General features: G+C 40.2%; 3 protein-coding genes and 1 non-coding gene across 8 annotated transcripts; 1 reads left to right on the forward strand and 3 right to left on the reverse strand.

Moving 5' to 3' along the window:
* Window positions 1-56,376: 56,376 nt before the first annotated feature.
* Window positions 56,377-64,544, reverse strand: MAPK13 (mitogen-activated protein kinase 13). 2 transcript variants are annotated; one of them, XM_058554498.1, is made up of 12 exons: window positions 64,383-64,542; window positions 63,420-63,549; window positions 62,091-62,149; window positions 59,359-59,467; window positions 59,143-59,172; window positions 58,681-58,728; window positions 58,440-58,554; window positions 58,227-58,298; window positions 57,577-57,656; window positions 57,237-57,315; window positions 56,975-57,151; window positions 56,377-56,710 (listed from the first exon to the last, which is right to left on the reverse strand). In XM_058554498.1, exons 1-12 carry the CDS (start codon window positions 64,499-64,501, stop codon window positions 56,628-56,630), a joined length of 1,101 nt encoding a protein of 366 aa, XP_058410481.1. In that variant the 5' UTR covers window positions 64,502-64,542; the 3' UTR covers window positions 56,377-56,627. The 2 variants fall into 2 exon arrangements, with proteins under 2 accessions (XP_058410481.1, XP_058410482.1); XM_058554499.1 differs by lacking the exon at window positions 56,377-56,710 and having other exon boundaries at window positions 56,981-57,151; window positions 58,227-58,335; window positions 64,383-64,544.
* Window positions 64,545-81,192: 16,648 nt separating this feature from the next.
* Window positions 81,193-153,344, reverse strand: MAPK14 (mitogen-activated protein kinase 14). Of its 3 annotated transcripts, none has more exons than XM_058554502.1 (12): window positions 152,856-153,342; window positions 127,238-127,367; window positions 120,424-120,482; window positions 110,652-110,763; window positions 109,874-109,903; window positions 109,494-109,541; window positions 108,194-108,308; window positions 107,545-107,616; window positions 91,654-91,733; window positions 89,163-89,241; window positions 85,169-85,342; window positions 81,193-84,085 (listed from the first exon to the last, which is right to left on the reverse strand). In XM_058554502.1, the coding sequence occupies exons 1-12, from the start codon at window positions 152,969-152,971 to the stop codon at window positions 84,018-84,020; spliced, it is 1,083 nt and encodes a 360-aa protein (XP_058410485.1). In that variant the 5' UTR covers window positions 152,972-153,342; the 3' UTR covers window positions 81,193-84,017. The 3 variants fall into 3 exon arrangements, with proteins under 3 accessions (XP_058410485.1, XP_058410484.1, XP_058410486.1); XM_058554501.1 differs by lacking the exon at window positions 91,654-91,733 and adding an exon at window positions 96,208-96,287 and having other exon boundaries at window positions 152,856-153,340; XM_058554503.1 differs by lacking the exons at window positions 81,193-84,085; window positions 89,163-89,241; window positions 91,654-91,733 and adding an exon at window positions 96,208-96,287 and having other exon boundaries at window positions 85,181-85,342; window positions 152,856-153,344.
* Window positions 153,345-161,691: 8,347 nt separating this feature from the next.
* SLC26A8 (solute carrier family 26 member 8) lies at window positions 161,692-227,350 on the forward strand. 2 transcript variants are annotated; one of them, XM_058553968.1, is made up of 19 exons: window positions 161,692-161,876; window positions 166,658-166,797; window positions 177,416-177,532; window positions 179,262-179,443; window positions 186,514-186,678; window positions 187,371-187,520; window positions 191,595-191,677; window positions 203,349-203,496; window positions 204,341-204,454; window positions 209,496-209,573; window positions 213,072-213,167; window positions 214,306-214,412; window positions 214,494-214,563; window positions 214,987-215,079; window positions 215,193-215,324; window positions 218,885-219,256; window positions 221,973-222,027; window positions 222,127-222,311; window positions 226,807-227,350. In XM_058553968.1, the coding sequence occupies exons 1-19, from the start codon at window positions 161,692-161,694 to the stop codon at window positions 227,212-227,214; spliced, it is 2,880 nt and encodes a 959-aa protein (XP_058409951.1). In that variant the 3' UTR covers window positions 227,215-227,350. The 2 variants fall into 2 exon arrangements, with proteins under 2 accessions (XP_058409951.1, XP_058409952.1); XM_058553969.1 differs by lacking the exons at window positions 186,514-186,678; window positions 187,371-187,520.
* On the reverse strand, window positions 195,067-195,173 carry LOC131414295 (U6 spliceosomal RNA). The gene has a single exon (XR_009222184.1). It is a non-coding gene; the product is annotated as a U6 spliceosomal RNA (small nuclear RNA).
* Window positions 227,351-235,890: the final 8,540 nt, after the last annotated feature.

Consider the following 235,890-nt stretch of genomic DNA (forward strand, 5'->3'; position numbering starts at 1 on the left):
AGCAAGGGCAGGCAATGTTTTGAAAGCTGTGAAGATGAAATAGTGTGAATTAATGTCAAGTGTTGTAAGGCTAGGGGGAATAATCATTTGGAGGGAAAGTGTGGAAGAAAAAGTGATTAATTGTGGAAGAGAAAGCCCTAGAGGCAAGAGAATATTACGATTACTTTAGTTAAGGAAAAAAAAAAAAAACAAAAACCACTGAAGATTAAAAGAAACAAGAATACTGAATTTCATTTCTTGTTCTTTTAAAACGTGAAATCTAACCATTTATACATATGACAAGTAACTTTTATTTCTTGATGGATGTTCTCAAAATTTATTAAGCACAATTCCCATTTGTGTGATTGGGAGATATCTTTTTCCACTAAAATTATGAATAAATACCTTGAGAAAATGCATTGGTTTCCACTTGTAACAGTGAATAAAATAATGATTTAAATGCTGTTGAAAATGCATTAAGTTAACCTAATACATATGATTTCCAGGTTTTTCTATTCAAAGCTTTCATAGTAAGACCTTATTCAACTTAAGTGTTTCTCTTCTATTTTCAATTTCCTCTCTCTTAATGGTAACATTATAGTTGTCCTCACTTTTGTTTTTGACGTTTGGAATTGGTTTCTCTTAGTGTAACTGCACATATAACCAGTTCACTATGATGTAATCTTAAATGTAACATGGGACAATTATGTCATTAAAAACGAATTTGGAACATGTATGAAAAATCCCAGAGGGACTAACTTTAATTCACTTTAATTTTTAGCTACTTTAAAGAATTTAGATTCACCAGCCCTTGGCCTTTCCATTAAACCCTACAGCAACTAAATTCAACAAACAGAGGCACAGACCTTTGATTCCAAATAGTAGTTTTTTTAAATCCTGCATTTCTAAGTAGAAACTAGCTTATTTGGAGTAGGAGAATGTTTACCATTTAGAACTAAAAGAGGAAACATGAATACAAAAAGTTTCCCCCCAATTTTTTTTTTTACATCTCAGGATATCTTTGTTAATGCTTTACTACTATCATTAGTTTACTAAGGCAAGAAAACTCAAGGGTCAGATGCAATACCCACTGAATTAATAAAATATGTATGATAAGAAGAAAATAGGCTTTGATTGATTGTTAGATTATTTTTAATAGAATATTCCTTCCTTAGACCTTAGCTAAAAGAATTCTGAAACCATAAATGGGAAGAATGTTGGAGGTTGGAATCACTGTGATATTTTTATGCTGTAATGAAAATGGTTTAAGAATATAAAGTTTGCTTAGAAAAAGGGAAAAGTTTAGGCTAACAGCAGGCTTTAAATTGAATTCCACACCCTCTAAATTTAATTCCATTCATTTATTCCTGTAACAGACACTTATTGAACACCAATCAATAGGTTTTGTGTCCAAAACTGTACAAGTTGCTTTGGAAAATAATGACTAAACCTTGACCTAGAAAGGACCCAGTGATCGTATGTAAACATAAAATATATTTTTCCTTGCCTTGAGTAGTGTACAATCAAGAAGCAAGCTAGAAATAACCAGAAAATATGTGCAGGAGAAATTAGATAAGGCAGCTAACAGTGTGGAGCCAACCATTATTCAAATGGAGGATGGGAGGCTTCTTTTAGCCAGATTCTAAATAGTGATGGATGTGGATTGATGAAAAGACTGGAATGACATTATTAGGTTGTTCACAGGGCAGCCCAGCCAGGGAATAATAAGGAAATTATCCTAGCTGGTGTGTATGGGCAGATGTTAAGAAAGAAAAAGTTGAATTGGATATGAGGTATGGCACGGGTATAAGGACAATAAAATAGTACCTTAGTGCAAGGTACTCTGCTTAGTGCTTTACATACTGTATTTATCAGAAATCTTCATTGCATTGGAAAATGAACTCAAATTAGTTTAATTAATAAAGGAAATCTATTGACTCTAAAACCCAGAAAGTCCAGGGGTGCATCTGGCTTTAGACAAGGTAAAGTCAAGAGACTCAAATTATGTCATCAGGACACTGTCTCTTGTGATCTCCAGCCAACCTGAGCTGATAGCTGTGCCAGAAAGACATGATACTCTGATTAGGTCTGGTCATTGTCTACTACTAGAACCAGAGGACGTGGGCAAGAGGTGATTCTCCAAAGATATAGTGGGCACATGTACAAAATAGGTCCAATATGTATGCCACATCTCATTTATCCATTTATTAACTCTGTGAAATTACTGTTATTATGGTCCCCATTATGTATAGGATAAACTAGAGCAGGAACAGTATTAGGTAAACCAGGAAGAATTCGCTATAGGTAATTAGGCATTATGAAAATAAAAGGGCATTAACCAGAATGATGGAAGAGATGGTAGAGAAAGAGGAGGGAAAGAAGGGGTAAAATCAGAAGACATATCAACAGTTTGATGACTGATTGGACATAGGGACAAAGGAGAAGATCAAACATGAATGTAAGTTCAAATTTAGGAGGTTTTTAGAATGCTAGTACAATTATTGCAAATTAAGAGACGGCAAAGGGTTACTCAGGAGCTTCTGTGCATCTGAACACCCGAGGATTGAGGAAATGGAGCCTCTTTTGTTTACACTAAAATACATATTCATTCAATAATTATTTCTGAGCTGCAGGTAAGGTTCTATTTTACACCTGTGAAGTCTACATAGGTGAAAAGGCTATGCTCTCAGACTTGAAGGCACTTAAAATCTAATCACAGGAATAAAGCAAGTATTTAATAACTGAAACATACAACAGCAGATAAGCACCTCAACAGAGATGCAAGCAAAATGGCGTGAGAGTTTAGAGAAGAGAGAAGGCTCCGTGAAGAAGGTGCCATTTGAGCTCCACCTTAAAGCTTGGGTTGAGCGTCAACTAGGAGGATGGTAGAGGGAGTGTGGTCCAGGCTGAGCACTAGCATGAGCAGAGAAAGGTGGAACACCGTAAGATTGATTCGGGGAACAGTGGGTTACCACATTTGACCCAAAAATGGGAGATGCAAGAGAAAAGGCTGGAAAGGTAAAAGTCAGAGCATGGAGGCTGTTAGGTGGGGGACTGGATGTGAAAGGGCAGTAGTCCCCTGTGATTTTTGGAACAGGGAAATGACTTGAATAGTTCCATGCTTTAAGATATAGTCAGGCAAGAGAGTATGGTCCAATATGGTTTAAATCATCCATCTAGTATGTCTTGCGTTATCCTCTTTGGACTGAATTCTAGCTAGAACATTTTACTGTATACTCAGTGGAATGCTACAGCACAAGCCTGAAAGTAAATAGTTTGTGGCAAGTGTAAATTGTTCAACCTGATTTAATGTCTTTTCATTTCAACCTTTAATTAACGTTTCTATTAAATCTTAAACGCAATCATGAGGGACGTCAGGACACCATAAAATATAAATTATTTCCATATTTTAGCAAAAGAGCCGACCCTGCAAATAGCCATCTACTTGGTGTAATTTTACTAAAGAGAGAGAAAATACACAAAAATAATAGCATCTATTTAACCAGAACCTGCATTTTAACAAGATCCCCGTAAGTGATTCATATGTGTGATGGTTAATTTTTTTGTGTCAACTTGGCTGGGCTAAGAGTTGCCCAGATAGGTGGTAAAACATTATTTCTGAGTGTATCTGTGAGGGTGTTTCTGGAAGAGATTAGCGTTTGAATCCATAGGCTGAGTAAAGATCACCTTAACCAGTGTGGGTGGGCATCATCAAATCCCTTGAGGGCCTGAACAGGGCAAAAAGGTAAGGAAAGGTCGAATTTGCTCTCTGCTTGAGTTCATCCATCATCTTCTCCTGCCCGTGGACATTGGTGCTCCTGGTTCCCAGGCCTTTGGACTTGGACTGAATTATATCACTGGCTTTCCTGGTTCTCCAGCTTGCAGGTGACAGATTGTGGGACTTCTTGGCCTCCGTAATTGCTTGAATCAATTCCTATAATATCCTCATTATATCTATCTATCTATCTATCTACCTACCTACCTACCTATCTATCTCCTGTTGCTTCCATTTCTTTGGAGAACTCTGACTACTACAATATGCATATTAAAGTTAAGAAGCGATGGATTAGAGGATACTAGAGAATTCCAGGATTAAAGTGTTTTAAGGTCCTTGCATTGTCTAGGGAAAGAGTAAAGTTCAAGGATTAATCTAGCCTTTGATTAGTCAAAAATACCTGTTGTAACATCAAGTATGATTCCATTTATATGAAATTCTTGAAAATGCAGACTAATCTATAGTGACAGAAAGCAGATTGGTGGCTGCCTGGAGGTGGAGGAGAGCACTGACTCTAACGGGATGAGAGAACTTTTGGGAGTGATGGAAACATTCTATAAGCTGATCATAGTGGTGGAGAAACATTTGTTAAAAGTCATCGAACTATTGAATAGCTGTAGTTTATTTTACATAAATTGTACCACAATTAAATTGATAAAAAAGAATACCTGTTGTAATTTTTAGATTAATCAATAAAAGAGTGAAAAAACCAGATATAGCTCACAAACTAGTAAAAAGGAATAATAAATACTCAACCAATCAGACAAAGAAAAAGAAACATAGTAAAGATGGAACAAATAAGAAATGAAGTGATGGCAGATTTAAACTCCGTCTGCATTCTACACTGTAGTAGTCTACAATGAGAGGGACATTTCTGGGAAAGTTTAATGATAGATGGTTAAAATGTGTGGATTGAGCACGTGCACTTATTCTCAAAACTTCACTAAAACAGTAGTAAAGGATTAAAAAAACCCCACAACATAATAAAATCCACAAGAACAAAGAGAATGGGGAAAGAAACAACAGCAGATGAGAATTTTCAACAGAAGTTTGGAGAATGGAAGTAGATGGATGAACAAATCAGAGAAAGCTAAAACATGTCTGCAAAAAGAGCCAGTAAAAACCAGCTGATTCACAGTATGCCACTACAAAGGCTCAGAAGTAGGAGACTGCAGGTACTTCTGAAGCAGGGGAGATGGTGGCGGGGAGAGTGAGCGTGAAAGAAGGATTGGCTGAAAAATCTGTGAAAAGGGCAGATACCGCCAGATCTCCCCACAACTTGGAGATTTACCATCTTAAGAAATTGAACTAAAGAGATCTGGACTTGGGGACACCAGGCACCAATGAGAGCAGGGACGAAGTGCCATTCTGAAAATGGGAATTAAAATGAAACTTTACATACCGAATGGTGAGACACCCTGCTAATCCTATTTCCCTTCTCAGGGCTGATAAAGAGGAAGGGAGAAGCTGGTACAAATTGCTGGGATCTGGTGGTCCAGAAGGGGCCTGAGAAAAAATCCCTTGAAAACGTTTTTAGCCAGTCCATCCTTTCAGTGGAGAATTGAAAAAAATGTTTTCATGAGATCAAAATTCTCAGTGGCCCTGTCCCTTCCCCTGTTCACATTTCCCTACACTGGGAACCAAGTTTATATTAGAACCTTACTAGTCAGATTGCTGTCCAAGAACCAGTAGTGTTGGCATCCCCTGGGAGCCAGTTAGAAATGCAGAATATCAGGCCCCACTCCAGACCTACCAAACCAAAACTTGCATTTTAACAACATCCCCCTAGGTAATTCATATTTATATTGAAGTTTGAGAAGCAGTGGCTTAGAGGATGTTAGAGAATTCCAGGATTCCTCTCTGAAGGCAGAGAAAAGACCTATTTATGAATATTGATGGAGGAATATCCCCAATAAAAAATCCACTTGCCACCTCTTTGTCTTATACTGAAGCCCACCGGATATCAAGTACTCTCTCCCCCAACACACAATTTTAAATGGCTTTTTTTTAATTACCTCAATCTTAAAATTGAATAGATAGTCAATAACCAACAGATATATGAGGAAAATCTCATGAAGGTCAGAGCCCAAAACAAAGGACCAGAGGGAAAACAGTCAATGTAGAGAATCAAAAAAGTCTTAAAAACAAAAATCTCAGACTCAAAGAGTAGTATCCATGAAATGGGAACATGATAATATTAGAAAGAGGGGAGAGAGAGAAGAAGCAGTCAGAAAATAAAAGCGAAGTCTTGAAAATTAAAAACACTAGGGGCGGGCCCAGTGGCATAGTGGTTAAGTTAATGCATTCTGCTTTGGCTGCCCCAGGCTTTGTGGCCCAGAACCGCGGGGGTGGACCTACACACCGCTCATCAAGCCATGCTGTGGTGGCATCCCACATACAAAAAGTGGAGGAAGATTGGAACAGATGTTAGCTCAGAGCCAATCTTCCTCACCAAAAAGAAAAAAAAAGAAAAGAAAATATGAAGTATTTTTAAAGATACAATGGAAGACTGGAAGATGAAGTTGAGGAAGTCTCCAGATAGTAGAGAGAGAGGAAAGTGAAGAGAAGAGAAAAGAGAATTTGAGGATGACTTCAGGAAGCTCAACATCCCATTTATAGTAATTCTAGGAAGAGAAGTGAGGAATTTTCTTAGAAATGAAGGTAGTGAGTTCCCAGAATGAAAGGCTCCCTCAGTGCCCTGGCACAATGAATGCAAAAAGACCTAAACCAAGAATACTAGTAATAGAAGAAGGGAGGACCCTAAAAGCTTCTGGAGAGAAGAAGAAGATCACACAGAAATGACTAGGAATCAAAATGATATCAATCTAGAAGACAACATTTCAACCCCTTCAAATGCTGAGAGAACATGGTTTTCATTATAGAATTCTATGCCTAGCCAAAATATCAGTCAAGTGTGGGAATAGTATAAAGACATTTTCAGACATGCAAGATCTCATTTATCTATTCTTTCTCAGGAAACAACTGGATGACATTTTCCACAAAAATGATGGGAGAAAAAAATCAAGAAAAATAAAAGTCATAGGATCCATGAAATAGGATCCAATACAAGAAAGAATCAAAAAGGCATCCCCAAGATTCTGGTAAAGGGAAATCCCAGAGAGGTGTGTGGAGGCCTGGAGCGCAGCCATTGGAGTTGGAGGACGGAGGGAGGACTCCAGGCACAATTGGAATGGATGGATTGCCAGATACATTTGACCATATGAGGGGAAGTTTTTCAGTACTGATGGAGAGTTTGGAGATGAATTTAATAATATGTACATAGAAAATGAAAATTTTGAGACAGGCAATTATTAATTCCAGGAAAGACAACTCACATGAAAAAGAAATATAATTTGTATTGAGCCTATGTAGCTCATTCACAAACATTTATATGATCATCATAATGAAAAATAGAATAAAAATGTAACTAAAAATTATTATAAAACAATTTTGGGAATATGAGGTGAGAAGTAGGAGATGTGAGAGAGTTAAATTGTCGTTGTCTATAGTTGAAAGATAATAGATAATGTATAAAATTGAAAAATCAAGACCAAACGGTAAATGCATGCTATTTAGAATTGAAAGATAAATACTGGGAAAAACTGCTACAGAGTCTGAAATAGTTGCTTTTGGGTTGGGTGAGCAGGAGTTGGGGTGAAGCAAGGGATCTCTGGTTTTATTTTTAAGCCTCATAGTATTATCTGACTTTTTAAAACTATATAATTTCATAAAAGTTAGTATGAAATATATTTAAAGTTAAATGATATTATTCCAGCAACTAAGTGAATAGATTGAAAAGTGGCTATAAGTAGTTAGATTTCTAACTCAAAATGGCAGAAAGAAGGCACATTATGCAAAAAAGAGTTGACATAATAGGCTTTACTGCTGTCCTTTGAAGTGCCTGCTCACATGGTTGGCCCATGACTGGCGCCTGGGAGCTTGGATTTCAGGAAGGTTCTCACCACTCTAACTGATAGGAGTGGTTCACTGTGCCTAAACTCTTTGTGCAAACAATATGGTTTATGCAAAACTTCTGCTTTCCTTCTGGAAGTCTGGAATTTGAGTACATGCTAGACAGAGGGTGCCTATGTAACCAGCCCCCAATAAAAACCCTGGATGGAGTTTTTAATGAGCTTCCCTGGTAAATAACATTTGACATGTATTGTTACAACTCATTGTTGAGGGAATTAATTGCATCCTGTGTGACTCCGCTGGGAGAGGGGACTTGTGGAAGCTTGGGCCTGGTTTCCTCCAGACTTCACCCCATGTGCCTTTCCTCTTTGCTAATTTTGCTCTGTATCCTTTCTCTGTAATAAATCATAGCCATAAATATGACTGCATGCTGAATCATATGTGATTCCTCCTAGCGAATCATTGAATTTGGGGGTGGTCTTGAGGACCCCGACACACATATTTTACTCCAAATACCCATTAAAATCATAGCATAATACAGGATGTGTGCTTGCAAGCAACAAAAGCCAGTTCTAGCTGTCTCAGGCAAAAAGAGAATTTATTGGAAGGGTTTAAGAAGGGCTCATTTGACAGGAGGCTGGAGGGCAAGCCAGAAATCAAATATAATATAGCTGGGTCATTGCCACCCCTGTCTGTATTGTAAATAGTATCTTGATTTTTTTTCTGTTAGTTGCTAGTATTTGAAATACAATTTATTGTTGCATATTCATCTTGTATTTAGCCACCTTGCTAAACTTTCTTATTATTTCTAATAATTTGGTAAGTTCTTAAGAGTTTTCTCTGTAGGTAATTATATCATCTGTGAATAATAATTTTGATCTTCCCTTTTCAAACATTAGGTCCTTTCTTTCCTTTCCTCCCCTTCCCCCCCCCTTCCTTTGCTTTCATCTTGCTGACCTTCATCACAATGTTGGGTAGAAGCAGTGATAGTGGACATCCTTGTCTGGTTACTCAGTTTAAAGGGAATACTTCTGACATTTCCCTATTAAGAATGATGTTTGCTTTAGGTGTATGTTAGATTTAACAGATTAAGAAAGATCATTTCTGGGGCCGGCCCCGTGGCTTAGCGATTAAGTGCGCGCGCTCCGCTACTGGCGGCCCAGGTTCGGATCCCAGACGCGCACCGATGCACCGCTTCTCCGGCCACGCTGAGGCCGCGTCCCACATCCAGCAACTAGAAGGACGTGCAACTATGACATACAACTATCTACTGGGGTTTTGGGGGGAAAGAAAAAAGGAGGAGGATTGGCAGTGGATGTTAGCTCAGAACCGGTCTTCCTCAGCAAAAAGAGGAGGATTGGCATGGATGTTAGCTCAGGGCTGATCTTCCTCACAAAAAAAAAAAAAGAAAGAAAGATCATTTCTATTCTTACTTTGCTAAAAGTTGTTTTATCATGATGAGTGTTGAATTTTATCAAATGCTTTTTCTTTATCTATTAAGATGATAATTGGTTTTCTCCTTTACTGTTAATGTGAAGAATTGGTTCTCTAATATTAAAACATTCTTGTATCCTTGGAATTAGCCTGACTATGTCATGATTTATTACCTCTTTTATACATCACTGATTTGGTTTGCTAATACTTTAATATATTTGCATCTAGGTTCACAAGTGAGATTGGCTGTAATTTGATTGTGTTGGGAATTAACTTTTATTAATCTCATAGAATGAATTGGTAATATTTCCTCATTTTTTTATTTTCTGGAAGAGTTTGTATTAGATGAACTGTTTCTTGAAAAATCGGTAGATTTCAGCTAATAAATTATTTAATCCTGATGGTTTCTTTGTAAGAAATTTTCATTATCTTCAGTTTCTTTTTCCTTTTTTTCGTTTTTGTGAGGAAGATCAGCCCTGAGCTAACATCCATGCTAATCCTCCTCTTTTTGCTGAGGAAGACCGGCTCTGAGCTAACATCTATTGCCAATCCTCCTCCTTTTTTCTTTCCCCCCAAAGCCCCAGTAGATAGTTGTATGTCATAGTTCCACACGCTTCTAGTTGCTGTATGTGGGACGCGGCCTCAGCATGGCCGGAGAAGCGGTGCGTCAGTGCGTGCCCGGGATCCGAACCCAGGCCACCAGTAGCGGAGCGCACGCACTTGACCGCTAAGCATGGGGCCGGCCCCACTTCAGTTTCTTTATTGGGCATAGGATTATACGAGATTTTTGTTTCTTGAATTATATTTTTCTAGGATTTTGTTCATCTAAGTTTTGCAAAATATTATCTTTCAAGTCTCTGCTCCGTCTGTAGTTGTGTCCGCCTTTGCATGACTAATATTTTTTCTTCTCTCTCTCTTTTTCCTTTCCCTCCTCTCCTCAACCCCTGTCAATTTTATTAGTATTTTTTCCTCTAGATAACCAGCTTTTGGCTTTGTTGATCCTTTCTATTCTGTTTTCTTGATTGTTGCTCTAATCATTTTTATCTGCTTCCTTCTACTTTCTTTGAGTTTATTCTGTTACTTTTCTAACTTAGGTTGGGTGCCTAGTTCTTTAATTTTCAGGCTTTCTTCATTTTTTAATATAAGCATTCAAGGCTATAAGTTTACCTTGAATTACCACTATTTTTTGTTTGTTTGTTTCTGAAGTCTTGATACATAGTAATTTTATTGTTGCTCAGTTCTAAATATTTTTTACACTTCTATTAAGATTTCATCTTGGACCGAAGTGCTGTTTTTGAAGTGTGTGTGTGTTTAATTAAATTTTTTATTTTGAGATAATTGCAGATTCAGATGCAGTTGTAAAAAGCAATAAAAAAATATTCCATGGACACTTTATCCACTTTCCGCCAATAGTAACATCTTGCAAAACTATAGAAAATATCACAGACAGGATATTGACATTGATGAGAATTCATCTGTTAATCTTACCAAGGATCCCTTATATGTGATGAATCACTTCTCTCTTGCTTCTTTCAAGATTCTCTCTTTGTCCTTGGCTTTTGACAGTTTGATTATGATGTGTCTAGGTATGGATCTCTTTGACTTTATCTTACTTGGAGTGTGTTCAGCTTCTTTGAGTGTGTAGATTAATGGTTTTCCCCCAGTTTGGGAAGTTTTTGGCCATTATTTCTTCAAATATTCTTTTTGTTCCTTTCTCTCTCTCCTCTCCTTCTGGGACCTCCATTATGTGTATGTTGGTACGCTTCATGGTGTTTCACAGGTCTCTGAGACTCTGTTCATTTTTCTTTATTCTTTTTTCTTTCTATTCCTCTGACTGGAGAATCTCAATTGACCTGTCTTCTTTCTGCCAGTTTGAATCTACAGTTGTGCCCCTCTAGTAAATTTTTTATTTCAGTTATTGTACTTTTCAACTCCAGAATATCTATTTGGTTCTCTTTTATAATTCTATCTCTTTACTGATATTCTCTGTTTGATGAGATGTTCTTATACTTTCCTTTGGTTCTTTAGACATGATTTCCTTTAGTTCTTTGAACATATTTATAATAGCCAATTTAAAGTCTTTGTCTAGTAAAGTCTGTCCTCCTGAGCTTCCTGAGACAGTTTTTATTAACTGCTTCCCCCCGCAACCCCATGTATGTCATATTTTCCCATTTCTTTGCATGTCTCTTAAGTTTTTGTTGAAAACTAGATATTTTAAATAATATGTGGCAACTCTGGAAATCAGATTCGCCTCACTTCTCAGGGTTTGTTGTTGTTGTTGCTGCTGCTGCTGTTTGTTTGTTTAGTGACTTTGCTGAACTAATTCTGTGAAGTCTGTATTCTTTGTCATGTGTGGCCACTATAGTCTCTGCTTGGTTAGCTTAGTGATCAGGTAATGAATGGACAGACATTTCCTTATATGCTTTGAATTAGTCTCCCAGCCTTTGGCAAGTGTGTGTGTGTGTGTGTGTGCGCGCGCGTGTGTGTGTTAGGGCATATCTTCAAGACTCCAGCACACTGTGGACAACTCTGCTTTAGTCTTTGCTTCCTGCTTGTGCAGAGCCTCAAGGTCTGCCAGCCGTGAGAGAGATTGGAGGCTTCTCAGATCTTTCCTGGGTGTGCACACTGCCCTGCACATACATGTGGCCTTCTAGATTTCCAGGAATATGTTGAAACTTCTCAAAGACCCCTATAGATATCTTATTACCAAATTTTTCCTTTTAAGCTTTTTCTCAACTTTTTCTTTGCCCCACCCAACTGTTATCACCTAAAGTACCTGTGATGTTAAACAATTGGCCACTGACTGTTTTCAATAAGTTTTCCAGGGAAAAGTTAATGATCTCTGAGTTAGTTCAAATAAACACAAGCCCCGAGAGTGGTAGTTTACAGGGAACTGCCAGACAGGTCAAATAATGACATTTCTTTGAGGATGGGGCCTTTGAGAAGCTCCAAACCCATTTTGCCCCTCTTGTGATTGCTAGGCTGCTGGTTTCTAAGACCATCGTGGAATTGGAGAGAGAGCAATGGGAATAGGGCGAGTTAAAATGCTACAAGTTTCTCCTTTTACTGAGATTTAGCCATTTTTTGTGAACAAATACTCCTCAGACTGTTCTGAGCCTTTGATTAATTTCCAGAGTACTGAAAATGTTGATTTTGACAATTTTTGCCTGCGCTCTCCTTGCTTTTATGGAGGAGCAGGTTTTTGAAGGTCCTTACTCCACTATTTTGGAAGTGTCTCCTGTCATATCAACATTGATACATTGAAGATAAAAAACAATTCCATCACTACAAGGATCCCTTGTGTTTGTGCTTTTATCCACGTCTGTTTCCTTCCCAAGGGCCCTCTAAAGTCCCGACAACCACTAATCTGTTCTCTATTTCCATAATTTTGTTATCTCTAGAATGTTATGTAAATGGACTCATACAGTATATAACCTTTTGGGATTGGCTTTTTTCACTAAGCATAATTCTCTGGAGATTCATCCAGATTGTTGCCTTTATCAATAATTTGTTCCTTATTATTGCTAAGTAATAATCCATGATATGATTGTACCACGGTTTGTTTAACCATTCCCCCATTGAAGGACATCTGAGTTGTTTCCACTTGGGGGCTTTTACAGATAAAGCTGCAATGAACATTCATGTAGGTTATTATGTGAACATAAGCCTTTATTTCTCTGGGATAGATGCCCAGGAGTGCAATTGCTGAGTTATATGGTAATTGCACGTTTAGCGTATTTAATACACTGCCAATCTAGAAGACATAAAAAAAATGGAAAGATATCCCATGCTTATGAATTGGAAGAATTAATGTTGTAAAAATATCCATACTGCCCAAACCAATCTACCGATTCAATGCAATCCCTATCAAAATGCCAATGGCATTTTTCACAGAAATAGAACAATCCTAAAATTTGTATGGAACCACAAAAGACCCTGAATAGTCAAAGCAATCTTGGGAAAGAAGAACAAGGCTGGAGGTATCAGGCTTCCTGATTTCAAACTATATTACAGAGCTATAGTAATCAAAACAGTACCGTATTGGCATAAAAACAGACACATAGATGATGGAACAGAATAGAAAGCCCAGAAGTAAACCTGATACCGAACCTCTTAACCTCAAGTTCGTGTGCCCGATGCACAGTAAGCCAAACACTAAGACATCAGTGCTTGGAGATGGAGAAAGTTTTATTTGAATTGGCCAAAATGAGAAGGTGGGAGCCTGAGTTCACTCAAATCCACCTTAACAAGAGAAGAAAGCAAGGGGTCTTATAGAGCTAAGGGGCTAAGCAGGAGGAGCTTCAGAGAAACAAAGGGGTCCCTTGGGATAAGCCCCTGGGCAATCTGACTTCTGAGCATCAACCAAAGCTGGGGGTCAGCCATCTGGTGATCGCAACCTCCTTGAAGGCATTCTCTTTCTTCTGCAAAACAAGCTCATGACTCCTCAAGACCCCTGAGGCACCCCTCAAGTTAAACAAGAAAACAGCAAATTGACAAGATTCATCTATGTCTGTATTGGGAACAAGGTGAAAAGGCAATCATGTTCTCATCGAATATCTACAGTAACCCTCAGGTACCCAGCTTCAAACCCATGCATATATGGTCAATTAATTTACAACAAAGGAGCCAAGAATATACAATGGGGAAAGGACAGTCTCTTCAATAAATGATGTTGGGAAAACTGGAGAGCCACCTGCAAAAGAATGAAACTGGACCACTATCTTACACCATACACAAAAGTTAACTCAAAATAGATTAAAAACTTGAATGTAAAACCGGAAACCATAAAACTCCTGCAAGAAAAGAGGAAAGCTCCTTGACATTGGTCTTGGCAATTAATTTTTTGGATCTGACACCAAAAACAAAGACAACAGAAGCAAAAATAAACAAGTGGGACTACATCAAACTAAAAAGCTTCTTCACAGCAAAGGAAACCATCAACAAAATGAAAAGGCAACCTACCAAAAGGGAGAAAATATTTGCAAATGATATATCTGATAAGGGACTAATACCAAAAATACATAGAGAACTCATACATCTCAATAGCAAACAATCTGATTCAAAAACAGGCAGAGAATCTGAATAGACATTTTTCCAAAGAAGATATGCAAATAGCCAACATGAAAATGTGCTCAACATCACTAATGATCAGGGAAATGCAAATCAAAGCCACAATGAGATATCACCTCACACCTGTTAGAGTGGCTATTATTAAAAAGATAAGAAATAACAAGTGTTGGCGAGGATGTGGAGAAAAAGGAATCCTTGTGCACTGTTGGTGGGAATGTAAGTTGTTGCAGTGAGTATGGGGGTTCCTCAAAAAATTAAAAATAGAACTACCATATATGATCTAGCAATTCCTTTTCTGGGTATTTATCCAAAGGAAATGAAAACATTAACTCAAAAAGCTATCTGCACCCTCATGTTCATTGCAGCATTATTTGCAATAGCCAAGAGATGAAAACAACCTAAGTGTCCATAAATGGATGAATGAGTAAAGAAAATGTGGTGTGTGTATATATAGATAATGGAATATTATTCAGCCATAAAAAAAGAAGGAAACCCTGACATTTACTGTAACACGGGTGGACCTCTAGGGCATTATGCTATGTGAAATAAGTCAGACAAAGACGGATACTGTATTATATCACTTACATGTGGAATCTAAAAAAACCCAAAAAACAACACCCCCCCCCCAAACTCATAGATACAGAGAATAGTTTGGTGGTTGCCAGAGCTGGGGGTGGGGAAGGGCTGAAGGGGGTCAAAAGATACAAACTTTCAGTTATAAAATAAATGAGTCCTGGAGATGTAATGTACAGCATAGTGACTACAGTTAATAATTCTGTATTGTATATTTGAAAGTTGCTAAGAGAGTAGATCTTAAAAGTTCTCAGCACAAGAAAAATAATTTTATAACTATATATGGTAGTAGATGTTAACTAGACATTGTGGTGATCATTTTGCAGTATATACATATATCAAATCATTATGTTGTACACCTAAAACTAATATAATATTATGTCATTTAAATCTCAAATTTAAAAAAAGAAAAAAGTATTTTACTTGTGCTACAGGACTAAGCCAAAGGCACAGAGTTATCCATGAAATCAGATGGAAGGTATGGGCAGACGGTGAGTGATATATAGGCAAAAGCTCAACCAATAGTGACCTGCAGGCTTAGGCTGCACTGATAGCAAAATGCTTTCCCCAGTGACTTATTTTTTACCTTGCAAAAATAAGGAGAATGTTGCCACCATAATATGAGACTTATTCAAAATTGGTGAAGAGGAGGGTAAGAAGAATGTATCTATTATATTTTTAAGGCAAAGTTTTGTTATCTTCCTTGAACAAAAAAGAAAATGCTTGGAGAGGACACCAGAAGCACAATTGATAAAAGAAAAAAATTGATAAATTGGACTTCTTCAAATCTAAAAACTTATATACTTCAAATGACATCGTTAAGAAAGTGAACAGATGAGCAATACACTGAAAATATTTGCAAATTATCTATCTGATAGAGGACTTGTATCCTTACAACTCAATAATATCCAATTAAATAATGACCAAAAAATTTGATGAGACATTTTGCCCAGGAAGATATACAGATGACCAATAAGCACATGAAAAGATGTTGATATCGTTAGGCATTAGGGAAATGCAAATTGAAACCACAATAAGATACCACTTCACACTCACTAGAGTGACTATGATTAAAAAAAAAGACAATAACAGTGTTGACAAGAATGTGGAGAAACTCCCACACATTGCCCATGGGAATGTAAAATGGCTCAATTACTTTGGAAAACAGTTTCAGTCATGCAAAGGACTTTGCTTGTCTTAATTTCCTTGTATATTGGAATGCTATTTTTGTGGTATATTTCTTTGTAGCTGTTTCTTTTGATGTAAAAAAATTTTCTTACATAAAGAATATTTTAAATCCTTTAAAAAGTGAAATAGCTAAACTTAGATCTTTGTTGTTACAACAACAAAAAGAAACTGCCAATCTGTTTTCCAGAATGGCTGTACTATTTTACATTCCCACCAACAATGTATGAATGATCCAGTTTCTCTACATCCTTGTCAGCATTTGATGTTGTCAAAATTTTTTATTTAGCCACTCTGATAGGTGTGCGTTGATGTTTTAGTGTGGTTTTAATTTACATTTCCCTAATGGCTAATGATATTAAATATCTTTCCACGTGCTTATTTGCCGTCTATATATCCTCTTCAGCAAAATGTTAATGTCTTTCACCCATTTTCTAATTGGATTGTTTGGTTTTTTACTGTTGAATTTTGAGAGTTCTTTTTATAGCCTAGGTAGTAGTCCTTTGTTGGATATGTGGTTTGCAAATATTTTCTCCCAGTTTGCAGCCTTTCTTTTCATCTTATCAAGGTCTTTTGCAGAGCAAAAGTTTTTTATTTTGATAGAGTTCAATTTATTAATTTTTACATCAAAAGAAACAGCATGTGAAATATACCACAAAATGGCATTCCAATATACATAATTTTTCTTTTTATGGATTGTTTTTGGTGTCAAGTCTAGGAAATCTTTGCCTAGTGCTAGATCCTGAATATTTTCTCCTCTTTTTTCTTTCCAAAGTTTTGTAGTTTTATGCTTTACATTTACGTCTGTGATGTATTTTAAGTTAATTTTTGTATTTTTTTTTTAATTTTTTTTTTCCCCCCAAAGCCCCAGTAGATAGTTGTATGTCACTGCTGCACATCCTTCTAGTTGCTGTATGTGGGACGCGGCCTCAGCATGGCCAGAGAAGCAGTGCGTCGGTGCGCGCCTGGGATCTGAACCCGGGCCGCCAGCAGCAGAGCACGCGCACCTAACCGCTAAGCCACAGGGCCGGCCCTAATTTTTGTATTAAATATGAACCATGTCAAGGTTCATGGGGTTCTTTGCCTATGGATGTCCAATTACTCTAGCATCTTGTTGAAAGGGTCATCTTTCCTCCATTGAATTGCTTTTGGACCTTTGTCAAAAATCAGTTGGGCAATTTTGTGTAGATCTATTTCTGAGTTCTCTATTTGGTTCCCTTGATCTATGTATCTATCCCTCTGCCAATACCACAGTCTTGATTAGTGTAACTCCATAAAACGTCTTAAAAATGGGTAAACTGATCATCCCACTTTATTCTTCTGTTTCAAAATTGTTTTAGCTATTATAGTTCCTTTGCTTTTTCATACAAATTTTAGAATCATCTTGTCTATTCTACATAAAACTGTGATGGAATTTTAATAGGAATTGAAAGAATTGAAATCTTTAGAAGTGTGTTTTTAAATTTCTGAATACATGGAGAGTTTTTCTTTATCTTTTTGTTGTTAACATCTAATTTAGTTCCAATGTAGTCAGAAAATGTGGTCAGTAATATAGCAGTTCTTTGAAATTTGCTGAGACTTGCTTTATAGACTAATGAATATTTAATTTTTATAAATGTTCCACATATGCTTGAGATGAATGAATATTCTCTAATTTTTAGGTTCTATTGTGTGTCCAACAATTAATTGTGTTCTTCAGACTTTCTATATTTTTACTATTTTTTTGTGTGCACTTATAACTCCCTGGTGTATTTTAAAAATTATGTCGTGAACTTCTTCCTCTCTGTCAATGTTTTTGTCTTAAAATCCATTTTCCATGATACTAATATAATTACTTCAGCTTTCTTTTGTTAATATTTGTCTGACTTAGCCTTCTCTAACCTTTTACTTTCAAACTCTCCGTGGCCTTATGTTTTGTATGAGCCTATTGTAAACAGTATATTAGTGGATTTTGTTTTTTATTTTAAATCTAATTTAAGTATCTCTGTCCTAAATGGCACTTTGGGCTCATTAATTTTATAGTAATTGTTGATATATTTGGCCTTCTTTTTATCGTCTTCCTTTGTGCTTCCTATTTGTCCACTTTTCCCTATATCCCCCCACCTCCACACATATACTTCTTGCCTCATTTTGGACTTTTTCCAATTGATTGTTCTTTTTTCCCGTGTATCCTCTTTCTACTGGTTTGGAGATTATACATTCTAATATTGGTCTTTGTGGGTGCCATTGAAATTTTTACCATGCATATTTAATGCAGTCAAGCTAATCAATATCATAAGTCCTCCTGAACAATACAAGGAACTTAGAACTCTTACTCCAACTACCTGGTCTTCTGATTACATTCTATAATTTTCTAGTATTTTGGACCTGTCCTTTTGAATTTAATTTTTGTGACTAAGTAATAAATTCATAGGGTTCAAAAGCCAGAAATATTAAATGGTATATAGCAAAAAGTTTCCATCCTGTATTTGTCCCCCATCTGCTTAGTTCTTTTTCATAAGAAATCACTGTTCTTAGTTTGTTATGTATCCCTCCAGAATTTTATTATGCACAAGCAACTATTAACATAGATTTTTAGTACTCCACCTCTCCTTTTTAATAAAAAAGTTAGCGTGCTGCATTAACTGCTTGTCATCTTACTTTTTTTCACTTAGTATGTCTTGGAGATCTTTTCATATCAATGCATAGAGATCTAATGAGTGCAAAGAGATTATCTTTTTAAAAACAGCTATCCATATTTCATCATATGGATTACTATAATTTAATTATCAGTCCCATGCTGAAGAAATTTGGGTTGTTTCAAGCCTCGTTATTGCAAGCAATGCTGTAAAAAATAACCTTGTACGTAGATCATTTCATACATGTGGAAGTATATCTACGAGGTAAATCACCCAAAGTAGAATTCCTGGGTTAAAGGCTATATGCATTTGGAAGTGTGATAGCTCCCCATAAGGACTCTTCACACTCATGCAAGCCATATATGAGAGTGCCTGTTTTCCTACAGCTTCATCAATAGAATTGATTAGAAAACTTGGATTTTTGCCCATCTGATAGGGGAAAAAATAATATTTTATTGTAGTTTTAATTTGAATTTCTATTATTATAAGAGAGTTTGAGCAACTTTTCATATGTTTTTATTGCCTTTTCCTTGAGAATTGACAAGGGTATGAATATATTAATGAGTGTGTACATTTGTCAAAACTAGTGGGACAGTGCACTTAAAATCTGTGCGTTTCACTGTATGTAAATTATACTTCTAGTATCATTTCTTAAAAAGACTTTACTTTCTCTATTTAATGACTTTGTCAAAACTAATTTGACCGTGTATGTGATGGTGTACTTCTTGAGTCTCTATCCTGTAACACTGATCCATTTGTCTTTTTGCCAATGTCACACTGTCTTGATTTTCTTAGCTTTATAGTCCGTTGTGCAGGTAGAATAATTCCACCAAATTTACTTTCCTTTCTCCAAGATCATTTTGAGTGTTCTATGTCCTTTGCAGTTCCACATAAATTTTAGAGTCAGCTTGTCAATTTCTATAATAAAACTTGCTTGAGATTTTGATTGGGATTGCATTGAGTCTGTATATCAATTTCAGGGGAATATCTTAACAATATGAGTCTTAAAATCCATTAATAGAGTATTTTTTCCATGTATGTGTGTCTTTAATTTTACTCAGAAATGTTTTATAGATTTCAGTGAAGGGGTTTTGCACATTTTCATTAAATTATCCTGAAGTATTTTCTATTTTTAGATGATTATATAGATATTTTTCTGGCTACTCTTGTTTGCTTTTCCATACCTATTTTGGGATGAAATTGGTTTAAAAAAGAAAGAGATTTTAAAAAGAAGTCATCTGATATTTTTAAAGGGAAAATGGAAACCTCTTCTATATTGAGTCTTACTATTCAGGAATAGGTCGTCTTCATTTTTCCAAGGAAGATATACAGATAGCCAATAGCATATGAAAAGATGTTCAACATCGCTAATCACCAGGGAAATGCAAATCAAAACTACACTAAGATATCACCTTACACCCATGAGAATGGCTGTAATCACCAAGACAAAAAATTACAAATGTTGGAGAGGATGTGGAGAAAAAGGAACCCTAATTCACTGCTGGTGGGAATGCAAACTGGTGCAGCCACTATGGAAAAAAGTATGGACATTCCTCAAAAAATTAAAAATAGAAATACCTTATCCTTATGATCCAGCTATCCCACTTCTGGGTATTTATCCAAGGAACTTGAAATCAACAATCCAAAGAGGCTTATGCATCCCATGTTCATTGCAGCATTATTCACTATAGCCAAGGAGTGGAAGCAGCCCAATTGTCCACCAACAGATGATTGGATAAAGAAGATCTGGTATATATATATACACATATATATATATATGTGTGTGTGTATATATATGTATATATATATACACAAAATGGAATACTACTCATCCATAAAAAAAGACAAAATTGTCCCAATGCAACAACATGGATGGACCTGGAAGGTATTATGTTAAGTGAAATAAACCAGACAGAGACACACAAACACTGTATGACTTCAGTCATATGTGGAATCTAAACTAACACATGGACAGAGAGAACAGTTTGGTGGTTACCAGGGGAAACAGAGTTGGGGGGTGGGCACAAGGGGTGAAGGGACACATTTATATGGTGACTGACAAATAATAATGTACAACTGGAATCTCACAATGTTATAAACTATCATGACATCAATAAAAAAATTTAAAATAAAAGAATAGGTCTTCTTTTTGTTTGAGTCTTTGTGTGCTTCAATAATGTTTTTGGTCCCACCCTCCCCCACACTAGGTCTCACACATTTCTTGTTAAGGTTTTTCCTAGGTATATATATTTTTGTTGCTATAATAAATGGGGCCTTTCCTTCCAGTCTAGCTTCTGATTATTGTTTACATATATGAAAACTATTTATGTTAATTTTTTGTATTCTACCTTACTGGATTTTATTATTATGTGCCATAGTTTTCAGTTGATTATCTTACATTTTCCATGTATACAGTCACATTATGTGCAAAGAGTAATAACTTCACCCCCTCCTTTCCAATTTCCATACTTTTGGTTTCTTTTAATCTTCTCAAGTTGTGTTGGTAGTATGTTTAGTATAATATTAACAACAGTCATGGTAGTAGACATCTTTGTCTTTTCCTGATTTCAGTGAAAATGCTCCTACTATTTCCTCATTAAACATCATATTCATTTTTGGGGTAAAATAAATTTATTTTTTCATGTTAAGGAAGAATCTGTCTATTCCTACTTTTTAGAGTGTTTTTAAATCAAGAATGTTTGTTGAATTTTGTCAAGCTTTCTTAGTATCTGTGAAAATGATATCCTTATATTAAACTATCCTTGTATTTCTGAAATCTTACTTGATCACAATGTGTTGCCTTTAATATATTTGTGATTTTTGTTTGCTATGTTTTACTTAGTGTGCTAGGCTGCATTCCATACTCTTGTATAATCCCCTTGCCTTGAGGGTGGGCAGGTTCTGTGAAATGTGAAAGGGTGTATCACTCTCATGTTTATGTTATGTTGTGTGGCAAAGGTGAAGGGATTTTACTGATGTAATTAAGGTCCCTAATCTGTTGACTTTGAGTTATTGAAGAGGAGATTATCTTGGACGAGCCTGACCTGATCAGGTAAGCCCTTTAAAATAGGACTTAAGACCTTCCTAGAAATCAGAGAAGCTTTCCTGCTGGCTTTGAAGATGCCAACTGCCCTGAGTTTCACAGCTGCAAAGAAATGAATTCTGCCGACAACCATGTGAGCTTGAAAGAGGATGTGAGCCTCAGATAAGACTACAGCCTGCTGAAACCTTGATTGTTACGTTGTGAGACTCTGAAAAGAGGACTCGGGTAAGCCATGGAAAGTGTGGGATAATACATGTATATGGTTTTAAGCTGTTATGTTTGTGGCAATTTATCACACATCAATAGACAACTAATACTCAGTATTTTTGCATCAATACTCAGAAGTGAGATTGGTCTGTAATTTCCTTCTTGCCTTCCTTCCTTGTCAGATTTTGGTATTAATGTTAGACTCATTTTATAGAAATAATTTGGAAGTTTTCTTCATTTTTCAATGCTGTAAAATAGTTTAAAAAGCATTTGGGAAAGAAGCATTGGACAGTTGTCTGTTTCTTAAAGGTTTGATAGAATTTCCATGTGAAACCTGGGACTGATTTTTGGGGGAGGAATGTTCTTTAAAAACTATTATGCTTTGATTTTCTTCTTATTTGGGAGTTTGTTTTGATAAATTATATTTTCCTCAGAAGTAATGTATTTCATATAGGTTTTCAAAATTGCTTGCATAGAGTTAAACAAAGTAATTTTTAAATGATTCTCTAAACTTTTTTGTTTCTCTGGTTATTTTTTATTTTGTGTATTGTGCTTTCTTCCATCTTTCTTCCTTAGGTTAGGTTAGGATTATCTGTTTTATTTTTTTTCCATGTTTATTCCAGTTATTTATTGGTTTTTTCATTTTTTTCTACCTTATTAATTTCTGCTTTTACTTTTATTTTTCTCTTCTTTATTATTTAACTTATTACTTTCTTCTTTTTCTAACTCTGAGTGGGAGGCATAATTTGTTTATTTTCATTCTCTTTCACTGACAGAAGTATTTAAGGCTATGAATTTTCTTTTCAGCACTGCTTTAGCTATATCCCACAGGTTCTAATATATAGTTTTATATTATTATTTTCTAGAAATTCTGTAATATCAGTTCTAGGTTCCTTTTTGACTGAGAGGTTGTTTAAGAGGTGTTGTTAAGTTGCCAGGAAGAAGGAGCTTTTGTTTTCTGATTTTGTTGTTAATTCCTGTATTTGAATTCAGAGAATACAGTCCATGTTATCTTTACTTTTGAGAATTCAATGGGGTTTCTTGTGTATGTGTGTGTGTGTGTGTTTTGATAAGTATCCATGGTCCCTTGAAAAGAAAGTATATTCTCCATATCAGAGTATAAAATTATGTGTATGCATGCACTAGGTATGTGTGTATGCGTGTCTTGTCCATGGGATCTTATGTAAGTACTGAAAAGAGTGAATTAAAGTATCATCCTGCTAGTATATTTCTTTCTATTTCTCCTTATATCTTCTTTGTTAATTTGCTGTATTATTTGTTACATAGATATTCAAAATTGTATCTTCATTGTCAATTGTGCCTTTTAGAGTTATGGAGCAATCTTTGCCTCATTTAATTTTTTTGTGCTTGAAGTCCACCTTTCTGACGTTAAGAGCAAGACATCCACTTTTCAAAAATTTGTATTTTACCTATTATATTTTAAAAATTTACCTCATATATTCTTTTATATTTTATCTTTCTGAATTACTGTTTGGGTAAATCATTTTCTTTAAATGGGTGATTTAAGCTTATTTATATTTGTTGATATGACCAGTATATTTGGTTTGAGTTGTCATATATTTTATATTTTTCTGTTTAAGCACGTCAGTATGTTCACTATGCTTTACTTTTTGTTGTGTGGTTCTTCTGATATTTAGAAAAGTTTTCATTTTTGGTCCAATGTTAATTATCATTATAATTTTACATAAGATCATTAATTTTCTATTTCTTTGGGTAGTATGAATTTTCTACTATAACTAATGTTAAAATCGATGTGTTTTGTCTTCCTTCCCATTGCCCTCCTTTTCTTCTACAATTCATTATTAGTCAATAAAATTCTTTCTTTGTGTTTACCTTTGAAGTGTTAAATATGGTTCTACTTCTGTTACTTGATTTGACAGCTCTGAATGGTATTATTTGACCCCCAGCTGTTACAGATGAGGCAGTTATCCGATTTAATATATTTTCCATCCTCTTTTCCCCTTCCCCTCACATTTTTTGTTAGTCCTATTATTTATGTATTGTCACACCATATTACATTTAAATATTGATTTGCCACCCTGATCTCCACATTTGCCTTAATCTTATTCCAATAGTTATACATTAAACTAAATGTTCATCACCATCCTTTAGTCATGGTCTTTGCAATCATCTTTTAGTTGGCTAAAGCTCATCCTTTAGATGTTTTCTCAAGGAGAACTCTTGGGAACAATATTCCCTGAGTTTGTGTGTGTCTATAGTCTTTATTCTTGAAAGACAGCTTGGCTGGTAAACCCTTGGCTCACACTTTCTTTTCTTGAGTATTGTTTAGGTATTGCCACACATTCTTCTATGAAGAAATCTGAAGGTGGTGTGAATTATTTTTTCTTTTATAAGTGACTTTATTTCTGGAGGGAGATATACCTGGCTACCCAACTAAGTCTCTATTTTTGTGGTCCAATAATTTTACTAGGATATGTTTGAATCAGTTTTCCCTGGCACATGATATGTTATTTGACTTAAAAAGAAGATTCAAGTCTCTTATTTCAGGAAAGATTTTTAAATTTATATCTTGAAATAGATCTTGAACTGCATCATAAATACTTAAATGTTCCATTGGTTTTGTTTTCTTCTTCAGGGATTCCAGTTATGTGTGGGGTCAGATCTCTTTTGCCTATCTTCTACACCTGTCATTTTCTCACTAATCCTGCACTGTCCAGTGTGGCAGCCACTAGCCACATGTGGCCATTAAATTAAAGTAAGAATTCATCGGGCCGGCCCAGTGGCATAGTGGTTAAGTTCATGTGCTCCGCTTCAGTGGCCCAGGGTTCACAGTTTCAGATCCCGGGCGCAGACCCACACACTGCTTGTCAAGCCATGCTGTGGTGGCATCTCATATAAAGTGGAGGAAGATGGGCATGGATGTTAGCTCAGGGCCAATCTTCCTCAGCAAAAAGAGGAGGCTTGGCAACAGATGTTGGCTCAGGGCTAATCTTCCTTACAAAAAAAAAAAAAAAGAATTCAGTTCCTCAGTTTTACTAGCCACACTTCACATGCTCAATAGCCACATGTAGCTAGAGGCTACCACGTTGGACAGCACTTATATAGATCATTTCATCATCACAGAAAATTCTACTGGACAGGGCCACTTACTTGAATTTTTTTTTTCCATTTCATTTTGTTTGCTTTTTGTCACTTCTGTCCTCTATGTCCCTTACCATGTTTTGCATCATGTCTGTTCTTCCTTGGGCTTTTACTAATTAGATCCTGAATTCAGAGTTGGTTTATTTTTCCTCTTCTATTTCTTTTTTTTCTCCAATTATATTTAGATTTATTTATCCAGTTATTAAACAAGTGGGAGCTATGCTAATATATATACTTCTCTTTGTTTTTTTTTTTCCTCTTCTACTTAAGTTTGGCCAACTCATATTCCATATCCTGTTTTCTTGCCATCTCTTCCTTGATTTCTTGCATTTCTGCTATGAAGCCTTTCTTCATTGAAGCAGTTGCTTGTTTTGTTTTGTTTTGTTTTGTTTTTGTTTATAGTTAAGTTTTGGTCATAATTTTAATCTGTTCTTTGTCTGCTTCTTCATCTCTTAACTTTTACTATTCCTTCCCACATTTTTTAAAATAGTATCTTTGTAATGATGATGTGCCATTTCCTTTTTTATGACTCTATGCAATGAGTTAGAGTTTTCTGGCCCAGCCATTTGTAAGAGGTTCCTTCAGTGAGTGTATTATGTGGGCATTTTCTGAGATCTGCCGCCTCTGGGTCATTTCTCTATTCTCCCTTCATCTTTATTATACTTCCACCCCCACAGTTTCTGACCAGTTGCTTTCTGTCTGGTGATTTCCAGCTCTCTCAGCTCTTGTGGTATGTAAAGGATGTAGGTTGCTCACTTCAGGGTGAGCCTTTACCCACAGGAAATGTAGTTTTACTAATATTTTCTGAGATCTGTCACCTCTGGCCTCTTTCTGTTCTCTTAACCCCTTGTGGTATCTGTTGTGCTTGATCCCCATGCAGCTTCTGTGATACTTTTGGCAGCACTTACGCATTTTTGAGTGTATAGATTATATCTGACACTCAGTCTTGCTGAAAATGGAGTTTACTGGTTTTTATCCCTCATATATCTTGCAGTTTTTGCAAGACATCTTTAAGAAGAGAGAAATTGCTCTCATCAATCCCTTCTTACCACATGCATTGAACTTTTATTAACCCTACAAATGAGACATTTTCATTATTATCATTTTACAAAATATTTGTTCAGATTTGCCTACATGTTTACAATTTTTTTTAGCCTACCATTCTTTCTTGCATCTAGACCTTCTTATTGGGATCATTTTCCCTCTACCTGAATTACACTCTTTAGAAATTCCTTCAGAGAAAGCTAGTTGGTTTTTATTTGTTTGAAAATATCTTTAGTTCATAAATTTTCTTGAAAGATAATATTCCGGTGTATAATTTTAGGTTGATAGCTATTTTCTCTCAGCACTTTGGGCACTATTTCAATATTCTAGAATTTGCTGTTGCTATTGAGAGGTCTATATTAGTTTCTTGTTCCTTTATAGGTCATCTGAATTTTCTTTTTAACTCCTTTTAAAGCCTTCTCTTTGTCTTTGATATTCTGAATTTTACTATATTGTGTTTATATGTGGTTCTTTTTTTATTTATCTTGCATGATATACATTCTGAATCCTGGATCTGAGGATTCACATCTTTCATCTAGTCTGGAAAATTCTCGGTAATTACTTTTCCAAACATTGCTTCTCTTCAGTCTCTTTATTCTCTTCTTCTGTGACTGATTACATTACATTAGACCTTCGCTATCTATCTCCCATATCCCTTAAACTCTCTTTCAGAGTTTTTCAACTTCTTATCTCTCTGTGCTCCATTTTGGGTCTCTTGTTGTTCACTCATAGTATGATTGCATTTTTACTTCTTTAAGCATTTTATACATTTAAAAATATTCTATGCCAAGTGAAAGATGCCAGACACAAACGGGTACATAATGTACAAGTCTATATATATGACATTCTGTAAAAGGCAAAAGCATAGCGTCAAAATTCAGATCAGTGGTTGCCAAGGGCTGGGAGTTGGGGGAGAAAATTGACTTCAAAGGGGCATGAGGGAATTTTGGAGGTAAAGGAAATATTTGATATCTTGATTGTGGTAGTGGTTACATGACTGTGCACTGGTCAAAATTTGTTGAGCTATATATCCTAAAAGGATGAATTTTACTATACTAGATTATACCTCAAAAAACTCGATATTTAAAAAAAATTATGTTGTTAACCACTACTTACATACCAAATAAAAATAGTGGAAGTGGGAAAGAGAAAGAAAAAAATTCATTAAAATATATAAATATATACACAACCAGGAAAGAAGTATGGGTAGAGGTGACAGTCTTTATTCTGTAATTGCTTATGAGGATGTAGTTGGTATGTACGACTTTCCCTCTCTGTAATTTGTGCCATGTTCTCTTTGCCTTCACAGGCACTCACTGAATTGCGGTTTCTTACCAAACTTACCTTCACAGGAGATCTGGGCCTTTGATAATTCTGTCCTTATAGGGGTATGGTAGTCTTCCATTAACTTTTTCCATTGGATGTGGTAGTATAAGACTGCTCCAGAGCAACAGATATGAGTCCTGTTTAGATTCCCACATGCCCACTTTGAAGTTGCAACATTTTTTCCCCTTAATAGTCAAGATTATTTAGGATCAGTCACCACAGTTAACACCCTTTTTTGCCTAATCATTTGTGATATAAAAGCCCAAAATGACCAGCAGTGGAAGCATTAATTTTTCCCCTTATAGAAACAGTAATTTCTTGTATCCCCAAATCCAAGTCAGCAAAGACCCAAGTCATGGAGATGAGAAGCAATTATTTGGTAAGTCATTTGACTTAATCATAAAAGGCACTATCCCACTTCCACCTCATAGTTTCCATACCTGCATATTCTAATTATAAGAGAAGCAATGCATACAGATACGTTGGTTCATGACTCCAAACATATAATACATCCTTCAGGCCAACATCCTAATCTCATGAGGTGTTGTCCCAGTTGGAGGCTCAACTGGATCTTCAGTTGGCCACTCTGCTGTTCTATAAGGCGAGCTGCTGATCTAGGCATGGAGAAAGTGTGAGAACACACTTATGCAACTTACTATGTCTTCAGAAATGGCTGGAGCCTAATCCTGTTTACTATACCTCTTCCAGCTAATGATCAAGTGTTGCTTGGAATGCCCAACTTTATAGGTAGGTGGCTCAGATAACTCATAGTGGGCAACTTTGATATGTACACCAAGATTTGGGCTCCCTAAGGACCCAGGAGCAAGTCTAGAGCAGTTTCTCAAAAGGAAAATAACCTCTTGCCTGAGAGACCATAGCTTTGCTCTGTGACTAAATTTAGGGGCTTCTACTCAGATTCCTGTTGAGGCCTGCCACAGACTCCATATGGCATTCTCTTCTGCCACCCATTCATGGAACACCATTGGATCCTCTGGATCATAAGTGCTAAGTGAGAGAATTCCCTGCCTCTTCACTAGGGTTTTTCAGTTATGTACATCAAGTGGGACTTGAATATATTGCCTACCTTCTTCCATCACAGGGACTCATCAGGATGCTTTTGACTACAGGAAAAACCCTAACTCAAACTGTCTTAAGTGATAAGAAAAGCTACAATCTTACATAAATTCAAAGTCTAGAGGAGGGTGGGTTGTGATTCATTATGGGTTGTGATTCAGTAGGATTCATCGTGATCAGCACTCAGTACTGTCATCACAGATATTCTTTCTGTTGCTCTACTTTTTATCCCTCTGTGTGAGAGCCTTGCTCAGGTTGGCTTCCCTCAAAGTCACAAAGTGGCTACAGTAATTATGTGTGTCACATCCAGACATAAAGTCCAAAGGAAGAAGAGAGGTTCCCTCCTTGCCTCTTCCTATGTGGATGTGGGTGTCTTGTTTTAGGGTTGAGGAAACATTTTCTAGAAGCCTCCAGGAGAATTCCCTTCATATCTTGTTGGCCAGAATTGATGACACGTCTAGTCCTAAACCAATCACTGACAAAGGGAATAGGAGTACCATAATTGACTTAGAGACTAATCGTTTGGGGGAGAATGGATGTTGGAAAATCAAACAGCATGATGAATATAGACTCAAACTAAACACCTCTAAGGTCTCTACTGTCTATTTGGGTAAGCACACCCACTTTGCTTCTGATGGTTAAGTGCCACTATATGACCTCTGCCACTCTGGAAGCTCCCAACTCCATAAAATTTAGACGTTCCCTCTCATTTTCACATTCCAGTGGCATCAGTGGCTTCCAAAGAAGAAACATTAAAGTGCTTTTCAAAGATGCTGGCGCCCCCTCACCAATGATGTCCTGAGCCTTTGGTGAAAGGGAATATCTTTTGGGCCCTCTGAAGGCTCGTAATTGTATGTGTGGTGGTGGCGGCGATAGTGTTTACATAGGATAAATTGTTCCAACTTTTCTGTCATCCTAAGTCTTTTGTGTGTGTGTGTGTGTGAGAAGGATTGTCCCTGAGCTAACGTCTGTGCCAATCTTCTTCTATTTTGTATGTGGGTCGCCACCACAGCATGGCTTGATGAGTGGTGTGTAAGTCTGCAGCTGGGATCTGAACCCACGAACCCCGAGCTGCTGAAGCGGAGTGAGCGAACTTAACCACTACACTACTGGGCCAGACTTCCCTAAGTCATGAAGTTTCTTTTTCTGCATTATTTCAAGAAACTTCTGGCACTTCAACTTGGTGTGGTCCGTTGTTAAGTGGAGACCAGGGTGGATCTAGGTTTTTGGTTAACCAGCTGAGCAAATTGTTAGAACTACTCCCAGCTGCTAGCACAGTGAATTCAAAATCTTGAGTAAACCCAAATCAATAAATTCAGTCCCAATCTAAAATTACATTCCTCCTAACTTGGTGGGCAGATACAGAATCCAGTCCTGTTATAAATTAGCAAAATCCCTATAATTGTTTTTTGTGTGTAAGCCTTCCTCTCCAAGATTTGACTTGATCTTTTCTCTTTCAGAGCGTGCCTAGATCTGACTCTAGTTGTAGAGGATTGGCTTTCTCTTGCAAGGGAGTGGGGTAGATATGTTTGCAAGCAAGGGAGAGACAGTATCAGATAAGGGAGAAAAGATGGTTTTAATGGGTAATGAAAGTGGAAGTGAATATTGAAGCTAAACACAGGAGGGTAATTGACAATCTCTTCTACCCAAGTCCTAGCACAAAGACCACAGAATAATTCTTTGAAAAGAACTGAACACAAAGTCCAGAGGGATCTAGGGCAGCTAGTGTGGTTTTGGCATCACAAGTAAAGTTCTTCTCATTCTGGAACTTGAGGACTTCACTGTAAAGCAAGATCTCTGCACCTTACTCAAAGCAATACAGGCCTCCCATGTACATGGCCCTCAATGAGATGTCCTCTTTTCTATTTTCACAATATGAAGAGGGAAACCAAAGATCACTCAACACTGAGACAGACCTATAGCATGAAAGTGGAAAACCAACGTAAAAAATTAGGAAAAAAAAAATGTGACAACAGAGACAATTCAAGAAACAGAATAGAAACAATAACAACAAATTAATATTCTAAAAGATATAGCTTTTTTACAAAAACAAGACATAATACTATGAAAAAAAGAACAAAGAACAGGAAAGGCTCTTGAAAATTAAATATATAATTGGTGATTTTAGAAAGATGATGATGACAGCATAGTTTTTTTAAATTAAATATTGTGGTATAATTGATATAAAACAAATTGCACATGTGTAAAGTATACATTTGTAAGTTTTGACCTATGTATATACCCATGAAACCATCACCACAATCAAGATAGTGAACATATCCATTGCCTCTTTGTAATTCCTTTCTCTTATTCCCCTGCCTACCCTTCCAGGCAACCTATTGTATGTAAATGGAATGATACAGTATATACTCCTTTTTATCTGGCTTCTTTCATTTAGCATAATTATTTTAAGATTTACCCATGTTGTGGCATGTATCAATAGTTCATTCCTTTTGATTGCTGAGTAGTATTCTATCATATGGATATACCACAGTTTGTTTATTCATTCACATATGGATGGACATATGGATTATTTTCATTTTTTGACCATTATAAATAAGGCTGCTATGAACATTCAAGAACAAGTTTTTATGGGTATATATTTCCTTTCTCTTGGGTAAATTCCTAGGAATGGAATGGCTGGATCACATGGCAGGTTTATGTTTAACTTTTTTAAGAAACTGTCAAATTGTTTTCCAAGGTGGTTGTACCGTTTTACGTTCCCACCGGCAGTATATTAGAGTTCCAGTGATTCTACATCTTCACTAACACCTGGTATAGTCAGTTTAATCAATTTTTAAAACAGCTTTATTGAGATATAACTTACATACCATAAAATTCACCCATTTAAAGTATACAACTCAATGATTTTTAGAATATTCACAAAGTTGTGCAACCATCACCACTGTCTAATTTTAGAATATTTTCATTATACAAAAAAGGCTCATATCTATTAGCAGTCACTTCCTACTCCCCGCTCCCCACTATTCTAGACAACTACTAATCTATTTTCTTTCTCTAGATCTGCCTATTCTGGACATTTCCTGTGAATTGAATCATACAATACATGGTGTTTTGTGACTGGCTTCTTTTACTTAGCATAGTGTTTTCAACTTAGCATAATGTTATTCATATTGTAGCATGTATCAAAACTTCATTTCTCTTTTTAAAATTTTTCAATTCGGAAATAATTATAGATTCATAGGAAGTTGCAATGATAGTAGAGAGAGAGAGGTCCCATGTACTCTTCACCCAGTTTCTCCCAATGGTTACATCTTACCTAACTATAGTACAATATCGAAACCAGGAATTTGACATTGGTACGATGTGTGCATCATTGTTTCACATGTGTAGATTCATGTAACCGCCACTACACTCGAGATACAAAACTATTCCATCACCACAAAGATCTCCCTTGTCCCTCCTCCATCATCCCTAACCAGAACCCATTTTCCATCTCTATAATTTTGTCACTTCAAGAATGTTATATAAATGGAATCACACAGTGTGTGACTTCTTGAAATTATCATGATGAATTTCCCCTAATATTCAAGAAAACAAGCGTAACTAGATAGTGAAACCAAATCTCATGGATGATACTTATAACAAAACTAGGTGACAAACCCCAGAATAACAGGGAATGGGGCCAAAACAACAGCCCCAAACCGGCACGGTATCACCATATGTGTGTGAGGAAACAGGGAAGAATGGTGTGTCTGAAGGACCTCAGAAAAGGAGAACCCCAAAACGGCCCAAAAAAGTATTACTGGAAAGTGAAGTGGGGATTCTGAGAACAGCAGCAGAAAGCAGGAGGGGTTTTGCTCACTCCAGCAGCTGGTCAGTGCAAGGCCATCCCCAGGAAGGTCTGAGGGGGCTGAGAAGTCTAGCACTATACATTCCTGATACTGACCCCCAGGACCTCCACACTGAGGAGAAACGGAGAGTGAAATAAACATTGTGCAGATCAGGGACAAGATAAGGAGCGGAGGAAACATAAAGGCAAAATAAAATGGGCAGGGTGGGGGGAGAGAGCCAGGAAATCTCAGAATGTAAGCTGCCACTTATTTGAGCACTACACAAAAAACAGCAAAAAGAACTCTGTGAAGTTAGAAAAGCTCTTCTGACTACATTTGCTTCTAAAATTTCAGGGAAACTAGTTTCTATAAAAATAAGCAACAGAAGGAACAAGGCAAGGATGCCCACTTTCAATACTTCTGTTCAACACAGTATTTGAAGTTCTAGCCAGAGCAGTTAGGCAAGAAAAAGAAATAAAAGGGGTCCAAACAGGAAAGGAAGAAGTAAAGTTATCTCTGTTTACAGATGATATGATCTTATATGGAGAAAACCTAAAGATTCCACACACACACACACACACACACACACACAAAACTGTTAGAACGAATTCAGCAAAATAACAGGATACAAAGTCAACACACAAAAATCAGTTGCCTTTTCTATACACAAACAATGGACAATCCTAAAAGGAAATTATAAAAACAGTTCTATTTACAATAGCATCAAAAAGAATAAAATGCTCAGGAATTAACTTAACCAAGGAGGTGCAAGACAATGAAAACTACAAAACATTGCTGAAAGAAATTAAAGAAGACATAAATAAGTAGAAATACATTCTATGTTCACGATCTGGAAGACTTAATATTGTTAAAATGTCAATGCTACCCAAAGTGATCTATAGATTCAATACAAACCATATCAAAATCTCAATGACGTTTTTTGCATAAATAGAAAACTCATCCTAAAATTCATATGGAATCTCAAGAGACCCCAATTAGCCAAAACAATCTGGAGGGAAAAAAAAAAACTGGAGGACTCACACTTCTTGATTTCAAAACTTACTACAAACCTACAGTCATCAAAACACTGTGGTACAGGCGTAAAGACAGACATACAGACCAATGGAATAGAATGGAGAGCCCAGAAATAAACCCTCACGTATACAGTCAAATGATTTTTGACAAGGGTACATTAAATGGGGGATAGGACGGTATTTTCAATAAATAGTGCTGGGAAAACTGGATATCCACATGCAAAAGAATAAAGTTGCACCCTTACTGTATACAAAAATTAACTCAAAATGGATCAAAGACCTAAATGTAAGACCTAAAACAATAAAACTCTTAGAAGAAAACATAGGACAATAGCTTCACAACATTGAATTTGACAACGATTTCTTGAATATGACATCAAAGGCACAGATAACAAAAGAAAAAATAGACAAATTGGACTTCACAAAAAGAAAAAATTTTGTGCATCAAAAGACACTGTCAACAGAGTAAAAAGGCAATCTACGTAATGGGAGAAAATATTTGCAAATCTTTGCAAATCATATATCTGATTAGAGATTGATATACAGAATATGTACAGAACTCCTAAAACTCAACAACAACAACAAAAACAACCCAATTCAAAAATGGGCAAAGGGCTTGAATAGACAATTCTCCAAAGATATACAAATGGCCAATATGCACATGAAAAGATACTCAACGTCACTAACTGTTAGGGAAAGGCAAGTCAAAACTACGATGAGATACCACTTCACACACATTAGGATAGCCACTATCAAAAAAAAAGAAAGCAACAAGTGTTGGTGAGGATATGGAAAAATTGGAACCCTTAGGCACTGTTAGTGAGAATGTAAATGGTATAGCCACTGTGGAAAATAGTATGGTGGTTCCTCAAAAAATTAGAATTACCATATGATTCAGCAAATTCTCTACTGGGTATATGCCCAAAATAATTGAAAGCACGGTCTCGAGATATTTGTGCATCCGTGTTCATAGCAGTGTTATTCACAATAGCTGAAATGTGGAAGCAACCCGTATCCATCAACGAATGAATGGATGAGCAAAATGAGGTATGTACATATTATTCAGCCTTAAAAAAGAAGGGAATTCTGCAACGTGCTACAGCATAGATGAACCTTGAGGACATTATGCTAAGTGAAATAAGCCAGTCACAAAGTGACATTACTGTATGATTCCACTTATGTGAGGTACTTAGAGTAGTCAAAACCACAGAGACAGAAAGTTGCCAGGGGCTAATGGGAGGAGGAATGGAGAGTTATTGTTTAATGGATATAGAGTTTCAGTTTTACAGGACAAAAAGTGTTATGGAGATGGGTGGTGGTGATAGTTGCACAACATTATTGAATGTAATTAATACCACTGAACTGTTTACCTAAAATTAGTTAAGATGGTAAATTTTATGTTATGTGTATTTTACTACAATTAAAAAAAACTGGAAAAAAATGAGTAACAGAAAAATATCAAGATTAATCCCATACAAAACTATTACAATAAAAAAAGAAGAATCTACAGAATAACATCCCTACAGCTAATGAACACATGCCAAGAGAAGCCGAAACAGTAGATCAAAGCTGTAACCTATTATTTTAAAACAAGCTAAAAGACATTAAAATAAAATAATATATGGCATGAAAAAAAAACCCAAAATCGGAATTAGAAGAACTCAGAATGAAGTGACAGAATTCAGACAGTAATTAAAAAGAAAAAAAAAGATCATTCCATAAGTGAAGACTTAATTAAAAGAAACACTAGTGAAAAAACACAATAGATGATACCTTAACAGAAATATAAGGTGAAAGAAAGAAATTTTTAAGATTAAAAAAATGGAAAAGATAAAAAAGAATTTAAGAGAAAATACTGAATGTTGAGGACAGGCAAAGAAGAACCAAAGTACATGCAATAGGAGTTCCAGGAATTTTTTGTTTTTTTAATTAGGTAATAGAACAAATACTAAAAACTATAATTCAACAAAGCTTTCCTAATATTAATTCTTTTTAAAGATTTAAAACTACGTATTGAAAGAGTTAACTTCTCCATCCTCCTCTTGCACGTCTTCCGATCCTTATGTTCTGTGTTGCAGCTTACTGAATGTTCTGAAATTCCCAGAATGCACTCTATTATCATGCCTCTGTGCCATGGCTCAGGTCAGTCCTATGTCTAAAGAATCTTTCCCTGTTCCTTCACCTGGCACACTACAATGTGTGTCAAGACTCAATGCCAATATCACTTTCTCCGTAATGTATTACCTGAATTCCCTTTTCCTACCCCACCCCCAGTTCTCAGTTATATGCACTCCTCTGTACACCCTGTAAATATGTTTTCAGAGCTATGTCTACCATATTTTAACACACAAAATGGTAGTCGTGTGCTTATTGACTGTATCCATTGCCTGCCCTCTAAGTTTTCCAGGGCACAAACCTGTCATTTTTGTCTTTAGATCTTCTTTATCTGGCACAATAGTAGGCAATCTGTTACTGTTAAATGAACAAAAGAGAATGCATTTTGTATAAGCTACTATTAGATAAAATAGCCCAACTATCCCATTTATTAGTTTCAGGAGGTGTAAGAGAAGAAAGCACCATCCTCTTATATTTACATGGTTACTGTAATGATATCAGGAACATTTTTTGCTCTAATCTAGCAAATGGTAATACTATGATGACATTTTATTAGAAAAAAGCCTTACATAAAAATATAAAATTGTGATAATAATTATGATATTCCCAGTGATAGTGAAGTAAAAATTATACATAAGCCAAAAAAAAAAAAGGATATTTTAAAAAGTATTTGGCATTGCTGTTTCATCAGTGGCGTCCACCCTCTGTGTTGGGTCCTTTACCCTCTGACTCTTACAGAGGGGCTGACCATGTTATTGTTCCTGTTAGTCAGCGGCAGTCCCTTTTAACAAGGCTGAAAGACTCCTGCGTCTCAAGTCCTTTTATCTTGGGTGCCTTTGTCATATGCCCTTTAACAAAGAAGGAGCTAGAACTGACATTTGTAGCCATTTAGGTATGAACTAGGTGATAGAGCAGGCAAACCCATTGTCTGTGGTTGTTCCCATAGGAAAAGCCACACTGGGGTACACACAAGAGTTGGGAACCTGGAGAGACTTCTTTGTAATCCAGACTGAGGTACTTACATTTATTTGGCAAGAATTCGTGTTTATTGCCACTGGAAAAAATGACTGATCCCCAGCAAGGTCGAAATCAGTTAAAAGAATAAAAATAAAGCTCTAATTCTTTGTACACCTGAGTCATGACTATAAATTTCAAATGTGCTACGGTAGGGTGATGTGTTCTTTTGTCTGGTGTTCTTCCTGGTCATGCACAAAGTTCAGATGTCACTAAAGTGATTTCTTAAGACAAAAATCAGTTATGACTGAGAGCTATTTTCTCATCATTAGTAATAGCTTTGAGTTCATAATCCTCACACTTTATGGATAGTATTTCCCCTAATATTTGCTCATATTATAGTTCATTTGCTAATGTTCTCACCAATTATACAGCTTCATGACACCTTCCTGCCGTTTGTCCTCTCTTGCTTAGCACTTCGTCTAATGTTATCTTTAAACTCACTTATCTTTCCACTCCTTTTCCAGGATTTATGAAAAATAACAAATATGATTATTCTGCCTTAATTCCTAGGAAACCACATTGAAACTTCTGCTTCTAAAGAAGTATCCGTTCGCCCCTGCCCATTATCTCCTACCCTTCAGCCTACATTCATTCTCCCATAATTTGAGTTAAGATACCTTTAAAATTAACTCTTACAGTTTGGCATTTCCTCATAAAGTTAAACATAGAATTACCATACTATCCAGCAGTTCTCCTCCTAGCTTTATACCTCAAAGAATTGAAAACAAATACTCAAAAAAATCTTTGTCCATCAATGTTCATAGCTGCCCTATTCACAGTAGTCAAAGGTGGAAATAATCCCATTGTCCATCAATGGATAAATGGATAAGCAAATTGTGGTATATGCATATAATGGAATATTACTCAGTCATAAAAAGGAATGAAGTATTGAAACATGCTACAACATGGATGAACCTTAAAAGCATTATGCTGAGTAAATGAAGCCAGACACAAAAGATCACATATTGTATGATTCCATTTATATGGTTTATCTAGAATAGGTAAATCCGTAGAACGCTTGGGGTTGCCAGGAACTAGAGGTAGGCGAGAACGGGGAGTAACTGCTTAATGGGTATAGGGTTTATTTTGGGGTGATGGAAATGTTTTGGACCTAGATAGAGGTGGTGGTTGCATAACATTGAGAATGTACTAAATACCACTGAATTGTTCACTTTAAAATGGTTAATTTTATATTATGTGAATTTCACTTAAAAAAATTCCTCTCTGCAGAGTTTAACTGTGTCTCAAAGATGTTCTTTATGACTCTAGCAAAGAATATTCATTTTTGAGGTAATCATGAGGGAAGGTCCAGAACAGAAAGGGTATTAAATACCTTGCTAAGTAATAACCAAGACCCTCATGAGAACATGGACCACATTTCTGAGTAATTCTCCTACAGTACCCATTAAATAACAATAAGAAAGAGAACTAAGAGTATAAATAATTGGAAAAGAGAAGGAAAATTATCATTATTTGTAAATGATATCATTATTCAACTGGAAAAGCTAAGGGAAACAATTGTATTTTTTTTTGGTGAGGAATATTAGCCCTGAGCTAACGTCTGTTGCCACTCTTCCTCTTTTTTTTGCTGAGGAAGATTGGCCCTGGGCTAACATCTGTGCCTATCTTCCTCTACTTTATATGTGGGATGCCTGCCACAGCATGGCTTGATAAGCAGTGTGTAGGTCCACGCCAGGAATCTAAACCTGTGAACCCTGGGCCTCTGAAGCCAAGTGTGCGAACTTAACCACTACACCACTGGACTGGGCCAGCCCCTAAGGGAAACAATTTTAAAACTACCACAAATAATAAGAGACTTTAATCAGGTTACAAACTGGATACAAAATTAGTATTCAGGAATGAGTAGATTAATGAAAGAAGAGTTTTATTTCTTTTTTTTCTTTTCTTTTTTTTTTTTGTGAGGAAGATCAGCGCTGTGCTAATATCTGCTAATCCTCCTCTTTTTTTTTTGCTGAGGAAGACTGGCCCTGGGCTAACGTTCGTGCCCATCTTCCTCCACTTTATATGGGACACCGCCACAGCATGGCTTGCCAAGCGGTACGTTGGTGTGCGCCCAGGATCTGAACTGGCGAACCCCGGGCTGCCGCAGCGGAGCGCGCACACTTAACCGCTTGTGCCACCGGGCAGGCCCCAAGAAGAGTTTTATTTACGATGCTAACCAAAAAGATAAAATTTCTAGGAATAAATTTAATAAGGAATGTGTGATTTGCAGAGTGACACACACGAAAAACTTGAACAAATGGAAAGGCATACCTATCATGTCTTCTGGGTTTGATTTTTTAAAAAATAATAATACGTAACATTTTGGTGAGGATTTGAAGGAAAAGGCGCTTGGCAAAGCCTACTAAGGTGTGATTTGATATACATTTTCCTAAGTTCGGATTAGCAGTAAGTGTCAGCGGGTAAACTATATATTTCGTGTAACAAAGGGGAGAATAAGACGCTATAATAGCATTTGCTTTCTTTTTTGCATTAGGAAAATTAGGAAATCTTCACAATAAAATGGTAGGCAAGGAGTGGACAAAAAAAGAAAACGCTACTAGAACTAATAAATAAATCTGAAAAGTCTGTCAATTCAAGAGATGACATTTCGTTGATATTGCAATTACACAATAGCATTTGACCTTTAAAACCACCCACTGTCGTCTCCAACACTGTAAGAGAGTTGAGACACCGCGAGACCAGCAGGTTTCAGCTTCAGCTTGTCACTCACGCTCAAAAGGCACAACATGCTCACGCAGGCCCAAGATTGCTGGCTTTAAGACAGGATACAGAACAGAGAAGGCAGCACTGCGCACAGCCTCGGGAGGGAGATTCTAGTGGCTCCAGTTGCTATACAGCATGTGTTTTAGTCACCAGGGATGACAAGAGCTGGTACACGTGTGGGTCGCATTAGATCAGGGAAGCCATGGCATCTAAGGTCCCTCAGCCTACATACCCTTCTAGTCACCTGGCACCGGGAGGGAGTGTACACAGTTCCCGTTCTTTAGTGCAGTGCAGCTGCAGTCTTCAATTACCAATGAGATATAAAGCAACCCCGACAAGCAGGGACAGCAGGCTTGGGCATCCTTGGGTCAGTTGTCAGTACATGGCAGCCCCAGCAAGACCAGCATTTCTCTCTACTGGATACATCACTTCACTTGCTAATGTAAAAGTTCCACTCGGGGTCAAACTTTCCTCAGGTGTCCCTGAGCTGGAGGAAAAGATTCGCAGTCCAGTGGCTCACCTTTTCCTTCCAGATAATACTCAGGGGACTCTGGGCTCCTTCCCCCTGGGACTCCCAGGTGTCTTGTGTGGCATGATAGCATGGCCAACGCTTTTTGAGACTTGAGCAAATGGTTGAGGGAAATGCCAATCAGTGATATAGATGAGAAATGTTTACCAGACACCTGATCAACCAATAATGAAGCAAAACAAAAACAAGGAGCAAAATGAAACAAAAATTAAGGTATAGTGAGTGTGTTGCCTTTTATAACTTGGCTGGTGGCCAATTATGAGACCCAGTCCCTCACATTCTGCCTGTGTTCAGCTGTGATTATTTTGCTTTTGACTTTTACTGTCACTTTGACAATTCCCTTTAGTTAATTTTGGGGATTTCGGTTCTTTGTTTTCCTCATTATGCTTTTCTGGGCTGAAGCCAAGCATATTTAGACCCTGTTTCTCTTCGAAAGTTTAGAATAGGCACTTTCTCCATCTGAAGCAGCCCTTCTTCAAAGCTATAACCACACACCACACCACCACCCACAGTTGTTCTTCCTGAAGCACCTTTTGCGCTGTGCTTTTCTCTCTTTAGCATATCTCCTCTGAATTTGATTTTTATACCCTAGGCCTATAGCATACACTCTGTCGTAGGTTGAATTGTGTTCCCCAAAATGATATGTTGACCTCCTAACCCTAATACCTGTGACTGTGACCTTATTTGGAATAGGGCCTTTGCAGATGTAATTAGTAAGATGAGGTCATGCTGGAATAGGGTGGGCCCTAAATCCGATGACTGGTGTCCTAATAAGGAGAACGAGATTTGGAGACACACAGACACACAGAGCGAAGATGGTCATGTGAAGACAGAGGCAGAAGCTGGAGTGATGTAGCTATAAACCAAGGAATGACAAGGATTGCCAGCGACCACTAGAACCTAGAAAGAGTTCTGGAAGGATTCTTCCTCCCTTAGAAGCCTTCAAAGGGAGCATGGCGCTGCCAACATCTTCATTTCAGACCTCTGGCCTCCAGAAGGGTGAGAGAATAAATTTCTATTGTTTAAAGTCATCTGGTTTTTGGAAATTTGTTACAACAGCCCTAGGAAACTAATATACACTCTTTGCCTCAGTTTGTTTAAATTAAACATGTCAGACAGAAATTATATGAATGATTTAGTGAGCTGTCTTTGCAAGAAGCATACTTAATCAGAACCAGCAGTCATTTACAAAATCAATTACCTAACAAGTCCATCAAACACATTTCTTACTATTATTGTTTTCAAATGAATGTAAGTGTGATTGTTAGAATCTTTAGAAACTCAAACTACTCAATTACAAAAAGAAAAAGCAAATGGGAAGAAACCAGTGAGCTTTTTCTTTCTGACATAAGAGATATTGTCAGTTTAAATTCTGTAACTGAAACCTGTTCTGATAGACGTTTCCTTGCTGAGCCTGCAAAGAAAATCAGTGAAGAAGGCTGTTAAGTAACAAGTGAGCACTGTATATAAGTCTAGATCAAACAGGCTGGAATTACAAAGTTTGGAAAGTGTTTGCTCTTCTATCTCCTATGGTTGGTTCTGGAAACGAGCAAGTGCTACCTCTACGTCATTTGCTTTCCTTCTTTTTAAACCTCTGTGGCAATGCTTTGAGGATTAAAGAATGGAGTGATGGCTGTCCAAAAGTCAGAGAACACAGCTATGAGACCAGAGACACCAGAAAACTGAAAAAGTAATGGGCCTTGACTGACTCAGGGAGATGATCGCCCAAGAGGGAAAAAAATCGGTACCTGAGATAGAAGAGATTCGGAAATATGACTGCTAAAATAGGGAAAACTAGAACGAATGGCCCAGAAACTTCTGAGATGAAGTCAAAAGAGGGTTATACTGTGAGGAAGAATGAAAAAGTAAGGTACGTATATAATATAGGAGAAAATCTAGGTAACTTTGGGTTTGGCAACAGGTTTTTAGATACAACACCAAAAACATGATCCATGAAAGAAAAGATAGATAGGTTGGACTTCATTAAAACTGAACACTTCTGCTCTGCAAAAGACACTGTTAGGAGAATGACAAGACAAGTCACAGACTGGGAGAAAATATTTGCAAAGCACGTATCTGATAAAGGACATGTATCCAAAATATACGAAGAACCCTTAAAACTCAACAATAAGAAAACAAACAACCAAATTTTTAAAACGGGCAAAAAATCTGAACAAACAACTCACCAAAGAAGTTATCCATATGGAAAATAAGCATATGAAAAAATGATCAACATAATATGTCATTAGGGAATTAGAAATTAAAACAACTATGAGATATCACTGCACGGCTATTGGATTAGCTAAAATCCAAAATACTGACAATGCTGAATGCTGATGAAGATGTGGAGCGACGGGAACTCTCATTCGTTGCTGGTGGCGATGCAAAACGGTATAGACACTTTGGAAAACAGTTTGGCAGTTTCTTATGTGGTTAAACAAAAGCTTACCATACAGTCCAGCAGTTGTGCTTCTAGGTATTTGCCAAACTGAGTTAAAACTTATGCCCACACAAAAACCTGCACACAAATTTATAGCAGCTTTATTCATAATTGTCCAAAACAGGAGGCAACCAAGATGTCCTTCAATAGGTGAATGGATAAACAAACTGTGGTGCATCCGGACAATGGAATATTATCAGTGTGAAAAAGAAATGAGTGATCAAGCCACAAAAAGACATGGAGGAACATTAAATGCATATTGGTAAATGAAAAAACCAATGTGAAAATGTTACCTACCGGGCCGGCCCCGTGGCTTAGCGGTTAAGTGCGCTCGCTCTGCTGCTGGTGGCCCGGGTTCGGATCCCGGGCGTGCACCAACGCACTGCTTCTTCGGCCATGCTGAGGCCGCGTCCCACATACAGCAACTAGAAGGATGTGCAGCTATGACATACAACTATCTACTGGGGCTTTGGGGGGAAAAAAATAAATAAATCTTTAAAAAAAAAGAAAGGTTACCTACTGTATGAGTCCAACTATATGACATTCTGGAAGAGGCAAGACTCTAGAGGCAGTAAAAAGATCAATGGTTGTCAGGGTGCAGCAGGAGGGGAGGAAGAATGACTAGATGGAGCACAGAAGGCAGTGAAACTACTCTGTATGATACTGTGATGGTGGATACGTGACATTTTGCATTTATCAAAATGCATGGAACTGTACAACACAAAGAGTGAGCCCTAATGTAAACTATGAACTTTAGTTAACAAGAGTATATCAAAATTGGCTCATTGATTGTAACAAATGTACCATAAGATGTTAATAAATACGGAAAACTTTGTGGGAAGGGAGAGAGGGAATATATGGGAACCTTCTGTACTTTCTGCTTAATTTTTCTATAAAACTAAAACTGCTCTAAAAGATAAAGTCTATTTTTAAAAAGTCCTTAGCATCCATACCATGTTCTTTGACACAATGCAATTGGATTAAAAATGAATAACAAAAGGATAAATTTAAAATCTGAGATGTTTGTAGTGTAAAAAATGATTATAAATAATTTATTGGCCCAAAAAGAAATCATAATAAAGATTTGGAAAAAAAAGTTTAATACCAAACAATATTTAAGATATTACATATCAAATCTTATAAGATGCAGCTGAGAAGTGAATTCATGGCCTTAAATGTATACATCAGAAAAAGAGAAAAACTGAAAATTAATGAGTTAAGCATCCAATTTAGGAAGTTAGCAAAAGAACAACAAAATAAACCTAAAAAAGAATTAAAGCAAAGAGCAGAAACTAATTTAAATAAATAAATATACAGTAGATCAGCAAAGCCAAAAGTTGATTTTATGGAAAAAAAGACTAATAAAGTAGAAAAGCTTTGGCAAAATTGAGAGAGAGAGAGGGAGAGAGAGAGAGAGGGAGAGAAAAAGAGAGAGAGAAAGAGAGAATAACAGCAATATTAGGAAAGAAAAGAAAGACATACCTAGAGATAGAGCATATAAAATCTTTATGCTGACATATTGAAATCTCAGATTTTATATATATATTACATAATATAATTTCCTACAAAATACATACAATTTTCTACAAAATATATATAATTTCCTAGTAAACCACAATTTACCAAAACTAAGTGACAAATACTATCCATTAGCAATATGAAACATAAAAAAATGAAATAGATATATTGGGTATGTTCTGTCCATTAATTCAGTCAATATTCATGCATTTTGAAGCTCTGTTATTAGGCACATACACATTTATGATTGTTATGTCTTTCTGATGAACTCTGACCATTTCATTTTATGAAAGTCCCTCTTTATCTCCAATAACACTTTTTGTCCTGCAATCTTTTTGTCTGATATACTGTAGCCAATCAAGCCAAACAAGTGTTCATATTCTATGATTTTTCATCCTTTTATTTTCAATCTGTCTGTGTCTTTATACTTAAAGTGCATCTCAAGTGGACAGCATGTTGTTGGGTCTTACTTTTTATCCTCTCTGACAATCTCTGTCTTTCATTTGAAGTGTTTAGTTCATTTATATTTAATGTAACTATTAATATGGTTGGATTTAGGTCTAGTATTTGTTATTTCTATTTGTTCCATCTGCTTTTCTCTTTTCATGGCTTTTTTTGGGTTAATTGAATGTTTTATTCATTTTATTTTAATTCTTTTTTTGCATTATTTTTTAGTGGTTGCTCTAGGGATTACAATATGCATCCTAAACTTATAGTCTACTTAGATTTAATATTGTATCATATCACATAAAATATAAGAATCTTGCAACAGTAAAGTTCCATATTTCCCAACCTGTCTTTTGTGCTGTTGTTTTCAAATATATTATATATGTATATATAGCTCTTAAACTCCACTGTGTACGCTACTTTCTTTACTTTAAATATTCATGTATCTTTTAAAGAAACTATGAGAAGAATATATATGTCTATATGCAGTTTTATAGAAAAAATACATAAATACACATACATTTTAAAATTTTTCTCACATTTTACCATTCCCAATGCTCTTAATTCCTTCCTAGAGATCCAAATGTCCATTTGTTGTCATTTCTCCTTCAAGAACTGGCTTTAACGTTTCTTGTAGTGCGCATATGCTAGAAATGAATTTTATGGTTTTTTTCTTTATCTGAAAATATCTTCATTTCTGAAGGATATTTTTGCTAGATATACAGTTCTGGGCTGACAGCATTTTACTTTTAACACATTGAATAAGACATTCCATTGTCGTTTGGCCTCCATTGTTTTTGATGAGAAGTCAGCTGACTTTTCTACCACTTGTCCCCTGTATGTACTATGTTGTTTTTCTTGCTCACTCTCCAGATTTTCTCTTTATATTTTATTTTTTAGTAGTTTTACTATGATGTGTATCAGGAGTGGTTTTCTTTATATTTATTAAGCTGTGGGTTTGCTGAGCTTCTTGAATCTGTAAGCTTATATTTATCACCAAATTTGGTAAACTTTTGACCATTATTTCTTCAAAAAATTTTCTATCCCATTGTCTATTTCCTCTCCTTTTAGAAATTAAATTACATGTATGTTAAATGTCTTGATATTGTCCTATAAGTCAACAAAGCTTATTTTATGTTTTCAAATATTTTTCTTCTCTGTTCTTCAGATTGGCATAAATTTTTTTTGATTTTTATTTAAATTCATTCTTTCTCTTCCATCTTCAATATTCTATTAAGCTATCTAGTGAATTTTTTATTTTAGATATTGTGTTTTTTTAATTCTAAAATTGCCATTTTTTTCTTTTTTATAGTTTCTAGTTCGTTGTTGAATTTGCCCATCTGTGCATTCATTATGAGTGTATTTTTTTAAGTTCTTGAACATATTTATTATAGTCGCTTTGAAATCTTCATCTACTAATTAAATATCTGAGTTATTTCAGAATTGGTTTCTATGAACTGCCTTTGTTTTGGCTATGGGTCATATTTCCCTGCTTGTTTGCAAGTTTAGTGGGTTTTTTTTTTTTTTTTTTTTTTTGGTGAGGAGATTAGCCCTGAGCTAACATCCGCCAATCCTCCTCCTTTTTTGCTGAGGAAGACGGCCCTGGGCTAACATCGGTGCCCATCTTCCTCCACTTTATATGGGACGCCGCCACAGCATGGCTTACCAAGCAGTGCGTCGGTGCGCGCCCGGGATCCGAACCAGTGAACCCCGGGCCGCCGCAGCGGAGCGCGCGCACTTAACCGCTTGCGCCACCGGGCCGGCCCCGTTTAGTGGGTTTTTAAAAAATCTGTTAATACTGGACATTGTAGATGATACATAGTAGGAAATCTAGATTCTGTTATCTTCCTCTAAACAGTATTTATTTTTAGCAAGCAGTTAACTTGGCAGGTATAAAATTCCAAATTCTGTGTCCTCTGAGATGGGCAGCAGCTAAAATTTCTGCTCAGTTCTTCCAGCTTCCAGTTGTTTTTTTCTGGTTCTTTTCTTTTGGGCTCCTTGGAGTATCCCCTGTACATGCACAGGTCAGGAGTCAGCCAAGGATTTGGTCAAATTTTACATTTTTAAGAAGCTTTTGTGGCTTAATCCTGTCTTAGATTTCCTTTCTAAACCCCCTTCTCTGACTTGTCAAACCAGTAAGACTAGCGGCTTTATGCTTGAATTCTGGCCACCCTATGTTGCATGTTCTGGATAGCGCCTTCAGGAAAAAAATCCTTATAATCACTAATCTTACCCACTGCACTTCCCTTCTATCAATAGTTAACTCTCTAGTTTCTGCCTGCTTTTGTTCTCTCCAGTCCCTTCAAATAATTGTGTTTTTAAATGTTGTCTAGAGTTTATAATTATTATAATACAATACAGTCTACTCTACCAGTACTGGAAGCAGAACTTCCAACTTTTGTTTTAAAACACTCAAGTGAAGATGTTGACTTGTCTGAAATTTAGAGGAAAGACTCAAGGCAGAGATATACATTTAGGATTCATCAACATGTAGATAGTATTTAAAGCCGTGAGAAGAGAAGAGACCATTAAGAGGTGAGCATAAATAGAAAAGGGAACCAAGAATAGAATGGTTTTTTTTTTAACATTAATTGAATCCTCATGAAATTAACAGTAGTAACAGATGCCACTTATTGAACCCTGTGCAGAAGACTTTCCATGCATCTCATTGAATTCATTCAACAGTATTGCCAGACAAGAAACTGAGGAGACATTTGGGGGAATTTTTAAAACTTTCAGAGACCCAGTTTCCACATCTGTAAAATGGGCATAATAATTACCTTGTAATGAGTGTGAAGATTAGAAATAATATATTTAAAGTACCCAAAAGAGTGCACCTAGAAAACATGCAACAAAAGGTTAACTGTAATGCCTATGAATGATATTTATTGTATTTAGCTTTTTTTTATATCTTGTGAATAGAATGAAGGTGCCCCAAATTCCTTACCAGGGATGGGAAGACATAGGATGGAAAAGACTGAGAGAATCAACAAGGAAGAAGATAGACAAGAGAGGGGAGGGCCTTCAGGATGCCCGTCCAAAGTGAACTTTGTGGATTGACCAGCATCCAAATGAGGGAAATGGAACTGTTTCCCACTACCCCTAGAGCCCATGCATTTGCATGATTGATGAGTGGACTCTCCTGGCTGTGGCGGTACCTCTAGGTCCTTTCAGAGGTATGGACTCAATCCACACAAAAGAAAGAAAACCTATAAATCAAGTCAAAAGGTAAAGCTTTTATTATTTATTGTTATTATTAATTATTTCTACTTTATTATGTTATTTATTAGATTATAACGCAAAGTATAAAATAAATATCTATGAGTCCATGCTGATATAAATAAATGGCTGAATAAATCTCCCATACAGAAGAACTCCAAAAACTTTTTGTAGATATTCCCTCCTCAAGGAAGTGGGACATAACTGCCCCTCCTTAAGAGTGGGCTGTACTTAGTGACTTGCTTCCAAAAAGAATAGTATGGGGGCCGGCCCGGTGGCACAAGCGGTTAAATGCGTGCACTCCGCTGCGGTGGCCCAGGGTTCGCCAGCTTGGATGCTGGCTCTGCACCGACGCGCTGCTTGTCAGGCCATGCTGTGGCAGGCATCCTATATAAAGTGGAGGAAGATGGGCACAGATGTTAGCCCAGGGCCAGTCTTCCTCAGCAAGAAGAGGAGGATTGGCAGATGTGAGCTCAGGGCCGATCTTCCTCACACACAAAAAAAGAATAGTATGAAAAAGGGGGGAAGTAACTTTACAGTGGAGAAGTCTGGCAAACACAGCTGTAGCTAGGTAGTCAAGGTTAACATCAACAGTGATAAGTCACATTGATAATACGTACTCTTGATTTAATTTGATGTGAAAGGCATTTACCTCTGTGATCTTCATCCCCAAAACATGGTACCCCAGTCTAGTCATGAGAAAAACATCAGACAAACCCTAGCTGAGAGACATTTTACAAAACACCTGACCAGTACCCTTCAAAACTGTTAAAGTCACTGAAAACAAGGAAAGTCTGAGAAACCGTCACAGCCAAGAGGAGCCTAAGGAGCCATGTGGCATCCTGGATGGGATCCTGGAACAGCAGAGAAAACTAGGTGAAAACTAAGGAAATCTGAATAAAGTATGGACTTCAGTTAATAATAATATATCAATATTGGTTTATTAATTGTGACCAATGTACCATACTAATGTAAGATATTAATAAGAGGGAAACTGGGTGCAGGGTATATGGGAATTCTCTGTACTCTGCAACTTTTCTGTAAATCTAAAACTATTCTAAAATAAAACCTTTGCTTAAATTTACATATATATAATTTTTTTGTAGAGATACAGCTTGTTACTGGACACAGAGAAGGTTTTGGGGAATCATTTTATTCCTGATTCTGAAGGAGGCAGCTGAAGTCACAGTGTCACTGTAAGAAAGGACAGGAAACAGGAGGGACAGGTGTGGACAAAGGCAAGCAGACTCCTGGACAGGCAGAGAAGGGTGCCAATGAGTTGGAACAATGAAAAGGTCTTAGAGGGAGGCAGAGAGAGCCATATCTCATCCCACTTATTTTTAAGAAGGTACGTCTAGGCTGAACATATTAGAAGAAGTAGTCGAACAGTGGGCAACACTGGTGTAAGGAGAAGGAAGGAGGGAAGAAGGGAAGGAAGAAAGGTAGAGGGAGGGAGGGAGGAAGAGGAAAGGAGGAGAGAGAGAGAGAATGAATTTCCCTTTTTAAAAATTACTCTTTTTTTTTTTGGTGAGGAAGATTAGCCCTGAGCTAACATCTGTTGCCAATCCTCCTCTGTTTGCTGAGGAAGATTGGCCCTGGGCTAACGTCCGTGCCCATCTTCCTCTACTTTGTATGTGGGATGCCTGCCACAGTGTGGCTTGATATACAGTGCATAGGTCCGTGCCCGGGATCCAAACCCGCAAAACCCAGGCCGCGGAAGCGGAGCGTGCAAACTTAACCACTACACCACCCGGCTGGCCCCAAATTACTCTTACTTAAAACAACTTTCTGGAATGTTAGCATTATTTCACAACGCAGACATCTCAGTTTGGCAGCTTGATTGATTTCCTGATTTCCAGGAAAACTGAGCTGTCATCTGGTTCCTATTTGGCTGTTTACTGACATGAATATGCAGTTCTTGCAAAATGTGAAATGGTTGCTGAAGAAGGGAAATTTAATTCTTTCTGACGTAGTGCTCCAAGCCCCGCACTGTCTCAAAGATGAAGAAAACCAATGGAGAAACTTTCCTCCACTCCCCGTAAAGAAGAGAGTGAAGAATTCCTGCAGATTTGTTCCTCTGGGAGTTTTCACGTGAACTAAAGGTTCTGGACCAGTCTGTTGGGTGGGGCGTCAGACGGGTATAAGCATGGTGTGCCTCCATGCTTTTGTGTGATACCTACGCAGCTCAAGCAAAAGCGTGAGAACAGAGGCCATGGCTTGTATTTTCCCATATTCCTAGGAGTATCGTCATCATCAACATGTGTTTTTGAGCACCTCCTGGCACAACCACGACAATAGTGAAAACAGCTAATATTTACTGTATCCTCTGCACTGTCCTTTCACAGTCCTATGAGGTAGGCCATTCTATTATTCCATTTTAGAGAAAGAAAATGAGGTTCAGAGGAGTAAAATACACTGCCCCAAAACACATGGTGTGATGATTAATTTTATGTGTCAGCTTGGCTAGGCTATGTGCCCGGTTGTTTGGTTAAACACTAGTCTAAATGATGCTGTGCATTTGCAGATGTGATTAACATTTACAATCAGTTGACTTTAAGTAAAGCAGATTAGCCTCCATAATGTGAGTGGGCCTTATCCAATCAGTTGAAGGCCTTAAGAGCAAAAAGTGAGGTTTCCTGGAGAAGGAATTCTGCCTCAAGATTGTAACAGAGAAATCCTGCCTGAATTTCCAGCTTGCCAGCCTGCTCTTAACAAATTCCTTACATCCATCTCTCTTTCTCTTAACTCCAGGTCTTTTTGTATGCAAAGCCCACGTTCTCAACTCCTCACTCTGCTGCCTCCCAGACCCTGCAAGAGAGGCTGCAGAGACAAGAGTCATGATATAAGCCAAGAGCAACTGGGACCAGACCTCTTGAGGACCCACTGAGGGAGGAGTTAACATCAAGGAGACCAGGTAATTGGAGAAAACTGCTGTTGAGAAGGAGGAAGTGAAGATGTCAGGGAGATGGGGTAATCAAGGCGGGAAGAGGGTGTGGTAGAAAAAAAAATGAAAATAACGGTCAACGCTTGGCGAGTGCCTCTTATGTATAAGGCACTGTTCTGAATGCTTTCCTTATGTTAATTTCTTTAGTATTATTATCCTCATTTTACAGATGAGGAAACTGAGGCCCAAGGTCACATGGCTGGTTAGTGGCAGAGCAGCAGGCCGTGTGCCTCCGGAGCCCAACACTTAACTCCCATCGCGTACCACTCAGGGAAAGAACAGGGTTAGAGAGAGGGGCCGCTCTTCTGATGGAGGGTATAAAGGAGAGTTTGGACTAAGCTAGGGTTTCTAAAGCCAAGGCCTATTCTGTTGGGCTGGAAGAAATCCAGCTACAGTCTTTATTGGGGCTCCTCCTTGGAATTACACAAAAGTTTTGGGGTCTTAGGGACCCCACAACACGAGGAAAGCCCCTCTGATCATCAGTCTGTACAGAAAACCGCTGAGGTGCTGCATCAATCAAGAATTTGTGGACTATACGGAGAAGAAACCCTGTGTGATAGTGGCTTAAGCTGCAAAGGTATTTAGTTATTTCACATAACAAGAGGTCTGGAGGCAGGCAGTCCTCAAAGTGGTTTCACAGCTTCCTGATGTCTCTAAGGATTCAGGATCTTCCCATCCTTACATTCTATCATCCTCAGTGTGTGGACTTTTTATCCTTAGGCTTGTTTCCTCGTGGTCACAAAATAGCTGCCAGAGCTGCAGAGCTCACGAAACCATCTTTAGGGCAGATAGCAGGTACAGACCACCTGGATCTCCTTCCCAGACTTCTCCCAAGTCTTCTTGGTCACAGCCAAATCCTAAACCAATCACAAGCAAGGGGAACATTAGCTCACTTGGTTTAGAACAATCATGGGTCACCACCGGGAGCTGGAGGAGAGGCCCACCTTCCTGCGCAAGTTGCAGCCTGAACAAAGTGTGGGCTCTTCAAGGAAGAAGGCAGAAAGGCTGAGGGGTAGGAAATGAACTGCGTCTGTTACAGAAGACCACTGTCCCAGTCCACAGGGCTCTTTCAGGTCCGTGGTTCTGCTGCCCCAGGACATACTTGGGACACAGGAATTTCAGCCAAGACCAGGAGCCCTGCGCTTAGGGTCCAGCCTCTTGGAGTGTACCCAGCAGCCTCCTCCTGAGTTTTGGTGGGGTGTTGACGGGGAGCTGGGCACAGTACCGAAAGAATGTGGGCACTACCAGGCCTCTACCTCTTTCCGGTCAAGAGAAACCGCCTAGCTAAGCCACACCGCTTCTTGAATGTTCTTCCCTCCCTCCCTCCCAACGTTTCCCCTCCCAGAGTCCTAGCAAAATGTTCTCGAGGGTGAGACCTTTGGGAAAACAGAGAGAAACAAGTGTCTTTTGGTAGCTTCTCCTCTTGGCCAGTTACACAGAGCTGTCTCTAGGCCTGGCTATCTGTATGCCTGTGGTGACTGGGACAGTAACGTGGGGAGAGAAAACCACACGTTAATCTCAGTAGGTGATCGTGCTGCTGTTGCCACGGAGAGAACAGTACGGTGGTAAATAGGAGACTCAGGCCCCAGTCTCTACTTGGGGCCTGAATGTCTTTATCAGTAAAATTGATTAGAGGGAGCGCTGCGGGCTGGGGATGGGAGAATTCCACCCAGTGTGCAAGCTAGATGTAGAGGCCTGGGCAAATTTCCTAGCAAAATGCCCCAGTCAGACGGTTCCTACCTGGATAGTGAGGTTGGGAGACACAGGGGAATGGGGGGGGTCTATGTGTTGTAGGCATCCAGATACAGATCTGGGTGTTTCCAACCTGTCTCCTTGGTCATAAGGGGGGGGGGGGACGACACAGATGGTGGGAGGGCGAGGGGTCCATTAAGAAATAGCAGACGATACCTAAAGTCACATTTTAGCATCTAGAACAAGGGTTCCTAACTGGGGTGGGTGGACCATAGACTGCACACTGTAATTCAGAGGTCCATGAACTTGAACTGGAAAATATTACCACTTTGCCTGCGCTCACCTCCATTCCTCAGCTGTGAATACAGGCAGCAAAGTACAGCGGCATCGGCAGTGCCAATAGAGAGCACAGAGCTTCTCATTTCCCTTTACAGTTGCTGCAGACGTCTTGAAACATCATCTACACTCATTTCTACCTCAAATTTGCAGTAGTTTATTAGGCTCACCACTAAAGCTTGTTATTTAATGTGTTAATTAAAAAAATGTATTACAACATCACAAATATTTTCACAACTGTATTTCAACATAACCAGCTTCCTTTGTAGCCCTGTGTATTTTATTCTATCCATATGAAAATATTATTTTGAGAAGAGATCCACGGCACAAAAGAGGTCAAGAACCCCTGGCCCAGAGGGCCCTTGTTGACATTCTGGCCCCGAGTGAGGGCAGCTGCTCAGCTGACCAAAGGCTCCTGCAGGAAGAAGCGGATCAGAAATCCACCGGGCTCAGCCCCTGCTCCAGGAAATCTCAGGGTGGGGGGTGGGGTGGGTCACCGATGGTGACAACTCACTAAGATCTTCAATTTGACTGAATGGCTTTGGGCCTCTGCTGCCCATAGTGAAAAGGAGAAAACCACCAGCCTCTTACCTTAAATTACAGGGAGACTTGGCGAGAGTGAGGACGGAGCCCCGAGCTCACTGTGAATGAAGGAAAGGGGAGCATCCCAGCATTGGTTCTCAGGGAATTGTTTTAACTGAATTTAAGGACACAAAAGCCAAGAGTGGGGAGAAGAGCCAGAAAGAGGGTCCTCCCTCCTCAGCCGTGGTTGTATGGCTGCTCAGGGGCATGAGAAGCAAGTTTCCCACACCCTCGTGGAAAGCAAGAGCTATCTCAACGTTCCAGGTGAAAGTTGAGCCAAGCCCCCTTTCAAATGAGCCTCCAGCCTCATAGGCACCGGGGCATCTGTGCACCCCAGGCTCTCCCGTGTGAGGGCGGTTCCTCCATCTCTGTCTCTCCGTGCGCTGCCCCTCACTGGGAACAGCACCACCCCCAATTTACACCAGGCAACCCTTGCTCTGGGGGGACAGCGAGGCCCCAGCTGTAGGCCTCAGCGGCCTTGGGAGAGGAGCTGCACCGTTGTGCAAGGTCATCCTTCATTTCACAAAGGAGGGAGTCAAGGGCACAATTGCTGCTACTGAACTGTCCCCAGTCCCTGAGACTGGCTTCCTTATCTCCGTTAAGACCTTGCAAACTGCCCCACTGGCCAAAGGGCAAAGCCCAACCTTGTCCACAAGGGCTGGGGCACAAGACCTGCCCGAGGTCCTGCAGGCCAGCTGTGACAGTAGCTGAGCCCAGATCCCCCAGGCTCAGCCCTTCAGCCCCCAGCTAGCCTGAGAATGGACTTGTCTCCTGTCACTCTGGCCATGCGCCCAGAGGGTGAGGCCGGAATCCATGGCCACTGCCCAGCACCTTCATCGCCCTCTGGAGAAACTTCCCTGGTTTGAGATAATTGTGGGGAAGGGGCTGAAGTGACACAAAGAAGTTTAATTCTGGGGTGGGGGATGGACTGGAGGGACACTGAAGGATGATAGGGAGAGGCCTGGGAGTCTGACAGCCTAGACATTTTCAGGGGAGCAACTCTGAGATGCAGGCTGAGGCCACCCACTTCTGCTTCCTGCTGTGTCCTCTGCTGCCCCTGAGACCATGCTGCTCTGGTCAGGGCAGAGAAATGACTGACAGAGCCCTGGGACATTGTTCATTAGTTTACGCATTCATTCATTCACAGATATCTATTCCAAGCAGGGCTGACGGTGTGCAACGGGGAAGGGAGGAAGAGCCGCACACACCGTAAATGCTGTCTGCAGAGGGCCTGGGGCAGAGGGAGGAAGCTACCCATTCTCGAGGGAGGGTGATGGAGGACGTTCTGGACGAACTCTTGAAGGATAAGGAGGATTTTCCTAGGTGAGGAGAGGGATGGAGGACCTTCTAGGCAGTGGCTCTGAAAGAAGCCCGAGCTCCGGGCCTGCTTGGAGAGAAGCAGTATTGGGACCTGTGCACGGGGCTGCCCTGGGCAAACAGGGCTGTGTGTGTGATGGCTGTCGGAAAAAATGAGGTCCTGTGGTTAAGCACATTTGGGAAGTTCTGGATTAAGCAATGTTGAACAGATCTCTTTACTGTAGGCCTTGTCAGAGCCTTTAACCTATTAACGTGCAGAGTGAGCCTCACGGTGTACCCCAGGACTGGTGTTCCATGATAGACCATGCTTGCGTAAGGAATATGGGAGACAGCGGGAGTTAATGACGTTAGAGAGAATGCAAGGAGTTTGAATGCCAGACCAAGAAGGCTGGACTTTTTCCTTGGGGCCAGTGAGGAGTCTTAGAAGGCAATTAACTGAGAGATTTAGACTCAGGGGACCTGGGGCCGCTTAGTAACCAGCAAGGTCAGGGCTACGGCAGGACATGGCCAGTCCCTCCCTCCACCTACTCTTACCTCCTTAACAGCAGGGCCACTCTGTGGGAGAGAAAACAGAATCCATGGACACAGGCAGCAGTGAAGGAGCTGAGAGAGACAGGCTGGAAGGAGGCAGGTCCCTCGAATTCAAGTTTGGGTTAAGAGCCTTTGGCACAGTGGTCAAGGCTGCTCCAGTTCAAATCCTGACTCCATCACTTCCTAGCTGTGGGTATATGACTTCATTTCTCTGGGGCCTCAAGCTTTTTTTTTTTTAAATAGACATTATTGTTTAGAGCAGTTTTAGGTTTAGGAAAAATTGTGCTGAAAGTACAGAAGGTTCATCATCTTCCTCTTCCCCCCTGCCCCAGGGTTTCCGTTATTAACATCTTGCATTAGTGTGGTACATTTGTTACAATTGATGAACCAATATCAGTGCATTATTATTAACTGAAGTCCCTAGTTTACTTAAGGGTTCACTCTGTATTGTACAGTTTCACTGGTTTTGACAAAAGCATAATGTCACGTATACACCTTTACGACATCATATAGAATAGTTTTGCAGCCCTAAAAATGCCCTGACCCTCAGTTTTAACATCTGTAAAATGAGAGTGTGAAGCTCACCCAAATCCCCTCAGTCTCCCATTGCGGGTTTCTCATCTAGGCCTCTTGACAGATTCAGTGATACTGAAATCAACTAAACGTTTCTCTAAATACCGATATCCATCAGAATCACTGGGCTTGGGGCAAGGTGAGGGGGTCCTCATTCAAGCATTCTAGGGTCTCAGTCTCAGACCTGCTAAATCAGAATCCCTGGGGTGGGGCCCAGGAATCTGCATTTTAACCAGGTCCTTTTAACCAGAAGTTTGAGACCCACTGTGCCCAGGGGAGGAACTCCTGGGGGCCAGGCTCCTAACTCATTGTCATGCGAATTTGTTCTACCAAAGTTTTTCAAACCTAAACAGAAGGATCCTAGCCCCTGTCACGTTAAAGCTCAGGAGAGAAGTACCATTCCCAGAAGGGGGAAAGAGCAGAACAGTTTTCCATCAAGCCTGGAAAAAGCCCATTTCTGCCTTCTGCAGCTCCTCGTCAACAAGCCCGCTGTTGTTTCATGTCTTGATTGCTTATCACTCACCCAAAATAACCTGCATGCAATGTCTCACCAGCTGCAGCTCTCTCTGCAACCTCCTTCATTTAGCAGCCAAACACGTTCAGCTCCGCAACAGCACACAGGGTCCAGGAAGGGGCCCCTCCCTTGTGGCCATCTGTAGTGAGTTAAATAGTGTCCCTCCAAAATTCATGTCCACACAGAACCTCAGAATATGGCCTTATTTGGAAATAGGGTCTTTGCAGTTGTAATTAGTAAGAACTGAGATGAGATCATACTGGATTAGGGTGGGCCCTAAATTCAATGACTGATGTTCTTATAAGAACAGGAGAGGACAGACAGAGACACACACAGGGGACAAGGCCACGTGAAGACAGAGGCAGAGACTGGAGTGATGCAGCTCCAAGCCAAGGAACACCAAAGGCTCCGGCAGCCACCAGTAGCCAAAAAGAGGCAAGGAAGGATTCTTCTCTAGAACCTTCAGAGGAAGGAGGCCCTGCCAACATCTTGATTTCAGACTTCTAGCCTTCAAAACTGTGAGACAATAAATTTCTGCTGTTTTAAGCCACTCAGTTTGTGGTAGTTTGTTACAGCAGCCCTAGGAATCTAATACACCATCATTGCTGTAGACCCCTGCCCCAGCTCAGCCCACCACTCAGCCCCACCACAGCCATGAAGGAAAGGACCTCACACAGGCGAATCTCCAGATGGGCATTTTAATGTGGCCGGTTATAATCAGAGCCTTTTTCTCAATCAACAGCTTTGAATTCTGCATCTACTAGGCCTGTTTCCTACACAAGGACAAGGGCCCTCTATCCTCTGCTTGGAAGGCTATAATCCAAGAAGGGCTGAAACTTTAGTAGTGACAAATAAATATTGGTCCTAGGGGCAGTGTCTGGTAGGTGGTGCCATGTGGCAGTCCCTGGGCTCAGCCAAGGGTCAGGCTAGACGAGTCACTGCAACTTCATGCCACTCCGGCGCCGTGAGTCCTTCCGGGCAATGGGGCTGAAGTTCACAATCTCCTTGTAGATGTGCTCTGAGAAAGGCAGGGTGGCTCAAGGTGGGTAGGGGGTGCTGAGAGCAAGAGAGAGCCCTCTCTCCCCCCAGATATAGAGTGGAGCAGGAAGTCAGCTCAGGACGAAAGAAATGCACACAGGGGACAATACCCGCTCAGAGAGAAGGAGGCAGTCGTCTCTAGAGCGGACCGCGGGACCGGCTGAGGCCAGGCATGAAAACGGAGGAGGCAGAGGAGAGAGAGGCTGCAGGCAGAGAGAGGAGAGCCCGAGGCCCCGGCTCTTACGCTTCCATTCATCCACCGTGAGTTTCTCATGTTCTAGGGAATCATCAAATGGCTGCTGGGCCTCTGTCTCCTCCTCAGGGTCCCGGAAGGGTTCAAAGAAAGGGTGGGTGAGGGCCTGCGCGGCCGTCAGGCGCTTGTCCACGTCCAGCTCCAGCATCTTCTCCAGCAGGTCTGCGGCTGCAGCAACAAAGCACGAGCCTCACTCCAGGCCTGGGGGAGAAATGTCGTCGTAGGCATCGTCTCCCTAGGCCCCAAGACTTACCCTGGGGGCTGGCGCGTGGGAAGAGCTGAGAGAAATCCTTCTTGGGGCTCTGTGGCAGGGACTGGATGTAGGATTTGGCCTGGAAGACAGAAAAGCATTGAATAATCCCCAACTGTCAGCCCCTCAGGGCTCAGGCCTTCAGGTATAGAGCAGGGATTCCAGAAAAGCCCGAGAGCATGGCTGAAAGCTCAGGTCAGAGTCCAAAGTGGGAAGAAGGCAAGAGCATCTGCAGGGCAGGGGGAAGGTGCAGGTGAGCCCTCCTCCCCAAAGGTGCAGCCCCCCTGACCCTTGGTCAGCCAAGTGCACAGCCTATAACAGGCTAGGCACATTTGTCACTCACCGCTTTGTCGTTCAACTTCTGCACAAACTCCGCCCCTGGCACCCCAGTCACTTTCAGAATCTGGGTCAGCTGGTCCAGGTCTTGGCCGTGGGTTAAGGCTCGGCCTCACTCTGCTGGCGGATCTGAAGCTGCCCTTCCCGCCGCCCCTCCATCCTGCCACCCAGGCTCTGCGGCAGCCCTTTAGGCTCCAGACGCGCCTAACCTCCTGCTTTCCAGGGAGGAGGTTCACCTTTCAGGACTCAGGTCTCTGGAAGGCTTCCCCCCTGCCAGGTTGGGTTAAGGGTGGTCTCTTCCCACAAATGTTCCTGGATGTGCTGCCTTCCAGACCCTCACCCCATTCAGTCACCTTCATCCGTTTCTTCGTTATCTTCCCCCACCCTCGCACTCCTGAGTCCAGCAGCGCAGACCCTGCATACACTCATCAACGTCTGCACAGCACACTCAGGTGCTCAGTTAGTGAAGTAGTTTCCACATAGTGGTGGAATGACAGGTTTCTGGTGTTCATCATTTTGCTTATCTGCATTTTAAAATTGTTCTACAGTGAGCATGTATCACTTTTGCATTAAGAAAAAAAGACAGATTTAAATAACAAAGTGTCTGTTGAAGGAATGAATCCCTGGATGGAGTCTGGCTTTTCCAGCAAAGGATACAATCCTTCCCCTTGAACAGAGTTTTCCCTGTCAGCATCTCTGCCATGATACAGCCCACAGACCAGATGTCCACTGCAGAGGGCGGGGGAGGACGTGTCACCTGGACTGGCTGACCAGGACCCGGCAGTCAGTCAACCCAGAGTAACCAAGATGGCCTTGGGAAGCTGCCAGAGAAGACCCCCCCAGCCCCTCCCCAGGTGGCTGACCACTGACCAGTCTGATTGTAGTGCATCCAGCTGAGGATCACTTCGGGGGCCCTGTACCAGCGGGTCACCACATAGCCAGTCATCTCAGCATCTGCATGTCGTGCCAGGCCAAAATCCAAGATCTATGACTCAGGGGACACAGGGAAAAGGAGCTCGCTGAGGAGATGAGGCTCCTGGAGCAGCTTCTAGGGCTCCCAGGGGAGAGGGGCCCACCCAACCGCAGACTGACCCTGCCTGGACGCACTCACCTTCAGTTCACAGTCCTCGTTCACAGCAAGGTTGCCAGGCTTCAGGTCCTAGATGAGGGGAAAGAGTGGGCACTGGGCTGACAGGCAGAGACGGGAGCTTGTCCCGGCTCGGCCACCACCCAGCGTGCGATCTCGGCCAGGCCTCTTCCCCTCTCTGGGTGTCGGCCTCCTCATGTGTAAACTGAGGGTTGGACCAGCTGTCCTCTAGGCCCCATCCAGCTCTAAAATGCTCCTGATTCTTGGAGCCTGAAACACCCAGCTCAAGGGCTGGCTTTGTTCACAGCATTTCCCCAGAAAGTTCCCCAGAACACAGCAATTCTGAGCAGGCCTTCCTGGGCCCGGGCTGAGTCTGAAAAATCCACATTCCACGCTCTTGAGGATTGTCCCCTTCCCCCACCCCACCGTGGAGAACCCTCCCGGGGTGGGAAGGGCCTCTGAGGACGGAGCAGGGGAAGCACTCACCCTGTGGATGACCCCCGCTGAGTGGATGTACTGTGTAAGAGAGAGATAAGGGTGAACCCCGTGCCCGGCTTCCACACCAGGTGTTTCAGGCTGGCTCAGAGACCTCCTCCCCCCCGTCACAGCGTGCTCTCCCAGCCCCCAAGACCTGGCCTCCCCCACACCTCATGTCTCAACCCCAAGGCGCCCCCCTCTGCCATCTTCCAGGCCCCTACCCACCTTAAGACCCTTGAGCATCTGATACACCAGGTACTGGACCTTGTCCTCACTGAACTCCATCCCCATGATCTTCTGCAGGTCCGTCTGCATGAAGGGCATCACCAGGTAGCTGCAAGGCATGAGGGCTTCTTGAACAGTCCCTAGCCCCACACAGCCCACCGTCTGAGCTCAGAGGAGGGGCGAGGGGCTGGGGCAGAACAGGGGCCACAGAGATGACCTCTGCGTACAAGAAGAACCAGCCCCACACGGGCCTCCTGGCTCCCAGCCTGGCCACAGCGGCCGCCCAGCTGGCAGAGTTCAAGGAAGCATTTCAGCTGGAGCGTGCTCAGGAAAACCAAATGGAGCAGTGTTCCCTCCCTTCAAAGGTGCCCTCTCCTTGCCCTCCTCCACGCCTCACAGAAAGCCACAGCCGTGAGTTAGAAACATCTGCCAGTATTTCCTTCTGCTTCTGTCCAAATATTTTCTTCCCCACAGGGTCATGCCCGGCTGAGATGGCTCCACCAAAAATGTCTGCCCTTCCAAGAAGGAAACAATAAAACAAATTCCAGGAGGGTGGAAGAAGGAAGAAGGAGGTAGCTGAACCATTGCACCGTCTTATGGGATTGTGAAACAGGTCGAGGTCAGCAAAATGTGACTGTTACTCAAGGTAGAAACAGAAAAGTCCAGAACAAAAACTGATACAGATTTAAAAAACAAAAAAAGGAATGTGGTGGAGGCCATCTCCATGAGCCTGTGGTTTTTTGAAGGCTTCTTCTCTCTGACCACACTCCCTCCCCCTGGGGACCCTGCTCCATGTACGGTCCCCTCGCCACCCTCGTCTTTCACCTCCACATGGACCCTGGTTCTTTCCTCTCCGCCAACAAACTTGCTGAAGACTCACTGTGCTAGAATCACCTTCCCTTGACCTTGTTTCTTCAAATAACCACCCCTCCTCCCTCTTTCCCTCCCAGACCAAACTTCCAAAAAGAGTGGTCCACACCTCTTGACCCCACTGCCTTAACTTCCAGGCCCCTGACAACCTGGTATGTGCTCCCGCCCTACTGCCACAACTGCTCAGATCAAGATCACCAGTGATAGCCCAACACACACATCCATGGCTCCCTTTCTTCCTACTGGACCTTCTGCAAAGTCTGACGCTCCCTCAAGATTCTCTGCCCGTTCTACCTGTGATCAGGCTCTCTCAGCTCTTCATCTGCTCATCCTCTTGTACCTTCTCTTTGAGGTTGATATCTTGATCAACAGTATCGTATCATGTTCTACACCAGCCTGTCCTTGGGCTTCAGCTATCATCCAAGGGTCATTATTCTGGCCCAGATCCACATCCCTAGCCCAGATCTTCCTGAGCTCCAGATTTATTTTGGACTGCTGATTAAACCTTGAAAGTTTATGGGCTCTTCAAAAGTGAAGTGTCCAAACTAGAGCTCATTATCTTTCTCCCAAGATCTGTTCCTCTTCTGCCTTGTATTCCAAGTAGGAGCCTGGCATCCCCTGACCTATGCCACCTCTCCCAGCCACTGCATCCCAGCAGATACGACATTCTGACAGTCCTGCCTCCCGATGGGTCTCAAGTCTGTTCTCAGCATCCCATCACCTCCACTTTATTTAGATCAAGGTCTGGGTCTCGAACACTATCCTCCAGGCTCTCTCTCCTCCCAGAGCTGCTCCCTGCTCCTTTCTCATTGCTGCCAGAATGTATCCCCAAAATCTGATCTGACCATATCACCCCCCTGCTCAAAACCTCCATGGACTTGAGGTTGCCTATAGGATCAAGTCTAACTCAGCATGACCAAACCAGCCACTGGCCTCCACTAGCCACGCTGAACTTCTTATTACTGCCTGAACAGTCCAGTCTCCTTCAAGCATCAAGGCCTTTGCCCACCAAGTCTTTCTACGTGGGGTGCCCTCAGCCCCTTCTACCTCAGGCAAACTTCTGCTCATCCCGCAGGACTGAGTTCAAATGTCACCTCCTATGTGAAGCCCCCTGAGGCAGCAGGCAGTCTCCAGCACTCTACCCATATCTAGAGCACTGATCACACTATTGTTAGTATTCATTTAGAAACTGTGTCCCCCACCCTGCCCGAGGGGCTGGCCCACCTTAAATTCCCAATGCTAAGCCCAGCTGCTGGTATTATAAGAAAAAACTCCATTCAAAATTATTGCATTACATTTAAAACAAAAGCATCCTAACAAAGAGACCTTCAGCTGCATTTGAAATAGGAGTTAAAAAAAAAATCCACTTTCCCAAAGGTTCCTAAATTTTAGACCAGGCACTGCATTACCAAAGCCACGCATTTAGCAACTAACTTTTCTGGTTCTCTGTGACTCTGTCAAACACCCCATCAGTCAGAGGTGGCCAAGCCTTCCTGATCCTCGCTTCATGCTAGGAAGAGCCCCAAGGTCCAGACCCACACCTGGGCCCCCAGAAAATGGCGAGGTGAGTTGGTGCAAACCCTGTGGGGACTGGCCATGAGGTCTTGGTGGTGCTGGAGCAGGGTGACAAGTGGAGCAGATGAGCAGACAGCTCTGCGTCAGGCAAGTGCCCCACAAAGCCCCTCCCACCTCTTCCTGCCTGCCTCTCTCTCCACCCTTGGCTGAAAGAATCTCTCCAAAGGCACAGGGACTGCCAGGGCAGGAAGCCCCCCATACCCAGAAGAGAGAATCTGGACCATCCTGCTGCTTGCTCCCGAGTTACCAGTAAGGCCTGCAAATGCCCTCCAGGGCTGCCCACTCACAAGTCATGGAAGCTGCGCAGGGAGGAGGCTGGGGTGAAGACATCCAGGAGCCCGATGACCTGGGGAGGAGGGTGTCAGTGAGGGCAGGGCAGCCACTGCAGACCTCTCCTTCCCTCGCCTGGGGGCCTGGGCATGCACAGGACCACCCACCCTGTCCTAATACACCGTTTCCAGCAGGAGGCAGGTGCCCAGCCTTCTTGGAAGCAGTAAAAGGAGAAGAGGCCAAAGAGGCATCCCCTCTAACTGGGAGGGAGCTGGCCGTGCACTGTGATGGAGAGTCAGGCTGGGGATAAGGGGAGGTGGACATTCCTGTGCTCAAAGCCCCCAGGTCTGGTGTTCAGGGCAAGCAGCACAAACCTACTCTCAACTCAAGCAGGGAAGCACGAGTGGCCAAGGGAATCAAGGAGGGAATAGGGAAGAGCCTTCCAGCCAGCAGCCTCCCTGCCCTTGACCTTGGGTTTCCCACCGCATCCATCCTGGGCTGCCAAAGGGCTGGTTCGGAGCCAAGGGCACATCACCCCAGGCTGGAGGCCATGGGGAAGGGTGTGCTGACAAGGAATGGAGCTTCAAATATGCACAATATTTTGAAATCATTATTTTAAATGTTGCCTTCCAATCTAGATACCCCAGAGCAAAGTCTGGTTGCCAGGCCCAGCATGGGGTCACTGGTTTTTCTAGCTGTTTCTATCAGACAGGACTATCTAATGGTTACACACTGAGGTCTGGACCCAGGCTGCCTAGGTTCAAATCCCAGCTCTGCCATTAACCACATAACCTGTGAGTCTTTCTGTGCCTCAGTTTCCCCATCTGTACATGGGAGTAATAGTACTTATCCCATGTGATATTGTGAGGATACAAGAAGTTAGTTTACACAAAGCTCTTAAAACAGCACCTGGCACATAATACGTGCTCAATAAGTATCTATTATTATTGTTGTTGTTGTTATCAGGGTCACACGTGGAAACAACAATGACCAGGATCCTGGGCACCAGCTCTTAGACCTAGAACCAATGACAAAGTTCCTCTATGCCCATTTCCTCATAAGAGACATGGTAAGTTTGCACCTCACCAAGCTCATTCTGCTCCACTGCCAAAAATATACTTTGCACCTTCCTGGGAAGTAGGCAGGGCAGGTCCTGGCACCTCATTTTAATAAATGGGAACAAGGAACAAGGGTCAGAGGAGCAGGGAGATCCCCTTCTCCCGGCCCTGTCCTGGGCTCTCTGCACCCTCTGGGCTGTCCCCCCACACAAGGAGGGGCGCAGTCAGGACCCTCTCTGGGCCCCCTCCCTCCCTGCCCTCTCCCAGCAGCACCCAGGCCCAGCCTACGTTCTCATGCTGCATGTGCTTCAGCAGGAGCAGCTCTCTATAGGCCCGCTTGGCAAAGATCTCAGACTGGAAGGGCCGGCTCAGCTTCTTGATGGCCACCTTCTCCCCTGACCGCTTGTCGATGGCAGAGCTGTGGGGGCACAGGCAGTCAGCAGGCCGCAGCCCTCCTCCCCGCAGGGCCCCTCCAGATCCCCGGTTGGTACCTCCTAGGCTGCTCTGGGGAGTCAATGCTGTCCTCACCCCTGTCCCTCTTGGCCAGCAGGCTAGGCTGGGAGGAACTGATGCCCACCACCTGGAATGTGAGGGGGCAGCGCAGTGGGGGGTGGGGGTGGAGGAGGGAGCAGGCAGAAACCGAGAGAGGGACACGGCACCAGGGTCAGACACAAGTCAAGGCCAAAAGGATCCAGAGCCGCAGGGAGTCTGGCTCCATGCAACTCGGCAAGTTGCTTCTCCCTCTTTGGGCCTCAGTGTGCCCATCTGTAACAATGGGGATTCTCCCAGATGAGCTCTGGGGTCCGTTGTAAAGTTCAAGTCCTGGAGAACCAGACCCAGTCCTAATTCAACCCACAGAGACCCCACAAAGCCGGCGAGAAAAGTGAGATTGCGCCCAGGGTGGCCCCAGGCCAGCCTCCGCCACTGCCTGAGGTTCCTTGCGCCTACTCTGCTTCCTTGACCAGCCTCCCGCCTCCTCCCGGCTCCACGGTCTCGGCCCAGGAAAAGCCCCAGGGAGGGTCTTCCAAGCCTTGGGGCGCTGAGCCTTGGGGTCCTCGATCAAGGAGGCCGGCGCGCGGCCCCGAGCGCCCAGCAGGAGAGGGGACACCCAAGGCGGGTCCGGCAGAGCAGAGACGGTGCATTGGTCCTGCCCGGGCTGGTCGAGAGGCTCCACCTGCGCCCGGGTGCCCGGGCGTCCGCCGTCTCTCCGCCCCGCGCCCCCCGGTGGGCGCGCAGGCCCGGGGGTCTCACCACACGGCGCCATAGGCCCCGCTGCCTACGTGCGTCGGGGACACGTAGGTCTTGGGCAGCTCCCAGGCGGTCTTGTTGACGTCCTGCTTGTAGAAGCCCTTTTTCAGGGTGAGGCTCATCCCGGGCTCCCAGTCTCGGTGGCCCCAGCGCGGCGGCTGCGTTCGCGGCGCGCGGGCTCCAGCACCGGTCCCCGCCCGCGGTCCCCGCCGTGCCCGCCCCGCGCCGCCCGCTCCTCCCCCGCGCCAGGGCGGGGGCCCCGGCCCGCGGCGCGTCCCACCTGCCGGCTCGCCCAGGTGCGCCAGCGCGGCCACGCCCGGGCCTGCCCCGACAGCCCCGCGCGGGGCGCCCCCGCTGTGGGGCCCCGGCCACCGACCCGGCCGGAGCGGCAGGTGCGCGGCCCCGCGGGAGTGAGGTGCTTCCCGGCCGAGTGCTGGGTGCCGCTGGGGCGCTGGACCCGGGGGACTCCCGCGAAGGTGGAAGGTGGGAAGACAGGGCCTCTAGCTCTCTCCAGCACGGGACTCTGTAGGAAGATCTCCCTGGCGGTTTTGAAGACAATTGTGGAAAAACAAAACCCCACCACCTTTTGATTATGGAAAGTTGCAAATACATACAAAAGTAGACAGAATAGCTCAGTGCTTCTCGCACTTGAAAATATGCACACGAATCCCCTGGGAATTTATTTTATTACAATACAGATTCTCATTCAGTAGATCTGGGGTGGAGTCAAGATTCTGCATTTCTCACTAGCGCCTCGGCTCGGAGGGCCTCTGGACCACACTTAGGACATTGAGGCGCTAGAGACCTGCATGACCCCAGTCCTTCAGGTTCAACAATTACATCAACTCTTAGTCAATCTTGTTTCATCTACATCCCTCCTCCTCCATTATTTGGAAGCAAAACCAAGGCATCATATCATTTCATGCATAAATATTTTTTGTATCTCTAAAAGAGAAGAATTATTTTAAAGACATAATCACAATTAATAACACGAATTCTATAATATCAACTATCTAGTCCAGGTTCAAATTTCCAGTTTTGAACTCAGTTTTTGCCGGCTTCCTAATGCCCCATGAGGGCAATGACAAGCCCGGGCCTCCTGCCGCCTGTGTCTGGTGCCTTGTGCAGCCTAAAGAAGAGACTGTGCTCAGATTAACTCACAGAGGCCTCCCAGGAACAGATTGGGGGGCAGAGAATGGCGGCAAGTGGTCTGGATGCCCGCCTGACTTGTCTGACCCCTCACTGGCCTGGGGATGAGGTTGAGGAAGGGATGGGGACCACTCACTTCACCTTGAAGAAGGAAAAGAACTTGCTTGTGGTCTACAGCAAGCTGGGGGTCCTCACTAGGGAGTCTGCAGGCCCCAAACCTGCACCACAGCCCCTCCCACGCAGTCCTGCAGCATCAGGCACAGCCTAGGAGACCATTTCTGGGGTGGGGGTGCAGGGATCCCACAGAAATGCCCAACAGGCATTGCAGGCATGGAATCTGTCTTACATCTGGCACACAGTAGGATATCAAAACTGTATGGAGAATGAATGGAAGAGTCAGCCCATTAGAAGTGAGAAAATATTTAATGAACACTGGTGTTTGCCATGTGCCAGTCATTATTCTCAGTGTTTTACATATACGACTCCCTTAATCCTGCTAAGAGGCCTATGAGTCAGTACTATTATCATCCTCATTTTAGAGATGAGGCACCTGAGGTACAGAGAGGTTAAGTAACTTGCCGAAGGTCACACAGCTGGTATGACCAAAGGGGCAGAGCTGGGATGAGGAAGCTGGTTCTAGAGTCCATGCTCTTGGCTACGAGGCTATGCAGTGTCTCTGGGTTGAGAGGTATTGCTCCTTAAAGGAAATACCCTGCGTTGCACATCGTCTACGTCGCCTGCATCGTGAGGACATGTCTGCTGATCAATCCGCGTCTCCTTTAGTACATCCTGCCCTGGTCTTTCTGATGTATTCCCCACCCCCTTCGCTGCCCCACCCCCTCCTCCCACCCTGAGACCCTGTGGGAGGAAAAGGGCAGGGGCTCTGTGCCTGGGAGGCCGCGGGAGTTTCAGACCCTTGGGGTTGGTGTTTCCAGTGGAAGGCACCCTGATTCTGCAGTTGGGGCGGGATCCTGGAAGCCAGAGTTGGGGGCTGGGCATGAGCAAGAGAGAGTTGTTCAGGAGACTTAGATTTCCTTCTGGGTTGAGGATCCGGTTCTCCAGGATAGGAACAGGGGTTGGGCCTCTCTGTTGTGCGTCTCTAAACCTGAGTGTGGCAGAGCTGAGCCCAGAAAGGTGAGGAATACCAGGGAAGTGCTTGTTGCCCAAGTGGGTGCAATCCTGGGAGAGCACGAGCTGGCCACTGAGGCTGTGGCTCTGGGCGCCTCTTATGCAATGGCCAGGAAGTGACTCAGGCCTCAGACTCTGCTGACACTGACCCCCACCTTGGGCCTCAGCTGGGCTGTTTACTCAGCAGCCAGGCGGCCTTGGATCCAGTCAGGGAATCACCAATGGGAGAGGAAAAGAGAGGGTCACTGAGCACATCCTGGGGGCTCGCCTCCCGCAGCCCCAGGGCTCTCTTCTCTTTGAGCTCCAAGGCCCCTCTGCTCCGCTCCTCCCAGACCCCGGCCCAATGTTGTTGCATTGGTTTCTGCCCTATTACCGACAAAGCAAGGGGTTAGGAAACCAAGTTTGGAAGGAGACCTGAATTTCCATCCTGGCTCTGCACTACCAGCTGTGTGACCCTGGGCAAAGTTCCTTCCCCTCTCTGAGTTTCCGTGTCCTTTTTGGAAAAATGCAATGGTATGCACGACAAGTATATTTAAAGAGTCTTGGGAACGTGTCATGCCATGTGCAGTGTAACAATCACCCAGTGAGGTAGGGACTGTCAATGCCTCCAGCCAGAGATCACCAGAAACAGCCCTGCGGGTGAACAACCCGGGTTATTACTCACTGCAGCAAGGGAGAACATGCAGCATGGCAACTGGGGGGCGTCTCAGTAAGAGGGGATTTGAAAGAACTTATGATAAGGTTTGGGCTGGTGTTACATGATTTGGTGGAGGGTTTAAGGAAGCAGGACTTTGTTCTGGATTAGATGCTGTGTGGAAGTGGAGATGATTCTATGACTGGGTATCTTAATAAATCGTACCCAGAGGGAGGGCCAACTATAATGCGGGGAGAGCTGTCATTGGTAAAGAAGCAGCTTTCAAGGGCCAGAGCGTGGAATAGTGGTTGAGTTCAGCATGTTCTGCTTGGGTGGCCCAGGTTTGCAGGTTCAGATCCCAGCCCAGCAAAGATCTACACCGCTCATCAGCCACGCTGTGGCAGCGACCCAGAGGAAGATTGGCATAGATGTTAGCTCAGGGCTAATCTTCCTCAAGCAGGAAAAAAAAAAAAAAAAAACGAGGAAGATTGGCAACAGATGTTAGCTCAGGGTTAATCTTCCTCAGCACACACACACACACAAAAAGGAAGCAGCCTTCACTCAGATTAGCTAGATGGGGGGTGCTGGATGATTTTTGTTGTTTGGACAATATTCATGTTTTGTCTGGGTTCAGAAGTGATTACTGAGTGGTCCTGTCTTTGTCTCAGTCCATCCTGGTCACAGGAGGCCTTGTCTGTGTTCAGCAGCAGCACCAAGACGAGCTGTGCCAGGCCAGCTCCAGGCAACACCAAGGCCTGGCTGATAGGAGCGGGCAGCTCCCGGATGCAGGGCTGCTTTGCACTGTCTGGATCCTATGATTCCCCTCATACAGATGGAGAAACCGAGGCCCAGAGGCATTAAGTAATTTGCCCAAAATCACACATGACTGAGAAAGTGGTGGACGTGGCCTTCGAACCTGGTGTGCGGCTCCAGAGTCTGCACAGTCAGCCACCAGCTAGACTGCCTGGCGCCTGGCTAGTGCCCGAGAGTGGCTGTCATTGAGTGTTGTCTTCCTAGCGAGGCTGTGGGCCTCTGGAGGGCAGGGACTTGGTTTTGGGGACTGCTGACTGGCTCCTTAAAAACTGAGACAAAAGCCCACGTGATTATGAGGCTGGCAGCCTGTGTCCCCCATCCTGGCCACCCAGACTCCATCTTGCCTCAGGAATATGGCAGCTCCTCAAACACTACAGCCCTGTCTGTCCCAAACGGCAGGGCCAACAACTCAAATCCTCCCCATGTTTGGCCATGAGACCTTACAAAACAAGAAATCATGACAGGCCTGGGGTCCCACAGGGCGGAAACAGCAAGGGGGCCCAAGAGCCTTGGCCCCAGCTCTGAGATTCCTGTGCTCCTTGGGGGCTTTCACAACTCCACGAAATAATCGCAGTTGCAAGGCAGTAGGGAGATGCAGAGGAAAGACCCTGCACTTGGGGCTGTTCTGTGGCTTAAGTTAGTGAGTTAGTCTCTCTAAGCCTCGGTTTCTTCATCTGTAAAAGAGGCGTGGGTAATAATACCCCCTCATGGGGCCATCATGAGGACTGAAAGAGATGACGCGAGAAGTGTCTAATTCAGTACTGGACTCACAGTAGGTGCTCGCCAGGTGCTGCATCCCCAGTCCAGTCCAGCTCGGCCTCCCGGCCCAGGTACCTGCCCTGCGCCGCCCGCAGCCCCAGCCCTCTTGCTGTTCCGTCCCTGCCCCAGAAGCGGCTCCCTGGTTGGGTTGAACTCCTTTATCAAGGCTTTTGCCAAATTCCCAGCCCAAGGATTCATTCACCCGTTCATTCAACATTTACTGAGGGTCCACTATGTGCCAGGGACTCATCTAGGTTCCGGGGATGAGGCAGAAATGCCACAGATAAAAATCCCTGCCGTGTGGAGCTACATTCCAGTGGGGGAGGCAGTTGAAAAACCACTGAACAAATATGTGGTATTAGGTTGAACTGTATGAAATTCCTATTTGACAATTTTGTTCAAACCATGTGATGTTGGGTAGTGTTAAGTGCTGTGAAGACAATACTGCAGAGCAAGGCTGTGAAGGAGGCCTGGGAGTACTGTTTCAGACCAGGGGCTCCAGGAGGGTCTGTCTGGGGAGGCGGCAGTTGAGGGGCCCCTGAGTGGGTGAGGAAGTGAGCAGGCTATGGGGGAGGAGCAGGGGTCCACTCCGTCCCCTCATCTCATCTGATGCCGGCCTCCAGCCTCGCTCCTGCCATGCCCTCGCCTGTCCCCATCCAGGGTCTCTGGGAAGTCCCTCAGGGGACTGGCAGGGCACTGGCCTCCAGCTTACTGGGCCATCTTTCCCCACTATCTCTGCACCTTCCAGGAGGCCGGGGCTGGTCAGCAGACTCAGGGCCTGAGCAGAACATCCATCCCAGGAACAAAATATCAGACTCCCCCTTCTCACATGCGCCCCTCGACCGTAGGAGCTTTCCGCTCAGCCTGCGGGCCCCTTGCTTGACTTCCTGCCCTCAGCTGTAGCACCCCCTGGTGGAGGACAACGGGTAGGGACCAGCCAGCCTTCTTGGGACCCAGAATGTAGACTTCCCCTCTTCACACTGAACCCCACCCTGTTCCTCACCCCCCCTGCACTCCACCCCGAGACCCACGTCCCCTCACCCAGCCTGCAGGACAGCCCCCTGACCCGGTCCTGTGAAGATGTGCCTGGGGGGATAGGCCTTGGCTCCACTCCATCCCTGCGCCGTCCTTGGTAGCAGTCACCACGATTTTAATTAATCTGCATCGTCCTCTGTGAGATGTCCATCTCACCACCTCTGTGAGGGCGTGGACAGTATCTTGGTCACCGCTGAGCCCCTAGCCCCGTGCTGACCCACAGCAGGTCTCAGAAAATACTTAGTGCTGAATGAACCAAAGATTCTTGTGTCTCTTGTGGGCACAAGAGGCAGTGAGGGGATGTGGTCTGAAGACCCAAATGGTGGAAGTGAGGAAGACACGGTAGAGGGAATACGCTTGAAATAGGTCTCCCGGGGGGGCTGGGGCGTGTGGTCTCTAGTTGGTCAGGCACGTCTGTCCTGGATGTTTTTGGCTTCTCACGGTTCTTTCTTTGCTCCCTGAGGCAAGGCCTATGGGTATCAGGCTTGTGGCCCTCCAGCTCCTAGCATGAGGCTGGGCCTGTGCCTGGTGGCAAAAGGCTCTTGATCAAGAACCAGAGTGTACAACCCGAATTTGGGGACCTCTTCTCTCACCAAGAACTTGCACTGAACTTCATTCCAAAGCAGGCCCCCCCTGCCTGCGGCCCTCACAGCTCCCACTGAGGTTCTAGGTAAGCTGTACACTCTACCCTTTGGAATTGCCCTTCCTTCCCGGTCTTTAAAGTTTGGCTCTCAACTCACCTCTTCAAGGAGGTGTTCTGTAGTGAATTCTAGACCTGCTCACCCCAGGACCCCTGTGCATGCCATCCCGACCCCGTGACCCTGGGTCCCCCCCGAGGCTTAGTGATGGACACGGTCATTGGGTGTACTTACACTCCTGTGAGCCAGTGGAGAGTAGACGAGGACTGGGAGGCAGAGCTGGGTTTGAATCTCATGCCAACGCTTACAGCTGTGTGACCTTGAGCAGGTGAGTGCACGTCTCTGGGCTTCCTCATTGGTAAAATGGAACAGCAACACTCACCTAGCAGGACGATTTAGTGAGACTATGGATACAGGTTGCAGGCGTTGTGCATGGTGCTCCCTCCTGTCCTTCAGGACTGCTCATATAACACCTCCTCTGAGAGTCCTCCCTGCTCCATCACAAGCCGTGCCTCGCCTGCCTCACCCGGCCTCATTGTCCTTCAAGCCCTTATATATCTCTCAATTTACTTGTTTATCATCTCTCCCTCTTCTAGAATGTCAGGGCTACGAGAGCAGGGGTTTTGTCTATTTTGTTCATTGCTGAATCCCGGGTACCTAGAAGAGTGCCAGGCATACACTGACTGAATGGCAGGTACGTACATACATAGTAGGGGCTTTATAAACAGAAGCTGTTATTATTACTGTGCATCTCTGTCTTCTTTGTTTGCATCTGATAGGTTGGCTGAACTCACCTTCATGCCTGGGGCAGTCCCAGCTCAAATGACCTGCCAAATTACAGTAATAGGGTGACTGTGCTGCCTGGGCCCCTGCATGCCCTAGCTCATCCCCAGGAGCCCCACGACCTTTGTCAGGGTCAAAGAAATCCAGACAAGACTAGTAGGGCTACCTGCCATGGCAGAGGCTTGGGCTCTGATCTCAGCTCTGCCTCTAATTTGCTGTGTGACCTTAGGTAAGATACTGCCTCTCAGTTTTCTATTTTATGTATTTAAATATTGACAGAGCACTAATTGCCAAAAATTGTTCTAAGAGCTTTATGGCCATATAACTCATTTAATCCTGTTAAGAGCCCTATGAGATGGGTTAATAATACCCTCCATTTTACACATGGCAAACAGGAGGCACAGAGAGGTCAAGTGACTCGCCCAAGGTCACACAGCTAGTAAAGAGCAGAGCCAGGATCCAACCCCAGGCAGTCTCACTGCAGAGTCCGTGCTGGTAACTGCTGTGCTCAGCTGCACTGGAGAGTGCCTGTGAAGGGCCCCCCTCTGCCCTTTAGGAACCTAAATTTACTTCTCCTGACGGTGCCTCCATTATTTGGCCATACACTCATTTTCCTAAGAGTTCCCTAAACAAGAATTGCCCCTCCCCCCTCTCCAAATCTAATAACTGAATCCCCCTTACTTCCAGAAGGCAACAGCCAGTGTGGTGCTGGAAAACTGGCACTGGGGGGTGGGGAGCCTCAGTGCATAGTGTTTGTCGGTCTCTGCGGTGTAAATACTTCTGTCACAGCCAAGTTCAAGCTCCCAACCTGATGTCACTGAACATGGAGGTGAGAAGAGGTCACAGAATCAGCTCTGGAGAGCCACACCCCTGTCAGCCCAAGCAAAGGGGTGACAACAGGGATGAGGAGGGGACCACTGGGGCACAAACCACCGGCTGGTCGCCTGGCCCCGGGGACTCTGCTTCCCTTACACACGGCTTCTCCCTGCCTCACAGGCCTGCTTGGCCTTCACTCCCCCACACTTCCCTGAGGCCGCCCTGCCCAACCCCGGGGTGGGGGCATCTGGCTTTGGTCACCTGGAGAGGGTGCGCTAGCTGGCAGTACGAGAGCAGTACAGCGCAGATGTGACAGGCAGCGCAGCTGTGATTAATCTCCCTGGTTGGAGCAGCCTTTCCTCCTCGTCACTCCCCACCCCTGGGAGCTTCCTGTGCCTCCAGGATCAAGTTGACACTTCCTAGCCTGTGGCACAAGGCTCGCCCCCTGCTGGCCCTGCCTTTCTTGCTAATCGGATCCTCCACTGCATCTATGCACAAATGACCTCTTTCTAGCCATGTGACAAACATGCCTTACTCATCCCTGTCACCATACCTGTGCTTGAGCTGTTGCCTGTCTGGAATGCCATTCCTCTGCCTGGCCAAGGATGTGGATGCCCCTCGTGCGTCAAGACCTGGCTCAGGAGCACCTCCTCTGGCTGGCTTTGCCCAGTGCTCCCCCTCCTCTCACTCCTGTACCATTTATGGCACAGCAGGCCCTCAGACTTGAATTGTCAGGTAACTTGCAAACAAAACTAAATGGTAAGTTTCCTGAGGGCATGCGTGTCTGATTTCTCTCTGTCCTCTGTCCCTACTTAGCAATGTGTCGTAAAGCCTTAATCCATTCAACCAAATCTTGCTGAGCACCTGTCGAGACATTGAGGATACATGGACATATGTCACAGTCCTTTTCCTCAGAAAGCTCACACCTTAGTGAGGGAGGCAGAGCAAAAAGGGAAATGACAGTCACCTGCAGGTGGGAGTGCAAATTGGTACAAGGTTTTAGGAGAACCATTTGGCGATATGTTATCAAAATGGTGAAAATGTGCACCTCGTTTACCCTGATAATTCCCTAGCTATCACTTTAGTCTGCATAAAACAGACAAACGCCTGGAAGGATTATTCCAGGCTGGGAGAGTTGGTATTATTCCCATATGTGCTTTTTTCTTGTGCTGTATATGTATGTATCTGTAAAAATATCAAACCGGGTCATTCTGCAACTTCCTTTTTCACTCCAGATTGTTGGTGAGATCTGCCTGCGTTGATTCAGTCTAGCCCGGGGTTTCTCAACTTTAGCACTAGTGACATTTGGGGCCCAATAATTCTTTGCTAAGGGGGGCCGTCCTGTGCATCATAGCAGCATCCCTGGCCTCTGCCCACTAGATGCCAGTAGCTCACCCCTCATCCCTGGTTGTGACAACCAAAAATGACTGCAGACGTTGCCAGTTGTCCCTGGGACGCAGACAAAATCCGGGGGGTAGGCAAAGTCATTCTAGTTCGTTTGTTCTCACTGCTGTGTGATATTTCGCCATATGAACGCACTACAATTTATTTTCCTATTCTCTCACTGATGGACTTTTCAGGTCTGTTCCAATTTTTTCTGCTATTACAAATAATGCTGCGTGAAAAGTCCTGGCACTCATTTCCTTCAGCCCATATGGGAAAGTTTCTCTAGAATGGTCACCTAGAAGTAGAATGCAGGGTCATAAGGCATGAGCAGATGCCACCCTTACTGAATCCTGCCCAAGCACTTCTAGTGTATGAAAGTCTTACAGATTTTGTGTAGTCAAACTCTACACCAGATCGTCAAATTCTGGTTTCTGGGTTTTGTGACATGCTTCAAAAGCTCTTCCCCATGTAAATCTTTGATTTGTCTGGAAGCGATTGTGGATAAAGCAGGAAAGTAGCTGCCCAGTTGTTTCAACACCATTTATTGACACAGATGACTGAATAATATGCATCTGTTTTTATAAAAGTTATATATTTTTACAGATTTAGGAAATTTTCTAGGAGTTACACCAACCTGTCAACAGCTATTATTTCTAGGTAGTGGGATAACGGATGTGACCTAGCTACATTTAAAATTTTTTCAACAAACACGTTTGATTTGCGTCGTGAAAGAATAATAGTTAGGAAAAGTAATGTGGTAAGTGCTTTGACCCCAGTAAGCGTGGTACAAGTTACAGAAACACCTGGAATGGGCACCTGACTCAACTGGAGGTTGGGGAGAAGTTTGGTGGGGTGTGGGGGGGTGTTTCCTAACCTGGGAACAGGCTGGGACTTGTCGGGGGCAGAACAGCCTCCAGACGGGGACACTCCCCACCACAAACACTTTGTCAGCAGCCATTATCAGATAGTCACTGCCTCTGTCACAGGGCAGAGCTGTGGGTGTGAGTTTTCCATACAGGCCCAGACCATCAGCTGTGTCATGCCTGAGCAACGGCTGAGGGGAAATGGGCCTCCGTGTAATGGCAGCAGGCGATGACTTCACACCTCACAACCAGAAACAGACGGCTACGTTGGCAGCCCTGCAAGTGGAGCCAGCTGATCAGGTCGAGGTAACACCCAGAGGAGACACAGGCCGAGGTCATCCAAGAGAAAATCCCACTGTCTGTCAGCTGAGTGCCAGGGAGGTGGAGCAAAGGTGCACCTGGCCCAGAAATGGCCACCAGCCACAGGCGCTCAGAGGTTCTGTTCTAGGGGTGCCAGGGAAATGGTAGAGGCATCGTTCATGACTGTCTTCTCCCATTAGAATGTCACCTCCCAGAGGCCAGGACTCTTATTTTTTCCTATGTTCCCAGTGCCTGTCACATAGAAGGTACTCAATAGATATTTGTGGATTGGTTGAACGAGGGTGCAAGATGCCATAATGACATCCAATTCCCGTTCTTGTTCCCTGATATTTTCATTTTGAAGTGGCAGATGGATGGGAAAGCAGTAGGAATTATCTAGATCATGCCATCTTCAATAATCTTTTGATTCTTGTTCCAATTCATTAAGTTGCTGTGCATCCAACTTGAATTAACATAACAAGATGTAGCCAAGAGAATCAGAATCCAATTCTCCTAACACTTGTCTCTTAAACTGGGAACTTCCACACAGCCCATTTCTTAAACAGAGCAGATAATCTGTACATATTTGGTTTCTTCCTTTAGATGGTCTTTGCTTCTAAAGATTGTTGATTGCAAAAACAAGAAGCAGAAGACAAGATGATTTGCAAGTGATTAAAAGATGATAGTCATTCTGACTCAGTCAATAAAGATTGGATGCCTACTATGTGTCAGGTACCATGCTAGGTGATGGGGACACAGAGGTGAACAAGGCAGTCTGAGCCCTCAATAGCACACAGCCATTAGCTAACATTTATTGAGCATTTAATGTATGTCAAGGGCTATAAATGCCTTACCTCATTTAATCCTCACATCAATCCTATGAGGTAGGTTCAGAGAGATTAAGTAATTTGCCCAAGACTGTAGCACTAGGAGATAGAAGGGCTGGGATTTGAACTCAGGCAGACTGGTTCCGGAGGCTGTGTCCTTAACCTTTATATGTTTTCTCTCTTGAGCAGGTAACACAAACACCAGGCAGTGACAAAGCAGTGTGATCAGTGCCACCACTGATCAATGCAGATGGGGAGAAGAAGCACACAGAAGGGACACCTAATCCACGTTTGGGCATGGTCAGGGAAGATTTACAGAGGGAGTGACATCGGAAGTTAGCCCGGAGGAGTGGGGAAGGAGAAGGCAGGGGATTCTAGGCAGAGGGACTATCACACGCAAACACCAGGAGAGAGAGAACGCTAGAGCACACTGTGGCACTGCACATTTAGAGCAGTGCCCAAGAGAACCAGAGAGGAGTGACGTGAAGCTGCGGAGAGAAGCACTGAAGGGAGGCTGAGGGAAGGGAAAAGGTAGGTGCTGCAGCTCCTCGTCAGCCCCGCTTCTCTGCAGAGGGCTGCAGGTGCACTTCTATCCCAGATGAGTAAGGAAGCAAGGCAGAGGGGCCGGAAACTGGGGGAGAGGCCCGGCATGCACCAAATGAGATAAGGTACCAAGTGCCTGGCTGTGGCTGCCATGGACATCGGTGCCCTTTGACTCCTCTCCTCTTTGGCCAGCAGCAGCAGCAAGTCCTTAGGGAAATTGGACAGAGAGAATACATTTTTCTTGATTCTCTTTCAAAAACCAAGAGAGGCATGTCTAATGTCAAGGCTATAAAACTCCATGGAACTGGGAGTCCTTCGATGTTGATACCGGGATGGTCTACTGATTCCAGCCTCAGCTGTAATGTGACTCTGGATGAGAATTTGAGACATTATGTGTATAGAATATACAAGTAAGGGTATAAATTGACTAGCATACAGCAGGGGTTCAATAAAATACCCACTTTTTAGTAAGGAAGGAGGCAAGGAGCAGGGAGGAAGGGAAGAAAGGAGAATAGGAAGTCAGATCTGTCCTTCAGTGCAAAGGTTTCACCTTTTAGGCTCTGAATCCCCTGAGTTATTTTGTCGATGTCAGCAGTTCTCAAGGGGTGCACTTTAGAAATCTGTGGGGTCATTTTTAGTTGTCACAATGACCAGGGCTTTACTGATATTTAGTATGCAGGAGCCATCATGCAGAGGGATTCTCAACAGGAATTGCTTCACATCACAAACATACATCCTGCTAGACATTCATGTAGGTGCAAAAAACTTGATTTTATGTGTAAAACACAAAAGTTTTTGTGTACTAATATACTTAAAATTTCCAAGATCACAACAGAGTAAATCAGAAAAGATTATACTTGTTTTGTTTGAGATTTTACCGAGAGTTGTTCACCAATTTCAGAAAGTCACATGACTGACAGCAGTCAGTCATGGTACTTGAGTTGCCAAGACAACACAAGGCAGTTGTCACATGCAAGGTGATTCTGTGTTTAGGTGCAAGCATCTAACTGCTTCATTATGTCTTTTAGGTAGTTACGCTCAAGCATTTACACATTGAAATGTATTTATATTTTTCCTTTATCCATCATTTATATTAGATCATTATATTTTCTTTGAAATTGTGTGTATATGTATGTTATCTATGAATTTCACTTCAGGATCATAAAAGGGATGTTACCAAATATTAATTATGCCAAGGGTATTGGATCTGAAAGAGTTGAGAACCACCAGTCTCTGTCAAGAGGCTAGGCTGGCCCTGTGGTTTTATATCTTTTTTTTCCCCCCTCAAATGGCACCGAAAAGGTGGTGGCATATCCTCACTTAACTGCTTAGTGACTTCTAAACAAAGCACATTCTCTGAACTAATCAAATAGGTTTGCAGTAGAATATCCCACTGGCTGTGGGTATGCAGACCACAGCCTTTGGCCTCAATAATGGGAGTTTTCCAGAAAACTGCACTGGAGCTAGCCCCTGGACCATCTTGTCCTCAGTAGCTCTCCTCCCAATTGGTTTTAGAGGCTCACACTGTTCCCAGATGCAGAACACTCCCACACTCACTCTGACAGGAGGACAACCTCAGCACCCAAGGTCAAAACTCAAGTGAGATGCAAACTAACCAATATCTTGAGTGTCCACAACATACTGGGCACATTGAGGTTTGTTATATCATTTAAGCTTTACAATCACCTGAAAGCTAGTAACTATTATCCCAGAGTCACAAACCTGACAAGAGCTTGAGCCAGCATTTGAACCGAGGTCTGCATGGCTTCAAAACCCAGTATTCTTTCCACTATAACCCGTCACCTGCCTATCTAAGAAAATCTTGCAGTCATACCCCAGTTTAATCACTAGATTTTCTGTCTGTGGCTACTGGCCAAAGAGCTTCTGAACAAAGGATAACTTTATTCACTCAACACCCATCCCCCACCTTTTTTTTTTTTGAGACATAGCCTTAATCCAGTGTCAAACATACTTTCTTTTGAACTGCCTAACATCTTCCTTTTCCCCCAAAAAGATATACTCGAGTCTTTAAAAAGGCCTTTCATATTTTTACTTTCCCTAGAGATATCAAGCCACTTTTTTTTTTTTTTTTTTGGTGAGGAAGATCAGCCCTGTGCTAACATCTGCCAATCCTCTTTTTTTGCTGAGGAAGACTGGCCCTGGGCTAACATCTGTCTTCCTCTACTTTATATGGGATGCTGCCGCAGCATGGCTTGACAAGCGGGGCGTTGGTGCGCGCCCGGACTCCGAACCTGCGAACTCCAGGCCGCCACAGCGGAGTGCATGCACTTAACCGCTTGCGCCACCGGGCCGGCCCCTCAAGCCACTTCTTTAAGTGACAAAAGGTTAGTAGGTGTTAACCTTCAATTATTTCTTTAAGAAAAGAGGCTTTGGTATTCTGCAAGACTGAGGATGTCACAAGCTTTAGACCAGTGGTTCTCAAGCAGGGATGACTGTGTCCCCCAGGGGACATTTGGCAATGTCTGGAAACATTTTTGGCTGTCATAACCGGGAGAAGGGGATATGTGTGCTACTGTCATCTTGTGAGTACAAGTCAGGGATGCTGCTTAACATCCTACAATGGACAGGACGGCACCCACAAGTAATTATCTGGCCCAAGATGTCAATAGTGCCAAGGTTGGAAAATCCTGCTTCAGATCCCTAAAATACACTCTTCTTCCGGGGAAGAAACTGCCAAGCCCTCCAGCTGGGGGCAGAATCCTGCTACAAGGTAGTGGTGGGGCTCAGCTTGCCAGAGGCCTGACAGCTGGGTGCAACCCCTTCCCAGCAAGTGTTCTCTTTGAAAAGTGGGGCTCTGGCCCCGGCAAACCTGAAATTGGGGAATGGTTCCCCAGGTCACACAGACTTTAAAAATCTTTCTCATCAAAATTAAAAAAAAAAAGTTTTCTGATTTACAAAGGAAATTACTCAGTGTTTGGGGGAAAAAAAGCAGGGCCGGCCCCATGGCGTATTGGTTAAAGTTCAGCATTCTCCACTTCAGCAGCCCGGGTTTGCGGGTTCACATCCTGGGTGTGGACCTACACCACTCATCAGCCATGCTGTGGAGGCAACCCACATACAAAATAGAGGAAGACTGGCACAGACGTTAGCTCAGGGCTAATCTTCCTCAAGCAAAAAAAGAGGAAGATTGGCAACAGGTGTTAGCTCAGGGTGAGTCTTCCTCGGCAAAAAAAAAAAAAGCAAACATAACAGAAATTGCACAAAAAGTTAGAGCCTCCTATAATCCCACTACCCGGAGATGGTTGCTAAGAGTTTGGTGTGTGCTCCTCTAGGTGCTTCCTAGCCATTTACTATCTCTGTCAATACACAAAGGGGGAGGGTATACTACAGTTTGCCACTTGCTTTTTCTCCCTCATAATATATCTTGCACATGTATCCTCGCCTAGCTGTATGGTATTCCACTGTACAGATGGCCATCTTATTCAATGAAGTTCTTACTGACAGATACGTGGGTTACTTCTAATGTTTTGCTATTACAAAGAACATGACACTGAATAACGTTTTACTTCTTTGTGCAGCCTTTCTGAGGCTTCTAAGTTCCGAGAAGGGTAAATGCTAAGTTCAAAGGGTATGTATATTAAAACATACCTGCATTGTAAATAAAAAGGGTCTTCATTATTTGCATATTCATTAGCCAAGTCCTTGTAGCTATCTGATTGTATAGAGAAGTGAGTCGTCACATGGAAACATTCACTAATGGACTTTTTATAAAATTAGTCTCTCCTTGCTTCGTAAGTATCTGAGCCCAGAGTGTCTATCCTAGCCATTCTAGTCTAGTCTTCTGTTAGTCTCTGATTACAGTGTAAGCATATGACAAATGACACAAATATAATGCAGATTAATTGTACTAATTGCAAATCTTGCAAAAGATGGTGGATTTGATGAACTTGATAGATAAGGCTAGAAAACTGCTCAAATCTCAAGCAAACCCACTGAAAAATGTGGATCTGGCAGACTCAGGCCAGCTAACAATAAAGGGAAAGGTGATCACCAATGGATACTTATAAAAAAGAATGAAGCGAATATGAAAAGATGGAGGTCCTTAGGAAAACTGAGGAAGATTTCAAATATTTCTGCAAAAATTCCCCCTATGATTATGCAGCAAAAATCAAATGGGAAGGATATTGTAAGATACTAAATCACCGTTTCACTTGAAAAACATTTGATCCTTTCTTCGTTCATTATAAGAATATATTTGAAGTTATGAACATGCTTTTATAATTCTGTTCAGTTTTCATGATAAAAGTCCCAATCAGACTTCCTCTCTCCCCCAATCCCCATCTCATGCTATGAAGTTTTGGTCCCCATTTTAAGTGAATTCACTTTAGGTGAGCTTTTTCTGGTGTCCACTCTCTCCTTGAGCTAAAAAGGCCTCCACTCTCAGAAGACGAGGAGGAGGGTTGTGCCACAGCACGCACGTCTGGTATGCGAAGGCAAAATATTTCCTACAATTGTCTGATCCTTACAGGGGCTGATGTGTATCACATGCGACAACTGGGTCCCTTTTCTTTTACCCCCTTAAGAAGTCACTGACGACAGGATGAAGAAAAGACCCTGTGCTTGGTTTGCTTTCTATAACTGCCATCATTCCCAGCTGCCAGCCAGAGACCAGACAGCACGGGACAAAGACCCCAGCTGCACGCTCTCACTATCTTCATGATCCACCCCGGGACACCTGTCAGCATTCCGAGGCAGCTGAGAAAGAAGCACACCAACACAGGCCCCGAAAACAGCCGTGAGACCCTGCGGCCCTTTAATCCTGGATGGAATTCAGTAGTTGTTAAGAATGCTGTCAAGGGCCATAAGATTAGAGTCATAAAACACATTTCCTTAAAAGTCTGTTAACAATGTACACACCCAACCTTCTCTCTGGCAATTTTAAAATAAGAATATACTTTCTACAGATAGTCTTAGAATGTCAAAGCCGAAAAGAATACAAACACCTATTTAAACAAACTTCATTTTACAGATGAGGAAATTGAAGTCCTAGGCCAGGGGTTGGCAAACCTTTTCTGTAAAGGGCCAGAGAGCAAACAGTTCAGACTTTGTAGGCCACATGGTCTCTGTCGCAACTATTTAACCTGTCACTGTATCACAATAGCAGCCATAGACAATATGTGGTTGTGTTTTGATAAAACTTTATTTATGGACACTGAAATTTGAATTTTACATTATTTTTCACGTGCTACAAAAATATTGTTCTTCTTTGATTTCAACCATTTAAAAATGTAAAAACCATTTTTAGCGGGCTACATAAAAACAGGTGGTAGACTGGCTTTGGCCCTCGGGCCAGTTTGCTGACCCCTGTCCTCACCGCTCTGACATCTAGGTGTAGTCATACAGAGCCTGCCGTGTTACACCCTGTTTATTTGCTCTTTGCTTTAGCCATCCACATCAGAGACTCAGATCTGCTTCACCATAAATTAGTGGAGAACTAAGGAGCTCTACAAATGTTTTCTAAATTTTAGGAATAATAATATTAAGATCTTTCAGAAACATATGCCAGGCCACAGTTGAAAGAACATTGATATAATGCCACATTGCGCATTAAATAAAAACAATCAAGAGAAAAATACAATAAATTTGAGAAATCCACTAAATTTGAAAAATAGGCTTTATTTTAACCAGTGGTATTGTATGACATCCTATACGGCATAACTGATTACAGCCAAGTTCACGAGTACAAATAACATAGCAGTTCCCCTCATTCTTTCTTCTGTTTTCTGTTCAGAGAAATCAGGAGATGGGAGCGTGATGCTCAGAAACCAAGGAGCTCTTCCACAGGCTCTAGCTGAGTCCAGGCTTCCGCAGCATTCAGCCTCCTAACACGTACATGATCACAAGTGCAAAGACCTTTATGAAAAAATATTCAGAGCAGTATTTCTGTAGGATATCACACCAGCATTTACAACCAAACATGGCCGATACACTTCATCTTGCTGTGGATTGTGAGGATTTGAACTGCGTATAAAGGAGACGCGGCCTTGAAGTTCATTTTCCTTTCGAGAAGGGGAACCCCAGGTGAGGTGTGACCACCACCAGTCTGCCTCTTCCTTCTTGCTCCAGTTAAGTGACCCAGGGTCCTACCCTGTCGCTCTGGAGTGCATGTGTCCCTGCACTGTGATGGAGAAATGGAAACACCTCGGCTCCAATACAAGATTTTGTCACATAGCCAACAGTGGAAGTAGCTTTACACTTTCTTATTTCACAGAAGGTTTAAATATATGGGCCCTTATGTAGCACAAGATGCCTGAAATTCAGAAAATTATGAAAACAACTCTTCTTCTCCACCCCTGAGGAAATTTCATCTTTATAAAGTTGAAAATACAAAATATTAAAATAATTTGCCCTTTCTCCCCATCGAAAGGAATCACATTCTCAAAGGATTCCTACATTATACAAAATTCTGAAACAAAATTTATTTCTCCCTAAATCAAGACCAAGGAGTCAATGTTAAGCTGCCAAGAAGACCCTTTTCCAAAGAAGGGTGGAAAAGACACCTTGTTTCTTTTTTTTTAATAACCATATTTAGACCAAGATAGCAAAAGGAGTCTCTGGCCTCATGAGCTTTTATTTTTCACTTTGATTTTCAGCATTTCTTAGCATTGGTTATTAGGAGTGAAGAGAACAATTTGTTTTCCAAAGTCTGAGATATTCCTGGGAAAAGCCCTGATCTTTCCCATGACAGCTCCCCAAAAATAGTTTGTTGAAAACCAGATGGCAAGAATGAAAATGCTATACATCCATCTGTTCCATTTCTTCATAGTTTTCACATCAAAAGCACCTGGAGTATCAATTGCATTCAACACAAAATAGCACTGGGGGATGAAGAGAGGATGTCACCTGCCCAGAGCGTGAGCCAAGGCCACATGGGTTCTGAACTACCCAAGAAGTCTTCACTGGCAAACCTGCCTGGCACCAGGGCCTCCCAAAGAGAACAGGACAAGCAGCTGTGCATGCTCAAATAGCAAGACGTGCAAAACACATCGTCACTCTGCCAGGAATAAAGAGCACAGGAAGTACACTGACAGCAAGAACCGGCTCCTGACTACCGGGGCCAATACTCAAGAAACCTCTGCACCGAAGGTGGGGGTAAGCAGAGAAACGGCAACACCACCTGGGTGGGGAGGGAGAAGGAGAGAGCAGCACATATATGCGTGCTCACACATGCACACACGGTGCCTCTGAAGGCTCCCTGGTTACTTCAGGTTCACAAGTGGCCGTCCAACAACCTGACTACTTGCCGGGCTCAGAACTTCATCTGCTGTACTCGCTTGACAATCTACACTTTCTTCTCTCCTTTTAAGGCACAAACATATTTACAGTTTCAGATACACCTGTTGAGTTCTGAGAATCATATTAAGCAAGTTTATCATAGACTGGCGCACAGAAGCCAGTTGGTCCTTTTTGGCTGTATGCATCGCTGAGGGACGGCTTCAGATCTGAAGCAGCCAGGTGTGAGCCTTCTCTCCGTGCCACTATGGGATGTGGTCAAGTCTACCTCCCACCACCAATGTGGGGCCACAGGAGAGGCCAAAATGGCAAAAGCAAGACTGGGATCTGGCACGTTTAATATTTTTTACTTTGCATTTAACAAACCCTAACAAGATGGCAGCTCTGGCCTGCCTGAGCTGACTCTCACAAAGCAGAGGAAGCAGAGGCTGCCACGCAGCATCTGTAACTCCACAGAAAAGTCACTGTGATCATAGTTCGCTCGTATTCTGTTACCCTCCCACAAAGACACACATACACATGCACACATACTAACATGTGCGCATGCACACAATTTACACACACACACACACACACACACACACACACACACCCCCCTTCCACCATGGAGGAATCTTTGCAACAAGAGGCACTTGAACGATATTTGGAGAGTTCCCATGAAAAGGCCTTCCCCTCACAGTGAAGCGGGATCAACAACAGAAATCAGGTGCTCAGGATTCCATCTCTTCTTGGTCAAGGGGCGGCGGCACAAAGCTGATGACTTCATCATAGGTCAGGCCTAGAAATTGGGAAGAGAAAGCAGGACGTGAGAATTTAGACTCTCCTCTTCACTGGCAAGCACTCTAACTTCTAAGCTCAAGATCCCTCCTCCCTGCCCAGGTTTGACGGGCCACTTCAAATAACCGCCTCATTGCCATGTGTGATACCCCAGTGGAACACGTGATTACACAGAGCTTCAAGGATACATGTAAAAGAACCATTTGTTCTTGTTTCTTTCATCACTCAGCCTCCTCCTCTTCAAAGCTCTCTGGAGAAGGTGCTCAAGAAGACCAGAGCGCTCCCACAAGCTACAACAGATAGTCCGGGCTTCTGGGATTTAACAGCAGTTCTGAAATTTGTGTTTTATGGAAAGAATCTGAGATTGGACATAGGAGACATGAGTTCCATTTCTGGCTGTGTCTCTAACTAGGTCTAAGATAACAGATAAGATATAAACTCTCTTTGCCCCAGTTCTATCAATTGTAAAGCTATAAAAACACTCTATCGGGGGCCGGCCCGGTGGCGCAAGTGGTTAAGTGCGCGTGCTCCGCTACAGTGGCCCGGGGTTCACCGGTTCGGATCCCAGGCGTGCACTGATGCACCGCTTATCAGGCCATGCTGTGGTGGTGTCCCATATAAAGTGGAGGAAGATGGGCACGGATGTTAGCCCAGGGCCAGTCTTCCTCAGCAAAAAAAAAAAAAAAAAAAAAGAGGAGGACTGGCATTGGATGTTAGCTCAGGGCTGGTCCTCCTCACAAAAAAAAAAAAAAAAAAAACACTCTATCCCCTACTTATCTCAGAGAGATGTTGTAAATAAGGATTCTGAGAACCTCGAAGCTCTAGGCAGATGTGAGGGGCTGTGTGCAAAATCAGACCAGACATAAGCATCTCAAAGGTCCAGAGAGTGTCATCATCTACAACAGACAGTTTCCACCAGAAGAACAAATTCATTCTGCATTAGAGATCCTAATTACAAGTTTTAACGAGTTGGTTACAACCATAAATTTTATTTTTCCTGCAGCTTTTGGCTAGTGGCTCACCTAGGAAAGATTTTTAAATCTAAGTTCTCAAGTTAGATGTTAATCCTACCCTTATGACTTACTTTTCCATTCATCTATAAGGAGGTCCCTGCTTTCAAAGGACTGATCGTAAGGATCAGCCACTGGTTCATCATCAGGATCATGGTACTGAGCAAAGTAGGCGTGTGCAAGGGCTTGGGCTGCTGTAATTCTCTTATCTGAGTCCAATACAAGCATCTTCTCCAGTAAGTCGACAGCTATCAGTACCAGAGATTGGAAGGAAAAAAGAAGAGTTTTTAACTTGTTACCAAAAAATTATGCCTTATTAAGCAAACACATAGTTTTGACCCTTCATACCTAAACAAAGAATTCTCCTCCAAAATGTCTGCTTTAGGATATATTATCTCTTTTCTCCTTCATATGTATGTGTGTGTGTGTGTGTATAGATGGATGGATTTTGTATTTTTTAAGAATACATTACTAAAGAAGAATTTTTAAAAATAACAGAGATTCTGTTTGAAAAGCTTTTGTGGAATGTCAATGTCAAACTGCTACCACTGTAGTCAAACCATGTCAAAACGAAAGCCTATGACTACAGTAATCTAAAGGAAGTAAGTAGGGCTAATTTTTTGTTTTGTGTTATTATCTCCCTTCACTGTTTATTTACTAACAGAAGGCAAATGAATATTCATCAAACGGATGTTTGAAGATGGTATTTGGTATCTGGATGAAAGAAAATTTTGTTGTTAAAATTTTCACCATGAAAAATTTGAATATACAAAACAACAGTACAATGAATACTCATATGCCCACCATCCATATCTAACAATTAATATTTTATATTTCTTTATCTCTATGTATGTATTTTTTGCTGAATCATTTTAAAATAAAATTATAGATATGTCACTTTACCCCTAAATATTTCGGCATAAAGACATCTTCCTATACAATCATAAAACTGTTATCATATCTGACAAATAATTCCCAAATATCATCTAAAATCCAGTTCATGTTAAAATTTCTCCAATTATCCCAAAGTTGTCTTTTACACCTAGTGTGTTCAAAGCAGGATCCAATTAAGGACCATGTACTGCATTTGATTGGGTTTCTTTAGTCTCTCTTAATCTAGAACAATCCCACCTATCTCCAACCCGTTTTTTCCTACCTTTGACCTCAAAAGACCCTCCGGTTGTCCTGAGAATACCCACCAGTAGGAATTTGTCTGATTGCTTCTTTGTGCTATCATGTATCTATACTCTTGTTTTCCTTTATCCCTTTTATTTCCTGAAAACCATATTAGATCTAAAAATTTGGTAAGAATTGGGTTAAACATTTTTGGCAAGAATATTTCATAGGTGATATTGTGTACTTGATGGTGCATTAAGGCCATTTGTCTCACTATTAATGATGCTAAATTTGATCACAGGTTTAAGATGCTTATTTTTTTGCCCTAAACCAGTAATCTGTGGGATACTTTGGCACCATGTGAATATCAGTTCCTTTCACTTATGGCTTTTAGCATCCACTGATTTTCCTTTCCAGCAATTATTTCATTAGGGGTCACAAAATGGTGATTTTTCTAATTCTGTCTTTCAAATGAGGATATTTTGAGTTTCAGAATGGTGGCACTTGGGAAGATAAATACTGCCATGACAACAGTTATCACTTTGGTGCAACAAAGGCTTTTGAGGCTTTGCAAATTATTGATGGTTCCTTAAATGAGGAAAGGGGCAAGGATGCATAGTGAAGTGGAGGACAGTTTCCTGAAGACATCTATTGCTGCATGCACTGGAGGTTGTGAAAGATCCCTGTCCTGCAGCCTGAATTCCAGAGTAATCCAAAGGAGAAATGTGGGTTTCAGAGGAATACAGAAACAAAGTGAATATTTACGTCAATTCAAGTTCATAAGTTTACACTTTATTTAAACACTGGGAGAATTGCCTAGATATCTTCTTCTCTTAGAAAAAGTAAACCTTATCAGCTGTTGTTTGGATCATATGATGAGTCTTTGCCACTTGTAGGGTAAAGAGTACGGTGTCCTTATAACCAATGCCTTGATGAAAAATAAGGTCAGGGGTAAGAAAAAGATTCCTCTAAGATTTTGACAGATATAAATACACACACTACATCAAAGGGCAACTAAAGTTTTAATTCATGTTGTGAGAATAATGGTGAAACATGAAATCAGTGCCTGACAAAACAGAGCTGTCAATATTTACATTGTTGGTGTATTCCTGCTCAGTTACTATGCTGGGCACAGGTTCATGGTCAGTAACACTATGTTCTGTCTGCAAGAAGAGACTCTTTACATGACATCACTGTTTGGCAGTGGGCTGTGAGACATGTTTAAATTCTGAGAACTGCAGTGCTGAGCACCAGATGGCCCAAAGTCTCCATTCAACTCACTCGCAGTCTGTATTGCTAAGTGGTATTGAGTTCTTTTGAATGTTTAAATGTCACGATTCTAGAGAAGAGGGATACCTATCAGGATGGATGTGACCTAAATAAGCTACTGGAATACACACAAATCCCTGCTTCCCCAGAAAAATGCATTAACAAATCTCTTTGAGTTGGCTAACAGGAAGTCAAACAGTGAGCACTGCCATGTCTAAAACATGAACTGATATGATGAAAAAAATTCAGAGCAGAATGACAGACATCATCAATGACATACCACATAACTTCCCAACATCCTAGAATACTCACGACTCAGAGAGCTTCTCACAGACCCTTGAACTAGATAACACCGCTCAAACAAATCATACAAAGCCAATGTGAGCATTCCAGGGCAGAGGCAAACCTAAACCAACCCCAGTAGAATTCTCTATACCCCTGATGAGTTTGTGGTTTCATTCTTGGATGTGAGGGTGACCCTGCTGAGATCTGACATACTCTCCATCTCCAAGGCTGACACGGACTCATCCATAACTGCCCAATACTTCAAAGAGCGTGAACACCTCACTATTGTAAGAATTATCACAGCAACACTGAAACCACTCGCAACAATCACTGTGGTACTTGAAGTACTTGAAAAGGTAGAACCACTTAGCCTTCACTCCAGCTTCTGAAGAGGTCGTCATGGCCATTAGCCCTCAAAAGGATAAAACTAAACCTGAAGCACAGCTGCTGGGACCCTTAAGCAGAGGGATGACCCACACAGAGATTTTAAAATACACCACTATAATACAGTCTTCAGAAAAGTGAGAAGGTTGATTATACCATTATTATAGCATTGCTCCCCTCCCAGTCGCAGGGAGGTGCTGGTCTGATTTTTCTGTGTCCACTATTAAACAGCACTGTCCACTGCGCTCTCCCAGACCCAGGGAATTAGAGCCTCAGGCAATGCCACTTTTGGGGGCCAAGTGAAGCACACATCAGCTCCCACTTTAAGGAATAAAGCACCTCCTCTTTTAGCCAAGGGAGTGCATATCCTGCAGCTTTGACTGTCACATCCCTTTGCCAAGGATCCTGGAAGTGATGGTGGCAGGAAGGAATATGGAGCCATTCCTTAAAGTCTAAGGTGGCAAATTAGCTTGACAAAGAAGAGAGAATGGTTAAGTCTCTGAGGGGCAGAAGAAGAAGAGGGGAAGGGAAAAGGCCACGAGGATGATGGGACCTGCAGCTCTGGAAGCTACAGGGAGAGTAGGGCGCACTGCAGGGAGCCCATGGGCGCATCCTCTCAACACCCATCTTGCTTTAGTTGTTTTCCCCTCAGCTTGGAACACCATAAAACGACAGCAGTTGTGAACGAGTCACAGGCTTCCCTCTGTGTGCCTCTTTCTCCCTGTGTCCCTCAATCTTTTCTCCAAACATTCCCATTACTTTCTCTCCTTTCTTCACTGTACCAGCCCGTTTCCTTCACCAAATTCTGTGATCATATAAATATATAGGCATGGCATGTGATAAAAAAAAAAACGACCTCACGATACAAATACAGATAATAAATGGCATATTTACCACCTTCCAAGATTTAATTAATGGTACCCTATTGAGTCAAAAGGGAAAACTTTTCTTCAAATCCCTAATTTATGTCATAACCAATTCAATATCCATGAGATGAGGACATGGTCGACTTACCCAAAGGATTGGCACCAATAAATACATTTGCAAAGTTCATCTTCGGCATCTGGGTCAAAGACTGAATGTAGTTTCTTGCCTGTAAAAATAAAGGGTTTTCAAAATGGCTCTGTTCAATAATGTTACTGCTCTCAAAGAGTCTTCGTCCTGTCAAGGAACAAGTGTTACCTGACAAAGTCTGCGAGTTCCAATGTTTATGACTGTTTTTGATATTCATTAAAGACTTCTCTCTGACTGCCATCCTAACTTCCTTATTTATGATCATCACCTCTATTTATTCCTGCTATCTCTCACAGTTATATTTCAAGTGAACGAGAAGGCTAACCAATTAAGTCCCCTTTGTAGCTTTTTGATGATAGGATCAGAAGTTTAAAAAACAAGGCCAAGATATCTAAGAAGTATCCCTTTCTGAGACAGCCTTCCTGAAAAGCTAAAATTGGCATAGGGACTGGTTTTCCTAAAGAAAGTCTAGGACCAGTAGTCTTTTGATGGTGCTGATCTCAGTAGGTGCTTAGTACCTCAAAAGGATATGAATATTAAACCTTGTTAACTAAGTAATCTTGGTAACAAGAAAGTAAACATAAGCTTAGTATGTTATTCTAAGAGGCGCGAACACATTTTAAAACTACTAAACCAACTTAATAAGAGCCATAGAGAATAGTGGATTATAGGTTATACGGCCTAAGCAGAAATCTTTCTTATCACTTATAAGCTACATCTTCTTGGGCAAGTCTCAACTAACATATCAATTACCTCATCTGAAAAATATTAATATTAGTATTAGATATTAGTATTTGGCTTTCCTATAGCATTAGTATTAGATATTAGTATTTGGCTTTCCTATATTATATGGTTAGTGTGATACTCAAGTGAGATAAAACTCACAAAAGAGCTTCAAACTAAATTCCGATACAAATGACATTTATATTACCAATATAGTTGTTATAAGTTTGGTCCCCGGGGTGGGACAGGCTTGGTTTGGATCCTGACTTTATCACTTTGGGCAAGTTACTTATTCTCTTTAAGTCTTGAGTTCCTCGTCTGTAAAACAGGATTAATAACAGTGTCTACCTCATAGAACTGGAGTGAAGATTAGAGATAAAAAACCAGTACTTCCTTAGCACAGTTCTTGGTTCAGAGTGAGAACTCAATAAACATTAGCTGCTATCACTGTAGAAAGGAAAGTCTGCTCTCATTTCCTAAGGATGTTTCAACTGCTCCATTTTTTCTGAACTTCATTCTAAGGAACTTAAGGTGCCAAATACTTTCAAGGACTGATAGCTCTAATCAAGGCAAAAACAAAACCTGGTCTTGAGGATACTTACATAAATACAAATGTAACTCATAAATGTGTGTTTCAGATATTAAGTATTAAACTGTCTATGACCTTCCCTGTTTCAAAAAATAAATCCCACTCAGTCCATCTGAGTAGTGGAGATAAAACTCCCTTGAATCTTTCTTAACCACTGCCTTAAAATTCCTGTTTTAATACAGCTCAACAGTGAAGGTATGTATGTATATTTATGTGTACACATATATACACACACAAGGTTAGAAAAAGTTCCGGTTGCTAGGGCAACTTCACCTTAGTTGCATGTGGAGCGAGCAGGAGAGGCCCACTTTGAAAAGCACTTGAGCATCTTTCTGATTTGAAAAGAAAGTTCTAGGAATTGAATATCCACATGGCTGTAATCCCTTCCTACTTGAGCATGTAGATAAAAGGATGAAGGGAAAACAGAGGTAAAAGAGACCTGTCTCATGCAGAGAACACTTATCCTTCTAATAAGATAAATAAAAAGATGACCTGAATGTAGCTGAAGCAGAAACTAAGCCGCTGGGAAGGGCCTCTGTGATGCCAACCTGGTTCCCAAAAAGATTAAGGGCACCTTGGCAAGAAGTGCCCCAATCATCTCTGATGATAAAACTAGAGTTAGATTAAGTAGTTAAGAATTGGTAAAGAAGGCGCCTAACCCTATGTAAGTGTACATATTTATTGTATATTATTGGTGTATTTTCTTTTAAATATAGTACTTATTAGTGTTAAATATTTAATAGTTTTTTTTTTTTTAATAAAGAATCCTCTTTTGGGCACTAAAAAAAACTGATAAATAGGAGAGCATGCTAATGGTCTTCAGTCAACTACACCTCCAGCTGAAAGTCATCAGATGGTAGACTATCCTAACTGCAGGCATAGAACCTAGGAAAACACATACAGCCTCTTAAGCACTAAATTCATAAAACTCAAACATAAAAGTAACATCCTTTTCTATGTACAAGCCTATACATTATATTCTCAATCCACAGGATTGGATGACATTTTATCCCAAATGTCAACATCTTGCAATAGCACAGAGGCAGTCATTGCCTTAGTAGCCCTCAAGACACATGCAAGCATTCAGTGACATTAAAAACTGTGTTGGTTATACAGTGACAATAAAATTAGAATGTGGCCTTCTGAATTAATATCCCTGTACAGTCTATTTGTTCTCACCTCATGGCTTGGCATCCTGTTAATGAGATAAGCAGGGGGGGTCCCCGTCAGACGCATAATCTGCTGAAGCTGGTTAATATCTTAGATGCCTAGTCAAGGGCATTGTTAAACATACAGTGCAAAAAATAACTTTCAACTCAAGTTTTTAAAAAGGCCAAAAAGCCACCCCAAAACAGAAAACCTACTCCCTACCCATCCCACCCACCCCAGGCCAGAGCCCAAGGCTGCATGTGAAAGTACACTTCTGTGAATGGCATGAGAGTTGTTAGGCATGTAGCCAGTGACTGGCCATGCAGGTAAGAAAAATGAATTTTCTTTGGTTCTAGCGTCATCTTTAACGTTAAATACTCTAGGCTCCCTGGAAAGAGACTGCCCCTTGATCCAGGATGCCAGCCAGAGAACTGTTTTCAAGCACTGATGGCCAAGCACTGTTTGTCTATGGGGTAGATGGAGACGATTCAGAAAAGCATGGCTTGACTTTGGACAAAATAAAATATCCATACAATGAAGAGGTTAAATTTTTGTAGCACAGGTTCTGGTGATTCTCCAAGGCAGTACTCCTCCAAATGTAGGAGTGGGTGTGTGGGTTGATAAACCATGCCAAGTTTCAAAGACATTAGTAGTGGTACATTTAAAATACATGCCACAAACACACAATGGTAAGTGAAGAAAGGGGAGATGGCGGGGGGGGGGGGGGGGGCGGGAGTTAGAAGCTAATGGCAGAAACAAAACAGAAGTCACAGGCTGCTGACAGTATTACAGCATGCCACAGTGATTTACCCCACAAGTCTCTTTAACAGGTGAACAGACTGACTTATCAAACAGCTGGGAGGAAGGCTGCGAAAACACTCTGCAATTTTCTGACAAGGGCAGAACTATGAGGTCTTCCATATGTACAAGCACATATGTACGTTGTATTTCAAACTTCTTTTAGCTATCCCATCAATTTTACCACAATTTTCTCTCCTCCAAAATATCATGAGAACTATCAGTTTATCATGTGTTCCTATTAAAGAAGTGATGGGATTTTTAAAACCCTCAACACAATTCAATAAAAACCATCTTATATTCCCTTTCTTGTTACCTATTAATTCCCTCCTTCAGTTGTAGCATCATCTTCAATAAGCACCCTGATCAAGTGATTTCACTTCTTTGTGGCTTCCCTCAATAATTTTTCCACTGCAGTTCATCCTCTGAACTCAAATTCCCTACTGGTCAGATTACTACAAATACATGGTTGAGGCCGGCCATCAGGAAAGCTGAGGCCATGTGCTCCACCCTGCCTTTCATGCTCCCTAAGCCCAAAGACAGAGGCCAGCAAATCCACAGTGTGGCAGAAAGTTCCCTTTACATTCTCATAACAAAGTCTAGATTTACCTTTAAACAAATTACATAACAAACAGTACTTTACACGTCAAGAGAAATAACAAAAGTATTACGTAGAATGTAAAACTAAGTAAACTAGCAATAGTAGAGTACCAGTTGGGTTTTAAAATGTTAAAATCCTGCCACCTCTCTCTTCTTTCCTGTGAACAATACTTGGCCTGTACATTTCCTGTTTTTGCCTCCTTTAGTCAAATAGGTTATTATATCCCCTTCTTGTCAGGAGGTTAGGAAGAATATATTTCTAGAGAAAAATGTGTGAGTGAGTCAGTGAAAGGCCTTTTGTCTTCTTAATATGATTTTTTGTTCTGTCACTGATTACTGTAGGTACCAGGTCACCAACCAAAAAAACTCTCTCTCCTTAGCCATCCCTCATGGTCCCGTTTATCCCCTTTCTCATGGCACATCATAATTTGTTCTCCATTATTGCATTCTGGGCCTGTCCATTATTGCATTCTCCTACTCAGAATGTCCTACTCTTTACTGACTGAATTTGTACATAAATGATGGCATCACTATTTCACTACTTTTCAGGAGTAACGAAAATAGCTATTGGCTTTCTCTGTTGACTACAATCCTTCACTAATGAAGTTTTCTTTTAATTTTTAAAATCTTTAAACAATTTTACTCATCTTGCTTTGTGGTTTACACATCAGGTGTTACGCACATCATGTGCTTTTAAGATAAACTGGTACTTGGGCAGTATCGCTAACATCAAATTAATCTTGTCTACCCTTTTGAATGTTTAAACCACTTTTATCCACTTGCCATAACTATGCAGGAAAAAAAAAGATCTTTCTTATTCCTATACTCAATACAATATTATTTGAGTAAGTTCTGTATTCTGGTTCTCAATTTCATTATGCCCACCTCCATACTAGAGCTGCTGAAATGTATGATGTGCCCTATTTCACATAAGATAAAGACATCTCAGGCCGGCCCCGTGGCTTAGTGGTTAAGTGCGTGCGCTCTGCTGCTGGCAGCCCGGGTTCGGATCCCAGGCACGCACCGACGCACCACTTCTCCAGCCATGCTGAGGCCGCGTCCCACATACAGCAACTAGAAGGATGTGCAGCTATGACATACACCTATCTCCTGGGGCTTTGGGGGAAAAATAAATAAATAAAATTTAAAAAAAAAGAAGAACATTAAAAAAAAAGATAAAGACATCTCATTATTAAGTTGGGCACTTGGTAGTTGCTTCTTTCTTAAACATAGATGAGGGATTAATGATAGGTAGATACTATTTTGCCCATACTTTTTCTTTTTGAAATTCTTGTGACTAACAGCACATATCTATAGGGCAGACAGTTGGGGGTGGGAGAGGGTACTGAGAAAGAGCTGCTAGTAGTCATCCCCAGACAGGGAACATATTTGCTATTTCAGTCTCATTAATAAACTGAGCTTCTGGGGACCAGCCCCGTGGCGTAGCGGTTAACTGCGCGTGCTCCACTGCTGGCGGCCCGGGCTCGGATCCCGGGTGCGCACCGATGCACCGCTTGTCAGGCCATGCTGTGGTGGTATCCCATATAAAGTGGAGGAAGATGGGCACAGATGTTAGCCCAGGGCCAGTCTTCCTCAGCAAAAAGAGGAGGATTGGCATGGATGTTAGCTCAGGGCTGATCATCCTCACAAAAAAATAAATAAAAATAAACTGAGCTTCTTCCCAACCCCAGTCCCCTGACCCCCTGTCTTCTCTATTACCAATCTTTCTAAGTAAATGCATTGAAAACAAACAAGCACTATCCTCTCTAAGCATCATCTCCTATCTTCTTTGATTCACTCCAATCTAGCTTCTGCATTTCACAAAACAAAAGAAAACACTCCTTCAGGTTGACATTGTGGTCATAACTCCAACAATGACTTTCAAAATAGTGTGCAAGCGCATGGGATTAAAGTTTAGATCACGTTATCAGAACATCTGGGATCTATGTTCATCTCTGCCAAGTGACTCAGTGCATGACTCAGGCAAGCCACAGCCTTTCTGTGCATTTGCTTTCTCATCTTAAATAAGTAAATAAAAGAAAATAAAATAGGGCCAGCATACTCTCTTACAGAGTATGGAAATTCATAAATACACTGGGCTTTGTGGTCCTTTTAAGGAACGTACCAGAAACATACCAGATGACAGTATTCTTTGTTTTGGCAGGGAGATGAGGAACAGTTCAAACTCACCTGTCCAGCTGCCCCAAGCTACCCACCAGTCTTCCCCATTGGGCAAAAGGAGCCCTTCAGTCAGAACGCTGGGCGGAGACTCCAGGAAGACAACCGGAACTCGGCTCCACAGCTCTTTTTCCCTTTAATCCACTGCCTGGCAGCAGACAGAGGGGAAAAGGGAGAAAGTCTGGGCTTTCATGACTTCTCTCACGTCTCTGGCCCAAGAAAATAACCAGCAGCAGGAAATCATAGCCAAAGTAAGCCAGAGTCACATTCCCATGCCTTCTCTCTAAATCCCTGCTTAGAGGCAGGAAAGCATTAACTCCAAAGCTTTTTCTCAGTTTACTCAATTTGCAATTACAAAGGCAGGCTGTGGAAGGAAGCATTTACAACCCTGGTCCTGTGGATCTGAGGTATCAGGAGTGGGGATGTTGCCTCTGATGGTCCAGAGACTGGGTAGGGAGGTACCCCTGTTGGGGATAGACACCTTACACAGGATGTGTGAGCTGTCTATTCTAAAACAATAAGAAGTAACTTCTGGAAAAGGGCAACAGCGTGCAGACAATGCACATTTTATTCTTTTAGTGATGAGGCTAAACTAATATATGGTGAAGCTTATGCTTTGAGAATAAACACTAACCAAAAAGTAAAAAGACCTCTTAAGTACATGTGAAACTTCTGAGAAAGATGAAGTCAGGGCTTGAGAATGGAGACAAATTTTCTGTTAATCTCTTGGAAGGAATTAGAATCTCAAATCTCACTTACTGGGATACTACTGCCCAATATAAGCTCCCACGATCTAAGTATCCAGATAGAGAGAGAACAAAACACACTCATGCATGTGAGCGGGCAAGTGTGCACACGCACACACGCTTACAACACCTCATTCTGGGAGTCAGCACACAAAGGGCACACGTGCTTAGAGACACATCCAGGTCAAAGTACAGATTGATGGAAGGCAAGAGGCAGAGGGTCCCAACAGGGCAGATAATTACAATTAAAGCATCAACTCACAGACTCTGAGGAGATTTTCTTCAAAAGCTCAGCCCCTGGGGTTCCAACGAGTCTTAAAATGAGCTTCAACTGATCAATATCTAATGGTGGACTATAAAGGAAAATGTTGGGACAAAATAAAAATGAAAAACAAACAATAACAAACAAAACAAAACAAAAACAAACAAAATATACCCCAACAACAAAAATAAAAAACCCCAAACCAAGCCAAAATGGTGAATTCATCTAGGTCAAGGCTTCTGCAGGACGGTCACTTCAAGTAGAACATGCTCCTCCTGTACAAAGATTCAAAATGCTACCACACACATGTCCAATTTATATTCATTTTGTGCATCTGTCAACATTACCTATCAGTAACGTGAAGCGATTTTTAGCTGGGGACTTAGCTGCCAAAGACAGCAGGTGAGAACACAAAAGCTTCACTCAGCCCATATGCTCAGTCCACACCTACCTCCTCACCTTCCACTAAGGTATCAGTAGCCAGTCAAGCAAAGAGCACTGGTAAGCAGAGTGCTACAGATAAGCAAAAAGCAGCAGGGCACAGGAGCCAGGGAGGTACAAGCCTACCTGTGAATTTTCCCCTAAGGCCTGACCTGACCTAAGGAGCTCGTAACATGACAAGGGCCTGCGACCATCCCAGAGCCTAACCACTTGAGCACACCCTCTAGGAAACCTCTCCCTCTACACTGGCTATAGAAGGCAAAGAAGAACCGTGAGTGACAGTCGGCCAGCAGAGGGCCCCACTCCCCCACTGCACCTGCGTGTTCTTCAGGAGTGCCGTCATCAAGCAGGACTTACGAGGTTTCAATCTTATCAACGCATTAACAAACCTCACACAAACCAAAGGCCGTAAATAATAGGCTACAACGTCCAAACCTTTATGCTGGTAGCCAACTATTCCATGTATACTCAGAATGTGCATGTACTGACCAGAAGACAAAAACTTTCTATTTGTTCTCACTGCATTTAGCCTTGCTTAAAAAGGAAAAGGAGGGAGGAAAAAATCTTATAAAATAGCTTTTAATGTTCTCTATGAAAATTTGAATAGTTTACCCATGTCTATATTGACATTCAGAGGGAAAAGGAGGAGAAGATGACTATATTCTGATCACTGTCAAAAATCCTGTCAGGTTTTTTACATGATTAGATCCTTCTCAACTTCAGGTCTCAGCTTAAACTTCACCTCCTCAGAGAGGCCTCCCCCGACACTCTATATAAAGAAGGCCCCCTTCCCTGTTATTCTCCATCTCGGCATAAACTTGAAAACATCACAGTGCTTATCACAATCTATAATTACTTTGTTTGTGTATTGTCTGTCACCTCTACTAATCTGTAGCTCTGTGAGGGCAGGGGCCACTCTGCCTGTTCACCACTTACCCCCAGCGCTCAGCCTAACATCTGGCACAGGATGGGCTCTCGATATATTCAAGGAGAAAGTAGAGCAGGATGGAAGAAAACATTTTTGCTTATGATTATACATATAAAGGCAATACAGTGCAATTTAAAAATAATGGCCTCTGCAACCACAGTTGCCTAAGTTACAGGAATTACTTATGCAATAATATGACTGGCATATTGCCCTGTTCTTTTTTTTTTCCCCCAGATATAAAATTGGCTTAAGTGGTAGAAAATTCTAGACAGGAGTCAGCAAACCCCAGACTGCTGCCTGTTTTGAAAATAAAGTTTTATTGGAACACAGCCCTGCCCATTCACTTATGTAATGTCTATAACTGCATTCATCCTACCCAACAGAAATGAGTAGTTACAACAGAAATCATCACATGGTCACAGAACTCTAAAATATTTACTATCTGGCCCTTTAAGAAAACATTTGCTGAACCCCATCCTAGACCCAAACAATTTGTGTTCTATAGAAAACAAGGATAACTCAAAAACAAGTCCACTCACAAAAGTGATTTCTGAATTAAAAATAGTAGTGAATTTTGTCAGCTGCAAACGGCAAAAACGAATTTGTTCTGGAGATTAAAATTTCAATACTGATTCTTAGTTCAAGGTGTTGACAAGAAAAATTATTTAAGGCATACATTAATGGGGACAGAGAGGGGAGAGGAGATGGATACTGTCTTGCTCTAAAATAATCAAATTAACTGTATTACAATAGAATTTAGTAGAGGATCCTCTTTGCTCATTTAAAATGATTCAGTTTATAAAAACTTCATTCCCTCACTTTCTCAGGAACAAATTTAACTGGGTAGCTATCTCACAAGATAAAATATATCACATATGAGAAAAAACTAGACCACTTCAACTCAAACAGGTAGTTTTAAAATATATGCATCAAAACTAATCTCTAGAAATAATGCTGTTGAGATTGGTACTCTTGTTTAAGAGACTTCTGACTACTGAAAACAAGAGTAAGGTTTATATCCCCTCTGAGGAAGACAGAAGACTCTGCGCTGTGAGTTACTCAACTGCCCTACCTTCACCCCAACATACCTGAAGAGTACACCACTCCCACTAGTCACAGCCGCTCCCCACAGCTATGAGCTGGGGACCCGATGTCTTTCTCTTGCTTCTGCCAATATGAAACAATCACAGGCCTGCAGAATAAAGCCCCAGTTCCTCAGCCTCACATTCATGGCCCTCCCTGATTTGGCATCAAGCTCCTTTTCTGACTATGCCTCAAACTATTATTCCTTAATGCACTCGATGCTTCAACTTACACCAAATATTCCAAGGCACTTCTAAGTTTCCAACTTCTTATTTATTCGAGTCATAAACAGGAATATCCTCCACTCTCCCCTCCTACCAAGCCTTTTCTCTTCTTTTTTACTCTTCAAAGACCTGCTCAAATAAGAACTCTGCCATGAGGTCTACATGGGTATCTTAGTTTTGAATTAATCTCTGCTTCTTCTCAATACTTATGTATACCTCTATTATAGTACTTTAGCACTCTGTCTTATTTTATAGTCAGAGAGCAGACATTTGTTCAAATAACTCCTGTAACTTACTTTCCACTAAGTACGATCATTCTGGTTTTGGGGACAGGTACCATCTTACCCCAGCACCTTCCACAGAGTAGCTTGATAAATATTGGTTGACTTGATAAGACTTGCTGTAATATGCTTTTCAACTCAGCTCAACCCCCCTGCCTTGCCCTCACAATCTAGAATGACCATACTCTATGGAAAGTCTATATACAAAAAAGTAGTCAAGAAAAGGTGCTTCATTTAATATCAGGCATAACAAAGTTCTCAAACACTCCATCTGAAGTGCTTACACCATAAAGAGCCTACAGATACAGTGCCATGAGCATGTAAGGGCTATGGACAAAGAGAGGTGGTACAGCATGATAGCCAACACTTAAGAGATTAGTAAACACACAATGCAAAATAAAAATCTACTTAGTAGCTAAAAGCACTTTCATGAAGGAAGTCAAAGCATGCAAACCTCAGAAGAAATCACCATAGGTTCTCCAAGAGCTGGCAAATCCATTGAAACACAGGTCAGTCTTCCAATAGTACCAGCTACTGTAAGGCCACTACAATTTGTCCAGGCAGTTAAGGCCAGAAGGAGCTTCAAGTAGCTATATAAGCAGAGCAAAGCAAAATTTACCACATTATGACAATTAGTTATTTCCACAGCAAGCCATCCTTCATAATAGGTTTAACATTTTTTTAGATAGAAGAAATTTTATTAGGTAAAAATGTGTTTTAACTGTAATGATCACAATGTCAAAATTCAAATCATAAATCTCCTGATCCTTTCTAAAACAACTACTTAGGCCTAAAATTACTCTTTAGACCAGGTTCTCTGTAACAAAAGCAAAAGGTAGAATGAATACCTGAGGGAAAAAACCTCCTAAGGGTAATGGGGTCATTAGAGGGAAGGTAAAAGAGGGATATTCTAGCCACTTCTAAGTGTCCTAGGCAACTCCCAGGACACCTCTGCAGGCCAGAGAGTTGAAGATGAATAAAAGGACCAGTTGCAGGACTGCAACTACTGCTGCGTGTGAGCGGTAGTTTTCAATGAAAAAACTCCATACGCGGCAAAGCCGGAACATTGATCTTTGGAGGGCAGGAAATCCTCCTCGTGACAGACAGGATGGACTAGAATGAGACTTAGCCTACCTCCTTCTCTTCTTGGTCATCAAAATAGTCATTTTCACTGCCATACAGAGAAAACTTCTTAAGGTACTCTAGGTTTGTGGACAAACCTGAGAATTCTAGCCTTTTCTAGGAAAACATATTCTCAAGATATATTCCCAAGTTAGAAAAGGCAAATGACAATCCAATAAAATATTTTTCTTCTTCAACATTAGGACACTAGCTTTTCGTGTCTAAAGTGAAAACGCTTTTTAAAAATGAGAGAAATATTCGAAACCAATGACTGAAAGTGAGGGGTGGATATGACAGGAAGGGGTACACTAGAGGTTTTAGCTCTACTGGCAATGTTTTATCTCATAATCTGGGTTCTATGAATACAGGTGTTCACTATATTATTCTTTGTCTTTTTGTAGGTCTGAAGTATTTCATAAAATGTTTGAAAAAAATCAGAAGAAGAAATGAATAAAGTAGAATTAAGGAGCAAATTTGATACACTAAGAAAATCCATATGGAGTAGGGCAGCAGCTGATGGCAAGAGCATTATAACAACAGCCCCACTATTTTCTAGTTAATATTTTAACAGTACCATTTCTATTAAAATGAAAGAAGGAAAAAAAAGTTTTACACATGAAGGAAATTCATTTGATTACCTAGGAAAGGAAAACAACAGCGAGGCAACACTGTGACCTCTGGAAGAGAAAACAGTATTTGACATGTAACAGGGCTACGAAACTCATTTTCTCTCCTCCTTAGGCTGTTAAGTGTTAGTAATAACATTTTTTAATAAGCTCATTCTTTTCAAAACCAATGGTACTTGAAATAAGTTAGCACTATACCTGAAGAGACATTCTGTGCGCTCTCTCTTCTACCAGCTGTGTCCACTTGCTGTACCTGGTCAACTAAACTTATAAGGCAGGACTTCTTCTTTAAAAAAATAAGAATACTATTTTTGAGCTAGATGGAAGGGTTCTGCAAAGTCATGAACGAGAATAATTTCTAACCTAACAATATATAATTAGCTTCAAGACAAAAATTAGCATTTTTTATATCTTTAGAGGAATTCCAGGGGTTATTAACAACCAGTACCAAAACAATCTCTCAAGAAGGAGACTAATCACAAAAAATGAGAAAAAGGTAGAACAGGAGGAAGACTCGCAGAGATCTAAAACTGCCCACGCCAATACAACACCAGTAATCTCATGTGATTAATTAAATTTAAATGTAATATAAACAAAATAAAATTTGAAATTCAGTTAAAAACACCCATAAAACTATAAATAGAAGAGTACTTCCGTGACATGATGAAAAACACACAGCTAAAATCCTACTCAGTGGTGAAAGACTGAAAGCTTTCCCTCTTAGATAAGAACAAGACAAGGATGCTCACTTTCACTGCTGCTATTCAACATTGTACTGGAAGTTCTAGCCAGAGTAATTGGAAAGGAAGAAGTAAAACTAGCTTTATTCGCAGATGACATGATCTTATATATAGAAAATACCAAAGAATCCACAAGAATGTTACTAGAGCTAATAAACAAATTGAGCAAAGTTGCAGGGTTCAAGATCAACAAACAAAAATCAGTTATGTTTCAGGGCCAGCCCGATGCCGCAGTAGTTAAGTGTATGCACTCTGCTTTGGCGGCCCAGGGTTCACAGGTTCGGATCCCGGGAGGGCACCGACGAACCGCTTGTCAAGCCATGCTGTGGCAGCATCCCATATAAAGTAGAGGAAAGTGGGCATGCGTGTTAGCCCAGGGCCAATCTTCCTCAGAAAAAAAAAAAAAAAAAAAAAAGAGGAGGATTGGCATCAGATGTTAGCTCAGGGCAGATCTTCCTCACACACAAAAAATATATATGTATATCAATTATGTTTCTACACACCAACAATGAACAAACCAAAAATGAAATTAAGAAAGCAATTCCATTTACAACAGCATCTAAAAGAATAAAATACCTAGGAATAAATTCAATCAAGGAGGTGAAAGACTTGTCCACTGAAAAATGTTGCTGAAAGAAATTAAAGAAGACCTTAATAAATGGAAAGACATCTCATATTCATGGATTGGAAGATTTAATATTGTTAAGATGTCAATATTATACAAAAGTGACCTAAAAATTCAATATAATCTCTATCAAAATTCCAACAGTCCTTTTTGCAGAAATGGAATAGCCCATCCTTAAATTCATATGGAATTACAATGGAGCCCAAAGAGCCAAAAAAAAACTTGAAAATGAGAACAAAGTTGAGGGATTCACATTTCAAAACTTACTATAAAGCTACCGTAATCAAAACAGTGTGGTACTGCTATAAGGATAGATATATTGACCAATGGAATAGAATTGGTCTTTGACAGGTATGTCAAGCCCATTCAATGGGGAAAGGATAGTCTCTTCAACAAATGGGGCTGGGATAACTGGATTTCCACATGCAAAAGAATAAAGTTGGACCCCTAATCTCACCTCATATACAAAAATTAACTCAAAATCAATCAAAGACCTAAGTATAAGAGAGAAACCCATAAAATTCTCAGTAGAAAACATAGTAAATCTTCATGATCTTGAATTTGGTAATACATTCTTAGATATGACACCAAAAGCATGAGCAACAAAAGAAAAAATAGATAAATTGGAACTTCATCAAAATTAAAACTTGGGTGCATCAAAGGACGTTATCAATAAAGTGAATAGACAGCCCACATAATGGGAGAAAAGATTTACATATCATATATCTGATGAAGGTTTAATACACAGAATATATAATGAACTCCTAATACTCAAAAAAAAAAAAAAAGACAACCCAATTCTAAGATAGGTAAAGGACTCGAACAGATATTTCTCCAAAGAAGATATACAAATGGGGCCAGCCCGGTGGCGCAAGCGGTTGGGTGTGCGCGCTCCGCTTCGGCAGCCCAGGGTTCGCAGGTTCAGATCCCCGGTGCGCACTGATGCACTGCTTGTCAGGCCATGCTGTGGTGGCGTCCCATATAAAGTGGAGGAAGATGGGCACGGATGTTAGCTCAAGGCCAACCTTCCTCAAGAAAAAAGGGGAGGATTGGCATCGGATGTTAGCTCAGGGCTAGTCCTCCTCACAAAAAAAAAAGATATACAAATGGCCAGCAAACACAGAAAAGGATACTCAACATTATTAGTCATTAGGAAAATGCAAATCAAAACCACAAAGCGATACGACTTCAAACTTATGAGGACGGCTATGATAAAAAAAAAGAAACAAAGAAAAGAATAAGTATTGGTGAAGATGTGGAGAAATTGCTCATACATCACTGGTGGGCATGTAAAATGATGCAGCTGCTGGGGAAAACAGTTTGGTGGCTCCTCAAAAAGCTAAACATACAATTACCATATGACCCAACAATTCCACTCCTTGACATACAGTCATGTGCCACAGAATGATGTTTCAGTCAACAACAGACCGCATATACAACAGTGGTCCCATAAGATTAGTACCATATAGCCTAGATGTCTAGTAGGCTATATCATCTAGGTTTGTGTAAGTACATTCTATGATGTTCACATAATGACAAAATTGGCTAATGAAGCATTTCTCAGAACACATCCCCATCATTAAGCGACATGTGACTATACACTCAAAAGGACTGAAAGCAGGGACTCAAACAGATACTTGTCTATCAATGTTCATCACAGCACTATTCACAATAGCCAAAGGTGGAAACAACCGAAGTGTCTATGAACAGATGAATGAATAAACAAAATGTGGTATATACATACAATGCAATAGTATTCAGCCATAAAAAGGAATGAAGTTCTGATATATGCTGCAACACGCATGAACCCTGAAAACATTTTGCTAAGTGAAATAATCCAGACATAAAAAGACAAATATTGTGTGACTCCACTTATATGAGATATCTAGACTAAGCAAATTCATAGAAACAAAATGTAGAAGAGCTATAACTAGAGGCTGTAGGGAGGCAAGAATAAGAAGTTATTGTTTAATGGGTACAGAGTTTCTGTTTGGGGTGATGAAAATGTTTTGGAAATAGATAGTGGTGATGGTTGCACGACTTTGTGAATGTAATTAGTGCCACTGGATTGTATACTTAAAAATGGTTAAAATGGAAAATTTTATGTTATGTATATTTTTACCACAATAAAAAAAAGTTAAAATGGCAAATTTTATGTTAATACATTTTATCATGAAAGTCTTTTTAATTCATTTCCTAAGTTTCACTAGCCACGTTTAAGTGCTCAATAGTCACATGTGGCATATTGAACAGCACAGATATAAAACATCTGCAATACCACAGAAAGTTCTGTTAGATAGTTCTCATCTAGAAGCTAAAACCACCAGTTCCAACTGCAAGATGATTAATAAATGAGGAAGATGGGGAGAAAACTGTGCACTCAAATAAAGAGCATGCTCTAGAGGAGCCTCAGCATTCAGCTGCATTAAAAAGTCATAAATAAGCAGTAGCTACATGCCTTTCAGGGCAAAGGAAGAGTGTGTGGAACCAGTACATTCTCCAAAGGTTTAGGAAGAGGAGTTCTAGAACTTAGAATAGACAACAAATGAATATTGGAAAGAAACTGTGCCCTGAGTCATGGATAATAGTTTTGCATCTATCTTCTCTGGGTCTTGGATTCCTCATCTATAAAAACAGGAGGTTCAACTAGATGTTTTCTAATGTCTTACTAGCCCCCAGGTGGATAATTCTAGATTCTTAAATTTCCGATCTCTTTGGTACCTTTAAAAAAAAATGAGGGAAGACTGCCAACTGAAAAACTTTTTCAGGATCAGCCTGAAAAGTTAAAACTAAAATTCAACTCGGTTCAACTCTAGTCGTACCCAACACCGGCTGCACACTAGAATCCACTGGGGACTTAAAAAATATACCACAGCCTGTGCTCTGACCCACACCAACTGAAGCTGAGTCTCCGGGTGGTGCCCAGGCATCTGGAGTTTTTAAAAGCTTCCCAAAGTATTCTGATGCACAATGAGGGTTAAGAACCACTATGCTAGAATATAAGCAATTGTACACTTCAGGCAAGAAAAAACAATAGAAAACACTTTCCTCTCTCCTTGTCAGGCAACCAAAGCTATATCCACACAGATGGCAACTGACAAGATGGGGGTATGTATATTACAAATATAAACCCTCTAAATTTGATTTTTACAGTCCAGGAGAACACCTGTCTGAAAAAGAGCCAAGTAGAAAAGAAACAGTATATTACTAAAATAAGAATTTTGAAATGAATTCTCATGTATTAAAAAAAGAATCCCCTAGTAAAAAGTTTAAATGCTAGGTTTTCTATCTAAAGCTTGTAGAAGGAAAAGAAGTATGCATAAAAGGGAAGACTCTTACAAGTTGAAAGTTAGCATTCTAAAAGGATCAAGCCACCAGGGATTAGGCAGCTGTCTGTGAGATGGACCAATAGGGCATGGTTGCTTTGAAACCTTTCGACCACTAGCCTGCCAAGAGGATCCATCCTTTACCACCTGTCACAAAACTTAAATAAAACAAAAAAATAACCTTTAATGATTCATAGGTAGACAATAAAATGGGAAGGAGAAGGGAAAAACTGTTTCCCAAAAGTCATGATGGCTAACATTTCCCTGCAGGCTCTGCTGTAAGTACTTTCCAGATATTATCTCACTGAATTCTCACAACCACCTTGTGAGACTATGTACTATTATTAGCATTTTACAGTTAAGGAAACCAAGAGACAGAGATTAGAAAACTTGCTCAAAGTCACACAGCTGGGAGTAAAAGATCTAGGATCTAAACTCAGGAAGTCTGATTCCAGAGCATGTGCTCTGACTCAGTATGCTCTACCGTCCGTCTCTCTCCAACACTCTGTGTGTCGATGCAGATATCAGCATCTAAGCCTGACTGAGGCAGATAGAAATGCAGATATAAAGAACAGGAAAGGGAGGGGGAAACAGAAATACACCAGAGCAGTGTGCTCAGGAGGACAGACTAAAGGATGAGACCCTGAGATATGTACCCAAGGAAAGAGGGAATTACAAATTTCCCCTATTTCTTTTAGCTTGGACTGTAATGTATATATCAAATCACTAAGAAACAGATATAAGGTGAATGAAGCAAAGGACAAAGGAGAAACACTAGGGATGAGGAGCAATAGAGGAGCTGAGTATAGGGAGACCAATCCAATAATACTGAGAGGGAAATAAACAGCTTTACTGGGGGACAGAGGCTTTTCAGTTCATTAGGAAAGCACATTTTCTCTAGCAGAAGATAGATAGAATATGTGGACAGATAACACGAACATCACAGTCACCACGGAAGTATATCCCAAACTGTAAGCAAGTAAACTGACATTCTGGACTTTTAAACTCTCAGAGTTTGTTTAGGTGAGGGGCTAAAACAGCTTTTAGGTCTGAAGGCGTGACAGAACATAGGTAATTGTAGTATCTCTAAAAGCCCAACCAAACCCACTGAAGCCTAGTCAAATGAACTTTACAAAAATCCTCAAACCTAATTCTAGACATATATTTCAACACTCTTTCTCACCTAAATATCTTCCCCAAGTGGAACAATTAGGAGTTTCAGCAAATCACATTTTGATGATATTATTACTAAACTATGAAATGGGCATGCAGCAGATAGAAAAGGGGCTAAAATAAAGGGGCCATGGTAAACCATAAACTAGACAGTAAATCTGGAAGTAAATGAAGGTTTGGCTACAACCTGGGATAAAAACAAAGTTGTGCTGAAAAAAAAAAAAAAGGCACACAACAGGGTGACCTTATCACTTCTTGCTTTTATTATTTGTTGTTAAAACAACAAATACAACCAGAGTCAGCACGTATATCAATACAGGGACCAAATATAGCCTTTTAAATATATAAACCAAACATAAAAGCAAGATATCCTTGATTTAGAAATGGGATGGGTATCTTGAACTCATCAAGTGTTTGTAACAAGCAGACTAAACCAGTCATTGAGACCTACAGCTTCTCATGAATATGCTCAGGTTGCAGAACCGCTGCGGGAAGATTAACGTAAGGGACTCACTGCAAAAAGATGACATATGAAAGATTTAAAGCATTCTCCAGCTTATGAGGAATTTTTCCAAGGCACAAAAGCAAATCAAAGCCTCTTTCTTGGCAAGGCAAGATACTCAGCAAGAGGGCAGATCTCACAATACATATCTGGACTACTGAAGCAAGTAACTGAGAGCCTTCCCTCGGGATAGGTAAAAGTAATGTACTTCCATGGACACAGGAATACAGATAAGAAACAAGAATCCAAAACTTTTTAAAGGATACGGTCTGTACCAGGAAACAATGTTCTTCCAGTCAACAGCTCGGCCATTATGCATCCCACTGACCAAATATCAACTGGCAAAATTAAGGAGAAATAAAAGTGCATACAAGGTCACTATTACCATCCTCGGCCACAAATGGAACTATAACTAGGGGTGAAATATTCAAATTAATATTTAAGACATCTGAGGCTCAACAATCATACTCATTTTTACAGAAATAAGCTTATTAAGACCTTCATCCAACTAAAGGGCTTCATAGGCAGGATTAGTGAAAACATAATTAAGGCAAGAGAAATAAGCTGTTCAAAAAGGGGCAAAAGTTTCATATTGGTAGAAATGGTGGACTCTCCCAAGTAATATTGAGAGGTAAGATTATGAACCCATTGTTTTCAGGTAGAAGTACTCAGAGAACATGTTGAAAATCTAAATAAATAAAAACCCAAATGCTAAATCACAACGTTGAAAGCTGTGTATAAAAACCCCACTTTCTCTATCTGAACAACTGAAATATTTTCTATTTGTGGACTTTAAAAGGATTGCCGAAGGAAGAAAAGATGTTTCCTTCCACTCCCACCATCTCCACTTCTGAGAATCCCAAATACACCCAACATGGTATTAATAAGGCCCTAAATAACCAATAAAAGCAATACCTGTCTGGTTGTAATGCATCCAGTTCAGCATGATCTCAGGAGCCCTGTACCACCTAGTAGCCACATAGCCTGTCATTTCATCATCTGTATGTCGAGCCAGTCCAAAATCCAAGATCTAAGGGAGAAAAGAGAAATCACACCTTGGAACAGTCAAACGCCTAAGACTTGTAAGGCAGGAGGGAAAAAACTCTAGTGCCTTATAACAAGGGAGAACAATGTAACACTTTCATAAACATATTTCCTGGTTTATGCTTAGAATGCATGGTAAACACAGCAAGAACTTTAAAAAATAAAATTACAAAAAGCAAAACAAAAATGCCACTCCTAGGTATTTACCCAAGAGCAATGAAAACATACATCTACACAAAGGCTTGCACATGAATACTCATAGCATACAAAACTGGAATTTACATAGCCCCAAACTGGAATCGAAGCGAATGTCTATCAACAGGTGGATGGATAAACAAATTATGGTATATTCATAAAATGGACACTACTCAGCAATAAAAAGGAATGAACTATTGATACACACAATAGAGATGGATCTCAAAAATATTATACTAAGCAAAAGTCAGACACACACACAAAAATACTATATGATTCCATTTATATGAAACTCTAGAAAAGATAAATCTACTACATAAGGTCAGAAAGCAGAGCAGGGGTTGTGTGAAGCCAGGATTAGGGGTAGAGGGGTAGGGACTGGCTAGGAAGGGGCACAAGGGAACTTTTTGAAGTCATGGAAATGTTCTTTATCATAATTGTGTTGGTGGTTACACAGATACATAAATTTGTCAAATGCACACTTAAAATGATGCATTTTATTGTATGTAAATTATGTTTCTAAAAAATTGAGTAAAAAATGAAACAAAAAAATGATTCCAGGGCTGCTTGCTCTTTATAGACAATTTATCTATCTCTTATTTGAATTATTTTGAATGAGTGGGTTTCTGCCATTTTTGTCCTAGGAAACTATTTAATCTAATAATTATCTCTTCAGGATTGCTTACTTGATATTCAGACTATAATTTTCCTTTATTATACCAATATATGAAATTTCTAATTTAACTTTATTTTAGAATGAAAACAAGACACCTAATGCCACCTTCAATGTCACTTAAACTAAAGCTTACTAAGTCTATGGTTTAAATTTCCAAGTTTGGGATATTCCTAAGCACAATATGAATTTTCTGATAAAAAGTCATGGCTTATAAACCCATTCCCTATATAAATTTGCCTGGTTAGTCAAACATATAATTGCAAGGTGAAACAAACAATTACCACTGTCTCTTCATCTTACCTTCAGCTCACAGTCTTCATTAACAGCTAGATTACTAGGTTTTAGGTCCTAGGAAGCAAGTACAGAGAAGACAGGATCAACTTTAATATGCATGGTCAATTCTCACCCACAAGTAATGATGAAGACCCAAACATAAAAATAAGACTTCATCCAGCTATAAACAGACAATCTCCACTCTACAGTCACTATCTAGTCCTAATTAGCTTTAAATAGGTAAAAACTATATATCTTCTTTCTTTAATCAGTTTAAACCTAGAGCAAAGTTGCAATCAATCAATATTTCAATGGCTCAAGTAAGTTTAGATTAGGATCTTGGCTAAATGCCAGTCTTCCCCCACCCCAGTCCCCCAAAATAATTTAATCAAAATCACAATACACACCCTGTGAATTATGTCGGCTGAATGTATATACTGTGAAAGAGAAAAAAGTCAGTTAAATGAAAAAGTTATCTCCAACCTCCTACTGTCATCTTACATGACATAGTTGAAGTACATTTTCATGAATAAATAAGAACTGCCAGTATTAACAGTGGGATTAGAAATCAAAACAAGTAACTATCAGTAGTCTGTACATTTATCCCAACTATGATTTCCATACCATCAGCTCTACTCACAGAGCTGGAGTATGAGTGAAACAGAGCTTTCAGCCTATTTTCTGGCTGGTGCTGTGGAGCTCAATAAGAACTCAAAGCTGCTAAATATCCAAGGTAGTTTAATTTTAAAACATGGTTCATCAGCCCCTCCCACAAATAAAGTAGCCTCCTGGAGGATGTTTCTAAAGTTTCAACATGACACTGACTAGATATTAGATTATATCAAGAAATTATTATTACCGTTAGGACGTAATAATGAAGAGTCCTTAACTCTCAGACATACACACTGAAGTATATATGGGTGGAATGATACGACGTCTAGACTTGCCTTAAAATAATCCAGTGCTTGGGGGATACAAAAGAAACAAGATTGACCATATGTTGGTCATTGTGGTCACTGAGAAAACACAGGGGTTCATTATACTATGACTGCACTTGTGATTTTGTGAGTGTTTGAAATTTTCCATAAGAAAAGTTTTTTGTTTTTGCTTTTTTTTCTTAAGCCCTAAATGGAAGGGAGAGAGGGAGAATTCATTCCTCAAAATTTTTACTAATACTGTCTGTACCTTGAGACCTCGGAGAATTTGGTAGATAAGAAACTGAACGTGGTCATCCGTAAGCTTCTGACATTTCACAATGTTGTTCAGATCTGCCCCCATGAGATGGGTCACCAGATACCTAGAAATTAATGGAGAGTTACACAATAATCCAGAACCCCTAAGAAAGCTCTTATCTTCATAAGACTTTTAAAAGTTTTTAAGAAAAGGCTACCCAGTAAGTACCACAGTGACAGCTAAAAGCTTAATAACTACTAAAGTGGAGGATGGAGGTGGGGGGGGTCTTACTTTCAACACCACGGTTCTAACTTTACCACCCACCGTCTACTTTCCCAAAAATTTTTATACTCATTCCTACTTGACATATGGTTTGCTAGGTTCTTTAAAGAAAAAAGCAAACATGGAGATTAGAATGATATATGCCTGTATCAGTTTTCTTTAAAATGTTACTATTGCATGAGAAATATACAGTAAAACTAAATGCATGGCCATAATAAAGTATCTTGTATTTTTAAATCCACTATTACATTTTCACCTCGTTATAAACCCTCCAAGTTGTAGGTTCTAAAATAGGAGTATCTTTAAATTTTCAAATTATAATTCTCCCTCTTTTTCAGAAATGACTGATAAAAGGATACCATTCACTGACAATATTCCTGCATTTACTTTAAAGGAAGGAGGAACATATTCTATCTGTAAGCAAGACGAGGCATTCCAGGACTCCTCCTCACAGGTGTGGTGCTGGTTGTTAATCCCATCTTTACGTGGTAAGATTAGGGAATGATTACGTTCAAGTCCAACAGGTTCACCACAGATATTCTAGACACCATGCCTTACCCACTCATTACTGTATTACACAGCTATGGGAACATAAAAACCCATCAGTTCTGAATCAGTTCTAAAGAGGCTGAATTTTTTTCAATTAGGTTAGGTTTTATCTACTCTATAAGAATCATTACCTGGGGCCAGCCCTGTGGCGCAGTGGTTAAGTGCGCGCTCCACTTCGGCGGCCCCGGGTTCGCAGGTTGGGATCCCGGGCGCGCACTGATGCACTGCTTGTCAAGCTATGCTGTGACAGCGTCCCATACAAAATAGAGGAAGATGGGCACAGATGTTAGCCCAGGGCCAACCTTCCTCAGCAAAAAAGAGGAGGATTGGCATTGGATGTTAGTTCAGGGCTGATCTTCCTCCCAAAAGAAAAGAATCATTACCCATTCTTAAGGCTGAATAATAATGAACACCATTTGAGCTATAAAGAATGCTGGTTTCATTTCATTTTTATTTTTATTTTTTATGAATTTGGAGGGGAAGAAACCAGTCCAGTAAATTTAAATCTACTATTAACGTATTAAATGAATAACTGTGTATGACCTCTCTTTATACACACCCATACACACACCCCACACACTTATGTATTACTTTCTTTTCTCAAAGAAGAACTGAAATTTTTTTCTGTTTCATAATTTCCCTGTTGGGCTGATGTGGTCAGTTCCCAATTTCACGAAGACCAATAGGACTTAGCCTAGATGTAACCTCAGGTAAGATTTTAGCATTTCATATTTTTAAAATTCGCATGTTTATATTGTGCCTTGAGGAAATGGTGGACTGTAAATATAATTTAAAGAGTAAATTAGACTTCTTGAACTATTTTCATAAAGGTGGTTCTGATTTAAGAGATATTCCAAGCTCAACATAACATAACCATAGTGCTTATTCCATGCCAAGCACATTTATTATGCCCATGACTCATGTACTCTTCCCAACAACCCTATAAGGTAAGTCCCATTAGTAATCCCACCTCACTGATGAAAAAACAGAGACAGAACAAGGATATGTAACATGCTCAAGGTTAAAAGAGTGGTCGTGTCAGGGGTTGAATCCAAAACTGTTTGATCTCAGAGACCGTGATCCTAATCACAGCACATACTGCCTCCAAATTCTTCCAGTTGAAGTAGAATTTAAGTCAAGAGAATGATTTTTTTTTTAAAGTTTTATAAATGTCACAATAATCAAGGAAGCAGTATATCCAGATAATTTCCTTAACAATTCTCAACACTTACTATCAAAGTTAATCTTTAAAGAAGAAGAAAGCTGGCAAAAACAAGCAATATTCCACCCTAATCATGGTCACTGTATTCTTTTAACCCGAAATTGACACATAATCTAACAAATATGAGAATGTTGTGAATAACCAGTTAATATTTTGAAATCAGGACTTCTCCTAGAAAATCTAGGATAATGGTTGCCATATCCATAACACCAATTATGACATATTGCAAGGCTCAGGTTGAGGAAGAAGGAATTCAATTTCTGTCTTTATAAGACTGCTTCGCAAATAATTACATTTTATGACACTGGGTAGTAAAAGGATTATTCTCTCAACTTTTAAAAATAATTTTAAGTAGAAAAGGTAAACCAAAGAAACCTTGTATCTTGAAATAAAACCGAAAAATCTTTACTCTCTAATATGTCTGTGCTAGTTCACAAAGGTGTTTAGCAGTACTACCAATGCAACCATGTAATTCCAAGTATAACTCTTGTGTTTAAATGGTTACCAGTGACTTAAGAAATCCTACACAGCCAGAACACCACTGATTGCACAGCCTGAGAGAACACGAGTTTAGTCAGCATATTCCACTGCTGTGTAATTCCGGTCAAACTCCCTCCCCATCAGAGACCACATCCATTTTATCACCAGAATTTCCAAACAGAGGGTGAGACTGTCAAAACATTATGTGAGTATATAAGACTAATCAGTATAGTAATAACTACCAAGCACTGCTGCTAGGCTACAATTGAATCAACTGAAAAGCATTATTCATGGCAGAAGCGTCTTGCAGGAACTAACCTAATCACTACATGTTGTTTCCATGAAGCCCAAAGAACAACCCACGACAACCAATTGTCAAAATCCCAACTCATCACATACAGAAAGGTTTCCAAAATAAATCTTGCAACAGTGGACAAAAGCAAGCATCACGCAAAGTGACTGAATGTTTATGGAAGAGATATCAACTTTTAAAGTAGTGAACAAGCGAGTGGGAGAAAAATGTAGATGAGCATATCTTAAGTCAAATCCAAAAGGGGCATTAATGGATAGCCACGTAATTTCCACAGTATTTGTCTCTGGAAAGCTACATTTCAGTAAAGACATGCCTATTATTGTCAGCGTTCATAACACCTCAATAAATGTGTGAAGGTTTGACTTAAGAACAGCTGAAAGCTATCTAGTTCTCCCATTTTTAAAAAAGAATTAAGCAAGTAGGACTTTATTAGGCTAAAGGCTGAAAAAATGATTTCATGGCCCGATACAAATCTTTTTTTTTTTTTTGAGGAAGATTGGTCCTAAACTAACATCTGTTGCCAATCTTCCTTGTCCTTTTTTCTCCCCAAAGCCCCAGTACATAGTTGTATACCCTAGTTGTAAGTCCTTCTAGTTCTTCTACGTGGGACGCTGCCTCAGCACGGCTTGATAAGCAGTGAGTAGGTCCATGCTCAGGATCCGAACCGGCAAACCCCGGTCCGACGAAGCAGAACGCGCAAACTTAATCGCTACACCACCGGGCCAGCCCCATGCCTAATACAAATCTTGATTTTCACTTTTCTTGTGAAGATAGTCTCCTTTAAATTTAATCAAATATAAAGAGCATAAATCACCATTTCTCAAAGTAACTCTTATAAGTAAAATTGTCCTGTACCAGCAAAAAAGCAGAATCTACAATAAGTGGTTTTCAGTACTCTAGACAGTGCCCCTTCTAGAGCCTCATTTATTAAGCACTTCCTGGATAACACCCAATTGTCAAGACTCCTCCCTTACCACTTTTCTTTTTTAATGCGTAATACAATCAGAACAAACCTATGTAGAAAAAAATCTCTTCTATATCTATAGATGGGCATCTTAACTACCACCAGCCCTATTTGATAAAGCAATTACCAAAAGGCAAAAAAACATTTCCATATCTAAACAAAGTATTTAAAATAATCACTAGGATTGACAATTTGTAACCACAAGCCTCTGAAACACACCCAATGATCCTAGGGACTCACCACAGTCTGTTCTCAACACAGCAGAAGACAGAGCGCATCTTTAAAAGTAAACATCACATCATGTCACTCCTCTCCTCAAATGCTTCCCATTTCATTTAGAGTAAAGACAAAAGCCCCTTCAAAGCCAATAAAGCCCTGCATAATCCAGTACGCTGCCCCAGTTATCTCTGACTTCATCATCTACTTCTCTTCCCTGCTCTCACTCAGCTCCACACTGGCCTCCTTACTCCAGCCACACAGGCCCCCTTGCTGCAATACCAATACACATGCAGTCTTCCACCTCAGGACCTTTGCATTGGCTGCTCCTTCTGCCTGGACTGCTCGTCCCCCAGATATCCATGGGTCTGATTCCTCAACTCCTTCAAATTTTTGCTCAAAATTCACTTTCTCAATTTACTTAAAATTGCATCCCCCCCCTGCTCTCACACTCCTAATTCCCTTTCCCTACTCTACCTTTTCTTTTCATCCACAGCATTATTGCCTGCTAACATACTAATTTCCCTTTTTATACGCTCATTGTTTATTGTCATCTATCTATACGATGTTTGAGGAGGGCAGGGTTCTTTTCTGTTCCCTGTAGTATCTAAAGTACCTAGAACAGCGTCTGGCAGATATAAAGCACTCACTTACTACTGAAATGAATTGAATGACCCAGGACAACTCATATAGCATTACTAGTAAGATCAGGCAAGGGCACATCTTATTGAAATACTCACACCAAAGACCTCATCTGGTAAGCAGACCAGATTGTTCTAATGTAAAGGGTAAAAGTACCATTCAGCAGCCAGGTAGGCAGCTTAGCCAGCATATTTCACAACAGACTATTCTCCACTTTTGAAGCAAAGATTACTGAAAGGTGCCCTCTACCTTACCTGCATCAACCAAATCAGACTCAATGTTCTACCATATGGTCTACATTACAGGATAAAAACGAAAAGCTAGTCAAAAGAGAATGCCCTGGGCATATTACCAGACAACTAGATCATCCATCAGTTATAAACAAGATAGCACAAGGTTATTCATTCAATCATTCCATCAACAAATATTTACTGTTGAGCACTGCGGCTGCAACAGTGTAAAAGACAGATATAGAATTTAGGTGAGAGCAAGGCATATATATGACTTATTTGATTTATCTAGAATAAATTTTAACCTCTACACTCCATCCATAAGCATCTGTTTTTTGGACACAGTTACCTTCTTTAAAGGCTTTCCTCCACTAAGCTCCTCTCATCTCCTGAGATCACTTAACACGCTTAACACACTTAACACCTTAGACATTATAAATCTGACTTTGTCCTTCATTTGTTTTAGGTAAGTGGAAGGCTAACCTAGGTGACTGTCTGCCTTTCACTAAAGGCAGCTTTCACTAAAACAATGGCTGCTGACTGACCTTGTTGGAGGTCCTCTGCTAGATCACAGCAGATTTCAAAACTCCACTTCCCTTCCCTCTTCAAGAACTAATGAGCAGAGATAAGGAACTTGGATGTAAGAAACCTGGGACGGGAAGTTGTAAAATAAGGGGAAAAGGGGCAGAAAATAGTGGGGAGAGATTTCCACTTAATCCATGACAATTCAGTTTCCCTGAAATTTGAGGAAATAGTTCCCACTAAGAGTCCGAAAACTCTCCATTGCCTACTAAGCTTGATCAGAGGACCGCTCCAGTTAAGAAAAGGCAACACTGTAGTAGCACGAAGTTACAGCTTACTCTAGGGTTAGTTTCTTATGCTGGCTATCTAAAATTTTTGGATTTCTATTGGTAACTAAACATTTGCAGCATGCATATGCACATATATGCCACCTCCTGCCAAATATTACCACCAAGGAGCCAACAGAAATGTCCAAATGATCTCCAATCATTTAAAAGATCTAGATATATTTTTACAAAGTTCTGCCATCTGTACAACCACATCATATGGCAGTCAAGAACAACTTGGTATACTCATCTTTTAACTCTACATTTTCCAGACACCATCTCTATCTGGCAGATTCAGTAACTGTACATTGTTCCCAATGATCAAGTCTCTACCTATTGTTCCTTTCTCCAAAGTATAGTCTTACAAATGAAGTATGTAGGATGCCTATGAACCAAGAAATTCATTAAAACTTGAATTGTATAATAAATGAAAAGTGCTAACTGAGACATAAAAGCACAAATACACATAACACATGATTAAATGTCAGCTGTAAATATGAAAAGTAATTAGAGATTTTGTTAATTAGCACAGAAAATTCATGTTCAGAATACAGCCTGCTCTAAACCCGGCAGCCCACAGAACCACTCTAGCCTTCAGTGCGTTTGATCTGGCCAGAACAGCGGGTTTTTGGTTGCTTGTTTTGTTTTAATGTGAATTTGAATGCTTTTAGGAAGTGCGGGTATTCTGTTTTACCAGAGACTCCACTACTCCCACTTGTATAACACTGAGCCTCATTTAATTTATTTGTCTGGCCCTAAAGGTATGTAAATATGCAAACCCTGCAATTGTAGGTGAAGATGTTTAGCTCTTATGCAAATTCTGAAATGACTTTGGAAAACACTGAAATAATCATAGTCCTGGACAAACACTAATTTTTTTCAGTAATACAAACATCATAAAAGGTAAACAACGAAAAATTTTTCTAAAGGCAACCTTAGGTTCATATTCTATTTTCAGAGATTCTCTGAGATTGAAAACACTTCAGAAGTCAACCACCCCAATTTTCATCATTTTACAGGGACGTTAACTGGCGCCCAGAGAGGCCAAGTGACTTTGTCCAAGGTCATACAGCCAATTGATAACTTGGTTACAAAAGCGTTTTGAATTTATCTCCTCTAATAAGATTTTTATTTCATCAATGGGAAAGACTAGTGTTTCTAATTATTCTGAGCCTATTCCAACACTCCAATCAGCAAGCATTCAACATGTAGTACTGAGATTTGCTCCCAAGAGATGAATTCAGTTCTTGTTTATAGAGAATCAGAACCCAACTTATACAATGTTGTATGTCAATTATATCTCAATAAAGCTAGAAATAAAGAAAGAGTCAGAGCCCAGCTACAGTTAAGTAGAAAGAACAGATTCTTGCTCAGCAGCCATGGTATTTGTTGAATGAATAAAGAAATAAATGCAACTTTAATTCAGTGGGTGTGCTTGTAGTCAGTGGATAAAGGAGCCAAAGGCATGACAATGGCTAAAACTTAACCTTTCAAATAGACATCAGCCTTAAATAAGGTCTTTTCATACAGGAAGAACAGGTTCATAATCTGTTCCATAATGCCTGATTAAGCCAAAATACATTTGCCCAGGTCAGCAAATCATCAACTTTTTTGTTAAATAAATCCATCCTAATTATACCTAAAATTTTGGGATATAGCTCAGATCTGACTCAAATATTTTCCAAAAAAATTCACAAACACATTACTTCAGCATTTCTTCCACATTTAGGCAGAATATCAAAAAGTATCATTCTTAGGGCAGTGAAAATACACCGTACGATATCATAATGATGATATGTCATTATACATTTGTCCAAACCCATAGAATGTACAACACTAAGAGCGAACCCTAAGGTAAATTTTGGACTTTGGATGACTATAATGTGTCACTGTAGGTTTATCCTTGGTAAAAAATGTACCATTCCAGTGAGTGATGTTGACAATGGGGGAAGCTATGCATGTGTGGGGGTAGAGGAGTATACTGGAAATCCCTGTACCTCCCTTTCAATTTTGTTGTAAACCTAAAACTGCTGTAAAAAAAATAGTCTTTAAAAATATAGTAATTAATTAAAAAAAAAAAATTCTGTAATATTCTTTTTTCCAAGCATAGCCTACAGCACGGCTCAACAACTTGCAACACACATGCCCCTGCCTGGGTAGCATCCAGTAATCTTTGGAAGACTCCACATTCGAGTGCCAAGCAGGGATACAGGAAACACAGCTGTTCTTAGTTATTGCCTATCTTTTCCTTTGCTTGCTTCTTAAACTTTCATTAGCAGGATCAAGGTTAATGTGGGTGGGAGTTCATGTACTTGGACCAGATTCTCCTCTCTCATCTTCTATTCTCAGCCATATCATGTTCCAACTAAGTTCAAATAGTGGGAAAATTTTTTTGCTACTTTCCCTCCTTCTCTTTCCATTTCATATTCTATGTTTCTTTTCCATTTTTTCTTTCCCCCTTTCATTAGACAGAATGTACAAGCCCAAACATATCCCTTGTTCTCTGGGAAAGGAGCAAATGGCGCTTGCACTCAGCCCAGGATAAGTGTAGGAGAAGCTGAACCCAGGATAACGGTGCGGAGAAACCGGCTGAGTTCAGCACTGGGGACGACGGGGAGCAGAGGTTAAGGAAGAGCAGCCATGATCTGCAGTTCTGCTTTGACTTTCATAATAGTCACCCTGTCCAGTTAGGAATGCCAAAATTTCAACAGGACAAAATGCATAACTCTGAATTTAAGGGGTTCCTTCTCTCTTATGGTATCAGATCTGTGAACCGGGGATGGGAAGGAGGTGTGCTAATTCAGATTTTGGGAAAGCTACAACAGAGAGCTCACACATGCACAAGAACACCTGCTGAAATCTGTCTTGCATTCACACAGGTGCAACCTGGGCATGTGAGGGCATTAATGCCTCATGGAGCAACCCTTGCCCATGGGGTCAGGAGCCAGTGGATAAATGCTCCCCACCTGAGGTGCATTCTGTACAGCTTCCTAGAAGATCTTGGCAGTTTTCAGCCCAGTTGCCGACAATGGTGAACAACTTAACAACATATCCTTGCAGTAGCTTTCTCTCCTTCCCTGTTTCATTCTCCCTAGCCCCCCACTACTGGTTCCTGAGACTCTGAGGCTCTGCTTTCCAGGGGCGTCCCATGCTAAAACAAGAGAGATGGTCACAAAACTGGGAGAATTAGCACTATTCATCAGCTTTCCCAACATGCAAGGCCCGCCCCTTTTCCCAGTGCAGAAATCCAATACCTCAAGGATCAGCATGAAGTTCTCGTACGATTTCCCACACACAACTGGGATAAGAGAGAGGGAAGAATCTGCATGGAACCAGGGCTCCATTACATTTCCTGACGTAAAAGTAGTGATATAAAGGTGTCCCTTTAAAAGCCGTATAGCAATTTGAGAACAAAAACCATAGTTAAAACTCCCTATACTCTTCTCCATGGAACTCTTGGAAGGACTCACCACTGACTCTTCAAATGGGGCACGATGTGCCTGAAACAATGAAAATACTAATGTATACCACCTATAATATACATCTTCTGTATCCATCCCCACCCCTCAGAAGGGTTGGGTGATAAGAATGAAGAATCTTTTTTTTTTATTGATGTTTTAATAGTTTATAACATTGTGAAATCTATGGTTGTACATTTTTGTTTGTCCATCACCATACACGTTTCCCTTCACCCCTTGCGCCCACCCCCTACCCTCATTGCCCCTGGTAACCACACTACAGTTTTCTCTGTCCATGTGTTGGTTTATATTCCACATATGAGTGAGATCATACAGTGTTTGTCTTTCTCTTTCTGGCTTATTTCACTTAACATAATACCCTCCAGGCCCACCCATGTTGTTGCAAATCGGACGATTTTGTCTTTTTTTATGGCTGAGTAGTATTCCATTGTATATATATACCACACTTGGAATGAAGAATCTTTTGAAGTCTGTATACTGCTAAATGGTTCAGGAATAGAAATGGGCTGCTAATCCTCATCCTCTAGCTGAGGCGGGAAAATGCAGAAGATTTACTCACACATCATTGAATTCCTCCAGAGATCTTGCAGGTGTAAAAACATCCAACAGACCAATCACCTATAAGAAACACAAAAATCAAACAGTGGATAAATACTGAACTTACCATAGTAGCCATCAGGTCTTAATCGTTTTAATAGGAATTAGTTCTAAATCCCACTATTTCAGTTCAATAACATCACAACACCACATACTTAATAACTCCAACTTATTTTCTACACAAATTATGCTTTTGTTTTTTACTTGTTGATGTCACTTCTCATAATAACCTATTTTACTATTAAAAATCTTCATCTCTTTAGAATTTGGTCACATACAGCCATTAGTTTATCAGAAAGCAAAAAGATTTAGGGCTCTGGACTTACATATGCACTAATAGTCTAATGATTAACAAACAGAAAAAAGTCACACTTCTACAGCTGTTATTTTTCTTTTTTAAACATTATTATTATTCCATGAAAATTTTTCTTGTTACTATATAGTCTTCAAAATTGACATTTTTTATTTTATTTTTGCTGGGAAAGATTGGCCCTAAGCTAACATCTGTTGCCAATCTTCCTCCTCTTTTTTGTTTTCTCCTCCCCAGAGCCCCAGTACACAGTTGTATATTCTAGTTGTAGGTCCTTCTACTTCTTTTATGTGAGCCGCTGCCACAGCATGACTACTGACAGACGAGTGGTGTGTTCCCCAGGCAGCTGAAGTGGAGCATGCCAACTTGAACCACTAGGCCATCAGGGCTGGCTCCAAATTGACATTTTTAAAGCCCCAAAACAATCTCTCAGTATATTCTTGTTATTATTCTTAATATTAAGATAATTTTCTTAATCATTATCAGGTATTTAGATCAGACTACTTAACAATGAAGGGGAAAAAAAACTCTATCGTTATATAAGGATAAAGCAAAGAGCTACTTAATACTCAGTAATCCATGGTCTTTGAGTGGTTTTTCTAGTCATGAACTTATACTGATCTATCCACATATACCATCTCTCACCCCACCCTACAGTTCCTCCTAAAATCCAGACCACTCATTTCTACAAAGTTAGGCACTGAGAAGGCAAACAAGAAATATAATTCATTTATAACGTGCCCAGCCAGATTTAAGAGTATCTAGAAATGAAACAAATGAAAACTAAATGGCCTTCATGAAACTGACCCATGACTGTGGCCTTGTTGGCATGTTGCTTTAACCAACCAAGTTAAACAAACAGCTCTAAAAGTAAAATATACCAATGTTCAAAATATTATCATGAAAAAGAGCACTTCTAATCAGAATGTTACTCCATTCACCCAAATATCAGACTTTTAAAAGCAGTTTCAATTATACAGCCTGAACCCAAAAGGGAAACGAAAAAAAAGGTCTTGGAATTCAAGAATAGCTTTTCAAGTCTTTGCATCTTATTCCAAAGGAAAGACACCGATCCTCAGATCCTTACCCAGACAACAGTATACAAGAAAACCAAAATTACCTATAATTGAACTACCCATTAAAACTATCATTAACATTTTGAGATACTTCCTTTGATTTTTCTGATGTACATAAATTAAATTGGGGTTATACTAAGCATACAGTTTTATATCCTGCCTTGTCACTTAACATATAATGACTATTCTCACGTCCTTAAATATTTTTCAATAACATGCTCTATCATTTATATATACCATAATTTAACCAATGTCCTATCTTTGGACATTTACAGAACATCGTGTGTGTGTGTGTATTTTGCACATCTTGTATTTTCTTCCAGACAGAGACTAAATTTTAGGAAATAGAATTACAGGATCAAAGGACACCAATATATTTAAAGATCTTAATATTGTCCAAGTGTCCTCTATAAAGATAAGGCCAACTTGCATTCCCACCAATAGTGTATCCGTGACCTTATAATAACTCTGAATAGTGCTTTAAATTTAAGTCAAATTCACCTGTCCCAATATTTTCTAATCACTGATTCTTGTTAGCTGAGATGCTCCATCTCCTCAATACAATAAGAAAAGTTTAAAACAATTTACATTGTTTTACTTTGTATTTCAATTGTGACTGTGAAAATCACCCTCAGATCAAAATAAAATTAAACCACTAAAGATCCAAGATTATTCATTCAAGAGTTACCTCAAAGACAGTAAAACAAAACAAGTCTAAAACATTTTGAAATAAAAGCTCCAATTTCAATTTGAAAACGTAACAGGCATTTTGGCATCAAACAGCTTTAAGTTTGAACCCCACAATCAGTTTGAGACTTCCTGGATCTACGAGCTTAAGTCTTTTTCATTCCAATAACCCCAGCACTTGGAATAGTGCCTGGCACACAGCAATTCAATTAGTATTTGTTAAATAAATGAAAAAAAAAAAAATGTATCTTTTTCTGAGCCTCATTTTCCTCATAAGAAAGACACAGGGATTTCATTGCTTATTTTCACAGCACCGTGGGGAAGAGTAAGCAGACAATGGATCTGAAGGTGCCTAGCACAAAGGACTGACCTCTGTGGATCACCAAAATAAGTGGTGATCACAAGCTTTAGAGTTTTATAAAGAATTACAAAATACAAATCACAGAAACAGACTATTTAAGCACCTACTTCCAGTAACAAAATCTGAGATATACAGCTAAACCAAATTATTCAGATGATTAAAAAGCATGGCTGCAAGAAGCACAATGAACTAATTTGGAAAAAATAATAAAGCATACTAGTAAATGCCCTACCAAATTCTAATTTCCTTTAAAAGGGATACATTTTATGAGATTAAAAATACCCATGTTACATCAAAGTATTTTAAATTTTTTTGTGGGCTTTTACAAATATCCCTTCTCTATTAACTGTATTTATGGAGTATTAATATAAGGAAAATACAGTAAAACAAAAGTTTCCTAGCATTAAAATAGATCTGGGGAACATTTTAGGAATATTCCATAATCTATTCATTTCTCACTTCTTAAATGGAAATTTCCATTAATTCAAGTCAAATTTTAGCCTATTTCCTACTCCTTCTGCCATTATATGATTTCAGACACTTAAAAGTAACCTAGGAATCAAATATTTAGAGAAGACATTTACAATACAAATAATCAGCAAATATCTCTGATGACTGTCCTACAATGGTCTAAAAGCTGACAGACAGAAGTAATACATTTTTATTAAACTGGCACAGACTCAAACACTTTAACTCAGTAACCAAAGACAATATTTAATGTATTTATCTAAAAGAAGCACACCAAAGCAACCACTTGGTCTACCATGGTAAGGTTAAATCTAAGGCTCCCAAATAAAATTTATAAAAGAATTCCCTCAAACATTTTTAAATTTGAAAATGGAAAGATCTCCAGGCCCTTAACTGGGCAGCCTTTGAAGTACCTACCCAGACAGCAAAAGGATGCAGCTAGCAGGTTGCTTCCCTTTAATCTTTCCTTAGAGCAGGTATTAATGAGATCAAGGTTGCAAGTTCAACTAGGAATGAGCCAGCTAACCTTGTTCAGAGAATAACTCTTAGAGTCACAGAGCACATCCTCTAGCTCCTGTCACCCATCTGATAAATGTGTATCTGTTATTCATTATTAGTACTCAAGGAAATAAGATGAACTATGGATTGTGAGTCAGAGGTATTTTTGTGTAAAAGATCACATGTGCGTTCCAGTACCTAAAAACTCTATTTGTTACCAATACTTACCTAAAATTTTCAAGAGTTTTAAGCCGCTGCTGTTGTCTTTGGAGTCCTGGCAGCTAGCTAAAAATTGGCCAAAACAGTCATTTAAAAAAAAAGAAAGAGGAAGAGGAAGATGAAGGAGAGGAATTCCTCTTAAGATCCTCGATTAAACCTGGAAGTCTTGGTTCTTTACCGGGTGAAACTACTTTTACATTGTAAGCACCTAACAAGTGTTTGTAGAATAGGCTGAAATTCAGGGATTTTTCTACATTGAGTCAGTTTCTTAGCCCTTCTCATTCTTCCTTCAAACATTTGCCAACAGAATAGAGAACTATAAAACACTCAGCCATATGCCTTCTTTTGTTCCAACAACAAATCACCCATACCTAAGTATAGGTGACCCTCTACACTGATACTGCTAAAACCTAAACATCTTAATACAAAATAGACGAACTGCTATTAAGCAAGCTGCTTAGAAAACAACTTCTCTAAATTAAAATCCTGTTTTCCTAATACTGTCAGTCCCCTTTTTTTAAAGAGTTTTGTAGCCTTTCCTAAATTAGAACAATCGTATTCCATCACTGTGGCCTCTTCATTTCTCCAAATACAGAACAGCCCAAATGTAACCAACCCAATATCATAAGATACACTTTGAAGTCTCTCATTACAGAAAATTAAAGCATGAAAACTAAATAAGGTTGTTTCTTATGATCACCAGAAAAGCCAAGACATGGATTCAGATTATGCAAAATAATTTTTGCCATAAACGTTGGCTTAAATTGTTTATGAAGAAAAGCAGAACAATAAAGTATAGCACTGGTCATCTTCTAAACCAGATGGTCTTAAATTAGCATAGGCAACATCACTGGAATCCCGGGGCCTCCTGGAGGTGCTCTGAGGTTCCATAAATGTTTGGCTTTCATTCCATTTTCAAAGTATTCTTTATGTTTAAAAGGCTATGACAATGTCTCTCACATTTATTAACGTGTAACGAAAAACAGCATACAAGCTCAACTGTGTTAAAAAACCAAATGTAAACGCATCAGTCAAGCTGCCAGGCCACCTTGATTTTATGCAGACCTTGGAATAAAGCTTCTCTTGCCAGCTTTTTCCACATATCTCAACTTCTTGTAAACACGTCACTGATTAGGAAGGCCGTAGCTCTGCATTGAGCCTTTAAAAACTTAGGTTTGCACATGGATGCCGATATAAAATTAGACCTAGGAATAGAGGTTATCTGCGGGAAACAGGATTTTCTCAACAGTACGCAACTAAAATAAAACATGAAAATAAATAGGAAGCCGCAGCTGTGACTACAATAGCATCCATAATCTGACTTCGATTTTAAATCTCAATGCTCTCAATTTGGAAGAAATCTGTACTTTGCGAAACAAATGTATATTAATAAAGTATCACTTATCTGTGATTTTTTCTCTTACTATGGAGAAAAAAGTCCAATTATTAAAACAGAAAAAGTTTGAATAGCCAAGTAATAAATTTACAGATTGTGAATTTTTTCAAATCAATAGGATCAAATGACTCTAAAATCTCTATGGCCATTTTTTCCACAATGCTACAAATTTTCCAGTTACTTTCATACAGCAATCACATAAATTCTTTTTAACTTGATTTTGAAATTCAGGAAAATAAGTGTCCTAAGTCAATTGTTTTTTCACTTTCAGTTAATATTCCAATTGCACCCATTTATTTACCATATTAGGATTTTTAAGCACTCCTTTGCAGGATGGCATTGTTCTCAAATGTCCAAATTGACAGAAAAGAAAAAGTTATATTTAACTTAAACAATGTCTTTGTCACATTTATTAAAATACCTGAATCTGGAAAAGCTGTCTTTTGAAGATGATTAAAAAGAAAAATTATAATTTTTTTTTTGTGTGTGTGAGGAGATCAGCCCTGGGCTAACATCTGCCAATCCTCCTCTTTTTTTTCTTGCTGAGGAAGACTGGCCCCGGGCTAACATCCGTGCCCATCTTCCTCCACTTTATATGGGACGCGAGTCGCCACAGCATGGCCTGCCAAGCAGTGCATCAGTGTGCGCCTGGGATGGGAACTGGCAAACCCCGGGCCGCCGCAGCAGAGCACGCGCAGCCAACTGCTTGCGCCACTGGGCCGGCCCCCAGAAAAATTATAATATTAAATTATACATAAAATAATAGCCATCTTTGACAAGACAGTCAGTAAGCCTAAGGCACTCTTCTTCAAAACTTCTTCACTGAAATAACCCATAATAATGCAAAATAGTCATGGACACCCATATTCTGATAATATAGCCTTAAGTAAGTCAGGAAAAGAATACAAAATTTCTTTATAATATTTTCTGTTAAAAATCCTTGTGGGGGCCGGCCCGGTGGCACAAGCGGTTAAGTGCACGCGCTCCACTGCGGCGGCCCGGGGTTCGCAGGTTTGGATCCTGGGCGTGCACCGACGCACCAGTTGGCAAGCCAGGCTGTGGTGGCGTCCCATATAAAGTAGAGGAAGTTGGGCACGGATGTTAGCCCAGGGCCAGTCTTCCTCAGTGAAAAAAAGAGGATTGGTAGATGTTAGCTCAGGGCCAATCTTCCTCACCAAAACAAACAAACAAAAAAATCCTTGTGAATTTTGTGTTGTACCTCAGAATACACCCTTTTTATTTTTTTGTGAGCAAGATCAGCCTTGAGCTAACATCCGATGCCAATCCTCCTTTTTTTTTTTTTTTTTGCTGAGGAAGATTGGTCCTGAGCTACCACCCATGCCCATCTTCCTCTACTTTATATGGGACACCACCACAGCATGGCGTGACAAGTGGTGTGTTGGTGTGTGCCCAGGATCTGAACCCGCGAACCCCGGGCTGCCGAAGCGGAGCGTGCGCACTTAACCACTTGCACCACCAGGCCAACCCCAGAATATATCCTTTTTTATTTAAAAAAATTTTTTAATGCTTTCCCTCTAAAAATCCTTGAGTAAAACTTGAACTCCAGGAAGATGTACCAATTTCACTGCAAAGCTTTGAGTAGCTACCTGACATAATGCAGTGGTCACTAACACCCCAGTACGAGAAGCACAGTCCAAAGTTTGACATACTCTAATGTATTTCCATTTGCAGTAATTAAAACACAATTTTTTCCAGTCTATTCAAGAGCAGAATTTATTCTTCCTTGAATGAATAACTTACATTTTCGTGTTTCATGTGTTTAAGTAACCGCAGTTCTCTGTAGGTTCTTTTGGCATGAATAATGGACTGAAATGGTCTGGATAGCTTCTTCACTGCCACACGTAACCCAGTTTTTGTGTCAAAAGCAGCACTAAGGGAAAAAAAAACATAAAAACCATCATTAAATGTGCTCTAAATACTTCAAAATTAGTATTTACAAGCGTATTTCATTTCCGAATTAAATGGGTCTATAACAAAATAGAAAAAAAGTATAAAGGTAAAAACTAAAATGACCTATAATTCCACTATCCAAAGTAATCTTCTGATATTATTTTAGTGTTTCCTTCTCATCTTTTTCTCTATGCATCTAAATCAGGGGTCAGCAAACTTTTTCCATGAAGGGCCAGACAGCAAATATTTTAGATTTTGTGATGCTTGGGGTCTCGTTCACAACTACTCAACTCTGCAGTTATATTTGGAAAGCAGCCAGACAGTAAATTTAAAAATGGATGTGGCTGCATCCAATGAAATAAAACAAAAACAGGCAGCCACCTGATCTAGATGAGCCGATAGATTGATATACAAAGAGCTGGATTCTGCCTGTCTTATCTGCCTAGGCCTCACTGTCACCTTGCCACCATATGCTGCCTGAGCAGAGTAGAGGTCTCAGAAACCACCATGTTTTCAGGACAATGAAAATTTGGCACAAACATTTCTTGAGCACCTACAAAGTATTTGCCACTTTTTAGAAGTTGAGATACAGTAGGGAACAAGTCAACAAATCCCCGCCCTCAGGGGATGGGGGGAGAGAGGAAGAGCAGAATAATAAAATAATTTCAAATAGTGATGAATGCTACGACTAAATAAAACAGAATAATGGGACAAAGAGTGACAGAAAGCCAGTGGAGTTACGCTACTTTAGCTAGGATGCCTGAGGAAGTACATTTGAGCTGAGACAACTGAATGATGAGAAAGTAGCAACCACGTCAAGATATAGGGAAAAAGAGCTTCAAGCAGAAGAAAAAATAATATTCTTCACATTTAATGAGTCTTTACTGCATACCAGGAACTGTTCTAAGCCCTTTACATTAATTTTTTTAATCCCCAACACCCCTTTGAAGTAGGTACTATTATCATTCCCCCGTTTACAAATAAGGAAACTGAAGCACAGAGGTTAAATAACTCGCCCACGGTCACAAAGCTAGAAAGTGGCAGAGCGGCGAGTCTGGATCCAGAGCTCGTGCTGTTAACCACTTTGCTATGCCACCTCTCAGAAGAGCGAGTGCAAACAAAGGGAAAAAGAAACAGAAGTAGAAAAAATATGGCATGCTGGAGTGACAGAGAGGAAGACGGCCTGCATAGGTGGAGCACAGAGAGCAAAGGGAGAGAAGACAAGAATGAGGTCAGAGACACAGCCAGAGGCTTGATCCTGTAGGACATGTACAGCAGAAAACTTGAAGTGTATTTTAATTATTTTTAGAGACTGGGCTAATTCAATCATGCCTCATCCTCCATTTATCTCATTCTCTCACGGGGGTCCAAGACTTCTGGATCATCTGCTATCACTACTCTTTCCCACGTGACTCTCCTCTACTTGCTCCAGAAGGTTCTCTCCTTTCACTCCCAAATCCTTACACTATGTCCTTGCCCTTCAACTCTGAGTTTGTGATAAACTCCTGTAAATCTTCAACCTCTTTTCTGAACCTTCCCTCCATCTCTTTGCTTTAATTGAAACTAGGCTGTACCTTGAAGACACTACTTCTCTTATAGCCCTGCCATTAGAGTGTGTTCTCTCCCTCATATCCCAGGTACCTCATGGCTGGCAGGTGGGGTAGATGTCCTCCTTGCCAACCAGTACCACTCCGGACCATAACTCTCCCTTTGTTTTACAAAAGCTCCTGCTCACGACCATTTTGCCCTCTCTGCTGCTGTTATCCACTGACCTGGAATTTTCCATCATTCATCGAAAAGTTAGTTCCTATCTCAAAGTCTCTCTCCACTCCCAACTTCTGTCATCATTCTTGGCAACTTCAACACCCAGGTGGAGGGCATGTCCAACATCCTGGCCTCTCCATTTCCTGACCTCTCCAGGAAACTCCACCTCATCCAGTCACCTCCATGGTCACACCCTGGACCTCTATCACAGCCAAGAGCTGCCCTGCCTACAAAATTTTGAACGCCAGCACTTGTTTTCCATCACAAACTCCTACGCCTTTTAGTTTATTTCTAGTTTACTTGTACCCTGACTACAATAATTCCTTGATCTCATCATCATTGCCTGTTTCTATCCTTCAGCCTTCTCTTGTCTTCATTTCCCTTCTTGCCTGGCCTAGACTACATGTTCCCTTGTACCTCTCCTCTTTCTCTCTGATGTACTCCCCTGGATAAGGTCTAACTTTGGGTGATCTATTTAATTCTCCTTGTCTGAATTCAAGAACTAACTGTGGTTGAAGGAAAAAGAATACACAATCATACAGTTTGGTTTCATTCTTAATTTCTGACCTTAACCTCAAATAAGGCTCTCAGTATGGTCCCTTTTTTCTAGTAAGTTCATTTTCCTACTCCAAGTCATCATTTGACACCATCTCTCTCCTCAAACCTCCAATTCACCTTCCTCCCTCAGGAGTTGCCCTAGCCTTCACTGAGAAAATAGAAACCATCAAACGGGAGCTCCATCTGCCTACTACTAAATCTACAAACCCATCTGCACTGGACCCATTTTCTCTGCTTTCTCTCTCGCTATAGCTAAGGACACATGCCATTTCTTATAAAAATCCAAGACTTCAATAAGTGCTTTGGAGCCAGCCTCCCTCATCTTTTCAAGGACTTCACTCCCTTGTTCCCTTTCTCTCTTACATTATCAGTTTCTCCCTATCTAAGGGCTCATTCTCATCAGCATAAATATGTTCTAGTTATTTCCCACCCTCAACAAAGAAAAAATTTCCCTTGACAACTCCCCATCACAGTCAAAATTCTCCAACGGTTCTCAAAGTATGGTTCCTAGACCAGCAGCACTGGTATCACCTGAGAACTTATAAGAAATGCAAATTCTCAGATGCCACCCCAGACCTACTGAATCAGAAACTCTGAAGTGGGTCCAGTAATCTGTATTTTATCAAGCTCTCCACATAATTCTAACACACACTGAAGTTTGAGAACTACTAATCAATACCAATCCATGAGCATTGGCATTATCTGGGAGCTCTTTAGAAATGCAGAATCTTAGGCCCTAGAGCAGAATCCACATTTTGACAAGATCTCCAGGCAATTCACATACATCTTAAGGTTTGAGAAGCACAGATCTACACAACTGTCTCATTTCCTCAGCTCACATTCTTTCCTCAATCCATTCTACTGCTCTTCTCAGGGTCATTAATGACCTCTGTTACCACTTTTCTGAATTAGCAATTGATATGATTACCACTTTCCCCTTCTCTAAACACTCTCCATCCTGGAGTCCATATCAGCACATTCTGCTGGTTTTCTATGACCTCTACGGCAGCTCCTTCTCTGTCTCCACTGCATGCCGTACCTCAACTCAAGCTCTGCATGATGGAGCTCTTCAGGGCATAGTACTGGGCCCTCATCTCTTCTCTCTCTCACACTCTCCTTCTAGATGATCTCATCTATATGTAAGACTTTAAATTAAATGCCTTCTATGTATTGAAAACTCACAAATCTATCTCTCTCACTGAAATCTCTTCTCTGAGCCTGACTGCCTACCTGACATCTCCATATGAAAAACACATATACACCTTAAACTTAGGAAGTTCAAAATACCCAGAACTATTCCTCTCCTTGTCTCTTTTATCTCAATAAACGGACTTTCCATCCAGTTGCTCAAGCCAGATACTTGTCATTCTCCCTTTTCTTACCTCCTGCCCCCCACACAAATCTGTCAGCAAGTCTTGTGGTTTCCATTTCCAAAATACAACTCTAATTCAACTTCTCTTATTTCACTGCTACCATACTAGTCCAAGTCATCCTCACTGCCAGCCCGCCTTCTTATGTTGGTCTCCCTGTCTCCTGTTGCGCTCCCTTCTAATATATTCTCCACAAGCATCCAATACCATCTTTTAAAAATACAAATTAGATGACACCACTCCTCTGCTTCAAATCCTTCAAGGAATTTCCTTGGCATAGAAAATAAAAAGCAAGTTTCTTACCATAGCCTGCAAGGCTCTGGTGACCTGACCCCAATGACCACTCCAGCCTGCTCCTGTGCTACTCCTTCCTTCCCCTCTGCCACTATGTTCTGAACATGCTGGTTCCTTTCAGTTCCCTAAATTCTTCAGACAGGCTGTTCCTGAAATGCTCTTCTCCCCCCACCTCCACCTCCACTCTACCCTACAGCTGCACCCTTATCCTTCAACCATAGGCTTAAATAGCCTCTCAGAGATGCATCTAAGAGGTCCCAAGCAGTTATTCTCTGTCACAACATCCTCATTGTTTCCTTCCTTATCCCACATAAAGGGAGAGGGTTCTCTTCTCTCCCACTCCCCTTGTTCCTACAAACCCATAAAATAGTAACTTCTTCCCTCTTGGAAGTACCAAGTAAATCTACACTCGTCTCTAAACCCCTCACTGACTCTGGTGAGACTGAGAAAATGGCCACTGCTCCTGTCTGACCCCTTCTCTTCAACTCTCCACCTCAGAGTTTGCCTGCCCACCTACAGGCTGAGTACTTTCTCCTCTCCTCCCCTGATAAGCCTGTTGGGGCCTCCTGGAGCAAGGAATGCCATCAGGTTTCTAGCTGACCTGCCTGGGACTGAGTGTGCAAGTTCAATTCAGTAGGGAAGAAATAAGAAGCCCACTTGAGCTGCCTGTCCAAGCCATTCTCCATGCAAGCTTTACCAGTACTAAAGTACATATTTTTATCTCTATTTGACTCCTATATCTATTGCTCCTGTATCTATTCAGCAAAAGGCAGCCTAGGATTAATCAGTACCCTACAGACCCCAATAATCATAACTTATTACTATATGTTTATTTACCATCCAGCAGAGTGGTTAAATAAGGGCTGGGGCTTTGGTATTATACTATCTGGATTTTAATTCCAGTTCGGCCACTTAGTAGCTATATATGAGGAATTTAATTAAATTCTCTCAGCCTTGTATGTAAAATGAGGATAATGTTCATATCTAATCTGTAGGAAGTTTGTTAGGATTAAATATGATAACTTTGTAGGAGGTTTAGCAAAGGGCCTGGCCCATGGTAAAGCTCAAATATTAGACATTAGTGATGTCTTCCTTTCCCACTCATCATAAGCATCTTGAGGGCATGAAGTGTCTTCTGTTTTATTCACTTTTATATTACCTAGGATTTATCATAATGCCTGGCACATGGTACATTGTCAATAAATGCTTAAAAAAAGTATAAAAGAGTATTTTATAACGTAGTTACCTGAAATATGAAAGAAAAAAACCTCAACTTTATCATTTGGCTCTCCATCTCTATAAATTCAGTAGCATCCAACAAGAATCCTATAGCATCCAACATATTAATGTTAGAAACTTACATTTATTGAGTGTTTATTATTGCTAGGCAGTGTTTTTAGATCTTTATATGAATGAACATCTTTATTACAACTTTATGAGAAGACATTATCATTATTCTCATTTTACACATGACAGAATTAAGGCACAAAGAGGTTAAGTAACGTGCCCAGGGTATAGACAGAAAATGGGATTCAAGTCCAAGTGGTGTGTTTCAAGCATGAACTCTTAACCACTATACCATTATGGAAAAAGCAAGTTCAACTTTGCTAATAGTTCAGTCTGTTTTAAATATATTCTAATTGTACAGACTCTGCTTCTTTTCTAAAATGCTTCCTACTATAAGTAATTGCACTTCATAAGGAAAAAGTTTTTCCTGTAATCTTGCATTGAACTTAAGATAATATTAATGAAACATTTTATAAGAAATAATTTTAACTTTACATATATTACTCTATTAAGGGGAAGTTGTCAATCCTGGAAGTTCTACTACTCCCTGTGAATCTAAAACACTAAAGGAGTGAATGATGTGGTATCTCACAAATACCAAAATATCACTTCCTAAGTATTTACAGATATATTCCTTCACGAGATTCTTTGTTGGATACAAAAGAAACAACAAACATAGTATCTGACGTCACAGAACTTAGCATCTAACTGGGATGATGAAACATACATGAAAGCAAAGCATGTCCAATAATATAGTACAACTATATACAGACAGTTGACCACTTTCAAAAAAGCTGGATTCAAAAATATAAAAATTGAGTTTAAAAATATATAAATATAAATATATAAGTTGGGTTCAAAATATATAAATGTTCATTGCAGCCTGTTTACAAGAACAAAACCAAAAACTACCTTAATGTCCAATAGGGGAGAGTTTAAACCATGGTGCATTCTCATGTACCATATATTGCAGCCATTAACAAGAATCTCCACATACTACTATGTACATGTATATTACTGATAGGAAAGAGAACAAGTTTCTGTAGTAAAGGATGGATCCTATCAGTGGAAAACCAAATGTATACTCATACACATATATACACATACACAGAAAAGAAATGTCTAATATACTTTTAACATTTTTGCTTTTCATTTTATATTTTTCTATCCTCTGATTTTTTAAAAAATGAGCTTATACCTTTTAATAAGGTCATTAATAAAGTTAGAAGTACAAGTCATCTGTATTGTTGTTAACCTGAAACAAACAAAAAAAAGAGGCCCTCTTTCTAACTTTAATAAAACTACTATAAACAATTATATTTCCTTCAAATGATACTTACATGGCTACACTCGTAGTACATAAATAAATTTGTATGCTCCATCCCTAAGCATTTTTCATTTTACTAAACAATCATAATATAATAATTTCATTAAATATCTGTACCACAATCTACTCAATCATTCTCTTATTGATGGGCATTATAGCCATTCTCCTCATTCACACACACAAATAATATAAACACTACAATGGGCATCTTAATTCACACTGCTTCTTCCATAATTGCACGATTTCCTTGGAACAGACCAATAATTTTTACTTCAAAAGACATACACTCCCACTTTTTAAAGCATATTTTACTTAGAAAAGAGAACAAGCAGGAATTGTTCAGAGAAACTGCTCTCTGCTTATTAGTCAGTAATCCCTATAGCAAAAGCTGCTGAAGCACCAAGAAGAAATGGAGAATCTGAATAGACCAATCACAAGTAAAGAGATTGAAATAGTAATCAAAAACCTCCCAAAAAATAAAAGTCCAGGACCAGATGGCTTCTCCAGTGAATTTTACCAAACATTCAAAGAAGATTTTAATACCCATCCTCCTCAAACTATTCCAAAAAATAGAGGAAGATGGAACACTTCCTGAATCATTCTATGAGGCCAACATCACCCTGATACCAAAACCAGACAAAGACAATACAAAGAAAGAAAATTACAGGCCAATATCGCTGATGAACATTGATGCAAAAATCCTCAACAAAATATTGGCAAACCGAATACAACAACATATTAAAAAGATCATACACCATGATCAAGTGGGATTTATACCAGAGACGCAGGGATGGTTCAACATCCGCAAATCAATCAACGTGATACATCACATCAACAAAACAAAGAATAAAAACCACATGATCGTCTCAATAGACGCAGAGAAGGCATTTGACAAGATACAACATCCATTTATGATAAAAACTCTCAATAAAATGGGAATAGAAGGAAAGTACCTCAACATAATAAAGGCCATATATGACAAACCCACAGCTAACATCATACTCAACGGGGAAAGACTGAAAGCCATTCCTCTGAGAACAGGAACGAGGCAGGGCTGCCCACTCTCACCACTCCTGTTCAACATAGTACTGGAGGTTTTGGCCAGAGCAATTAGGCAAGAAAAAGGAATAAAAGGAATCCAAATAGGTAACGAAGAAGTGAAACTCTCACTATTTGCAGATGACATGATTGTATATATAGAAAACCCTAAAGAATCTGTTGGAAAACTGTTAGAAACAATCAACAACTACAGCAAAGTTGCAGGGTACAAAATCAATCTACAAAAATCAGTTGCATTTCTATATGCTAATAATGAACTAACAGAAAGAGAGCTCAAAAAGATAATACCATTTACAATTGCATCAAAAAGAATAAAATACCTAGGAATAAATCTTACCAAGGAGGTGAAGGACCTATACAATGAGAACTACAAGACATTATTGAGGGAAATCCACGATGACATAAAGAAATGGAAAGATATCCCATGCACGTGGATTGGAAGAATAAACATAGTTAAAATGTCTATATTACCTAAAGCAATCTACAGATTCAATGCAATCCCAATCAGAATCCCAATGACATTCTTCACAGAAATAGAAAAAAGAATACTAAAATTTATATGGGGCAACAAAAGACCCCGAATAGCTAAAGAAATCCTAAAGAAAAAGAACAAAGCAGGAGGCATCACAATTCCTGACTTCAAAACATACTACAAAGCAATAGTAATCAAAACAGCATGGTACTGGTACAAAAACAGACACACAGATCAATGGAACAGAATTGAAAGCCCAGAAATAAAACCACACATATACGGACAGCTAATTTTCGACAAAGGTGCTAAGAACATGCAATGGAGAAAGGAAAGTCTCTTCAATAAACGGTGTTGGGAAAACTGGACAGCCACATGCAAAAGAATGAAAGTGGACCATGTGCTATCGCCATTCACAAAAATTAACTCAAAATGGATCAAAGACCTGAAGGTGAGACCTGAAACTATAAAACTCATAGAAGAAAATATAGGCAACACACTATTTGACATTGGTTTTAAAGGAATCTTTTCGGATGACATGCCTACCCAGACTAGGGAAACTAAAGAAAAAATAAACAAGTGGGACTTTATCAGACTAAAGAGCTTTTATAAGACAAATGAAACCAGAATCAAGATGAACAAACAACCAACCAGCTGGGAGAGAATATTTGCAAAACATACATCTGACAAGGGGTTGATCTCCATAATATATAAAGAACTCACACAATTGAACAACAAAAAAAACAAACAACCCGATCAAAAAATGGGCAGAGGAAATGAACAGACACTTCTCCAAGGAAGATATACAGATGGCCAATAGGCACATGAAAAGATGCTCAACATCACTAATCATCAGGGAAATGCAAATCAAAACAACACTAAGATACCACCTCACGCCCCGTTAGAATGGCTATAATCACCAAGACAAAAAACAACAAATGTTGGAGAGGATGTGGAGAAACAGGAACCCTCATACACAGCTGGTGGGAATGCAAATTGGTGCAGCCTCTATGGAAAACGGTATGGAGATTCCTCAAAGAATTAAAAATAGAGATGCCCTATGATCCAGCCATCCCACTACTGGGAATCTATCCAACGCACCTGAAATCAACAATCCAAAGAGGCTTGTGCACCCCTATGTTCATTGCAGCATTATTCACCATAGCCAAGAAGTGGAAGCAACCTAAGTGTCCCTCGACTGACGATTGGATAAAGAAAATGTGGTATATATATACAATGGAATACTACTCAGCCATAAAAAAAGACAAAATCGTCCCATTTGCAACAACATGGATGGGCCTGGAACGTATTATGTTAAGTGAAATAAGCCAGAAAGAGAAAGACAAACACTGCATGATCTCACTCATATGTGGAATATAAACCAACACATGGACAGAGAAAACTGGACTGTGGTTACCCGGGAAGTGGGGGTGGGGGGTGGGCACAAGGGGTGAAGGGAGTCATATATGGGGTGATGGACAAACAAAAATGTACAACCCAAAATTTCACAATGTTAGAAACCATTAAAACATCAATAAAAAAAAAAAAAAAAAGGAGTAGGAAAAAAAAAAAAAAAAAGCTGCTGAAGCAAGAAATATACAACCCATCCCTGCCTCCACCTCTGTGAGCATTTAACTGCTCTGACTTAGTCTCCTGTTTCTATCACTAATCAAAGCAGTAGAGAGAGGGGAAATCACACATTTCATCCTAAATTGAACATTGTAATTACCAAAAGCAGAAATTCCTAACAATTAAAAAAAAAATCACCTGATAAAACCAATTAAACACTCAGAGGAGAAGAAATTCAAATTTATTGAATACTTGATTATACCACATATTATTGGGGAAATATTTAATTTAATCCTTATAATAACCTTGTGAGATAGCTACATTTACTTTCCAAAATAAGAAACTAATAGTCAGTCGGGCCGGCCCGGTGGCGTAGTGGTTAAGTTCACAGGTTCGGAGTTCACAGGTTCAGATCCCAGACACGGACCGACACACCACGTGTCAAGCCATGCTGTGGCAGCCTCCCATATAAACCAGAGGAAGATGGGCACAGATGTTAGCTCAGGGCCAATCTTCCTCACAAAAAAAAAAAAGAAAGAAAGAAAGAAAGAAAAAAAAAGAAACTAATGGTCAGAAACATTAACAAACATTAACAACTCACCCAGGGTGATATAACTTGTATGCAGTGGGATTCAAACCCAGATCTGTCTAATTTCAATGCTCCCTCTTTTTCCAGATGCCAAGCTGCCAGGGATAAGGACAACCCTAAGACTAGCCATTAGCTTTGCCTTTATTATAATGATTCATTTACCAGTATTACCAGTTGGGAAGATTCCTCTTAATCACATTTTTAAACTATAGCTACAAATAAAACCTTGTTTTCATGAACAACATCATAAAATGGAATTATCTTTATGATGATCAAGTTCTCCAAACTAAAATTCAGGACACATTGCTTAATAAGTTACCCCCTCAGTTGAAATTCACATGAAGTCTTCCAAAGTTATAAAATTCACATTTTATAAAATCATTGATATAGTAAAAAAAAAAAAAAAATTAAAGAAATATAAAATTCATTAAAAGCAATTATTATAATATTAGTCCGTCACTCATCTACTGCTGACTGTGAACCCAGTGCCTAGGACACAATAACATTCATCAAATAAAATTGAATGCTTTGTTACACATTCATACTTGCCCCCCACCTCCCACCAAAAAAAATGGCTTACTAGATTCTTAATATATCTGATATAATTTTGTTTAACTTCTAAATTTATTTACTTATACCCTGCTTTATTCCACAATGGATTTAAAGCAGCCTGGAACTGTATATACACAACTTGACATAACAGTAAGTGATTAAGATAAAATAAATAAGATAAATTCTGTATAGGTGAGGTTAGCATACAAACATATATCATGAGGTCCTTTCTAAACACCCGTTAGAGGTGGGCCTCAAATTTGGCTATGAGCCCACTAAAGCCAACACAAAGAGAACACAACCAGTTAAGACATGAGTCATAGGAACCATATAATAAAAACAAACCAGGTATTCAGGAGAACTGAAGAAAGGCATAATTATTCCTGTAATAAAACCAAAGAAGAGTTCCTCCCGTGTATGTTTATGAAGGAGACACTGTAAAACGTGGTAAAAATGTCCTAATCAACATTCTTATAAAAGTATAATAGTAGGTTTCAGATAGTTCTTTTCTTAGAGCATCCATAAGTGGAGACTGTTTCATAAAGCCAAAATACAGTTCATTATTAGCAAAGAGGAGGAGGAGAGTACAAAACAGCATAGCATGTTGCTGTCTGACAGACTTAATCCAAGAGGAAATCTTAAGTGTGTTTAGAAAAACAGATAATAAGCTCCATATTCCTCAGACAATCCTCCAAAGATGACTTCCATCAATTGAGCTTTTGATAGGCATAGAGACACAGAGACTTTGCGTTTACACTCCGTGACTGGCACCTGGCTTGACAATTTCCTATGTTGCAAGGTAAAGGCAAATCATTATGCTTTAACAGTCAGCTGAGTTGGCAGGTAGAGGAAGAGAGACAACCTCTTAAGGAAGGTGAGGTGCTGCCTAACCAGGACAAGTGCCCACGCCCACAGAGCATGAAAGTACAAATGACTGCACCAGGATTTTCCTCAAAAAACAATTTGGGTTTTCCCCAACAGAATGAAGAATGAGCAATCACCTGGCAAGTCTCTGAGTAATTTGTGGGGATCACAAGCAATTTTACAATTTCTTTCAATGGTCACTTTTTGTGTGTGTGTGTGTGTGTGTGGAAGACCAGCCATGAGCTAACATCGGATGCCAATCCTCCTCTTTTATTTTTTATTTTTATTTTTTTTGCTAAGGAAGACTAGCCGTGGGCTAACATCCATGCCTATCTTCCTCTACTTTATATGGGACCCGCCACAGCATGGCTTAACAAGCGGTGCGTCGGTGCGCGCCGGGATCCGAACCGCCGAACCCCGGGCCACTGCAGCGGAGCGTGCACACACTTAACCACTTGCGCCACTGGGCCGGCCCCTCAATGGTCACTTCTTTCAAGATGACTTCTCTCATCCCTGAATGATGTTAATAAGGAAAAATGAAGCCTCAATAATGGTTAAGCAGACAAACACAATTTTATTTATTTTCGGAAATCATTAGAAATATTTAAATATATTAAAATCTGTAGTTACACTGAATTAACAAATTCTCATTAATATATCAAATGCATTAAAATATCTAAATGGAAAGAAACACTTTGCAAAAACGTGACTTCTCCAGATCATACAACTTGAGGCCTTTTTTCCAATTTAATTCAGGTTAATTGACAACAGCCTTCAAAATGCGCCTTCCAAATAACTAAGTAATTCAGACTACTAACTTGGAACTTGGAACTTTCTCTTTACCCAACACATTTGATACAAAGTTCAATAAATACCTACTGGAAATATTTTTCAGCACGTATCTCCCTTTACTACAGAAATCTACTTTTCCTTCCTTCTAAATTCAGACAAGTGTGCCAGTATCATGTAGTTCTGATGCTTATGTTCCGCCCCTCCATTTTGGAAATAACAGCATGAATATGAAGGCAACTTTATGCAAAAACTAGAAGTTTTTTTTTTTTTTCTTTTTTGTGAGGAGATCAGCCCTGTGCTAACATCTGCCAATCCTCTTCTTTTTTCAGCTGAAGAAGACTGGCCCTGGACTAACATCCATGCCCAACTTCCTCCACTTTATATGGGACGCCGCTACAGCATAGCTTGACAAGCGGTGCATCAGTGCCCGCCCAGGATCCAAACCGGCGAACCCCGGGCCGCCACAGCAGAGCACACGCACCTAACCGCCTGCGCCACCGGGCCGGCCCTAGAACTCAAGTTTTGATTAAAGAACATGAAAAAACATTCTTCAGAGTAGCAAGGGACTTAAAATTGACTTTAAAAACTCATAACATTTGGGGGCCACCCCATATTGATGAACATCAGACACTGTTAATGCAATTGTTACAAGTATGTGCAATACAACCAATCCCTAGCTTTTCAGTTTCTAAAAATTCCTCTCAAAGAGGTGTAAAACATAAATGACATACGAAAAACCTTATAAATAGATAAGTAGCCCAGAATGGAAAAAAGAATCTCTTAATTGATCACTTATCTTGCCTTGCAGAACTTATAGATCAAGAACATTTATGCAAATCCCGAATTTTCATGAAAATCTCATCAGATAGCAAAATATACTTTTAATACCATGTATTAGGGACATTACCTATGGGGCTGGGACTCAGGGAATGGCAACACATATGCTAGATACTTGCCATTCCTGATCTGGTCCAATTCCTGCTACAAAAGCTTCTAAGCTACTGGAACAAAAATGTTTTTCACAACTGCTTCAATTTTCACGAGGCTATTGAAAACTAATGTTCAAACAATGTAGAAATTCACTTGACACACAATCTAAAAATCCAAAACCATTTGTGATTAAAATGTGAAATGCAATTAATCTTCATTTGCTGTAAGCTCCATTTGAAAATAAAATGATTTTATAAGATATTTCTTCATTAAATCTTGAAAAGCTACAGTAGTGTCACCTGTGACACCACTTGATTGCAAATGTGAAATGATATATCTGCATCAAGAGCAATGGTTATCCCATAATGATTGCAAAAATATTACAAGTGGATTACTTTATTTATTTTAAAGGGATTATTTTCCAAAGCCTCATTAGAATGTTGTCACCATGAGTACATCTTCTCTACTTTTGTGTGCTGGAAAATTTCAATAACAAATAGTTTTGAAGTTACAATGAAATACTTTTTAACTCCTTTCATGTTTGAAATATTAAATAAAACTAATCATATATTACATTGTAACTATTTAGTATTACCATCAAACTTTGCCTCGCTGCTACAATTAAAAGGCTTTTACAGTAATCGTGTTTACAGGCTTCACATCCAGAAAAGCACCCTGCAAATATATGTTATGAAGATGACTATAGATGTAAATAATAGGCATTAAAGTGTCTTTACAACTTTTGGTTTTTGCTCAGTCTGTGACTCTCCATCTTATATGACATACATATACTTTTTACAGTAACACTTAGTGTATTAGTTATCTGTTGCTAGATAATAAATTACCCCCAAATTTGATGGCTTAAAGAAGATTTATTATCTCACAGTTCTTGTGAGTCAGGAATTCAGGAGCAGCTTAGCTGAGTGGTTCTGGCTCACAGTCTCTCATGAGGCTGCGGTCAAAATGTTGGCCACAGCTACAGTCATCTGAAGGCTTGACTAAGGCTGGAGGATCCACTTTCAAGACGGCTCATTCACATGGCGTTGGCAAGCCTCAGCTCTTCACAATGTGGGCCTCTCCAAAGGGTTGCTTCAGTATCTTTTCAACATAGGAGCTGACTTCCCCTGAAGCAGCAGTTCTCAACAGAGGGCAATTTTACCTCCCTGGGGACATCTGACAAAGTCTGAGACATTTTTTGGCTGTCACAACTGGGGTGTGTGTGGAGGGCTGCTACTGGCACCTAGTGGGTAGAGGCCAGGGATGCTGCTAAACATACTTCACAACAAAGAATTATCTGGCCCCAAATATCAATAGTACCGAGGTTGAGAAACTGCACTAGAGCAACCAATCTCAGAGAAAGAGCAAGACAGGCGCCACAATGTATTTTATGACCTACCCTCAGAAGTCACATTATTCCGTCATTTCTGTCACATTCCATACATTAAAGAAGTGAGTCACTAAGTACAGCCTTCACTCAAGGAGAGGAGAGTTAACCTCCACCCCTTTAAGGGAGGAGTATCAAATAATTTATGGCCTTATTTTTAAATCATTACACTTGGCAACTTGATTTTTTTTTCTTTTTCAAAATACTGGAATTTTCAAGATATCTCACTTCCTTTTGGGAATACTAGAGAAGAGCCTTTTCACTGCTCTAGAAAAATCACTGAAATTCCATTTAACAAAGCTACTTTTGCATCCTAGCGAATGGTCTCTGTTAGCAGTATTCTGATGACCTGATCTCGAAAAATTCTACTAAGTATGAACACACGCAGTCTGATATAGAGAAAAGTAAAAAAGTTGTCAGAAGATCTGCGTCCTAGTTTTGGTTCCGGCAATTCCCAGCAGGTGATCTTGGCCAAAGCTTCTGCAAGCCTGTTTCCAAACTAAGAAAATGGGGGTGTCACCAGCCCTGTTTTCTCACAACGCTGTTTTGGGGCTCAAATAAGATAATTATGTGAAAGTACTTTATGAACTATAAAAGGCAGGTAAGTTTTAAATGTTCCAAGTTGAAATGAACATGCTATTATAAAATAGGTTTAGGATCAGCTTCCGACATCGGGTTGAGCACGTAGTAAATTCTCAAGATATATTTTTAGATCTCTTATTCTCAAATTTGAGGTTCTCTCTCTGAAATAACAGTAAAATAGGGCAGATTATTAAAATATAATTAAGGGCCCAATCCTTGATCATTTATTTTCATGCCTTGAATAACTAAAACATAGTCTCTACAAGTTAAAATGCACATTTATTCAGCAATTAGTAGATAGGAACTAAAAACTACTACAATCAGCAACATAATGTAGCTAATACTTCAGACAATGAACTGAAAAAAATTATTCCTTTATATATTTGTTTTCCAATTTAGACTATGATGGAGAGCGGAAGTTATAGTTTATTTACCTGTTTATCTTCAGGATCTAGCCCAGTGCCTAGAACATAATACAAGGTTAATAAATACATATGAAAGCAGATCGTTGCTTTCCTCAAGGAACTGAGAAATGTAGCTGGGGAGTCAGAAGGAACAGACATGCACATAAACAAATTACTAAAGACTTTTACAAAGCAACACATTTGCTTCCTCCAATTCATTCTGTACACTTCAGTCAGACCAATTTTAAAACATTTTTCCTAGCGACTTTACAACTCAACGAAACTATAACAACTCTCTATTGCCTAGAAAAATGCCATTGCCTTAGCCCTACTCCAGACCTAATTCTTAATTTCCGGGGGTAGGACCCAAGCACCTTATGTTTAAAAGTTCCACAAGTGACTCTGAAGCACAACCAGAATAAGAACCACAATTGGGTTCACCCTACTTAAGATATTTCTCCTGTCAGGGCAGTCCATCTCGTATCTAATTCTCTTAGTTGTGTTTGCTCCTGTTACCTAAAAACGTTCCCTTTCATCCTCTCCAAATACTACCCCCATCCGTCAAAATAATCTTCAAATCCTTATTCTTCCATGAAACCATTCTAACTACTATCATCCATAATGCCCCCACATCTCTATACACATCAATATCTTTTTATACCTATAGTTCACTAATATTTTATGTCTATTTCTTTTATATACTGGTGGGCATTTAACACTGATGAATGACTAACAGATGTCCTTCACCACAGTAAATCTAAAATATAAACATGAATATACACACACATTTCAAACTTCAAAATTATGTTGCCTTAATACCCAGAGTTATAGAAATCTTCAGGTAATTGGCTCATTCTCTGATTATAATTTTCATGACCACTGTCATTCATCAGTGCTAATGATGAATATTAGCTTCCTTCAAATATTAACTCCACATATCTAAGGCTGAACCACACAAGTTTATAACATGAATCTATTCCTAGGGTGGTTAGTGCTACATGTCTGAGATCATCTTCAAGAAATGTATAGAAAAATAATGAAGGGAAAGCATGAAACATTACATTTCTATAGACTTGAAATCCACAGGGTTAGACATTCTTGAGATTAGGTTTGGAAGTACAAATTTAGACGTACAGTATATGAACAAGGCTACTGTTGAGACTGTGTATCAGATAATGAATTCAAAAGGAATATGCAAAGAAAGTACCAGTGTTTCTATCTTTTCGCAGGTGGAAAGTTCAAGTTACCCTATCTAGTTTTTACTCAGGGCCAATTAATCAAATACATAGGGTTATATAAGTAGTTCTCAACCAACGGTGATTTTGCCCCCAGAGACATGTGCAATGTCTAGAGACATTTTTGGTTGTCACAACTGGGGGTTGCTACTGGTATCTAGTGGGTAGGGTACAGGGATGCTGCTAAATATCCTACAATGCACAAGACAGCCCCCCACAACAAAAAAAATTATCCCATCCAAAATATCAATAGGATGAGTAACCCTAGGTTATACTACATTTGGGAATGTAAACACAGCTTGACAGATGCTCATAATACTTACTGTTTGTTCTCTTAATTTGCTATTTTTCCCCCTTTTGCTTCCTTTAGCACCAATATCATTTAATTTATTGAGACTGCTAATTTCAAAGCAGATCATCCAAAGCATCAGGCACTTGGGACTCTAAACTAGGAATCAGAAAATGAACGAAGCCAAACTTGTAACGTCAAATGAGGAAATTATTAGAAGTATATCAATATATGATACCAACATCAATATTTCTCTTCAATTTAATATAAGGTCATTAGGGAGTCATATTTTATTATACCAAATAAGGAAGATAACTAAAATTTTCACCAGCATTTGGCAGCCTGGAGAAGAAAACATAAATAGAAACTATTATGTACAAGTCTAAGTTCAAGAAGGTTCAAGCTAGCTAAAGCCCTAGATGAAGGATTTGACAGAAGGGGAAAAAAGAATCAGCTATTGAGGATAATAAGAATAAAGCAATTATATCTGGGAATAAAGTTATATCTACTATGGGGACGAGGAAATACAAGAAAGAAGAGTACAGTGTACACTTGCATAAACCAGACACCTCAAGCTGAGTGTCACAAAACAGACTTAAGGGCATGATTAAGGGCACAAAATTTGTAGGTGAGAATACTGTCACAGCAGAGAGACTACTCCCAGTGGAAGTATAGGGCTGGGTTCAGGATCTAGATGACCCTTACCCTCAATGTCCCTTTCTTCCCCTAAAGCACAGCCTCCTGGCACCCCTGGCAGATCAAAAGAAGTTCTGACTTCTTGTGGGCACATGCTGATATCATCACTTTCTAGATCTGAATCATCAGATGGAAAGGTTTCTCTGACACAGATTTCCAACACATATCCTTGAATAAAGTTGCCCTAGATGTAAAAAGCGATCAGTACATCACTAGATTCAAGACAGACGCAGAAGAATCTAAAACATTTCAAGGGAAGCGTTAGAAATATAAACGTAGATTTGAGATGGCAACTTAAGCTGAAAGAATGCAGAAAAGAAATGCTACAGAGGACTTCCAAAGCAACTTCTGAGGAACAACATAAACATGTCCCTTCTAGACTGTTACTTTCAAAAGCAGGGACACTTCCTGCTTTTTCATTTTTTTAATCTTTATAAACATGACACCTCGTACAGTGAATAGCACTAGCAACACTGAATTAATGAACTTAAGATAACAAAGGGGACAACTGTCAGGCTTCGTTTTTGTTTTTTGCATGGTCATGTGTTGCGTGATGCCTATACTTTGAACCATGAGCTTGGAAAAGAAAGCAACCCATACTTGTGGGCAGACTAACAGTAAGACACACGTACTCACATACCTTCCTTCATGTCACAGGCACAGTGACAATACCACCAAGGCTTAGGAGGAGGAGGTTTGAGAAAAACAAGGAAATCTGTAATAACATCATTCAAAGTAACAGGAGCCAACATGTTCAGGGTCTAAAGTTACTCAGACAGCAGGTCTAGACAAAATGAACATTTGTTCTATTACCTTTTTGTTATGTTGCCATGGGAATCTGTGTTTAGGAACACTTATTTTCTGCAACTAGATGATAGAGCAGTAAAAGGGGGATAGCTTTCATGAAAGAGGAGAGAAGCTTGTTGCTGTCAAGGCAGGGAAGATGATAAATCCTATGGGTTTTTATAGGGTCATATACATGTAGAATCTTTCAATCTATGATTTATTAAAGTTAACAGAGAAGTCCTTGGAGCCTCACAGCCAAAACATTAGTAACAGGTAACAATAATCAGACCTCTACTAAAATTATTGCAATGGGGGAAAGGCAGACAAATGTAAAGCAGATTCAGGGCCAAATAAAACAAAAAATAAATGAGATCTTAAATGTTGAAGGAAGGCAAAAATGACTTTTAAAATATGACCCAATAGTAAGAAAAAACCTAGAAGCCCAAAGAAGTTAGAACGCATTCAATCTGCCAGCAGGCTAATCTTCTTTTGTCAGCAGAAGTCTAGAGCTAATCTCTTTGCTCCCTTCCTTTTGGCAACAGAAACCTGAAAAAGTCAAGTAAGCCCATGTTATTTAAAGAGCTGGCCCGGAACACCCTGAATTTCTAGGGCCCACCACAAGTACTGGCTCTGGTACTCTGAGCCTTCTGGAATGAGACTGTGAGCATGGGTCGTGGCTGTGCACCAATTCATCTGACTCCTCAATTCTACCCTAAACCACAATTAGCACCTCTAATGGACATGGAACAGAAATGAAAAAGTAGGGACCCCAGAGCAGAGGGATGTGTTAAAACATAAGTTAGATCATGTCTCTCCTCTGGTCATAACTCTCATGGCTTCCCCTCTCAATGGGAGGAAAAGGCACAGTTCTTACAAAGGCAAGTAAGACCCTTCATGACCCCTGCACATCTGTAGCTCCTCCACGCTCTTCTCCTACTACTATTTGGCCCCTGGTTCATTCAGCTCCAGCCATACTGGTCTCCTAGCTATCGCTGGAGAACCAGGCCTTTGCCTCAAGGCCTTTGCACTTGCTGCTCTCAAGGCCTGGAATGTTCTTCCCTCTCCACCCATTTCCAACCAGTGTTCTACGTCATTTCCTTCAGGTCTTTGCTCGATTGTCACTTGATTACTGAGACCTACTCTGTCTACCCTCTTAAAAGTACAACAGTCATTCCAGTACCCCCTCTCCTTTCCTTGCTTCATTTTCCCCATAGCACTTATTGTCTGACATACTATAAATTTTACTTTTTGTTTATTATCCACTTCTACTTCCATGCCCCCCCCCGACCCCAGAATATAGTTTCTTATGGGCAGAAATTTTTGTCTGTTTTGTTCATATTCTACCTCCGGCACCTAAAGAACGATCCATACATAGTAGGTGCTCAAAGTATCAGTATAACACACAGACTTCTGTCCTCAAGCAGATTAGCATGAACCCATCTTTCTCTCCCTTTGCCTCCACAACCCTGTACCCTATAATACTCCAAAGTTCAGACAATGGCATTAAATCTATCCACTTGTCCAAGGCCAAAGTTTAGGGGTCATCCTAGACTCCTCTCTCATGTACCTCTTTTTCCCCCACATTCAGCCTGGGAGCCAAGCCTGTCAGAATCTGGGACCTATTTGTCAAAAGTGCAGAATTGACAGACTACCATCTTCTTCTTCCCTAGAATGAATTTTTAAAAAGCTGAAATGCTGGAAAATTGCTTAATTTTATATATCCTCAACACATATGTACTTATTTTATGGAAGTACTATGCCAAGACAAACTACTTCTAATACTGAAAGCTTCATTTACAAAAAACATTTCCAATTTAAAGAGTTTTTTTTTTTTGTCCTGAAGAAACATGTGCATGACTTGCAAGTACATGGCAACCATGAGACAAATCCCTAGGTTCCAAGTCAGCGGAACCCACTTTATAATGAGGTTTTTTTGAGCACTACAGTAATTATACCTCTTGGAGAGGAACAAATCAATACCAAACTTCACAGTAAAGAGCAAAAACCCAATGTATTTTCAAAGGCCTAAAGAGGCAGTTATTTCTATTTATAACCTATACTCATATAACACAAACATGTACAGATGGTTTCGATTTTACAAAATGCACATTGAAAATTTTCAAATCAACAGGATTCATAAATTCAAGAAATAACTATTTGCATTGCCTAATAATTCTCTGGGGAAAAAATTTAATCTTGGCAATGAGTTCATTTTTGGTTTATCAGTTCTGAGGAAGAGATGTGACTTTAATGAGTTAAGTCCTTACCCCTCAGATTAGCTGGGAAATGACATTGGTGGGATTGGTTTCATACAGTCACAGCTTATTGCAAGTGACCCAGCAACCTCTTTCTTCAGAGAAGGAGGGATGGAGGAGGCAAAATGCACAAGAGAAGATGACACCACACAACCTCAGCAGCCGGCACGTACAGGAAAGGAGGCTTCTAAAGTGTTGTAATCCCAGAACCAAATCCAAAGTAGAACTGACAAGTGTGCCCTTCCTTTAATGAATGAGTCAAGTTCCTCATCTATATAACTGGGTTAGTAATACCAGGCTTCATAGAACTAGTGAAGGCTGAATGATAAGGCTTTGAATGAAAATACTTTATAAAGTGTAAAATCCCATAAAAATGTCAGTTAATACTCAAGTGAGAGTGATCTAGCCCAGTGAATTCTTCCACCTTTGAGCTTCCTAAGCCCCAGGGGCTCAGCACCATCTGCACTGTTGCCCATGAAAGGCAAAGTCAACACACAGATCATCTGAGGCTGAGTTAGAGGAAAATCAAAAGCAGAGTACTTCTCAGCATCAGGAAAGTAAACTGGCAGAACTGAAAAGCCAGAGGTCCAGGATAGCCCTAATTTAAAATGGGAGCCAGTGGAAAAGTATCAGTGGAAAAATGGGATTTGATAAATAAAATACAACTTTATAGCCAACTTGACTGAACTCTTTCTTAAAAGTTTTTATATATCAATAATACAAATATTTGCCATTATGTTTAAATATTTATTGGTTGGCACTGGTAACACACAGCCTATCACCTTGCTTTTGGTTACAAAGAAAAGCAAATGGGAAGGAAGATCAGCATGGGCCTGTTATCACCACTAGAAAAGTGACGAGCACACCCTTCTCATGGATCAGGGTCAAGAAAGTCATCTTTGCACAATCAATAGCCACATATTTTTATTTATTTGTACCCTGGCTCATTCTAAAAAAAAAAAAAAAAAAAAAATTTAAATGGTGAATGGCCATTAATACTAAAAAAAATTAGCTTCATTTATTTGTATTATGTTTATTTATATACAATTTGTTCCACAAAGTATTTAGGAAATTGGATTTGATTTCTTAGTAAATTTTGCCATACTCTTACTAAAAGTCTTGTTATATATTTTATATACTAACGATAAATACAAACTGCACAGCACAATGCCTGGAACCACAGTAAGCAATCTGTAAAATGCAGTTATTACTCCCATTAGGCTATTAGGCTATGAGCTCTCTGAGGCAATGGACTGTCTTATTCTGTCTTGTTCAGCACTCCATCTCAAGAAACCCAGCCCGCTACCTGGTCCAGAGGTGGTATTCAATAAATACTGTTGAACAATTGAATACGATTTAAGAGTAATTCTCAACTCTCACCTATTTTATGGTTACCAGTGCCCCAAATCCTCTAATCAACAGCAAGGGTCTGGAAAAACCATACCCCAAAGGAAAGGCATTTAAGTTCCTGTTTATGTTTCCTTAAACTCACCACAAAGATGCCCCCCTTCTGTCCCAAAACCACAAAATCAATGCTTTGCAACAACACATTCTTTAACAATTCTGCTTCATTTCCCCTACAGACAATGCACAAAGTTCCTTAAAACTGCAAGACTTAGTTTAGTTCCCTTTACCCCTTAAAAAGGAAAGGCTTATTTGTAAAACCCTATCAATTCTCAAATTTCTAGTCTGATTCCTTGATCTTTGATTCAGTTGGTTATCACACAAGCTGCTACTTGCTTTTTTACTGTATACTTGGTACAAATTAAAATAATGAAAATAGGTTTAATATAAAAAAAATTTTTAAGTTACACATCAACATGTATCACACTTCAGGGCAAATTAGGAAACTGACATATTTCAGTGATGTTGCATTCCTTAAAATACTTTCAGATTCTTTTTTGGAACAGACTTTAGATCCAGTTCTACAAGTCATACAAGAAATTCTGTGTCACTGCTTTATAGTCACAACTCCTATCTGACATAAAACAGTATCACCAACCTGATTGCCTAATCTTTTTCACCAGACTTGAGCCCAAATTCTCTAAATTATTTGGATTCAATTTGATTTTGTTATTCCCTACAACAAAACTGCTCTCAAAGGATGAAGACAGTGAATAATAACACAGGCTCCAAAACGGATTCTAAGAAAAGTTCCAAAACAATGTTTTCTGCCACACCTGAAAAGTTGCTAATTGAAAGAACAACTTCAAATAACTACTCTGAATGGGATAACACTTACTTGTGTTTTCAATCCAAAATCAGTTACATTTGTTTACAGTCCATTGTCACAAAGTATCACAAAGTATCAGTTGTATCCTCCTCGCCAACATGCTATAGGTTACACTTTAAATCCCCTTAGCAGAAATACTACTAAGAAACAAACAAACAAACTCTGCCTCCCTGGCAAGACACACAGGAAACTTAACAAGTGGTTGTCTCTGAGGAAAGGAATAGCATGGTTGGAGAGCAGGAAAAGAAAAGACACTTTTCACTGAATATTCTTTTATACCTTTTGCATTTTATACAATGTGAATGTATCATCTATTTTTAAAAACCTGTTTAAGAAAATTACTTCCAAGGGTCAGATATTGCTGGCTTCTATAAGCTAGAAAAGAATAGTATAAAGAAATATGGAGTTCATTTTAAAGGCACTTCACTGTAAATCAGGACCTCCAGTTCCAGTGCAGAACTCTTCACACCAACAGTTAGGAAACCTTGCAAGCAGTTCTTGCAACCTTGCAAGCAAGTACACTAAACTCCTCATAGTTGAGCTATTCTGCCGTATCACTCCATTAAAATTTAAATTTCATTGGAAAGAAAAACTTGGTACTACAGATATTAATATGTCAATTCAAGAATGAAAACTGGAGGCAAACTAATAAGCTATTAAAGGAGCAATGATCCAAATATATCTCTGAAAATTAGCAAATCAATAACATACATATATATATAAAAATGCTGCAAATTCCCTTAAAATGCAAACTGCCATACTATAAAAATGGGAAAAAGATATCAAGCAGGGTACCATCAACAACATAACTCAAGCAGCTTGAACTAGAAAATGCAATATGATCTGTTGCTGGACGCAATTGCACAATCTCAATTACCCAGAAGATTCTACCAAACAGGAAATTCGTGATATGACTTTAAGAAACACAGGAATTCCATTTAAAGATTAACACGTCCAAAAGCCTGGAATTTGTTGTGAAACAAAAAGTAATTTTATAGGCCCTTTTTCAAACGACGCACGTACACGAATTACACGAATTAGTTTCAAAGCTCTCAAATTATAGTAAATCTAAAATACAGTGCATAAAACCTTGAAAGTCAGAGAAGTTAGTGAAATATTTCAGGTCGGGAAATCTTATGGTATCAATTTATTTTAAAACCCACAGTGTGAATTACAGGTGAAAAATGCCTCTTCCTTCCTTTCCTATATATTCTATATCCTTATTAAAACCATCGCGTACTCAGGCTATAAAGATAGATAAGTTCCCTGCAAACTCTCTAAGGGAGTCTAAAAACACAGTACTCACAAGAATTATCGCAATTAAAAAATATTTACAATACCTCCCAGCATTGTTAACAACTTTTTGATCTTGAGAGCGTCCAACGGATCTGAATCTCACTTGCTCAAATGAGAAAACTGTTGTGTCCAACAATACTGAAATGAGCGGTGGTCTGTGACTAATCAGCGAGGCCGCCAGTTTCTCGAGCGCAGCGTTCCTGCAGGCACCGCCACCCACCCCCCCTCTGCGGAAAGGAAATACGCTTTCAACCGAATCGGAAACACACCACTCAAGCTGGCACCGCGCTCCCCGAGATAAAGTCGGTATTTTAAGCTCTCTGGGTCGCTGCGAATTCAAAAAGAACGCTTCTGAAAATGGGATTTCGACAGAGGTCTGCAAAAGGGCCCGGAGAGAACGCCCTTCGTCGTCATTTTCGTTGGGATGACCGCAGTCTCCCGGTCGGGCTTTGCCCTTCTGCGTCTCCCGGCAGCTCCCGGGCTTGTCTGCGCAGAGGGCGGGCTCCGGCACCCGGAGTCCTCCGGGAGGGTCCTTGTGCTCGGCGCCAGCAGACACACCCCGCAGAGAGGCCCCCGCCGGCGCCTGTCCCCGGAGCAGCAACCCCCCAAGAGGGGAACGCACAGGGTGCGAGCCAGGGCCGAGCTCCAGCACCACCACCCACCGCGGATCCGCGTCCTGCACACGGTCGACCACCTACCCGGGCGTGCAGGGTGAGGGGTGCAAGGCGTACAGGGCGTGCAGGACAAGGGTCGAAGGGGTATCGATGGCCTCCCCCAAGGAAAATTCCTGCCGCTTGGTGCATCGCCGAGCCGTGGGAGCAGGCCTGGCTCTCGGACATGAGGGGCCACCCAGCCCACCGCGGCCCCAGCCCGGTGACACTCACCACACGGAGCCATAAGCGCCGGAGCCCACCGGGGACAGGTTCTGGTAACGCTCGGGCACCTCCCAAATTGTCTTGTTCAGCTCCTGCCGGTAGAACGTGGGCCTCTCCTGAGACATCTTCCAGCGGCGGCCGCGGGGCGAGGAGGTGGCCCAGCGGGGACCCGCCTGCGCCCGCACCCGCTCCCGGCCCTCGTCGCCCGCCCGGCCGGGCGGGGACCCCGCGCCGGCCGCACGCGCAGGTGCGGCTGCTGCGACCCCGCAGACTCCCGCGCGCGCGGCCGCTGTCACCGCAGCGCCTGGACGCGCCTCAGCCACAGGAGCGAGTCCTGCTAAGGGCAGAGGCGCGCTCCGGGGCTCAAGGCTGCGCCCGCCACGCTCTCCCTGCACCCTCTCCCCGACCAGGCCGACTCTGGCTGCGCCGCAGGACTACCGCTCCAGCTGCAGCGCCCGGGGAGGTTCCAGTGGTCGCCGTTCCAAAGCCAGCGAACAGGAGCCTCCCGCCGTACTCTCGCGAGAACAGCTCCCGGGACTCTCCGCGAGCCGAGATTTTACCCAATATGGAACCTGCCCATGGGAGGGGGTTGATGAGGGGAGAGGACGGGAGGAGCAGTTCTCGCGAGAAGAGAGCAACAGCTGGCAACCAGAGGGAGGAACTCCCAGAGACTGTTCTTAAAGGCGCGAAGGCGGACCCGGGAAAGAGGGGTGCCCCAGGCAACACATGCCGCGTGCGCCGCACAGTGGTCGGTGGGGCAAATGCCTGGCCCCGTGGTGGAAAGCGACAGTGACAAATAGGGTGTCGGGAAAAGAGCCAAACGATCTTTGAACTTTGGGTAGCCACCAGCAGCCGAGCGACTGCTCAGCGGAACCCTCAATTTCCAAGAAGTACTTGCACATAAAAGAGAAAGATTTTCGGCCCGAAAGCCGTTGCATTCCATCCGCTCAAGGACATATGGCTTAGTTCGAAGTTCTCACAAAAATCTGTCCCCAAAGCAAATATTAGCTCTGCATTAAGGCTGAGGTTTTCCACCCAAACTCTCCTAGTAGTTCTCAAGCTTTTATGTGCAGAAGAATCACCTTGGGGGTTTAAAAATGCAGATTCCCAGGACCCACAGGGAATCTAATTGGATAGGTCCCTGACGGGTACCAAGAATGAGCATTTTTACAATAGGCTCCAGGTAATTCTGATTCAGGAAAGTCTCTGGCATCTCCCTTTGAGAAGCGTTTTTAAAACCATTACCCTGAGGGTTTGAAACTGACTTCTGCCCTGAAGAGCTTCCAGTGACGAGGATTTTAAGCATTTGATTCATGCCTCTCAGAGGAAGAAGAACTGGGCAGAGAGTGGTCTTCTGGCAGTGTCACATTAGGCAAGTCAATTGACCTTTCTTAGACCTCACTTCCAGTTGATGCAAAAGAGAATTCCTGCCTTACACTCCCACCTAATAGGGTCATTTGTAAAGCTCAACAAGATAATAAATGTGAATGGGCAAGGTGTTATAACCCCATACCTACCCACACTGTTACCAACCTATTCCTATGCTGAAGCTTGTTGCAATAAGCAGAAGAATTGGACCCTATCTTAGTCTCTTAGTTATTTCCCTTAGAAATAACTAAGTCCAAGCCAGGACACTCCTTATCACTTCCCATGGTCATTCTCTTTTGTGTTATACATTCCTTGGAGTGCTTAGACTTTGCCTATCTTGTCCCAGCATCTAGCACAGTGTCTAGAACATAAAAGGTGTTCCATAAATATTTGCTGAACAAATTATGAACAATGACCATGATCTCAATTTAGGAGGTGATGCAGGATCCTCAGTTCTCCTCAAGGAAAAAATAAATAAAACTCCAAACCAGGGTCATAGGCGATTCGTGGAAAGCTTTTTTTTTTGGATTCCATGTGACTTACCCTGATTCTCATGCCTATGAAAACACGCTGCTTGAAAATGTTCCAAGCCAGCCTGCATGTTAGGGAGCTTTCTAAGAAGTAGTAGAAGCTGAAGGAGGAAGTGACAGCAAAAATGTGGCTGTAAAGACATGACGGGTGGGAGTGGGAATCAAGGTGTTGAGTGGATGGATGCAAGAGGGGAAACTTGCATGCAGAATCCTAAGAAATCCAGATATTTATCCAACAAGTTGGGATGATGAGGTGAGAGTGACCGAAAGGGTAAAGATGAAGTGAGCAGTACCTTCACTCACTCATTCGACAACTGTGTATTGAATGCCTACTAGGTACAGGCACTTCTGATGGAAAGGTGATTAAAAAACAGACACAGGAGCCGGCCCTCTGGCTTAGCGGTTAAGTGCACGCGGTCCGATGCTGGCGGCCCCGGCCGGAACCCGGGCGCGCACCGACGCACGGCTTCTCCAGCCACCCTGAGGCCGGGTCCCACATACAGCAACAAGAAGGATGTGCAGCTATGACATACAACTATCTACTGCGGCTTTGGGGGATACATAAATAAATAAATAAATAAAAATTTTTTTTAAATAAAAATAAAAAACAGACACAGTTGCTGTCTACATGGAGCTTACACTTAGCAGGGCAATCATTCAATCATTCAACACATTTATTGAGCACTTACTTATATCTACCACATTGTATTAGGCACTGGTGATACTGCAGTTAATGAAATAGATGAAAATACCTGCCCTTACGGAGTGAGACAGTTTACAAAAAGGAATAGGTAAGGTGAGTGATATGTTACTATTAATACAGTAATCAAGCAAGAGTAAAACTGCAACTGGGCAGGAATACAAGGGTAGTGCGAGACAGTGACAGGGCCTGAGCTTCGGGAGGAGGAGGTTGGAGGAGCCGGTGGAGGAGAGCGAGAGACCTGGGCAGGAGAGTGTCCTTCAGCGAGGGAAGCCAGGCTTGTGGGGCTAGGGTTGGAGACCTGGTGACCCTCTGGCTTCCGGTTTCCTCTTGCATCTTCTAACCTGACAGGTCGTCAGGAGATTTAAGTGAATTACTGTATGCATCCAGTAGGCCCTCAATCAAGAGTAGTCAAACCTCGAGGCAAGTGGAGGCCCGGGTGGCACAGGCAAGGGGCTCCCACGGTCCAGGTACCGGAGGGCAGTACCCCTCTCGCCGCTCCCCACCCCAGCTGCCCATGCTCCTCTTCTTCCGCCAGACTATTGTCCTCTCCCCTTGCTCCCCACACCCCCCCGCCCCCCAACGCCCCCGGGTTCGGCCGCAACGGCTCGGGAACCGCCGGCGTCCGCCTGGAGCGCCGCCAGCCTGCCGGAGCCGCGTCTGACCCCAGCGCCCGCACTCCCGCCCCAGCCGAGGAGCCAGGTGAGCCGCTGCCGGGGACGCCCGGGTGCCCGGGGCTGCAGGTTGTGGGCGTCCGGGTGCGAGGGACCAGCCCCTCGTTACAGCGGGCGGGGCTGCGTCCGTCACCGGCAGGGCCAGGCGCCTCGCGGGCGCTCAGTCAATATTTGTGGAATGAATGAATGACGGTCGTCCCTGGGAGCTTATCTCCCAGAGGTATTGTCTCTACTTTTGAAAGGCTGCATGGAATGGCAATAACAAGAGACAGTGCGTGCCTTTTGCAAGCTGAATTCTTTCCAACTCGTTCGTCTGAGTTGTCAGAAGCCCCAGAACTGATCTGCTGCCCAAGCGTCACCGGACCACCCCGCCCATCTCCTCCTGAGGCCTGACAGCCCAGACGCGCCTCGTACTTTCGGACTTCACTGCTCTTGTTCATTTTGTTCCTTCTGACTGAGGCCCCACTCCCACCCCACTGAGCCCCTTTCTCTTATCAAGGCCTATTTATGCGTCAGTGTGCCCCTGGGAAGTCTTCTCCAACATCCCCACCCCAAAAGTGAGTTTCTCTCCAACACACCCCACTGTTAATACTTCTCACCACGTGGCATCAAAGGTAGTTGTTTATGTGTCCGATGGTCAGCCGTCTGATGGTCAGCTGTCCAATGGTCAGCTCCTTGAGGGCTGCCATCTTTATTATTCATCCCCAGCCACTAGACAGAGTGACTTAAGGGTACTAAACGCAGTGCTCTTTGCTTGTGCCTTTTGTGTATTCCATGTACATTCCCCACAAAAACGTAGGTAGTAATGGGCAAAGGGCTGTTGTTTCTGGTGGAATTACAAATGCTTATTTTGAAATTTTGCAAGTGAATTTTACCGTCCCACAATTATAGAGAACATATGAAAGATGACGATATCAGGGGAGAGATATTCTTGCAACTAAACTAAGGTTCAGGATTTCACATCTATTGAATCAATAGTCAGAAAATTGGGTTGCATTTAAATTTTTTATTCTTGGCTTTTAAAATACTTTCAACACATTATGTAAATACATCAATGGATGGCTGGATAGATAGGGGTAGTATGGGAGATGAATGAGCTAGGTCAAAAGTGCCTTTATTTTAACAGTGCCCCCAAATTTAGCAATGAAAGACTGACTAGATGAAGATAATTGGCTACATTTCCAGTGGTCCTCATACTTTATTATGTATCAGAATCACCTGGAGGGCTTCTTAAACCAGACTACTGACCCATCCTGAGTTTCTAGTTAATTCTTACTAGGTGGGGCCTGACAATGTGCATTTCAACAAGTTCCCAGATGATGTGGATGCTATTTGTGTGAGGAAGAAGTATGGGCTACAGAGATTAAACTAATTTCTATTAGCTAGTAGTGAATCTAGAGGCCCAAAATTATGTCACATTTGTAGAATAAGAAAATGAAACCTTAAGTAGTTCAGATCCATGGTCCACCCACCTAAATATTTTGTCTGAAGCATCAGGGCAGGAAGCAGGAAGCATCAGGGAATTGTTTTCTAAGTGGACATTTATCTTGAAGATTATAGGTGGAACGTAGCTTACTGTTGATAACACTGCATGTGGAGGCCCCTGACACTGATGTCTTCAGGAGCCAGTCACAGAGACTCCCTCTTGTGTTGTCTCAGCTGAAAGAGCATTATCAGTGTAGCTGAGATCACTTTTTTCTGAAATGCCTCCCCTTCTCCACACCAAAGTGCCCCTGCTACTTGTCAGTAGGAGCTTCTGGTCTTCATACCTTGTCAGGAAGAGTTCTGCTGGTGCATGAAAACGAACCACTAGGGTTTCTATGAAATGAAGCAAGACAAATGGAGCTGGAGAAACTCCAGAGATGACTACTAACAAAACCAATAAGGAAATCCTGTGTTTCCCTTTGCTGCCTTTAGCCAGTCATGTGATGAGGCCTTTAAAGACAGCTTTCCACCTGCCCCTTCTAGCCCTGCTCACTGTGGTGCCACGAGTTACAACTTGATTACCTCTCCCCTAGACTACCATAATAGTAATGGTCTCCAATTGGTCTTTTTTGCCTCAGTCTCTCCTAGCTCCACTCTCCAATAGAACTTTCTGTGATGATGGAAATGTTTTACACCTGCGCTGTCCAGTACGGTAGCCCTTTGGCTCTTGAGCACTTGAAATGTAGCTAGGGCGACTGAGGAACTGAATTTTTTATTTTAATTAAGTTAAATTTAAATAGCCACTGGTAGCCAGTGGCTACTGTACTGGATAGCACAGCTCTAGACCATACCACTGACATGATTAATCTTCCCAAAGCATGTCTCTGTGCATATTACTACTCCTGCTCAAACAGTTAAAAAGTCCAGGTCCAACCCAGCATTCAAGACCTTCCAGGAATAGGCCTCAACCTACTTTTTTGGGCTTGACACTGACTTTACTCAGATATATTGTATTGCTTGCCTTCTATTATCTCTGTAATTTTATCCTACTCGTGAAATACTTTGTTCTCCTCCCTGATCCCAGTTTAGACAGAGTGAAACTCAAGTTATATCTCCCCTGGGAGGCCTTCCCTGTCCCTTTAGGTTGGGATTATTATTCCCACTCTGTAGGAGATCACATGGGATTTGAACGTGGCATCTATTTTGGAATCAGAAAGACTGGGTTGAGATTCTGGCTCTGCTATTTAATTGTTGTATGACTCTGAGGAACTCACTAAATGCATTAGTAAAATGAGTATAATCATTATCAGGAAAATAGCACCTATCTCATGAAATGATGTGTGTGGAGAACCTGGCATATGGCTGGGCAGCAATAAATGTTAATTCCTGTCTTTCCCACCTCCAAACTCTTACAGCAGTATATTTTGAGGTTTTTTTTTTTTGTACCAAAGTGTGGAGTCTTTGTTCTTTTATATCCCCAGAGCACCTAGCATTCAGCAAATATTTGTGGAACACTAACTTAACTGACCACAGGTGAGATAGCATTCTTCAGTCAGAAACAAATGAAGGCCGAGAATGCATATGGTAGAAATTTATAAAACTGTGAAAATAAAAGCAGACAAACTTACCAAATCCTATTCTAGTAGATGGGGGCCACCTCTTGAAACATAAACGATGTAGAATGAAGACAATAAAATGAAATACTACTTTCCTTAACTGAACTAATGGGATATAATACCTCCAAAGGGTACTACAACAAAAATTATAAATACTTTAGCTTTAAAAGAAAGTAAGAGGGCCAGCCCTGGTAGCCTAATGGTTAAGTTCAGTGCACATTGCTTTGGCAGCCCGAGTTCAGTTCCCAGGTGCAGACCTATGCTACCTGTCTGTCCATGGCCATGCTGTGGCGGTGGCTCACGTACAAAAAGAGGAAGATTGGCAACAGATGTTAGCTCAGGGCGAATCTTCCTCAGCAAAAAAAAAAGAGAGAGAGACAGAAAGTCTTGGGGGATAAACCATAATTTGTGACGGGAGGAGACGAGGATATTTTGTGTCTTTAACAACAAGGGTCTTGGTGAAGAGGTCACATGCTGGTGGTCCACAGATTGAATGGTGTTCATTGGTGTTTTGTTCAACAAAACACTGCAGAGGTGTTTTGTTAGATACACACTGTGTTTTTAAAAATATGTAAATTAATTGACAACATTTAAAAATCAGAAGATTTCACATAAAAATCGGGAATTATTGCTTCTCTTGGAAAAGATCAGATCCGGCCACACTGGGCCCCACATGACCCATAGCAACGTTGCTGGAGCTAAGCAGCTGCTGCTGGCTTCACTAGTAGTCCCACTGTTCCCACCGGGCCTTGATGCTCACACGTTCCCTGTGTCACACCAGCCTGCCCTTACTGCCAATTTCAGAAACAAAATGCTGGATTCTAGACCCTGGATCAATCCAGGATGGCAATTTTCATAATCTCAATATAATTTATAATTAGCAGGTTAATTAGGCTCTTTGAGTTGCCAGGAACAGATATTTTCTAGTAATGGAAGTTTATTAAATGATTACATGAGAAAAGTAGGGAAGACTGCATTAATATTCCTATGGGTGGGGGAAAGAATGGGGAAAATATTACTTATGTTTCAATGTACAGTTCTATCTGTTTTTTTTCTTCATGTAAAAGACACAAAGTACTAATTCTCTTGTGATACATTGTAAAATACCTCTTCCATTCTCTTCATATTCCCCAACTACATTCTCACTTCTATATTGAATTTGTAATCTTTAGTTCACAGGTGTTATACAGCACACTACTGCTACCCAAAGCTTTGAGGGTAAAAAATATAATATATAACTATGGCTTTGTTACTTAACTTTTATAAAACCTCAGTCTTATCACCTATAAAGTGGGGATAATAGTAGTACTAGGATTGTTGTGGGAATTAAATAACTCATGGAAAAATCTAGTGCAATGCTTGGTATATAGTAAGTGCTCTATAAATGTTAGTGATGATGATAATGATGATACATGATCATTCTGAAGGAAAACAAAGTTGCTGATACATTAAACTTGTTTGCAGCCTCACCTATAAAAGAACAATTTGTGTAATCTACATAATTTGAGTGTTTACCTATATTTTTACTAACTGTGCGATATATATATACACACTTTTTCACATTTATGTGGAAGAATTTTACAGTTTATGCCTTTTTATTATTCAGAAACACAGATGATCAAGAATGGTTATACTTTCTCCCAGAGATAGATCTATATCCATACTCATTAACTTCTCCTTCTCATTCTCTTAAAAGAGCAGGACGATACAGATTTTTAAAGCTTAACGTGATCATTAAAGATCATGCAGTCCAACCATGTCATTTTATGGACAAGGAAACTAAAACTCAGTTTCTAAGAAACTTCCCACCAATCATGCAGCTAGTTAGAAAAACAGCCAGGGCTAGAACCCCAGTATCCTGATACCCTGCACAATGCTTTTTCTGCTACACCATGATGCCACTAACTGGATACTTGACAGTCATTCAAGAAATGTTTCTTGAGGGCCTGCTAAGTGTCAGGCACTATTCCTGGCCTGGGGATACAGCCATGAACAGTCAAAGACCTGTCTCTTGGACTTATACTTTAGTCTGACAGTGGATAAATAGACAAATATTGAATCAGGTGCTGGGAAGTGTTGTGAAGAAAGGAAAAGGTAAAGGGATAATGATGGATGCTATTTTAGATAAAGAAAGAGTTAGAAAACACTGTGTTGACCACTCAACCTTTAGCATTTTCAGTGAAAACTGGTGATTAACACTGACTTTTACCTCTTAATCATTTCCCTGCAACATAGCAACATAATTGCATATAAAGAAAACTGGGTTCTGGTCCTGACTCTAATTATTAAACAGCCAAGACTGTTTAAACTTCTGGGCTTTGGTTTCTCCATTTGGAAAATAAGAATAATACACACCTTGCATTCTTTATAGAGTGGTTTTGAGTATAAAATTGTAAATACATGAGAAAGTTTTATAAAACTGCAACATGTAAGGTACCATTATATGGAAATTTTATTTCCATAAAAATGTGCCGAGGGTCTAGATTTTTTTTTTAATTGTTTTTTGTTTGATTTCTTTCCACTCATCCAGGAATGATGCAACTAGAGAGGAGCAGCCAGGGTTTGGGCTCTAGATATAGGCAAAATTCTTTCACGTACGACGTTAAGCGAGATGTGTACAATGAGGAGACCTTTCAACAGGAACACAGAAGGAAGACCATTTCCTCTGGGAACGTGGACATCAACATCACTACCTTCAGACACCACGTCCAGTGCCGGTGCGTTTGTGCGGTCATCCAGCTGCTGCCAAGCTGGCAGCACCGAAACCCTACTTGACTCTCTTGGTGCCTACTTCTGTCTTCCTCTTCTGAATTCTTGTCACTAGAACCCTTAGTTTATTATGTAATTTATCTTCAGTTGTTTTTTTGTGGTTTGTTTTGTAACACCTTCTTGACTGTAAACTTCTTGGTTATAAAGACGTTGGATGTCCCCCACAGCATCTAGGGATATTTAATAAATATCTAGCTTGATTAACCATCATTATCAGTCTCCTAACAGCAACAAAGAAAGAAACTATGGTGGACTAATTACTGGTAGCCATATGAGATCCTTCTAATCTCTTATCCAGCAGTGCCTACATAGCACGTGCAGTCATCAACGTAGAATCTACCACCTCTGATACTCACTGTGACTATGTGGCTCCTTCCGTTCAGGGGCTCTTAACCTATTTTTGTGCTATGAACTTTTTTTGCAGTCTGGTAAAGCTTATGAACCTCTTTTCAGAATGTTTTTTACTTTTTTATTGTGATAAAGCATATATAACACAAAATTGTCCATTTTAACCACTTTTAAGTGTACAAATCAGCAGCATTAATGACATTCACAATGTTGTGCAACCATGCAATCATCACCACCATCTGTTTTCAAAACTTTTTCATCACCGCAAACAAAAACCCTGTACCCATTAAGCAATAACTTCCCGTTTTCCCCTCCCCTAGCCCCTGGTAACCTCTCTTCTACTTTCTGTCTCTATGAATTGTCTACTCTAGATATTTCATTTAAGTGGAATCACACAATATTTGTCTTTCATGTCTGGCTTATTTCACTTAGCATAATGTTTTCAAGGTTTATCCATGTTGTAGCATGTGTCAGTACTTCATTGTATGGCTGATGATATTCCATTGTATGTATATATCACATTTTGTCTATCCATTCATCTGTTGATGGACACTTGGGTTGTTTCTACTTGTTGGCTATTGTGAATAATGCTGCTATGAATATTTGGCATAGGAGTAACTATTTGAGTCCCTGTTTTCAATTCTTTTAGGTGTATACCTAGGAGTAGAATTGTTGGATCATATGGTAATTCTATGTTTAAATTTTTTGAGGAACTGCCATACTTTTTCACAGCAGCTACACCATTGTACATTCACACTAGCAACGTACAAGTGTTCCATTTTTTCCATATCCTCTCCAACATTTGTTATTTCCCTTTATTATAGCCGTCATTATAGTAGGTATGAAGTGGTATCTCATTGTGGGTGTTTTGGGGGTGTTTTTTGCATTTCCCTAATAACTAAATATGAGCATCTTTTCATGTGCTTATCCGTCATTTGTATATCTTCTTTGGAGAAATGTCTATTTTCTTTGCCGTTTTTAAAATTAGGTCATTTGTCTTTTGTTGTTGAGTTGTAGTTCTTTATATATTTTAGATATTAAACCCTTATGAGATACATGATTTGCAAATACTTTCTCCCATTCTGTAGGTTGTCGTTTCACTCTATTGATAGTGTACTTTGGTGTACATCAGTTTTTAATTTCAATGAAATCCAATTTATCTATTTTTTCTTTTGTTGCCTGTGATTTTGGTGTCATATTTAAGAAACTATTGTGAAATCCAAGACCATGAAGATTTTCCCTTGTGTTTTCTTCTAAGAGTTTTGTCATTTTAACTCTTAAATTTAGATCCTTGATCCATTTTGAGTTAATTTTTGTATATAGTATAAAGTAAGGGTCCAACTTCATTCTTGTGCATGTGGATGTCCCATTTTCCCAGCACTATTTGTTTGAGAGACTGTTATTTCCCCATTAAATGGTCTTGGCCAGAATATTTTTTAATGCATAAAGTACATAGGATTATAAAAGAAACCAGTTACATTGAAATATAGTTACCAAAACATGAAAAATTCCAAAATTATGTTATTTAACAATGTGGGTCTAATAACTACCATAATTTCAAAGTAGTGATGAATATAAATGATATTTTAAGATATCTGTAGCAATTTTAATGTAATATGAAAATATTTGTGATTTCTATTGGTGGCAAAGTCAAGTTCTGCTGATACTACTGTGGTTTATTGTCAATGTTCATAATTGAAGGAATAATAAATTTCAGTTAGGAGGTTAGTGAAAATAAAGATATAATTTTTCCCCATGACTTCTATCTACACACCCCTCGAGCGTCCATAGACCTCAGAATAAGAACTCTTTGTGACCTACGTCATGATATTAACCCTAATTACTCAAGTTGTCCTCACTCACTCTGGACTTATTAATCTCTCTCATCTCTTGATTTATGACCCACAACTGGCATGTTTTGGGTGACAAGTGGGGAAGGCCTCCACACAGCCCTATTGCAGACCTTCCTCTCTCTAGGGCATTTGTCCATATCCTGCCTATTGCAAGTTGTGGTCTTAGATGTCCCTCCCCAGTCTTACATCACTACTGTCATTTTCTCTGCTCCAAGATGGGTCAGAGGTCAATGTCAAAGGGGGCATTTGGGGGCCACATTGGCCCTGTTTCTGACAAAAGGATAGTCTTTTCCTGACTTATACCTCATCATAAACAAGTACTACCAAAGAAATTTCAACCTAACTCCCCTCCACCTGCCCTATCCTTAGACAGACCCGTTCTGCCTCTTATGGGCTTTTGTAGCAGTTCTTATTCCCTACTTGTACAACAGGCAGTTATAACCATTTCTGAACTTTAACCTGAAAGATAGCACAGCACTGTGGTTAAGAGCAAGACTCAGAACCCAGATTGCCTGGTTGCGAATCCCAGTTCTGCTGCCTCCCAACTGTGTGACCTTAGGTAAGCTATCCAGCCGTACAGTGCCTCCGTTTCCTCATCTGTAAAATGGGGATGATAATAGCACCTACCTCATAAGGTGATATGAATATTTATAAAGCACCTAACAAACAGAAAACACTATATAAGTGGGTCTTTTCTTGTAAAAAAATAATCTTTTAAATCCCTCTCTTCGTTTCTGCAGAAAACCTCATCTCTTTCCTCATTTTCTCCCTTTTAGTTAATAACTGCAAATATACCCTTTCTTTTCAAAATCTTTTCTGTGCTTTCACATCGCCTATTACATTCCTCACTTTTAGGATGCCTTAATTAGAGTCTAGATTCATGTTGAAATGCTTATACTGTTCCCCCACCAGCTTCAATTTCTATTCCTCTAACTCCTTCCTTGATTCCTTTAAGTTTTAGATCCTCATTATTCCACATCCATTTTATTTTGTGCCATGCTAAAGAGCTTTGATGACTCTGCCTAGGGTGGCGGGTCTTCCACCAAGTAGCATGTGAAGAGGAGGAGAGACTGGACCAGGTGAAGGAAGAAACTGTGCCAATGCCGTGCTCTGCTCTCCCTCATGGAGGGCCATAGTTGGAGAGAGCACACTCTGTGCACCTGCCTAACACCCACAGATGCTCATATAAATAGCAATGTGATGTTCCTTTCAAACCAATGGTCTTGCTCCTGGCTCTTGAGGAGAATTTAACAGCTGTCAATAGGAACTGTGGCGGTAATAGAGTGGATAGAACACTCAAGACCTGGTTTCTGCCCACTCTTACTACTGTGATCTTGGCAAACTCACTTACACTTATCTGGTCTTAATTACGTTAGGGATAGTAACACTTGTAGTTGTGAGAGTCAAACATATGTGAACTTCTCTTCTGAGCACACATTTCAGCCTTGCATACACTGAAGTTATATTTGTTGCTATAGTCAAAGCCGAATTATCCAACTACTTCTCATACATGAAAAATCTTCATACTCTGTGCTTTCAGCATATACTAAAATGTAAATAGCAAAAATCAATTTAAAACCAAATTAGTTTTACTGATTGACTGATTAACTGATTGACTGATTTACAACGATTCTGCTATTTTAGATGATCTAAAGGTTAGAGTAGGTTTTCTCAGTCTCAGCATCATTGACATTTTGGACCAGAAAATTTTTTCTTGTAGAGGGCTGTCCTGTGCATTGTAGGATGTTTAACAGCATCCCTGGCCTCTGCCTGCCCACTAGATGCCAGTCATGATAACCAAAACTTTCTCCAGATATTGCTAAATGTCCCCTGGGGAACAAAATTGCTTCTGGTTGATATTCACTGGGTTAAAGAATAATAAAGCCTTATTTTATTGCCTTTTCTTTACATGGCTATCTCCTTAAGCACAGGATTCCATATTCTATATTTTCTATAAATTTCTGCACATTACAGGTTAAAGTCACATAGAGTTAATATCTGGTAAAAATTTTAGTATATGGGAATGATGTGAATGTGTTAATTGCCCCTGCCACCCACCAATGTCACATCTCAAAAACTGTCCTTATCAAGAGAAAGCAATAACAGTCCATTTTTCTACTGGAAAATTGGTAGGTTTAATTCTGTTCAAACATCCTGTAAAAACACAGACTTGATTTGTACACTGGACTTACAAAGCTTAGTTCTTGTCATATGTATGGCACTAGTTCTCAACCAGAGGTAATTTTGTCCCCCAGGGAACATTTGGCAATGACTGGAGACGTTTTTGGTTGTCACAACTGGGGTGCTACCGGCATCTAGTGGGTAGAGACCAGGAAAGCTGCTCAACATCCTACAATGCCCCAGACAGTCCCACAATAAAGAATTATCCAGTCCAATATGTCATAATGTCAATAGTGCTGACAAGAAACTTTGCTGTATGGGAAGAATTATGCTCTGTGCCTTTTTCTTGGCTATGTGGCCACTGTCTTTGGAGAACCTTATCAAGTCTCTGTTCTTCTTTCTCACAGCTGCTCATGGCACAAGTTCCGAAGATGCATGACTATGATCTTTCCCTTCCTAAAGTGGATGTGTTTGTATCGATTCAAGGATTGGCTTCTTGGAGACTTGCTAGCTGGTATAAGTGTTGGCCTTGTGCAAATTCCCCAAGGTAAGGAAGATACCAAGCCTTTCACCCACAGACAGTATATCAGACCTTGTCTACTTGCCTGGAGCAAACAATTACTTGTGCTAGATGGATAGAAAAAAAATGTGAATTCCAGTCACATCATTGCTATTTATTCCCTTACCTGCCAGATTTCCAACTCTTCCGGGGTGGTTCCAAAAGACTCAGTTTAGTTTAGATCCCTGAATAATTTCAAGAGTATTTGCAATGCCTCCTCATGGTCACTTTTTGCTTAACTAGTCACTTCATACTCACATGACTACAATAGACCTTACTTGGCATTGGTTTTACTTAGAAAGGAGAAGGATAGGAAATACAGCATGCTAGCTAGCATCTCTTCACAAGTCACACACACAGCAGTCCAGGGGCTACTCTTTGGTCTTCCAAGTGGCAGTTCCGATATAAGACAACGAAATCACACAGATAGCTACGGAAGCTGTCTGGGCTTTAGAAGCCTCATTTCCCAAATAGGAACCAACATCTCTTGTAATTCGCATAACTGTTGCTTCCAGGGTCCCACAAGCAACATACCCAGTTACAAGAGTCATTGTGCTCAGAGAAGCTCAAAACTAGGGCTTTCCACTGGATATTTACCTTTCATTCACAGTGCTCTAGGTCCAGATAGAGTATAATAATCAGGCTCATTTTTACCATAACCAATGTTGGCTGGTAATACAGCTGACATTCCACCATTATCAGGTTTCCAAAGAAACAGAGCTAGAAAGTTAACCCAAGATCAAATTTATCCACAGAGAAAGAGAAAGGATTTTGTTAATCTTTTACTCACAGTAGCTCACAATTCCCTACACAGTCTTTAAACACCTCTATTTCTCTATTCTTCTGGGCAAAACCAGGCAGGATTGTACAAAGCACGTAAGAGGCCAACCAAAGGGGCAAATGGTAGCTGAAACCAACTCTGGCATAGGGCTGTTAGTTGGAGAAAAGGGATCCCTTTTTTAAAAATTAATTATCAAATAGTAAAATTGACTTTTTTTCCTTTTGTTGTACAGTTCTATACACATGTATAGATTTGTGTAACCACTACCACAATCAAGTTACATAACAGTTCCATCAGCCCCAAAACTCTCTTGTGCCATCCCCCTTTTAGTCACATCCTCCCCTAATCTTTAATCCCTGGCGACCACTGATCTGTTCTCCATCACTATAGTTCTGTCTTTTCGAGAATATCATATAAATGGACTTATACAATATGCAACTTTTGAGGGCTGGTTTCTTTAATTCAGCTTTATTTCTTTGAAATTAGTGCAAATTGTTTTATGCATCAATAGTTTGTTCCTTTTATCGCTGAGTAATATTCCAATGTATGGCTGTATCACAGTTTGTTTATCCATTCACTTGTTGATGGACATTTTGTTTCCAGTTTTTGGCTGTCACAAATAAAGTTGCTATGAACATTCATGTACAGGTTTTTGTGTGAACACAGTTTTCATTTCTCTAAGGTAAATACCCAGGAGTGGTATTGTTGGTCATATGGTAAGTGTATGTTTAACTTTATGAGAAACTGCCGAACTGTTTTCCAGAGTGGCTGTGTCTACCATTTTACATTCCCACCAGCAATGTATGAGAATTCTAGTTCCTCCACACTCTTGTCAGCACTTGATATTGTCAGCATTTTTAAATTAAACTTTCTATTTTGAGATAATTATAGATTCACATGCATTTGTAAGAAACTACAGAGAGACCCCTTGTATCCTTTACCCACTTTCCCCAGTGGTAACATCTTGCAAAACCATAGTTCAATCTCTTAACCAAGATATTAACATTGATACAGTCAAGATACAGAACATTTCTACCACCACAAGGATCCTTCATGTTGCTCTTTTATAGTCACCCCCACTTGCCTCCTGCCCCCATCCCCTCCTTAACCCCTGGCACCCACTAACCTGTTCTTCATTTCTATAATGTAGTCATTTCAAGAAAGTTATATAAATGAGTCATACAGTGTGTAACCTTTTGGGATTGGCTTTTTTAACTCATCATAATTCTCTGGTTATTCATCTAGGTCATTACGTGTATCAATAGTTCATTCTTTTTTATTGCTGAGTAGTATTCCGTGGTATGGTTGTACCACAGTTTGTTTAAACATTCAGCCTTGAAGGACGTCTGGATTGTTTGCAGTTTTTTGGCTATTACAAATATAGCTGCTATGAACATTTGTGTGTAGATTAATGAACATAGGTCTTCATTTCTCTGGGAAAAATGTTCAAGAGTGCAATTGTTGGATTGTATAGTAGTTGCATGTTTAGTTTTTTAAGAAGCTGCCAAGCTGTTTTCTAGGGAGGCTGTATCATTTTACATTCCTACCAACAATCTGTCAGTGATCCAGTTGTTCTGCATCCTCACTAGCATCTGGTATTGTCACTACTTTTTATTTTAGTTATTCTGATAGGCTTGTAGTGAGATCTCATTGTGGTTTCAGCGTGCATTTCCCTGATGGCTAATGACGTTCTAACATCGTTTCGTATACTAATTTTCTATCTATATATTTTAATGAAATGGCTCTTCATGTCTTTTGCCCATGTTCTAACTGGATTGTTTGCATTTTTACTGTTGAGTTTTGAGAGTTCTTTTTATATTCTAGATAATAGTACCTTTGTCTTTTGTGTTTTGCAAATATTTTCTCCCAGTCTGTATCCCGTCTTTTCATCCTCTTAACAGAGTATTCACAGAGCAAAATTTTTAATTTTGATGAAGTCTAGTTTTTAGTATCTTTTTATTTTAGCCATTCTAAGGGTATGTAGTGGTATTTCCTCATGGCTTTAATTTGCATTTCCCTAATGACTAATGAGGTTAAACATCTTTTCACGTTCTTATTTCCTATCCTCATAACCTCTTTGGTGAAGTGCCCGTTCAAGTCCTTTGCCCATTTGTGTGTGTGTGTGTGTGTGTGTGTGAGGAAGATTAGCCCTGAGCTAACACCTCTTGCCAATCCTCCTCTTTTTTGCTGAGGGAGATTGGCCCTGGGCTAACATCTGTGTCCATCTTCCTCCACTTTATATGTGGGATGCCTGCCACAGCATGGCTTGATGAGCAGTGCATAGGTCTGCGCCCAGGATCCAAACCTGCAAACCCCAGGCTGCCAGAAGCAGAGCACGTGAACTTAACTGCTATGCCATGGGGCCAGTCCCCTTTTGCCCATTTTTTAATTGGAATTTTTGTTTTCTCTTTGTTAATTTTTGAGAATTCTTTATATACTCTAGATACAAGTCCTTTGTCAGACTTGTGATTTGCAAATATTTTCTCTCAGTCTGTAGCTTATCTTTTCATTCTCTAGACAGTGTCTTTGGCAAAGCAAAAGGTTTTAATTTTGATAAAGTCCAACTTATCAATTTTTTTCCTTTTATGGATTGTGCTTTTCCTGTTATATATAAGAACTCTTCGCCTAACCAACAGGTCACACAGATTTTCTCTTATGTTTTCTTCTAAAAGTCTTATAGTTTTACATTCAGATCTATGATCTATTGAGTTAATCTTTATATAAGATGGGAAGTGTAGGTCAAGGTTTATTTTCTGCTACATTTCAGCATCATTTTTAAAGAAGACTATCCTCTATTCAATTGTTTTAGCACTTTTGTCAAAGATCAAATAGCCATATTTTTGTGGGTCTATTTCTAGACTCTCTCTATTCTGTTCCATTGATCTGTGTGTCTATCCCTTTGCCAATATTATGTCTTGATTATTATATCTTTATAGTGAATCTGAAAATTGGGTGGTGTGATTCCTCCAACTTCTTTCTTTTTCAAAATTGTTTTAGCTATTCTTCCATATGAATTTTAGAATCAGTTTGTCTATATCTACAAAAGAATCCTGCTGAGATTTTTTTTTAAAATTTTTTGTTTATTGCAATAACATTGGTTTATAACATTGTAAAAATTTCAGGTGTACATCATTATACTTCTATTTCTGCATAGATTACATCATGCAGAGAAAGCATTTGACAAGATACAGCATCCATTTATGATAAAAACTCTGAATAAAATGGGTATAGAAGGAAAGTACCTCAACATAATAAAGACCATATATGACAAACCCACAGCTAATATCATCCTCAATGGTGAAAAACTGAAAGCTATCCCTCTAAGAACAGGAACCAGACAAGGTTCCTTTTCTGTCACCACTCCTATTTAACATAGTACTGGAAGTCCTAGCCAGAGCAATCAGGCAAGAGAAAGAAATAAAAGGGATCCTGCTGAGATTTTGATAGCCCTTGCATTAAATCCATAGATCACTTGGGGGAGAATTGATAACTTTATTATGTTAATTTTACAATCAATAATTACAGTATGTCTCTCCATTTATTTAGGTCTTCTTTGATTTCTTTCATCGGTGCTTGTAGTTTTCAGCATACAGATTACGCTCATGTTTTGTTAGATTTATACCTAAGTATTTCATTTTGGAGGAGATATTATATGGTAATTGAAAATACTTTTGGTTTCCAATTGTTCATTGTTTGCATATAGAAACACAATTTATTTTTGTGTGTTTACCTTGTATCCTGCAACTCACTTCTTAGTTCTAAGAATCTTCTATAGATTCCCTGGGATTTACTACATGAATAATCATGTCATTTATGAATAGGGACAGTTGTGTTTCTTTCTAATTTGAGTGGCTTTTATGGCTTTTTCTTGCTTACTGTACTGGCTAAGACTTCCAGTACTACGTTGACTAAGAGTGGAAAGAATAGACTTTCTTGGATTGTTTCTGATCTTAGACGAAAAGCATTCAGTCTTTCACCATTAAGTATGATATTAGCTGTAGGATTTTTGTGGATGCCTTTTTAAGGTGGAGGAAGTTTCCATCTATTCTAGTTTGCTGAGAATTTTTATCATAAGTGGATATTGTACTTTGTCAAATGCTTTTTCTGCATTTATTGATATGATCTTGTGGTTTTTCTCTTTAGACTTGTTAATATGATGGATTACATTAATTTATTTTAAAATATTGAACTAGCTTGCATTCTCAGAATAAAGGAGTACCTTTTAAAATTTCCATGAGGCAACTGCAAACCAAAAGGATCCATTTGTATGAATACATTCACTTCCAGGAAAGTATCAGAAAGTCTCTAGAACATTCCATAGTGGTGTTGCAATGAGAGACCTGAACTCTTAACACTGATGCTTTAACTCTGAGTCCCCTCCTGTCTCTCACTTATCAAAGGTCTTTCATTTATGGTCAAAGTTTGAGAACATCCCATTGATAAATTACCAAGTCATCAGTGTAATTTGGTACCAAAATAAGAAGGGCATTAGGATGTATAAGTTTACCTAGCATCCAGCACAGTATCTAGTATATATAGTAGGTACTCAAGATATTTGTTGAATAATAAAGATTGCATAACTGTATGAGTGAATGAATCCAAGAAACTCTTGCTAACTGACTAAAGAATTGTGTATTACTTTAAGTAATGTGAATAGTGAAATAATCTGCCATGTAAATAATTCAAAAGTTTTACTTACATTTGAATAGGTGGTACCTAATGACTTAATAACTTTCTGCAAATGAAACAAAAATACTACACAGTAAAGACCTTATTAAAAAGGTGCTAGATCTTCCTTACAGTAAAATTCCAATTTATAAATGTAAAAGAAAATAGAAAATAATCATCAGGGAAACACCACAGTAATAACTGTTATAGAAAATCCACTAACATGTTAAAATTAGTGAGTGAAAGTTTGCAAACCATGTAATAGGAATTGCGTAGTTTCAAAGTATCTTCCTCAAGATATTTATTAACTACTCTACTACTCTACAGTAGAGAACCTGGGAGAAACCACCTTAACCAAGTGATCAATGCTACCATCACCAGCAGGAAGACATATGGAGATCACAAATCCTGTGATCTGATGCACTAAGAAGGACACAGCATCATCTCTGTAGTATTCTTGCCAGAAACGTGTAACCTTAGTACAATCATGAGGAAACCTAAGACAACCACCAATTGAGAGACATTTGGCAAAATAACTGATCTATTAACACTCTTGCAAAGTGTCAAAGTCAAGAAAGACAAGCAAAGACTGAGGAACTATTACAGATTGCAGGACTAAGGAGAAATAACTAAATGGAATCTGGGACTCTGGGTAGAATCCTGGAACAGAAGAGGAATTAATGGGAAAACTGATGAGATTCAAATAAAGTCTTTAATTAGTTTCCAATGTTAATTTCCTGATTCTGATAATTATACTATGATTGTGTAAAATGTTAACATTAGGGGAATCTAGGCAAGGGATAAATGGAAACTCTCTGTATTATTTTCGTAAATTTTCTATAAGTTGGAAAGTTTGGAAACTTGGCTTCCCTCTTTTTCTCCACAGTCTAAACTTAACAGAGACTAGACAACTTAATTCTCAGGCTGTTACCAAGTAATTCTCTTACTTGCCCTGTAAGTTATTTGAAATCCTACATTTCTAAAGACTTTCTCTTCATGCTACATGTTGTTTACCAAAAGTAAATAGGGTCTATTCAACGTTATACTGGAATTCATAGGAAGTGTATTAAAGCAAGAAAAAGAAATATAAGGTATAAGGATTGTAAAGGAAGCGATAAAACTTCATTATTCATAGATGATGATTTTTTATGTAGAGAATTCAAAAGAATCTGTAAGTAAATTAATAGAATTAATAATATTTTATCAAGGTTGCTGCATACAAATCAGTATATAAAAATCAATTATATTCCTATATACCTGCATGAAACAGAAAGTGAAAATTTTTAAAAAGATACCATTTACCAAAGTATAATAAATATGAAGTTGTAATGAAACTAAGATGTGCAAGACCCCTATAGAGAAATTACACAACTTCACTGAGTACTATTAACAAGAACCTAAATTAATTGCAAGGTAGCATATTCGTGGGTTGGAGGAGTCAATATTTAAAGATCTCAGTTCCCTCAAAATAGATTTATAGATTCATTACAATCTCAATGTAAATCCCAACAGGATTTCTTGATGGAACATTATAGGCAGATTCTAAAATGTGTATGTAAGTGCAAAAAGCCAAGAATAGCTCAATTCTTTTGAAGAAGAACAACATGGGAGGACTTGCTCCTCCAGCTATCAAGACTTTTAATATAAAGTTAGAATGTTTAAGATAATGTCCATCAAAAGTAGAAAGAATAAATAAACATTCATATATGCATATACTGGAGTACGTAGACAGAAAACGAGCGATCTCAAGCAACTCACTGCAACATGGAAGATACATATTATCATAATAATATACATATTATTATCATAATAGTATACATATTATTGAGCAAAAGAAGCAGAAATGAGGGGGCTGGCCCCGTGGCGTAGCAGTTAAGTGCACGTGCTCCACTGCTGGCCGCCCTGGTTCGGATCCTGGGTGCGCATCCATGCACCGTTTGTCAGGCCGTGCTGTGGTGGCATCCCATATAAAGTGGAGGAAGATAGGCACAGATGTTAGCCCAGGGCCAGTCTTCCTCAGCAAAAGGAGGAGGATTGGCATGGATGTTAGCTCAGGGCTGATCTTCCTCAAAAAAGGAAGCAGAAATGAAAATTATATACAGTAAAATTCCATTAATATAAAGTTCAAAATTGGGCTGAACTAAACTACATTGTTTAGGGATAGGTACACTAGTGCTAAAACTATAAAGAAAAGCAAAGAAATTATTATCACGAAAGTCAAAAGAATGAATACCTCTGTGGGGAAAGATGGAGTTGTGATCAAAGACCTGGGTGGTGGTAACATGGGTGTTTGTTTCCTAAATGTTTATTAAGCTCAACATCTATTTTAATGTACTTTCTATGTGTGTGTTATATTTCACAATAAAAATGAGGATTACTAAATTAATTATCGAAACTATTACTAAACTAATTTCTAAAAAGGGTAATTAAATCAGTGTGGTGTTGCAGAGATAGACAATTAAGCCAATGAAACAGAAGAGTCACACATGTTATAAGTTGCATGATTGATATCAGATGTGTCACTATAGACACACTTTTCTATAAATGATGTGAAACAATTGGATACTTATATGAAAAAACAATTTTTAGACCTCTACATCACACCATACACAAAAATCTATTCCTGGTAGATTATAGACCTAAATGTGAAAGGTAAAACAATAAAGATATTTTGGAATAATATATCTTCATGATCTTGAGGTAGAAAATGATAAAGCACTAGCCTAAAAGGAAAAGACTGATAAATTGAATTAAGTAAAAGTTAAGAACTTCTGTTCATTCAAAGACGCCATAAAGATTGAAAAGCAAACCACAGAATGGGAGAGAGATTTGTAACACATATACGCAATAAAGGACTAAATCTATAATATATATACTCCTACAAATCTGTAAGGAAACAGCGCAATGAGATTAATCAACATTATTGGTAATCAATGAAGTGAAAATTGAAATTAAAATGAGTTACACACTAACTCATACACACTGAAATTAAAACTCTGACAGTATCATGTGCAAACACAGATGTGGATAATGGGAACTGTCATAGAGTGCTGGTGGGAGTATAAATTGTATAACCATTCGGAAAACAGTTCCACATTTTCTGGTAAATGCCCCAGCAGTTATGCTTCAGAAACTTATATAATCTGGAGGAACTCATACATCTATGCACCAGGAACCATGTACAGGAATATTCATAGCAGTATTGCTCACAATAGCCACAAACTGGAAACAAGGACAAGAGACCATGCAAGTCTGGAGACAAAGAGAATGGAGAAATAGCTGCCTTGATCCTGATGGCTTTTTAGTTCTGGTTCCAGTCTCTGATGAGGCCCAACTGCCTTTTGTACTCTTTTGATAAATTTCCTATTTTGCTTATGCTAATTTGAGCGGGGTTAGTTTCTTGCAATCAATAGAACCTTGCTTAGGAAAAAAATGTGAAAGGGGAACCTATAAATTACAAAAGACTTGAGACATATCAACCAATGTGAGGACCTTATTTGAGTCCTGATGTAAACACAAAGATTGAAAAAGAAAGTACACATATAATAGCAAATCATTTTTTTAAAGATCACCCCAAAACCCACCATACCTCTGGTTCAAGTTCTCATGATGTTGCAGTCAAGCTGTCAGTGATGTCAAGGCTCTGTGAGGCTGGAGGATCAGCTTCCAGTCTCACTCATGTGTGTGCTGGCAGGCCTGGGTTTCTCACCACATGGTCCTCTCCATGGATTGCTTGGGCGTCCTCGCAACTCAGCAGCTAGTAGAACCAACTACATGTGTGGGGCCCAGTGCAAATGAAAATGCAGAACCCCTAGATCAAAATTTATTCAGAATTTCAAGATGGTCAGAGTAGAGCATTAAGCCAAGTGTGGAAACTTCTAAGCCCAGGGCTCTGTGTGATTGCATAGGTCACACACCTTTCAAGCCAACTCCGGCAGCTGGTGACCTAAATAAAAGAGATAGAGAGCCAGACAGCAACCAAGACAGAAGCCACAGTCTTCTTGCAACCTAATCTCAAAAGTGACATCCTATCATTTTTGTTGTAGTCTATTTACTAGAATCAAGTTACTAGGTCCATCCCAGACTTAAGGGGTGGGGATCACACAAGGGCGTGAATACCAATTAGCCATAGCAGATCATCTTAGAGGCCCCCTGCCACAACAACCATTTGTGAGATAAGCAGGGAAATTTGAACATTGTCTGGATATTTTGATAATTTTAAGAATTTTCTTAGGTATAATGATGGTATTGTAGTTAAATTAAAAGAAGTTCTTCTTTTAAAGATATATACTGAAATATCTACAGATGAAATGATTTAATGTCTTGGCTTTGCTTCAAAATAACATGGAGTGGGAGAGGAATGAGGGCATAGATGTAACAAGATTGCAGGTAATGGGTTACATGGGAATTCATTATACTCTATTTTTGTATATGTTTGAACTTTTCCGTAAAAAAAGATCTTTGCTTGTCTAAGACAATAAATCAGCTCACTGGACTCATAACTGAGTTCAGATGAGCACACTGGTATGAAGTAAGTTGGAGAGAGGCCCTCAGGGCAGGAGCTGTGGGCTTGAGACATCAGAGGATGACACCATGCATATTATTCCATTTGCTTCAAAATTTCCAAATTCTCATGGTGCTGCTTAGAAAAGAAAGTATGTATTGAAGAAGGAGCTGAAGGAGGAGACTGGAGTGATCGGCATATGGAAGAGAGACAACACGTATCAACTCGGAGGCAAGTCAGTGAAGTGTGATTCTTGCCTTGCTCTCCAGCCCTATCTCCAGTCCTAGAGGATTCCCAGAGCCTTCTTGTACTAGACTGGGGGTGGGAGTAGGGCTGCTTCTGAGCAGGTCTTATTGCTGTGTTATTTGCTTTCCATGGTTAGCATGAAGACCTCGCAGTGAAATGTGTTTAAGCCTGTGATTTAGAACTGAGGTGGAAAAGCATGTGGTAAGACAGGAAGAGGAGCTAGGAATCAAAGGAGATCATCAAGGTACTATTTAAGGGCTGTATGCCAAGGGATGCTACATATTACCACATTCAGTCAGCTGTATACATGCATCAATTTCATTTTAAATATTCTTTACAGTGTTTTATTTAAGGTGACTTTTAAAAGCCAGGCTACCTTTTCTTACTTAAATTATCTTGCTTTTCAGGCCTGATGTTCAGTTTGCTGGCAAGGCAACTGGTTCCTCCTCTCAACGTCTCTTACGCAGCTTTCTGTGCTTCGGTAATTTACGTGATTTTGGGATCGTGTCATCAAATGTCCATTGGTGAGTTCAGTACTGGAGCCACAGGAGGTGGATGGGGTCTTCACCGCAATCATTTACTTACTGCTAAGGAACCCAAGTTAAAACGGGGTTTAAAGTAGAAAGAATGGAGGCAGAAGACAGAAATTCCATGCACAGGTTTAGTGTTCAGATTTTAGAAATTGAACACCTCTAGTGTGTCGTTATTAATGTCACCACCACGCAAACAGGCCAGCAAGATGTGTCCCAAAGGAATTAAAGGACAGAGGTACTTTCCTTGGTGAAATTACCACACATTGGCATCTGACTGCCCTCAACTCGTACGATCCAGAAACGATTTTGCCAGTACTCCTAGAGTGGATCCATCTTTCAGCTGGACACATAATAACCAAACCCCATGGGCCTGATTTATAATAATGTTAGCTTATTAATTTACAATAAGAAAATGCAGTCATAGTAATCAAAGTACTCAAATCCAAAAGAAAAGTACTTTCTTTCCCTGAGTCAAAAGTCCATCTACTAATTTATAATTAGAAATGACTGTTAAAGGGACCAAACTAGTTAAAGGTCATATAATCAGCATATTTACTTCACCTGGCTGAACCTGCATAGAAATCAAGCTACAAAATGCCCCGACAGTCTTCGAAGGGAATTGCCAACATTCACTCAGCGAAGTGCCGTTTCACAGGCTTCCCCACTGAACAACTGACCAAGCAACCAGTATTGACCATTCTGACTGACACACTCTTTCGCCAGATATGTTTGTGCGTTCAGTCCAGTTACCATCCCGTTCTTCTAGATGTGGAGTGCTACTCTGCCTTTTTTAAGGACAATATCACATATCTTTACTAAAATCCATTATGGGTTGATTTTACATTTGAACACTGAGAGAACAATTTTATTACCATATTTCCAAGTTCCTGGGGCACATCACAATCATTTCGAAATACTGATAATAGGGCTATCAGAGCTTTGTTTCTGTTAGGTAATTTAAAGGTAACATTTGCCTTTGCTCCCATATGTGAGTATGTCAATATGAGGACTAAATGAAATTATGTCTGAAACAAGTATAGCTCAGTGTCAGTTTGCACTTAGTAAATCCTTCATAAGTGTTAGGTATTATTTTTATTCTTTTTTTTGTGGTGAGGAACATTGGCCCTGAGGTAACATCTGTTGCCAATCTTCTTTTTGCTGAGGAAGATTGGCCCTGAGCTAACATCTGTGCCCATCTTCCTCTATTTTCTATGTGGGATGCCGCCACAGCATGGCTTGATGAGCATCTCCTAGGTCTGTGCCTGGGATCCAAACCTGTGAACCCCAGGCCACCGAAGCAGAGTGCACAAACTTAACCACTAAGCCACCGGGCCAGACCCATTCTTACTGTTATTGATTACCTTTGTTTTCTGATCTTTTCACCATCACCTCACTTCTCACCACCTCTAAAAGCAGGCAGACTGGCTGAGCCTGATATACATTTCCAGTCAATTTCCCTTTGAATCCCACTCCATATGCCCATAATGCAAAGGGGTTAATACCTGGACCACCAAGATCTAAATTCTGCCAGCTGGTCACAGTACATGGAGCCAGAGTTCTTTTCCCCTCTGTCTCTTACTTCTCAATGGCCGCTTTCAAATAAGAAAAGTTCTTCAGATCAAGGACACGACAACATCAGACCATGCCTTGCTTTTGTCAATATCTGTCAGTTTACCTGGCCTTGAAACCTCACCTTCTGCCTCAACATCTTCTTTCACAGGCGCCTTCTTCCTTGTGAGTGCTCTGATGATCAATGTTCTGAAGTTGCACCCATTCAACAGTGGCCACCTGGTACTGGGAACTTTCCTCAAGGATGACTTTTCTAAGCCCGCCTTCTTTGTGGCCTATAACAGATCCTTGAGTGTGGTGGCATCTACAACTTTTCTGACTGGGATTATTCAGGTAGGATCTGAGTCTCTGAACCCCTGAAGAAGAAATAAATAAACAGGCTACAAATGGACCCCTTCCTTTAATTGCTCCTGTTATCCATTGTGATATATCTGGAACTTCAGTGATTTATTTTTGGAAAACTTGCGGGATGTGTGGATAGGCTGTCTCCTCAGTGACAAAACTTCTCCCTCCTCAGAAATCATCCACCATTGATTTAGGGTGAGGTACTGAATGAACATTCTCATCAATCCCTTCTCCTCTAAGACTAAAGAAGGGTCCTAGGGACTAGGGTCTAGAATTCTACTCATGATTTCATGTTTTTAAACATTTTTTCAACAAGAATAGTACTCACATACTATATTTAGGTTTAGTAAGCATTAGAGTCAGATCTGGAATCCTTTTTCTCCAATGACAGAACCACAGCTAAAGGACAATAATATCAATGACTTATTAAAATATAAAATCTTATTTTTGGTTGTGTCTCTAATTTCCTCTGAGAGTCTACCATCTAAAGCTTCACCCACTGAACAAAAGTCACATATTACAGCTTTATTTCTCTTTCTTCTCAACTGATCCACTCTCTAGCTAATCTTAACTGATCTCCCCTGGGACCATCTTTCATTAGGTAAGTATTTATTGGGATCCCACAAACGCAGGATATCACAGCCTGCCCTAGCCCTGACACTTACCAGCTGTATGAACTTACTTAAATTATCTTACCTTTGTGGGCCTCAGTTTCCTCATGTGTAAAATGTAAATAATAATATTTGTTTTGCAGGGTTCTTGTGAGGATTAAGTGAGAAAATGCATATAAAGCGCTCAGCCCAGAGCATGTCACATAGTAAGCATCAATAATTTATAATTACTGGGTACAGAGAAATGAATTTGGTACTTTAACAGAGGCCAGAAATAAAAAAGAAGATATAATTCCTGTGGTTAAAAATTCAACCTTGTAGAAGAAGATAAAATAACAGGCAATACACCAGCAATCTATTAATTATCTAAGTGGTCTTGGGCATGTTCTCTCCCCTCCTTTGAGCCTCAGTTTTTTCATCTAATAAAGGAAGAGACATTCCATTTCCAGAAAGATGGAAAGATGTACTTTTCCCTGTTCCTCCTGCTGAGTACAACTAAAAACCTTGGAACATTATGTATAAAACAAACGTAAGAAGACTCCGAAAGGTGGAAAGAAGGCGGCAAACTGGCTCGGAACCGCGGGACTCAAGGAACAACACAGTGGTGAGTTCCCTGGGTTTTCTTTTTGCCTCATATATCTCAAACTTGGTGCTGAAGAAGCCAGAAACCCAAAATGCCAACAGGTTCAGGTTAAAAAAAGCCCCAACAAGTCTGCTCTTTATAGCCACGGGACCAGGAAAGGCCAGCAAGACTGAAAACTTTTACACAATAACTGCTCTACTCCTGACAAGACCAAGAAAAAAAAAACTGTGGTGTCACCACACCTCATGCCAGCAAAGGCCAAGTGGGGAGCCTAGACGTTCACCCTTTCCCACTGTAATGAGGTGCTCACTCACCTCCAACTGGGGTGTTGTCAGAGAAGGCTAAGTGGGGAGTCAAGACTTTCATCCCCACCGGGCAGTAATGAGACACCCTTCCTACTGCTTGCTGGGGGGGTATCAGAGAAGGCCTAGTGAAGAGTCAGGTCTTTCACCACCACACAGCAGTAATGAGGACAACCCCCCTCTGCTGCAGGGTCAATGGAGGCCATGTGGGGAGAAGTAAAGGCATTCCTGTCTCCCCCAGCCATGATGGTATTGTGGAGGCCTAGTGAGGAGCCAGAACTCCCACCCCTGCCCAGCAATAAGGAAGAGTCCCTACTGCCTCAGGTGTCAGTGGAGGCTGAGAGCAGAACCTGCACTTCTACCTCTACCAGGCAGCGACAAGGTGGCACCCTCCCCTTCCCCCGCCAGTGCTTTGTCAAAATAAGCTGGCTAAAACAGAGGTTTAAATAAGATCCAGAGTCTCCTAGCATAGTACCCAAAATGTCTAAGATTAAACTGAAAATCTCTTGTCATACCAAGAGCCAGGGAAATCTCCACTGGAATGAAAAAAGGCAATAAAAAGATGCCAATGCTGAGAGGACAGAGATGTTAGAATTATCTGGCAAAGATTTTAAAGCAGCCATTCTAAAAATGCTTCAGCAAGCAACTATGAACATGCTTGAAACAAGTGAAAAGATAGAAGGTTTCGGCAAACAGATAGAAAGTCTCAGCAAATAAATAGAAAATATAAAGAAGAACTAAGTGGAAATTTTAGAACTGAAAAATACAATAACCAAAAATATAAATTCAAAAGATGGTCCCAACAGCAGACTGGAAGAGACAGAGGAAAGAATCAATGAACTTGAAGAATGAACAATATAAATTACCCAATTTGAACAACATAGAGAAAATAGACTGAAAAAAATTAACAGAGCCTCAAGGACAAGTGAGACTATAACAAAAGATCTAACATTTGTGTCATAAAAATCTCAGAAAGAGAGGAGAAAAAAGATGGGGCTGAATTACTTGAAGAAATAATAGCTGGAAAATCCCCAAATTTGGCAAAAGATATAATCTTACAGATTCAAGAAGCTTAGAAAATCCCATGGGGGCCGGCCCTGTGGCATAGTGGTTAGGTTCAGCACATTCCACTTTGGCGGCCTGTGTTCACAGGTTTGGATCCCTGGCGGGGACCTACACCACTCATCAGCCATGCTGTGGCAGTGACCCACATATAAAGTAGAGGAAGATTGGCACAGATGTTAGCCCAGGGCTAATCCTCCTCAAGCAAAAAAAAAGAAGGAGAAGGAGAAGGAGAAGGATATCCCAAATAGAATAAATCCATAGAAATCCACACGAAGACAAACCATAGTCAAACTTCTGAAAACTAAGGACAATGGAAAAAAAATCTTAAAAGCAGTGAAAGAAACACTTTACCTACAAGGGGAAAACAGTTTAAATGACAGCAGATTTCTTATCAGAAACCATGGTGGCCAGAAGGAAGTTGCACAATATTTTTTGTTTTCTGAAGAAAATTACTGTCTATCCAAAATCATATACCCAGTAAAATTTCCTTTAATAATGAAGGGGAAATCAAGACATTTTCAGATGAAGGAAAACTAAGAGAACTTGTCACTAGCAGACCTACCCTGAAAGAATGGCTAAAGGAAGTTCTCTAAACAGAAAACAAATGATGAAAGAAGGAATCTTGGGACATCAGCAAGGAAGAAAGAACAATGGAAAGAGTAAAAATATAGATAAATATGATAGATTTTCCTTGTCTTCTGGGTTTTCTAAATTATGTTTGATGGTTGAAGCAAAATTATAACACTGTCTGATGTGGTTCAAAATGTATATAGAAGAAATATTTAAAAGAATTATTTTATAAACAAACATAAAAGGAGGTATGATTTCTACACTTTGCTTGAACTGGTAAAATGTTGACATCAGTAGACTGTGATAAGTTATATATATATAGTGTAATACCTATGGCAACCACTAAAAAAGCTGTACAAAGAGATATACTCAAAAAGCACTACAGATAAATCAAAATGGAATGCTAAAAAAATGTTCAAGTAACTCACAGAAGTCAGGAAAAAGAAAAAGAGAAGTGAAAAACAGAGAGAACAAACAGAAAAATGGCAGACTTAAGCACTAACGTATTGATATTTACATTAAAGATAGATGGTGACATATTTAAAACTATGCTGTCTAAAAGAAACATCAAATATAATGATATAGATATGTTGAAAGTAAGAGAATGGAAAGATATATCATGCAAATATTAATCAAAGGAAAGCAGGATTGACTATATTAATATCAGATAGAGTAGACTTCAGAGCCAAGAAAATTACCGGAGGTAGCGAAGGCATTATATAATGATAAAAGGATCAATCTACCAAGAAGACATAACAATCCTAAGTATATATGCACCAAACAACAGAGCTACAAAATATGTGAAGCAAAAACTGATAGAACTGAAAAGAGAAATAGACAAATCCACAATTACGGTTAAAGACTTCAACACCCCTCTCTCAACAATTGATAAGAACAACTAGACAGAAAATCAGCAAAGATATAATAAAACTCAACAACACCATCAACCAACAGGATTTAAGAGAGATTTACAGAACACTCCATCCAATAACCACAGAATATACATTCTTTTCAACAACCTATGGAACATATACCAAGATAGACCATATCCTGAGCCATAAAACAAACTTAAATTTAAATTTAAAGAATTGAAATCCAATAGTGTGTTCTCTGACTGCAATGGAATCAAACTAGAACTCACCAACAGAAAGTTAACAGGAAAATCTCCATAGATTTGGATACTAAACAACATATTTCTAAATAATCCATAGGTCAAAGAGAAAGTCTCAAGGGAAATTTTAAAAAGTACATTGAAGTAAATGAAAATAAAACATACCAAAATTTGTGAGACACAGCTAACACAGTGCTGGGAGGGAAATTTATAGCATTAAAATACATACAGTAAAAGAAAGAAAAAGTCTCAAATTTATAATCTAAGCTCCCACCTCAAGAATCTAGACACACAAGAGCAAATTAAACCCAAAACAAGCAGAAGGAAGGAAATAATGAATGAAATTGAAAATAGGAAAGTTTACATACTGATGATTCTGTTTATATAAAATTCTTCAAGTGACAAAATTATAGAAATGGAGAACGGATTAGTTGTTGCCACGGGTTAAGGATAGGGATGGAGGTAGGAAGATGGAGGTTGGGGGTAGGGATGGGAGGTGACAGGCAAGTGGGGGTGGCTATAAAAGGACAACAGGAGGGATCCCTATAATGATGGAATTATTTTGTATCTTGGCTGTATTGATGTCAATATCCTAATTGTGGTATTGTGAACTATAATTTTGCAAGATGTTACCACTGGGGGAGACTGGGTAAAGACTACACCAGATCTCTCTGTATTGTTTCTTACAACTACAATCTACATCTATCTAAAATAAAAGTTTAAATTTAAAAAAAGAAGTCAGAACTAGATAATAATACCTAACTTTTATTGCTATGTGCTAGTCACTGTTCAAAGCACTTTACATGTATTATCTCATTTGATCCTCACAACAACCCCCTGTAGGAGGGTAGGTACTACTATGGTCCTTATTTTAAGGAAACAAAGGTATAGAGAGGTTAAGTGAATTGCCCAAGGTCACATAGCAGGTAAGATCCCAAATTGGGGTTCAGGCTCTGAGTTACCTACCTCCAGAATTGGTGCTCCAGATAATCTTAAAGTGCAAACTAATATTAATAAAAGTGAAGAGTTTGGTATCAAAAGAATATGAAGTAAAGGAATAATTTTTAGTTCAGTTGGAATTGTCTGGGAAGGAAACACCCATTTATTGAGGCTTTCTTTCGTTCATTGAACATTTAGTACTTGTGCTCTATAAGAATGGTGGATAAGTTTCACATCACAGGTCAACTCAGACTGATTGACAATGGCTGTCTAGAAAATTATGTTAACACAGATTCTGATGCCACAACACAGCTGGACAAGAAAGAGTTCTATGGTTAATTATAGATATTTACCATTCACAAGGTGGCAGGAAGGGAGGGCATGAAGAATGAGTGGTATATATTTGCATCTGTCACTATTTTTAGATTTGAGCTGAGTGTTTTACGTGTATAGTTATGTAATATAATCCATACAAAACACTGCGTGTTGAGTATTATTCACATTTTATAGATGAGGAAACTGAGGCTTAGCGAGTTTAGTTAACTTGTCCAAACACATACAGCCAGTGAGTGGCAGAGCCAGGATTGAAGCCAAGTTCTCCATCCCAAGGAATCATGCTCTTTTCACCACACCTCCTGAAAAAGAGGAGTTCTATTGAGCTCTTGAAAGAGATGATGGACACGCATGGGCATAGATGGCAAAAAAGAGGGGTTCATGCATAAGCACAGATGTAGAAATCAGCCGATCGCACAAAAGACAGGAAGCAGATTGACCTGACTAGAGGAGCATATTGGGCAGTAATTACAGGATATTAAGGGAGACACAGTGCCTAGCTGACTGAAAGCTTTGAAACAAAAAGCTAAATGATTTTTCTTCCAAGTTCGTTTGTTTTCTGAGAGCTTCTGGTGCAGTGGAAGACGAAGTGGTGACAATAGAAGGCTTCAAGATTTTGTTTTTCTTTCCCCATCTTCTTCATTGAGCTGTGCCAGTTTTCTTAACCTACCCTCTTTAAGGGGATTGGGACTCATCCTCTATCCATCAATTTTCTAATTGTATTTTTTATTATAAAAGTTGGACGTGTATATTGCAAAAATCTCAAATAATAAAAAAATGTATAAATTGTAAAGTATTGCCCCCAACCTTTAATCCCATTCCCCAAAGATGACTTCTTTTTATAGTTTGGTGTCTATCCTTTTAGATCCTTTGTATATTTAGAAATATACATATATATAATTTATTTTGGTACATATATTACATAACATTTAAAATATATATTTATATATTATATCTGCATATGTACATGTAAAATACTGTTTTACCTATATATAATATATATATAATCCTGAAGACATAAATTCAGTTTAATCATTCTTAATAAAGATAAGAGTCAAAGGCCCAAGTTCAAAGAAGTCCAAGCTCAAAGAAGTTTGAGCTGGAACCCAGGTGTTTTTAATTGTTATTTGCTTTGTGAAAAGCTGCATTCCTCACAGGGCTGTCAATATCTCCTCAAAACGGTTATCAAAGCTTCTGATGAAAGGACCTTTAAAAAGGCAAAGGCTCCTTCTGATCACTTTGTCACTGTTAATCCCACGTCAACAAGGTCAGTAGATTCTAGGGCAAGAATTTAAGCTTAAGTGCTCATGAAGAAAGAAAGAAGTGTGGTCTAGTGCCTGTAGGGAGCCTCTGAATCAACAACAAAGACCTACCTTATCTCATTAATTTCAGTTGATTAGGGAAAGGAGACACAACAGTTATCAAGGGGACCTAACCCAACTTTTTTGTTGGCAACCCCCTGGAGAGTGCCTAGTTGGTGCCATTGCTGGTTTGATGACATTCTGCCTCACTCTGGTTTTCTTTTCCATCTGAATCCCCTGCAGCTATCAATGGGCGTGTTAGGTTTTGGCTTCATTGCCACTTACCTTCCAGAGGCCGCAATCAGTGCTTACCTGGCTGCCACGGCGCTACACATTATACTCTCTCAGCTGACTTGCATCTTCGGGATTATGATTAGTTTCCACGCTGGTCCCATCTCCTTCTTCTATGTGAGTAATTTCTACCCTCACCTAGAGTTACAAATGCCCCTCCCCTTGCCTCCAAAAAGAAGTGGACCCAAGTGGAGAGACTCCTGCCTAGGCAGCTGGGTCAAGAGGGTCCCAGAAATAATTTCATCTCTTCTAGATTTACAGTCTTGATTAATTGCAGATGCCAGTTGGACCATGCTTTCAGTTGCATTAATCATTTCGCCCAGCATTTTAAACTAACGTAATTTACATTATAATTTGGTCTTTAAGATACTGTATCTATCATAATTCTTCCCATTACATGCCTCATAACAGACATGTATCCTAAAACATCTAAAGAATATAAAATGCTAAGTAGTCCCTGAATGCATGAATGGCGTAGGATCCTAGCTAAAGAACATATATGGTCTGGGAAAATTAATACAGAATAGGCTAATAAACAGAACTCCTGGGTCTTTTCCATTACATTGAAACATGTGAAATGTATTCTCTTCTTATTGGACGTTACGGTGATTGAATATCTCTTTTTCAACTTAAAAAAAATACACATCCACTCACTTGCTCTCACTGTTCTGGTAACGCTCATAGAGACCTTTGTGCCCAGCAACACTGCCTAGGGGCTTCTTTTTGTACTAATTTAGAAAGTGTCAATTTCTAGATTTAGGTAATTATTATATCCCTTTCTAAGCCTCTGTAATTTTCTTTTCTTTCAGAACATAGTTAACTACTGCCTGGCTCTCCCCAAAGCTAATTCCACCAGCATCTTACTATTTCTAACTGCTACTGTTGCTCTGAGAATCAACAAATGTATCAGAATTTCCTTCAATCAGTACCCCATTGAGTTTCCTATGGAAGTTTTTCTGGTAGGTGTTTTGATGCCCCAAATTCATGGTTCAGATAATTTAAAACACCTACCTTTTAAAAAAGTTAAATAAAAAGCAAGTAACCTAGGAAGGGAAAGGTTCATAGGAGAGTGTAAAAATAATAATTTTTAAAAAACATATGTTGAATTGTGACAAAGCTGAATACATTTAGTTTTAAACACTAGCTTATATTTGTAAAACATGCTTATTTTCAAAGTACTTTTATCTATTGCCTCTTTTTCATACTATTTCAAAAATGGGTTTTTTCCCTTTATGAAAGTAATACATGCTCATTCTAGCAACTTTTAAAAACATAAAGAAGAAAAAAAAAAGGAGGAAAAGAAATTGCTATAGCTGCACTACCCAAAGTCAACTACAATTGATTTTGGAATTTCAGTTATTCACTCCTTTCTTTTTTCAAACAAATATATGATAGGCCTATGCTCAGTGTTGGTGAATGTCCATCTTCTTCTATGTAGAGGCTTTGTTTCTATTTTAATATAGTTGCAATCATACTGTTTTTCAGCCTCCTTCCATTCTCACTATACTACAGTAAAGAAATTGAGGGAGATGAGATGTTAAATGAATTACCTAATTCATGTCACTAGTAAGTGACAGAGCTGGGGCTCACCACTATCTAATGGTAACATTTCTTGTTTCTTTTTTAAAATCTGATAAAATTTATCTTTTGCAGTTATAATGAACATTTTTACAGTGATAAAGACATTTTCATAAACAAAGCTCAGGTTTTTAAAGTCAGCATTTCTCATATTAGGATCATTGAATCCTTGGGTGTCCATGGGAATTATTTTCCCCTTAAGAAGTGTTCGCTTAGGGGGACTTTTTAAGTGTTCTCTTAAGAAGAAGTATCTCTGTGGCAGAGATACTTGAAGTTCACCAAATATTCATGTGCTCCCCTATATTTCCCAGGAGCCCTTGTAGTTAGGCAGGACCATGTGACTTCAGGGCCAAAGCACAAGAGAATAGGTGTAAGACCTCATGTCCTTTCTTCCCCAGCTGTGGTAATCATGGGGGCTGTATGTTGGGATAATTAAGTCGCTAGGTGGAATTAGCCTGGATCCCTGAGGCACTGTTTGCAAAGAAACTGCCCTGAGAGACACTGACCCGCAATGGACTTTGCGTGGGCAAAAAAATAACTTGTACGTGTTAAGATGCTAAGATCTCATGGTTTGTCTGTTGCCACAGCATAACCTATCCTATACTAATTAATCCAGGTCTATATTCTTCATGACTGAAGGAATATGGGAATTGCTTTGGAAATTGAGACCAAGCTGTCTCTCCTAACCGTTGTCTACTTCTTGTGGAGGTTCATATTCTTTCTTCCTTGGAGTAGTTGAAAAGCTGTTAATTCATAAGGCCAGAAGCTGGAAGGCCAGAAGCTAGAAATTACAAAAGAATTTCTAAAGCACTGTACACAAATAGTGGCGCCCTATAGCCCAGGGGACAATGTGCATATGGAGTTTGGGGACTGGAATCAGGGACAACCTCTCCTTTTCATGGAACCTAGCCCAGCGCTGGCATCTTCGGGAGCTGCGGCTTTGGAGTCACCAGCAGGTGGCATCTGTGACGCAGACATCAGCTCTCTCTCTCTTTAATTTCAGCTTTTTTGAGGTATAATTGACATATAAAATTGTAAGATATTTAAAGTGTACATCATGATGATTTGATATACGTATACATTGTGAAAGGATTCCCCCCATCTAGTTAATTACCACATCCATCACCTCACAAATTTATCTTTGTGTTCCTGTGTGTGAGAACATTTAAGTTCTACTCTCTTAGCCAATTTCAATTATACGATACAGTGTTATCAACTATAGTCACCATGTTATACATTGGTGTATTAGATCCTCAGACTTTATTCATCTTATAGCTGAAAGTTTGTACACTTTTACCAGCCTCCCTCTATTTCCCCCACCCCCCAGCCCCTGGCAACCACTTTTCTACTGTTTCTATCAGTGTGACTGTTTTTTTTTTTTTTTTTTTTAGATTCCACATATAAATGATACTATGTAGTATTTGTCTTTCTTTGTCTGGCTTATTTCACTCAGCATAATGCCCTCAAGGTCTATCCATGTTGTCGCAAATCAATCCTCTCTTAAGAGACATCAGCAGCAGGGATCATAGTGATGTTCCTTCAAGGAATCTCAAAGGCAATGAACGTTAACTAGGGTTATTAGGAAAGGAGAGATGTAAAAGTATAGTGGATGCTGTGGGTTGACTATGGCTGATAGACTGGTTTGTGAACCAGTTAAGACATTCCTTTGGGAAATGCTATAAATAATTAGGAAGCACCATGGAGTGAAGCAGGGCGGGAAACTGAGGTCCAGCAATAAAAGTAGATGGAGACTTAGAATTATTGCAGGTTAGGCATTAAACTTTTTTTGTAACCTAATTTATACTCAAAGGTTATTGAAGCCTGCAACACACTAATTATACACATGTGAAGTTAAGTGATTGTGAACACTTTCTGCCACATAGCAGGGATTAGAGATTTAGTTTAGAATTGGAAATAGACCTGTGTGTTTCCCCTGGCAGTGAGGAAAGTGGGAGAGGGAGGATGAGAGCTGCTATGGCCAAGGGTGTAAACAGATTCTCACAGCACCCACCAAGAAACCACTGTTTAGATGTGCTGGAGAAAACTGCACACACTCACCAATCTGTCCTTAAGACAGTAGTCTCAAATATTAAGGGAAATTTTCAAGGCAATATCTGGGATCCAGGTACAATATACTGAAAAATAATTCAAGAGTCTCACAGCTATAAGTAACTATACATACTGTATGTTTAAAATTTATGTGTGTGTGTGTATTTGTGTATGTGTATATTTAAGCTGTATAGCAAACATCAAAAAAGCATCAACAGTAGTTGTCTTTGGGTGGTTTGTTTATGCTTTTTAATTTTTCATATTTTCTCTATTTTCCTATATGAGCAAGTATTACCTTTATGCTGGAAATAAAAGAGTTCCTTGGCCGCTTGCCACACTTCTTGTCCCTTAACTATCTAAACACCAAAACTCTTCTCTGACTCAAGCTATGATCCAGATTCTTGCTTCCATTCTGGTCTGCAGGCTTTCTAGGGGTCTTCACCGGATCACAGCATCACAGGTAAACCAACTGCTATCCTGCTCAGTATCTGGTTGAACTCTTAGAGTAGATGCTGGGAAAAGATTTGTGTGTTAGTAGGGATAATGGGGTAAGGCAACTATATAATTATTGTTTTAAACCTGGGCATTGAGTTCTCTTGTCTCTGATTTAATTTGCTTTGCTGTGAGGTCTTTATAAGGTACAACAGCTGCTAGGTTGTCTATTTTCCCTCTAGTTGAAATGGAAGGGAGACTTACCATTTTATTTATTTGTTTGTTTATTTATTTTTGCTGAGGAAGATTCACCCTAAGCTAACATCTGTGCCAATCTTCCTCTATTTTGTATACCCAGGCTGCCGAAGCGGAGTGCACCGAACTTAACCACTAGGCCACGGGGCCATCCTCGAGACTTGCCATTTTAGCAGTAAATGAAAGGGGAAAAAAAAAAAAGTGATTGCTTTGCTCAAGACCTGTTTCTTGGGCTATCAAATGCTGCTCCATATTATTAAGGGTTAGTCAGAATAGTCGATATACCTCAACAATCCCCCAAAAGGCTTATTTATATTGGTGCAGTGTGCCTAGGTCTAAAAACTTTTAAAATTGAGGGCTTGATACAGCTATTACCTGAAAACATGTTTATATTTGGTCTAGATGTTTAAAATTGGTGAAGAAAGAGAAGTCCAGGGCCTCCATTTGTTCCCATTATTATGTCAGAGACCAAGGCTGAAGTTGCTTTTCACTCTGGCTACAATGCTAAAAAGAGCTCAGGGAACCAGAGTCGGGGAGGACTTCTGCCTTTCTGGCTCCACTGATCTGGCCCTGCCTCTCTCGCCAGCCTTCATGCATAGGGACTGCCACATATTTCTTTCCCTGTCCTGCCAGAGGCTATGGGCACCTCTGCTCCTGGAAGCAATACACAATATGTAGATGATTATATACCTTTTTTGTGTTTTTTTTAACCCCTACAGATTCTTGGCTTCACTGTGTTTGCAAACAAGATAAACATGGCCACAGAAACCAGCGGGACGCTTATTGATATGATTCCTTATAGGTCGGTAACTCCACTTTCAAGACTACTTTTTCGTTTCTGTTACCTTCTCTTAGCATCTGACCACACAGCCTGATTGACATCCTCCACTAGCAGTCTCTGGCTACAGCCAGATTCGGGTCATAGGTTCAAATTCATTTTACAACACAGAGGTTCATGAGACGAGAAGAGCTAGGACAACCCCTCCTTTCTTCTCTGGTCAGCCGCAGGCTCTCTTCCCACTGTTGAGCCAATCCCCTTACCCAAGTAAACTGTTGGATGCACTGAATACCAGAGACTCATGCATTGTTTTCTTAGCACATATGGACCTTCTCAACCTCCATACCCATCTGATTAATTCTCAAGGACAGGACAAGGGATGCCTCTCTCCTGGGGCTCAGTGCTCAGGAGATGAGCATTCCTTCTATTTTCACCGACTTAGACTGAATCAGTGTCCTTGAACAACATTATTTTATTACTCTGAGTAGACAGCTATCTTCAAATAGCCGACACATGGAGTTCTTAAGGACTCGCAATTAATTTACATTATAATTCCTACCAGTGACTATGGGGTATCACTCTTGTTTCTGTTAGGAAATTATAATTTCTTTAACCTTGATCAGATGAATCACTTTAGCTAAGAAAGGCAATATACTGCAGTTTGTTGATTCACAGGCAAGCTTTTGAAGAGCATTGTTCGTTTCCTCATTCTGTTCGATAGGGAATACTGCAAAGGGTCAGCGATACCAGCTAGCCCCCAAGGATAACAAAACCTAGGCTACTTTGACACAACCAGATTGAATTAGTCTCATATCCTACCTTTTCTCAATGAAATCTGATGATGGCTAAATCCATTTCAAATTCTGTTCAATTAAAAAAAAAATGCACAGAGCAGACCACCTAGGTACAGGGGAACACAACGATAGATAAGACTTATTTGGTCTCTGCCATCAGAAAAAAGTAACAAGAACAACAATGCAATCGATGCTTTACATTATTTTATTTCATTTGCTCCTCACAGTAATTCTATGAGGTAGGTATTATCTTCTTTTCATGGCTGAGGAAACTAAGGCTTACCAAGTTTAAATTACTTATCCAAGATCACACAGCTGGTCAGTGGCAGAGCTACTATTCGAACCCATTTCCGTTTAATTCCAAAATCTATGATTATAACTACCCTGTTGTACTTACTCAATATGCTTCTGTTTTAATGACTTGAAAACCATACCGTCAACTTTTGCATACATTTTATCATAAAATTCAAAGATATAGATAGACAAGTGAGCATTTCAAAAATCTAATTTTAGGTATTGCTTTGAACTTCCTTTTTTATGATGTATTTATCCAAGGTTGCTATGGACTAGAAAAATCGAACAGTTTAAGTTAGTTCCTTCCATGTCTGTGTCCTCTTTTAACCTAAACTGCTAACAAAGAATTGAACATTACAGAGAACAGCAGGAAGGAAACAGAGTAGTTTGTGTTATCATACTAAATATTTAAGGTTTACTAACCTAGATTTGGGCAATAAATTCCATTTACTGTATACCTCTTTGGGACAGCCATATTCTTACCTAACTTCTTCTCAAAGAACCAACTCTTTGTTTCATTAATCCTTTCTACTGTTTTTTTGGTCTCAATTTCATTTATTTCTGCTCTGATTTTTATTATTTCTCTCCTTTTGCTGACTTTGGGTTTTGTTTGTTGTTCTTTTTCTAGTTCTGTTAGGTGTAATTTAAGGTTGCTTATTTGGGCTTTTTCTTGTTTGTTAAGGTGGGCTTGTATCGCTTATGAGTTTCCCTCACAGGACCGCTTTTGCTGCATCCCATATGGTTTGGTATGGCATATTTTCATTTTCGTTTGTTTCCAGATAGTTTTTGATTTCTCCTTTAATTTCATCAATGATCCATTGGTTGTTCAGTAGCATGTTGTTTAATCTCCACATTTTTGTCACTTTCTCAATTTTTTTTTTTATGGTTCATTTCCAGTTTCATAGCATTATGGTCTGAAAAGATGCTTGTTATGATTTCAATCTTCTTAACTTTATTGAGGCTTGCTTTGTTTCTCAACATATGGTCTATCCTTGAGAATGTTCCATGCGCGCTTGAGAAGAATGTGTAGTCAGCTGTTTTGGATGGAGTGCTCTGTATATGTCTACTAGGTCCATCTCGTCCAGTTTTTCATTTAAGTCCACTATTTCTTTATTGACTTTTTGTCTGGATGATCTATCCATGGATGTAAGTGGGGTATTAAGATCCCCTACTATTATTGTGTTGTTCTTAATGTCTCCTTTTAGGTTTGTTAACAGTTGCTTTACGTACTTTGGTGCTCCTATGTTGGGTGCATATATATTTATAAGTGATAGGTCTTCTTGGTGGAGTGTCCCTTTTATCATTATATATTTCCCTTCTTTGTCTCTCTTAACCTGTTTTATCTTGAAGTCTACTTTGTCTGATATGAGAATGGCAACACCTGCTTTCTTTTGTTTGCCATTAGCTTGGAGTATTGTCTTCCATCCCTTCACTCTGAGCCTGTGCTTGTCTTTAGAGCTGAGATGTGTTTCCTGGAGGCAGCATATTGTTGGATCTTGCTTTTTAATCCATCCTGCCACTCTGTATCTTTTGATCGGAGAGTTCAATCCATTTACATTTAGGGTAATTATTGATATATGAGGGCTTAATATTGCTGTTTTGTCACTTATTTTCTGGTTCTTTTGCATTTCCTTTGTTTCTTGTCCCATTTGTTCTTACCTAACTTCTTAAAAGGGGAAATTCAACAAAAAGTTAAATATCTGCCTTTGAGCATCTAGTTATATTCCTGTCTAGCTTATTACCTGGAAAACACCAAGGTGCTTGTAAGTTATTTGTACGTTATAAATAGGGAATTAAAATAGATATAATTGGATGGTACAGATAAAGATATTCAAAAATAGGAGGGTCTGGCCCAGTGGCATAGTGGTTAAATTAGCACACTCCACTTCGGCGGCGTGGAGTTCACGGGTTTGGATCCAGGGCATGGACCTATGCACTGCTTATCAAGCCATGCTGTGGCAGCATCCCACATATAAGGTAGAGGAAGATGGGCACGGAGGTTAGCCCAGGGCCAATCTTCCTCAGTAAAAAGAGGAGGATTGGCAACAGATGTTAGCTCAGGGCCAATCTTCCTCACCAAAAAAAAAAAGAAAGAAAAGAAAAAAATAGGAATTTAGATTCATGCACATAATAATAGTGAGAAAGGGGAAGATGGGGGAGATAGCACTTTGAGGTGCTAAAAGTGTTGCTTCCCACTTTAAGGAAAATGAAATTTATTTATTATTATTTTTTAAAATTTTTTGTTTATTGCAGTAACATTGGTTTACAACATTGTATAAAGTTCAGGTGTACATCATTATACTTCTATTTCTGCATAGATTACATAAAAATATGGAACACTTCACGAATTTGCATGTCATCCTTGCGCAGGGGCCATGCTAATCTTCTCTGTATCGTTCCAATTTTAGTATATGTGCTGCTGAAGCAAGCACAAGGAAAATGAAATTTAAAATGCATGAATTAATAAGAAAATTTAATTAGATAAGGAATTAAAAGTACATCAAAAATTTCTTTTAAAATAATTTTCCAAAGTGTATTTACTACATTGTTCATTTTACTGAACTTCAATTTTACACAAAATTTCAGAAGTAAATTTCAATTATTCAATTATTGAGTCATATATCTGTATCTAGATGAAATGATAAAAATAATCAGAAAATAAACATTTCAAATAACAAACCTTATCTAAAACATTTAGAAGATTTTTTTTAACTTAGAAAGTAAATCTAGAGACATGGAAACCGAAGCATATTTGTGCTTCCAAATTCAGTTTAAAGGATTATTCTACTATGGATTTATAGGAAAACAAGATTGCCTCCCAAATCATGAAGATTTCTTTTCTTTTTTTTTTTTTTTTGTCTGGTAGTATCATGATTGATTTTTGAATGTTAAACCAACATTACATCTTGGGATAAACCTCACTTGGTCATGATGTGTTATTTTATATATTGATTTGCTAAAATGATGTTAAGAATTTTTGCACTTATATTCATGAAGGATATTGGCCTGAGATTTTCTTTTCTTGTAATATCTGTGTCTGGTTTTGGTATAATAGTAATGCTGACATCATAAAAAGGATTTGAGATATATTCTCTCATCTTCAATTTTTGGAAGAGTTTCTATAGAATTGGCATTATTTTTTTCTTAAATATTTGGTAGAATTCATCAGTAAAGATATTTAGGCCTGGAGTTTTCGTTGTGGGACGGTTCTTAACTACATATTCAATTGTTTAATGGGCTATATATTAAATAAAACTATTATTAAATTATATAATCATTGTCTATGAACCAGGATATCTATTTCTTCTTGAGACTACTTTGTTAGTTTTGGTGACTCAAAGAATTTGTCTATTTAATCTAAGTTACTTATAATATTTATAATATTTATATTATTTTATTTATTTATATTTAATATTTATAATATTTATAATCTAAACTTATTTATAATATTCTCTTATTATCTTGTTTTAATAACAGCTTTATTGATATATAATTCACATTCCATAAAATTCACCATTTTAAAGTATACAATTCAGTGGATTTTTAGTATATTCTCAAAGTTGTGCAACCATCACCACTATCTAATTTTTAAATATCTTATCACCCCAAAAAGGAGCCCTGTACCCATTAGCACTCCCAATTGCCCCCCTCCACAGCCCTTGGCCACCACTAATCTACTATCTGTCTCTATGGATTTGCCTATTCTGGATATTTCATATAAATGGAATCATACAATATGTGCTCTTTTGACTCTTCCTTCTTTCACTTAGCATAATGTTTTCAAGATTCATCCATGTTGTACCATGGATCATTCCTATCTTTGGCTGAATAATATTCCATTATATGGACATATCATATTTTCTTAATCCATTCATCAGTTCATGGACATTTCAGTTATTTCCAACTTTTGGTTATTATGAATAGTGCTGCTATGAACATTCATGTGCAAGTTTTTCTTTGAGCACTTATTTTCATTTCTTTTGAGTACATACCTAGGAGTAGATTTGCTGGATCATATGGTAATTCTATGTTTAACTTGTTAAGGAACTGCCAAACTATTCTCCACAGCAGCTGCACCATTTTACATTCCCACCAATGCACAAAGGTTCCAATATCCTCACCAACACTTGTTATATTATCATTATTCTCCTCCTCCTCCTTCTAGTAAATATGAAGTTGTATATTACTCTGGCTTTGATTTACGTTTCCCTAATGACTAATGCCCTGGTGGTCTAGTGGTTAAGATTTGGTGCTCTCACCACTGTGGCCTGGGTTCATTTCCTAGTCAAGGAACCACACCACCCATCTGTCAGTTGTCATACTGTGGCAGCTGCTTGTTGCTGTATACCACCAGTATTTCAAATACTAGCAGTGTCACCAATGGTAGACAGGTTTCAGTGGAGCTTCCAGCCTAAGACTGACTAGGAAGAAGGACCTGGCCACCTACTTCTGAAAAAATTGGCCATGAAAACCCTATGAATAGCAGTGGAGCATTTTCTGATATAGCGCTGGAAGGTGAGAAGATGGTGCAAAAAGACCGGGCAGAGTTCCGCTCAGCTGTACACAGGGTCGCTAGGAGTCAGAATCAAATTGACGGCACTAATAACAAAATGACTAATGATGTTCAGCATCTTTTTACGTGCTTACTGGTCATTTGTATATCGTTTTTGGAGAAATGTTTATTCAAGTCCTTAGACTATTTTTAATTGGGTTATCTGTCTTTTTGTTGTTGAGCTGTAGGAGTTCGTTGTATATTCTGGACACCAGACCCTTATCAGATATATGATTTGCAAATATTTTCTCCCGTTCCTTGGGCTGTCTTTTCACTTTCTTGATAGATCATTTGAGAAACAAAGGTTTTTAATTTTGATGAAGTCCAATTTATTTTTTCTTTTGTCATTTGTGCTTTTGGCGTTATATCTAAGAAACCATTGCCTAATCCAAAGTCATGATGATTTACCCCTGTCTTTTCTTCCAAGAGTTTTTTTTGTGTGTGTGAAGAAGATCAGCCCTGAGCTAACATCCATGCTAATGCTCCTCTTTTTGCTGAGGAAGACTGGCTCTGAGCTAACATCTATGGCCAATCCTCCTCCTTTTTTTTGCCCCAAAGCCCCAGTAGATAGTTGTGTGTCATAGTTGCACATCCTTCTAGTTGCTGCATGTGGGATGCGGCCTCAGCATGGCCGGAGAAGCGGTGCGTCGGTGCGCGCCCGGGATCCGAACCCGGGCCGCCAGTAGCGGAGCGTGCACACTTAACCGCTAAGCCACAGGGCCGGCCCCTTCCAAGAGTTTTAGGTGTTACATTTAGGTCTATGATCTATTGTGAGTTCATTGTCTATATGTTGTAAGATAGGGGTCTGACTTCATTCTTTTGGGTGAGAATATCCGCTTGTCCCAGCACCATTTGGTGAAGAGACTGTTCTTTTTCCAATTGAATGGTCTTGGCGCCCTTGTTGAAAGTCAATTAACAAAAAACGTTTGGGTTTATTTCTGAACTTGCAATTCTATTCCACTGTTTTATATGTCTATCCTTATGCCAGTATTAATTACTATAGCTTTGTAGTAAGTTTTGAAATGGAAAAGTGTGAGTCCCTCAATTTTGGAGGCCACAATGCAGTGGGCTGATATGTAGTGCTAAAAGAAAAAAATTGTCAACCAAGAATCCTATATTCAGCAAAACTGTCCTTCAAAAATGAAGGAAAAATTAAGACATTTCCAGATAAACAAAAGCTGAGGGAGTTCATTACCACTAGACCTGCCCTGCAAGAGATGTTCAAGGGAGTCCTGCAAGGTGAAATGAAAGGACACTAGACAGTGACTTGAAGCCATATGAAGAAATAAAGATCTCAATAAAGGTAAATATTGGGCAATTATAAAGGCTAGTATTATTATAACAATAGTTTGTAACTTCACATTTTGTTTTCTATATAATTTAAGAAACTAGTGCATTTAAACGAATTATTCATTTATGTTTTGGAGTACACAATGCATAAAGATGTAATTTTGTGATATCAATAACCAAAAGGGATGCAGATAGAGCTATGAAGGCTCAGAGTCTTTCTATGTTATTGAAGTTAAGCTGTCATAAATTGAAATTAGAGTGTTATAACTTTAGGTTGTTAAATATAATCCCCATGGTAAGTACAAAGAAAATAGCTGTAGAATATACACGAAAGGAATTAGAAAGAAATTTAAACATTTCACTACAAGAAAAAAATCAACAAAACATAAAAGAAGACAGTAATGCAGGAAATGAAGACAAATAAAGCTATAAGGCATATAGACAACAATTAGTAAAATGACAGAAGTAAGTCCCTCCTTATCAGTAATTACTTTAAAAGTAAATGGATTAACCTCTCCAGTCAAAAGACAGAGATTGGCAGAATGGATAAAAACACATTATCCAACTATATGCTGTCTGCAAAAGACACATTTTAGATCCAAAGACACAAATAGATTGAAAGTGAAAGGATGCGAAAAGATATTCCATGCAAATAGTAACTAAAAGAGAGCAGGAGTGAGTATACAATATCAGACAAAATATATTTTAAATTTAAAAGTTTACAAGAGACAAAGAAGGACATCATATGTTATGAAAGATCCAGTACAGTAAGAAGATATAACACTTATAAACATAAGCATCTAATGATAGACCATCAAAATATATGAAGCAAAACTGGCAGAATTGAAGGGAAAAATAGACAGTTCTACAATAATACTTGGCAACTTCAATACCCCACTCTCAATAATGGCTAGAACAACCAGGCAGAAGATAAGTAAGAAAATAGAGGACTTAACCAACATGATAGACCAACTACATCTAATGGACTTGTACAGAATACTCTACTCAACAGCAGCATACACATTCTTCTTAAGTGCACATGGGACATTTTCCAGGACAGACCACATGTTAGGCTGCAAATTAAGTCTCAATAGATTTAGAAAGATAATCATACAAAGTATCTTCTCTGACCACAATGGGATGAAGTTAGAGATCAATAACAGAAATAAATGCCAAGCATTTAAAGAACTAATACCAATCCTTCTCAAACTTTTCCAAAAAAAACTGAGAGAAACACTTCCCAGCTCATTCTATGAGGCCACGCTTACCCTGGTACCAAAGCCAGACAAATACACTACAAGAAAAGAAAACTTATGAACATTGATGTAAAAGTCCTCAAAAATAACTAGAAAACCAAATTCAGCAAGATATTAAAAGGATCATACACCACTAAGAAGTGGGATTTATTCGTAGAATACAAGGATGGTTCAACACACAAAAATAGATCAATGTAATACACCACATTAACAGAATGAAAGAAAAAAAAACATGATCATCTGAATTGATGCATAAAAAGCATTTGACAAAATTCAATACCCTTTCATGATAAAAACACTCAACAAACTAGGAATAGAAGGAAACTGCCTCAACATAATAAAAGCCATATATGAAAAATCCACAGCAAACATAACACTCAATGGTGAAAGACTGAAAGCTTTTCCTCTAACTCAGGAACAAGGCAAGACGCCCACTTTCACCCCTTCTTTTCAACATAGTACTGGGAATTCTGGCCACGGCAATAAGGCATGAAAAAGAAAAAAAAGGCATCCAAATTGGAAAGGAAGAAGTAAAATTATCTCTGTTTGCAGGTGATATGATTCTATATGTAGAAAACCATAAAGAGTCCACACAAAAAAACTGTTAGAACTAATAAACAAATTCAGCAAAGTAGCAGGACACAAAGTCAACACACAAAAGTCAGTATCAGTAACTTTTCTATACACTAACAGTGAACAATCTAAAAAGGAAATTATGAAAATAATTCCATTTACTATAGCGTCAAAAAGAATAAAATTGTTAGGAATTAGCCAAGGAGGTGAAAGACTTGTACAACGAAAGCTACAAAACATTGATGAAAGAAATTAAAGAAGACGTAAATAAATGAAACTATACCCCATGTTCATAGATTGGAAGACTTTATATTGTTAAGATGTCAGTACTGCCCAAAGCAGTCTACAGATTGAATTCAATCGCTATCAAAATCCCAATGACATTTTTTTTTGCAGAATAAAAAAACCTATCCTAAAATTCATTCAGAATCTCAAGGAATCCTGAATAGCCAAAGAAATCCTGAAAAAGAAGAACCAAGTTGGAAGATTTACACTTCCTAATTTCAAAACTCATTACAAAGCTACAATAATCAAAACAGTGTGGTACCAGCATCAAGACAGACACACTGACCAATGGAATGGAATGGAGAGCCCAGAAACAAACTCTTGCATATATGGTAAAATGACAAGGATGCCAAGATGATTCAGTGGGGAAAGGACAATCTTTCCAACAAGTGGTACTGGGAAAACTGGATATCCACATACAAAAGAATGAAGTTGAACTGTTACATAACACTGTATACAAAAATTAGCTCAAAATGGATCAAAGACTAAATGTAAGACCTAAAACTGTAAAACTCTTAGAAGAAAACATAGGATAAAAGCTTCATGACATTGGATTTGGCAACGATTTCTTGGATATGGCACCAAAAGGCACAGGCAATGAAAGAAAAAATAGACAAATTGGACTTCATGAAAATTAAAAACTTTTGTGCATCAAAAGACACTGTCAGGGCTGCCTGGTGGAATAGTGGTTAAGTTCGCACGCTCCATTTCGGTGGCCTGGGGTTCACAGGTTTGGATCCCAGGTGAGGACCTACACACTGCTTATCAAGCCATGCTGTGACAGGTGTCCCACATATAAAGTAGAGGAAGATGGGCACGGATGTTAGCTCAGGGCCAATTTTCCTCAGCAAAAAGAGGAGGATTGGCAATGGATATTAGCTTAGAGCTAATCTTCCTCACACACACACACACAAAAAGACACTATCAACATAGTAAAAAGGCAAACCATAGAATAGGAGAAAATATTTGCAAGCCATATATCTGATAAGGGATTATATGCAAAATAGAGAGAGAACTCCTAAAACCTAACAACAAAATAAACAACCTGACTCAAAAAATGGAGAAAGGATTCGAATAGACATTTTTCCAAAGAAAATATACAAATGGCCGATAAGCACATGATAAGATGCTCAACATCACTAATCACTTGGGAAATACAAATAAAAACTACAATGAGATACCACCTCATACACAGTAGGATGGCTACTATAAAAAAAAAAAAAGACAGAAAATAACAAGTGTTGGTGAGGATGTGGGGAATATGGAACACTTGTGCACTGTTAGTGGCAATGTAAAATGGTACAGTCACTCTGGAAAGCAGTATGGCGGTTCCTCAAAAAATTAAAAATAGAATTACCATATGATCCAGCAATTCTACTTCTGGATATATAACTCCCAAAATAGAAAACAGGATCTCAAAGAGATATTTGTGCACCCATGTTCATAGCAACATTATTCACAATAGCTAAAATGTGGAAGAAACCAGAAGTGTCCATCAACAGATGAACGGATAAGCAAAATGTGATAGATAGATATATGTATATACACAATAGAATATTATTCAGCCTTAAAAAGGAGGTAAATTCTGACATATACTACAACATGGATGAACCTTGAGGACATTATGCTGAGTGAAATAAACCAATCACAAAAAGGTAAATACTGTATGCTTCCACTTATATGAGATACTTAGAGTAGCAAATCATAGAGATAGAAAGTATAATGGTGGTTGCCAGGGCTGGGGGGAGGGGGAAATGGAGACATTGATTAATGGATATAGTTTCCATTTTACAAGATGAAAAGAGTTATAGAGTGAATGGTGGTGATGGTTGCACGTTATGAATGTATTTAATACCACTGAACTGTACACAAAAAAATGGAAAAGATGGTAAATTTCATGTTGTGCATATTTTACCACAATAGAAAAATTGGAGGGGCCGGCCTGGTGGCTTACCGGTTAAGTGCACATGCTCCTCTACTGGCGGCCCGGGTTCAGATCCCGGGCGCAAACTGACGCACTGCTTGTCAGGCCAGGCTGAGGCTGTGTCCCACATACAGCAACTAGAAGGATGTGCAACTACAACATACAACTATCTACTGGGGCTTTGGGGAAAAAAAGGAGGAGGATTGGCAGTAGATGTTAGCTCAGGGCCGGTCTTCCTCACCAAAAAGAAAAAAATTGGAAAAAAAAACTACAGGAGGGAAGGCATTGATAGAATTGGAAGTAATTTGTATAAAGGATGATGACTAAAATTATACCCTGAAAATTTGAGTGTGAATAGAAGGGAATTCATTGAGCTTTAGCTCTAAACCATTTTAGATATGATATCTGCCTATTGCTTACCCACTGGTATGCTCTCAAGCGGTGTAAATAAGCCATTTTTCATCAATCTTAACAGTTTTGCCTGTCCTATTTGTTGCCATTGCTACATAGCGGAAACCTTGAACTGGAAGAAAGCAGAGCATGTTTTCTTAATGTCTTTTGTAACTTGGCTTCGTTTGCTGGTAGGCTGCTGCCTCAGTTGCTCTCCTTATCTCTTATTGATATTTTCAAAAAGGGACAGGCCTGCCCAATGTGATAAGGATGGAGTGGGGGAGGGGCCAATAAATGATTCCTGCTATCCGGGAATAATTCCACCATTTTATTCCAGCTTCCTGTTTCCTGTAATGCCAGATTTGGACATTCTTCCTGAAATTATTTTACAAGCCTTCTCCTTAGCTATAGTGAGCTCCTCTCTGCTCATATTTCTGGGCAAGAAGATTGCCAGTTTCCATAACTACAATGTCAATTCCAACCAGGTGAGAGGACAGGCTTTTCTATTATTTCCTCTGACCCTTAAGTCTTTGTTGTCTGATCTGAGTCTCCTCTAACAGGAAGACTGGATTCCTCTGTAACCAGGGAGTCATTTGGACTATAATTTGAACTATAATTACCAAAGGATTTTTTGAAAAGTGTGCATACTTAACTTTGAAGCCACTTGAATTAGCATGAGTGTTGTTCACATATCCTAGAAAAGATGTGGTGTAGGGAAGCAAGAAGATAACATATGGCTTCATGCTGTTAAGCTAGCAGAGTTCCTCTCCTCTTAATTTTATCTTCCTTTCCAACAAGTCCTTAGAAGTCAACCACATACTGAGGCACAATAAAAAATGCTATGAAATACCAAAACTAGGCTACTAGCTTAAGTTGGTCTCTCAGAAATAGTCTTTATCTTTTTTTTTTATTATCTCCAACTATTCTAAGTTTGGCCCTTTCCCTAGAACTCAAAAGGGAAATGTGGAGGCAAGAGGTATCCCTCTTTGACCTTTAGGATACTGGAAGGAAGAAAAAAAATAGTACTGTTGCTCTCTGTCATTCTAAGTCCTAGTGATCACGTGAAAGAGAATAATAAGGCAAAAGTCTCATTTTCTCATTTTGAAAAAATGCTTTCCTTTCATGATCACTAGCTAAAAATGAAGATTCAACCTAATCTAGAAATCAGATTTGCCATCCCTTTGTTCTTTCTAAGGATATTTCAGTGTTATTTGAAGTGATGTAAACAATCCTATCTTCATACATAAGAAATTGACAGTATACCTTTAGTCCAAACTCAAATCAGCATTCTTCAACAGTGGGCCTAAAGTGTTTGCCATTTTTTTACAGGATTTAATAGCCATCGGCCTTTGCAATGTCGTCAGTTCATTTTTCAGATCTTGTGTGTTTACTGGTGCTGTAATCAGGACTATTATCCAGGATAAATGTGGAGGAAGACAACAGGTGTGTTAAAATAGAATTTTATCTCTAATATATAAAGATATTTATGTCTATTCCTCTGGATATTCATAGAAGAGGATTATACTCGTTTAATCATGTTACTATTTTAATGTTATGCTTATTCTTTTGGAAGAATTTGGATTTCATGCTTGCCTTAATTTTGCTTAGATTTTGTCTTAAAAGCTATTTGTCAATGTGGAACTTGAAAGTCATTTTCTATAAAAATATTATTCTATGTGAAAGGTTTCTATATATTAGCCCACAAAAACCTATTTTCCATGTAACATACCTAAAAGATAATATTTCAGGTAAACTAACCATCAGCTATTAACATTTTTTTCTATGGGGAGGTATATTTTCAGTCCTAGCATGGGAAAGCAATAATACAACTCTCTCCATGCTGGCAGCGGAACTAGAAATTTTCCTGGCTTCCTCAAAGAGCTTGACAAGAGGCTTTCACGATAGAGTAAGGTCTTTGTCTAGGTGAGCCTAGGGAGTTTATGACCCGTCTACCTTTGTATAAGTGAAACTTATCTAGGTCAGACTTTCTTCAGGTATTCTGAATTAGTAAACTAAGTGTATGAGTGGGTTGGAGGGGAGAGGGAAAGGGAAAATGATGGTAGAGAAGGCTCCAAAGGCAAACTCTGTCTAATTGCAGGCATGAGATTTTGTACGTCCAATGTTCGTGAGTTTTGAACTGACTAGATAAAATTTACTTTACAACATGAGAAGCGTGCCATCTTAGCTATGTAGCATGATGAAATGTCAAAGAACTATCAGAATTGAAACTGGAGCAAGTCCAGGCAATGGGTCAGGGTCAGAAGGCAGAGAAACAGCAACAGAAGGTCAAAGACAAGTTTAGGCCGCAGAAGCGTGGTAGGAAGGTACAGCGATGGTCAGAAACTGAAGTGTCAGAAGAATGGACACTAAATTTTAGTGGGGAAAGATAAAGTGTCACAGTCCGTCGGTAAATATAGGTGAAATATAAGGTAAAAGCTAATAAAAGTCGGGTTAGGCAGGGGTGCGAGCATGAGTCTAGAGTAAGAACTCATCATATCATCTTATGTGGACTGAGTTTTGTTGTGATAGAGCTTCTGCCCGACGCGCTGGCCTTTACGGTGTAGCTCTTTTTTTTTTTTTTTTGTGAGGAAGATCAGCCCTGAGCTAACATCCATGCCAATCCTCCTCTTTTTGCTGAGGAAGCCTGGCCCTGGGCTAACATCTGTGCCCATCTTCCTCCACTTTTATGTGGGACGCCACCTCAGCATGGCTTGACAAGCAGTGCTTCGGTGCGCACCTGGGATCGGGGCCACCAGCAGTGGAGCCTGCGTGCTTAACCGCTACACCGTTGGGGCCGGCCCCAACGGTGTAGCTCTTTTCCACTACTCTCTGACAGAAAGAAGGAAGTTGGATTATGTTAAAAGGAAGGATGTTCTATGCAAGTGTGCAAAAACTTTGAAGTCAAAATGAGAAGATTTTATGATAAGAAGAAAAGGAAATGGCAATTCCAGACATTAATTCCTACTAACTTTTGACAACGTATTTTGTTTGTTCAGTATATACGCACAACATAAATTTGGGGAGAAAAGATGGAAAAAACTAAATCACAGTGTAAGTAAAATTAAGTGCAGAATAAAAAAAATAAATAAAAAGTGCCATAATATTGCAAGAAGGAGACTGACGGAAGAAGGGGGCCGTTGATGGATTACTGAGAGAGGGCTAGGATATGTATAGATGGAGGGAAGGAAGAGGGCTTCAGGTCAGAGTCGGCCTCCAGCCTCGCTGGGAAAAGTGCCTGCCTCAAAGGCAGTCCATGGCTCTCATTCTGTTTTCTGCTGCTGCATTGTTCTCCCGTGCAGCATGCTCCCCTCCCAATGACATCTCTCTCTCTGGTGCAGTGACCCTTCACAGGGAGGCATGTCCCTAGGGATGCTGGTAAGCCCTTCCCTGAGACCCTGATTTACCCAGTGCAAATCACTGGTTCAAGCAGAGAATGCTGCTGGCCCCTGGCCCTACACATTGCAGCTACCTAGCCTCTGCTCTGAATTTCTGATCTGGACCAGCAAAGGCCTCTAAGACTCATTCAGCCTTCTTCATCCCACGGCACTGGGGTGTTCTCTTCACCCCTCCTCCCCAGGGACTTTTGTTTCACTCTGCCTGAGAATACCTCCACTTCTTCAAAGTTCCTCAGGACTACAGGAAAGAGAAGATTGGAGGCTGGCTCTGAACCTCTCACACAGGACCTGCTAGCAAGGGCTGCTTTATTTTTTTTCTATCTGGCATAAATACAAACTGTGTGTATGTGTCTGGATTTCACTTCAACTTTTCACTGTCTAGAACCCACTTGTCTTCACTGGTTGCAGCACAACCTGTTGGCCCTTCCAGCCACAGCCTGGGTCTGAGGTGTTGGCAGGCCCATGGCAGAGGGGATGTGAAGAGCCCCAGGCCTACGGCCAGTTGGACTGTCCCCCACTCCACCTTCCTACTCCTCCAGTTCTGAACTCTGTGCTTCTCTGCTCACCACGATTGGGTTCCCTTCCTTGTTCTCTGCTTTCCAAGGACTGGCCTTCTTGCCTTGCCCCTAGGCTCCCAGAACTGCTTAACAAGTGAGTTACTGGGGCTGGCCCCATGCTGTAGTTGTTAAGTTCAGCACGCTCCACTTCGGCTGCCCAAGTTCATGGGTTCAGATCCCAGGCATGGACATACACCACTTGTCAGCCATGCTGTGGCGGTGACCCACATACAAAATAGAGGAGGATTGACACAGATGTTAGCTCAGGGCTAATCTTCCTCAGCCAAAAAAAAAAAGAGTTACTATAAAAGAGAGAAATGTGTTGTGTTCTTTTTAGAGGAAGCATATGGGGCAGTGGAGAGAGCCTGGATTTTGGAGTCAGCTGGTCAGGTGGATTGAAACCTGACTCAATGGTTCCTAGATGTGTGATCTTGGGCAAGTTATTCTTGCTTTCTGAGGCTCTAGTCCTCATCTGTAAAATGGGGATAAGACTAAGCTTTCAGTGGTGAGAATTAAATTAGATAATAACAGTGCTCATCATAGTGCCTGTCACTTAAGATGTTCAAAACTCATAGCTTCTACCCCAGGTTCCCTGGCCGGTGCTTGGCAATCGACTGTCCTACTTCATGGAACCCAGTACTTACGGAGTAATTCCTGTCTGAGAGTCTGCATGTTGATAGCGGCTTTGGCTTGTGAGAACTCACATTACCTTGAATCCCTGGAGAGAAGGAAGAGTCAGTCTTTGTTCCAGGAAGCCCGGAAAAGGGATGGAAAATCAGAGCGGAAAAACAAAACATGCATGAGATGTGAAGTTCTACATGCTTGGTGTCTGTAGATCCTGTCCAGGCACTGAGTCTGAGATTCTGAGAGCCATCCAGCATTTGCCCAAGGCACAATGCCACTGAGGATGGCCCTCTGATCCCAAAGTCCACTCCTCTGCATTTGCAACCAAGGGGGACATGCAGTTATTGGCAAGCCTCCCAACCCTCTCTGAGCAGCAAATTTTATGGGATTCATGTCTGGTTTGTGCTCATTTTAATCTAGGTTTTATACAGCTTATTTTGGCATACACATATCTTTGATTCCTTAGAAATAGTTTTGGAGGAAAGAAGTGATAGGAAGGAAAAGTCCTGATATATTTCCCTGTGCTAATTAAAGTAGTTTTTAGTTTTTTTCTATACTACCAACAGACTGCCTGAAGCTGGACCCTTAATTAGATCCAGCAACAGGCTGATACATACATTGGCTGGAGGAACTTATGGCCTCATTACCTGTTTCAGTTGCATGGCATATAAAGTGCACGTCATTAGAACTTCCTGAGTTTCCGTTACAGTGATCCATTTTCCTGAATCCTTCTTCCTACGCTATTCCCACATGGCTCAACTTTTCCATGTTGGGTTGCCCATGTCAGCTGTGAATCAGCTGGGATGGGGAAAGAAGGCAATATGACTTTGACTTCACTGTTATTATTTTCAGTGATGCATTTATACGGCAAATAGTAGTGAGTAGTGAGAGGGAACCCAGTAGGAAGTTATTTTTTTTTCACACCTAAGAAATACAGAGAAAAATTAGAGAATCATTGCTGAGTGGTCATTTAATGGTTTAGATATGAGGGACTCCCTCAGTACTTGCTCGAATATGCCATCATTTTGATTTGTGATTACAGTTTGATTCCTCCCATCCCCCATCACAGTGGGGAATTATACTGCTTTATATTATTCATTATTATTATGGACTAGAACAATGGAAATTTAACAATAGAGGATATAATGAGTTCAAGACTATGTCCAGAGAGCCTTGAGATTGTAAAGGGAACTATGTTTCTTAGCTTTCTACCTGTATTTGCCAACCAGAATCACTGCTTACCAAGTAACACTGAGCCCAGAGTAGTCAACCCAGCTGGGATAGGATCCAGAGCTGCTATATACAGCACTGCTATATACAGCCCTGACTCATGTTTGTAACTTTTTTGATGGCAATGAAGCAGAGAGGAACTGAAGTAGGAAAATCAGAAGTGATTATCCTTGTATTTTTAAGATGAAGCACCACTGAAGCTGTTAGGTGGGAAGCTATCCAAGCTCCAAACAGGAGAGTGAGGGGTGGGATATTTATTGATATGGGAAATGGAATGGTTGGGATTTTAGGGCTGCCCGTGATGAGTAGGGCTTTTCTAAACTGTTCGAGGAAGCGTTCAAGATAGGAGGGCATGCAAGCTGGATTTTAGGAGACTTCAGATTCATAGCACAAAGCTACGGCAATAAAGATTCAAATACCCAAGACAATTTGCAAGGTTCCAGAAAGCATTCATGTGTTCATTCAACAAGTAATTATTGAGTACCTAGAACACGTTTAGCTCTCTGACAAGACCCAAAAATGTTAGTTCAACAAAAATGCACTTATGCTGGATGGTTGTGCTCAACTCCTTTTAAGAAAAAAAAAAATGACATGCTTATCACCAAGCAGAAGCTTCAGTTGCAGACAGGGACTAACATGTTCCTGATGGTCTCTCTCCAACCGGCCCTGTCTCCTCAGTTTGCATCTCTGGTAGGCGCAGGTTTGATGCTGCTCCTGATGGTGAAGGCGGGACGCTTTTTCTACAAACTGCCAAATGTAAGTAGAACTGATCAAATAACTAAGTCAAGAAAGACTGCAACTCCAGATTGCATCTTGGTGGGGCATCTCTGAGGAGGATTGCATTCAGCTTGTCCCCATGGTTGCCCCAGCCGATCTCTAGTCTCTTTCCTTTAAAATAATAGCATCTTCCTCACAGGATTGGGAGTTAAATAAGATAATATGTAAAGTATATGGAGAACAGTGTTGAGCTAATAATAAGTGCTCAAGAAACAATCGTTATTATTATTATTGTCATTTGCATTAATCTTCTTGCTATTGCTTAAGCTATAAAGTAAGCTTTATAAGTAAGGATTCAGTTAAAGATGACTGAAATAGACTTCAGATGCCAGAATGCCCATTACCAGCACAGGCTTAGAAACTCATTGTGCATTCATGCCATCTGTTTTCCTAAACCGTTTCCAGAAGGCCTTGTTCTGCATTCATGTGAACTCAGTCCCCCTATTGCTGCCACACTGCCTCTTGGTTAGTTCACAACACTGGAAGGCAGGGTCTGAAAGTTGAGTTCTAACTCTGTGTTCAGCTAGGATGCCTCTATATACTTCTGTGCCCTTCCTTCCCTGTGTGAGACTGATCACTTTGCATTTAGAGATGCCAGGTGCATTAATTACTGGCTATATTCAATTTGTTCTAAGTTACAATATAGATCAATTCTCAGTGACCATAATTCCCTTTGAAATTTCCTTAATGTTCCCTTGAGCCATCTTTAGATAGTGCTAAGGAGGGTGAGAGGAGGTGTTACTCCTCGTATAGCAGCTTGGGCACACACTGAGGTGGCAGTCCCTGAAGCTAGAGTGGCCATAAATGTGATCCCCGCCCTTTTGAACACGTCCATTCCACCTGGCAAATATCAGGTTTCAGTAGAGCAGACCACCTCAAGGCAGTAATTGCCTTCTGCTCCCGTGATTCAGGGACCTTGGAACCCAGCCATGGAATCTATGCATGGAGGGTGGGATTAAGCTTGTGTTTATCACACAAGCTGTCCTCTGATTCCCAGCAGAAGTCATCTCCAGAATTTAGTTTATACAGTACCTTTGGTGCTATAACTCTGGGAGTCTATTTTAGGAGGGCCACTCACTAATTTACTTTGAATAGTGATATTTTTTCTTTATAGCTGGAAGAATCAGAATTTCTAAAAATCCCACACAAAAATCTATCAGAATTCACTGAAAGGTAGTGTTAAAAGTAGGTAGCATGCCTTTATTATAAATACGTTGGGGACAGAACAGCCCTTGCTTTTGGCTAACCATGTTATATCACATTATTTTTACAGCATCTAGTTAGGATGTTTCTGGGTGAGAAAATGTGAGCACAATCTGATCAGTGGAATATCTGAATTACCATAACAATGGGGCTCTATGAGTATTAAACTATAAATGATTCCTTCCTTCCTTCCTTGAAAGAACGTGGATAGCTTGTTGCAAAATCCTTTTTGGAGTAATTGGTGGCACATCCTGGCTAGGATCTCAACTAATTAGTAAGGGGACCAACACAAATTTTAAAAAGACATGATGCAAAATAGCATATTCAATATGTGTGAAAAAATATGTAGAACATACCAAAATGTTAACAATGGTTATCTCTTGGATGATGGAAATTATATATGTTTAATTCTTTACATGTGAGCATGTTTTACCTTAATATTCAGAAAGGTAAAAATTTTATTGTATATTGTTTTATGAAAAGATTTGTTTTCTTTTATACTCCCTGCTTCAAGCCAAAAATATTGCAAAAACCTTATGAGGTTGAGTTTATTTTCCTTCCCACCACGTCTCCCTGCAAATTGCAGAAAATTTGGAGATTCTTGACTGGGAAGCAGGTAAAGGCGGGAAAGAAGTTATTTCTGCTGACTTCGTCTTTGCTTTTCCCTCCTCTACTGACCTGTTGAGACTCACTGGGTAACCTCAGAAAACCAGAGTAACCTTGGACCAAGCCATTTCTGGTGGCAGGATCAGTTCTAATTTCCAGGCAGAGTATGTAGAGGAGGGGATGGCCAGAAAAAGGCTGAGAAATGTGAAGCCAATGCAGGGACTTCATGAACACAAGAAAATGTTTCTGAAAGCAAGTTAGATTCTACTTTGAGGCCCTGATGATTTTTACATCCCTATGAGTATAGATCTTCATATTTAAGAAACGTTCTCTCCATTAGAAAAGTGGACATGCTTATTTTTAAAACTTTGGAAAATTCATAGTAGACAAAAATGTCATCCACAATCACAAATAAACCACTATTAGCATTTTGGCATATATCTAACCAACATTATTTTCTATGAATAGGTATTACTTTGCATAGTTGTAACTTAACTATACAAACAATTTTGTATTCTTTTTTTTTTAAAGATTTATTATTATTTTTTTCCCCCAAAGCCCCAGTAGATAGTTGTATGTCATAGCTTGTACGTCATACACATCCTTCTAGTTGCTGTATGTGGGACGCGGCCTCAGCATGGCCAGAGAAGCGGTGCGTTGGTGTGTGGCCGGGATCCGAACCCGGGCCGCCAGCAGCGGAGTGCGCGCACTTAACCACTAAGCCACGCGGCTGGCCCTGTATTCTTGTTTTTATTTAATATAGAGCATGATACTCCATAGTATAACTTATTTAATCATTTTCTTATTATTGAAAAAATAGGTTGTCTAAATTTTGGTTATTATAAATAACATGACAATGAATACTTCTGTACATCTACTGTTTTCTACATTTAGGATAGACTTCTAAAGTAAAACAAAATTTCTGTATGAAAGCGTATCAGCATTCCTTGATATATTGCTGAATTATTTTCCAAAAGGATAGCACCCTTTTACACTCAACAACCATATATATGGGGTGTTTTCAATGTTTCAGAGTTGCTTATTTAATCTGACGGAAAAAATATAGTATCTCATTGTTGAAATAACTAGAGTGTATCATGATTAGATTTGAACAAAAGTCCAATTGAAACTATTTTAGAGTTTCTATGAGTGGAAGTTACCTTAATTTGCCATCCTATCTGAGAATGGTTTCTAGGCAAGGTGAGAACATAGAAGTGTCAAGCAAACTAGCTAAAGCAATGCCCAGTAGCCAGAGGTGCCAGCTGCCCGTGGGTCTGTCCCATACGCCAAAGGTGACAACACTGGAACAGAGGGACTGGATGACTGTAACCTTTGGCCACTCCTCCTCTCACTGTCTGTGTAAGTAATAAACAATGTGAATGTAAAAGGGGCTTTTTGTAGCTTTACGGGCCAAATCAGTCAGGCCTGGGCCTTGGCCTCGCCTTGTCTTGTGTGTTTGACAAATCATGGAGGAGAGCAGAGAAAAACATGGAGAATACTTATTTGATTAGACCATGAGTTGAAGCATGGACATGGTATTTTTGTGAAGTATCAACGCACCATATCTCTGAGTGGCAAGGCTGACTAACCTTTTGTGGTTCCTTTGTGGAGATTTGGGAGTTTTACCCTTGAAGGGAATATGAAGTAGGGTTTCTCTTTTCCCCACAGGCTGTGCTGGCTGGTATTATGCTGAGCAACCTCCTGCCCTACCTTGAAACCATTTACAACCTACCCGATCTGTGGAGGCAGAACCAATATGACTGTGTGAGTTTAGATGCTCTGGGCGAGGTGGGGAAGGTTGGAGAGAGGGAAAGAGAACAAACAAAAGAGACCAGCCATGGACTTGAAGGACACTAGCAATTCTTTGATGCCAAGTACTCTCTTTTTGCTTAAAAAAAGAGGAATCAAGGTTGTTGGTGCACGGAAATACTGAGACCTCATTCCAACTACGCAAAATTAAATTAAAAAGAATTAATTAAGTGGCTACAGTTACATACACATCTAGTAAAAAGAGTTTGTCATACATTGCATATTTGAATGACGTAATCTTTAACGTAAATATATTCCAGGATAGGAGACACAAATCCTAATGAGAGAATAAGATGTTTTGCCAAGCCGAATAACTGATAGAGCACCTCCTTCTCTCTAGAGCACAAAACTAGGGGACAAAAAGGGGAAACAGCAAGAAATAAAGGATGGGGGATGTAATACGATGAGAGAAGGACCCAGCAGAGGCAAAGAGATGCAAAAGGGGATAATTTTTGGATCTAGGTCCCTGAGGAGCTAAGAGGGTATGTGGTCCAGAGCATAGGTAGAGCTTCTAGTCCTAGGAGGAAGGATAGACTTCCAACGGGACTGGAGAGAATGAGAGAAAGTCGAGTGCAGACACTAACAAGTGGTAGGTGGAGAGGGAAGTAAATATTTAAGGGAGTTTCAGCCTATCTTCTCTGTGAAGATGAAAGTCATGTCACCCACTGAGAGTGGTGAGAAGGTGGTGGGGTCAGGCTTGAAAAGGATGTTAAAGATTCACAATAACTGTGATAGGTCTTAAAATAGTAACTACCATTTGGTGAGTGTTCTGGGTTGCTTTACAAATGGTATTTCTCATCTCAACAAAGCCTGTAAAGTAGATGATATTATCCCTATTTTGCACACAAGGAAACTGAAATTTCAAGAGAGAATTGAAGAGAGAAGTGACCAAGGATGCATAAAAGGATTGCTAGGCAGCCTTGGGACCCAATCATTTGTGATGGCATCAGTCCACATAGCCGTGGAATTTGTTCTCTAAATCCCAGGTGTCGGGAGGGAGAGGGTGAAGGTGAGTTGAGAGATAGGACTGGTGATTTTCTCAGTTCTGCTTGTTACCATGGTCTTCTTTTTCCCTTCTTCCCCTTTCCATAAGGTTATTTGGATGGTGACGTTCACATCTGCAGTTTTCCTGGGACTGGACGTTGGGCTACTCGTTTCAATAGCTTTTGCCTTCTTCCTCATCACTGTTCGGTCACACAGGTACTTTGTCTCAGGTAATAGGAGGTTGGCCACCATAAGGTAAGGCAACTATAACCTAAAGGGAAATGCATTTCCTTTCAGAACTAAAATTCTCCTCCTGGGTCAGATCCCTAACACCAACATTTATAGAAGCATCAAGGACTATCGGGAGGTAAGAATCCAAGTCAGTCCCACTCCTTTGCCCAAAGGATGGGGTAGACCAGGCCTGCTGCTTAGTTTTTCTATAAAATCCCTTTGATGTTATTTGCAACGCTACAGATACACAGATACAAAGGCGGGGAAAGTGATGCACAAGGGTAGAGCCAGGTAACTTAAGTAGGTAAATCCCTAGAGAACAGCAGCCAGTTAAGGATAATTCTAAAATGTACTCCAGGGGGAGGAATGCCAAGAAAAAGAGAGGAGTGAGGAAATGGAGGCGAAAGGAAGAAAGCAGGAGTTGAAAATGGGAGGAAGAAATTTGCTGGTCCTTGCCTCTAATAAAGAAGAATACAGATTCTTCAGGAGGCTCTAATGACTTTTTCTTACTCCATAAAGGAGCTGAGAAATTTCCCTCAACTTTACATTTGTCTTGCAGATCACGAACATTCCTGGGGTGAAAATCTTCCAGTGTTGCAACTCCATCACGTTTGTAAATGTTCACCACCTCAAGCATAAGCTGTTAAAAGAAGTAATGGCTCCCCCACCCCCCCGCCCCCGCCTCTGCCCACCTGTTCCCCTCCCTCCTCGGTACTGCTCTCTTCCACCGCTCACCATCTGGATGAGACCCCTCTCATCTTTCAGGTTGAAATGGTGAGGGTGCCTCTTAAAGAAGAAGAAGTTTTTGGCCTGTTTAATCAAAATGAAGACGGCTCACAGGAAGGAAAGATTTGTCGGTGTTTCTGCAACTGTGATGAACTGGAGCCCCCGCCCAGGGTTAGAAACACCTTTTCTGCATTTTTCTTTACATTTTATAAAGAAGTACACAGTAGTTTGTTTGTTTGTTTGTTTTTAATAAAAAGAAAGAAAAGAAAGTCAAAACCCCCTCAGGGATTTTGAGTCTTAAATGGACCATGGGTAACTGGAAATCAAAGATTTCTGCTTAGAAATGAAGACACAGGTTTCCCTTTGAGGTTCAGATTTCGACCCAAAAGTAGGTGGGAAAAGATGTTCTGACTCTTTTAAGAGTCCCTACTCAATGACCAATGACCTATCTGAGTGCAGGGAATACAGTTTGCCTATTGAGATTATCAATAATTTCCTAACTGTACCTATTTCCCTGACTTTTAGCTGCCTGGCTTTAGATTTCTGAAAATAAGTGACTTAAAAGTTGTTTTCTAATTCCAACCAGGGCAGGGTCAAGGTGGCTGGGGACCTCAAGTATCTGCCAGCATCTCCCAGTGTCTGCCTGTGACCAAGGAATTGATGATGGAGGGTGGAGGGCAGATTAAGCACAGATGGGGATTTTATCTGAACATTATTTTAGCTGATAAGTTACAAAGCATTCATTATTTCCAGACTTGGTCTAAATATTCCCTTTCCCCAGAGCAAGGGTCCCCATTTCTAGCTTTGGGGCCTTTCACCCAGTCTATACCTACACCCTAGAGGGGCATCTCTATCTACACACACATACAGAGCTTTACTCCCCCACACACAAACACCTCCCATCCCCCTCTTCACATAGGCACCTGCAAACACCAAGCACCCACTCTCGTTCGCATCACCCTAATGGAGCATAGGTTCTTCTGAGCTCCCTGAAAATACCAACTTCCCTGCCAAGAGGACAGAATTAACCCTGTATCTAATTTTTTTTTGTATGCACACTGCACTGAGTATTGTAGAGGCTATTTACAGGACATCAGCAAATACACTTGAGAGTGGAATAGGATCATCTAGTATTTATTGAGCTCCTACTGTGTGCCAGAACTATGACACTATGAAAAAGGAAAAAGGATTTTTAAGGGTCTTTGTCTTCACGTTGCTCTTTTTTCTTTTTTATTGTGGTAAAAAACGCATAACATAAAATTTACCATCTTAACCATTTTTAAAGTACAGTTCAGTAGTGTTAAATACATTCACATCATTGTGCAATCATCACTACCATACACCTCCAGAACTTTTTCATCTTCAAAACTGCAACTCTGTACCCATTAAACAACAACTCCCAAAGTCCTCCTCCTCCCAGCCCCTGGCAACTACCATTCTACTTTCTGTTTTTATGAATTTGTCTATTCCAGAAACCACATATAAGTGGAATCAGACAGTATTTGTCTTTTTGCGACTGGCTTATTTCACTTAGCATCATGTCCTCAAGGTTCATCCAGGCTGTTCTTTAAAGATTTCATTTATTTATTTTTTTTCCCCCAAAGCCCCAGTAGATAGTTGTATGTCATAGCTGCACATCCTTCTAGTTGCTGCATGTGGGACGCGGCCTCAGCATGGCCGGAGAAGCAGTGCGCCGGTGCGCGCCCGGGATCCGAACCCGGGCCGCCAGCAGCGGAGTGCGCGCACTTAACCGCTAAGCCACGGGGCCGGCCCAGGCTGTTCTTTAAAACAATGTTTTTTCATGGAAAATCTTGAACACATACAAAAGTAGAGACAAACATAATGAGCCTCTATGTATTCACCATCCACTTCAAGGTTTATCAACTCATAGACAATCTTATTTCATCTATACCCCCACCCACCAATAGTCCCTCAAAATCACATGATTCTTTTGAAGCAATTAATGGAGTTTTAAATCAAACTAGGGCGACGGCTCTCTGTTAATCTGACATATAAGGCTATTATTGTATTTTATCAATCCTAAAATATACATTTTTTTCACATCTCAGAACTTTGGATGCAATTGTTGGCATGTCATAGATTAATTTGCAGGATTTTTTTCTTTCTTGAAAGTACAAAAAGTAGTATTGCATCTTAAAATTGATGAAATAGGATAATAGACCATACCATAAAGTATATTGTTATGTTCTAAATTGTGTGTTTAGATTCTAATAACTCTAAGACTTCAGGTAAAGAGACTTCAGACATGAGCTCAAAAAGTCAGGGAAACTTCATGGTAGTAATGGATTGATTTACGTCAGGTAGGAAAAAAGAGGAATCCCAGTCCATGGACAGGCTTGGACAAAGACACTGAGGTAGAAATAAATATAGGGTCCTCAGAGTAAGAGTCTTGGCCTGCAAAGCAAGTTCAGGCAGACGCGGCTTGGGTGGATTGTGAAAGCCCTTGAAAGACGAGAGTAGAGTAGATGAAGGAGACAAAAGGGAGGCTCTCAGAGGTTTCCTTCTGCCTGAGGACTTTGCATCTCCCCACCACTGAGCCAGTCCTCAGCTATCCCCCAAAGGCCTGGCCTCCGTGACCTTCAAACCTTGGGGAACACCTCTCTCCTTTGAACTATAATATTATTATCTGTCCACACCACCTTTTTTGCTATACAATATATACTACCTTGAATAGTTTTTATCTTTACTTTTTTTCTATTTTTAAAATTTATTTCATAAGCAACATTATTAGAACAGATTTTTAAAAATCACCCTTGGGGCCAGCCCAGTGGTGTGGCGGTTAAGTGTGCACGCTCCGCTTTGGTGGCCCGGGGTTCACAGGTTTGGATCCCAGGCGCGCACCAACGCACTGCTTGTCAAGCCATACTGTGGCGGCTTCCCATATAAAGTAGAGGAAGATGGGCACAGGAGTTAGCCCAGGGCCAGTCTTCCTCAGCAAAAAGAGGCGGATTGGCATCGGATCTTAGCTCAGGGCTGATTTCCTCACAAAAAAAAAAAAAACACCCTAAATCATACCACTCTAGCAAATGAACTCTTTCATTTTTCCATGTGCCTTACAGTTCTTGTTCACATATGTTACTCATCCTTTGAATAGACGCATGACCTCTTCCCAGTAGAATCCGGTCCCTGTGACTGCAGAGTCAGCACTCACATCTTGCCTGCCATTGTATTCCTGGTGCTTGATGCTGTCCTAAGCTCTGTCAGGCACTCCAGGCCTATTAGGAGGATTAAAGGAGTGACAGGTGAAGACAGCCCTGCTCAAGTAATTTTTGTCTTCTTAAGGAAGTCTGACAGAAAACTGTTTCACTGAGAAAAGAAGGTGTTGAGAAAAGCGACCGATGGAAGAAATACTTCAAACAAAGTGTTAGTAGGCACTGGAGACTACTTAGAACCCAGGGATGAGGGAAAGGAATAAATCAAAGATGATTTTAAGTCTGGCTCACTAAGACAATGATGGTGTCGTCAGTGCACGTAGGGAAGCTGGCAGGGAGATGCTGTGAGTGGTGAGGGTAAGGAAAGCTGAATGCAGTTTTAGTCAGGAGCCTGAAGCGACAGTGAGATATCCAAGTAAAAAATGTATAGTACCTAGTCTGTGGAGAAGTTTCTAAGAGGGAGGGAGGTGAGACAGTAGACAGAAACAGCATCATTGCAGGTACTTCCAGTCCTTGTGTGAATCTGATCCATGTCCCCCCCTAACTCTGTTGTCCCAGGTTGTTTACACCGAACGATATGAAAGCAAACAGGAACACGACTCATCCTCCATTAACCTGATCCGCTGCTCCCGTTTCGAGAGCGTGAACGAGAGCCAAGCTATGTCCAATGACCAAGTACCATACACAGCGTCTTCCATGTCTCAGAGAAACCAAGGGCAAAACTATGAGGGGGTGGAGAAAGTTTGGCTTCCTAATAACTCCTCTAGAAACAGCCTCATGCCACTTCCTGATGCTGCAGAAAGTCAGGTCATGAGTAGATCACTCATCCGTTACTCAGATATGTCTCTTCCACCCAGCACCCACACCATCATTCTGGATTTCTCCATGGTACAATTTGTGGATGCGCAGGCTTCAGTCGTATTAAGACAGGTAAGTACTGGGGAGGCTTTTATGAGAGCTCTGATCCCCTTTTACCACCACCACCACCCCAGCCCTAATCCTGATTGAATCCTGTTAGTCACTGATCAGCTGCTATGTGACTCCTAGGTTACTAGAAACTTTGACACTGAAGATAGTTTCAGGTCAACCAGAATGAAAAGAAAATGAACCAACTCTGATTTCTTGAACTGGGGTCAGTTTCCTAAGCATGGCACATTATTTCTCAAGGAATGAAAAATAGGAAACTCTTAACACCATTGAAGAGCAATCTGTCTACACTCAGCAACTCCCGGTATATTCTGGGAGTTAGCTGTAAATCTTTTCAAGGAATGTGTCCAAATGCTTAGAAAAAAAGCTCACCAAGAGTTCAGCTGCTCTGAGCTGGGCATTGTAAAAGGCACTCAGATTTGAAGAAGTTGTGATGAAGTGACACCCCAAGCCTGAAGCTGTCCGGTTCAGTACCTTCAAGATCACCCCAGTTCCCTCTTCATTGCCTGCATCTTTGGGTGAAAAGGGCAGGGAAGATTTTTCCTTCAAAAGCTGTGTCCAAGTCCTGGCTTTTCTCTCTCTCTTTGGTTTTTCTGGCAGTTTTCATTTCTGTCCTTATACAATATAGACAGTGTAGATGCACAACTAACCCTATTGGTTTTATTGTTTAATGTCTCGTTAAGTACAATATCTTTTTTCATCCAGCTTATCTCAGTTCACAGCCCTTTGTCTCACTCTTGCTCCTGTTGGCAATGGCTCAGGTTTAAACATCCTGAACACTCTCCTCTGGGTTCTGGCGGCACCCACCTTTTTTTTTTTTTGAGATATGCTCCTTTGGCTGATTTTCCTTCTTTTATCTTCAGATTCTATTTTATCATACCTTCTCATTTCTAAAGGAATACAATTCTCTCTTAAGTGAGTCCAGCTGCTCTTTGGTGTGAGGCAATAGGAAGCTTCTCATAGCAGAAAGAACCCCGGTTGGCGGTCTGGGGATGTGTGCTCTGTCCCAGCTTTACTACTGATCACTGTCCATCTCACCCGAGGCAACTTACTACATTGCACTGGGTCTTCGTTTCCTCGTCTATAAAATGAGAGGGTTGAAAGAGTTTAATGTTAAGGGCTTTCCCCTCCATGAGATCCTTTTTCCCCACCCCATTTTCAGACTCAAGTATACCTGATAATGTCTTGTCTTTTGGGCTCTTTCATCTTTGACAGTTCTCCTGGGCGGTGTTCTCTTCTCCCAGTCTTGCACTGTGGTTGTTACTTTAGATTTCATTCAACCTACGTTATTGAATGCCTACTACATGCCAGACTGAGTTGGGCACGTTTATACACACTGTCTCATTTCATTCTCACAATATCCCTGAGAGATAAGCCATATCTCCCCCTTAGAGTCCTAGGCTCACAGCTAGTAAGTGGCCTGTCTAGCGTTAGAATTTAAAGCATCTGACTTTATATCACCCTTCCCCCTGCTCTCTGATACCATTGTGCCATCCTCTCCCCCCCCCTCCTCTCTTGCCTTCCTTTTTTTGTGGAGGCACTGTATGTTCTGGTTCTTGCCATGACCCATCCACACCTGGCCCATGTTGATGACTGTCTGCTCCAGCCCCTGCATGGAGGCAATGTCAGACACCTTCACTTTACAACCTTCAGAGATTCATGGTGCACTTTTACACTTAAAAAATACAGGTTTCTTCCTTCCTTTTGTAATTGTTCTATACTGCCTTATTGGAGGAAATCATCATGTTTTGTTTACTTTATAATTGAAAACTTAAACCTACTAAGAAAAATCCCAGCAATCATACTTCTTAGAGACAATCACTCAATTTAAGTTTCTTCCTAATTCATGGGATTTCACTCTCCCATTGCTTGTCATTTAGAGTTATGTCCCTTTGGGATCTTCACCAAATGACTTTATGATTTACCATATAATCGAGTGACTTTCTTATTTTCTCTTGATAGTGAAAAAAGTAGAGCCTGTCTATTTTGTTTCTTTTGACATTTTAACTTAGTGCTCAGAGTTGGAGTCTATTCAATTTTAGAGTATTAAGGTTAATATTGACTTGCTTTGAATTGAACTTTAAGATTTATTGTCCCAGAGCAAATATATTGGCTGAAGTAAACTTGAGGTCAGTATTTGATGTTTATTAATCTGATACTAAATATCTGATGTTTTACTAAAGTCAAATACAACTTTGCAGAGCAGCTCTGAATAGGACCCTCAGGGTTTCTGAATTCTGTTCCCTACTCTATCACTTGACCATCTTGGGGCCACGTTTTGCCTCCTCTGCTCTGTGAACTCCAGAGAGAAGGGAGTCACGTGCAAACACTAAGCAGTAATACCAAGATCTGGTTGTTCCTGAGGCTCCTCCAGTGTGTTACCATCACGCCTGTGCCTGTCTCCGTCCTAGCCCTGTCCTCACATGAACATTATCTCTTTATGTGAACTGGTTCCCTGCTTGAGACCATGGGCAACACTCCCTCTCACTCTGCAGCCCACATGAGACCATCTGATTCTCTTTTGTATTCTCAGCACTTTAGACATTTCCTGGCATATAGAAGTCCACTCATCAAATGTTTATAGAGCTGAAAAGAAATGCAAAGGTACACAGACCCCAGACAAGGGAATAGCCAAAGGGGTTTTAAAACTCAGCTAATTATAAGGCCCTTTCCTGGTGAGTATGAAGATCTCCAACACTGATTTACTCTCTCTCCACAGATGTGCAATGCTTTCCAAAATGCCTACATTTTGGTGCTCATTGCTGGGTGTCACTGTGAGTATCCTTGACCCTATGTGAGGGCTGTGCTTTGCACCCCGGGGGCTCTCCTCCCCAGGTGTCTGACCCTGTGTGTGTTCTGGGTTTGGTTTGTAGCTTCTGTGGTCAGGGCATTTGAGAGGAATGATTTCTTTGACACTGGCATCACCAAGGCCCAGCTGTTCCTCACCCTCCACGATGCTGTGCTGTTTGCCCTGTCAAGGAATTTTCCAGAGTCCTCCGAGTTAAGCGTGGATGAATCTGAGACAGTGATCCGGGAAACCTACTCAGAAACAGACAAGGTTGGATGATGTGAAGCATCACGGTGGGGGGGTGAGGGGGGGTGAGGTGGTGGGAGACACCTGGTCAGATAGAGAGGAGCAATGTCCAGGAAAGATTTTTGAGTATAGCTGTGCCAGACTTTGAGATATTGAAATGCTCCCTTACCAGTTGGTAAATAGCAGTGGACCTGAGTCCCAAGTTCCCCCACTTCCATGGCATCTGGGTGCCATTCAGGACCCTTTCCCAACTGAAGAGAGGGTTATCCAACCCAGCAGAGGCCTCAAGGATCCTTCTACAGAAAACATGGTTAGTACCAGTGCCATACCAATTACTAAATATTTTAAATATCTCCCCTAACTATACCTTTAGAATCCACCCCCACCCCACCCTTGGGATGAAGAATAAATCTGATGAACTAGCAGAAGTAAAGACCTGCCAGTCTAACACTTTGGCTATTATTTACACTGTAAGTAACATGAGATTTACTCAGCCTGACCAAATGCAAAGGAGAATGACACATAAGCCAGAATTTTCAGCCATTTACTACTACTAAGGAAAGACCTGGGCCTACTTCAGTGTTTTCAAATCAGTATCTATAAAGATTAAACGTTTCCACAAAAAAAGGAAATTAAAACACAGATGGGCACCAAAATATTCTCTAATGACTAGAAATTGTTTTTTAATTAAACCCCTGATTCTTGGCTTTCCACACTTCAATCATGTTTGAATTTTTTATGACAAGAAAAGTATTACCAGAGTAATAAGTGTTCTTAAAAACTTTAAGAAGTAAAAGATATCCAAGCTTGTAAAACATAGCCTTTTTCTTTCTTTTTCTTTTTTTAAGTAACGTATTACCAAGTATTTCCCTTGCTTTGTTGAGAAGTCTCACAGGTTACCTGCCTTTGCTTATCCAGAACAACTTTTTCCACAATAGCTAATTTGAATATATTTTTTCTATTCTGTTCTATAGTCCACTCCCATTTATGAAAGCATAGAATCACAAAACCTTTCAATTGGAAGAAACCTCAGAGCTTAGTAGATCCATCCCCACCTGGAGCAAGAATTCTCTTGACAACATCTCTGATCAGAGGTCCTCCTGCTTATGCTTGGAGACTTCCAGTGGTTCTCAAACCTTAGTATGCATCAGAATCACCAAATTATGCTGTTAAAACAGACTGCTGGGCCCCTCTGTGGCCCAATCCCCTGAATTTCTGATTCAGTGGGTCTGGGATGGGGCCTGAGAATTTGCACTGCTGACAAGTTACCAGGTAATGTTGATGCTACTGGTACAGGAACCATACTTTAAGAACTACTGCCTTAGAGATTCAACATGCATCTTTCACTATCCAAGTCTAATGTGCCTGGTAATCTATGGGTGTGTGCCAGACATTGTATTTGGAAAAAGTTTATAGAAATAATTTGAGACCCAGGGTGATAGTTTTCTTCCAGAAAGAATTTGTTTTGCCATTAGCAATCCAGGGTCACTTTGATCCAATTTCAGGACTTGAGGTTTTGTAGGCCATCCAGATAACCCAAAGCCCGGTTGTAGTCTATGGAAAGGTTTACCATAGCCCCTCCCTCGGAAGGCCCTGGAATCCAATTTTGGCAACCCCAAGCCCTTAAAGTTGTCAAAAGCACTTCTCAGCATATATGTGCCACTTCTAGATCATCAAATACCCTCTACAAAAGTGGCCCCAAATGCCAGACTCACCTCTCTAGATTTCCACCTTTTCCCAAATCTTGGCTTGGTAGTTCTTCATGATCTTGTTAGCTTTATGGTGCCTCCAAGCAGAAGTCTTAAAATATTTTACCCAGCTCTTCTAGTTGTCCTCAGTGGGAGGGCTGGTTTGAATTATGTAATCTGCCTTTACTATAAGTGGAAGTTTCTCTATTTGATTTATAATTACGACACACGACATATTTGTTTTTACATATTACATAATCTTTCCTATATTAATCTTTCCTTTCCTCATTTCCCATTTGCTTTTTGTTTGGAATGTCATTCTCACTTAGAAATAAATAAATACTAATTTGCGTTTTCTTCTAGATTTTTGTGTTTTAATTTTTTGTATATTATACTCTTTAATCTAGTTAGAATGTACTCAGTGTACGGTGTTTATTTTTTATCTGTATAGCTAACCATTCTGAGCTATCCCATCTATTGAATAAGCCTTCCTTCCTCCACTGATTTGAGATGCTGTTTTCATAAAATATTATATTCTTATGAAAACTAAAGTCTATTTCTTGCTGAGTTTTTGGTTTCATTGTTCTTAGTAGCTTCAGTATCACACTGTTTTAATTACTACTCCTTTATAATACATTTTAACATTTGGTTAAGACGTCCTGTGTCATCAGTGCTCTATTTCAAAATTTGCTAAGTCATTCTCAACGATTTATTCTACCAAACAAACTTATGAATCTTTTGTCAGCCCATCCGCCCAAAAAAAAACCTGTTGGAATTCTCATTAGAATAGCATGAAAAATATGAAATAATTTGAGAATTGACATCTTTACAGTGTTTGTTTTTCCTACCAGGAACATGGGCTGTCTCTACATTTATTGTCTTTTCATTTTATTTTATTTATTTATTTATTTACTTTCTTATTTATTACATTAAATCTTTGCATTTAATCCTTGTTGCATTAAACTAACTCCAAAGCTCATGATTTCGATCACTATGGCTATATTTCCTCCATTGCAGAAGATATTACTAACCCAGTTATTTCATTTATCTTTTCTTTCTAGGTTTTTATAGATTCTTCATATAATATTCAGTCTTTTTAAATGTTGCATTAATAGTAAGGTTTTGTGACTTTCTTCATGTAGACAAATCCTAGATACTTTATACTAGATGTTTTAAGTTTTTATTGCTTTTTAAAATGAATCTTCTTTTTCATTATATTTTCTAACTGGCAATTGCTAGCACATAGAAAACCTATTGATTTTTATTAAATTATTTGCCCATCTTTGTGAATTCTTTTACTAGTCATAAGAGGTTTTATTGTTAACTCTCTTGAGTTTTCTAGATAGAAAAATATTTTCTACGAACAATATAAATCTCTTATTTTTCAATTGGTAGAATTCTTCTTTGAGTACCATATATTATGGCATTAGCTAGACCTCCGAGAACAAATTAAGTAATAGTGGTGAGTCTTGTCTTACTCCTGAGTTTAATGAGAAAAGCTTCTTATGTATCTCTATTATAAGGCTAGTGGTGACAGTTTGCTTAAGATAGACATTATATTTACTGTTTTTAAAAAGTATTTTTCTAGTTTGATAACATTCTTATCAGGACTTACATTAAGACTTGATATTGAATCTGTCAATTTTTTTCTAGCATTTGAGGTAGGGAAGACTAGGAGAGGAGCAAATTCTATTTCAGATATATTAAATTCAAGATGCATATTAAACATCCAAGTGGAGATGTCAAGAATGGAAGCAGATATATGAACCAGCAGATCAGGGAAGGGTTATAAACCAAAAAGTCATTGGCACATAAATGGTAATAAAAATTGTGGGACTAAATAAAATTGCCTATGGGGAGAGTGATGGAGAAGAGAAGGGTCCCAGGATCAAGCCCTGGGCATCTCAACATTTAGAAGCCCAGAAGAAGTAGAGGAGACAACAAAAAGACCAGGAAGGAAGGAAGGAAAGCAAGAGAGTGTCATATGGTGGAAGAGAAGACAATGATTCAGGAAAGGTGAAAGTTGTTGATTCTGTGGAATGCTGCTGCAAGGCTGCTTCACCAAGCCTGCAGAGCATCTGCCAGGTGACAGGCTCAGTGCTTGGTACTGCGGATATCAAGAACCAGGCACCGTCCTACCTCAAGGAACTTAGAGTCTAAAGGGGAAATAGATTTGTAAATAAATAAGGCAATACATTACTGGCACTATGATAGAGGTGTGAGTGAGGTACAGTTGGGACATAAAGGAAGCTAAGATCCTGGTTGGTCATCTTTGATCTGAATCTGGAATGATCAAGAAGTGTATGTGGCCAACACAGAGAAGGACAAGGCAGGCACAGGGTGCAGCATGAGCAAAGGTAAACAGTAGTCAGGCATCTTTGGTTAACATTATGGCTGGAGCAAAGGGTAGGGGCTACAGATGGAGATAAAGCTAAAGAAGATGGCAAGAGGCCAGGCCACAAAGGGCCTTACATGCCCTACCAAGGATTACATTGGGGGTTGGAAAGACAAGTAAGATCAAGAAGAAAAGATGTTTCAGAATGCTGCCAAGACCACTGCTGTTTAAATGGTAGAACATGAAATCCAGGCTAGCTAGAAAAGCCAGAGAAATCGGAAGTTATGGATCGAGCGAGCTTGAAGAATAGTGAGTAACTGAGGAACCAGAGGGTACAAAGAAGATGAAAAGCAGATTTAGGCCAGAAATATTTTCTACTTTGTCAGGAACCCATGATTTCTGGTACCGTAAGTCCTGTTATATTCTGAAACCCCTTGACTGTTCAAAAGTTAAATTTAATTGGAAAATTTAACCCATCTAATTGTGTGTATTTCAGAATGGAGAGTCAAGAAATAAAATGAGCAGCAGTGTTCTAGAAATCCCCAAAAATACTAGTCCAGGCTTCACCACAATCCAAGATCCAGTACAAGAGGAGGAATCGGAGTTAGACACGGAGCTAGAGCCCACGCCGGAGTCAGAACAAGAGACTGGACTAGATCTGGACTTAAACCTGGATCACGAGATGGAGCCTGAGTCAGAGCTGGAGCCAGAGCCGGAGCCCGAGCCTGAGCACAAATTCAGGCCAAGGGCTCAGACTTACCCTCGGCAGCAGTACTGGCCTCAGTATGAGTCTATGCCTCCCAACTCCCCAACTCAGACTCAGCCTAGGACATGGTCCGTGGAGAGGAGACATCAACCTATGAATTCATATTCGTCCCAGGGCCATGACACTGAGGATCCCTAGGAGATGAACTGGGAATAAGGGGTCAAATTCCCCTGGCAAACCTCCCCACCCAAATGAGGTCACTTTGTCAGGAGACCTAGACTAGTTACAGATCAGCAGTACTTGCTTTGGGACTCCTCCACCTGCTGGCCTTCCTCCTTGCTCAGCACTGGGATCTCACTCCCAGATCACAATACTAACCACCAAGAATCACCCCTAATTTCCCTATCCAGGCTCACCTCATCTCACCTTCAGCAGATATTCTAGTGAAGGATTTCCTTCTTCACACACCCCACACCTCTGGGTTTCCTGTCAGACCATCTCCAACTTACTCCTCTCATCTCTGTTCCCCTTCTCCAAAGACAGGAGGCTCAAATAAAATATATGACTCTAGTTACATTTGGACCCTTGCTGCATCTTCTCCCTTCTCTCTATTCTGTACGGCTAAGGAACTGTCAGGTGGGAGAAATTCCAGAAGTGGGTGGACATGGTGGAGAAGAGATGAACAAGAAAAAGAAAAACTGGGTGGCATTTGTATTTTATATGCCAGGTACCTTCACTACACTGATGGTGGAAATGGGAGAAATAGGCAGGTTAAGCTAGGTCACCCTGTGAGGCTGGTAGTACAAGCAATTGTTGGGCTGAAAGCACTTTTGCCATGACTCCAAGGTCAGGATCTTATCTTGCCACTGTTTCAGAAGGCCAATCATCTAGTCTAACTGATGAATACGTTAGCTCTATAGAACTCTCCCTGGTCTTCAGATTCACATTCACCATTGCTTCTTTCTTACAGGTTTTTAAGATACAGGCAACCTAGAATCTACACTCTTGGTGGACCAAAATTAGCTAAAATCTGTGACAGACACAAACCACTTAGGAGTTAGAAAAGTCCATCATTACCAGTCTGGTCCAAATCCATTCAATAAAATTCCCCCTCTTCCATTAAAACGATATCTAGTATTAAGCTACAACCAGAAGAGAAGTATAGACCCCTGGGTAAAGGTATATAGAATCACGAATTTTTTTTCCACTCAACAAACAAGATTCCTCTTGCTTAGGTACTCAATTTCTCTTATCTGTTGGATGAAAGAAATCCTTGTTCAAATATAGCTATCTCTTATCACAGAGATAGCATGTGTATTCACTCATTCTACAAACATTTACTAAGCATCTGCTACATACATAGCACACCACACTCTGGGATAGGTAAAACAATATTATCCCTACTTTTCACATGCATAAACTGATAAGTTTTGTAACTAGCCCAAGGTCATATACAATTGTACCCTAAAAGAGGTGGGGGCCCAAGTCACAAGCTTCCATTGTTCATGTTTACTCAAAACATTTATTGAACTCCTACTATGTCTCAGGCACTGTCCCAGGTGCTGAAGATACAAGATGAGCAGAATAGATAACAAAAATAATAATAAATTGTGATAAGTACTTTGAAGGTAAAATATAGGAAACTCTGAGGGCATACATCAGAAGGACCTGAACCTATCTTGAGTGTCAAGGAAATTATTCCTATGGCAATGACATATGACCTGGCATCTGAAGGAGGAGTAGGAGGAACTTAAAGCAAGTTCCAATGACTTCTAGGAGGGCAGAGACAAATGGGGGGACCAAGAGTGGTGACCATGAGTGAGTACAGAAGTTGGGCACCCAGAGACACAGCCAGATGGAGCCTAAGGGTAATTACCATGGTTCCAAGGGCTCAACTAGAGCTGGATCAAGAAAGGAATGAATTGTCAGGGTGGCAGGGACAGGCACAGAAATGTGTCAAAACCAAGAAATCATTTCACATTTAAAACAGGAGACTAGGAAGTGCATGGAGAGCCCCGTTTCTGTGGGCTGCCACCCTCTCACTTCGGCTCCCTTCTACCCCCAGATTTCCATCATAAGAAGGTCTTTAAACACAGAATCAATGGCTTCTGACACTTGGACTGCAAGCGGTAGAGTTTAGACTGAGGTCCTTTCTGCTACAACTGCAACATAGCTAAATCTTGTCTTTGACATGTGACCTCAGAAAGACCAACCAGATGCTTGGACTACAGTCTAATTTTAAAGAATATTCTGCTATAAACCCATAGCATCCAGCCCCTCCTAAAGTAATAAGATAAATAAAATTGGTTAATTGATTGTAAATAGTGTGGCATTAAAGAAAGGGTAAAGCGAGTAACAATTCAAAGGCTGAGTCTTCTTCCAAAATGCAGATCACCTGAAATTCTGAGACATTTCAAACTTTACAAAATGCTATCCTTTGGGTTGGTTAGTTCACTTTTCCTAGCATGGTCATCATTGCAGCTTTTATCTCTCTAATGAGAAATTGGAGAAAAATTCTAAAGACTGAAAAACCAGCGCAGACTGGATCTGAAAGTGTAAATGTCTTCGTACAAATTTTTCTCCATTACTGAAAAAAAAACCTTAAAGCAGCTTATGTTCTACAGTAAATGGGGTTTGGGGTATGATTTTTATATGTGAAGAATTAAGTGGAATCAATAGAACTGCAGAAAAGTAGGTTTGGAAAAGAGACTGGTCAAAATAGGTGACCCCTGGGTAACTGTCCCTACATATCACAAGGTTGGATATCACAATGAATCATACCTGAGTCTCACCCATGTCTTATTTAGCTGAGACTCTGGACTTAGACCTTTGAGTTGATGACATGTGAGAAGGTCATGAATTCTGGGGGTCCAAGGGCAGAATGCTATGGTCTGAATGTTTGTGTCCCCCAAAATCTTACATATTATTATGTCTGGAGAAACTACTAAAATAATAATATGAAAAAGGTATAATTTAAAAGTTTATAGAAGAGACAGTGGAGACTCCAGGAAGGCAGCAGTTTACCAGAACTGAAGAGCAGAAAATACAGGCCTCCTGAGGAGTGATGTCAGCATCATGGTGGAGTGAGCTTTCCCTATAGACTCTACCCCACTAAGATACAATAAAAGGGACATTCATATACCAACAGAGGACATTCACATATCACAAAAGATGTTTGAAAGAACCACACAGCCTTACATATGAAGGTGCAGGTGCTAGAACACCCAGAGGAAGTGGAAGGAGCTAAGAAGAACTCCTCTCCATCCCCAACGGCAGCGACTCTAGGTCCATGCAGCTCTCAGAGAGGGGGGAGGAGTGGCCCTCCACTGGAAAACCATCACTCTCCAATTTCTCTCACAGCCCATGGGAAACTCCCATATGGAGGGAACTGAACTGTTGTGGGGGTGTCTTCATCAAGCTAGCACCCCAGGGGAGCAGATGGAGGGGGAAGAACGAGAAGCCCCCAGGATCGGGCAGGTGAAAGAAACAGCCCCATCCCCCTACCCAGCAGTCCAGCACAGCTGGTCGGCCAGAGCACCCATGGATCACGACAGGCTCAGAATACACAGCTCTTGACCCCCATCCAGTGGTGGCAGGTGGAAGTTGCAACCAGATTATCAGTATGAGGAAAAAGAAACCCATGCCCTCAAATAGTATGCAAAAGTATGTTAAATCTCCAGACCAGAAGGAAAATGAAAAACACCCAGAAATCAGTCCTGAAGGCACAGAAACTTATAACCTAAACAATAGAGAATTCAAAATAGCTATCACAAAAAAAGCTTAATGAATTACAATAAAATACAGATAGATAATTCAATGAAATCAGGACCTTCTTAACAAAAGAGATTGAAACTATACAGAAAAACCAATCAGAAATGTTGAAGATGAAAAACACAATGGAGGAGATAAAGAAAAATCTGGAATCTTTAAAGAACAGAGCTGACAATATGGAGGAAAGAATTAGCACTATAGAGGATAGGAATGCAGAAATGCTCCAGATGGAGGAGGAGAGAGAACTAAGACTAAAAAGAAATGAAGAAATTCTCTGAGAAATATCTGACTCAATTAGGAAATGCAACATAAGGATTATAGGTATTCCAGAGGGACAAGAGAGGGAAAAAGGAGCAGAGAGTTTGTTCAAAGAAATGATAGCTGAGAACTTCCCAAACCTGGGGAAGGAGCTGGAAATACAAGTGAATGAAGGCACTAGATCTCCTAAATATATCAACATAAAAAGACCCTCTCCAAGGCATATAGTAGTAAAGCTGGCAAAAGTCAATGACAAAGAAAAAATATTAAGGGCAGCAAGACAAAAAAAATAATAATAACGTACAAAGGAATTCCTATCAGGCTTTCAGCAGATTTTTCGGCAGAAACTTTACACCTAGGAGAGAGTGGAATGATACATTCAAAATTCTGAAAGACAAAAGCTTTCAGCCAAGAATACTCTATCCAGCGAAAATATCCTTCAGATATGATAGCGAAATAATAACTATCCCAGATAAACAAAAGCTGAAGGAGTTCATTGCCACAAGACCCCCACTACAAGAAATGCTTGAGAAGACCCTCATAGCTGGAAAAAAAGAAGAGAAAGGGATACAAAGCTTTGAGCAAGGATAAAAATAGGTAGACAAAATCAGAAAAAAATGCAGCTCTCTATCAGAATAGGTTACCAAACAATTATAACATCAAAGATTAAGAGAAGGAAAACACCAAAAATAAATATAACCTCATCACTTTAACCACCAACTCACAACACAAGATGGCATAAGTTGTGACAATAGTAACTTACAAGGGGAAGAGGAAGGGGATGGAATCAACTTAGTCTAAGGAAATAAGAGACCATCAGAAAATGGACTATCTCATCTACGAGATTTTTTATACAAACCTCAAACTAAGCACTAACAAATAATCAGAACAGAGACACATATGATAAATAAAGAGAAAATTAAGAAAACCAACATACAGAACTACCAAACTGAACTGGTAGTCTGAAACACATGGAATGAGAAACAAAGGAAATGCAGAAGAACTAGAGAATGAGTGATAAAATAGCAAGACTAAGCCCTCATATATCAATAACCACTCTAAATGTAAATGGATTGGATTGAATTCTCCAATCAAAAGGCACAGAGTGGCAGGGTGGATTAAGAAACAAGATCCAACACTATGCTGCCTCCAGGAAAAACATCTCAGCTCTAAAGACAAACAAAGGCTCAGAGTGAAAGGATGGAAGACAATACTCTAAGCTAATGGCAAACAAAAGAAAGCAAGTGTTGCCATATTTATATCAGACAAAGTAGACTTCAAGATAAAACAGGTTATGAGAGACAAAGAGGGGCAATATACAATGATAAAAGGGACAGTCCACCAAGAAGACATATCACTTATAAATATATATGCATGCAACACAGGAGCACCAAAGTACATAAAGCAATATTAACAAACCTAAAAGGAGATATTAACAACAACACAATAATAGTTGGGGATCTTAAAACCCCACTTACATCAATGGATAGATCACTCAGACAGAAAGTCAATAAGGAAATAGTGGACTTAAACAAAAAACTAGACAAGATGGACTTAATAGATATAGAGAGAGCACTCCATCCAAACACAGCAGATTACACATTCTTCTCAAGCGTGCATGGAACATTCTCAAGGATAGACCATATGTTGGGAAACAAGGTAAGCCTCTATAAATCTAAGAAGATTGAAATCATAACAAGCATCTTTTCTGACCACAATGCTATGAAACTAGAAATCAACTACAAGAAAAAAACTTGGAAAGTGACAAAGATGTGGAGACTAAACAACATGCTACTGAACAACCAATTGATCATTGAAGGAATTAAAGGAGAAATAAAAAAAATATCTGGAGACAAATCAAAATGAAAATACACCATACCAACTCATATGGGATGCAGCAAGAGCAGTCCTGAGAGGGAAACTCATAGCAACAGAGGCCCACCTTAACAAACAAGAAAAATCCCAAATAAGCAATCTTAACAGAATTAGAACAGAATTAGAAAAAGAAGAACAAACAAAGCCCAAAGTCAGCAGAAGGATGGAAATAATAAAAATTAGAGCAGAAATAAATGAAATTGAAACCAAAAAAAAAAAACAGTAGAAAGGATCAATGAAACAAAGAGTTGGTTCTTTGAGAAGATAAACAAAATTAACAAACGCTTAGCCAGACTCACTACAAAAAAAAGAGAGAATGCTCAAATAAATAAAATTAGAAATGAAAAAGGAGAAATTACAATGGATACCAAAGAAATACAAAGGATTATAAGAGAATACTATGAAAAACTATATGCCAACAAATTGGACAATCTAAAAGAAATGGATAGGGCCGGCCCCGTGGCTTAGCGGTTAAGTGCACACGCTCCGCTGCTGGTGGCCTGGGTTCGGATCCCGGGCATGCACGGACGCACTGCTTCTCTGGCCATGCTGAGGCCGCGTCCCACATACAGCAACTAGAAGGATGTGCAGCTATGACATACAACAATCTACAGGGGCTTTGGAGGGAAAAAATAAACAAATAAAATCTTTAAAAAAAATAAATAAATAAAAGAAATGGATAAATTCTTAGACTCATACAACCTCCTAAAACTGAATCAAGAAGAAACAGACAATATGAATATCACAAGTAAAAAGATTTAAACAGTAATCAAAAACCTCCCAAAAAATAAAAGTCCGGGACCAGATGGCTTCTCTGGAGAATTTTACCAAACATTCAAAGAAGATTTAATACCTATCCTTCTCAAAATATTCCAAAAAATAGAGGAAGATGAAACACTTCCCAACACATTCTATGAGGCCAACATCACCCTGATACCAAAGCCAGCCATGGACAATACAAAGAAGGAAAATTATAGGCCAATATTGCTGATGAACATAGATGCAAAAATCCTCAACAAAATATTGGCAAACTGAATACAGCAATATGTTAAAAAAGATCATACACCATGACCAAGTGGGATTTAGACCAGAGACACAGGGATGGCTCAACATCAATCAATCAACATGATACACCACATTAACAAAATGAGGAACAAAAACCACATGATCATCTCAATAGATGCAGAGAAGGCATTTGACGAGATCCAACATCCATTTACCATAAAAACTCTCAACAAAATGGGTATAGCAGGAAAGTACCTCAACATAATAAAGGCCATATATGACAAACCCACAGGCAACATCATACTCGATGGGGAAAAACTGAAAGCCATTCCTCTGAGAAGAGGAATAAGACAAGGGTGCCCACTCTTGCCACTCTTATTTAACACAGTACTGGAGGTTTTCGCCAGAACAATCAGGCAAGAAAAAGGAATAAAAGGAATGCAAATAGGCAACAAAGAAGTGAAACTCTCGCTGTTTGCAGACGACATGATTTTATATATAGAAAACCCTAAAGAATCCATCAGAAAACTACTAGAAATAACCAACAACTACAGCAAAGTGGCAGGGTACAAAATAAACTTACAAAAATCAGTTGCATTTCTATACTCTAATAACAAACTAACAGAAAGACAACTCAAGAAAACAATCCCATTTACAATTGCAACAAAAAGAATAAAATATCTAGGAATAAATTAACCAAGGAAGTGAAAGACCTATACAATGAAAACTATAAGACCTTATTTAAAGAAATTGATGATGACATAAAGAAATGGAAAGATATCCCATGCACATGGATTGGAAGAATAAACATAGCTAAAATGTCCATACTACCTAAAGCAATCTACAGATTCAATACAATCCCAAATAGAATCCCAATGACATTCTTCATGGAAATAGAACACAGAATACTAAAATTCATATAGGGCAACAAAGGACCCCAAATAGCTAAAGCAATCCTGAGAAAAAAGATCAAAGCTGGAGGCATCACAATCCCTGACTTCAAAATACATTACAAAGCTGTAATAGTTAAAACAGCATGGGGGCCGGCCCCATGGCTTAGTGGTTAAGTGCACGCGCTCCGCTACTGGCAGCCCAGGTTCGGATCCCGGGTGCGCACCGACGCACTGCTTCTCCGGCCATGCTGAGGCCGCATCCCACATACAGCAACTAGAAGGATGTGCAACTATGACATACAACTATCTACTGGGGCTTTGGGGGAAAAAAAAGGAGGAGGATTGGCAATAGATGTTAGCTCAGAGCCGGTCTTCCTCAGCAAAAAGAGGAGGATTAGCACAGATGTTAGCTCAGGGCTGATCTTCCTCACAAAAAAACAAAACAAAAAACAGCATGGTACTGGTACAAAAACAGACACACAGATCAATGGAACAAAATTGAAAGCCCAGAAATAAAATCACACATCTACGGACACCTAATCTTAGACAAAGGAGCTAAGAACATACAATGGAAAAAAGAAAGTCTCTTCAATAAATGGTGCTGGGAAAACTGGACAGCCACATGCAAAAGAATAAAAGTAGACCATTTTCTTTCGCCATACACAAAAATTAACACAAAATGGATCAAAGACATGAAGGTAAGACCTGAAACTATAAAACTCCTGGAAGAAAATATAGGCAGTACACTCTTTGACATCAGCCATAAAGGGATCTTTTCAAATTCCATGTCTACTCAGACAATGGAAACAAAAAATAAACAAGTGGGACTTCACCAGATTAAAGAGCTTCTGCAAGGCAAATGAAACCAGGATCAAAATGAAAAGACAATCCACCAGCTGGGAGAACACATTGGCAAATCATATATCTGACAAGGGGTTAATCTCCATAATATATAAAGAACTCATACATCTCAACAAAAAAAAAACTAACAACCCAATAAAAAAATGGGCAGAGGATATGAACAGACAGTTTTCCAAGGAAGATATACAGATGGCCAATAGGCACATGAAAA

Source organism: Diceros bicornis, chromosome 14, assembly GCF_020826845.1.
Source record: "Diceros bicornis minor isolate mBicDic1 chromosome 14, mDicBic1.mat.cur, whole genome shotgun sequence".
In the NCBI taxonomy this organism is placed as follows: domain Eukaryota; kingdom Metazoa; phylum Chordata; class Mammalia; order Perissodactyla; family Rhinocerotidae; genus Diceros; species Diceros bicornis.

What these genes read in the sequence shown, in the direction of transcription:
- MAPK13 (XM_058554498.1), bottom strand. Translation starts at nt 64,501, where the DNA reads ATGAGCCTCACCCTGAAAAAGGGCTTCTACAAGCAGGACGTCAACAAG. An exon ending in AGCACATGCAGCATGAGAAC is followed by an intron (nt 62,150 to 63,419) that starts GTAGGCTGGGCC and finishes CCTCCTCCCCAG; the next exon opens with GTCATCGGGCTCCTGGATGT. An exon ending in GATGCACTACAATCAGACTG is followed by an intron (nt 58,299 to 58,439) that starts GTCAGTGGTCAG and finishes CGCCCTCTGCAG; the next exon opens with TGGACATCTGGTCTGTGGGC.
- MAPK14 (XM_058554502.1), bottom strand. Translation starts at nt 152,971, where the DNA reads ATGTCTCAGGAGAGGCCCACGTTCTACCGGCAGGAGCTGAACAAGACA. An exon ending in GGCGCTTATGGCTCCGTGTG is followed by an intron (nt 127,368 to 152,855) that starts GTGAGTGTCACC and finishes TTTTTCCCTTAG; the next exon opens with TGCTGCTTTTGACACAAAAA. An exon ending in AACACATGAAACACGAAAAT is followed by an intron (nt 120,483 to 127,237) that starts GTAAGTTATTCA and finishes TGTTTCTTATAG; the next exon opens with GTGATTGGTCTGTTGGATGT.
- SLC26A8 (XM_058553968.1), top strand. Translation starts at nt 161,692, where the DNA reads ATGATGCAACTAGAGAGGAGCAGCCAGGGTTTGGGCTCTAGATATAGG. An exon ending in GGCAGAACCAATATGACTGT is followed by an intron (nt 213,168 to 214,305) that starts GTGAGTTTAGAT and finishes CCTTTCCATAAG; the next exon opens with GTTATTTGGATGGTGACGTT. An exon ending in GCATCAAGGACTATCGGGAG is followed by an intron (nt 214,564 to 214,986) that starts GTAAGAATCCAA and finishes TTTGTCTTGCAG; the next exon opens with ATCACGAACATTCCTGGGGT.